This window comes from Triplophysa dalaica, chromosome 15 (genome assembly GCF_015846415.1).
Source record: "Triplophysa dalaica isolate WHDGS20190420 chromosome 15, ASM1584641v1, whole genome shotgun sequence".
NCBI lineage: Eukaryota > Metazoa > Chordata > Actinopteri > Cypriniformes > Nemacheilidae > Triplophysa > Triplophysa dalaica.
The window spans coordinates 18,812,801-19,047,416 of record NC_079556.1 but is presented as its reverse complement, the minus strand read 5'-3'; the positions used below and the strand labels follow the sequence as shown (position 1 = coordinate 19,047,416).

At 37.7% G+C, this 234,616-nt stretch overlaps 10 protein-coding genes and 3 long non-coding RNA genes across 25 annotated transcripts; 7 read left to right on the top strand and 6 right to left on the bottom strand.

Moving 5' to 3' along the window:
• Window positions 1-9,273: 9,273 nt before the first annotated feature.
• On the top strand, window positions 9,274-89,220 carry myt1lb (myelin transcription factor 1-like, b). Of its 2 annotated transcripts, XM_056767134.1 has the most exons (21): window positions 9,274-9,717; window positions 38,112-38,219; window positions 39,576-39,624; window positions 40,026-40,059; window positions 55,504-55,919; window positions 57,869-58,876; window positions 61,902-62,036; window positions 65,917-66,007; window positions 68,119-68,226; window positions 68,517-68,734; window positions 71,643-71,923; window positions 79,312-79,433; window positions 79,835-79,903; window positions 80,871-80,933; window positions 81,128-81,211; window positions 81,432-81,653; window positions 81,968-82,059; window positions 82,386-82,489; window positions 83,130-83,177; window positions 83,809-83,868; window positions 85,109-89,220. In XM_056767134.1, the coding sequence occupies exons 3-21, from the start codon at window positions 39,576-39,578 to the stop codon at window positions 85,247-85,249; spliced, it is 3,345 nt and encodes a 1,114-aa protein (XP_056623112.1). In that variant the 5' UTR covers window positions 9,274-9,717; window positions 38,112-38,219; the 3' UTR covers window positions 85,250-89,220. The 2 variants fall into 2 exon arrangements, with proteins under 2 accessions (XP_056623112.1, XP_056623113.1); XM_056767135.1 differs by lacking the exon at window positions 83,809-83,868.
• LOC130436480 (uncharacterized) lies at window positions 31,641-90,851 on the bottom strand. Its single transcript, XR_008909090.1, has 3 exons — window positions 90,568-90,851; window positions 90,320-90,474; window positions 31,641-31,767 (listed from the first exon to the last, which is right to left on the bottom strand). It is a non-coding gene; the product is annotated as an uncharacterized LOC130436480 (long non-coding RNA).
• On the top strand, window positions 90,279-140,400 carry LOC130436476 (peroxidasin). Of its 3 annotated transcripts, XM_056767131.1 has the most exons (23): window positions 90,279-90,476; window positions 112,370-112,441; window positions 112,684-112,755; window positions 114,443-114,514; window positions 115,408-115,479; window positions 116,764-116,835; window positions 117,193-117,362; window positions 119,225-119,342; window positions 120,461-120,630; window positions 121,169-121,441; window positions 121,538-121,654; window positions 122,227-122,385; window positions 126,329-126,441; window positions 126,552-126,708; window positions 126,835-126,943; window positions 128,736-128,893; window positions 129,320-130,823; window positions 130,904-131,038; window positions 132,229-132,437; window positions 134,512-134,626; window positions 134,991-135,120; window positions 136,885-136,998; window positions 137,080-140,400. In XM_056767131.1, exons 1-23 carry the CDS (start codon window positions 90,292-90,294, stop codon window positions 137,206-137,208), a joined length of 4,425 nt encoding a protein of 1,474 aa, XP_056623109.1. In that variant the 5' UTR covers window positions 90,279-90,291; the 3' UTR covers window positions 137,209-140,400. The 3 variants fall into 3 exon arrangements, with proteins under 3 accessions (XP_056623109.1, XP_056623110.1, XP_056623111.1); XM_056767132.1 differs by lacking the exons at window positions 90,279-90,476; window positions 112,370-112,441; window positions 112,684-112,755; window positions 114,443-114,514 and having other exon boundaries at window positions 115,444-115,519; XM_056767133.1 differs by lacking the exons at window positions 90,279-90,476; window positions 112,370-112,441; window positions 112,684-112,755; ... (2 more) ...; window positions 116,764-116,835; window positions 117,193-117,362 and adding an exon at window positions 120,283-120,367 and having other exon boundaries at window positions 119,315-119,342.
• Window positions 98,733-101,649, top strand: LOC130436479 (uncharacterized). 2 transcript variants are annotated; one of them, XR_008909089.1, is made up of 4 exons: window positions 98,733-99,912; window positions 100,788-100,958; window positions 101,190-101,323; window positions 101,514-101,649. It is a non-coding gene; the product is annotated as an uncharacterized LOC130436479 (long non-coding RNA). The 2 variants fall into 2 exon arrangements; XR_008909088.1 differs by having other exon boundaries at window positions 98,733-100,958.
• Window positions 140,401-144,278: 3,878 nt separating the features above from the next.
• Window positions 144,279-149,159, top strand: zgc:113142 (uncharacterized protein LOC503524 homolog). 5 transcript variants are annotated; one of them, XM_056768248.1, is made up of 7 exons: window positions 145,571-145,617; window positions 146,545-146,622; window positions 146,859-146,916; window positions 147,580-147,995; window positions 148,079-148,231; window positions 148,325-148,458; window positions 148,794-149,159. In XM_056768248.1, exons 4-7 carry the CDS (start codon window positions 147,587-147,589, stop codon window positions 149,154-149,156), a joined length of 1,059 nt encoding a protein of 352 aa, XP_056624226.1. In that variant the 5' UTR covers window positions 145,571-145,617; window positions 146,545-146,622; window positions 146,859-146,916; window positions 147,580-147,586; the 3' UTR covers window positions 149,157-149,159. The 5 variants fall into 5 exon arrangements, with proteins under 5 accessions (XP_056624224.1, XP_056624222.1, XP_056624225.1 ...); XM_056768245.1 differs by having other exon boundaries at window positions 147,574-147,995; XM_056768246.1 differs by lacking the exons at window positions 145,571-145,617; window positions 146,545-146,622; window positions 146,859-146,916 and adding an exon at window positions 144,279-144,403 and having other exon boundaries at window positions 147,574-147,995.
• Window positions 149,160-149,711: 552 nt separating this feature from the next.
• LOC130436979 (C-C chemokine receptor type 6-like) lies at window positions 149,712-153,001 on the bottom strand. Of its 2 annotated transcripts, none has more exons than XM_056768050.1 (2): window positions 152,962-153,001; window positions 149,712-152,200 (listed from the first exon to the last, which is right to left on the bottom strand). In XM_056768050.1, the coding sequence occupies exon 2, from the start codon at window positions 152,186-152,188 to the stop codon at window positions 151,121-151,123; it is 1,068 nt and encodes a 355-aa protein (XP_056624028.1). In that variant the 5' UTR covers window positions 152,189-152,200; window positions 152,962-153,001; the 3' UTR covers window positions 149,712-151,120. The 2 variants fall into 2 exon arrangements, with proteins under 2 accessions (XP_056624028.1, XP_056624029.1); XM_056768051.1 differs by having other exon boundaries at window positions 149,712-152,190; window positions 152,962-152,993.
• Window positions 153,002-153,911: 910 nt separating this feature from the next.
• LOC130437088 (C-C chemokine receptor type 6-like) lies at window positions 153,912-156,258 on the bottom strand. The gene is made up of 2 exons (XM_056768232.1): window positions 156,003-156,258; window positions 153,912-155,600 (listed from the first exon to the last, which is right to left on the bottom strand). The coding sequence occupies exon 2, from the start codon at window positions 155,586-155,588 to the stop codon at window positions 154,509-154,511; it is 1,080 nt and encodes a 359-aa protein (XP_056624210.1). The 5' UTR covers window positions 155,589-155,600; window positions 156,003-156,258; the 3' UTR covers window positions 153,912-154,508.
• A 1,237-nt stretch (window positions 156,259-157,495) lies between these two features.
• LOC130437099 (uncharacterized) lies at window positions 157,496-159,722 on the top strand. The gene is made up of 3 exons (XR_008909135.1): window positions 157,496-158,774; window positions 159,006-159,136; window positions 159,338-159,722. It is a non-coding gene; the product is annotated as an uncharacterized LOC130437099 (long non-coding RNA).
• Window positions 159,723-159,938: 216 nt separating this feature from the next.
• On the bottom strand, window positions 159,939-168,889 carry atp6v1c2 (ATPase H+ transporting V1 subunit C2). The gene is made up of 13 exons (XM_056767937.1): window positions 168,761-168,889; window positions 167,928-167,995; window positions 166,370-166,455; window positions 166,083-166,148; window positions 165,305-165,399; window positions 165,129-165,220; window positions 164,786-164,884; window positions 164,629-164,697; window positions 163,509-163,601; window positions 163,344-163,431; window positions 163,165-163,262; window positions 160,364-160,490; window positions 159,939-160,211 (listed from the first exon to the last, which is right to left on the bottom strand). Exons 1-13 carry the CDS (start codon window positions 168,887-168,889, stop codon window positions 160,116-160,118), a joined length of 1,206 nt encoding a protein of 401 aa, XP_056623915.1. The 3' UTR covers window positions 159,939-160,115.
• Window positions 168,890-170,780: 1,891 nt separating this feature from the next.
• Window positions 170,781-187,986, top strand: nol10 (nucleolar protein 10). 2 transcript variants are annotated; one of them, XM_056768786.1, is made up of 21 exons: window positions 170,781-170,960; window positions 171,422-171,467; window positions 171,578-171,676; window positions 171,776-171,853; window positions 172,287-172,324; window positions 172,636-172,772; window positions 173,150-173,215; window positions 173,577-173,637; window positions 173,715-173,800; window positions 176,790-176,868; window positions 176,952-177,101; window positions 177,188-177,254; window positions 178,241-178,293; window positions 178,753-178,879; window positions 183,732-183,811; window positions 183,887-183,985; window positions 184,256-184,342; window positions 184,434-184,601; window positions 184,696-185,000; window positions 185,691-185,793; window positions 187,548-187,986. In XM_056768786.1, the coding sequence occupies exons 1-21, from the start codon at window positions 170,895-170,897 to the stop codon at window positions 187,704-187,706; spliced, it is 2,154 nt and encodes a 717-aa protein (XP_056624764.1). In that variant the 5' UTR covers window positions 170,781-170,894; the 3' UTR covers window positions 187,707-187,986. The 2 variants fall into 2 exon arrangements, with proteins under 2 accessions (XP_056624764.1, XP_056624763.1); XM_056768785.1 differs by having other exon boundaries at window positions 184,693-185,000.
• A 13,043-nt stretch (window positions 187,987-201,029) lies between these two features.
• On the top strand, window positions 201,030-205,745 carry odc1 (ornithine decarboxylase 1). The gene is made up of 11 exons (XM_056768563.1): window positions 201,030-201,189; window positions 202,121-202,255; window positions 202,614-202,747; window positions 202,956-203,129; window positions 203,236-203,408; window positions 203,549-203,765; window positions 203,857-203,940; window positions 204,035-204,197; window positions 204,289-204,404; window positions 204,523-204,737; window positions 204,894-205,745. Exons 3-11 carry the CDS (start codon window positions 202,646-202,648, stop codon window positions 205,030-205,032), a joined length of 1,383 nt encoding a protein of 460 aa, XP_056624541.1. The 5' UTR covers window positions 201,030-201,189; window positions 202,121-202,255; window positions 202,614-202,645; the 3' UTR covers window positions 205,033-205,745.
• Window positions 205,746-207,565: 1,820 nt separating this feature from the next.
• Window positions 207,566-213,139, bottom strand: exd2 (exonuclease 3'-5' domain containing 2). 2 transcript variants are annotated; one of them, XM_056767793.1, is made up of 9 exons: window positions 213,035-213,139; window positions 211,550-211,935; window positions 211,210-211,466; window positions 210,998-211,124; window positions 210,301-210,599; window positions 209,891-209,997; window positions 209,492-209,627; window positions 208,867-209,232; window positions 207,566-208,782 (listed from the first exon to the last, which is right to left on the bottom strand). In XM_056767793.1, the coding sequence occupies exons 2-9, from the start codon at window positions 211,916-211,918 to the stop codon at window positions 208,539-208,541; spliced, it is 1,905 nt and encodes a 634-aa protein (XP_056623771.1). In that variant the 5' UTR covers window positions 211,919-211,935; window positions 213,035-213,139; the 3' UTR covers window positions 207,566-208,538. The 2 variants fall into 2 exon arrangements, with proteins under 2 accessions (XP_056623771.1, XP_056623772.1); XM_056767794.1 differs by having other exon boundaries at window positions 211,565-211,935.
• Window positions 213,140-216,175: 3,036 nt separating this feature from the next.
• Window positions 216,176-229,813, bottom strand: numb (NUMB endocytic adaptor protein). 2 transcript variants are annotated; one of them, XM_056768363.1, is made up of 11 exons: window positions 229,658-229,813; window positions 229,185-229,324; window positions 225,969-226,043; window positions 222,442-222,474; window positions 220,956-221,030; window positions 219,386-219,526; window positions 219,062-219,266; window positions 218,690-218,986; window positions 218,469-218,612; window positions 218,205-218,357; window positions 216,176-218,115 (listed from the first exon to the last, which is right to left on the bottom strand). In XM_056768363.1, exons 1-11 carry the CDS (start codon window positions 229,689-229,691, stop codon window positions 217,334-217,336), a joined length of 2,079 nt encoding a protein of 692 aa, XP_056624341.1. In that variant the 5' UTR covers window positions 229,692-229,813; the 3' UTR covers window positions 216,176-217,333. The 2 variants fall into 2 exon arrangements, with proteins under 2 accessions (XP_056624341.1, XP_056624343.1); XM_056768365.1 differs by lacking the exon at window positions 222,442-222,474.
• Window positions 229,814-234,616: the final 4,803 nt, after the last annotated feature.

The following is a 234,616-nucleotide window of genomic DNA, read 5'->3' as shown; positions in this document are numbered from 1 at the left end:
AAAATCTGTTTTGTAACAACTTTTCTTAGTCCCTTATTGGACATTTCTTCCGGTAAAGCACGCCCACTTGTCAGAGCGAGAATAAAGAATACACCCACACATCAACCAAGGATAGCAGGAGAAGGAGCATGCGCACATGTCCCCCAGGTGGACCAAGAGAGAGAGCACTGCGTTCGTGAAGTTAGGCTGTGTTTATTTGTTCACTGCGTATCGTGATGAATGTTTATATAAACTGTGGATATAACGCTGATTTGCAGATCGTTTGAAACTGATAGATGGATTTGTCCCAGCTCAAAAAGATGGGCGACATGAACCGCACGCGGTAAGTGAAACTGAGTCATATGTATCTATTTTCTTGCAATGGGTGCGCAGGTGCTTCAGTTCCACCGGCCGCCCATCAACCTTAAAGTCACTGAATCAGATTGACTGTTCAGAGTCAGTTTTATGCCTCAGAACCGGCTTATATGTCAATGATGTCTTCAGTATTTGGAGAGCTTATGTGAACGATTGCCTATTTTTGGCCAGTGAGGGGAAAAGATAGACTATAGAGAAGTAGGGCAGGATTAGACAGCGATAGAACCAGCAATAAGCCAGAAGACAAAAACTCTACCTGAGTCTTAGGACATTGTCCAGGATAACCATGTGTTTGAAACTTTGGCAGTCCTAAGAGACCCATTTCAATGTGTCCTGATGGCAACTTTATAACTTGCGAATAGAATCAGGGAGTTGTAGACTGGCAAATTTCAGAGTGCTGATAAAACTCTTTGCCATCTTTATCCCTTGGCCACTGGATGAAAGCAAGAATAGATGGTTGTATTGCTCCCAGAGGGGTGACAGAGAACCACCTTCATGCTGTCTGTATTCTGTTCCGGATTTCAACCAGCAACTGGTGAATGAAAAAGTATGGGGAGGACCAAGCTGTTAGAATACTGCCCTGAGAATTCTTACCTCAACCGGTATATTTTGCTTTGGACACAGATCTACTATCTACATTTTGAAAATAAAATAGTTCAGAACAACAGCAAAAACGGCGTATCGGAAAGAAACAGAAAACTGACATAAGAACATTCTGAGCTTCAACATAGAGATGACCTTGATTCTATCTTAGGCTCAGTCCAGGCTTAAGTCATGGTCAACAGAATGTATCGACCTTGACCTGTGTGTGAGTTGCATGATGGACGTCCTGCCTTCCTTGCACACGTTAGCCAATGATCCAGCTGGAAATCCTGGGTCACAGCTTTTGAGGATGGATGATCATGACCATTCATCTGACGCCACTGATTGGTACACAAATGGAGGTGTTTCAGTTTACAACATTTTTAAGCTATAAGTCAAGAGAACCAATGGCGTACGAGTAAAGGAAGATTTCTATCTCAAACGTTAGATGTTGTGATTCCAGTCAAACCCCAATGAATCACCAGTTCAGGAAATGATTCATCCCGAACAAATTACCATACCGCTCAATCAAGGATCCCATAAAGCGAATCTCTTCTTTTCTTCACCGTCAGATCAAAGGGAATATTTGCAGCCACCTCCAGTCATAGATTCATTTTAAAAATAGATGGAGGATTCATGCAGGGCGTGATAAAAAAGCTGTCGGAGAATCTTTTGTTTCCAAAGGACTTCTGTTCAATGGTTGTTGAGTATGAGTTTACCATGTAATTGGGCATTGACAAATGTAGTTTGATCTAAACGTGGACATATGATATTATTATATGCACTTTAATAAGATGTGTTTCAACAGAAAAAAACGAGGTGAGCATCTGTGATTCGTGCTGACAGTTGGGGTTTTCATATGTATGTAGTGTACATCACCTGGAGATGTTCCTCAGCTTAGCCAACCTCCATCCAAACAGATGTGGTCATGTAATGGGATATGACATGCGTACACACGCGCACACACAGATTCAGACAGCTCAGAGGCGTAAAAAAGAATTAGTCTCTCTCTCTCTCTCTCTCTCTCTCTCAGCCCTTGCTTTTGTATAAAACTGATGGAGGCAGCAAAGACGTAATTAGCAGCGTGATCATAGAACAGCCTTAACACAACATACTTTCAAAACAGAAGACAATGCTTTGTTGTAACTATAATCATCAGCTGTAATTCTCATGTAATGTAAACACATTCATGCTGAAGAAAAGAGCCTGTATATTCACCTCTTCATGATGTCATTGAAGAAATGAGAGTATTTTCCCAAAATAATACGAAAAAAATCAAATACAAATCTTTTTAAGATAGTATAAAATAAGAATGTGATGCCATTTGTCACACAGTCTACAGTAGAGGCCAGAAATGTTGTCCAACTTTGATAAAATTATGTTCTCATTTTATTTAAACATATGGTTGAAGTTGTGTAATAGACTTATAGCTGGGGTAAAATACTGAAGGAAATTTGTCAACACCTAACACACAACACATGCACAAGGTTTATTGAATCAAGACCAGTGAGAATGCCTACCAAATATTACACAAAATAAAATATTTGAATGATTTAATCCAACCCGTGGAAACATTAAAAGCAAATATTTTACAAATATGCGTTCCATACATCACTTCTGGATATTTAGCTGTATATTTACAGACTGAAAACTGTGATGCTTCACACTAACTGCACTTTTATTACTGCCTTATTTTTTATATCTTTTTAATACACCCTTTGAAAGAGTTTTATTTCTTTATTTTTGTTATTTCTATTTCTTAGGCATATTTAGCTTTTACTGTGCTTTGAAACCTTTCCGGTTATATAGATCTAAATATTACTGTTATTTTTTCATTATCTCTTTGCTGTTTTTTTCTCTTTATGAATAAAACTATGATTTGCTTGGCACAAAACTGCAGAAACACTAAGTAAGAAATACCCTTAAAAGAATACTTTGTACACCTTTAAAAGCATATGTATATTATATTGCATTTCTGTCAATAGATCCTCAAAAAAAATACACACAGCAGCTTTTAATATGTGGATCCAGTTTGATGACATAACATATTTACATTTTGCTGATTGTTATGTTTTCAACGTCTATATTCATCACATGTCACATTCTCTCAAATTTCTCTTTGTATTTTTTTTTTTTTCCTTCAGACTTGTGTATCTGCAGCTTTAAGGCAACATTCAGAGTGTTTTCTCAGTGTGCTGGCAGAAAAGTATTATGGGTATTTATCTCTCTCTATTCATCCCTCAATCAAAGAGTAACTGCATTATTTACAAAAGCGGTTAAAGTAGGACACAGGCGTCTTCATAGATGCCTGTCTGAGGGGGTGCAGATGGCTGGTGTTTTCTGACACACACATCTCACACGCTCTGTAATCTGCAAGCATTCTCAGGTTGCTCGTGATGTATAATTGCTGGCTCTGGGAGAGAGAGAGATAGAGCGAGAGAGACCTTCTCACAGAGGATATGGCAGTTTTTGTACTGTGCTTTCATAGCGGATATGTTTTTCATGTCGTCATATTTGTATATATAAGAGACAAAAGATGCATTTACATTTAGTCATTTAACAGATGCTTTTTTACAAAGCAATTTAGTCACTTTACTTAATGTATCAAAGCAATTCCATTCCTCGTGAAAAATGAATGTCAAGCACGTCAGTCTTTGCATAACGTCATTCATGTAAGACATGAAATAAAATTCATTCTGCAAAAATGGTATAATTAACTACATAAAAAGCATTTTAAACATCTCCAGTATGTACTGTATCATATATTTATCATATATATATATATATATATATATATATATATTCCCAAAAATCATACATAGTTCACCCCTCATGCATGTTATTACTTCCATTGAAAACCTCATATGGCTGTCGGTTGTAGAAGAAATTAAAACATCAACATAACATCAGGAACTTAACTGAACACTCGCAGACAAAATAAATAAATAATAATTATTAGCTCATGAATCCATCATATGAATATCATGACATCGATGCCTGTCAAAAAATAACATGCATAATACATGAAAGTATTTCTTTGAAGGAGGGGTCCACTGTGTACACGTCTCTGGTGTTTAAAGATGATGGCAATTATAAATTTTCGATAAAATGTTGTTTAATATTCCAATAAAATATTGGTTACACTTTATTTTACAATCCCCATGTTACAGTGTAATTATATATTTAAGTACTGAGTAATAAAAATTAACTACATTAGGATTAGGATTAGTCACTTTAAGCAACTTGTTAGCAACTGGCATTTTTAAAGGAGCCATTCTTTTGCTTTTTTTAAGGCTTTGATTGTGTTTTTTGGGTGTTTAACAGTGGATGTTTATGTCTTTAGTTTCAAAAAACACTTTAGATTTCACATATTTCAAGTCTATAGTATGCTGTCCCTTTTCTAACAAAACGATTGGATTTCTATATAAAATCCCTCTTTCCGAAATGCTCTGATTGGTAAAGCTGACTAGGACTGTTATGATTGGTTCCCCGCTTAGAGTGTGTGTCTGTGTGTGTGAAGATGTTTTACCCATACCAAATTAGCGAGCTTCCGTTTCTGAGGCTGTTGTGATTGGTCCGTCCCCCTCTCAGTGCACGTGTATTCATAAACTTTGACTTTTAGCAATAAACAGTAACGATCACAGCAACTTCACTTAATCAGTTAAAAAGATAGGGATCGATCGAAGTGTAATGGAGGTCTGCTTGTGCATGTGAAAACGCTAATCTTTGTTAGAGATTTTTTCCCTACTTTGGCGAGGGAAATGACACCAGACTGATTTGGTCAGACCGGTTATATTAATAAACACTAGTAACAGAAGCATTAGCTTTGCCTGTTTAAATTCGACCTAACTTGGATAATAAAACAAGCAGATTGACCAGAAGACATTTGCAAGCAGGACTTCAAAGGACGTTTCATAGAAGTGTTTTAGAGGTATGCGCACATAGACATCAGTGTACCAGAACAGCTTTTGCAGCCGATGTTAAAGTAATAAAAGCTGTTATTTGAGCGTTGGTTATCTTAGAATCTGTGTAGCTGAATTCTTATGACCAGCTGTAGGATTGTGATGAGAGTGAAAGTAGTTAAGCATGTAGCTCAGTGAAATGTTTGGAATCTCACAACTCCAGCGGTTTTCCTCTTTTCTATGGAAGGCATCGCGCCTTTTTTGGCGTATTCCTTTGCCTGAAGGTTTTTAAAAAACTCGGAATAGTGACATCATGTACCCGGGAAGGAGAGGGGAGTAGTCCAATTCCAGCCGTTCTATGTAGTCCTTGAAATGCAAATTCTGTTAAAGACAATATCTTGCTTGGCACTGAACTTTGTGCTTTCTCATTTTGCAGAAATTGTTTATGCTCTAACAGCAACATTACACACTAACTACAGTTTGAAATTTGGCACCAGAAGGAATTTCCGCTTTAAGACACAATAATGCTTTAATAAACATTGGTGTGTTTTACCTCATAGAATAAAATGTAAAAAAAAAAAACTTTTCCTAAAAACATGTACAAACATTACTGTTGTATTGCTTCAAAGTGACTATGACATTGTTTTCTTTGCAATATTTGAGGTCTGAAGAAATAAAAAGCATTTTTTCTGATCGTTTGACCTTTTTATCCAGTTTTCATTTTCTGCATATAAATGCAAAAAGAATCAATATTTGGATTTGAAATTTTGTAAAAATATAGTTAGTAATTTACAGAATAAAGCAAAAGTGATAATATTACCTTAACACATACCAATAAATTGTATATTTTAAAACTTAAGGGGTCTCTTAATGTTTCAGCGGCTGTATATTTCAGTTTTTCCATTACAAAGTCCATTTTAACCCCTTATGGCCTATGTTCACGATTCTAAATATACAACACTAAGACATTTCACACTAAACCATTTCCCCGTTCATCTTTGCATCATGTCGGCTCTGTCTCTGTGTGTCTCTGCTGATAATGTAATGCTGGCAGACTGATGCTTCAGTCCATCAGCTTCATCTGAACATCTCAGTGACTCATCTCACAAAGTGCTCTCAGGACCCGTCACAGAAGGACACACATGAGCAGATAGAGGGCAGTAGGGTCTTGCTCTTTGCATCAAATTTAAATACAATTGACAGAAGGAGAGGATGAGGGTATCTACAGTATCTTATAATCATGTATAGCGAGATTCATCAGTGAATGTTTTGTGTCTTTTAAGGTCATACATGAACTATTTTGTATATATGTCTATTTATATATTTTGTATAACAGGAAATGATACGCAATGACTAGCTAAGGTATAATTTTATGAAACACAAAGTTCATTTGATCTGGGATGTAAACATCCGTGGTAAATTTCGGAGGTCTTCCCCGGTTCGGTTTAGCCCAGACTTTGATTCGCAGGACTGACAACCTTATTATGCTCCATGCTTGTTATTGATATTACTCTGAGCTCCGTTGCCATGACCACCGCGCTAGAGACATTTAATTTTCTCTCCTCCATCATCATTATCTATGAGACCATCTGTTGTGCAAAATGAATTCAGGCTCATTTGCATGACTGATAAGCGCATTCTTTATCTGTTTAACAGAAGGTCATATGCCACGGGTTTGGAGGAGAGAGACGGAGAGGTTGTGTGTCTGTGTTTGTTTAGGGGGCTGGACGAGAAGGAGTGTGAAACATTATTAGCGCAGATGTTTATTTTGGTGAGTTCCTGTCTCGCACCCAACACTGTCTGTATGTATGCAATACACTGTGTGTATGCAAGATGGGCTTTGGAGGAGAAAATCTGTGTGTTTTAATATTCTGTCAGGTATCTCGCAGCGTTTAGTAAGAGAGCTGGAGGGGGGAAATTGGCTCCAATGCATTTCACGGCGGTAAAACACTGCTCCATATTAATTCAGATATGTTTGCACCAAAAGCGTACTGTATGAATTGTAATATATTTGCATTATTCATTCAAACCCAAAACAGGGAGCCCAATTCTTGCTTAACAAAACTCCTAAAAAAAATTAAGAATTCTGAGAAATATTCAGGTTTTCTGATCGCCTGTCCTTCAATTACCCAGCGCAGTATAACTAGTTTTTCAATTCAGATGTTCTCAGCTACTGTATGCGTGAAATCATTTATTCGTCTTTCGATGTTAAATTTAGGTTCTGGCAATGTCAGACTTACTCGTCTTCGGCAGCACTGTTTGATTTCAGCAGTAAGCCGTGCAAATGTCATGTGAACTAAATGTCTATTTTTGCTGCCGTCTGTTGTGTGGTGGGCTATTAAACCTGACCTACTTCTTAAAATATTCCTGCGCTGCAGTCAATCGCAGCTGTATCGCCCCCTCTGAGCCGAAATGCTACATGCTTTCAAAACACAAAGCAATGAACAATCATTTCTCCAAAAAAAAAAACATGTAACTTTCAGATGTATTTCAAAGAGATGTCGGTAAATACAGGTGATGTAGTGTAAGAAGAGCTGCTCGTGTCTCTGCATGAGACTTTTTAGCTTTCAGCACCAGGAGCTGTCCACTCCATCAATGGAAAAACATTGCCAATTCCACTAACACAACTGATATAACAATGAAATTATTCTGCAAATAATTAAGTACAACAATTGAAAGATGCATTGGTTGTTTCATGTGTTAGAAAAACCGAACTAATGGGTCAAATTAACCTAGAATTGTCATAATTTCATATAACTGTTGTGTTTGCCCATTTTTGACTCAATTGTAGATTGAAACCGCCCAGAAATGTTTTGTTAATTTGCCAACTCATTGTTTACTCCTAGTTTACTCACCTTCTTGTCCTCTCAGTTGTATGACTTCCTTTCTTCGTATCACAAAGAAATTATTTTAAATAAAAATTCTGCACAGCAGGCTCAAAATGCTGAAAATCCATAAAGCCATCATTCATGTTCAATGTGCTATGTATCCATGGCAACATACAGATCAGCACTGTAAGTTTAATTATGGCGGCATGACGTTGAGGCTCAGTGATACTTGCATCTGCAATAATTTGTGAACAAGTCACAAGACATATGAGAACAAGTTATCGGAATGCTGCCATATTTTATCTTACAGCACTGATCTGAACGTGTGTTGCTCTGGATACATTCCCTGCGTCCCAATTTGCATGCTACCTATCTGAAATAGTATTCAAAATTAGTATCTACCAATTACCAAATCATAGTATGTTGAAATGATTATTCACAAAGATCCCGGATGGTCTACCATAACCACTCAAAAGGCTAATATTAATCACAACTCACTGCAAGAGGGCGGAGTTACGAAACCTTACACTGTATTAATATAAATAAGTGATGCATCACTGAATTAGTGTAATAAACTAAGTATGCTGTAAACGTTACATGAGAAATCAAGAATGAATAAATGTTTAAATGCAAAGAGCTTTACTTTAATGTGTGTAACTGGCAGTGATCTCAATGCTGCCAATGGCCACTTCTATGTTTTGAATTAGTATGTTACACTGTTTCGCTACGCACTAAAATTTAGATACTTTTCCATAACAAAAACATTACATACTTTTAGGGCAAAAGCAGGCGAACTGGGACACAGCCATGGGTTGCTAAATAATCCAAATATTAACAGTATTCTCTCACAAACGTATGGTTGGTTAAAAATTGGATCTGTTATGCAATTAACTTCCTCCACTAAATGGAGTGCCAAAAAATTAACATTTGAAAGAATATCAACAGCACCTTTTCTTGCATTATCTGTGCCTTACAAAAACCAGAACCGCCACACTAAAAATAAAACAGCAACATATCACATCACATAACACTGAGTGAATGTGTGTGTGCAGAGGGACACCATTGCTTTTGTCTGGGAGGAGAGGGTTATATCGGCTCTAGTGGGGGGACGTTGGCTGGCCGTGTGAATTGGCTGCGTCTTAAGCCAGTTATCTCGCCACTCCACCGGTCTTGGTGCTGTGCCAGAGCTCAGGGCCGTGGCGGAGGGACCACATTAATGAGACGGGCAAGCTGAGAAAGACTGCACTGTACCCCCCTCCGACGAACTCCCTTCCCTCCTCTGGGGATGGGATGTATGTACGTTTGTGATTCCCCAACTGGAATACAGCACACACCTCACAACACACAAACACACACAGCTTTCTCAAAAAATGTTGCTGAATAAAAGAAAGAGAGAACAAACTAAGTCCAGAATACTGAGAAGCCAAAAGCACCACAGCATCCTACCTCCTCAAGCCCTCGATAGCCAAGCCTCCAAGCGCCTTCACGCGCACACACATGCTCGCGCTCACGCTCGCACACGCTAACACGTACTGATGCTCAACGCTGTGCCTCTGCTTTATTGTTTCCCTGCGTGTCTGGGTGGTGGTCTGCGCGAGGAGCTGAAGATGTGAGCGTCACGCTGAGGTTAAGAGCGTGAAGAGACTCACAAACCGCGATTTTTTTCATCCACGCTGTCTTCAGTACGTCGGCCGCAACCTCGCATCCCTTTGCTCCGCCTCATTGGTGCTACCCCATCTCATGCCTTCCTTTTTTCATCTCTCTCTCTCTCTCTCTCTCTCTCTCTCTCTCTCTCTCTCTCTTTCGCTCGCTCGCTCGCTGTCTTTCTCAGCTCCAGGCCCATTGGTCGCTGCTTTCAACCATTATCTCCTTCTCTGGCTGTCTGTGCGTTTCTCTCCTTCTTTCCCGCGCGCCGTCTTCCTTTAACCCGCGAAGAATGATTGGCATACAGGAGACCAGAGGAACTTGCCAGCGCGAGTGAGGAAGAGAGATAAAGAGCGAGGGAACGAGGAAAATACAACCAGGAGACAGAACAAAAAGTTGAGAGACTGGTGGGTCACCTGTGTTTTATTTCTTTCTGGGTTGCCTTTTTCTCTCTGACTAAAGAGCGTTTCTTTTAGAGTATGTTGTAAAAGTGCGGGTGTGTGCTGAGGGGACCATTTGTGGTTATCTTCTTTTGTATCTTCTTTTGTTGCTTTAGTGTTGTCAAGTAATATTTAGATTTCTTTCAATTACTTTACAGAATGACGTTCATAATTAGACAATTGTTAGAAAGCATGAACGGGAAAGCAGAGTTTGTTGTTTCAGAAATAGCCTATATGAAAATACATAGACATTCCTGTACATGTAGTTGTTTTTCATTGAACCCACAGTAGTACTTTGATGGAATTTGACTTTATTACTGCATATTGTGGTACAGTAAGTGGCAGGACTTTGTCCCAAGTGAAACCCTCACAGATGCTGTGAGAACGTGTATGTTGTGAGGGTAAACTTGTCTCTCAGGTCACGAGCTGTGGTGCTTTGTCTCTAGAAGATTCTGTGGGTTTGGTTTGTTGTGTGAATGCATAGTTTTACCATCAACGTGTGTCTTTGTTCGACCACAACTTGAATATTCAAAATATTGTTTTTTTGTGAGAGACGTCTGAGAAAGTTTTACCCAAGATAAGTGCTCACGGAGGAACACATGCCTTCACAATACAGTATTTATCAACTCTCATTATGTTATATGAATATGACGGTAGGGTTCGATTTTGAATAGCCACAATTCTTACTGTAATATTAGCATCAAATACGAAACAGTTGCACTGTTTACCTTCAGACATCTACTTCTGTCAAACTGCTTAAGAGTTGGATGTTACTCTGATGTCTGTAACTCAATCCCGAGTATTCATGTACTGTAATGCAGAATTGATACAAAGTGCTCTTTGCAGTGTCCTAATGATCTATATCACCTCTGTAGCCCCCCACACACATACATATGTACGAGGGATATATTTAGTCATATAAACATATACATGACTATGAGAGAGGTTCATTTTAATATATCCTTTTGTATGTAAAGGGAAAAATCAATTTCTATTGCTTTTCACGATTGTGAGTATAGTTGAAAAGCAGCTTTACATTTAAACATGATGTAGAACAAACAGAAGAGACATGAGAAAATATCAGCATAGAAATGAAGAAAATTGAAATAATAGAAAAAATGAAATATGAATAAAAGAAAACATTCTCATAATCAAGCTCACTTATTTGTAAGTATTTTTAGATAAAATCATCTACTGACAAAATAATGTAAATTCTTGAACATTTTCTGTAATACATAATGATTATTAATTGTGCAAATAATGTATGTAGGGTATAGATTATTAATATTATAATATAATATAATAGTATGAATATTATAATTATCATATTATATTGTATTACATTACATTACATTACATTACATTACATTACATTACATTACATTACATTATATTATATTATATTATATTATAATATTGATGCAACTGCATGAATTAACATTACTCTCAGGTTGTTTGTTTTGTTGTTATAGTCATTAACAATGTTATAGCTTCTGTTTTGAGAAGTTCTATAAGGGTTTATTTTTAAAAACACAGCCATACCATCTGTCTGTTACTATTAAAATCTTACCTCTATATTTTGAGTCAAAGTGATAATTAATGTTTGCATTAATGTTATAATTAATGTTTGAACACATGAGTTCATTTACCTTTTAAATGCATTTGTTACCGTTGGTTTGACTAATGTAAACTACTCATGTAAAGTGTGTGGTATTTTGGGGTACGGCTGTGTGTTAAAGATAGGAAAGGTTGTTTTTAGAGTATCTGGGTAGTCTGGGGATGCTATGAGATTAAATTCTGGACACAGACTCCATTCACTCACTTACTCATTACTGTGAGTCGAGCTCCAGGAAACCCTTCCCACCTCTGACAGCACTCCAGACCCCCAAAGACCCCACATACTGAGATCTCCAGCCCAAACAATGACACACAAACAAACCTTCACCATCATAAACACATTGTAATGAAGAAATGGCTCAGCTAAATGAGTCTAAGTTTAATATGTTCAAATCTATCGTAGAAGACTAGAAGAATATAACACTATATAAAATATAAACTTTATCAATTGCCTTTAGGCTGCTATTTTCTTTGTCCCATTTAGACTTTGATGGTTTTGTTTAAAAATAATGAGTTTATTGATTGGCCTGTCATTATTATTATTGTAAAAATGTAAACACTAAATGCTTAAAATAGTTCAAATTGCCACAATTATCGAAATAATAAATTTACAGACCCACTGAAGCGCTCAGATTTGTTTGATGTGTTGACATATTTTCCTGTGAAACAGGAAGTAAGTGAGTTTAACATATTGTTTAACTCACAGTGTGGAATCTGACGAGAAGCTAAAGTGCCGAATGACGTCATAAAAATCATTGAACTGTTTTGGCGGAAGTAAGAGACAATACGTTTTGGATGCGTATATAAGCTGTCGCGTTAACCGCCATCCTGTAATACTGCACTTCTGAAAAGCCGACCACAGCGGATGACAAGCAACTGCAACAACCGCAATGTTTGATCGCACATTGATTATTTTTTTACCAGCCTATGTCTTCTTTGTTTTGAACTTAATGCATGGATATTAAATGTTAAATAAATGAGCTATACAAATAAGACTTAAGAGAGTAATTTATATTCATAAATTATTTGAAAACCAAAAAATACTATTTGTTTAGCTAAATCTAACATAAATGTCCTGATCACCCATACTGAAATAGAGCTGAGAGATTGGCATCGTCCGCTTCTAAATGCAGTTTTAACTTGGAAATTACGTTTATCAAAATGATAAATGCAATAGAAAAAGCTCTTGAATAAAGTCAATAAACTTTTTTAACATGTCCTTGTCTGTGTATACCTGCAGCACGTGCGTAACACATGCAGAGAAACAAGTGAGATCTGCAGCCACAGGCTTTGAAGAGACGCGGCTTTCACAGAAACATTGACAGATGCGTGTTTTCCATAAATACTTGTGAAAAACCTGATGATCATATACTGAATCTAATGTTTATGTATAGTTCTTTATATTATTAGGCTTTGTGCAGTCTGTTTTAATAAGAGGTTTTTCTTTCCCTCTGCGCGAGCTTGAATTCCTTTAGTTCAGTACCTTTTTACAAACTCACATTGCATATTTTCGACTAAAACACAGGAGATACTGTAAGATATTTTTGGTTATAGATGGTTTTTATCTTTACAACATATACAAACGGTACTGCGTATGCACACTTTTGTGAACCCAACTTAATTTCCGGTACATATTTACAAAAAATAGAGTGCCTGTAGATTATTTCTGATAACAATCAAAACAAGTGTTACTTGTCTAAACTCGTCTCTCCAATATTTTGAATTCAGACTGCGATACCCAGCTCAACCACTAGATATCAGCTTACCATACAGTTTCTTTGAATGTGACCGAAGTTCAGGACCCGTTCAACGAATTGATTTGATAAAATGAACATACAACAAAATTCAACAGATCGTTTATTTAATACAATTATTCAATAAAATAATAATACAAATAAACTTTAACATAAATTAAATAAAATAGTTAAATTATTAGACACTATCCAAACACAAACCTGAAGTCAACCGAGGGTTAGGCGCGGGCTCGTCCTATGAAACGGTCTACAGCCTAATTAAGCTTATAGAATAGTCCTAATATAGGATTATATGCAAATATATGCAGTAATATCCAGCGCCATTTGTAATGCATTTGTTTTGCCGTGTCCATACGAGACCAGATGCGCAACAACGAAAAAGTTTCTAAAATAAAGTTTCCCTAAATTTGCACCTAACAAGCCTAAACTATTTGCTTTAATATATTTTCTTTTGACAATTTATATATAACTACCTTGCATTTCCATAGCTCTTTGTTCTTCCGCATTTATCAATTGGTTTTAAAACAGTCGTGTTTGTTAGTAAAACACCAACATGCTACACAATAACAGCCCAACAACATAACTTACTGTATTTATTTGGCACTAAAATCAGGATGAATGCGGTAATATCACGCTAATGAGCACCACAAAATCACAGCATGGAAAATTCCTTCACCGCGACAGCCCTGTGCATATATCTTGTACAGTATATCATCAGTGTTTTTGAGGACACTAGTTTATATACTTATGGCTAACATATTCATACTAAAAGAAAAAAAGCTTGAGATTTTGATTTCATGGGGACTTTGAACCTCATAAAATGCATCGAGAAATACAATTCATTCCTGCGTTGGCATTTTCCCCGTTGAAACAAGGAGATTGGAGGGGACATTGATGGGCTTGTGTCAGTTCATGTCACAGCCTTGCAGGCCATTTTCTTCTTACTGCCAGGTGGCTTTCTCATTGATTTTTTTTTTCGGACTAAAAATTATATAGACTACTGCAGACAAGATGAGTCATCAATATTTTACTCAGATTTGTTGATTTTTCATCATATACTGTCGTCAAGGCTATCGGACATGTGACAGATTAAAAGCTTTAAAAATGATCTACAATAAAAATACAGTTATTGTACTGGAAGTTTCTATTTAGCCTCTGTTGAATCAAATCTCAAATATTCAAGCCGGTCAAATATACAAACAACGCTGAATCCTCACACTCACTGAATGAAACTGTGTCAATATTTACGGTCGTGTTGGCGATGATCGGGTGACTGACTGATGGCCGATGTTCATGAGGCGTGAAGGCCACATTAGTAGCTGACATCAAGTCAACTGCACATGACGTTTTACGTTCTGTTTGAGAGCACCGGACGCCTTCACCATCATGATCCACATCAAAACATGATCTATACGTGAGCAGCAAGGCCAATTAAAAATCAATCTTGACTTTGGTGCAGGGCTGTAATTGAGAGTGTGGAGTACGAAGACGGATGATTAATACCAGCGCTCACCTACTGCCACAACACGCACCCGTAGACATTCATCCGCCAGGGCCGGCTCACCTGCGCCGAGTGTCAGGGCCGTGACAGTCACGGGGTGTCAGAAAGATGGAGATTTGCATGAGTTATGTGCTCTGCAGGCATGTGATAGAGCAACGGTTAGAGTGAGGCGTAGAGCAACGATGTGTTAGTCATCCCCGCTCGGCGTCTAGTTCACTAGGATAGGGGATTAGCGCAGCGTTTCTTTGAGTGCTCAAGCTTCTTTAGAGCGGGCTCAGTGGTGCACTGCTTATGAGAACATGTGCATCTAGATTTTATTCTTTCTCTCATTCAGAGTGAGCACGCAGTTGCATGGGCTGGTGACTGATGATCTGTTTTTATAGGAGAATGAGATGTTTTATTGTGAGATTTATGTCAACGTTTTTGGCTGCGTTGTCATGGCACCTGCAACTTTGTGGCTATATTTGGAATGCTGTAGCATTCTTCCACACAATTCATGACATCTCATAGGATAAATTGGTGAATGTTAACGGTCAAGACATGTCAATCTACCCAATCTGTTCATTGATCCATCCATCCATCCATTCATCTGTAAATCCATCCAACTGTTCATTCGTCTATTAATCCATCCATTGGTTTATATGTACATCTATTCATCCATTCATCTATATGTTTATTCACCCATTCATCCATTCATCTATCCATCCATCCATTGATTCATCCATCCATCCATCCATCCATTTGTCAATGTTCTCCAGCTATAAATTGACAACTTTGAAAAATTACAGTTAGGAAACAATATTTTACTCTTTCCAACTGCTTATGAAGTTCCAGTGAAATTTATATCACAATTCCTATTTTTTCCATGAAATTGTAAATATTTTAGCAATCTGGGTCATTTATTTTTTAAAGTAAAATTACTGTGCCCTCATAATCTTCAATTACGTAACAGTAAAATCTAAAAATGCACTTCCGCTCTCTAGTAACTATCCATCTCAAGTAAAACATACTTTACAAAAAACAAAATAATCACATTAATGGATTAATGGTAACACACCTCAATCATTTGAGTAAGTCTGGGACTGGGCTTAAGCCCTGCCCGAGAAACTGCCCCTAAGTGTTTCTTATGCTGTTTAAACTCACATTTGAATCCTAAAGACTTTTGCTGTGCATGTCTGCAAAGAATGAGGAAAGGTTACAAAAACGAAATTCATCCTCCCCTCACAGGCCTCAGAAAAGAGGAGCGATATTGGAAAATGATTACAAAACAGCCATCCATAATTCATCAAGCATATTGGTGAGGGTGCACGACTCTTATTACAGCTGCTCTTTAAATCAGATTTGTCACTTTTGATCACTGTGATGTCTTCTAGTTGCACGACTATTGGGCAAATATTACTGCATCTAATGGATAATTCATTATGACAAGTGATACCATTGGGAATGAAAGTGTAAGAGCTGAATGTAGGAGTGCAGTGGGAATAGTTGCTGCTGAGTGGATCTTTTATACCTAATTTTTCTACAATTTGACTATTAAAAGGAGATGATATGACAAAAAAGATGATTACAAGTTATTGGAGAGCAACTGGGTCAGTCTCATTTAGTTATACAAAACTATGCACTCCAATAAAAATATTGTTATATGAAAACATTTTTAACATCAGTAAGTATAATCCTAACCATTTTCAAGACATTATTTCAAGCCCATCACACACAATTATAGTAAACAAATACCCTAAATGTCCTGAGCAGATCAGAGGCTCTCACTTTATGAGAGAATGTTATTGGGCTTTGTGTCACGATGAGAAGTTTTTGAGAATATTGAGCTTTGTTAAAAAAGGCTCCAAACAACTCCATGACAGATCGATAACATTAAAGTGCGGCTGTCAGAGCTGAGAAAAAACGTAATACAATTTTTTGCTATTTAGGGCCCTGAAAACGCTCAACTGTTGAGATCTGTCAGCCAACTCTCTTGCTCACTTATTGTTAATTGCATCTCTTTTCATTGTGCCAAAACTTTTATTTATTGCGTTGAAATTACTCATCCAGCCACAAGTGCGATTACTTATAGCTATTGATTATTCGTGCTTCTGCTCCTTTTGGCTTTTAGAACATATGACATTCGTAAAATCGACCCATTTGACTGAATCGGCTTTTCCAAGGCTTACAGTAATCTTCGAGTCTGAGGACTCAAAGGTGAACGCTTTCAAATCCTGAACACTTCAGAAAATAGGATCCAATGAAATTGCAAAAGTTTGTTTTTAAACATGTTCTGAACAATCGCCCGTCTACAAAACAACAAGTTGCCATTGGTTGAGCAAAGGGTCCCGTTTGCCAAAAAAAAAAAAAATCTATTTGGTTACCAACATCTGTTTGGTTACCAACATCCTTCAAAATCATATTTTGTGTTCTGCAGAAGAAAGAAAATCACACAGGTTTGCAATGACATTATAAGTAAATCATGAAAATTTTAAATTTTGGATGAACTATCCATCATGGGACAACCTGTAAAAATATATAGCTATTCCATTTGATACTATGAAGCTCAAATTCCTCTGTATGCACAAACTACATATGTGGTAGCAAAGTCCAGTGTAAAGCGCAGATGAAGACCTTGTGAGAACCCAAAGACAGAGAGAGATGAAAGTGGGACCCAGGGGCGCCTTTGTCAGCGGTTTTGGGAAGAGGCGGATGAAACCCCAGGTGCATACTGGAATTGCCCTACTTCTACGAGCTGCTTCAGCCCTGCGTTTGTGTCCTTTAACAGACAGCAGCTCTGCTTATTGTTCATGCCGGATTATATGAATAAACAACATCCAGAATCAGTCAACAGTTTAAATCGAGATCCTTTGTTCTGTAACATAGTTTCTGTCTCTGTACGATTATTTGTGGGGAATGTGATTCTTAGTTTAAATAGAAACATTATTTACGTATTTGAAGGAAGGTGCTGGCCTCTTCTTTCTTTGACCTGTTTTATAAAGCACTGCCTGCCCAACACTTGCTGTATGTATGGAGTTTTAAAATAGCCCAGTGAGAAAAGTTCCATATGCTCATTTCCAACTTGCATAACAGAGGGATCACTCTATTGACCCCTGAGAAATCTGAGAACAGGCTAATAATTGTTTTCAGACCTAACATGAAGTTTGCACACCTTTTATTGCGACTTGATCATTTATCTGTCCTCGGGATATAGCATTTTTGGTCCAGTAGTAATAATGTCCCCTCTTGGTCCAGAGCTGGAGGATCAATGGCTTTTATATGAGCACAACATCCAGGTGAGTGAGGGGCACAGCGGCTTTGGTAATCCAGACTGTCGGTCTATGTCGCATTTTCCCTCGAAATCACCTCTGTGTAGTCACGTGCTTTCTCTGTGTTCTCATTTTCTGAAAGATGATTCAAGATTAATTGAATAAAGTACTTGCATTTTTAACGGGGTCATATGGCATGGCTAAAACAACATTATCGTTTGTTTTAGATGCAATGCAATATGTATGCACGATTTAAGGTTAAAAAACAGTGTATTTTTCACATACCGTGCATGTTTGTATCTCCTCTTTGCCCCGCCTCTCTTAAACAAAGCTCATTGCTCTGAAAAGAAGGGTGTGCTATAATTGGCCAGTTAACCAGTGCATAGTGATTGGTCGAATACTGCAAGCGTGTGACAGAAATGTAACGCCTCTTACCATATTTGGAACATCAGGTTCCAAAGCAGTTGTTATGACAAGTACGCCCATATTACTTGCGTATACATTTGGGCGGTCTTAAATAGAATAGATAGCTTAGATAGCTTTATTTTTTGCAATTTTACGTGTTTAATACATGCATGTCCAACTTAAAACACACCAAAGAAACAGAAAAACATGTATCCGCGCGATATGACCCCTTTAAAGATGGTAACTGCAATAATTGTATACTACAAGTGATTACATTAGTATAGTCACAATAATTTGTGATATGTATTTAATTTAGTTCTTAATTTATAAATCACATTTAAAAACAACTGAAGTTGTAACCAAAGTGCTGTGCATAGATATTAAAACTCTAAATAAATGAAAAAATAAAATAAAAAGGAAACTATCACACTGGATCAAAACCATCAAGACATATTTAAAGATATAAACATTTCATAGGTTATTTATTAATATGAAGGACATCAATTATACATACAAACTGTGTTTTTTTTGTACGAGCTTCATTCAATAAATGAATTTAATTGCATCATTGTCAAAGCCCTGAAACAGACAATTAATCACCATAGTCACAATTATTCATCTTGCAATATTTGATTTGCAGAATTGGGCTGTTTTTAATCTGTTGCCGTGTGTTGCTTTTTTCCGTGAGGTAGGTTGAAGGATTTTGATCAATAGTATAATATTGATCATAAACGCTGTAAGTTTTCTTTAAAAAATAGCATGTTGCCTTAAATAACATAACATGCCAAATAAACAACATGGCAACATGCTTTTTTTTATGATTTTTATGATGACTATCATTTAGTGATTGTCAATCTGAAATTGTCAAATTGCAAAACAGTGACTATAGTGTGTATTTTAGGCAGGGAGTGGCATATTTTGAGTCGTGGTATTTGAGCTGGAATCATTGGGCTAGTTTTGATCGGCCATTTGGCTGATTTTGTTAAGACAATCTGGCACCCTGGTAATAGCTCTACTGTACAGTAAGTGGCGTGCCGCTTTTTATAAGAGACTGGCTTTGTAAAAAGTGAAAGTCATTCCACCAACATTCATCTTATTTTGGGGATTCTGTAAAGCTTCAGTCATTTTTGCTTATCCTCAGGGAACTTTTCTATTTGTGTCTTTTTTCCTGATTTGGATTATGTAACACTGAACTGTAACACTAGGCACAAAACACAGATATTTCTGACACCGAATTGTAGTCAAATGCAATGTTACTCAGCATCTAGATTCTTTACATTATGCATAACAAGACTTCTTCATATTGACAGGAACATGTTTTGCTATGTATTGGCATACATACTCTTCATCTGTAATCATATCTCTTTATCTTATGTGTAAACCTAACCAAGAAAACAAAAATAGATCTACCATGATACACATGGTATAGAAAAATCTATACTGACTTAAACATTACTGCAGTATCAGATTCAAATGCATTTTAGTGGCCAAAGACGTCTTGCCTTTTAGGCTTGCCTTAGTTGAGGCTTCACATCCTGATAAACGCTCGTCCCTGTCTTCTATACAGCTACTGTAGATGAATCATTTATATATCTGTAAAAGCATCATGGCAGTGATAAGTGATTTCTTCCTCGTCCATGTCCATTTTTTATTAGTTTCCGTATTATATAACATAAAGCGTTAGTAAAAAGACTGCACATGTGAGATGCGGTTCTCATTCTCGGCTGGTGATGTTTTTGCACTTCGGCTCACTGGTTTGTCTGGCTGAGGGGTTTGTTTTGAGCGTGAAGGGCGCTGGATTCTGTCATGCCTGGCAGACGCTCTGTTTGAGTGCTGAAGACCTCTAAGGATGTGAGTGCTCCACATCTGCCTGTTGTTCTTGAGTTATATGCAGTTATACAGATTGAATATCAATGCGTGTGAAACAAAAATTTTAAATCCCAAAATCTTCACATGTTTGCTAATCAGTAATCGGCATCTGTCTAAGGCAACCCATCATTCCAGATGCTGAGAATGATGGGTAATCGTATACGCAAGTGGTTTTTTGGGAATCATAGGGTAGATGAAGATACGATAAGATACAGTTTGCAGTACATCGCTCACGAAACCGACAATATCACGCTGTGACAATTCTACGATAATCGATATATTGTTTGCCAATTCTATGACGATCCATCAAGATATCTGCTTAACTATGAAATCAAAATGCCCATGAAAAGGAGAAGTGCAACATTTGTCTCTTTATTCAAGTCCACAAAACATGAGTAATATTTCAAGTAAATTAAACATTTATGATAAAATTTAAGAATTGTCTTGGTAAACTGAGACATTTTACATTTTTATTTATACTGGAACATTTCTAAATTTAACATCTTAGTGTTAACCACCTTAAATAAAATAAAACTAAAAAAACATTTCAGTGCAGCAACTAGCATTAAATCTAAGCACATTAACGTTAATTCACAAATATGCATGGAGCATAATTTATTTACACGCAATCCTAAACTCTTTCTCAGAATAGTTTGTTCACATTTCCCTCATTTGCGGGTTAAGCCGCACCCAGTGGATCCATGTAATAACGCTTGGAAATATATTCAGAGCATCTTATTTTATTAATTAATTAAAATATTGATATTTTGCGCAGCGTATCGATTCTTTTATCGCGCGGAGAACGACACCATATCGATATATTGTCACACTCCTAGTTTTTACCATTTCAAATTAAAAATGCTAGTGATTCATGTGTTGTGGATGGTGGCCAGGGCTTTTGCTATGGGTTGCTAATGTAGCAGGAGTGGGTGTTTAATTATAAAACAATATATTTTACTGTTAACTGAGAATGTGTTTTGCATATTCTGTATTATTTTTCTCGGTAAATATTGTGGTATTGAGTATGAGGCATACAGGTCACAGGCGTGAATCTTGGCTGCTGTAGTCTGCAGGCATGTCGTGTATTTTCTCTCCTGCACTAATGCGTTACACGGCTGAGTGCGTCTGCCGTGACAGGGTGATGGTTACTGTGGATCCGCCCCCAGTGCTGCTGGTGCGGGTCAGCTCTGGAAGTTAGTCAGACGGCGGAGGCTGGTGTGGGGCTCTGCTTGCATGACTGCTGGGTAACACCTGTCACACAGAGTGTTCCTGTCTGAGACAAATACAAACTGACAGCTCATAGTCTCGCTCTCTCTTATTCTTGCTCTGTCTCTCTTATTCTCTCTCTCTCTGTCTTTCTTATTCGCTTCCGGTTAAACCTTCATTGTCATCTCAGGGTCTAAGTAAAGAACACATCAAATGCCTCCATCTGTTTCTGTTTCAGAAGCAAAGGCTGTTCCAAACAGCATTACACAGTATGAATATTCGCAGAATGCATTTCACCAAGCTTATAAAAACAGATTTTGACAATCAAATATATACTAAATGTCATCAACCTGACATTGTGATAGTGGTGTGTACCACATATTTTATGCTTATGCATAAAAAATTAAATGCATGTATGTTTGACGGTAGTTTGACACTGTTTTAAAAATCCAGAAAACCTTCAGGGTCTATTTTAGCTTGGATTATGTTCAAATGTATTCTGTAGAAATTGTGACATCCCATTAAGCTATTTTGTATGTTTTTAATCCATTTTACTTCTGTAGTTTGTCTTGAACTGTGGATGTTCCGGTCTGAGGAAAAGATATTGTTCAAAGACATTAATTTTCAGATATGATTATTGTTTTGTCTATATTTCCAGTTTGCTTAGTAATAAAGTTAATCTAAGGAACAGGTCAGGTTTCACCACAAAAATGAAAAGAAAAAATGTCATATTCCCTATTGGGAAAATAAGAATTATTTTGGAACCATTGACATCGTTTGAATGGTTTCAATTGAATGACAATGAAGTTATACATATCCCAAAACAATTCCAAAATTTTCTTTGGGGAGCTGTGGTGATTATAAGGTGATTCTCATTAGCGTAATACAATTTTTACAGTACAGTACAATACTGTAAATATTGTTATCTTAATTTAACAAAAGGATTTCATGTATCTTATGAATATAGTATGAGATGAGAAATTTTAAGAAAACTTTCTAATTTTTATTGGGATATGATAATAAAAAAAATGTAGGATTGGCAGTTAGCAATAGCAAGCTAGCTTTGAAAGCATAAAAAGAGGGAAAGAAATCACCCTGGCGCCCTCCCTCCCTACAGAGATCTCTCCAAAGCCACGCCTTCTCATGTCAATGACCTCATGTCTCACTCACCACAACATTACAATACAAAGCATACAACATAGCAGAAATGAATGTAAACAACTTATTTACTGTCATTGTTAGAACTGATAGCGGTTTGGTAAGCTTGTTGTTAATGTGCGAGCAGGGTATCTGGAGTTATGCAAATACACAAGGTTGACAGGCGGGAAGTGCTATCATGTATTTGAACTGCAAAGCAATGCTTTGGCAAACTTTTTTTAGTCCTGTGTGTGTGTGTGTAGACCAGTGATGAGAAGGCATCTTTGTACACTTCAGGACCCTGGACAGCGCTGCGTGCGTTTCAATGCCTTGAACAAGAGCCAAATGGATTATTCTGCATTAGTTTCTGTACTAATCACCCTTACCTTCAGGGATCTCCTAAAGGCCCATCAGCGTTATTACTCTTACATTAGCAGTCACGTTGTTTTGTTCCCTCCCAAAGAGGGTATCAGTGAATGCTCAGACGGATGATGTGCAGTCTCTCAGGGCTGATGGCAATCTCTTTTCATATCACCCTGTTTACCCCAGCTGGCACCAGCTCAGAGGTATCCGCTGGTTTTAGTTTTCTTCAGTAACAGCTTCTTAATTGGGATTTGCCAGCACAATAGCGAACTGAAGACAAAAAGGAAGACAGATGTGCATATGTGATAATGAACTCCTAACTGATGAGTGAAGCCGTGGAGCGATCCCGACCCATCCGAGCTAAAAGGGCACGTGCTGGGAATATCAGTATGGCCGGCAGCGAGCCAGCATTCAGAGGCGTCACACTTTTGATGAGGAGCCACACTTACAGGGTGTGACAAACGGCTTCGCCCTTGGACGAAAGCAAGAGAGAGGAACAAACAAACAAAGAGCGACACAGATTGCATCTTTAATGGGAGAGGCAGGGAAGGGTTTTCCACGGAAAACAAAACCACAAAGAGAAGCTTAATGAATGAACTGCATCTCTCTGACAGGATTACAGACAAATGCTGTGAACTGGCATTGTGTCAGTGTTTGGTGGAGGGAGAAAGTGCTGCCAGCCAATGTTGCCTCTGGTTTTTGTTTCTTCCCAGATGAAAATATTATTCCTCAGATGTTGCTCTTTCATAATTCGGGAGATTTGATCAACTTAGTCTCAGACGTTTCTCCTAAAATTATATATATGTAGGAAAGATCACAACAGAATCAAGTGAAACAGTAATTGTTGGAATTCACGAAGAGTCTGGAGATGTAAAATGAATGTAGAAGGTAAAGTTAAGTAAAATAATCATGATTTGGTTAAATTTGATGAGAATTGTTTGAGTTCATATTGAGATCTTCAATAATATTGTCTTTTGATTGAAGAGTTGGCAAATCTGAGCTCTGTTTGAGACAATGTTGTGATCTCTTCTGAAACTCGAAAGGAGACATTTGTGAAATTTCTGCCTTGTAATGTTAACTCTTGCCTCCTCTTCGGTGTTGTGCGCGATGTAACTGAAAGGCTAAATTTAGTTCACATTGTTAGTGCCACATAACAAGTCATGGAGAGCTAAATCAGGCAGGCAAAACAGATCCTGAGAGAATAATGGCCAGCTGGGAAGCATCCTGACATGTATTATTCTGAATTATGCATCATTTGAAGCAGATTCCTGGTAAATAGAGTGTGAACCACTTGCCGTGCCTCTGATGGTTTGGGTGAAAAATGTTGGAAGTCTGTGGCAATTAAAACGCCTTTGACAGGAGCCGTTTGTTGGCCCGGAATATACCCCGCTCTCTGACAGAACACAAGAGGATGAGGGAAGAGATATTTCTAAATATTGAAGCTTTGGCAAGGGAAGAAAAATTGAGCAAAGAAAGAAGAAGAAAAGACTTGCTGGGGGATATCTTTAACTATACAATAACAAAAATAATAGGAACGTAGGCGCAAATAACAGCATGTCAACACTCTTTTCAGCCTGCGCTGTCTGTGGGGGTTGAGCGGTGGATAAAGAGAAACTAACAGAGAATGACTGAGATGAGATGAGATTCCATTGGGCTGGGTGGTCTTCCTTAGGGGGGTTTACTTGATCAGGGTCCACCACATAAGTAAAAAAGAATGTGATATGTGCAGGGGCGCAGATAGGATTATTTAACTGGGGGGACCAAGCTGTTAGCAAATGATTTCATCTCAGTTAGTTATTTTGCATAATTTGGCCTTTGACTAGTGCTCAAGTAGTAAGTATCTAAGAGTTTGCACTAAAATGAACGGTGTTAATTCGCTATTTGCCTCTGTCCACTCACCTAATAGTCATGCTCTCCATGACTGACCAAGTGCAAGACTAGCTATACAAATAAATAACAAAACTGATCTGGCACATCTGGGAAAAGTCAACAGGCATAGGATACTTAAATTGTTTGGTTTTTGAAAAAATGATGTGATTGTTTTTTGTCTGTTCATTGCCTTGTGTGGCAGTTATGAAGTCCATTTATTCTCCAGCAGCTCAGTCATAGACGAAGACATTTGATCACTATGGTTACTGCTACTACAGGCACAATTGAGGCAGCTAATAGCTAGTCATAGAACCCCGGGGGCGGGATCAGGACTCGTAGCAGGCTAGCAGCAGCACACACAAACTGTGTCCCAATTTGGGGGCTGCAACCTTCTAAGGTTGCAGACTTAAAAACGAGGACTTTGTCTTCAAAGCACACAGCCTCAAAAGTCCAAGAACCGAACTGAAATGAGACGGGCTAGCCTCGCGGAGGATTTCCTAATTGTGTCACCTGCTGCTCCTTGTGCGTGGTGACAGCAGCAGGATACTGCAGTGACGTCTCTGACTTTTTTAAACGAATACAAGGCCGGAAAAAATATATTTTATTTTAGAGAATATGACACGTTTATGTAGATTAAAACAGCCCAAAACCCCAAAATGGGACACAGCTACAGACAGCACAAAGAATGTAAATGTCAGTGGCAGTATTGAGAACGTGGTAACAAAGTAATGGTGACCGATAGATTATTATTGAGTGTCAGCCCCGACCCGTTTTGAAAGCAGTGATGGCAAGATAATAAAGAGGCTAATGTATGAATCAGAAACCCGGATTATTCCTTAGATTTACAGATTTTTGTCACCTTTTCTAGAGAGAGTAAGGGGGACGGATCGGAATCTGAGGGGGTCATGTCCCACCCGTCCCCAGTGCCATCTGCGCGCCTGGATATGTGTTATGCATAGATAGATGGATAAGATGGATGGCAAAAACCTTTTTTCCAGGTCACCGGTTGTTGAAGAACAGCTATGTTGTACTGTAGCTAATGCATGTGGACTGAATTGATTCTGGTCAGCTGTTTTTAAATCCCATGAAATTTAAATAACTTCATAAGACCGTAGAATTCGTCATATATACTCTTTAAAGACTGAACCATTTGTTTTAGGACAGCCGTGAGATACATGTTGACATTTGATGGATACAAGCACAACTACGAGTTATTTGAAAAAATTTGGCAAAACAAAGTCAGGATCTAAACCCCCTCATGTGTATTGGATTTTCACTGGGGGTGACAGTCGCTTTTCTCGTTTTCTATTTAGTGAATATACTTTTTACGTTTTTGTATGCCTTCACTTTATTTTATAACCCATCTTTTGGGTTATAAATTAAACTCAACTGGGTTATTTTAACCCATGGTTTAGTCAAATATGAACATTTTGTGGCTAAATTTAACCTAATGTTTGGGTTGTCCTTTTTCGTCTCAATAGTATGTTGAAAATATCCAAAATTATTTGTTCCTTAATGAAAATGAATTGTTTTCCTGTGATATTTGTAGTACAATTTGGTAACCAACATAAACACAAATTTACTATAGTCCCTTTATACTAACCATTGTTTATCCAACAAGTTATTTATAGTTATACAGGAAATTCAAATGATAATCTACTAGTTTCTAAGGATTGTTCAGTTTCCATTTCCGCAAACAAGGTTTAATCCTATACATAATAAACATTTCTAAAATAACAATTTTCTAAAACAATGTATAATGGTGAGCCTCGGATATAGATTCAGGAGGTTTGGATCTACCAAAAATGTTGATGCATTTCAATGCTACTGTATTTCAAACCATAAGCAAAAAATAAGAACATCCCATTACCATTTGTATGAAACATTTTGCCAATCATTCAACATGTCAGTGGTTTTCTGAGGGTGAGAAAACCTTGTTAATAAGCATAAAGTCATGTGAAATGAGCGAGAGTTTTTACATCCCTGCAGTTAAGTCGCAGTTTAGCCTGTCATGATTCCACTATCATGTCATGTTTATTCTTGTTGTTTGAGTGGAGTCATGGCATAACCTATGGTTTTGTGTGAGATTGAGTGATCTTTCTCGTGTCTTGTCATTGTTCCCTACATCTCGTTCCTTGTCAGCCTCTCCTTAGTGCTAATCCCCAGCACCTGTTTCTCGTTAACTATCCTTTGTCTGTTTCCCCTATAAAGAGTCCTCATGTTTCTTTGTCTCGTGGCTCGTGCATTGTATGCAGTACCTGTGAGTCTGTCTGCTGTTTGCTTCACGCACCCGTCTTTACTTGTTCCTGTCTCCTTGTCTAGTAAGTGTTAGTTTAGTGTTTGTTACCAGTGTTTGTTTATAGTTTAGTAAGTCAGTTTTTCTTGTTAAAATTATGTATATCCCTGTCTTGTTTTCCCCCCACGTGGGGTTTTGTTTTGCCTGTCTTGTTTAGTGTTTATTTGTTAATAAATATCCTCGTTTTCCATCAATACCGTCTGTGTCTGCCTGCACTTGGGTTCTCACGCCATGTCTCACACCGAGAATCATGACAGAATGCACGAGCCACAACAGAACCCAGTAGGCAGCATGGACGGTACGACGTTGTCCTTGCGGTCTCGCCAGGCCCACTTGATGCTTGGATTCCGCCAGGGGAATTATGGTGACCAGGAGTTCGCCAGGGCATTCTCGGCGGTGGCGGAGGTGACCGAGTTTGGTGAGGCGGAGTTGAAGACGATCTTCAACTGCTGCCTCACCCGGCGCCTCACACCGTCAGAGAAGAGGCTGCTGGCTCCCTTGGGGTTTGCGGACATGGTCAGGTACGTGGCCAACCGTAGCGATCCCGGGGGTGAGGTTCCACATGGGACTTTCACCCCACGGTCGAGCGCTGCGGAGGGTATCGTCCTGGCCGCCGCTGCCCTTGGGGAGTCAGTACCCTCTGGCTCGAGCTCCACGGTCGCCAGCCCTTCTGGTGGAGTCCAAGGTGAGTGGGTGGCTAGAGACTCGAGGACGACGTCGCGGGAGTCCTCCTTCCCGGTACTCCCTCGGTTCCCCACTGGCCCGGCTGAGTCAGCCGTGGGCCAGACTGACCGTAGTGGGAGGAGAAGGCCACGTGGAGGACGTCCTGTGGTCCCGATTCCTGTGGTCCCGAGTCCTGTGGTCCCGAGTCCTGTGGTCCCGAGTCCTGTGGTCCCGAGTCCTGTGGTCCCGAGTCCTGTGGTCCCGAGTCCTGTGGTCCCGAGTCCTGTGGTCCCGAGTCCTGTGGTCCCGAGTCCGGTGGTGTCAAACCCCAAATATTTTTTGGGGGGGCGCTGTGGGATGGTGACGGTCCGTCCGGCACCGAGCCCGGCAACGAGCCCGGCACCGAGCCCGGCCCAGCAGCCGCCGGAGGTCGCTGCCCAGCCGCCGGAGGTCGCTGCCCAGCCGCCGGAGGTCGCTGCCCAGCCGCCGGAGGTCGCTGCCCAGCCGCCGGAGGTCGCTGCCCAGCCGCCGGAGGTCGCTGCCCAGCCGCCGGAGGTCGCTGCCCAGCCGCCGGAGGTCGCTGCCCAGCCGCCGGAGGTCGCTGCCCAGCCGCCGGAGGTCGCTGCCCAGCCGCCCGAGTCAAGCCCGGTCCAGCCACCGGCACCAAGCCCGGTCCAGCCACCGTTACCAAGCCCGGTCCAGCCACCGGCACCAAGCCCGGTCCAGCCACCGGCACCAAGCCCGGTCCAGCCACCGGCACCAAGCCCGGTCCAGCCACCGGCACCAAGCCCGGTCCAGCCACCGGCACCAAGCCCGGTCCAGAGGAGACCGTCAAGTCCGGCTGCCCAGCCGCCGTCAAGTCCGGCTGCCCAGCCGCCGTCAAGTCCGGCTGCCCAGCCGCCGTCAAGTCCGGCTGCCCAGCCGCCGTCAAGTCCGGCTGCCCAGCCGCCGTCAAGTCCGGCTGCCCAGCCGCCGTCAAGTCCGGCTGCCCAGCCGCCGTCAAGTCCGGCTGCCCAGCCGCCGTCAAGTCCGGCTGCCCAGCCGCCGTCAAGTCCGGCTGCCCAGCCGCCGTCAAGTCCGGCTGCCCAGCCGCCGTCAAGTCCGGCTGCCCAGCCGCCGTCAAGTCCGGCTGCCCAGCCGCCGTCAAGTCCGGCTGCCCAGCCGCCGTCAGCACCAAGCCCTGTCCAGCCGACAATCCAGTCGGCCTTCCAGCCCTGGTCCAGCCCGGCATTCCAGCCGAGGACTAGCCCTGCAGTCCTGCAGGGGACTAGGACAGTTCCCCCCAGGACTACCCCTGTCAAGCCTCCTGGGGCTCCGCGCCCTGGCGCGTCCCCCAGGGCTGGGACTTCCCCGCCCGGCCCTGCCCCTTCTGGACTTCCTGTGTTTTCTTGTTTGCCCCCGCCCCCCCTCCCATGTCTGTTATTTTTGTTATCTCACCCCAACCCTTTTGTTATCATATCTTGTATGCCCCTTGTCATGTTCACCTTGTCTGTCTGGTTTTTGTCTGTTTCCCAGTCAGTCTTGTCTCGTTAGTTACCCCTTGATGAACACCTGGAGGTGCTCATTAAAGGGGGGGCTTATGTCATGATTCCACTATCATGTCATGTTTATTCTTGTTGTTTGAGTGGAGTCATGGCATAACCTATGGTTTTGTGTGAGATTGAGTGATCTTTCTCGTGTCTTGTCATTGTTCCCTACATCTCGTTCCTTGTCAGCCTCTCCTTAGTGCTAATCCCCAGCACCTGTTTCTCGTTAACTATCCTTTGTCTGTTTCCCCTATAAAGAGTCCTCATGTTTCTTTGTCTCGTGGCTCGTGCATTGTATGCAGTACCTGTGAGTCTGTCTGCTGTTTGCTTCACGCACCCGTCTTTACTTGTTCCTGTCTCCTTGTCTAGTAAGTGTTAGTTTAGTGTTTGTTACCAGTGTTTGTTTATAGTTTAGTAAGTCAGTTTTTCTTGTTAAAATTATGTATATCCCTGTCTTGTTTTCCCCCCACGTGGGGTTTTGTTTTGCCTGTCTTGTTTAGTGTTTATTTGTTAATAAATATCCTCGTTTTCCATCAATACCGTCTGTGTCTGCCTGCACTTGGGTTCTCACGCCATGTCTCACACCGAGAATCATGACATTAGCCTGTCTTGTAAATATGTTAAAGTAGCATTTTTACTAGTACACAAATAGTGTACAGCTCTTGGAGAGATGAAGGTTCTGGTTGTTCTTTCAGTGCCCAATTGAGACATCTATAATCTGTCTGGTCTTGTTTGTGCTTCAGTGTTAGTCACACGGTTATATAGCAGTTCATCTATTCCTCAATGTACAACTCATAAGGCACTGAACTCTATGAACTATATTGCTTTGTGTTTTGTGGATGGATCATGTGGGTGGAAAATGTATAGTGTGCAGAAAAGTTTGAACTATATAGACACTTATCTAGGCCTAAAAATAGGCTGATAATATTCTGTAGTTATTTGTGGTGTGACGAGACACTTATCCCACGAAACAAGACACGAGACTGGGTTCACGAGAACGAGACGAGATTTGAAATATGATGAAATGGCTTATAGGGGAAAAAAGTATTTTATTCACCTTAAAAACACACAATGCAAAAAATGTAGGCATTCTAAAATCAACTTGTACGTTATGAAAAAAAATGAAATTCTATTTTAATGAATTATATTATGGAGTAATAAACAATTAGTAAACTCTTAATATTTTGTCACACTCGAGGTGGCGATCATAGCCTTCCCCCTCACAGCCTTATGTAAGAGACAGATGTTCCATTTTTGAAGAGGTTTGCCTGTGAATATATTTAAAATAACGTAATGTGAACTTCTAATTGCTATACTGTACTTGTGGTACAGCCAGCTGCTATACAGCCACGCTCTGGGCACTCCCAAAGTGCTGCTGCAGTCCTAAACATTAGTGCTAATGCGGCTAGATGGATGGGTTTCAACGTTCACGCGCATCTCTCTCATTGAAACCCATCCGTCTAGCGCATGTTTACATAGAAAAACGGTGGGAAAGTAGTGTCGCGGGATGGAAAATCATGTTGTCTGAATAGCCGGTGTCCTTATGAATTGTTCTACCCTGTCGAATTTTGCTACGTCCATACAAAACAGGATTAACCCCTCCCCCAACCCAATCACAACACGATGGTAGCAAAATGTGATGGGTAGCATAAATCGACAGAACACCGGGCCGGTCACTGTAGCTCATGCACGCGCAAACTTCATGCAGTTATTAGCGTGTTCTGTACAGTGGGTTAATGAAAACAGGTCACACCGTAAAAAAATCCTGTTGCTCAGTGGTTAGAGCATGGCACTAGCAATGCCAAGGTCACGGGTTCTTTCCCACGGGATTGCATATAGTCAGAAACAAATGTATAATACAATGCAATTTAAGTCGCTTAATATAAAAGCGTCTGACAAATTCATAATTTAAATGTTAAATGTGCACTTACACAAATGCTCCCAAACATATTTTGAGGTCGCACAGGTTAAAGTTGGGGAGCATAAACGACGAAAATGGTCGCAATTTCAAGCCAAGGCAACCATCATGACAATTGCGTGAGGATCTCGTGCCAGGACATCTTGTCACATACCTAGTAGGTATCTATATGTTATCCACACTTTGGATTCTCTTCCTGGATTCTGATCTTGACTGCACATTTTCAGCTTGGCTCTGTAACATTGGCATAAAATCTGTTTTACATTGTAGTTATTTTCTGGCCAAGAAAAAAAACTTGCCATTTGATGCCATGAAGCTTAAAATTGTTGGCAAATTCCATGAAGCTGGCTGGAAACTAGTAATCTAACTTTGTTTCTTCTTGGTGGACTGGTAAGAGTTTCGACAGCCTGGAGTTGCAAAACAGTTCGACAATCATGTGGGAAACAATGGATTTCGGCAGCTCTTTCCATTTATGCGTACATTAGAGTGTGTATCTGATGATCTTTGAACAATCTCTGTGTGTGTCGTCTGTGCCTGAGACACAAGCAGTCTGAATGAGGGCACCTTGAGAGCATCCAGAAGTAGGACTACATCCATTTTTTATGATCACTGCCTAAACCACACCATTCCATCATCCCCACTGACCTGGTGAAGAAAGAAAGGCATCAGGTGTGGAAGCTGGAAAAATGTTACAGTCAGTGTCACTGTCTTATGATGATAATTTTCTGGAAAAGCTTTTGGAAGATTGGAAAGCTTTGTGCCAGTGCCAGTTCCAAACAAAGGTAGAGATCAATATTAAATGACGATTCTCTAGGAAGGGGCTCTCTTAAGACGCTCGCCAGCTTGTGCGCAGTACATGAAGCGACATCAAAAAAAGGCAATATTTAGCGCAATTTATGCTTATCAAACCAAAGTTGTGATACAGTTCATTTCAGGCTTAATTATTGACAGGAAATATGCTGTTTAATTGTGAAAAATTATAATTAATTAAATTATAAAATATCTGCCTTCCTTGATTTAAGTAGATAGGACTGTAGACTTGCTATGACCTAAATAACTGCAAAGAGGTGTTGCAAACATGGCCGCCGATTGGCATGACTTCCGTAAACGGACTTTGCCATGGGTCAAGTTTTTCAAGGTTTTCTTTGTGAGCAAAGAGTGCAGGTCTGCGTGAAGAGCGTCATTTGGGAGATACAGTTATAGACTTTCTGCGAGTCAGTGGCGATAGCTGCCATCTTGAGGCACCGAGTGCCAAAAGCCTCAATAACATGACGGCTCACTTTTGGAGCTCAGCCGCGACCTCACGGAGATGCTGATTGAGAGAACGCTGGCAATGTTCTCCACCGTCATTAGCAACACCTACCATCTGCTCCGTTGGACTGTTTCTGCACGGTGAAATGAATTAACCATTAGGCTTCTCCACCGGCGTGTACAAGAGAACAGTTTACATGCTACCTCCCCACTGCTGCCAGGTCTTCTGGAGCTGAGCCTTCAGCGCTGCACTTTCCATCGACAGTGTATGCCGCAGTATAGCATGTGTTCGTGCACTCTGGGTTTCTTACAGATGTAACACCCTCATTTTTTATTTACGTGCTTTCTTAATGTTTCTGTGACAGGACTGTTGAGGAGAGAAGGAAGGGGGACTTATCAGAAGTGATACAGTATACATAAGATATGTTTATGTAAGGTCCTGAACTGCAGAACTGAATATTATCCAAGATAACATTCTTTAAATGTATTTATATGTGATTTGTTTGTTTCGACACTATGAGTAAATCAGTCTTGTATCAACATAAATCTACTTCTATCATATCAATTTTATCATCTGAAAGCTGAATAAATATTAATGTAGGAATAAATTTGGTCGAGATACAACTATTTAAATATTTGGAATATGAGGATGCAATAAAGTCAAAATGTTGAGAAAATCGTCTTTTAAGAGGTACTGTATCTAGTGAAGTTTGTAGATGTACAAATATCTTCATTTTGTTTATATCCTTATGATTTCTTGAATAATTTTGACCCATGTAGTCATAGCTATTGCTACAAATATACCCGTGCTACTTACAGTATGACGTGGTCCAGGGTCACAATTGGCAGGGCAGTGGGTTTCAACGCAAGGGTCATTGGTTAAATCCCCAAGAAAACACACTGTGTGTTTAAATGTATACTTTGTAAGTAACTTTAGATAAAAGTAACCGCCAAATGCATAAATGTAACACCGCTTTTGTTAAAATTATGTTTTAAGACACTTTCTGCTGAAATCAGTTAGAATGTCTTTTCATATTTAACTGAGGTAGAATTAAAAAATCAGTATGGAAAGATTACACACATCACAAATCATTTGTTTGTACATTCAGTTCAGGAGGAAAGATGAAGTGACTATCTTTGTTCATTTAGCAATCTTTGGCTCTAATTAAATAAGGGCCATTGAGGCGATAAGGTGTGTAGTCTGTGCATGTGTGTATGTATGTGTGTCTTTTAAATGGTCAGGTGAGGTGAACACTGGGCTGTGCATGTGTGTATCTCAGATGTGTCTGGTGCTCTGTGTTCGTGCACTGCTGATGCTGCAGACACTTCAAACGTCCATCTGTTTACTGTCTGCATCCCAACTAAACTCAGTCCAAAACACACACATAACACACGCTTGTGATCATGAAGCTCTATACAAGAAAAACATTATTATTATCATGAAATATAGTTATATATGTAACAAAAGGGATGTAACAATATCATCGATACCGTGTTATCGCCATAGGAAAAAAAATCAATATTATCGTGGTAACATGACAGTAAGGTCTTCCGGGCACAACATAGAGAATGTTAGAAAAAATAATAGATGTTACATTTGTCAATATCTATCTGGTGCGTTTATTTTATAAAAGGGATTTTTAGGTCATTTGATCCATCTCATACTATAACTCATACCTCTATGCAGCAGTTATTAGCCTAAAGTGAAAGGATATCAAAAATCATTATTTTTTTGGGAAAAAATGAGTCAGATTTGCGTCCTTGGTGTAAAGCCCGCCTACGTTCCATTTGCGACACTTCGACGCTGTATACGGTAGACCAATCACAGCAGACTAGACCATCTGACCAATCAGATCAGAGTAGGCTGACAGAAAGGAGGGGATTAGACAGATGGATCGCTGAACGACTCATTTGAGAATTAGTCAAGACGTAACTGCCTACCATATTATTAGAAAATGAAAGTGTTTTTACACTAAAATGTTTACGTATAAAGTAAGTTAACATGTTGTTGGTGACTTTAAAATGAAAGTAGGACCTTAAAAATCACAACATTTAAAAATAACTTTCTGTCATGACAACTCTCGTAGGGTTTAGCATGGTAGTGTACATGACATAGAAATGTATTTGGTCTTGGTGGAATAGATCTGCCAATCCATCCACAACATGCTGCAGTGTGCATATAAGGAATGCTGCTGCATATGTAACATATATGAATAAACCCTGTAGCTAACGTGATCACCTCGTAGCAAATCTATACCTGTGGAGCTGGGGAAGGAGGAGGGTATCTGAAATGCGCTGCACTGCTACAAAAATCAATAGCCGAGATTTAAAAGTAGAGCAGCAAGCCCATCGGCTGCTGATACTGAGGGAACCATTCACTCCACCGTGTAGTAAGTTATGTCAGATTGGTTTAGACTTTTGGACTGTGCCATATTAACTGAGTTTCATACCAGGGCTACTGTGTCATTTACGTTCAAACATATTTAAATTTTGTAACTCAGTATTATTTCAATGCAGAAGACGTGGAATGTTATAGATGCACACTACTTTTGATATGTTCATAAAGTCGTGACATACGATGACATACTGTCCTGTACTCTGGAGTTATATGGAGAAAATAACAGCATTTGGAACAACATGAGGCAGAATAAAGAATAGCAGAATAGTCCATAATGATTGAAACGATGTGATATAAAACACACAGAATCTGAACTGTGGGCTCGAATCTGTGCGTTTCTCTACTTGAGCTCATTTAAGAGAAATATGATGGATATACTAACACACATAAATCAACCTCCTGATGACAGATTTTCTCTCTCTCTCTTTGTTATGGTTTGAGTCTGTGTTTGTTCTGTCCTCAGAGGATTATCAGTACAAAACTGATTTCAGTGGTATAATAAGGCTTTCAGCAGGCCGGCCTGACACTTGGCGTGTAATTACGGGTCTGGTGCCGCTGTTTGATGGCGAATGAAAGAAAATGGCCACTCTTTCTCCTGCTGATTGCTGCCTGGCATCTCTCACCTGAATATCCCGCCCGTCCCGCCATTGTGAGGCCGGTTGGCGAGCGTGTGGGTAATTGCCCAGCGAGTGAGCGATGACAACTGTGCGTTCGCCTGGGGAAAAATACCACAGTGTGCAGATGCATGAAGGTTTGCTTTCGTATACTATCGAGTCAAACTCCAGTGATGTTGCTCTTTCATAGCTCGGGAGATTTGATGGAGCTTTCTGTTGTGTTTCATGTGAGTGTCGATTAAGTCTCATATGTTTCTTTGCTCAGTAGAAATAAAACAGAAAGAAATGAGACAATTGTTCAAATACATGAAGGTGTAAAATGGATGTAGGGGTAAAATAATCTGGATTTGGGTCAATTTGATAAATTCAAATTGAGATCTTCATTAATATGGTCTCATGATTGCAGATTTGAGATTGAGACATTGTTGAATCTCTTCTGAAACTCTAATGGAGACATTGTGACTGTTCTGTCCCTTTTGTAATCGGTCATTTTCTCATTTGCCAATTCTCAAATGAGTTAATTGTAATAAATGTTATTTTTCTCATTAACTCATTTTAAAATTTTCCGCCGAATTTTAATTGGAAAGCTGTAAGGCAATCGTCTTGTCAACGAATAGACATTTTGTGAGCGCCTTTGTGAGGTTGAAGTTGCCTGTGGAACCAATAAAACGGTTGGAATGTTGGTAAGCGTGATGAATATTCAACGTGGTTGGCTTTGAACATGAATATTTATGTGTGAATAGTTAGAATGTTTTTTTGTCTTGTATGCAGCATGCTTGACAATAGACATGTGAATATAGAGCTTCACCAGCACACGGGTCTAATCCCTCAACCACGGCTCTCTGCCATAATATCACGTTTAACTGGGAGATTATCAGAATGTTTTGACGTTTTTGGTGGATTTTATGCATGAGCACAGGAACTTCCCTGACAGACAGAGACACAGAGAGGAAAAATGATAAAGGAGTCGTTCTTCTACTCAGGCATTAACTACAGTCAATGTGTTCAGAGGCAACCTACTAAAAATCTACTACAAGCAAAAGCATTAAGTCCATTCAAACTTCTTTTCTTATTAAGTTGCACGTGTAATTCGATTGAAAATAAAATAAATAACATTTCGCATTGTTACTGTCACTCTTTGGCTTTATGTTTTTCATTTTTAAGGAACATGTTTAAGTCAAATAGCATCATCAAAAGGGACACACTTAAAAATGAATGTTGCCAGTCCAATTAAAGCGAAAAGGAAAGTTCTGTTATCATTTACTCACTCTTAAATCTGTATGACTTTTTTTTCCGGCAGAACACAAAATAAGATATTTTAAAGAACATTGGTCCCAAAAAAACGTCGGCCCCCAACTACCCCATTGACTTGCATTGGTTGTGTGTCCATACAATAGAAGGAGTTGGGGACAGAAGGTTTTCTGTTACAACATTTTTCCAAATATTTTATTTTGTGTTTTGTGGAAGAAAGAAATTCATACAGCTTTGAAATGACAAGAGGGTTAATAAATAATTATTTTTGGGTGAACCCTTCCTTTAAGTATATGAGTAGAGTTTGCTTTATCATTTCATTTAACTATTCAACTATTACATGTGAAACAACTTTTCATGATTGAATCCTGTTCAGCTGTTGTTTTGAGTGTGTAGTACAGTTCTAGAGTGCAGATGTTGCTGACTGCAGTGTGTCAGTGTGTAAACTCTGATTGGACGGTGCTTAGATCAGCGGCCCCCAGAGGGGTCCTTCAGTGGTCCGCCACACTTCACTGCTGCACCAGTAACACATCATTTGTTACCGCTCGCTTCACTGCTTTTAATTAGTGTGTGTGAATGCAGACGCACAATAAAACGCCAATGCTCCAGATTCATTTCTATCTGCTCAAGGTTCGACATCTGCAATTTAGACGTTTGAAATCCACAAAGCCGCAGATTTATTTATTGCAGGCATTTTTATTCATGCATTTGCAGATAATATGATATACAGTGCATTTAAGGCAGTGGTTCTCAAAAATGTTTGTTGTAAGACCCCCTTTGTGTAGAGTACATTGCTTTGCTGACCCCCAAATAAAGGAATATAATCTTTAACTTAAAATTTGGATTAAACCAAAAACATATTCAGTTATACAATACTTATTTTTCTGATGTTTGATTGTATGAAATGTATTGTTAAATTTCAATTTTTCATAAAATGCCACAAAATCTGTGCTACGGAACCATCTTTGGGCCATCCTCAGTTTGAGAACCACTGATTTAAGGTGTTGAATATATATTTTTTTGTCTCATGTGAAACAAACCCCATCACACTTCTGATATCGTATTCTAAACAATTTGTTTAATGTGCAATATATTTTAACAATTTGTGAGATTTTCTGGTCTATCTGGTCTATCATCATGTAAATTAATGTTTCAAATAACAGGAGCACATTATTATGCAGTAAAATAACATGACTTTTAAATATATTTTATTATAAAAATTTGTAAAGCTATTTACATCTATACACTTTTTGTTGCATTTTTACTTTCTTTTTGTATTGAAATGGGTGAAAATGTAAAAACTCAATATTACTAATGAGCCCTACACACATATATAATTCACTGTTGATTTAAAAAGATTGTATGATAATGTAGAATATGAAATGCAAAGGGATATGCTATCCTACATCAACTAATGTTTCTAAATTGATTCTGATTTGAATTTGTGATAACATGTTTATTTTTTCATGTTTCAGAAAATGAAATCTGAGGAGGTATAGTGACCCCTTATCAGTCATCTCCCATAGAGGGGTGTGGAGTAAACATAGAGAACCAAAGAGCAATTAAACCTGCAATTACATCAGGTAACCAAGTAATCTCTATGTCTGTCTGTGATATTATCATATTACTTTAAGTCATTGTCATTTATTACGTGGCTCTCTGGAATACTTCGTTCTGATTGGTCAGTCATTTCTAAGGTCATTTATTCCAAGATGTCATCTGAGAAGGATCATTAAGCCTGTGGCATACTTCTTTTTCTTATGTGTAAGCCTTAGAGAGTATACATCCTTGGACTCATACAAGTTCAAAAGTGTTTTGCGCATGCGCATTATGACCTATTGCAATACCTCTCCAGGCCTACCGGGGTCATGTTTTCTTCTACTACCTTGAATTGATATTCACAGGACACGGTTTTCAAGTGGTGGTTAAACTAAGTAATGCAAGAAATGGAATGAGCATGCGCGACCTCACGTAGGAAGTGTAGGCTGTCCCTCGTGTACACGTAAAAAGGGAACTATACTTCAGCCTTTAGAGGGTAGAAGTGCATTTTTTTAATTTGATAAGATATTATAGACACATATGTTTTTTTAAAAGAATGAATGACACAAATAAACTAATAATATTAAAATAAACTAATAATATTAATATTAAATTAATAATAAACACGCCAGGGTTCATGAAAAAAAATGAATTGTGATTTTTGATTTCATACGGACTTTAAGTCGTGTGGCGAGTAGCCATATAGTAAGCGGGATAATGTACATCCAATTTGTTTTAATAAACTCTTTCAGGGTGATACAAGACCTGATCACCATGTCTGGGTTTATTTTGTGATAACAACTGGATGTACATTGTTCTTTAAAGGAGAAGTTCACCTCAAAATGAAAATTCTGTCATCATTTACTTAACTTCTTGTCATTTTAAACCTGTAAAATACAAAATAAGCTATTTTGAAATATGTCAGTTACCAAAAACCATTGGTCCCATTGCCTTGTATTGTACAGTATAGACACAAAACCAATGCAAGTCTATGGGGACCAAAAAAAGTTTCATACAGGTTTGAAAAAACCTGTAAAATAACCAGTGAAATAGTTTTCATTTTGGGGTGAACTACTCCTTTAACCCTTTATGTACAAGTTGTATACAAAGAATAGAATAGAATCTATTAGACAGCTCTGCTAGTTACACATAAAACAAAAATACCCATTAAATTGAAATTGCGAGCCAATAAACTGAAAGTTGCACATGTCATTATTGAGCACATTAATGTGTGTTGAACAATCTTACAATGTTGAAACTATACTGAATGTATTACAGACATATATTGTATACAGTGTCCCTGGGGCTTACATGTCTTTAAGTGATTGAACTTGTGACTTTCTTTGTCATATTTCCCTCCACTGATAAAACACTTTCTGTGTCTTTGGTGGTGTTGTCAGATGGAGGTGGATGTAGCAGATGAGAAGCGTCATTGCACACGCTCAAAAGGTATTTGTCTATCTGTCACTTACATGTATTTCAAAGATCTAACTACATCTGTCACAATATCAGATTTTCACCATACGATTTTCATAGCCGAACAAATTCACAATAACGTTATAATTCCATTATCTATTTTGAAAAAAGTAAAAAAAGTAAAAAATAATGCTGTAGGTCAAATGTATTGTTTTTTTTTGGGGACAATGAATTACCATCAAAGGGAAAATTTAACCTTTTATTAAGCACGGTTGTTGATATCATAGTTGTTGTCAGTTTTGTGGCACCCCTATGTAACATGTCAATATGGTGGCCTTTCATTCAGGTGATATAATCTAATCTTTGTTTCCACATTAAATTGACCTCTCACGTTTTTGTCCTCTCTCTCTCTCTCTCTCTCTGGGGTTTCACAGTACCCTTGGAGCCAGCAATACAGGAGTTGTTCAGGTGAGTGTATTAGGAGATTGTATCTCTCTCACACACACACACACACACATACGTAAACTGGCAGAGAGCTCTGGACACTGGTGTCAATGCACAACGCTTTGACCACATTTACCTGTTCTCATTCAGTTTTCAATGCTTTTGACACTCCCTTCTGGGAGACGATGATGAAAAATACAGTCAAAGAATGACATATGGCCAGGTACTTTTGGAGCCAAGTGAAAAACTCTTTTAGCTTTTTTGGAAGAGCCATCACTTTCTCAGCTGACTGTGCAGCATATGTGTTGAGAATTTAATAATGTATTGACAGCACACCATCTCCAAAAGCAACAGGGCATCTGGGAGGTTTGTGTCATAAACTCTTGAAGTTCAGCTGGGTTATTTTATGTCATTTGAAGTTCATTTTACCTTTGAGGGGGCATTTCTCTTACAATCAGGTCAACATTTGATACGAGACGTGGCTGTTCAATGCTTTCTTGTTTAATACCTCTTATCCTGTGTCTTCAAACTCTTTTGCGTGTGTTGAAGTAACACAGGGACCCCGGAGGGCTAAACAGAGCAGACATGAACAGAGTGGCTGGTACATTGGTTAAATGAGTTGACGCAAAGCGTACACAGCCTGAGGAATAAAGACTCCATTTGAACCTGATTGCAATACGATCTGAAAAAGCCCCCCACTCTTTTAACTGCTCCATTTGTTCCAGTAATCCTGTAGCCAGTGGTCTGTGTAGTTGATGTAGATTGTGTACATGTGTTTTCATCTCTATTGTTGGCCTAACGAAATACGTTTATTTCTGGCTAGAATGTCAAACGTATGGAAGCAACTCGCTGATTTACATCTCGAACAATATCACAAATATTATTAGAGCTTCTCTGGCGTTCGGTGTCTGGTTATCTGGAACTTTGACTTTGATGTCAAGATTCATACAGTTTAATACCTTATGTAATGATGCTGAGTGGGAATGCTTATTATTTCTACAGTATCTTATTTATTTGTATCTACATACACTGCTGGTCCCCTTGCATGGAATTCACTATGTTGTTTCTACAGTAGCCCTAAACGGACAAACTGCTCTACAGAGCGTGTTTCATAAATACGTTATCTCCTTTGGCAAAGAAGCGAAACGTGTTGACATATTTGTACTGTATACCCACTGTAGTGCTTCAAAATGGAGGGGGGAGTGTGCCGTTGGTTGCAATTCGCAATCTCACCACCAGATGCCACTAAATTTCATACACTGAAACTGTATTATTATTATAATTATGCATTTCGTCACTGTCCTTCCAAAACCTGAGATTTCCAAATTCGCATAACAAAAACATTTTGAATGGTTTTTAAATGGTTAAATGCGTTGTCAAAGTTTTTATTAGTTAGATATTTGTAAAACCTAATGGCAAATACAATGAGTGAATGTTTCCTCTTGAAATCAATGATGTGTCTTTTAAAAAATTTGTTTAGCTGTGAAAGAATTTTAGCTGAGAAAGAATATTTTAACTTCAAGAAACTATTTAAAATTTCAAACGGATAGTTCACCCAAAAAATGAAAATTCTGTCACCATACCCCACCCTCAAGTTGTTATAAACCTGTAGAAATGCCTTTTTTTTGCTGAACACAAACAAAGATATTTGAAAAGATTGTCAGAAAACAAAAAGATCTTATCCCCTATTTACTGACATGGGAGTCGATGGGGGATGAAATCTGTTTGGGTACTGGCATTCTTCAAAATATCTTTCTTTGTGTTCAGCAGAACTTTGCAGGTTTGGAACTATCTGTGAGTAGGAAAAAGTCCCTGTAAAATAAAAAATCTTATTTTTTCATGAAATATTGCAACGTTTGTAGTAAAAAGCTTATCTTTGTGCGTCATTTTCTTTAAAAAAGACATTCACCTCATGTGACGTAAATCGAATGGCATGGCCGGAGCATCCATTGACTCCTCCCCTTCAAAATCTGCTGCCAGTTTCATTTCAAAATCAATGCAATAGCTGTTCTTAAACATCCAATCAATTTGCAGTGAAAAGCGGAAGGCACGCACCCCAATTTTCTCTTTTGAAATTCACTTGGAAATGTGGCAGAATTCGGAAGCAAAATAATTTGAGAAGCAATCGTGAGTAAAATGACGAGAACATAACACAAGGTTGGAATTGAACTGCAGTGTTATTGTGGGAAAAATAAATGTTACCACTGATCCTTACACATCATCATCCTTTGGCAGCGAAAACAAAGTACGTTTGCGTTCAAGGTACAAAACACAGCGTCTCCTCGACATGTTGTATACGCAACCTGAAGTGCTACTGGGCAGGTCAGGTTGTTCCTGCTTCACGGGAAGGCGGGGATTGTGCTGATGCGTTACACTGTGACGTATCGATGTTACACTCAAAAGATTGGAATGCATAACTATTTGTTTGGGCAGATCGGAGTCGACTCCTTACTTTGGAATCCAATATCTTAATTTATCATCGACATTTGCAGATCGTTAAAATTGAAGGAAAGCTACGTAACACACTGCGATGCCGGTAATTTCATTGGATTCATGAAACCTGCTCTTTAAATGTTTCTTCATATAAAATAGGCTTCAAAGTGATACAAAGTACATTGACATTTCAGGCAGTCTATTTCTGTACATTTCAGTACTTTTTACATATTAAAAGACTTTGCAGCCTCAGAATGTAGCAGATGGAAGGATCACATCCTTGTCTAATATTTAGGGATACATATTTATATCTTAGTGCCAAACACTGAATAAACGGCCAATGAAGAGGACATCTGTTTTTGGATCTATGTTCGACGGCTACATTTTGTTCAGTGAAAAATATTTCAGCAAAAAACTGATCAACGTTTCTTGTACATGCTAACTTTACCATAACTTTGCTATGGACTGGTTGTCAATGGTTTGGTCAATCTAAAACACATGTAACCTCACAAACCTGGCCTAGATGTGTGTCTGGCACTATAGTGTTTGTTCTGGAGCATTACACCTCAAACTATGTTAAAGTGAACAGAGATGTGCGATTCCTTTTGAAAGGGACTAGACTTTAAGATTTCCTCCGGCAGACCATAAAACCAGTAGAAGACTTCCGTAGACTTACACTAAAGGAGGGACCCAAACCTAGAGGTCACTATTTCATGGGCTCTAAGCAATCGCCTAGCAACATCCCCTGAATCCCATAGCAACACCCTGAACATCTTTGTTACTGCATAGCAACGTGCTTAAATCTAAAATCACATGAAATCTTGGTTTACATTGTAGACGGTTTAAAAAAGTCTCAAAAAGTAAGTCACCGAATCGTTTCGTACATTACATATATTTCAACGGCCCTCGCCTGTATCACCCCATCTCCATCATCTGACAGCCAGCTCCATTATCGCTGGACTTTTGATTGACAGCCGGCTTCGGCTGTATTGATTGCCATCTCTGAGCAAAAATGGAAGTTGATAAAAAGATGGAAGGTAAAGATTGCGTTACAGTGCACCTGCTGCCGCACTTTGATGTTCATTCTGCAGCAGCTTTAAGGAGATAATTAAAGATAAACAAAACAACGGTTCAATCTATTACTAACTCTCTCTCTTTTTCACGGTCGGGATCATTTCTTCTCTTCATTTGCATGCTTATCAAAGTGTTTTGACTCTCTAGCAGGAGCTGTGGTGTTGAGGTGGGATCATTAATATGTTAATTAGCCTTTTTGACACTTTGCTAAAGCATGTGTACCAAATCCTCCTCAAGCATGACTTCAATCACACACTCGCTGGATATTCGTACTCTCTCTAAATCCATTGCGTTGCTTTATAGCCAATATAACTATTTACAATGACAAGCAAAAAGCATCGGTTTTCAAACTGATCAAGACGGCTGTTGTTTACAAGACAACATACAAAAAAGTTTCTCCTTTGTGTCACAGTTTTGCAGTTTTCAAAGAAACAATATCTGTCTTTTTCAAAAAATTTCAAACCCGTTTACAAAAGTTTTTTTCAAACGTGTCATGTAAACGCCCCCTTCATTAGGAAGGAGCCGCCATGTAGGACTTCATAAGAGCAAGAAACTTTAAATCACCTCCTCTCACAGCCCACATATTCAGATTACTAGTTACTCTTCTCCAGCGCTCAGTTTACACCCGACTGAATGACTGACGCGGCTTTGCTCTCGTAGCAGGTAATCACTGCAGCCGTTTGAGGCTCCTATGGAATTACAGTCGCATGTGCAGTCAAATGAGTCCTCTGCAGACCTTTGACTCTGTGAGAGAAGAACGTGGAGATGATGAATCGCAAAAACATCTGAACTGAGAGGAAGGCGTTTGTGATGATGAGAGAGATTAAATACACCCTCCTGTCTGCCCCGACCCCAAATCCCACCGCATGCGCCCCTTGAGATCATACATGCAATTATAGAGAATACGGGTTACCATGGTGACACGAAATCTGAAATAATTGCGCGAGGAGAGATTGGCTTTTTTATCGTATTCACATATTAACGCAGGTGTAGATTCAGAGAACAAACCTACAGCTACACAACAGTTGTAGGAATTTGAAGAAAATTTGCTTAGTTGTCTTAAAAATGATTTTGTTTAATATAAAAGCATCATATTTGAATACAAATGTTTTCTTTCAGTTATGGAGTGAAATGTGACTTCACCCTCATAAATGTTTATTGGAATGAAGGCAAGGATAGGGGTCGGGATTAGAATTGGGCTGAGGAGCATCCATGCACAAACTCCCTTCACACAGTTTCACAAGCGGCTTGAGTTTCTGATCGAACACACGCCATTAGCACGTGAGAGCGACACGCATTATTCAGTGTCGATGGCAAACACACGCATGCAAATAACCAGTGTGTGACTTCAATGTTTAGAGTGACATTTAGGATCTAGGTTGCACAAGATGCTCCATAAAAGAATCATGAGTAAATCTGTGAAAGCTGAATAATTCATGTGGCGAGAGGTAAAACAAAGCACCGCTGTTATTATTTGTTAATAAGAAACCGCAGCTAATGAGTGCGCCGGTATTTAGTGCCAGCCTGTTCTCTTCTCAAACATTCTCCCGACCAACTGAATGCCTACAGCACTACGAGGAATCATAACCAATCGCTGTTCCAAACAGAAATCTCTAACGCTTTGTGTTAGATGTGAGGGATATTCCAGCTTGAAATTGCCAGTTTATGGTTGCAGAGGATTTCCATCGGCCAAGGTTAAGAAGATGATGTACTGAGACACAAAAAAGCAGTGCTACCCAATTCTTGTATAGCTTAACTGATAGGATTGTGTTAACAGTGCAAAAGGTAGCACACATAAGTCGCTTCAGATCAAACGGTTTGTCAAAATGCATAAACATAAATGTAAACACATTCAAAACAATTTTCTGGATTCTTAACACATGTATGCATCTGCTTATGAGGAAAATTAATCTTTTGTCAGGATGCTGACATACAGTATATATCTTATATACGTGTCTTGACTAGGAGTTGTTGATTTTCACAGATTGGTTTTTGAAATTGAACACAGTATTGTGCAATTTTAACGAATCTCCCCCCTATATAGATAATAAATAAAATAATTTGTAAAACACAATTTTATCAGTATTTGTACATATGAGAGGACATTCCCTGAAAGCACACATATATCCATTAGACTTGATGTCTGCATTTACATCTCGGAGACGTTTTTTAATTCGCACAGCACATCTCTGAGATGTCTCCTGTCAAATGTGATATTGACATTTATGATTCATTATGTATGTAAAACTGCTTTTTTTAGACGTTTATCAGATTTTATCAGGTTTAACACAGAAGATCTTTTCCAGACCTTTAGCAGACATCTTACAGACGTACCTGTGCTATCTTGGTTAGCTTGGCCACTTGCTAGTCTTAGACTCGTCCAAATGTGTGTACTGTGACAGTATGCATTGGATTAAATTAAAGGAGCAATGTGGGGATATGCACAGAGCTGAGATGTCGTCAAGTTTTTGCTTCCTTGGCGAAGGAGATAACGTATTTACGAAACGTGCTCTGTAGAGCAGATTGTCAGTTTAGGGCAACTTTAAAACAACTAGGCGTATGTAGATAAAAATAGCTCATTCTAAGATAATAAAAATTAATTATGTAAGGTCTTAATACTCCTCTGAACACATAGTTATGTATATAATATTGCATTTCTTTCAATAGATCCTCCAAAAAATTTCACACTGGACCATTAAGTACTAATTTACGGCACTAACTACTGTACTTTCTACATTTGCCATGTTTACATGTGATCTAATATTTGTTACCTATGAAAACAGATGCAAACATAATTTACTCAAGTGTTATTGAACAAGTAACCACAAGAAAAACTTTACTTAGTATCTACATAGCTCACACTTAAAGGAGTTGTATGTAATAAATTTACTGTATGAAATCAAAAGAATACCTTAATATGTTCGTAGACATTTAGAAAACATGCTCAGTTCATATATTTGTTTGTCCAAAAAACAATGCTATAGCCAGTTATTGCACTCTGAAATGTGCTTTCCGTGCCGGAATCTATTCCTAAAGACGCTGATTAGCTTGTTCAGGTGTTTTATATCAGAGTTGGGGCGAAACTCGGCAGGAAAATGGATCTGGAGGGCCAAAGCTGTGAACCACTGCACTTTTCTATTTCGACAGCTCGGTTGCCAGTTGGCGACAATCACTGCATATTGCAGCAAACACATGATCTGGGTCAGAGCAGATTCCACCCTTTCCGGTACAATTACGTTGCAAACTTAGAAACAATTACTATATTGTTTTACAATTTACGAGGAGTAATATACAATTGTATTTCGGTTATTTAAACAAGACAGCAATATGCCCTCTAAATGCGACCTCCGGAGGACGCAACCTCTGAAACTAGCTGCTGATTGAGTTATATTTGCCAACAACAAAACCACTACAAACGTATAAATTATCAGATAAACTTACAAGTAAAAGTTTATGCTTTCCATTACACTCCTGTAAGTGTCTGGCAACCCCTCTGAGATTGGAATCTGATGAGGGGTGCGAAAGAACCCTTACCAATATTTAAAATTTGGACTGCAATACCAAGCTCAACCGCTAGGTGTAATGCTACATACAGCTCCTTTAAAACCAATAGCCTGTTTACTGTTTTTTGATATTCCAAATATTCTAATGGCCTTTAATGGAGTTGCATGTATGAAGACACAGTCAACTATGAGATTCCATTTTGTTGGAACCGATGCATTTTAGACGGTGATAATAACAGTGACAATATACAACAAGTCTCACAAGAGTTTGGAACAGAGCTATCTTATATTATCACACCCTAATGTTACCCATCTCGTATAGTATTTGAATAACGGAGTGTCACGCCATATTACAAATATCGCACTATACTGTCATTTACGGTTGGTCTGTTGAATAAACCCATATGTAAAGTGGCCAGTGATGGATTGATACTGTACCTCATTGCCTCAATGCAAAGTAATTATGAGAAGAGTAAATAGATTATTGATATTACATATATACTGTGTGCTAGCAAAGCACTGGGAAACCGGATTACAGATGAAGAATGAACACGGCTGAATCACTGCATGAATATACAGATAATGCAGAAGTTAGTGTGAAGATATATTTGTGTAGAAACAGCTCTCTGCTGTGATTTTATTGGTCAGGATATTGACTGTTGTTGGGAAGGTCACCCAGGTTATAGACTAGTCACACATTTTAGTCATTAATCTCAGCCACTCGGTTCGATTGCTTGGTCTGGACTCAAATTCGATTTCACCCCCCACTCCATACGACACCAGATGTTTACTACTGTATGTAGATAATGACTCCAGGTGGAGACGACACCAGCGTTGCTGTGTTAGTAATGTATTTGCCTTTTTGGATTTGCCACCGAAACAGAGAGAGAACAGCACTGTTGTGTGTCTGATGCAGATGAATTAAGCACAGAACGTATGCGAAGCAAATTATCATTATGACAAAGATTTTGACTAATAGCGCTTCACGTGCATGGGTTAAGACTCATTGCTTTTAAACTATTGAGAACCATACCCTAGTTCACATGAACCACTTTAAGAATTTTTTTAGGTTTGCTTCTTACACAACCAAATTTGCTTAATGGACTCTGACTCGACCACATCAAAAGATCAGGAGGGAACTTGCCCTACATTTCTTAAATATCACATTAGTAATCCATAATTGGTATCTGTTATTTATCGAATCGAGTAACATACAGCATTAAGGCTACGATAATCTGGTTTATTTCTGTAAAATAAATTGTTAAAGGGGTCATATGACACGGTTAAAACTTAAATAAAACGTATAAAATTATATATTTTTTAGATGGAATACAATGTGTATTGACGATTTAAAAAAAGGGTAAAAAAACGCTGTATTTTCCACATACCATGCATGTTTGTACCACCTCTCTGAAGCATGCAGAAATTTTTCAAAGCTCATTGCTCTGAAAGCGAGGTATGCTATGATTGGCAAGTTAACCAGTGCGTAGTGATTGGTTGAAGACTGCAACGTGTGACGGAAACGTAACGCCTCTACCATACTTGGAACATCAGGTACCAAAGAAATTGCACTGACAGGTACGCCCACCTTTCTTGCGTATGCATTTGGGTGTTCTTAGTCAAATCATATTAGGGACTGACATAGATTTGTGTTAATTTGGTTACACGAGGCGTTTCAGGCAGGTCTGGGTGAGCATTCGCTTTTAGATTGAATGCATCTTTTTTTCAGACACTTGAATTTTTGCAACTTTACGTTTCTGATACATGCATGGGCAACTAATAACACACCAAAGACACAGAAAACACGTATTCGCGACAGTCCTTTTTTGTTCACCGATTTTTCTTTGTAGTACAAACACTGGCTCCAGACTCTTTATTGCAGCTGGGTCTTAATATTTGTCTGCTCTCACATGCATGTCAGCGAACTAAAACCGAATGCTTTTCTCCTGACGTATACCGCATTTGGATAATGCTGACAGCCTCAGGGTTATATTATTCATACCTTGACAGACAGCGCTCACTAAAAGCGTTGGCACGCAGCCATGGACAGGCAGGTGGGCAGGCAGACAGACCGGCAGGTGGACATGATAGCTGAGTGCTGGACCTCTCTAGCTTCGAGAGAAAGACAGATCCGAATGAATCCTGAGAGCAGGTTGGACTGACAAGCTGGCACGTCCTCACCCATCCCCTCTGTTGTACCGCTCTATCAATAGAGCTAGCCAAGCGGTGCTGTGCGCTCTGACTGTTAAGGTACATTAATCACAACGCAGACCCTCGCCCCATCAAAAGAGACCCCCCTCCCTCTCCCTCCCCTGCTATCACGGGCCGCCACTGCAGACCGCATTTCCATATTTAATGGAGGTTTAATTTGATTGAACGACTGCACGGAGGAAACAAAATTGCATGGGGAGGTCTGGTAACAATAGACACTGGCAGAGTGTGCGCTTTAATCAAGTGCTATTGTCACATGATTGTAATGGGCTCGATATTCCATATTTTCATAGAAAGCTATTGTTCTTTTATCCTACATCTACCTTAAAAAAACGCAGTGCCCTTATTGTGCTATAGGGGCGGTGCTGGGTTAATCTTGCGTTGAAACCTACCAAGACAGTTTTTTCTGTGCTCCTCGTGTGAATGTTGTTTCAAAAGGTTGTCTGCCAAATTTCTGCTGCACTTTATGTTAACATGTTTTTGCAAAATCCTGCATCACACATGGATGTGTCGGCCATCTTGGAACAGTCAACATTGTAATTGGTGTCACTTATGGTAAAAAGCAAGTTTTGGAAGATGACACAACATTCCAGTCTGGTTGCAAAAGCAACTAAAAGGAAAATGGAAAAACCTTGAACAGGTTTATATGTACAAACTCAATATTATATTTATTAACCCAAGTTTGAAATGACTTTATGATGAACATGTGCATTCATCCATTGATATTTTAAGATATTTCTGGGCAAATTATATTCATAATTAAGACAGGTCACACATTCATTTTAGTCTGGGACTAGCCTTAAGCTCCGTCTATGAAACCAGGCCATAATATTTGGTTATAATGGTTCCCAATAGGGGGGGAAGACAACTTCCAAGGGGGCCTCATGATGACTAATAATTAATAATTAGACAAAAAGAGCATTAGAATACATTTAAAAATACCAAAAAGCAAGATATGTCGCAGTGTTTGGTGATTTTTATAATGAATAACTGCTTTTTCAGTTAATGTAAAGCTCAGAAATATTTTATTTGGTAGAAAGTGTGAGTTTTTATGAGTGCCAGGGGGGCTTTTGAAAAGTGTGGTCAAAATGGTTAAGAACCCCTGATCTACACAACAGCATGCCACCTTTGTTCATGAACACGCTTTGACTGTTTCAATATGGCAGATGACTTTTGTGTAGTGGTCCATAGAAAGAGCCGCTATTGAGCTATGTATATACGTCTATGACATCGTATAAGATAAGGCAATTTGAACATACACACTATAACTAAACTAAGAATTGGACTGAAGGACTGAAGAGTTTTGATAAAATAGATGAGGAGTAATATTTGTCACACTTTGTAATGAACCATGAATCCTACTTAGGTCTCTAACAGGCTTTAATTTCAAGGCTTTTTTTATTGTGGCGTATGTGACCAGTAATGGAATTGCTGCTTTTTCAGATCAATCGCAGAATGTCCCTGTTGTAGATCTAATGTAATGAAGGATATTGTCCCAACCAGGCTTCTTTTGTACGGTATTAAAGGTGAATTAATTGCTTTAAATGGTTAGTTGGCCAACTGACAAAGTGACTATAAATGAATGCAGGACATGGAATCGGATAGTCTGATAGGTCAGATATTGATATGGGTTTGGTTTTTGGTCTCTGGTCTTGGCCTCTTTTAAAGAGGGTCACTGTTTTTTGGTTCACAGTGGATAAGAAATGGATTTGAGAATGTTGGAGCTTCTAACTGGTATCTGGTAGCGTATTCCGCAAGTCTCAGTTTTAGACTAGTCTGAGCTCGTTTCAGTCTGACTGAAAAGATAAGTGACCAACTGTGATAGAAGTCTCAGAGAAATGTTGTGAGGAAAACATGAAAAACAGGCTAGAATTACAGTAATTGAGCAGTTTGTAATCTGTATAACAAAATGATTTGTCGTAATGGTGCTATGGAATTTATGGTATGGGATTTCTATTTTACTTATCAAATACAACCACAAACATATAATGGACAGGCATCATGTGTTTATGCAGCTTTTAACATGGATACATGACATTTTTCTAGTGTGCTGGTTTTATTAATTATATATTCAAGACATTGATCTTAACCATTCACTCGCTGAGAACAGACGTATGTGATCAACATGAGAACACTCATGATTTAGAGTCATATTTAAGGTTCATTTATTGGTTTCATAGTAGAATCTTGGAAGAGGTAAAATTGCGTTCTCATTAACCTCTCTCACTTTCTCTTTCTTTCACTCTCTCTCTCCTCCTGAATTCCAATCACTCCCGCTGGCTTCCTCCTTGTCTGCCTGCCAAGATGGCAAATCCCACTTGGATTTGAGCCGAAGATCACCATGGCGACGGCACTCCTGCCACTCGCGCATATAGATTGCAGTATACGGGCACAGCGAGAGATGCTTTTATACAACAGAACACACGCACACTTCACTTATATTTCATTCTTACCATCCTCATTCACAGTGTATTATGCTAATGACCGGTATTTATGAAGCTCAATTTCCAAAGGTCTTCACATATTTTCTATTGACTGTTACCTCTAGAAAATAAAGCGACTGAATGAAGAATAGCTCAGTGGTAACAAAATAAAGCAGTTACTCCAAAATATATCAAAAAGAGTGGTTTATGAAATTAATAAAAGAGCCACTGTAGCTATAGAATTGCTTCAGTGTATGTGTAGGTATGCCACACCCAAAAAACAATAAAAGTCTGATTTACGTATTGGGCAATTCCGTGAAAATGTCAATCTTACCATGAAAAAAATATATAAAAGTTTTTACCAATGGTTTTTACTCTACTAACAGCACAGTTATCAACATATGGTGGATCAAATACCCATGTCAGGTCTCTCTTTAAGTGTTTAAAGCATTTTTTTTTGTTTTATTTTAAGTGCATGATTTTTTATAGTCGGGTAGGTGCTAATTTTGGGATTGTCACATTCACAACGGTACATATATAATAAAGTTACTGTTATGATATGTTATGTTCTATAAAGAACATTCATCCCTTCTCTGTTCATTGTGTATTATTGCTTCAGGTTTGTGCATTTTAATTCACAGAAATCCTACAAAAGTTGTTGTCTCCCAAAAACCACGTCCTTTTTTGTCACATAAAAAAATGCATGTTTATTTTCCTTTTTTAAAATAGAAAAATTTGTTCATTGACTGACACTTTTCTGACGTTTATACTCAACAAGGGTTGAGTAAATGCAAACAAGCTGGTTCAATATATTAATAACAAATACATTCTCTTAGCATTTTCATGTCACGTCCTTGACGCAAAATGACACATCCATAATGCTTAAATTGCCCTACATTGTAAAAAAGTGAATCATGTACATTTTTACATTAGTGCCTCAATCGGTACATTGGGGGTCATTACGTCTATTTTTATTGCTTCACTTATAATAATATATAATACTTTAAGCTTTATTTGCTATTGCAAAATCAATTCTGAATGACGCAGAGCTCCATAAAGTGTATTTTATGCCAGATGAAAATGAGCGTGTAGCCATAGCGATACATGTTGCAATGCTATGTAGGAAACAGGTTTGGTGTTTAGTGTTGTTTTGGCTGAAAGAAAGCAGCTGATTTTAATGTTGAGGCCGATTATAGTGTAAACTAATATTTGTATTTTGACATTAGACCTGGTTAGGTTTATCATTTTCTCATCAGCGACACATTTGCCTGAAAGGAAAGGTACATTATCGCAGTACTTCTCACTTAATTTGTTGCTGAATCAGTAGATGTTTTCTTCTGCGTTGCTAGCTGTCATTTGGGAGAGTGTAGTGTAATGGAAAGCATGTTACAGTATAAAACTTCTGGAGCATGATGATGTGAGCACGCTGTCAGACTACAACACAATACTCAAGCAAAAGTCACCTGCATGACGACAACAAACAGCAAATGAAACTTCAAATGTATCCAGCCAAACTGTAATCAGGACTATCTGTTACAATTAAAATATGCTGGGTTATCTTTAACTCAAAGTTGGGTCAAAAAGGGACGAACTGAACCCAGAAAACTTTTGGTTGAAACAACGCAGCATTTTGCACTAAAGCAATTTATAAGGTTCTTTGGGGAGCCAAAAGGGTTCATTCCCATGGCATCCCTGTGATGAACCCATTTAGTGTACATTCCATCACACATGAGTGTTTCTCACAGTAGTCACTATCACACTGTGGCTTTTTTCTAAATATTCCACTTTAATGCATGTTCAGTGCATGGCTGAAGGCCAGGTGTGCATCAGGGCTGTCTTTGACAGACATGTACGTGATACGACAGACAGGGTATAACCCGTCACTCCTCTCCTGTCCTAGCACTTCACACAAGACCTGCGGGGACCAGCGGCTGATTTATTTGGAAGGCCGTCAGACAGAATGAGTGGCATTTTAATGTGCTTTCGCGATGCTCGGTCACAAGCACTATTGATCATGGTGCAGAGGAGTCCTCCCCGGAGAGCCGGGGGTGCCACGAGTGATGTCAACCCTGGAATGAGTTGCCATGTTTGGGTTTTCAAATGAAATAGTGCCCTGTTGGAGGGGTCAGTCCAATAAGCTCACATTCTAGGGAGATGGATCCTGCCAATCGCATAGACGGCTGACAGATGGACATGGTGTAATTTGGAACCAGGGCTGTCTGTCCATGTCCAGGAGACGTGTGTGTGTGTTTGATGGAGACGTGTTTTAATGGGATTTTTCAAAGAAATTCAGATATTGTATATTGAATTGGTAGTTGCATTGTGAAGTCTTATTTAATGGAGCACATAACATTTTTTTATTTTGAATAATACCACATTAAAATAAGCTATGTGTGACCATCAAAGTGGAATTGTGTACACTGTATATACCCTGTGTTCTACCCGTATACCTTAAAGGAACAGTTCACCCAAAAATGAAAATTCTGTCATGATTTACTCACCCTCAGGTTGTTCAAAACCAGTATGAATGTCTTTCATCCGCAAAGCATAAAGGAAGATATTTGGTAGAATTTCAGGAACCAAACAGATCTCACCCACAATTGACTCCCATAGTAAGGAAAATAAATACTATGGGAGTCATTGTGGACGAGATCTGTTTTATTACTGACATTTGTTCCAATATTCTATTTAAAATAATGCATTTGCGCGTGTAAAAGATGCAAAATGTGAAAAAATGATATGCCTCTTAAAGAGAATTTGAACTTGTTTTCTTTGCAGTATTTGAGGTCTTAAAAATACAGAACATCTTTTCTTTATTGTTTCTCAAGTTTTCTTTTTCTGCCAATAAATGCAAATAGAAACAATATTTTTATTTCATATTTGGTATTTCATATTTAGTTCACAGAATAAATAAAAAATTATAGTTTTATCTAAACACATACATATACTGTAAAAAGTAAATTTAGAAAATATGAAATAGTGCTTTGAAATGGTCTCTGATCATTAGTTGATAAAATGCTAAAGTATATTTTTACTGAAGCTAGGAAAACACAATTAATCCTCTTAATCTCCCAGTAACAAGATGTTGGCAGGCATGTGTGAAAGTTCAAATCTGTCTGTGGATTTATGATTTAATAGATAACCCGGAACAATCCTATCAGTGAAGGAATCTAATGCAAACTGTAAAACGTCTAAATTGCTAATTCTTTTCCATTATTTAGCATGAATTAATAATTTATTGTTTATCAGTTTTAGTTTGTTTAGCTAAAAACATGTATCACACCGACCTATGTGCATCTGGATTTGGGAAATTTGATGAGAAAGGTTTGAGTTCATATTGACACTTTTGACTGCAGACTTGATTTCTTGTTTCTCTTCTGAAACTCTAATGACAGAAACATACAGTTGTGAGATTTCTGACACTTTTACTCATGATAGATATCTGCAACACAAAAGACTTATGCAAAAGTCTCCATTTATTCTCCATTTAATCTCATTGATGTCTAGGAGAAATAATTGAGATATTAAAAGAGATATGTGATTTTTCTTTCCTGTGATTTTTCAATCTTAAAAGAGAGATTTGTCAATAGTTCTCAATTGATTTTCCCCAAAATAAAAAAAACATCGAAACATTTCACGTCAAAGTAAATATGGCTGCCATCGATTGTTCCACTTACATGCGTTTGGCATATTTGTTCTAATAATAGTAGGGTGTCTGGGGTATAAGCGGCATGCTGAGGTCTAGCGTGTGCTGGACAGTCCTAAAGCGCAGCAAATCGAAAGCCAGGTTGTTAATTGCATTTTTCTTATCTCTCCTGCTCCAGTGTGTATGGCTGTCCTGTAGCCAAGAAGAGGAAACCCCTGGAGAGTCATGCCCTGCAGCTGTCGCCCAAGAGAAAGGTCTTTCTAACCGTCGTAGATCAGCAGTCCGTGGAGAAACGCTACAACAAAATGGAGGAAATGGATGAAAAAGAGGAGGAAGAAGAAGAAGAGGAAAGAGAAGAAGATGAGGAAGAGGAAGGGGAAGGGGAGGAGGAGTTCACAGACAATGAGGACCAATATGAGAATGATGAGGTGGAAGTGATTAATGGAGAAGAGGAAGAGGTGGAAGAGGAAGACGAGGAAGTAGTGGACGAAGATGAGGAGGAAGATGAATCAGAGAGAGAGGTAGCGGAGGAGGAAGAAGAGGAGGAAGTCGTGGAAGACGAGGAAGAATACGAGGAGCCAATTCATGAATTAGGTGAGAGGGCAAACAAGATGGATATCGTTTGATTTGTCACGATGTAATGTGAATCGCGGTATTAATTTTGCATCAGATTTTTATTTTGGGATTGAGTTAAAAGGCAGATCCGAAAGTGGAGTGAATATTGGGCAGAGTCATTCTCCAGAGGGGTAGAGGGATGTAATTTGGAATCTCAGTTCGGCGTCTTTGGAAGAGGTCGCGGTAATTTGAGGTGCAGTTGGATGATTTTGCAGTGACCTTCAGTCTGGTCTCAGTATCAGGCTAAAAACAGATCTCTCAAACACATAGATGCACGGTTCCCTGACACACCGTCCCTTCAACTCAGCCCAATGAAGGTTAGCTATGAAGTACCAGGGCTAAGCCAGAGAAAATGCCCTTAAATATAAAAAACGCAAAACAACCAATATGTTACAAGCTTTGAAGATGCCAAAAACGAAAATAGTTTTGATTTATGTTGGAATCACATGATTCTATTGTACTGTATTTACATAATTCTAGAGTAATTCAAAAATGTGGGGGAAAGAGAAAACATTAAACAAAGTGTATGCATTTTTTTCTTGACATGATTTATGTACATGATGCCTTTAGAATTCATGTGAATTGGTAAGATTCTACTTGTACATTGTAGCACGATCTGCTTTCGCGCCAGTGATGGCTAATAATGGGAATCTTTATTAAAGTCTTTATTATGTTTATGATGTGCTAACCAATAAGCTGAGCTCTGATTGGTCAAGACGAGCCAGTATTTCGTGATTCGCTTAAACTATGTGTTGAAATGTTCGGCCCATTATTCTATCTGTGCTACAGTAGTCTTTAAAAGGGGATATCTGTGAAAGGACATATCTTCCTTTTCGGCTTATTTAAAACCTTTAAATAAACGTACAAATTCACCCAATCAAATCATAGCATGATTGTTCAGAAACAATGCTACATTGTTGCAACATTTCTTAAAACAAAGATTCTTAAACAATCCAAACAGGCTCTTGAATAAAATTATTAGGAGCCTGGTGCAAAACAGCATATCACTCTGGAAACTCACTTTTTTTTGGAAACAGTGAATAGCTTACAGATACAGTAAATGAGTTTCTGACTCACAGCGTGCTCACATAAGAAACACATGCCCTGAACTGTGCCTGAGCGCTATTGTCCGGTTTGCGATCACACCGTCCCTTCTGTGCTTTTCCCAGCCAAACCTTGCCAGAGCCCACCTCTTAAAGTGGGCCAGGGCACGGTTAGTGAACCGTGCCCAAGCAAAGTTCAGAGCTCTCACACTAGTCAGTCAAACAAGGCTTGAGGTCACAAAGGTGCCAAGGCATGGTAAGATTAGGATAGTGTGAACAGCCCATTAGATTCTGAGAATTCTGACAATAAGGCATATTTAAGAAGTCATCATTTAATTAGATTAGGCAGATTAGATTAAAAATACAGATGACGCCATTTTAATGGTGATATAAAGAGACTTTTGTTTACGATGACGCAGCACCCAACAGAATTCATCATTATTTCTTTGAGCAGGTAGGTCATTTGTGGTCATGGGTGAATGTCCGCTCAATAAGGGAAGAGGCGTGTGATGTATCTCAGACATGTCTCATCGTCTTCAAACATCTCATCCAATCAGATGTGACAGAGCCTTCCAGTCTCATTAAGAATCAAGCTCTCACGCGTTCAGGCATTAACCCTGTCCTCTGTACTCCTTATCTAATAATTTGACTGTGTCTCAAAACCCACTAAACCCAATAAGGGTGACTGTCTACACAGAGTTAAATTCTAAGTAATGAATTTGCGCTTTTTATAGGCGGCCACTCGGTAGACAAATCCTTGGAAGACAAAAATAAAACTTGTCTGTGCATATCATTTTTTAGTAGTAAACTTTGAAGCACCTAAAAGGGATAAAATATTAATTCAGTCTTTCAATAAGATGTTAATTATTTGTTTGTCTTTTGCAGAGAGTTATGAAACTAATCGTGGTAAACCGATCCCTGCCATGGAGAAAGATGACAACAACAATGACGAATATGAAAACTACGATGAACTGGTGGCCAAATCTCTGCTGAACCTCGGTAAGATTGCCGAAGATGCTGCTTACCGGGCTATGACTGAGTCAGAGATGAACAGCAACTCCTCGAACAGTGCCGAAGAGGAAGACTATGAAGATGAAGACGACGAAGAAGAGGATGAAGATTATTATGAAGAGGAGGACGAAGAAGGTGGGGAGGGGTTGAGGAAGAGCGAACTGAGTCTAGACGTCAACAGTGATGTAGTTCGAGAGACGGTGGACTCTCTTAAGCTCCTGGCGCAGGGTCACGGAGTTACGCTTATAGAAAACCTCGACGGTAGGGACTATCAGGACAGCGGAGAGGAGAACAACCGAAATGGACTCACTGGAAACATGAGACCCAACACTAATGGTCAGATGGCGGATAAGAGCGATGAGGAAGTTTGTCTGAGCAGTCTGGAGTGTCTTCGCAACCAGTGCTTCGACTTGGCGCGCAAGTTAAGCGAGACCAAGCCGACCGATCGTCTCAACAACAGTCATCAGATTCATCAGGAGGACCAACAACAGAACCCTGAGGAACGCCGCATCCTAGAGCGCAACTACTCGGACATGGTTAATCTGATGAAGCTTGAGGAGCAGCTCAGCCCTCGCTCCAAGACTTTCTCCAGCTGTGCCGAAGAGCACAAGAACTTTCAGGACTGCGATGAAGACACCACGTCCATAGCGTCGGACCGCTCGGATGAAGGGTTTGACATGACTAAGGGTAACTTGTCGCTTCTGGAGAAGGCCATAGCGCTGGAAACCGAGCGGACCAAGGCCATGCGGGAGAAGATGGCCTCGGAGGCGGCCAGGAGACACAGACTGCATTTACATGAGGACGGCTTACGGCACAGCTGCGCGGAGGAACGCAAGGCTCGTCTGCACCATGATGGATTAAAGAAGACCTTCTACCTTAAAGGTAATGTCATATTTGCATAATTATACAGTATGACTCGACACACTGTGCTGTTCATTATTGAATTATCATATCATCAATAGGTTCACAACAGTTACTGATAGAAGCCACGGAACTGGGATTGCTTTCTTACGTCTCCGGTTTAAAATCTGCCAGTACTCCAGTTTCACCGAATAATCTTTAATAACAAAACAATCCCACCGAACTCCTTTAGCATGCCCGTGACAGAAAGGTCAGTGGAAGTGGATAAGTCCAGTGCACTCGCTCAGAGAGGAAGCCACAGTGACCCTGGGACAAGCTTTCTCAAACATCTCCATCCCTGCGGTGCAAACAGCAGTGGATTAATGCTGCTCAGAAAGGCCAGCATGGCCACATCACAGGCTAAGCTTGTCAGGCATAAGTAATAACAATCTGCACGGCTGGGAGAACAGCAAATCTCATCCAAGGGACACAGCCTGCGCTCGCATGGCCTATTTATAAACGAAGCATTTGACGTCATCCGGGGAAACACTGAATGAAAAAATAAGGGTAGGATAGGATATGAGACAGTGATGCTCTTTCCAAAGAGATTCCTGGTTTATTTGTGTTCCTCTGGGGATCATGGAACCCGATTTGAGATTATTGCATTTCAAAAATATTTTTAGGCTCAATTTGCATAATGAATCATTCATTTTATTACCAGCACAATATCTCAGAAATGTGTAATTATTTTACAAGGTGGCTAATTCCTATGAACTTGTACAGACTGACATTTAGGTTATGCAGGTGCATATGGGCCTGGGCGCACGCAGTAAGGTATACTGGGGCCGATCGCGAACAGACAGAGGGGGGCCCGTTTGCAAATGGGCCCGGGGCTGATTTGTTTTACGGCAATGAGGGGTGGGGCATTTTTCTTATATATTTCTTAGAGATTAGACACGTACAATAGTTATGAATTCCTCTGAAATGAGGCTTATTGTGTCATGTTTATTTGCTATTGGTAAATGATATTGATATGGGATATTGAAATCATCATCCACATGCTTCATAAAATGAGTCCATTGTTCTGGTGTGCTACATAGCAAGTTTTCCTCAGGTCACTATTTATTGAATATCATTGAAGCTCTCAGATCTCAGGGGCTGTTCAAACTTGCCACGTAAGATGCATTGCGGCAGGTTGGACAATCAATGACACCAAATGACTTGACAACCCAGGCATTCAACATCAAGCAGAGTGATTTAAAGATGAGAGAATTTTCATTTTTTTATTAAGTATTCCTTTAAAACTTTCATACAGTCTCTCAAGACGAAGAGCGGCTGACAGCGCCCACCAAAGAACGGTTGGTCAGACGCTGTCTGTCTAATGGCAGAATAATGAGGGACGCTCGGCCATTACATGGTGATAACATCTCGCCGCCGCAGAGATAGCAGCAGACGCTGTCTAACCACGAGGCATTATGATTTATAAAAAGTGAGGAGGCCTGACAGTTATGGAAGGAGCTCCTCCTTAAAGAAGGCACAAGGCGGAGATGGAAATTGGACAGTATCAGTATGACCGATAACAAACGGCAGGACCACTGACTGCACATTAATTATCCCCAGACGCTATGGTAATGGGGGCCATTTGCTATGCAAAGCATGACTCGTCCAGAGCCACAATCAATATCCAGCACTTTCTAATATGTAATCTGCTCGCCGGTTGCTCTCTCGCCAGAAGCACAGCGATCCGCTTGATCTCATAGGAATTTGCAGCTATTGTAGGAGGTGGCCAATAAATTTAAATTCATACTAGGGGGGTTAAACGATTAATCACGATGATTCGCATCCAGAATAAAAGTTTGTGTTTACATATTATACTGTATTGTGTGTACTGTGCACATTCATTTTGTATTGTACATGGATGTGTATGTGTTAATAAATACATGTGGAGTACACAGACATATAGTATGTTATGTAAAACAAACTTTTATTCTGGATGCGATTAATCGCGTTTAATCGTTTAACCGCCCTAATTTATACCATGTAAGTCATACAAAATGTTGTGATTATTAGATAAAAAATAATAATGAAGCCCTAAATAAGCAATCACTGGCGCGAAAGCAGATTGTGCTAAAATGTACAAGTAGAATCTTACCAATTCACATGAATTCTTAAGGCATCTTGTAAATAAGCATGTCAAGAAAAATATTTATACAATTCGTTAAAAGTTTTTTAATTTCCCCCACATTTTTGAATAACTTTAGAATTATGTAATTACAACAGAATCACGGGATTCCAAAATAAATCAAAACTATGTTTGTTTTTTGTACACCAACTATAACTATTACACTCTGTCTGAAACACAGAAATAGTTTTCTAAAAAGAAATCTGGATATACAAGTACAGGAAAGAGATTGAAAGCTTATACCAAATTGAAGGAGATATAAACAAGGGCAAAGGGTCACAGCTATATGGCATTCATAAAGTATGAAGGTAAGATGCATTAATGGGTTGGTAGCCATAAAGAAAGTCATAGGAGCCAGCAGAGTGCAACCACAGTTTGAGCGCCCAGATGCCCATCACAAACTCCAATCTGATTATATGACTTCATGCAGTTTCAAAGAATCAGGTTACACAGGTTATTATAGGTCCATCAGGACACAAGTCGTGTTTGAAACAGGCTCCTAAAAATGTTGGGTTGTTTTATTCCATGGGTGGTTAAAATATGGACATTTTAAAGGTCGATTTTTGAGATCCTATTACCTAAATTTGGTAAAACTAACATTTTTGTATGGAAACATTTATTTTGACTGTATGACTGTATGCTTTTGACTAGTTCTGTGTGTTGATAGAAAAAGGGAAATAAATGATGCACACTTTTCCACTTATTTATTTATTTAGGTGTTTTCCGTGTTTTGCTTTAATTTTAAATGTAGGCCTCCCATAAATGGTCTCCGAAGAGTACACATTACAGCACACTGATATTAATGTGTCAAATGCCTGTGACAACATCAATACTCAATTTATATTCAGAATCATTTATTCTGCATGTGTCTATGTGTTTGGGTAGATTCGTCAAGGTCAGGGAAGAAAGAAAGTCGGTGCCCAACGCCTGGCTGTGACGGCACGGGTCACGTGACTGGCTTGTACCCTCACCATCGCAGCCTGTCTGGATGCCCTCATAAAGATAGAGTCCCACCGGAGAGTAAGCACATGAGTGTCTTTCTTAACATCTGTGCCACATGTGCTCGCTTCTGCTGTTCAGTTTCTATGATATGCGTTGGTTGACTGTATGTGTCTGTGGTTGTCTTTGTGAGACTGAGGTTCACATTCTTCGGTTCATTTTGCATGCTGTTGTCCTACACATAAAAAAAATCAAACATCTGCTGCTATGCAGTAGACCCTAGATATGCACTTAAATCGGACTTAAGGGGAGTTAACATTATGAGGATAAATATAGCACTAACTTGTATCCACACCAGCAGACAATAAGGGTATGTGTTGCAGTGTTCCTATTCACACAATTTGATGTAGATGACTTTTTTTTCACATTTTTTCACATATAGACCTGGGGTAAAGGAGTAACGGCGATCTCAATATCACAGACACGCATGAATGCATTTATTGTGTCTGTTGATGGTATTTTAATGAAGGCCACTTCAGTAAGCTTGCTAGATTTCTCATTTTGTTTTAGATGCTCAATTAAATGCAGTTGAATAAACTGTAATAATTATAATCTGATGAAAGAGGAAGGGAGAGACGTTTGCTATGATTTCCTCTAATTCACCTTGTGCATCTCTTCCGTTAAACCGTCTTTTATGTGATTCATTAAAATGCTTAAAGAATCGTGCACACAGTTTTTTTTATTCACAAACAGACCAGATGGCAATCGAACCAACTGACGGCTTTGACAACAGACTGAAATTAGTTAACACAAACATTTGCTTTTACCGCATCCAGATGGCATGAGAAAAAGGGCATTTTTACACGACTATCACTTTAGTTTGTGCTATGACACGCAGTTACTGAGAGATCCATCAGGATTGTTGAGCTGAGTCATTTAGTGTCTGTTATTTCATCCTTTCCTATGGGAGTCTCTAGACCAGTAGATGAACCTCTACTTTTATTATGCCAATTTTGAGGATCCCAGCCTCTCTTGAAATGGTTACGTTTTTCACACACCTGCTTATTCTTTATTATTATGATTTGCAAATTAAAAATTAAGTTCCTCACACATTAAAACAAAGCCAAAAGGTTTATTACAAAGCGATGGTCTTAGACATAAACAAAAGTGAATTTTGAACCATTTTCTGTTGGTTTATTGTAGATCCAATATTCTTATTAGTAATCTATTCCAGAGCACCTTAGCACCTGCATAGCAACACTTTTGCAACCACTCAAAACTCAGTAATATAGCACTTATTTACCTAAAAAATAAGGAAAAATATCTAGTATTGCATGTTATCTTTGTGTTAGGGCTGTCAAACGATTAATCGCGATTAAACACATCCAGAATAAAAGTTTGTGTTTACATAATATATATTTGTGTACAATGCACATTAATTTTGTATTTATAAAAACATACACATATATGCGTATATTTAATAAAAATATAAAAATTATAAATGTGTATATATAGTTTCAGTTAGTAAACATAAAAAACTATAAATATATATATAGATATATATATATATATATACAGTATATGTTAATGTGTTTATAAATACAAAATAAAATTAATGTGCACAGTACACAGATGTACAGTATATTGTGTAAACAAAAACTTTTATTCTGGATGTGATTAATTGTGATTAATCGTTAGACTGCCGTACTTTGTGTACTGTTCTTCAGTAGAGTCCAATATGCTTTCACACACAAAGATTGTTTCAGATTGCCGAATGAAGTGCGTCATGTGCAGTAAGTCAAGTGACGTAGCAGAGCCTGTCCGCTGTTCAGTAATGAACATGTCATGGTGTGTTAAAGATGAAGGAGAGAGTTTATAGAGGTGATAATGATGAAGATGAGCACAGAGCACAGATCTACCGACCTCTTCCTGTTCACTCTACCCCTGACAAAGTGGTCTGATGAACAGCCATTGTGTGGTTTGGTATTAGCTCCAACATTTTACAGTAGACAGCTCTTAAAAAATATGACATGGACTAACATACCTACAGTATAAGTGAAAAGTGAAATGTATTTACTTGGCAGTCAGGTATAACTGCTGAATAACAGTCAGGTATAACTGATAGCTGATAGCTTTCTGGCCCTGCAGGCAAGAAAAGTAACATTTTCAATATGCAATTCAAGAACAGTTTATTTTATCCATTTATTCGAGTTCACTAGCATATGGATAAAAGGGATCAAACATGGATCAAAAGCCACAAAACTTAAACAATAAACTACCAGTCATGAACTGCAAAACAGAAAATTTAGTATAAAAATAGAGATGCACCGACAGAGACGTCATGCCCTTTCAAACAGTGCCTTCGCAGATTTATGCAACCTCCAAATGACAACAAGTAAGGCGTCTATTAATCAGTTGCACGATTCTATAGGAAGAAACTGTATCTGTTATGTGCTGCACCATCATCATCTTTTGGAGATTTTCGCTGTTTTGATCATGTACAGGAGCTTTACATTTATCAATCCGGCTATAGAAGCAACAGCGCTGGCTAATGATGAAGGCTAATCAACGTCTGCAGGCGGTCGGGAGCTCGGCTCACAGAAACACCCACATTGCCGAAACCATAGAAAGATTTTCAGACTCGTTCTGTGGTAGTATGCGTCGTTGTTAAGGCAAAGCATTTGTCACCCCCTTTCATTTAGACCCGATATCAAACGCGGGTGCGAGAACTGGAACCATGAAATAGGTTTTTGACCTAAAGCCGCCGCATAATTTTCATTATGTAATATATTGCCTTATAGATTTTTGTTTCATAATAGAAGGAAATTTATAATCGACAATAAATCTGTATTGTTTTATATTAATCTGCAGTTTAACAAAGTATAACTTTTTTGCGTAATTTTTATTTGCTTAAACTTTTGTGCTCTATGTTCATTTGTATGGAAACTCTTTTACTAGTATAGCACAAAATTGTACACAAGATATTTGTTCTTAAAATACACCAGACTGATGTATATCAAAAATGTATATAATTTTTTTTACTGGAAAAAGATTCATATATCAATCAGATGGTGTTGTGTATTTAATTCTCGCAATGATTTGTGCGATGTTTAAGAGATATTCTCAATAATATTGATTTAATTGTACGTACAGGACATGTTTCTGTGTGTTGTGCATACTGTCCCCCCTTTAAAAAAATGGGTGCATGAAGCCCCTGTGCACCGATACTACATTTCTCCACTGATTCAGATAGCTGATTATTCAGAGTGATATCTGCCAATTCGGAAGATAAAATGTATATTTTTTTACTTTCTGAATGTAATTAATTCATGTAATGACTATTAACTCTTTCCCTGCCAGTGGCGAGTAAAATTAAGAGACGACGTTTCCCTGCCAAAGACGAGATTTTACGGCAATCTTTTCCGCTATTATGCGGTAGGTGGCACCTTATAAAACAATACAGGATATACGGATCCACACGCAGTAAATACTCCGGGTATGTTAATATCATCGTTCTAAATCAAAAAAATGCGGATATAGTGTATATCAAACTGGTGATGTTTCTTAACATTTTCTATATACAGAGCACAAACTCATAGAATAATACTCCTGTCCTCTTTTGATAAACAGGATATATCGGCCTTGATCATCGACTGTTTTTAAACTATCGTAAAGTATCGATAGTGTAAAAAAAATGCTTTTATCGACCGATACCATTTATGGCCGGTATATCGGTGCATCTCTAGTAGAAAGTATTTGTCTCTCATCTGTGGCATGTCTCACGCTGCATGGTGCATGTGCATGCAAGCGTTCTTCCATTAGCAGTTCTCCTGCGAGCCGTTCTTTGATGTCTCTCATTTTGAGCACGCTGCTGATAATGACAGTGTTTCACACTAATGTAGATCACTAACCGTGGACCTCTAACTCTTAATCTTCCACCCTGTTTCCTCTCGCCATCAAGTTCTTGCAATGTATGAAAATGTTCTTAAGTGCCCCACGCCTGGCTGCACGGGCCGGGGTCACGTCAACAGCAACCGGAACTCTCACAGGAGGTGAGTTTCCCCCCATCTGGACCGCCCTTAGCCGGTGGTATATTTATTATTAACATCTTTATTTCTTACAGTGTGCTGTGTATTTTCTCTTTCATATGATCTCTACTTATCAAAGCAGATTGGTAAAGTAAATTGCACAAACTGTACTAACGGTACAATACGGAGGTGTGAATCGGGCTTAAAATGTTAAAGTTGCATTACATCATTGATGTTTCATGTTCGTGTTGAAAGGTCTGAGTGTGGATTTCATTAGGCTGATTAAATCAGTCTTACGCTCCCCTCACACGCAGATATTTTGGGAGGGTGCCATAGCAAAGCTCTCAGCAGCTGCTTTAGGGAGCATCAGCTATTAGCACATCACTGACACCTCGCCAGGGAATGAAGCCCACTCCAGACGGCTAACACAGAACCCTGAACCACACACACATGCACACCTTGCTTGTACTTGCAAGAGTGAAAATACATTTCCTCTGGCCCAATAGAATCCTGGCAGCTTGATTCATGTCATGAACACTTTGAACACTGTCGCACACACACACTGTCAACCTACTGCAGCCCTTCATCTCTCCTCTGAGCATTACATACGTTTCATTTTTACCATCAGCATCTTAAAGGAGTAGTTCACTATAAAATAAAAATGTCAGAATAATTCAACTAAATGTCATACAAAGCCGTCTGTGTGTTTATTTTTATGTTTAAAACAACTTGAGGTTTTTGAGGAAAGCTTGCAGTGTTCTTATCCATTCCAAGTAGTGTGGAGCACTTCATTTACAATAGAGGCGGGATGGCTTATTGAGGTGTTATCAATCTAAGTCACAAAGTTTAGTCACAAGCTCTTTTAAATAGGTCTCAAGATTTGGGTGGACAAGAAGAGAACCCAGATGAAGGCAGCGGTTAAGGGGTTTAACAAAACTATATTTATTTAACAAAAATACAAAACAAAAACCCACGAGGGAACCAACAATAACATGCCTCTCTCCACATAAAACATGAGGCTCTGCCATGATCCTCCCACAAGACCATGAAAGGAATAACATGATGAGGCAGAATAATAACAATAGGTTTCATATGTTAAATATTTGTTAAACCATAAACCAGACAAGAATGGTGGCTTATAGTAATTATATTGGTATAAAAATACAATGTTGATACAAGAGTTTACAGCAGAGGGTACAATATCCTAAAATGTTGACTAATAAGACATGCTTCTATGAATGACGTCACTGTATGTAACAAAGTATCAAACCAAGGGCTCACGTTTCCAGCTAAACACTAAATACTATTTTACTAATGACACTTACAAATGCCCTAGTGGAAACTACAGCTGATGTTGATCACATTAAAGGGATAGTTCACCCAAAAGTGAACTCATGAATTATTCATTCTCTAGTTGTTCCAAACCTGTATACATTTCTTTGTTTGGTTGAACACCAGATCATGTAAGCAAAGCGGAGCGTCAATATTTCTCGTGGAGCTGAGAGCTATTTTCTGAAAATTCCGCTCCGCTTGCTGAATATCCTCAGAGTCGCTCGTGTAGTGATTTGCTTTTTGCTGCTGGATTTCTGTCCCATGTACATCGCATGAGCCTGAATAAAAGCGCAACAGCATGCGCGTCAACTACAAACGCCTCACCTGTTTGCGGAGGTGCGTGGGCGACCAGACGTTTGATACTGGCTCGTTTCAGTTAAAAAATATTTTGAATTCATTTCTATTTCTCATAAGGAGCAGTCATTGCAGTGTCACTTACCCAATATAACAGTTGCTTTTCTGAATTAAAACCAAAGTAAATGATGTCATATGCGGGCGACGCAGCTTTCGAATTAGAACACATTTTTCCAAATATGTATTGTATACAGAAATGTATAAAGATTTGTAACAACTAGTTACAACTAGTTACAGGCGAGTAAATGATGACAGAATTTTCCTTTTTGGCAGAACTGTCTCTTTGATTATTTTTTGTTTACATTTTAACCCTAACAAATGTTGCCAATGTGGAATGTTCCTAATATACCTTTAGTTGATGTTTGTTTTGATGTCCAAATACACTTGTGATTTGTCACATATTCTCTTTTCAAAAGTCACGCCCTTCACATATCTCCCTGTTCCTTCAGCTTGTCAGGCTGCCCGATAGCAGCTGCGGAGAAACTGGCCAAAGCCCATGAGAAACACCAGACCTGTGACGGAACCAAATCCAGCCAGGGTTCAGACCGGGTCCTCAGGTAATCTACACATCTTCTGTTCTTACTGATACGCAGGTGTTTCTCAAGCCCAACGCAATGGGAGAATTCCCAGAGATCTCAGGGATGTGATGGAAAATCACAGTGGCTGCATTTTAAGTTTATATTGAACATAACATTCCTCCTTAGTTTTTTATGTTTCGAAAAGTTTTTCTGCATCTGTTTGGCTGGTTTGGATGTTTAAATTCCCGAAGCAAAAGATTTGAAGGCATCTGTTTATTTACTGTATACTGTCATTAAGCTGGGATGTTCATTGGTTATTTCCATTCCAGGCCCATGTGTTTTGTAAAACAGTTGGAGATTCCACAGTACGGTTATAAGAATAATGTCCCTACGACAACTCCACGCTCTAATCTGGCCAAAGAGCTGGAGAAATACTCCAAAACCAACTTCGACTACAACAACTTTGACAACAATAACGTCTTCAACAAACGGCACACGGCTGCACCCAAACTCCACGGGCGAGACATGCTGCCTAAAAGTGATGATGGTAAGACTAAAACCACGACATGATCTTTAGTGAATCCATTACAAACTCTGGAGAAGGATTTACAAATCATTGTTTATAAGATAATTAATCTCAACTACTATTATTTCTTCAGTCCTAATTTTGGTTGTTTAAATACGAAGAGCTAAGGGTTGTTCTAAAAATAAAATGAAAGAGAATTCAAATTCTTAAGAAGAAAAGCTCGCAGAATTTGTATGGTTTTGTTTTAAGTTTTATTGTGGTTTTATTCATATTTCAAATAAGCTTTTATTTTTAGGTTTTCATGTCAATCTTAGTTTAATGTAAGCACATTTGTCACAGTGTGTTGTAAGGTTAATGGATATGGAATACAGTATGTAGATACATTTATTGTGACTCATGAGCAGGCTCCTATAATCAACAATCATTTATTAAAAAAAAAAAAATATTTACCATCTCATTTATTTTAGCAAATTACATTCAAGAACATATTGACAAGCTCCTTATAATTACCTCATCTTCTTATTTTTGTCTTTAGAACATTATTGTGAATCCAGCCCCAGGTTTTGCAATTCTCCTCAGTCATGTTGATTTATCTATGGATTCATAATAATCCATCCAACAAAGTTTCATTGCAAGATGAATGGTGGGTCGGAAATAAACGTTTTCAAAAATGCCTCCGAGATCTTTATATCTGAAGTATGGAAATGTATGGAAATGATGTAGAGACATATGCATAATGAATGAGGTTGCTGAAGCGCATCAGGTCTAGATTTAGGGCTGCTGCTAATTGTTATTCTGCGCGGATAACAGCGAGAACCCCGGCCACGCTTTAATGAGAGATAGAGAGAGTAAAAGTGAAGGGGAAATTGAAAGAGAAAGAGATCGAGAGAGCGTCATGGCAGCAGGACGCCCGGTGGGAGATGCCACTTTGATGCCCAGCTGGTGGTTGTGGCTTATTGTGTCTTTTGTCAAACTGCAGAAAGTCTCTCTGTCTCTCACAGTCGCCTCATAATAATACATTTACAGCATGTTCATACTACAGGGATTTGACAACAGACTGCTCTGTATGACATGCGTTCCTAACCGTCCCTTCGCAGAGGAGAGTGTGTCATATTAGGACAGACAAGAATAGCAAATTATTGCTTAGCCACGTGAGATACGTACAATTAGTCACGTCTTCAATTCTGGTCGACCATCAGAAATGTTCTAGTGGCCACTTTGTCTACCGTCTACAGACTGATCTCACAGGATTTTGTAACTATTTTAGAGGTGACTATTTATTTCATATGAATTTATGTGAAGGAAATCATACAAAAACGATTTTTTGAGAAAAAAGCCATGATGAAGAACCACCGCTAACCCCGCCCCTAAATCAAGTCACTGGTGCAAAATCAGATTGTACCAAAACATACAAATGAGATTAATTGTACAAATCGCCCACCTTGTAATAGTTTATGTAGATTGTGTTGTCTGAAACTTAATGTTGCATTGCAAAAAATATTTTATTTTGTATTTTGTCTTGTTTTACAGTACAAATACCTAAACTTTCCTAAATCAGGATGCATTTACTTCGAAAGCAAACTAACTTAACCTTAAAACGGTGTACATGGGTCTAGTTCAGGGTCCCACGTAAAAATGTACGTAATCGAGTATGTTTGGTACCAATTCTTTACACATTAATATATCCCAATCACAAGCAACATAAACAGCATAAATGGTAAATATTTATGTTAAATCATATCATGAAATATGGTGATATTTACGTATTTTATTAGAAAAAAATGTGAATGGAAAAAAACATCGAAATGGACCCACAGACCTGAACACCACAAAGATATTAAAACCAAATAATGCCAATGGGCTAAAAATAAATAAACTTGATTGAAAGGGAAAATAAGATTTTACCACAATATTGTTTTATCCCATTGGCAAATATTATTCTCTCTTAATTTTGAGAAAATTTGAGATGTATTATTTGTTTGTCAAGTAAGTGTATCTTTATATAAGGCTCAAAAACAAGATAAAAATACTAAGGAAAAATGTGTTTTTGCTGTGTATCCGTGATACCTCCATGGCCGTAGACAGCTATGAGGTCACAGAGTTCCGGACCTTGGTAATTCTTTATATTGCAAAATAAAATGTGAAGCTCTGATTGAATAATCATAAACTCTTCAGAGTGTCTGCATTACTCGTATATAATTCAGTCTATACAGTTTACAAAGTTGTTTAGTGTCCTTGGTGTAAAAGATTTCACTTGATGCGGGAGGCTGGCGGCCTCATCCAATTGAAAGAGTTGCGAGTTAGTTTAAGCGTGGGTATGCAATCTCCACACTGCATACCCGTAATGACACACTTGTATAACCGTTTTCATGTGATGACACACTTTAGGAAGTTGATATAGTGGGGAGGTGTGTATGGGAACATTTTCGATTTATTTTGGGAATGTTTTTTGACGCATAATCTAACAGCATGCCATTGTCAACTTTAGTCAAATAAAATCATTTCCCAAAACTAAATTGTGCTGGTTTATTAACATAGTATTAACATAGTTGGACATATTGTTTTCCTGTATTGTTCAAAGTTTCTACTCTAGGTTTTTAATGTAGTTTATAAGTGAATACTATAATATACTGAAGTATTTGTGATCAAATAAATTATTATTGTATAGTAAATGATGGTTAACACGGAATCCAGAATTTTTTTTGGGGGAAAAAAATAAAACACACCTCAGAAATCAACTTCCTAAAGAAAGAGCATTTAACATTTAGTCAATGAGCTAACAATAAGTGCAGTCAACAAAGCCATGTTTACAAGTACTGTAGGACTATAGTTGAAGCTACAGTAGGTACTGAGAGCAGTCTAGGATGTTAAGTAGAACAGAGAACAAAAAGTCACATGTCAATATCATGCCTGTGTGTCTGTCCCGCAGTCAAGCGCTACTGCAAGAGCTCCAGCTCGGCGAGCAGCACCACCAGCAGCTACGGGCCCTGCAGCAGCGCCGGCAGTCTGTGCTGCGGAGGGGGAGGAGCCGGGGGTGGGGCCAGAGGCGGAGAGAGCAGCGCCAGCAGCACCTGCAGCAAGAGCAGTTTCGACTACACCCACGACATGGAGGCGGCACACATGGCAGCCACCGCCATCCTCAACCTGTCCACCCGCTGCAGGGAGATGCCACAGAGTCTGAGTGGCAAACCCCTGGAAATCTGCACGCAGGTACTCACGCCGAGTGCTGTGTTTGTGTTTGTTCAGTGACACATCTACTCGGAGGTTGCTAATGTGGTTACAAAACCTTCCCTCATGTCTCTGATAATTTGCTCTCTGGATGTAAGTTCATTTTAAGACATCATCCATGTCTGGTAGAAGGTGAATAACGTGTTTAGGATAGTCTCGTAAGCAAGGTTGTCTATTTATTTAGGGTGTAGCCTATATGTGACTCATGATGCTTTTGTTTGGGCTCCAGGCCTGATTTTTTTCATTTTAACATCATTTGTTTTGCAGACAAACAGCATGATACTTAACTCTGATCTCAGGTTGAGGTTGATGGTACTGGTAAGGTCAGGTCAGGTCAGGTCAGGTCAGGTCATATAATCTTATTTACAGTCAGGTTTGTGCTTGAATTTCATGTATTTTTTTGGCCATGCCAAAATGTATTATCAAAATCCACATTAAAGCCCTAAAATGTATTCAAGGTCACATTTCTAACAGCAACAGCAAAACAAATCGGATTTAGGTGGTACACATTTAGTGGCTCAGTATCAGAAATCACATCTAGAATTTATTCCAGCTGTGTCAAACATGTTGTTTTCGTCTTGTGTTCACCGTTGTGTGAAACGAATGCTGTTATACAAGCAGACACAGACAGTTTTTGTCACACAGCAACAAAAAAGGCATAACAATCATACGAAATGCCACAGAACTCACCCTCAATTTTGTGTAGGAAGAAACACATCCACATTTTAAACACATAGACAGATTATTTTACCGATCTCTTAAAGATTTCTGTTGTTTTACTATCACATTGATAATATTTTTCATTACCTACCTATGTTTAACCCTCAGACAATCTTCTTGAAATGATTAGATTACAATTAATTAAATTTATGAACTTTGTTTACTATTGAGGAACAACTACAGTACAGGTCTTATCGGGTCCAAAGATCTTTACCTGACCCGAAATGACCCGAATGACTTTTTACCCGAACCCGACGTGCATACATTTTCTTTTTTTTTAGAAAGACCCGACCCGAGACAGACCCTATACAGTAGAGTCCATCCAAGCATAATTTTTTTTTAACCTGCCTGGCTCAAATATAAACGTCTTCAACATTGTAAAATGAAAAACTAAATAGGTTATCAAAAATGAAATTGATAGGCCAATAAATAGTTGCTTCTCTGGTTGCAATTGGAAACTCTGGCAAATGGCGCAACAGAAAACTCAGGATAAAGACGCAAAACATTATAAAGACGCAGCTTGATCCAGTTTTCTTGATTGGCAGGTCTGGCTCAACTAAAATTAGTCTACCATCCAGCCACACGATGTCACAAGAAGGGGTTGGCAACTGCACGCACACATGACCGACACACTTTTTATGTGCGGGACAGTTCGGGTCTTATTTTAAATAACCCTAGACCCGAAGACACTAATATTATACCCGACCCGTGTCCGAGGCACCCGTGAAGCGTTTAGATCCAAACCCGCTCGGGACAAATCTCGGGTTTTCAGATCTATGTGGACCCATGAAGACTAATCTACAGTTAGATGTTTGGTGAAGTGATGCTGAGGTTGAAATTTAGGAAGATGCAGGAAAAAAGAGCAGATAACATGTGGTGTGGAAACATGGAGGCGCCCCAAGCAGGAGAAGTCTCTCTCTCTCCCTCTCTCTTCATGTACTGTCATTCTGCAGTGGAGGACAGGCTGAGGCAGAGCTGGCCCGCAGCTAAACTCATCTCCTTCTGTCACAGACGCAGGGGTGTATGATGCTGCGTCTCCATCTCTTCTCGTCCTGCCTCCACCCACAGATGTCAGTAGCTCTGTGCAGTCTCTCGTCGTCTCTCTGCTCGTTAAGTATGACTGAGGCCAAGCTGACAGAGATCCCACGAGATCTTCATCGAATCGCTTCTATATTTAAACACTATATGTATATAGCAGTATGTCAAATGTTCCCTATAGAAGGATTTATAACTCGGATATATAAACAATAAAACCTAGTAAGGTGCCCAGCTAGACAGCGTTTTAAAGCATCGTAGATGGGCTCCACAAAAGCCTGTTTTCAGAAGGTACGTAAAAACATTTTGCCGCAGCAAAAAAGGTTTTATTCTATCCTTAACGAATAAGGCAATCCCAGAATGCACTGCAACACATTATTTTAAAGAAGTGGACCAAGTTAAGAGAAACATGGATTAAAATATACTTTTATATTTATTATGAAACACAATTAATTAAGGCAATATGCAGGACAACACAAAAGAAGTGTTATTGGTGTTGAAAGATGCCAGACATGAACTCCTTGCGGTAAGTCAACACAGTTTTGGTTGTAATTAGTTACTAAGTAATTAGTTAGCGTAATTTAATTACTTTTCCCTTGAAAAAGTAAAGTAAGGGATTACTCTTATTTTTCTGTAATTTAATTATAGTTACTTTTGATTTAATTAAACTAAATACTTTGTGTAATATATGTGTGCAATAGTGCAATTTACATCAAAATTCAAAGTCTAACTTTAAAATCTGTGGTTTATAGTATAATTCTCACAATTGTAATACTTTGGATAGTAAAAAAGAGTACTTTATGTAGTTGAATATTATTTATTTGAATTAATTAAATACCAAATGTCATTTCATGACACAAGAACCCACATAAGTGAAGATACGTCTAAAATACGTCTTTTTACTTGTCACACGTTGAAAATGCATGTCTTGAAGAGCCTAAATCAAAGTCTTTATGATGTACGTGAGGTACAGTTTAAATAGTTTAAATGTGGTCAGTGTTTATGTTTTTTCAACATCTTATAACGTAAACTGCAGACTCATTCTAGACTTACTGCTTCTAGGCCAAATAAACAGTCTAATGCTGCATTCAATTTATATTTATTTATTATATTATATAAAATATTTTTTTATATATGTAATGTCCAGCTTTAGATACCACTGGGGAGCAAAACTCTTAATACACAACAATCCACCTAGCCCATGGACTTCAGAAGTCTTCGGAAGTTTTTTTTATATTATCAACTTTCTCTAAAACTCACAGTAAAAATGAAGGATCAATATAATTTGCTTTTGATATATCTGATACTGATTGTACAGTACTTGGTATGAGATTGAAAAGAAAATTAGTTCTGTAGTATCCCCAACAATTCCAGGTCTCTCTCTCTCTCTCTCTCTTAATGCAGCAGCTTTAGACTGGGGTGACAGCAGGAAGTGGGTCCATGGGAGGTGACCTCTTGCCCACGCTGTCACTTTACCGTAGTAACAGAGGTCAGCGTGACTGCAGGCTGGGACATCTTCCTCATCCCTCGTCTCACTTATGAGATGTGATTGCTCACGCACACACACGCTAACTTCAGGATGTTACTGAGCTATTATTAATATCAATTGTACTAAATATCCATCTACTTCTTTCTTTAATCATCTCTTCTTTGTTTGGTGTGCATATGCTTGAAATTGAGCTTTCAATATTTTTTTGAAAATGGAAAAGTGCAAAACAGTTTCTGAGGATTTAGTTTAGGGGTGTGCTTAGGTGTAGGGGATAGAAAATGTCCATCAAAAAACGATAGAAGTCTATGGTAAGTGCCTGCAATGATACCAAAAAGCGAATGCTTGTGTGTGTTTTAGTGTGAATGGTCCTCAAATTCACTGCTTCAGATTATTGATTATGGTTTATATGTGAATACACATTCATACTCAAACACACCTTAAAGAGATAGTTCACAGAAGGATCACAAATCTGCCGTTAATTTATCACCCTCATTCCACAACCATGAGACCTCCGTTCATCTTTAAAACACAAATGAAGATAGTTTTGATAAAGTTCAAGAGCTTTCTGACCCCCCACAGACAGCAACTCAACAATCACCTTCAAGTCACAGAAAGGTAGTAATAACATTGTTAAAACAGTCTATGTGACAACAGGAGTTCAGGCTTCACTTTATGACCTTTAACAAAGATCTTATGAGAGTGAGTAATTAAAGACAGAATTTTCATTTTTCTGTACCCTTTTAACTATATTGGTGAGAAGGACATCTAATAGACTTTTAGATTCAAAATAATGTTTCACCATTTTAAAAAACTGACGACAACAAGTCCGGTGTCGGTTTTATTATATATTAGGATATTTTGGCCGTCCAGCACACCAACATAAAAACATTTTTTTTTAGTGTAAACTGTTTTGGGGAAAATTTGGTCCCTGTGTGGCAAAGACTCACACACACATTCTCAGCCACAACAGCAGTGAGCAGCTTAAGATTTTGTATGCAAGCCAGATCACACTGAGAAGAGAGAAAGACCTACAGAGACAGAAAGAGAGAAAGAGACAAGATAAAAGTGAGAAGTGATATCTCTCTCTCTCTCTCTTTCTCTCTCTCTCTCGCTCGCACTCTCTCTGTTGAGTTTTATCATAAATGGTGGATGGTCTGACACCATTCACACTCAAACATTTAAGTATTATCACATTAATGACAGTGACTATATTTAGTGCTGGAAGCCACTGCTAAATTAAAAGGATAGTTTACCCCCCCCAAGTAAAAATTCTGTTATCATTTATTCACCCTCCTGTCATTTAACCAGTATCTGACTCTTTCTTCTGTGGAACACAAAAGAAGATATTTTGAGAAATGTCTCAATGGTTTTGTGTCCATACAACGAAATTCAATAGGGCCAATGATGTTTGGCTACCAACGTCCTACAGAATATCTTCTATTGTGTTCTGATTCAGGTTTAAAATGACATGAATGTGAGTAAATGATGACAGAATCTTAATTTCTTGGTGAACTATACCTTTAACATGAGCACTTGTGCAACACTGCTTGGCCAATCAAATTACTGCATTAACGCATGCGTTCCTTATCAAGTGCTTAAATATTGACACACACACACACACACAAATTATTACTTTATAAGGCAGGAATATTTCTTTCGAATGGTGTTAATTTAATAATATTAATTAATATTATTTGGGAATAGTACACCCAAAAATGAAAATTCTATCATCTTTTGCTCACCCTCATGTCATGCCTTAAATTCTTCAAAATATCTCACTTTGTGTTCAACAGAACAAGAAATGCAATATTTATTTCCTACTATGGTATTTGATGATGGCACAAAAAAATAAAACAGGTAACATTCTTACAAATATCTTTCTTTGTGTTTAATAAACCAAAGAAATGTATATAGGTTTGAACCAACCTGAGGGAGTAAATGATCATATCCCTTTAACCAGATGAAAAATTGTAATTGTTAAGATATAAAATTAAGCCAGATGCTGCTGTTTTTCACAGTGTTAAGAGGTTTGATAATATAAACAATAATAATGTGTATCAAATTTGCATATGGCCCTCTCTCTCTCTCTGTCTCTCCATACTGTGACATTTATTTTTTATTATTTTATCTCTTATCCTCTGTGCTGCTGGTGTGCTGAGGGTTGAAGGAGAGCAGAAATATTATATTTGTGCCCTCAAATGTTTCAGGTGCTGCTGAGAAGGGCTTTATAACCTGAAACGTGAAAGGCATCACACACACACACACACACACACACATAAACTCGTGTACTGTCACATCACCACAGCGCCATCTAGTGTATAACATCACAGAGCATCAAATGACTTCATCCTGTGCTGTTGCTGCATTCAGTATGTCTGCAGTCTTTCTTTATTGTTTCACAGCAGTGACGTCTCTCTGTAAATGCTGCTGTTATAAAGCGATTTGTTGAAATAGAAAAGTGATTTTGCATGATTGACAGATTCATTCTCACATGATCTGCTGTTTGAGCTCTGAAGGTTTGATGTTTTTGGCATTGTCATTTACATACAGATTGGGTTTAGGGAACACTGTAAATTAAAGACTTTATGTGTGCCTGGGAAAATGAAGGAACACTGGTTTTGTTGTTAATGATGTGAGAAATGCTTGCAATCTCGGAAAAAACGTATTTCCTGTAGACCTATACTGTTATTACACCTGTGAATGGATAATTTTTAAGGTTTACCTCTATCCCAAAAACATAAAATAACTAAACTAAAATAATTACTAAGTAACTAAATCACATTGTTTGATAAACTGTGTGTTTTGTAAAAGACCCTGTCACGCTTTGACACAGCCCCCTTTAAACATAATTGCCTTTGATCATATCTGAGGAAGTGACCCAATCAAATCACTTTTATGCAATATAATTTTTTAATAACTTAGAAAGTTGTCCATTTATATACTCATATTTACCTGCCGTTTTTTTTAACAGAGGTGAAATAAAGAGATTTTGGGTTGCTTAGCAACGGCAGACACCAGGAGCTAGAGAGCTGGCAGAAAAAAAAGAGAAAGCTGCAGTTTTACACAAGTAACATTATATGCGAAAAAACGCCTCGGTAGATCTTTACTGAGACACACACCTCTGTGCATTACATAAACTGTTTATAAAACAAACCCGTTATTAAAAATGTGGAATAACTCCCTGAAATATTCATGATGACATGATGAGCTAGCTGCTGCAACAGCTAAGGATCCCGTACCAATGTTAGCCGATGCAAGCTATCCTCCTGCTGCTTTCACGGTCATGTTGGTCTTTTAACCTTTCTTTGTATTTCCCATTTTTGTGCTCCACTATTGTACTTTCTTTCTGACAATAGCAGTGACGTAAGTGAAAATGATTGACATGATTTTACCAGCAGCTGACCCACATGTCACATCTATCCAATCACTGGCTTATTTTGTTGTATATCTTATGGGTCAATGAGAGTCTTTTTTGTGTTTGTGCTCAAGTAAATTTAAAATAAAATGAAAAAATCTGGCCAATCAGGGGCCCCTTAACACGTGAGGCTCCTAGGCTGCAGCCTAGGCAAGCTTGTGTGTTAAATCGCTCCTCCCTATACAGCCACAAAAATTACAGTTTTACAAATGAAGAACAATATTTATTTGGGAATTTGGGAGAAATTTTCCCTAGTTCACAGAATTAAACAAAAAACATCATTTTACCTTCTAGTGGTGAAACGGATCAAGATCCATTTTTCAGCTGTTTACTATTGCACGTTAATTTCATATTTATTCATTATACATATTTCCATTGTTTAAAATTTGATGAGCATTTTCATAAGCTGATCCGAAAATGATCCGATCCGTGAACTTTGTGATCTGTTGTACATTCACTAGTACACTAGTACATTCTGATTTTTTTATCATTTTGAAGTGGTCTTCAATTTTTCCTGCGGCTGATCAGTATAAATGGTCATATATTAAATTAACAAGCAATGATATATATTAGCAAGGGTCTTGCTATGATTAGTGTCACATAGCCAGACATTCACACTGACGGTGAAAGGTCTGGACTTAACAGCAGCTTTAAATGGAAAACACGAAAATTCTAACAGATATCTTGCTCTCTCTCTTTTTGCTCTTACAGTCTGATGATCTGGATCCCTTCCATGACATTTTAGAAGACAGTGCGTACACATCAGATGTCAATATTCCCAGTCCCAAGCTGAAATTTCCACCTTGCAAAGAAAGCAAGAAGGATCTGATAACGTAAGTCATCTTCATTCCTGAAGCCTTGCGCTCTCTCCCAGCCTCTTCTTGTTTTCTTCTTGTGTTTTAGAGCTCTGCACTACTGCATGCCACATGATCTGTTCGGTTCATCTGGAGTCAGAACACCAAAAGCTAGTGTGCTACTCTCATTTGAGCGGTTCATGCTCAGCTTTGCTTTAGGATGTGATGTGATTCACAACACACAGTTATCTTCACACAGTGAAGATAAACTGGAAACAATGAAGTCGAATTGAGAAAAAAAAACTAAAACATTGCTATAACCCACCCAATCAGAGTTCATCTAATGCATGGGCATAAATATAAAACTATTTTGGTTGGGTTTTATGACATTGTCTGGCCAAAGTTTTGTTTCACTAACATGCACCTGCATAATCTTTTAGCCTTTCAGGTTGTCCTTTAGCAGATAAAAGCATTCGGAGTATGATGGCCACCAACTCACAAGAACTCAAGTAAGGGTGAACTGAGTTATTTTGTGTACTTCTCGGCGAACTGTGCCATTTGTTTCTATTTGTGCCATTGTTACAATTAGAAAAAAAATCCCACCTCAAGCTCAATGTACCAGGACTGTAACTACACACACATTTTTGTTAAGATTCTGTTGCAATTTTCTTTTAAAATATGTTTTGTGCTAACAGTTCACCCAAAAATTTAAATTGTAAGATATTTGGGAGAATGCCTGTAACCAAACAGTTCTTGGCCACCATTATCTACCATAGTAGAAATACATTGCTTTATAAATTTCTTTGTTCTGTTGAACCCAAAATAAGGTATTTTGAAGAATGTGGGAGAACAACCAGTTCTCATTTTTCTTCTATGGTAGTCAATAGTGCCCAAGAACTGTTTGGTTAAAAGCATTCTTAAAAATATCTTTCTCTGTGTTCATCAGAACACAGACATTTTATACATATTTGGAACAACTTGAGGGTGAGTAAATCATAAGAGAATTTTTTATTTTTGGGTGCACTGTCTCTTTAAATTCAGAATGTTTTGAAATTAAGACAGTAACGATGGCTAATAGGCCTTAACTAGCAAATGTCATTTATTTATAATAAGTCAATATTTGACAAAACTATAAAAATATACAGTATAATAACTGATATAAAATATTGAATACAATACTGAAGAAAACATCTTTAAACCCATGTGGTCATAAAGACGTTGGTGATCTTACCTCCTCAAATATGAAAAATCTTTGAAAATTCAAAGCATTACATTTCAAGAATATTTCTATTATATTTTAAATTGAAATAAATGCTACATATAAAAAGTATTTCGAAATAAATAATGTTCAAGCTTTTGAAATATTATAATACTAAAAAATACTAGTTTATTTAACTTAAAAAATATTTATCGAGAGCAATCAGAATGACTAAGTCTACTCACGCTGGGCAGTAACAGCATGCATTTCTGTCCCAGGTGCTTGACCCCGGGCTGTGACGGCTCGGGACATATCACTGGCAACTACGCTTCACACAGAAGGTAAAGGACCAATTCTATACCAGAACACAATATATTCACTATATAGACAGAAGATTTATATGTGTTATAGATGGGTCATTAGAGTTCACTGGGTTGAATTGTGTTAATGGAGGTAAAGTGCAATGCATGGCATGGATGGAGTGAGGACGTGCTGTGTGAGACGTGTATGTGTGTAATTGTGTGTATGTCCTCAGTTTGTCAGGATGTCCACGGGCGCGAAAGAGCGGAATAAAGATACCACACAGCAAAGAGGACAAAGAAGACCAAGAGCCAATCAGGTAAAGTCCACCAATGAATTCCTAATTTTTGTTGTAAAATGACACTACCTGTGCAACAATATTTGTTACAAGACTCCAAGATTCCAATCCAACCTATTTACAAGAGACAGCCGCTTCATTAACCACACTTTTACAATTACAACTGAGGGTGCTTGATCTGTTATGAAAATAGCTTGAATCGAGCTCAACAGAGGTGAAATGAAACGGTTTATGTTTCCAGGTGTCCAGTGCCCGGCTGCGACGGCCAGGGACACATAACAGGGAAATACGCGTCACACCGCAGTGCGTCAGGCTGCCCTTTAGCAGCCAAACGACAGAAAGACGGATATATCAGTGGCTCCCAGTTTACGTGGAAAGCTGGTAAAGCAGACGGGATGTCGTGTCCCACTCCAGGATGTGATGGATCCGGACATGTCAGTGGCAGTTTCCTCACCCACAGAAGGTTTGTTTAGTATATCACTACTAGAAAAAAACAATATTCGTGGTTTCATATATAAACAAAAATTATTCAGCTTACTTTTTACCATAAGATCCCATGCATTATGCATTGTTTTTATGTATTATTGTATGTTTAACGTACAATAAATAAATGACACAAGTAGTAGCATTGATTGAATGACACCATTTAACACTGATGCAAGAGTGCCCCCTTGTGCACAAAAAGTGTTATGACTATGCATTTGTCGTTTCTGTGGGCACAGAACAGTTCAATGAGCTTTTTGTGAATAATTCATGTTGTGTGTGTCGTTGTTACAGTCTCTCTGGTTGTCCACGAGCCACAGCGGCCATGAAGAAAGCAAGACTGTCAAGAGTGGAGATGCTCACAATTAAACAGCAGTCAAGCAACGGTATTAGATTCAATCTATGTGCCGTTGTGGTTTCATTTAACCAAAATATTTAGACATGTATGATCTGCATTAGTAATAGAAACAACTTGAATGTGCACTGGGAGACACATCGTACCTCACAACCCCCCTGCAATTCCCTTGTGAACAACCAGGGGTTCAAGAACAAAATGTTCTAACAAAGTGATTCCATTTAAGGATTTGACTAGCATTTAATAGGCTTTTTTTATGTAGTAGCACTTTTGAAAGGAATTTGAAAGTGTTTTGTACGGTACTGTCATGTATTTGCAAAAGTTGATGTCATTGTGTTTTGGCTGTTTTCACTTCAGGTTTAGACAGTGATACAGATGTTAAACAGCTGGAAGAAGATATTACAGATTTAAATGAATCGAATTCACAGGTGGAGGCGGATATGATCAAACTTAGAACACAGGTAAATAAATTATTTCAGAACTTTCGGTGTAAACATGAAGTCTCAACAATTTTGTATTAACTAATGAATGGACCATGACTCTCATACTCGAAAAGCCACACTTACATTGTCAACCAACTTTTTAATTATTTACGTTTTTTGCCGCAGTATAGTTTCTATTTACATGCAAAATTGAAAAAGCATGTTTTAATTATGTTATGTTCTTATTGTGTTAGTTAGCTGTAATTTTTTACTTATTATGGCTAAAATCAAAACAATCCAACTGCAGTTGAAATGCAACTAATTGGAATAATACAAAAAAACATGATTTTTATATAATTGTATTTATAATAGAGCCAGTGAATATAAACAGGTGGAAGAATAAACAAGACGTGTCAAATATCAATTCTGTATATCGCTGCTATCCTTATCTCCACATTTCGTGATTTTTTGCGACCAGACTCGGCCTTACAGTGTAAATGTGCCGAGTGTGCTTTGAGCTGAGTTTAAAATAAGTTTAGGATATTTCTGCTCAGTTATCAACTGTTTAACATCATTCCACATTTCACTGACCTGTCAGTCAAAACATTCAAGATAACACATAAGTGTTAGGTTCTTTATTACAATACAATTAACATGTCTGCCGATTCATGTCCTGCAGATTACCACAATGGAGTCGAATATGAAGTCCATAGAGGAAGAAAACAAGGTGATTAAACAGCATGCTGCATGAGCTGGCCAACCTCAGCCATTCACTAGACCGTTTAGCTAATGTCCAGTTACCTCATATGGTGAGGGCCACAACCCCAAAGAGACAGAAGATAAGATACCAGCCTATTCATGTGCCGTTAAACTTCTGGACTGGCTCATATTAAACTAGAACAAAGGTGAAAAGTGATAGATTCAATTTTCACATGTGCAAGGCTGTTTACAAAGCCAAGTCAGGACCCCCCCAAAAAGTAGCCCCCACCCAGTGCTTTAAGCATATAAGGCATATCTTTAAGCATATATTATGCATTTATTATTCAGGAATTAATACTAAAACTAAGCATTAATAATAATAACAACAACAGTCATTTATGTATACTTTACTTTTATACAACTACACTAATAAGTAAAGTTGTATAAAATGAACTGTTGTTGAATGAAATGCCAACAGATTTTATATAATTTATTTATGTGAAGTCAGCACATCTGATACGGTTATAAAATGGAAAATAAATGAAAAATAAGTCATTAAATCCACATGTTTCGATTCAGTTGTAAATACAGAAGTGCCCAGGTAATTTTTTGAACATGTTATATATGGTCTGATAACAGATCTTTGCATTCCCCTTCAGAAATCATCACTTCACAAAGATGCCATTAGAAATAACAGCTGTTTACAGCTGCATCAGAGAGTAAGAGCTTTATTTCACACTTTATTATTGCTTTTAATTCACTGTGAATCGTTACACTTTCATTAAGTAATGATAATGAATACATGAGTTTAGGCTTTGGTTTAGGATTGGTTTTAGATTTGGTACATGTACATAAAAAGAATGCTGTAAAAAAAGTCTTACCCTTTAAATTAGTTTTATAAGATGGTATAACAAAAACAACTCTGAACCTAAGGGTTTAATTAGTATCACGGGAAGAGTTTGACCAAATTGTTACCTTCTACTTGCCGGTCTTACAATAATATCAAACAACAACAAGATTATTGACATATAAAGACTCAAACAAACATAGTCCCATGCACAACAGTTCTTCAATTGAAGCATCAGATGCAGCTCCCAGTAACTTAATCCACAGGCAAGGAAAAAGAAGAGGAAAAAATAATCTAAGTACTTATCAGTAGGTCGTCTCGGTCCTTTTCTGATAAGACATGGAAAGCGGGTAAATGGGGAAAAAATAGATCCAATGTACCCAAAAGAGAAAAACTATAATCCACTGACTTATGGCCCCTCAAAAACAAGTTATTCCCCAGCTCATGTTCCTCAGAGATGCGTCATTTGATCCAGAGCTGACACTAACGAAAACATGCCACCTCAACAAAAAAGAAACCCTCACCTAAAATCGCCAACCTTACCCCTCTTATGGGCAGGCCCGATAAAATAAAAGTCCTTGTCAGCCCACAAAAGTCATCATACTTTTTTCTTACCCATAATAAGTTACTATCCTGCAGGCTTTGCTGGGACAGTGTCACACTGGTAAGACTGTACCTCACATCCAATTTAACCTAGTTTTTTTTAAATGGAGTGGAGTCCATCTGCAATTTCCTTTCAAAAATCATGTTTTTATTGTGTTTTATTGTGTTACTTGATCAAAATAACCCAACTGTGCAGTTTGTCTGATACTACTTGGAATGCAGGGTAAAAAACTTGTTGTGTTTTTGCAAATGACCTCTTCAAATAATTTCATCTTTATGAGTAATTAACAGGTAAAATATTACAAACTGTACTGTTATATTAAAAAAATACAATTCATGCCTTGTCAACATCCAAAAATTTTATTATAAATTATCCTAACTGAATTTGCATTAAGAAAATAAAAGTGAAATACAAAATACATTTTTGCCACACAACCCAAATTTTTATGTCATTATTACCATTACTTCATTTTGAATTTAAACTAATACAACTACCTTCTATTCCACAGGAGCCAATGAGTGAAGAGAACTTTGATGCGTATGTCACCACATTAACGGACATGTACTCAAATCAAGAGCAGTATCAGTGCCCGGAGAACAAAGCCCTTCTGGAAAACATCAAACAAGCAGTACAAGGCATTCAAGTGTAGCTCCTCCGCTAATGAACGGCGCTTTTCTAAACTGAAGGAATACAGGGGACAAAAGACATTTCCAGAAAAAAAAACATGGGATGCCTCATGCTGTGTGTCAGTGTTAAATGCATAAGTCCTTGAGAAAAGTGTTATTCTGACTAAACATCGTTTTCTTTGGACCTTTCTTTTTGGCCTTGCTTAAAAAAATACCGATCGGCAGAATAGTTTTTTGAAAATATTCTCATTTTGTACGGTTTTCATATGGATTTACGTATTGTGAAGTGAATCTTTCTTGCTGCTCATTAATGCACCTTTCAGTGTATATTTCTGAAAAGTAATGCAACCATTACTGAATATACATTCTTTTTCATGCTTGCTCAGAGAGGATTGCAGACTGTAGTGAGAGGTGTGTGGTTTTTTGTTACTTTACGCTATACTTATAACAAAATATGATGCTAAATACAAAATACAGCGATTCTTAATCCAGGTTCTAGGGACCCAGAGCGCTGAACATTTAGGGCCAGTTTAGATTACAAGCGACTTGTCACTGCAAGTCGCCAGCGGTTGGCGTTTAGGTCACTAGTGGGCGTTCCCACTAATGGTGACGCTCACTGCAGGAGCTGAGAGAAGAAGAATCATGTTAGCAATCATCTTCACTCCTATTGGTTGTCGCTCCCAAAAGTCGCTTTTAATTTGCATTAAGTTAAACATTTCTCAATTTTGTCGCTAGACTTGCCCCATCCCGTTGCCAATGGTTTCTACTGCTTGTATCGCCGGAAGTTGCCAGCTCTCTATTGAAATGAATGGGATCATGTCGCTTGTAGTCTGAACGGGGCATTAGCATTTTGTGACACCTCCAGGGTGTGAGCCAGGGCAGTAAACAGCCCTTAGTACTAGTCAGGAGTACAAATGAAACCATAAATGACCACAAAGGGATCATGGGTTTGCTACAGTAACCGTAGTTTAACATTGGTATTAGTACAGCAGTAAATCATGGTTATACAAATGGTACAACACTATAAACTTTTACTTATTTACTTAATTCTTCCAGTGCACTGAAACATTCCCTTCCCTTAAATTCCAAAAATGTAGAGCAAGAAACAGGAATCATGCATGAAATTTGAGAGGTCAAACATCAAGAAACAATCAAAAGAAACATACGATTAAACACACATAATAATCATTTAAAATGTAAAATATTTGTTTTGCCTGGTGGTATATAGATTTTGATTGGCTGTCAACATTTTATCAATCATCAACTGGAAAAACATCAGAATTTTGATCAAAAGAGACTTTCAGAATGTGCAGTGTTATGGGTCCCCAAGATCAGGATTAAGAACCACTGCTACATCAGTTTAACTTTAAGTTTAAGAGTCACCTGTGAGTAAACCATTCGAAGGTTGATTTGCCATATATTTTTACATTCATTACATTTACAAAACATTGCTCTGTTTGTTTGAGCGGCCCAACCAGCCAGACGCAGCGAGGCTAATGGTGAGATCATTCGGGAGAGCATTTCAATAATCTGCTTGAAAATTATTGTCGCATTACACACATCACCTAACCATTGCAAGAATTCAAAGAAGTAGCTATTTTATAAAAACAATGTTTTCTGCTCCTTGAAAAAATAATGTGTTTTTATTAACAGCATTAAATGTAACAAAAAATGTTATGAAGAGCAATGATCATGGACTCCCTATAGAAGTGTTTAATGGGCTAGTTGCACGAGATAGGGCCGGTGAGCTTTTGCGACGCCTGGGTCGGCAAACTGATTGAGTGGCTCAGAGACGACGTATTGTTGTAGGCTAACCCGGAAATAAGTGCTACGCTGGTTCCCTCGACCGAGAGCCTATTTATTTTTCCCATAGACTTTAGGAAGATCTCAAAGAATAAGTTCTGTGATTAACAAAGGTTTATGATGTTTACAAGTTTTGACTATCAAGATAATCTTTACAAATTAACCCAAAATGTGTTGCTTTTGAAGCCGAAATACAATCGACAAAAGTAAAAAGCCAACATCATGCTATAAACAGACTACACTTAAGGTCGCTCGATATCGACGTCACCACCAACAAGCCTCCGACAACTTCAAACTTTATTCCGTGAATGAATCCACATCTTCTTTTTCAAGAGATTTGTGCCAATGTTGCATTATTTGTGAGCTTTATATGACGTCTAACGTCCCCGCCACAGAAAGTAGTCGCTTATAGCAACATGTTATCAACAGCCGTTTTTAAGACTCGATAGGGCTTTACAAATCACAAACCGGTTATAATTGGTGTGTTTTATGTCATAAAATAAAACTAAAAATTAAAATATTAAGACGCTTTCTCGCTTCCGGGTTTTGCATACAAAATACTTCATGTCTTTTGGCTCAGCAATGTAAAGAGGATCTGTCATATCGCTTATATATTACTTCCTTCATTTTTATGTAAAAAACACCCATATTTGCCTGCCAAAATCCACATTTTCCCATACAGTGTTATACTACCAGTCTGCCGATTCTTGCGTCCCAAAAGATTGCGCAAAGAGTCAATTTTAAACATCACAGAGAAGGACATTCAACAGTGTAAATCCTGTTTCTAACAATCAAGAAAATGTTTGTTTATTTGACGGAAAAGCATTGTCATTGAATCTGCATTAATGTAATGGCAATAGCTCTCTTAATCACTCTATACATTACCTTCAAATGCAGTTTTATTTGGTACCTGCTTAACAGTAATCAGAATCAGTCTCAGCAATATATGACTCAACCATGTGTGTAAAAAAAGAGATGCACTCTACGTGGTGGACAGCAGTTTGGGTATATGCAATTTCGTGTTTGTAAACAGTGGAAGCTACAGAAACTTTTTACTCTATGTAAATGATTGATTTTTATAGAAATCTTTTAATACAAATGTTTTAAAAGAAAGAAAACACAGACTTTAAGTTGAGAGAGTTTCATTGTGTTCCGTATAGCGCTGCACAGGGACGCTTATGGTGTTTGTATGGAAACAGAAGGGATCTGTTAAGAATATAAAGACAATGACAGCAGGACCTACAGGGTTTTTGTCCCCCACTTTTGTGCCAGAAGACAATTTGCACTTGTCCGAGAGATTTATCCAACCTTTGCTTGATGTGCAATCTTCAGGTGTCTCTTTGGCACACGTTTCGAAGCGTAATGACGGACGTTCAGCAGTTTCAGGAGAGATTACAGGGATTTGACAGGACAATATCTTTCGTGTGAATTTTTAAAATATGATGCTAGTTCATTTTAGTATGCTCTATATCATAACAAAATAATCCCCAGCAGCACTTTATGTCTAATCACTGTACAGTCATGTAAGAGTAGTCAATCAAAAATAAAGAGTTTAAGTGAATGCGGAAAAATCTCCCGATAAGTCTGAAGAAGGGTTTGGGGTTGTTGCCGAAATACGCGCCCCTGACTTCCATTGTACTAATAACTGTAGAAACTTTGTGAATACCTTATTGAGAGCTAATGCGAAGGTGCTTGACTTTCACCGGATCTAATCTGTCCTTTATAGGGCCCCATTATTCATGACTGCACAGAATCGCTCAGAACCGCTTTTTGCCGATATAGTTATGCTTTCAAAGAAGAATTAGATAGTATCGGTTTCTAATAAATGGTCATCATCTAAGTCATGGAAACGGAAATTGAAGCACAAATATTCAGCATATTTACTGTTGGTGCATAATATTGTTTTTAAAAATGTATATCTGTGACGAATTACCCAAGGTAACAAAAGATGTCACGTGTTATAATGCCGAATTTTCATATAAATTATTGTAAATTCATGAGTTCATCTGAAATTCTTCATTTCGAGTGAACTGTTTAATCATCAATGAAGAGAAGATTTTGTATGAACTATCGTGCTCGGTGTGGAACTGGAGTTTGATTTATTTTTGTACGACACAGCATGAATTTGTTGACATTTTGATTTTACTATAAACGTGTGAGATCACAAGTTGCTGTGATTTTGTCATTTTTAAATTGTGAAATTTGTACAATATTTGTCATGCTGGATGTTGACACATCATACTCTAAATAAAGACAAATGGTGTTGCCACAGACCTGAGTAAACATGCGTTTTGACCACAAAAGAACTTTGATTGTAGGTGCTTTACTGAGAAAGAAAATCTGTAAATTTGTAGTCAAGATCACAAATCAAGTCCAGAGTGTGTCGAGTCCAAGACCAGATCAGCACAAGATCCACTAAAAAGTAATGTTCCAGAGAAATGACTGAACAGCGCCCTCTGGTCACAAACTTACACTTTGTGGGAACATTTGGCTTAATTATATATATATTATTAATTAACATTTTCTTAGTTAGGTTTACTGTCTTTTTTCCAACATAGTCTTACCATCCCTAACATAAGAAATATTCGCTTGAGAAGCAAAAGCATTTATAATATATTTATAACTGGTGGCATGTGTTAGCAGTGCAATGGTTGTGGGTTTGATCCCCAGGAAACACTCATACTGATTGAGAAATGCAGGCTATAGCTTACATGCACTGTGGTTACATGAAATAAAAGCATCTGCCAAATGCATAAATGTAATAATACACTTTCTTTTATTTCCAGCTTCTCCGTGCTCTTAACATAAGCATCCACAAGCAAGACAAAATTACCCTGCATTAATAAACTAAAAATACATTGATATGTCTTGATTTTAGAGACGTCTCAGAGACTTTTATAAAGCTAACGCATTAAAATTGCCATTAGTGCAAGAAAATAATATTGTTTCACTTTTAAATTAGATTTCTGTCTCACCCATCACTGCGAAATTTAAAGCAAAAATCACAAACTTTCATTTAAGTCATAACAACTTGTATCCTTAAGTAAAGCATTTAAAAATTGAGAAATACTAATTAGTTTGCAGTAGGACGTTAAGTCGCGTACTTTAAAGTATGCAGTAGGCGAAAGTTTAGTAGGCTGGGCTTTTATCTTGAACATGATTGAGAAGGCTGTGATTGGTCTTTTATGTTGTAACACTGCCCTACTTTACAGCGGACTGCAGAAAATCCTCCACACACTCTTCTCACGGCTCACTGCTGGTCATGGCGCTGCGGACTGTCCGAAACTTACCGTGCTTTTTGAGTGTACTCTGCGTGTTTCTCCTTAGCAGTGGCCCGAACCCGGTGCTGTCTTGTCCGAGCCGCTGTTTGTGTTTTCGTACCACTGTCAGATGTATGCATTTAAACCTGGAAACTGTACCAGCGGTTCTCCCTCAGACCACCATCCTGTAAGTACAAGAGCCGTTATTTCTCTGAGGGAAAGACAGTTCATAGCTGTATTGTTGGGCGTTGAATCGATAAAGTTGCTCATGACTTTACCTCAGAGTGCGTTGTCGTTGATATTGTTCTAGTTTATGGTTTGTTGCTCGCCGGTTATTGACTGAGAACAGATGTTTTTGAGGTGCAGTTATAAGGTTTACTTGCTCTTTTTTTATTGTTGGGGATCTCAAGCGCCGTTGCGCAGATCGACCGGCGTATAATACTAATCTATCGCGAGAGCTGTTCGAATTAACTCGTTTCGACTTGCTCTCGCGATACTGAAATGTAATAGGCTGCTTGGTCTGCGCAACGCCTAGTTTCTCGATGTCTGCGCTTATTTACGTTTTAACATTCGAACGACTCTTTGTTTCACGGACACAGTGAATGTTTACTAAAAGCTATGGAGCTTACTACATAGACACCATTTTTGGCATCATAGACACGTATTAAACTACTTCACACAAAAAACGAACAGGAAGCAGCTTTAATGACCAAAATGCAAAGTACAGTATGGTCACGAAATGATATTGTTATGGTATTTGTAGTAAAACTAAGGGGACCACAAGTTTATGGTCTCACCACTATAACAATTTACCATGGTATTTGTTGTAAAACCATTGTATTGATAATTTGCTTGGTTAGTACAGTTAGTTATACTAAACTATAGTAAAACAATAGTTAATTTCCAGTACAGTGACTTTTAAATGCTCAAAGCAAACTATGATGACAAACATTTTAGTTCGTATAATTTCCAAAATGTCTAGCAACATTATGCCTAAAGGTGCTTTCGGTCTGTCTATATTTGTGAGCTCTTTTGGAATGAAACCATGGTATCCATAAAATAATAACGTATAATGGCCTAAATGCTCAGCTGCCTGCAACTATAATGCCAAAAAATGTCCTGGACTAAATGCCGGGTGCTACAATGAGGATCCTATTATTTTCAAATGGTAGTTGTCACTAGTCTAGATAAGTTTATCATTACTATATGTGTACATACATACAATAGCCAGGTTTCCATTACAGATTTGTGCAAAACTTAAGCGATAATTGCTAAATGTCCATTAAAAAAGATTGCAGAATGACTGCTTTCCATTAAATGATATTATGCGATTAAAGTGTGTTTTGTTTCGTCTCGCGATAAGTCATTTCTGGCCATACTTATTTTTGTAGGTTTTATGGCAGCTTTAGTGCATAGTGCCACCTACTGTGATGAAAGATTGTATATGTTTCCTGAATCCTTATATATTTTCATATCACCTCACGGTTCCAAATAAATCTCCATACTGCACTCACTCGTTTTCCTCCATTTGGGCCATCATATATAAGATATTACTTAATGTGAATTCCTGATCTTTCCAAATGTTCTGCCAAAACATACACCTAATGATCATTTGTCCTTTCTGGATGCCATGTGACTTTTAAATACGACAAAAAGTGTTTCTATTGTAGTTTTGCAAAATATTCCTTTATCGTTTTGTCTGAAAAACATGAATTTTGCGATACATGGGAGTTATGCGACATTGACGTGTTTACATTGGGCTTATTTTCAATATGCGCATTTTGAAGGGTGATGGGAACGCAGCTAGTGTGCATGTGTGATACCATAAGAAATGTTTCCAGTGGTTATGGTTGTGTTCTAAAGATGTTCTGTTGAAAAGTGTAACTGTTATCTTATAAACTTGTAAAAAAGATAAAGATAGAGGTATTTATAGGTAGAGCAGAAATGGTGCATTATTGGACAAACACAGATTTCCCTCCGTTTTACTAGTCTAGGCTATATATCACCTTGAGGTTAGAGTGTAAAGATTCATGGCTTTGATGTAAATGCAACAGTAACATCATTGTTGTGACTGATGAATGCCCTTTTCAGTGGCTTGTTTAATGGACTCTTTTATGAGGGTCTCTGTGTTAATGCTGTACTAGTCTGTTTGTAGTGCATAGGCACAACATTCAGAACTGGCATCTATACAGGATAAGACAGCCCAAATTGCACTAAATTTGCAATACATTCCCCTGCTGGTTTTAATAGCCCCGTGTGACAAGTCGTGTGCATTTGTTTCCAGACCCACAATGCATCTGTGCTAACAGACAGAGACCTCCATTCAGATTTGTGCCTGATTACAAACGAGTGACTCAAACTGGATGAGCGTTCTCTGTTAACCGCACATCTGTCTGCAAGACAGCCGCTCACCCATCCAGTGCACCCATCTCTGTGATTAACTGATCAGAGATCAGATATGAGTTAATTCAGTCGACTGGTGTATAGTTATTTATGACCTTTCATTGTGTCTGAGAGAAGTGTGGCGTAAAGCATATGGGAAACTAACCAGGAAACTTCACATGCATATGTTTTATTAATATTGTAGTGTTGTCTGGTTCTAAGACAGTCACCTGGTCCTTATGTGAGTCAGTTTTAGGGGGCAGATGGAGTGAGTGATGTGTGCTCCTAAAGAGCCAGCTGACTGTTTGAACACAGCACAAAGTTACTATTATTAGAAAGTTAGCTTCATTTGTAATATCAAGGGAAATGATACAAAATAATAACCTGAAAAACATCATCAAGAACAATACTGTGTCATATTGACCTTTTTTTGACAATCATGTTATAGTAGTGAAACTCAGACCTCAACAGAAGTTTAGTCTTGGGAACTTGCTGCTTGAAATATTGTCCAGCACAAATCCATTCTGTTTGGCTGTTGCTGTCAATCTTTGTCTTTCCAGTAAACTGCCCCTCTCTCCATCCAAGTATTGTGTAATACAAAAGAGGGAGGTTTGACATTGTTGTACAATAAATATGAACAAATGTGCATTGTGTTCACCCAAAAAAGAAAATCATCTTTTCATTCATCCTCATGCCTTTCAATTCCTGTGACTTTCATGGGGTCCAATGTTGTTTGGTTACCAGTGTAATTCAAAATATCTTCTTTTGTGTTCTCGAATATAAAAACAGTGATACAGGTGTGAAATGACATGCAAACTATCCCTTTAAAGGTGTCATAAACTGGCCTTGTTTATTGTTTTATACTGTTGAATGTGGTCTACATTAGTGATGCGCGGATGGCGGTTAAATCCGCGGTCGCTGCGGATGGTCGGGTGGGTCGGGTAATAAAAAAATAGATTCTGATTAATTGCGGGTGGGTCGCGGGTCGATAATATCATATACAATATTAACAAAATTTCTCAAAAAATACGAATATGTTTTAAATGCATTTTTAATCAGGTGCTAATTTGCAGTAATTTAAAAGAAATGCAGAAAAGGAGGCTACGACGGTGTTTTAGTGCCACGCTAAAAATTTAAAAAATCCAAGATTTCGAGAATGAATTTGAAATGTTACGAGAATAAGGTCGAAATGTTACGAGAATAAACTCGTAGTGATACGAGATTAAACTCGTAATATTTTGAGAAAAATCACAGAATTGCTAGAAACAATGGATGTGGAGGATTTGGATAAAGTACTTCAGCGGGGGTCCCAACGCGTTGTGGCATATGGATTCAAATGATAAACTGAAGCAAACATTGAAATATTGAAATAGAATACAAACATTGAAATATTAAAACAATGCTTGATTACCTAATGTTCAAAAATCTGGTTGCATCAAGTTTATAAAAGCCACAATCCTTAAGGATTTATAAAAATGTACAAATGTGAACTAAAGAGGTTTTAAAAATTACTGATGGTGTTTGCAAGGCTTCCGTAGAATTAGAACTAATTCATTGGTTCAGATGACGTGCTTAAACATAACTTAAACTCTTAAAATACAGTATTCACGTCAAAATATGTTTTACGACGAGTTTATTCTCGAAACATTTCGACTTTATTCTCGAAACATTTTAAATTATTGTCGAAACATTTAGACTTTATTCTCGTAACATTTCAACTTTATTCTCGAAACATTTAGACTTTATTCTCGAAAAACATTTCGACTTTATTCTCGAAACATTTAGACTTTATTCTCGTAATATTTCGACTTTATTCTCGTAACATTTCGACTTTATTGTCGTAACATTTAGAGAATTTGGTTTTATTTTTAACGTGGCACTTAAACGCCATCGTAGGAGGCAAAACAGATACGAGAGAAATTTAAAAAGGGAGAATTAAAAACAAGACAAAAGGTAGGAAAGAAAAGTACCGTGTGGGAGCGTTTTAGCGCTGTATAGTGCTGGGTTTGTAATATGCAACTACTGTGACGCACTGTATGTATATGAAAGCGATAAGACTGCTACATCATGTGTGTGCTAAATCGAAAGATTAGATTTAAGCATTTACAGACAAGGACAGTGCTAGAAAATTTACTGAGCAATTAAAGTGATGATCGGGTCCGGGCCGGTTGCGGATATCTATTTTAGAGAAAATTTTACGTGCGGGCGGGTGGCGGGTGGAAAATTTATTTGAAGCAGCGGATGCAGTTGACATTTTAGCTCATCCGCGCATCTCTAGTCTACATACAACGTTCGCATGGTTTTTACTTTCAAAAACATGAAAATCAATAAGTAAAAGGACATTTTCTACCCGGCGTCCCGCATTTAAGACTTGGAAGTAAACGCCCACTGCTATGATTGGATAGCCCATTTGCGTAGTAAACTTAGTTGAAGCCTTTTGTGAATTTGGTCCGACACGAAACATTAGGTTACACATTAGCTCTACTGGCACGGGATTAGTATTTTCTGGGGACCTTGTGTGATTTAGAAATTACCTCCTCACATATGTATTTCATGGGGCGCATTCGCACGGGATAAGTGAAGCCTGTGATTTTACTCAAATTTACTGACTTAATTCCCGGATGTGATGGCAAGGCTTTGCGTAATGTTGTTTGTATAGCCTATAGTTGTATGGTGTTTAATGCTATATGACACTACCTGTCAGCATTTGAGACCTGTGATCGTGAACTTGACAGAAGATCACCGTGATTGCAGGTCTCAAATGTTACAAGAGTTTCCATGATAAATAAACAAACCGGAGACTCCTGGGAGTCCGGTCCAAAACGACAGTGTTGGCAGGGAACTTATGGATATCACCCAGCACCTGAAATAATATCAAAACATTTCAAAACAGCCTCCATTTTTCGCAAGCAGTAGATAATAAATACTGCAGTCAAAATATGGTTGGTCATTTGCGGGGGAATTTTGACTTTACATATTACAGACATGGCCGATTCTCATGGTTCACAGACAACCTCTGCAATTATTCCAAATGACTAGAGGTCCCCAGGTAATACTAATCCTATTCGAATAGGCCTAGAAGAGCATATCAAGCAATCTCTAACGAAGCAATAGTGACGCATAGTACAAATATGTTTTACTGACAAAAGATTGCTGCGCCATTCCTATCGGATCCAATATTGACTGCGCAGCATTGGTTTTTAATTTTAGTCTCTCCGCAAATCGAGCTTCGAACTGTGCCTTGTTCACAAAGGAATCAAAGTTCAATGTTTTACCCACATGAACTGTAACGTCTTTAAAAATAAACTTCAACCCACATTACTAATGTCGGAATTCGAAGGAAGGTTATGCAGCGTTATGCTGTTTATGTGTTCTTCGAAAACCAGGCACGGACTATTTTGCGATCTTTAACGGCATTGCTTGCTCGCTCTATCTGGTTCCATGCAACTTGTGTTACTTCAGTACTGTCATGCACAAGCCAGTAGGGTAGGGCGATGTCTACCAAATTGGCATCGAACGTTGCCTACAGTGAAACATCGTTAATCTACGATGACATCGGGGGGCGGTGCGTGGGAGCAGGGTTATATCAGTTTGTTAGATGGCCATCTGCCAAAACATTGAAAACAATTATATCAGGGCTCCAGACTACCACCAAATTGCATTTTACAACCAGTTTTCAAGACAACATTCTTTTTTTAACAAGTATTTGCGCATGTACGACCTGCGCATTTTGAATTTCTTCCAATTGTTATTTCATGTGGAAAGATGAGAAGATCTTGAGCCCACCAGTGTAGGCTGTGTGTGTGTTTAGCTAACTGCACGGGTCACGCATCATTGATGTTTCCCGCTGCCATCGTGGACGCGCACAGTTCAGGTCATCATTGACAAGTTAAAATGCACATAGCGTTAGCGCGTTAATACGATTCACTGTTTGCTTTCACTTTCTTCGTCTGTCAAGTCTCACGCATGGGTTTCGCAGCTTTAAAAATCATACTTGACCACAGAATGTCCTGCTCTGGACTCGGCAGTCAACATTTTTCGTCCTGTCCGCATATGGGATGTGTGGATGGCCGCAGAACCTCCTGATGATGAAAATTATGTCATGCAGGGGAACCAAGATGCCAGCCCAACATTGTGATTGCTGTCAGCCATCAGCGATGGACAATGTCATCCTCTATCGGCCCAACCCTACGAACCAGAGGTCGGGGCTAGAGAAGTAGTCGTTGATATTCTTCTGTGGAGGCGGTGTTCAACCTATTTATGATGTGATAGATAGGTGCATTCCAGGACCTGCCGTTCTCTGGGCCTGGTGTCAATAACAGTTGTAATTTCAGTAAAAAGGGCGTTTTCAGTTCTGACTCTTACAGGATGTTCCCTTGAAAACGATTCCCTCTTATATAAAAAAGCTTGGGCTAAAATTGATGTCTTAATTCATGACTCCTTTAAATATAAATAACAGGAGTTTAACAGTATGTGTATTCATGCCGAACCGTCACGGGCAACATTCCAAATATAGTCATCATTCCTAGTCCCTACTCCTTTGAAGGGCGGAGCCCATGGAGTTTAGACTTTGGAGTGAACAGGGCATTTGCGTGCCATTGTGTAAATGTTTGGAATGCACTTGGCAAAGGAAGCAGTGTATTTTCCTCATTATCTTCAGCTGGCATGTTCACGTGAAAATGAAGCATTGTGTCCTTCAGCAGATGTCGCTGTTTGGTTGACACAGCAAGATACTTCCCCCTCTGGCAGTGGCCTTCTTACGCCCCATAAATAAAGACCACTGTACTGTGACTCCTCAATTAGATGATTATCTTATGAATATAAAGTGTCGAACACCTGAAGGCTCATTCACACAACAGCTGTTGATGCATCTCTTTAGACTGTCGTCAACATTTGCTTTTGGTCATGCAACATAAAAGAGATACAGTTGTGCTCAATGCATACTCTAGGTAAATATGATCAAGGAAGGCTGTGAAAATAAATGTGCATTGTTAATCCCTTAGGATCTTTCTTGAAAATGTTACAAAAATCTAAACCTTGCCTTGGAGGATAAGAATGTGTTTTCGGAAAGACGCTCGCGACCAGGCTTTGTGAAATAGGTGCAATCACTAACTTACTCAACTTGCTATGGTAATAGTGCCTAGCATAGTAACTAGAGAGACCGATAACATTGGTCTATGTGCATGATCTAAGGAATCAGCAACTTTATACCATTAAACATTTATTGTGGTTTTGTAGTCATGTTTACAAGCATAACACAAAATTTGTGACGAGGCATGATCATGCTACTTATTGAGACCTGGCAACATTACATTTACCTAACGGTTATAGATTGTGAACCATTAAAGTTAGTTCTCCAATAAACAACCTGAGCACAGTGTAATAACTAATAAGCTCAAAATTACAGGACAGTTAGTTTTTTTTATGGCCGAGGCTCTGCTATGGTGATGGTTTAAGGTTTTTTTGCAGAGAGCAATAACGATATTTGACAACCTGTCAGACAGAGCATCAATACCCGGTTGACCCGGTACATCTGTGCTACAGGTTCTAATGAAAATAAGGTTTGTCCAACTTTTTTATTTTTAGGTACCAACTTGGACCCAAAGTACCGGGACTTTGAACACATTAGTGTTGAGCCGTTCTTTGATCGATGGATGCACTTTTTGGAGCTTCAAAAAATTGCCCCCAATTTACTCCCATTCTATCGCTTGGGATTAAATTGATACGTGATATTATAACTCCGACTGCATTATTTTTCAAGAAGAAAGTCAGATTCAATGCCTTGAGGGTGAGTAAAACATGGGGAAATATTGATTCATCGCTGACGTCTCGCTTTAACCGAAGTGACTTAACTTCACTTCTCAAATGTAAGGTCATACAATTTATCAGAATCTTCCATGCAAAATATAATGTTCAGAATTCAACATTTTTCCTGGGTAGAAGAAGTTTACAGCATCAAAAAGGTTTTAACATGTGGAAAGTTTGGGATTAAGGTTGTTTTAGAGCTATATTTCAAAGTATGTCAAATGTATGTCAAAACTAGTAAAGTTTACATCTGTGACATTTTATGTTGATTCTCAAAGATAAAGCATTATTATTGTTACCTTTCAAAATAACAGTAGTGTACCAACATACCTGCTTAAATGTAGTATTAGCATTTCATTATTTCATAAGGTAAAGGAGTCGATAAAGATTTTTATCAATAAACTGAACAACCCATCTCCCGCTTCTTCTAACAGTGTTTGTTCATGAGTTGATTGTTCTCATTGAATGTGTGAGTTGGTGAAGAAGGGAAAAACTCCATTGTGTGGAATTTGCTTCTGTCTGGGTTTGTCAGTTGTTCATCCTTTGGGTCATTGTTCAATGTAAAGCCAGTAAAATCCCTAAAGCTTTGCTAATTTGCACAGAGGAGGCCATATAGTTATTAGAAGAACTCTCCCGATGCTTTATTCCTGTGCCAGCGAAGAGAGTTTGCTACACTATTCAAACATTAAACAGCTCAAGCCTCTTGTGTGACATACTACAACATAAATAAACCCATAACAATATCAGCGAGCACAAGGGGAAGGGGAAGAAATCTCAGTCTTGTGAAGGCCAATCAGCAATTTCCCAGTCGATACAGTGGTGGACTGTTTTATGTTTTTGTTTGACTACAATTTTTTTCATCGAATGGTTTGTACATGACACATGTAAACTGTTGATGGCCATCTGTTAGTGTGCCATTCGACTGACTTTATGTTAAAGGAATGTTCTGGTTTTAATAAAAGTTTAATCAACAGCGTTTGAGACGTTGTGACATTTACCTCTGGAAATAATTTGTTGTACTTTTAGAGCACTCCACGTACCATCAAACCACACAGGGCCAAGCAGTAAACTGTAAAAACTGTATATATTTCCAAGGACTATAGAGTAAGCAATGTTATTATAGTTTACTATATATATTTATTTATGTTAATTGAAATCAAATAAAATGTCATTCAAAATATTCTTTTAAAAACTAAGGTTTATAACTGACTCTACACTGTAACGAATTGCTGTAAAAACTACAGCGTTATTTTACAGAAGCTGACTGTATTTTAAATAATACAGAATATTGCTGTAAAGTGCAATGCATTCTGGGGTCACGTGACGGATTAACTCAATGTACAGAATATTGCTGTAAATTTCAAATCTACAATGGCGGGATGATCTTCAACAGTCGAGATTGGGGTAGTGCTCAAAATGAATGATTCACACCTGTGGTAAGTAACTTATTACGTATTTTTTTTCCATATTTGGTAACTATCATACTGGTAACTTTATATAGAGGTATCTAAATTCGCGGTTCATATTGCTAACCCCGGATTCAACCTCTATCCGCGGGGACCGAATGAGTCTTGCGGGGTTTCAGCAGCGCCGTCGCGGTAAGATTTCAAACATTCTCCGTCGCTATAGCACCTGAGGACAGAAGTTGTTCATGTTATTTAGAGTTTTTGTTCACACCAGGAGTGAAGGCGGTATGTGACGAGCTACAGTTCATTGTATTAGTAAGTTGACGGTTGTTTTTTTAATGTTGAACATCGCGCCCGCCGTAGACTCGGTAAAAGTTACATGCTTCGACAGTTGTGATACCACACTCGCTCGTGATTATTTTGTGGTGTAATTCAAATTTGCAAATGCAGTCATCCGTTAAATCGAGCGCCCAAATTAAAATGAGTCACCATAGCTTGAGGTAAGTCGATGTTCACGGAGGATAGCCCGGTAAAGTGATTAATGTACGTAACCATCTAGATATACAGTTTATGTATCGGAGGCCAGCTGAGAGCTTGAGCAAAAGACGTTAGCGACACCCTCATTGTATAGCAGGCCTGTCTCCCAAATAGGACCGTTGGAGGGTGGGAGTGAGACCCGTTACAAAATACTAGTGTGACAATTTCTTGACCGTGACATCCCTAACGTTAGTTGGATTACATTTCTGTATAAGTACGGTTTTAAGTGTAAGTTACTCTGTGTAATTTGCTTAGAGTTTGTTTGTAGAGTCACTTATACTAAAATGTAGTTTAAATGTAAAATGCTTAAAGATAATTTAGTCACTATTAACTATAACTATTGTCACATGTGGTATTGTTTGTTTTAGGACACACTTTGCCATGCAGGCCACTGGATACTGACTACTGAAGGTTAGGTTGTGTGTGACGGTGCTCAGCACAGCTTCATGTCTGGCCTTACCACTCTGTTCATAGCATGTTACATATTCAGGCTTGAGTACCAGGATGGGGCAAGCGTGTATCTTTGAGTCCAATGAAAGGTATTAATTGAACAACTTCCTTACCTGCTTTTTATAGATATGTTAATGTTATATACCTGTTAAGACCTTTAAAACAATATTTCTCAACGAGAGATGCATTTTTTTTGGGCAAATTATTTAGAAGTCTCCCCTATTTAACACTAGCAAGCTGATGATTTAATTCATGTGTTTTAATATAATATATTTTGTACATTTAATATATAACATTTAGTTTTTCCTGACTCTTTGTAGATATTAATCCAGAGAGTGGAACAAGAAGAAGCGTCATCTAAAATGCCAGGATACAGAAGAAACAGGTTGCAGTGAACCCACATGTCGCCGCTCTTCTAAACACAATGATGAATATTCAGTGTAATCGATGAAAAGTAAGAAGCACACACACACACACAGACACACACACACACACACACACACACACACACGCACACACACACACACACAGATCTCATCATTGAATTACATCATTTATTATTCTCTGACTGTAAATGTTGTCCTCTGTTTTTCTCTGACTATAAATTGAATATCTAACATTATTCTCTTGTTTCGTTTCCATAGTTCCAGCTACTTGTTGTGCTCTGATGGATCAAGATGGTGACCGTTTTACAGACTCACTTGGGCCTTGTTTTGCAATGTTGTTTCATGATGGTAATGTTGGTTAACGTGTTGTTTAAACAGGAATGTTTAAAGAGCCATGTTGGATACTATGAAGTTGTTACTGAATAAAATTATTTCATGTACAACAACGTACACAATTTGTCTGTAATGTATTTTTGTATCAATTAAAAAAAATAAACACTGTATATCCAGTATGCAAAACATACTGGATATACAGTGATTATGTATTTCTTCTAAATAAAGTATATTAAAATCAAGCAATTTGCTGTAAAAAATACAGCATTATACTGTTGCTATTCAAAATTACAGTTTTTCCTGTATTCTGCAATTACAGTAAATGGCTGTAAATTAAATTACAGTACTGTAGCTGTACAATTTACAGTAACTGGCTGGCAACCCTGCTGCCAGTAGTTTACTGTAAATTTTACAGGATTTTTTTTACAGTGTATGTGAAGTAACATAAAACCTTTTAACTTGTCTAGGTAACCTCTGTTTGTTATTCACAAGGATACCACAGAAAATACATTTGAAAAATGTTGTTCTTTAGGTACATGATCCCACCCAATAAGGTTTATTTAAAGTTCCAGCCAAATAAAAAATTATCTTGACTATTTTTTTCATTAAATATTTTCAGATTGTTTTTGTGGGTCATTTTCTTTTTAAAGATGGGCAGAAGACACACTACGCGTGTAAAGAACACGCGTAGTTTCTGCCAATCTCATATTAATCTAGAGAACCTATACAGTAATATTACATACTTCGTATCTTCAAAGAGTCTTAAATTTGATCAAATTTATAAAACAGAGATACAGCTGTCAGATTATTTCAGAAAAAGACGAGCTGCTGGAAGCGGGCCATGCAGGAAGGATGAAACTTCAACACGGGAACACAATACATCATCGCAATATCCCTTCGTGTTGTTAACATTATGCACGTATGCGGCGATTGCCAACAAAACACAGACATATGACTCAGTTTGAATGAAATGTGTGCAGGTAATGTCCGACATCTTTTTGCGCTATCTATTAGTTTCAAACAATCTCCTTAAAAGTCACTTCAAATGAGCCTCATTTTTAAGTCGCTTTGGATAAATGCGTTTGCTAAATGTAAATATATAAATCTATCAGCTTCCCCTTGCTCTTTCACACACGTGAAGTAGGGAATTTCCTGTGTGATATCATTCGACTGGATGTGAGCCTGCAAGGACCCAGACAACATCCTGTTGACCAGCATCAGCTCACATTTCTGTTTGTCCGCATTGTGTCCACAGAACACAATCTGCATTGTCAAAAACACTCTGTGGCAACAGTTATAGTAACAGTAGTATAAAAAGGTAATACCGTGGTACATTTATATACCATGGTACTGAGTGTTTACCTTCGGGTAATATGTTCATATGCACTTCAAAGCTAGATCAAAGATTTCCATTGTAAAACCATTGTTTTATGGAGTGTTTTGGTATGAACATTAGGCTCTTTCTTCACAGAGGTTTTTGTTAGCTGTGATCTGTATTCCGACAGAAAAGATAATGCTCGTCATCATTTACCTGGAAGCGGTTCATCTCTCTTATCTGATGTGAAGTGTACAATTTGACCCTGCTGAACACTGAAATGTGATGCTGTACTCGAGAGAATTATTGGACACGTCTGAAATAGATCATAGTTAATGGATGTAATTTTTCCTTCATAGAATGCCTTTGTATTTCTTCTTGCATCAGACGTGATAAAAAATGATGTGGCGTTTGCAGTAGTTTTACATGAATTGAAGAATGCATTTGGGTGTCTTCTGTAATTTTACTCACAGCAGGTCTATATAATGTGTTGTGTTTGCATTACTTATTAACATCTAGAATGCACTGTGTTTATTGCAGTAATTTTCAATATGTTTCTGTGAAACTATTTTACACAGAACTATATAATGCTTTGTGAGGTGTTCGTTTTGCATTGTCAGTATTAATCAGATCTAAATAGTGTATTGTTGTGTTTGCATTCATTTTACATACAGTAGATCTAAAGAATGCCTTGTGTGTTATTTGCAGTATTTTTACACAGATCTGTAGAATGCATTGTGTGGTGTTTGTTGTATTTTAAAATCAGATCTATGGAATAGATGGTGGTAATTTTACACACACCGTTTCGCCAGATGTAAACACCTGTCCAGAAGCACTTCAGGTTTAATTTTTATTTCATTTATTTTTAGATCTTACATATACTGTATAAGCCTAATTAAATATAAAAAATATTGGTAACACTTTCCTTGAAGCATGTATGTAAAATGCATTATAATTCTTCATAATGTGTGTTGCAATGCATTATATGTAGTTGTAAAGAATTATAACCAATTTAAAATGTGCGGTGTAACAATGAAAAGTGTTATTAACTGTAATAACAATTATTTATAAGACATTACAATGCATTAAAAGGTGCATTACAATAATTTAAAACTACTTTTAAAATGCATTATACAGACATGCTTCAAGGAAATTGTTGTTCGGTTAATGTTCTGCTGGTTGTATTTTGTTCTAACAATTGTGTAGTGTTTAAAAACTAATACAGGAAGTTCCTCTTTACCAGCAATGGTTCAGCGTTGCTTATGTTTTCCAAAGTTCTCTAAGGAATGAATTGTGTGATTTTTTGTATCATTTATAAACAAAACATTTATAAAATGCCTTGTGTTGTTTGCAGTATTTAATACAGATCTGTAGAATGCATTTTGTGGTGTTTGCTGTATTTCTGTAACAACTAGTCAGAGTAACCAGGCAGGAAGCGGATCCACATGCAGTACAAGATTTAATAAGACCAAAACTAAAACATAAGATAATCCAACGACATAGTGCAACAACGACTGACACCAGACAAGAAACACCTGGGAAGACAATCGAAAAAGAAACAATAAAAAACAGAACTACAGAGGACTACAAAATATGACAGGACAGGAAGTAACATAAAAGTCCACAATACACGGTGCAACACAGACTATCATTTTAATTTCTAAATCAGATCTATAAATAAATTAAAATAAAAGTAAAGTAAATTTGTAGAATGTATGTTGTTGTGTTTGCATAATTCATAGATTATAAAATTTGTCTGACGATTAACTGTCTATGCGATTATTGGGATTAATTGTATGTTTAAAGGCTTTCACAATTATAAAAATTAATTACAATTAATTTATAAAATATAGATACATTAAGAAATTTGATAATTCTATAAATAACTAACATTCCCTAAAGAGTGACCTTAACAGAAAAAAAAGTGGAATCACTTAAATAAAACTCAAACACAAAAAATACAAATTTGATACAACTCAAATGATGAAGAAATGTTATTTGAACATAACAGTGAGTGCAGATCAAGGATGTTGGACATAAAATACCTCAGATAACCCTTCTTTTCTATGGATTTACAATAAACGCGATTATCTGAAATAATTGCAATGAGACGATTATGTAATAGTTGTGACAGCCCTACTATAGACTTCATTGTTGCTTGCAGTAATTTTACACATATTTTGGAATTTACTGTGGTGTTTGTAGTATTTTACACAGACTTGTAAATTGTATTGTGTGGTGATTGCAGAGCACAGTTAAGTGACAGTATTATGACAATAACACATTTAAGAACGTACCCAATAGACAAATATGACTTTTAGAATCTAATGTTACTGCAAAGTTAAATGCTGTCTGTTTCAAACCTGCATAAATAGATTTGATGTCAGAGTTTTGACCTACGGGCTGTCTGCCACCCTGGCCTTTTTCTGATTAAGTCTGGGCTCTGTTTTCTGAATGGCTGATTTGATTTGACCTGTTGTGTGGAGTATAAACAGGGCCAATGAGTGACAACCCATTTGATAGAGTGATAGTATGAGGGCTTGCCTCTATTGTGTTCTCCCCCTGACAGTTAACATTACTCATGATGTAATTATTACCTAGACTCTGGTGCACTCTTATCTTACATTCATACAATGAATAAACAATGCCCTCTATTACTGCTTTATGAGCTGAGGCACAATATCATGAGTCTAACAGTCTAACAGTTAGTAAATAAGTAGGAATATGAAAAGTGTTTAATGTTCACTTTTAGACCTTACATTTTCTGAGCATTTCGTCAGAACATATTTTTCGTCAGTCCTTTGCTTCAATATACATACTCTCAGATTTATCAAGATGGAGGCAAATTAAAGTCCATGTCATTCTCAGACTGGAAGGACATGTATGTGATTGATGTTCTTTGTTGAACAAGGCGTGTGGTTTGGTAGATCTAAATGTGTTGCCTGAGGCAGTGTGGAGAATCTGTTGAAATCTCCTCAGTCCATGTCTGTGCATGTTTCTGCTATAGACACGAGCTGTGTTTGTGGTTGGGCATCCCTTGACCATGATGCTGTCAAACACAGGCGTTAGCATTCTGAAGAACAGATGTGCAGATAAAAGTACAGTGAGTTTCTCTGATCCCTGTGTCGGTTCAACAATAAGGAAGATTATCTTGACAGTGTCTGGATAGCAAAATAACATTTTCCAACAATATTTCACATACTCCCTTTTTCGTGCAGTATTTATGTGGGAGCTAAATGCAATTTTTATTGCTTGAAATAAAACAAACATTAAAGGGATAATTCACCTTACAAATAAAAATGCATGACTCTTTCATCTTTAGAGCACAAAAGATTTTGAGAAACATCTCAGTGGTTTTGTGTTCATACAATTCCAGTAGTTAACAGGGGCCCACAGGGTTGTTTGGTTTAGGGCTGTAGCTATTCTACCAATTATTCCATCGATTAATCAAGTATTCGGATTTGTCTTTATTAAAGAGCAATAATAAATATACAAGAGAAATAAACAACTAATTTGCTTCATTTTTAGAAAAAATTACATATTTATTGCTGAAATTACATACATTACTATCTGTGAAATCTAAACCCATTTAGTGCATTCCATTTCCATATTACATTCAAAATGCACTATAATACAAATATATAAATGAGAAAGATTAATTGAAATAATAATTTCTGAGGTAAACCACTTTAGATTACCAAAATAAGTTTTAAATTGTCAAAATTCTGTTTGAATTTTTTTCTATTGATTAGTAATATATTTGTCCACATAAAATTACTTTAGTTAACCAGCCTTTTATTTTGGCAGGTCGTATCTGTTAGCTTCTCATACAGTGCAGACGCGGACAAATCCATGAGAATCATGCGTGTAGTATGTTAATCCGTGCTGTTCATTCACTCAGACATGTAGAACATCCAGATGGCATGTTTAAAGGAGTCATATGTCGCGAATACGTGTTTTTCTTTATATTTGGTGTGTTAAACATTGCCAATGCATGTATTAGACATGTAAAATTGCAAACATTAAAGTGTCGGAACAAAAGATGCATTCTATCTAAAAGCGAATGGTCACCCAGACCTGCCTGAAACGCCCCCACAAATCTACGTCAGTTTAGGTATGATTTGACTAAGACCGCCCAAATGTATACGGAAATAAGGTTGGCGTACCTGTCAGTACAATTGCTTTGGAACCTCATGTTCCAAATATGGTAAGAGGTGTTACATTTCTGTGAAACACTTGCAGTATTCGACCAATCACTATGCACTGGTTAACTGGCCAATCATAGCGTGCGCCATAACTACACAGAATCGAGCACAACGACACAACTAACTTTTTTTGCACATAGCACCAGTGATGCAGGGGTCTAAAGTTTTGTACCACAGGCCAAATTGACTGGTTACTTGTGGTTCATAAATTATGTTCAATCACTTTGCAAGGAAGGTTCATGTAAACCAAGTCCTATTTTGAATAGCCTATTGCGCATTTCTGACCCGTCGTGCGGCGTCCTTTAGAGTTGCTGGCAGCACCGCGCGCGCGAGAGAGAGAGTCGACTGCTCTGTTTGCTTTTGAATTGGTTTTGCAGTACTTATATATCATATGTGGATATGCACACCGCCGCATAAAGTCGAACAAGGCTATTTTCAATGAAGCACCACGCATTACCATATTCATGAGCTTAAGCTCTTAGCAATAAACAGTAATGGCATCAGTTTCACCTCATCAATTCAACACGCGGATCGATCAGAACTCAGAAATGTAACTGAGGCCTTCTAGTGTGTGAAAGTGTACTTGTGCAAACAGCAATCTTTGTTGGATCACTTATCTGTTTCCGACACCTGACCGATTGACCTCTTATTCTGAGCGGTTTCACGTCAGATCGGATGTAAGCAATGTGTCATGTCAGGTGCACGTCTGGGCAAGTTGGGTAACTCACAGGTATTGCACATCAGAGTTCAATGTCCATATATTATATGTATACATTTATAATCGTTACTTATAACGGTAACTCATCAGTTATGGTTGGTGTAAGTCCTTGATGACAAAATAAATGGCCGCAAATCCAGGTGTTTTCTGCAATGTAAAAATAGTCAGTGGTATCCCTAGAATGTCTCTGTAAAGTTTCAGCTCATATCTTTCATTACGATATGTTGAACATGGCCATTTGTGGCAGCAATGGAAAAAGCGCCGTTTTTGTGTGTCTCTTTAAATGCAAATGAGCTTCTGCTCCCCTCCCCGTATGCATAATATGAGGTGGAGCGCTTACACATGTGCTTTGGATGACATCAAGACAAACAAAAATCACCTTAATGCCTTGTTCATAAATATGAATTAAATGGACCAGACAAAAACATAGATAGAACAACATTTTCTGTATGAAATGTTGGCCATTGATGATTAATCATGCGCATGCATATTACTAACGGACATAAACACGGATATAGGCAAAAACACGCTGTCAGAGTACTTGTATATGACAGACAGGTATGTAAAGAACAGCAGCCAGGTGTAATTATGTTGTGAGTAGCAATTTCTGCGTAACCTCATTGTTTAACCTCACTGCGTAACTCTCTATCCGCTAAGTATATATAAGTATTGTGGCACTAAGGACATTCGAGAAAATGTTGAACTCACCGAGAAAGACACTGCTATAACTTTCTTTATTTGTAATGAATAAGCTTTATAGAAATTATGTCTGTCACAAGTCTTCTGAACCAAGGGGCGCTATGCTCTTTACAACTAACATAACGACATAACACATGTCTTTGGACCAATGCAAAGTCTCATGTAAAAAACAGCCACTAACGTGCTAAATATTATTTAGGAAAGGCGATTTAACTCTTTCACCGCCATTGACGAGTTATCTCGTCATTAAAAAAAAAAACGGTTCCCTGCCAAAGACGAGTTATTACAGCAATCAGTGTTTGTACTGTTATACAGCAGGTGGCGCTGTTACACACCTTTGGGAAAAAGTAAGGAATCCCAGAACCTAGAACGTAAATTTCTTATCGGCTTTTAATGATTGTTTTGAGTGTAATCAGGGCGGAATCTTTGACAAAAACGTTAATTATCTCAGCTGTTTAATCAAAGTGATGCATTTTTGAAGAAACCTACCCACATTTAAGGAGTAATAAAAAAAGAACAAATGAAAATCGAAGAGATACGGATGTTGGTTTGTCGATCCGAAAAAAGTGCTTCTTGCCCGGACGCAGAGTTCTCTGCATCCTGCCCGTGACTTTCCGTCGTTAATAACACCGCCCCCGAGGTCGCAGCGGGTCTGTGAGTGGTCAAGGGCAAGCGTAAATCAATGTGACATCAGATTGTTAGGGGATCACCAACAGCCTGTATTGTGTCACTGTTGTGGTTTTAAGGTGATTACAAAAAGAAGAATAGATGGATTTGATTTAGCACAGGGTGTTTCTAAACACACACTTGCAACTTAATTTCTTGTAGATAAGTATTTAAAATAGCATTTTCTGGGATTGCGGTCCTTCAATGTCAAAAGAATAAACTTCAGTAAAATGTGTTTATACTGTTGGAGATACTGAATTAGATGTTTGGCCACATCATTGTGATTATTGTGTAATTTTAATACAACTGAAACCATTAAATGGTCACCTTTAATTAGTTAGGCTTACATTTATTGACTTAACAAATATGAAATTTGACCCCCACTTGTCTTCTTACTTTCCGAATTAAGTGGAAATATGTTGTTGTTCTGGGAAAAGATAATGGGATGGAGTGTGAGCGCAGGGGTTGGGGGTCATCAGGATTGTTTGAGACATGATGGGGTCCAGTACTCAAAAAAGGTTGAGAACCACTGTGGTAATTCCATGTAGCTTTATAACATGCAGCCCAGATGTTACTGCTAGTAGATAGTCTAAGACTAAGAGGTATGTTTTGGTATAAAGTCAGAGTGAATTGCACCTATGAAGGTGTTTGATGTCTGATCCAAAAGGTTTCTTCGGTTGACTGCTTACTGAAAAATTCCCAGCATTTCAAAATATTTGTGATGTGACCTCAGAAGACTTGTGATGGATGGAGTTACACACCTGCAGATGTGATGGAGCACAACACAAGGTTGCTGTTTCAGAACCTCCTTTAGTCTGCTTTGAACTGTTAGATTAGAGATCTTACTTTTGTTGTTTAGATGCTTTTACATCTTCCAGTCGGACTAGTGTTTAAAGTATATATATACTGTATAGATCTTTATATTCTTCATTGCATCGAGCAGAAGACTGGTTTCAGATCTGAAACAGATCACATAATCACGTCAAAGTTTTTTTCAAAATATTTTTGTTATTATCTGTAAAATTGGATTAGTAGGTCTTAAAACGTTATACAGCTCATAAATCGAGTTGACTACAGGCCAACGCCTTGGATCTATTAAAGGATTTTTTTTTCTTTTTCCTATGTGAAGCACAAGAGTATATGTTTTGCATGTTTTCTATATAGTTAAACAAAATAAAATGAACGCAAGCTCCAAAAAGGAAATCTTGATATTTTTTAAATAAAAATAAAGCATCATAATAGTAGTCTATGCAAGTTGTGTAAGATTCTAGTTCTGTGTTAGCCATATGAAAGCTTTGTGTAAAGACATTTGTCCAGTTTTTACTGTCACATTGATCAAATATTTATATTTTGAGGGGTTTTTATTTTTACCTCACTACATTCTAAAGCATACTTTTTACTACAAAAAAAGTATGTACATTTCATAAAACATGTAGTCTCATTATTTGTTACTTCAGAGTCTTTTGACATCCTTTCCTAGACCTCATAGAAAATCAGATTTAAATGTGCTCCTTCTTTTAATAGAACCTGTGGGTTTGAAAGTCATACTAAATTATATTTTAATACTTAAGTACATTAAAAGGACAATTTACATTCATTAAAAAACTGTCTGGAATAATGTTCTGTTACTTTTGGTCTATACTGTACATTACATAACTGTAAACATGTACATCTTATATAATATCTAGTATATGATTTCTATACTTTGCCTACCACTGGATTTTTTTACAAGCATTCCATGATAGAGCCTGTAATGCCTTTCAGTTTTTCATTTAATTACTTTCGTTGTTAGTCTATACACAGACAACTTTAAGACTTCTATGAATGTCTAAAGCAACATTAGGTTAAAGGATTATTGCATATATTAAAGGGATACTGATACTTAAAATTCTGTCATCATTTACTAGTTTCCCTCCAAACCTGTAACATTTTGTTTTTGTTCTGAACACAAAGAAAAACATTTGGAAAAATGATAGCAACTGACATTTCTGGGACATCATTGACTACCAAATTATTGCATCATTTTGATACAAAATGAGATATTTTAAGATTTAAGGAAAGCAAACAGATCTGGGCCATTTTTGACTACCATCGTAATTTTTCCTACTATGGTAGACAGTGATGCCCCAGAAATGTCAGTTGCTAACAATTTCCCAAGTATCTTTCTTTGTGTTCAACAGAACAAAGAAATGTATACATGTTTGGAACAACTTGAAGGTGAGTATATCATGACAGAATTTTCACTTTTGGGTGGAGTATCCCTTTAAAGTGCATTCTTTAAGCCAGACGTGATAACTAAGACCGGTAGGTATCTGTGCACTTCAAAGAGTCAGTTCTCACGAGCGAAATTGCTGCTTTTGAAGTTCTTGTGGTGGCCCTCAGAATCTCGCTGAAAATTCTGCAGATGTAGCTGTTAAAAGGCCAGCTGGCACATGCCCTGTTTACAGAGCAATTGTTTTTTTTATGGTTATTGCCAGCCAAATGAATGTTGTGATCGCTGTTAATAATAAAACTAATCCTCGGCCTTCAAACTATGAGGCCGTTTACAAGAGACCTTTTTCAACTAAAAACTAAAACTTTTTATGCATTTCAGCTGTTCATTTCAAAGCTTTTGAAAGTGACGGCAATATCGTCTCTGTGTAAACTCTTGGCAGCGTTGATGTCTGTATGTATGATGTCATAGCATGCGTTTTACACATTATGTCTGTTGGCATGTGCGAGTATTCCCAAAACAACAATGGTGAGCCTCCATGCTTCATGTTTGTGCTGCATGAACATACTAAGTATCATTTCTCCAGCAAAAGTAGATTTACTGCACCACTACGACCAGCGGAGACATAGTATTTACACACAAACTATATACACGCCAACAAAGTGTATAAAAAGAGCATTTAGCATAAAACAGGACACAGGGTACGTAGGCAATTTGTGTTTCTTTAGGGGCGATACACATTTTGCGTCAAAAACCGCACGGAAAATGCGGGCCGTAACGCTTTCTCTTTATTTATTTTTTTATATGCCTGGCTAAGTGATTCAATAGTCTAAAGATGTATTCAATTAATTATTATAAGCATATAATTAATGCTCAAAAAAGTTGCAAGACAAAGTTACGACACATGTGAGGCCACAGCAATATCATACAAATTGTTTGATAAAAATATTTTTTCTATAATTTCAGAGACCTGAGATTCAACAAAATCAAGGATTTTCAGCCGGGATCCTTCAAACGATTAAAGAACCTCAATACACTGTAAGTGACAAACATGTCAAACTCTGTCATATCATTTATTGTTTCTGAATAGTTTATATTAGTGCTAACATGTGTTTTAAATTACGCAACAACGTCAGGATTGCAAATATATTCCAACTGTAATGGTTTTGATCTATATTATCTTTTAATCATAAAACATTTTTATGGCACTCTGTAGTTTGTTTGACAGGGATAGAATGTGTATCCATATGTTTTGATGTCTAATATATTGCTTTTTTAAGCCTTTTAAATAACAATCACATCAGAAGAATCCCAAGAGGAGCCTTTGAAGATTTGGAGAACCTCAAATATCTGTAAGTTCTCCTACATCTGTTTCATCCTGCTGAAAGAGCTTATGTTAAAGACAATGTGTTATAAACAATGATGCATTTTCATTTCAGATGCATTTATGTATCCCATGTCCTTGGGCACTGGAGTTAAAGCAAGTACACCTAAGTACAGTCGATTCAAGAGTATTGCTGCTTTATCTGTAATAGTCTGAAAGCATACTGTGTAGTTTATATTTTAATGTGCACTGTTATCAGTGCTATATACTCCACTATTCAAAATGATAGGTTCATTCCCAATATTATCATCAAAATAATTAGCATCAATATTAGCATTTCTCTCATTCCCAGTTTTATTTTCCACATTTTTGTATAGCAGTAAACTTATAAAAACTATGGAATAACACAATTATATCAAAACTATAGACTGTCACAAGTTCCTGTCTTGAAGTTAATTTCCGGTCTGTGTTTGGTTTCCAGTCTGGCTATTGGCTAAAATATAACAATTTATATACATTTTTATTGTATATTAATTACATCAATTATATTAACGCAAAACAATTTAATAGGCTACATCTCCAAACACGTTCCAGGGGGGTCCAACTACATCCGTTCGCGACTGCATTCTGGAGGAGTAGCCCATCATCTGTTGGTGATCCCCCAGGCCCATATGCACCTGCATTCCCAGACGTTACGCCACTGTTGGATCATCTTCATTGTCTTTAGTGTAGTCAGTCTTTGTGTAGAATTTACAGAATTGTTTTCTTGTCAGTTTATCAAGCAGCTTCTTGAGGTCTCACTGTGGAATGCCTTTTAAATAGAAAACAGAGATCAAACAATTGTGTTTTTCAGTCATTTAAGCAAACAAAAGGTTTGTAAGGTCAAAAGAAAAGCATTTGAAAAACTTTAGTGTAGATTTGTGAACTTTATTGCAACAAAGTGATGCCCCCAACACTTCTGAATGATTCAGTGTCTATGACTGGCATTGTTTTAAGAGAAACAGGTGCGATCTTCTAGAGACGCTCTCAGACATGTGAAATTATCTGTCTGACAGACTTGACCCAAAACCTCAGAGATCAGATGTAGCAGGAATAGTTTGTCTGTGAGCAGAGACGTAAGCACAGTTCTTGTCTTTGTTGGTCACAGCCCAATAAGTGAGTCTTAAACTGTAGTTATGGTGAAAACAGCAAATGTCTCACATCTGGTTTGGTCTAGCGAACATCCATACTCTTGTGTATTTAAAAGACAATATTTGCTCAATTTCCTTTATCATTTTTGATGTAGTAGACGTCTCCAGTTGTGGTACAGTAATTATTACGTTAAAACATTATTGTTGTGCTATTCATGGGAAGACGCATCATTTTTGCAGTGTATATTGTGAATTTTATTGCATGTCCTGTGGGATGGTGTCATGGTACTCAAGATCGCGGCACTTGAGGTCATGAGATCATCTGGTTTTTGAGGCCGTGCGTTCGTTCTCCCCAGCCACTGTCCCCAGACAGGAAAACCACAGACTTCACTTCCTGTTTCCCACAGGCTGTCCCTTCTGTGCCATCATCAAACACAAGCGTTAAAGATTTTTACAGTTAACATCATCCAGACAGTTACTCTATCGTTTACTCCTTATATCCATTTTTTTAAATGCCAGTACATGTGGTGCAATTATAACAAACTGTTTGTTACCCAATGTGTACTAAAATGTTATTTCTTTCAGCTATTTGTACAAGAACGAAATCCAGTCTATAGACCGTGAAGCCTTTAAGGGACTCGTGTCTCTAGAACAACTGTAAGTGAAATCTTTCCCTTCGGCTTCTTTTGTCTGGTTCTTAAAGTGACAGTTCACCTCAAAAGAATTGTGAATATTGACAGTGTTTTCTGTTTAGTGAGGAATAGAAATGATGAATTAAGTACAGTGTTTAAGCAGCTTTCTCCATTGAATTACTAAACCTTATTCACTTTTATTGAATGAGAGAAGATATTTTTCTATATATTTTTTTGTTCTGCACAACAAAATAGTCACACCAGTCTGAAAGTCCAGATTTGTTGTTTTCATGTTTAAGTCAATATTTCTGTTATAGCTGCCAGAAAAATATTACATTAGAATGCTTTGTACAGATATTAATCATAATGTTATTTCCATTATGTTTCCATTAACAAAAAACACATTCAAGCATTATGCCAATAAAAAAAACTCATTGCTTTCATTCAAAATATGTAGTCATAAATAAAAAATCTATCTTAATAACAATAGGAATAATGTTAGCTATAATCTCAGATTTTGAAAGATTGTTTATAAGTTTCTATCTTATAAATAAGTCTTTATAAGCTTTTGAATTCAGCTTGCTAGAATTCAGATGCTAATGATATGTTTTATTTCTGTTGAATTTTGTGTATAGATTAGAAGGTATCTGCGGTTTTGTTGCTCGAGTTATGTGCAAGACATATGCCAGGAAAAAATGAAACACTTTTTTACAACCACCTTTCGTATTCTCAACTCAATCAGCCCTTAATTCTTTTTCTGCAGATTTGATCAAAGGTTAAAAAGCAAATCCTAGAATCAAAACACAAATCCGAAATAATTGCAACAAATGATGCCTTTTAAAACCACCTGCTTAGAAAACAGAGCATAAAAAATGCCAAGTAAAACACAGTACAAATGACTTGTGTCTTTTTTCACAGATACCTGCACTTCAACAACATTGAGTCATTGGAGCCAGAATCTTTCTCTCATCTACCAAAGCTTGAGCGTTTGTGAGTCTCGCATGTGTCTCAAAACTCAATTCTCCAAAATGTTAGTCACGCAAGTATTATAGGTGTCTTTACACATCCTCAAGTGACCATGCAAAATAACATTTATCAGAAGTCTGTGTAGTGCAATGAGGGAGAAGCCCATTCGTAGAATGTGTTCTCGGCCTCTCTCTTTCCTCTTGGCCTTCGTTCTGAATCTTTGCCGATCGTGGAGCTGAATGCCTTCGGAAACTCACCCATACACATTCTGATGTCTTTAAAAGATAAACAGCCACTTGTGCCCAAACACGTGCTCAGTGCCGGAGTGACAGGAACGCGCGGGGTATTTGAATTTGAATATTTCTTTATTAAGAGTAGCCCAGTGGGTGATAAGGAAGAGAACGGAATGTTGATGTTGTTCAAGGAAAGATAACATTCCTAATGTCAATTGGAGTGGTCGTGGATGATTGTGTGCTCCCTGGGAAAGTGACACTATCTGACCTGGTAGAAAATCATAACATCCCTGTGGACCTTCTGCATAAAGACAGGCTTGCGGAACATCACAGTTGAAACTGCTGTCTAACTTCAATGGCGCCTTTCCTGTAGCCAGAATCAGTCATGAAATTTATCAAAAGGCAATGACGCTGTAGATAAAGTAATTTTGTTAAAAAGGCTTAGATGGGTAGGACAGTAAGAAAGGTGATTGTGTGGATGACTGCTGCTGTGGTTCACCCAATGTGTACAGTTGGAAGGTATTCAGTAAGGTCTATGGAGGTTGTTAGAGGGTATCCCTCAAGGATCTATCTCAGGGCCGTAATTTTTAAGAATATTAAGTAAAAATGGTCTTGATTTTAAAGTTGATAATGCAAGGTTTTATCTTATAGGCACAAAATAATATTAATTTATTGTTCAGCCCCATCTAAGCAGTAATCTGTGGCATTATTACAAAATGATTTTGACATCATCCAAAATAGGTTTTGTAGTTTGGTCTTAAATGTTGCAAAAAATATACATACATTCTTTTTTTAAACACTTACATTTCTTGAAATAATTATTTTACTCGTTAGACATCTCAGGGGATTTTGATTTCATCATTATTGTAGGATATATTCATTGTATTATCATTAACAACACATTACACTTTGGTGTTATGAGACAAAAAAGTTAGGATTTTACTTTAAAATGTATTTTTTTTGCTATACTGTAAACTGTTTTACTGAATTTGATGTGTTTGTGTGTTTGCCAAAAAACTTAATGTTCCTGGTTTGTTAATTGATAAATCTAAATCTGTGTTGATGTCTTTTGCAGATTTTTGCACAACAACAGAATGACTCATCTTGCATTAGGAACCTTTTCCAATTTGCAGTCCATGAAGAGGCTGTGAGTAACATAATTTAATTCAAGTTAATTCGATTTTTGCCCGGTTTCGCAGACAAGGCTTAGCTTAAGCCAGGACTATGCCTTAGTTTAAATAAGATATTTAAGTCGCTTTTATTAAAATGCCTTAGATAAAAATATTACTGGTGTGAACAATGCAAATTATATTTTAAGATATGTCAGGGTTATTGTTTTTAGGTAAGACGGCTCAAACTTTCATTTTAGTCTAGGACTAGTCTCAAGCCTTGTCTGTGAAACCGGGTTATAGTCTACTCACAAGTCGTGAATGCTTAAAACTACATGAATTATTAGAGAACTGATGATCGCATTTGCTCGTTTCGCGTTTGCGGGTGTTTATAGGCGCCTGGACTCAAACACTCTGAACTGTGACTGTGAACTGCTGTGGTTGGCCGATCTGTTGAAGCAGTACGCAGAGTCCGGTAACGCTCAAGCCGCGGCGACTTGCGACTTTCCCACCCGCTTACAGGGACGCTCGGTCGCAACTCTCACTGCGCAAGAGCTCAACTGCGGTGAGTTCAATGACACGCATAAACACACCTCACACCAACATACACAAACCAAAACCAGTATGTGCACTAAATAGTTGTAAATATTTAGAAGACCACGGTCGCCGCATTCACAGCACTGTTCTCAACAGGTACCCATCTGAACATCGATGTGCATGTAGTCATCACAAAATATTTAACAGATGCTGAACTGAATGATGGAGTGGTTTCCCAGATGTTGCTGTTCACATGCTTAGCATCCTATTTGTCCGAGCTGCGGGTCAATAGGGATTTATTTAGTTCTAAGCATCTGTGAAACAAATACGGGTCAACTCTACGGGGCTATTGTGCTTTAGAGAAAATCGCAGTTTCAGCGTATAATATGGGCAAAGTTCCAGTTCGGCAAATCTGAATCAATGCCTGATGTGAATCTTTCATGCAGAAATAGACACAGTCGGCAACATATGACATTGGTTTGAGTTGCAAAAAACAACTCCCAGTGACGAGGAAAGAAAAAAAGAGTTTCAGTACACAAACGGTTTTGTAAACATGAGTCTCCAAACAATACCTCTTTGATATTTTCTACATGTTTAAGTCTGAGATTGAACGGCTTCCCAGCTCTTATGGGACCTCAGAGTATCAGTAGAGTGTTCACCACAAACCACGGCAGAAGTTTTGCTGTATGGGCTTGCTCAGGCTTGTGACTGTAATAAACCCCCCGACGGCCCCAATGGCCCTGCACAAGAACGACGCTGCTCTCCCACCCCCTCTATACATAAAACACAGCACACGGATGCCTGTGGCACTTGTCAAAACACAGCAAGACAAAAGAAAGCAACACTAGCCCACCTAAAACCACTGCAGTACATTCGACTACGCAGCTTGCAAAACTGTGCACAATAAATTGACCAGTACTCTTTATCGCAGGCCAAAAGCAAAAATAAATTTCACGTCAGTTAGAATCCATATTATTTATTCATTTATTTTGTATAACAGATGTTTAGCAGAATGACCAGATGTGCTTTTTTATACTGTCAGTGTAAATGGGGACAAGGATTTAGAAACTTCAAGAACAGAAACAAATTGCTGCGAGTCTGGGACACTTCTTTAGCTTTAATATGCACAAAAGTGAATGAGATTGGAAAGTTAGTAGCAAATAATGACCTAAAGTTAAACTTATTTGTCTTAGGGCACGTTTGCATGAGACATTTTTATATGGTTAACTTCACATTTTTAAGCATTAATATGCAGTGTTTTGTGGGCATAAAAATGCAAACTTTAGAAAACCTGATTTTTAAAGTGCAAGTTTTTGGAAATGTACAAAGTGTTTCTTTACATAGTGACATCGCCAACTACTGGCCTGGCATGCGCAATACAGCTGTTTTAGTAGATCCTTGTGAACGCGGATTGCTTTCAGAACGCTGTCATCTGTACACAAATTTTTAAAAAATGTAAAAAAATAGCATTTCCAGTTTTAATATAATGTTGTGTAAACATACCCAGAACAGATTATTGAGATCTTTCAAATGCATTCATGTAAAATAAGGAGATCTGTTCCTTAAAACAGCAGTCTATGTCGGTGGGATACATTTTGCAGCCAGAGGTTTGAAAACAGTTCAACATTTGCGTCAGACGGTTCGGGAACATATCTACCACGTGCCCAGTGGTGTCTGTGGGTAATATTTGGGGTTTAACACACAGCCGTTGTGACCACATACACCACCCTGTGTCTGGCCCTCAACCAACACAAGCAGGCATCTCAGCAGAGGAAGTGAGGCACGAGAGACATGTCAAATGTTATTTTCAGTATGCTGTTATTCTTAAAGCTTTCACAGACTTATTCTGCTGCATGTTTATTTGATTTCATCTTGCACGTGTGGAAGCAGAAGTGCCCCGGATCACATCAGAGCCACAGGATGTTGACGTAACCTCCGGGAATACAGTCTACTTCACCTGCAGGGCAGAGGGCAACCCCAAGCCACAGATCATCTGGCTCAGAAACAAGTATGCTTACATTCTTTCTCTGTTTATAGGAATAGTGCACTCAAAAATGAAACCCCTAGTGTTGTTCAAAACCTTTTGGACTGAAAAAAAAGCCTTCCCATGTGCATAAAAGCGACTGCGGCTGTCAAGTACCAAAAATGCACCAATAAAGTAGTCCAAGATGTGCTCCAAGTCTTCTGAAGGATAGCTTTATATGCAGAACAAATCAAAATTTAACCCCTTCACTTTTTTATAGTGGTCTTGTTTTATAGATCAAATCTTGTTCGCTATAATTTCAGATGAAGACGAATTGGATATCAGCAATTACTAGTGATGAATTTTTTTCTTTTGTCGTTATTTTTAACGAAACACTGGTACAATGCATTGTGGCACCATAATTTATTAAAAATGATATTTAAAAGCCATAGCAGAAGGGAAAATGATATCCAAATAAATACTTAATTCTGTTCTGCTGCACACTACAGGTGTCACAATATTTCGGTATTGACAATAACTGTTTTTATTACAAAGCGTGATATCATTAGCTGTGCATTAGGTATACACCTAATGGATTTTTTGCCTGATACCGATTTTTAGGAAAATTTTATTGGCTGTTACCAATGTTTGTCACTGGCTCACTGATTATAACTTTGATGTTTTGAATTAGCGAATGTATGGTAGCAAGTTTATTGTCTGCAAAGTTTGATGTCAGCAAATCACTGAACATTCAACAGGCCATTATTATAAAACTATCGGTTTGTTATTTCTTCCTTTTTCATGCAATATCTGATATGCAGATAGAGTTAAATTTATATAAAATAAAAAATTGTCCGCCATAATATCAGTAGCAGATATAACGGTGCATTTGCAAAATCTATCACATAGCTTCAGAAGACTTGGACTGCAGTGATATGAACTACTATATTGATTCTGTTTATTGTGCTGTTTTGGGTCTTGACAGCTCCAGTTCTTATTATGAAAAACACTTTGGACAATCTGCAAGATATCTTTGGGCAAAAGAAAGTTGTGTTTGGAACAACATAAGGGTGAGTAAAAGATGACTGAATGTTATTTTTTGTAAACCTTTTTATGTTAGATTTAGTTTATTTTATCCAGAAATGTTAAACTTTTTTTGTCAGCAATGCTTTGAACATGAGGGATGACACACGTCTGAATCTTCTGGAAGATGGAACTCTGATGATCCAGGACACACGCGAGACGGACCAGGGCGTATATCAGTGCATGGCCAAAAATGTTGCCGGGGAGGTGAAGACTTCTGAGGTTACCTTGCGATACTTCAGGTCACCTTGTGAGTCTTTTTCATTTTCCGTCTTTTATGTTCTATTCATATTTAATAAACTATTTTTATATTTAAAATATTGGCATTTAAAAAAAATGTTATGTCCATTTTTTTTATATTGCCATATATGTTTATTTTTAGATTAAAAATATATTATAAATATAACATACATATATATTTTTGATTATTTTTTGTTTTCATTTATGTTGAGGTAATCACTGAGACTTAATTATATTTTTTATTTTTATTTAAAAAAAATTGCAGTAATTATTATAATGTGAATTTCTGTATGAAGAGAACTATTCCTTTTTTCATTAATAACACAGTTATACAGATTTACTAGATTTTAGTTCTGTCTATCTGAGCCTTTTGGTTTCTGTCCGTCAATATGAAATATTATGCGAAAGTATTCACCCCAAGGCTGGAACATGCTATGGCGTTAACAAATAGTTCACAAATTTGACTGTTCTATGTCAAATCTGGCTGTCTGTCACTCAGCAATCTGTTTTGGGGCCTTACAACTGACAGTAGATCTTCCTCCATTCAGCTCGGCCCAGTTTTGTGATCCAGCCACAGAACACTGAGGTGCTGGTGGGGGAGAGCGTGACCCTGGAGTGCAGCGCGACGGGTCAGCCACAGCCCCGGGTAACCTGGACTAAAGGAGACCAAACGGCCCTGCCGGTGGACCCCCGCGTCAACATTACACCTTCCGGCGGTCTTTTCATTCAGAGTGTCAATCAGGCTGATGGAGGACAGTACACCTGCTTCGCGAGCAACAACGTTGACACTATCCGTGCCAATGCGCATATTATAGTACAAGGTAAGAGATTCACTCTGAACATTTATTCTTTGTGCAGATAGATCATATTATGGTAATGTTTGGCAATGTACCTGTAATTTCTCTCTCACACGCCAGCTCGTCCACAGTTCACGGTGACCCCTCAGGATCAGTCAGTGTTGGAGGGTCACACAGTCGATTTTCCATGTGAGGCCAGCGGTTACCCCCAGCCGGTCATAGCGTGGACGCGTGGCGGTATGTTTACTTTTTAACAGTAGGCAATTTAAATAATAACAGTTCTTCAGGAATCCTTCAGTTTTCATATATATGGTGTTGTTTACATTTTGTCATTTAGCAGATGCTTTTATCCAAAGCGACTTACAAAGTAGGGGAAAACAGTAGAAGCTATTTGTGCAACAAAAGATCAACAATGCATAGGTGCAGTAAAACTGGTCTCAGTTAGCCTACCACAGTATCTGAAGCTAAGAATTTGTTATTTTCTTTAGTATTATTATTTATTGAAGATTAATGTGATGTTTCAAGTTTAATACAATGGATGCTCTATATCTGTGACATGCTGTCATTTATCCCAAAACATTTTTTTATTTCTTGGTTTTCTTGGTCTGAGGGACTGAGTTATAAAGATTGTCTGTGATAATTCACAGCATGAATACAGATGCCATCAACAGTGTTTAACCCAGAACATTACGTTAAATGACACAAGGACACATTTAAAGTTTATTGAATTACTGTCAGTCAGTGTATCAGCTGTTTACAAAGCTTTCAGTTGTGGCAGAATAATGGAACGTATGTTTTTCTTACTATAGGCAGCCCTCTGCCCAATGAAAGAAGACATGTCATCCTGTCGACGGGCAGCTTGCGAATCAGTCGTGTTGCCCTTCATGATCAGGGCCAGTATGAATGCCAGGCGGTCAGTCCAGTTGGCACTGCCAGAGCAGCTGTTCAGCTAAATGTCCTTCAGACCGGTGAGAACAAATTCACAATATCCATGATCCTCTAACCACCGTCTGCTGTTCATGTTTAAAAAATAAAAATTGTGAGTAATTATAATACAGTTCAAAGTAGGGAAGGAAGGAGGCCGGCGAACATTGAAACAAACTTTAATCAAAATAAACAAACAATAACAAGGAAGTAAAAGGCCATAAGAACATACATACAAACTTAAACATGTCCGGCCCGGTCCTCTCTCGTCAGCAGTCCTGTCGCTCGTCCTCTTATGCTCCCCATTTCCTCCGTGAGATATGCGGGACCAGTGTGCGCACAGCTGATTCCAACTATCACTCACATCACCGGCACTGCCCCACGGCTCTCATCCCGCCTTCCTCACCACAGTAATGTAACACATTTTTTCTGTAAATTGGTTAAAAGCTAATTGTAATTTTATTATTTACAACAAGTGCAATAACAATTGTTTTTGGGTAATTTTTGGTTTTTAATTTGCAGTAAAACACAAGTAACAACAAATTTAGTATAGTCTCACCACAATAACCGTAGTATTATAATAATATATGTAGTTTAGCAAGAAAAATTGCTAAAAACAATTATTACTCATTAAACCTAGACTTAGGAAAAAAAAAATTAAACATACCCCTGCATAGTGTATGTGACAGGAACCAAATAGATTTTTGTTATATACCTTCATTGTACAAAATGGGATTGTACAATACTGTTATGATCAGCATTTCCTGTTACTATCACAATATCAGCATGACATACTAATCTTCTATTGGTCACAAATTGTCATGTTATGCGAATTCGCAAGTCACCAAACTTGACCTTTGAAATGCAGTGAAATGCATTTTCTTTCTTTTGCTTGTATTTCCGGTCTGATGCAAGTGAAGTCAATGGAACAAAAAGTCTAGTAAGAGCGGCATGATATAACACTTAGTCTCAGACTAAGTGTCTCGCCCACGGACCGTTGGCTAAACGTCTGATGCATAAAGCACACTTTTATGGAAACACGTTCGAAGTCCTCATCTGATTGGTTGAATTTCACAGGATTTCCGTGTGACGTTTACAACGGTTCCTATAAGAATTCATCCAGATCGACTAAACGTTTCCTAAAAGTATGCAAGTTTCACGGCATAACCTTATAATTGTTAACACGTTCGTGAATATACACCGGTCTGTTACTGCGGAGACATTTCCACACCTCTAAACATGACGAAACGTGATTGGTTAGTTTACCTTTCATTCAAATGGCCTCTTGGAAAGGCCTTGGTCAAAGAAAGCGTCCATAAGTTCCAGACCTTCCAATGCTGCAAACTGTGGATGTATTTTACATTGATCTTGTTTCTAAAGGCACTTGTTCTTGACCTTTAATGATACGTTTTCAATATCTTGACTTGTTTGATATATTTCTCCTGCTCTGTAATTTACACATTAGTAATCATTTCATCATTAGATGTGCAAATAACATAAAGTGGTACTGAGAGCATAACAACTTTATATACACTGTGATCTAAATGTTGCTATAGACTGTTTCGGCGGCAACAATATATCAAACATTATGTAGCCCAAACTAAATAATGAAACCGTCGATATAATGAACTTTACACAATACAAATGAGTGATAATCTACTGAAACCAGCGGGTCAGCTCTCCATGGTGTTATACCCAGAGGAAAGGAGGGTTGACTTCATAAACAAATTTGTTATTTACCCACAACCGAAGCCTACAATTAAAACAACAATCCCCCCATAAAACCTCAATGACAGATGTGGGACCACGTCCCTTTATGTGAGTGCCTTTAAACCACCTCTTAAGCTTTATTACAGGCTTGTGGAAGGGCCAGAAAAGCTTGCAGCTTTGAAATTCCCACATGACGAGATGTTTTCCATGTAGTGATGGCAGTTAACACACTGCATAACAACCGGCAGGATTTACTTTAAAACCCAGGCCTTGCTCTAACTCACGGCTGGTTTCATTTAAATCAGCCTCACAGGAACCGATGGATGAGAAGTGAGAAAGCACCAAGAAGGAAGAAAAATCACCAATCTCTTAAATATCTCAATTATTTCTCTTAGACGTCAATGAGGGCAATGGGAAGTCACATCTGCATCTCAAATATTTCTCCTAAAAAGAGAGGCAGCAATCTCACAAATGTCTCAGAAAAGTTCTCAAAAGTCAATATTATTGAATATCTCAATATGAACTCAAACATTTCTCATTAAATTTTCCCAAATGCAGATTATTTAACCTCTACAATCTACATTCATTTTACACCTCCATACTCTTTATGTGTTCCAACAATTCCAGTCTCATATGTTTCAGTTTTTGTTTTTTCAATCATTATAAGAAAACAATCTGAGACTAATTTGATTGTTAAATATAATACAACTGAGAACTCCATCAAACAATAAAAATAAAAATTCCTCTGGGCAGTTATTTGCTTCCTTAGCAGTTTTGACAGTTCCCTTTTTTTAGCCGTTAAGGAGATGAGCTGAAGGGCAGATAAATGGATCTCATCTGTTGGGTCACGACCCTTAAATGGTTCGCAGATCTGTTCTGACAGGCTCATGGGCGGCAATAAAAAGCAACACAATAACCAAGTTTTCATTGCCCAACCCTGACTACTCGAGAATATGAGAAATGACTTACCATATGTTTTGTTGTTTTGTTTTTATTTCAGCACAAATTCATCTGACATGATTGAAGCATCTAAATTAAACAATAGCCAACATTTGACAATAACCATGAGGAAAACCACAAAGCCTAAAGAACACAACTCAAACAACACCGACTATATAAATAAAATGAGGATAAACATGGTTTGTTTTGTGCGGTGAATATTGTCTCCTAGGAGCATGAAACCACTAAAATTCAAGAGACTTCTGGGAAGTTATACAATTATAATGACAATCATGTCGCATGTTGTTCAGTTTGTGGTCAAACACTGAAACATTGTTTACTTTTCCTAAGTTAATCATTGTGTTGTCCTGAAAACTGGACTGTATAGATCATAAGATGATCCCCTTCATTGTCCATAACCATTTTGGAAGGCCCCCACTCACAATATTATTCTGTAGTTCGGCATAGTCAGAAAAAAACATATTTGTGATCAAAATACTCAGATTCTAACTAAGACTAAGAACAAGGTTACTATGGTCCAATAAATCTTTTAAAACGTGTTCATTGAAATCAAAATATAGGTCTAAATATTGTTTTTAAAAATATATATATATATATAATGGAATAAAAAAATATATATATATATTTATAAACATTTAAATATCTCTTAAAAAAATTATTTTTTTTAGGTTGATTTGGCTTTTTAAAAGTAATTTTAACTCATCTCGATGCCCCCTGGTTAAAAACACCGCTCTAGATGAACGTTTAGCACTTGGTGACAATAGATCACCTTTAAAATGTCAATTCTGTCATTATTTACACGCCCTCTTGTCTTTTCAAATCTGTATGATTTTCTTCTCCAAAACATAAAAGAATTTATTCTGAAAAATGTTGTTAACAGAAACCATTGGTCCCCATTGACTTGCATTGGTTTTGTGTCCATACAAAACAAGTCAATGGGGACCAACGGTTTTTGGTTACCAATATGTGTTAAATATCTTCTTTTGTGTTTTGCAGAAGAAAATCACACAGGTTTAAAATGAGAGCAGGTTGAGTAAACGATGACAGAATTTTCACTTTTAATGTGAACTATTTCTTTTGGTAATGTTTCTGTAACCTCTGCTCATTGCTTTGGGGTTCAGATTTTTCAATTATGCTTTTTTACCAGCAAATCCACGTTGGCTTTGACTTTGACTGAACCTCTTGCCCTCTCATTGACTTCTCCGTAATTACCGTATCTTGAGAACTGGTGCACGTATGACCTGTGCATGCTCACATGATAGATGCAGCTGTTTCTCAGTGCGCTGTAATCATTAACATGTGTTTTTACATCATCAGTAACGCCTGTTTTCACAAATGCTCCAAGGGATTTGACCGTGGAGTCTGGATCAGATGTCCAGATTCCATGCAGTGCTCAGGGCGAGCCCACACCTATCCTCACGTGGAGCAAGGTTAGACCAATCGCCTCTTTACACAACAGCCACCTCCATCCATCCACGGCAGTCCTCACGGGACTGTCCCGAATCTCACTGAAACTGAAATCTGTGGTCCTGATCTGCAGGATGGAGTGCAGATAACTGAGAGCGGGAAGTTTCATATCAACCCTGAGGGTTATCTGGAAGTTCAAGACGTGGGGCTCGCCGATGGGGGAAGATACGAGTGTGTAGCTCGTAACTCCATTGGGTATTCCTCTTCCAGCATGGTGCTAACCGTTCAAGGTAAGAAATGAATAGGAAAAAGGAAAAAATTTAAAAATGTAAAATAAGTAGAATATAACACAATTACCTGCCTGTCCGAACTTCAATCTGTACGCTTGAATTGTTTTTATGTTCTTGTGTCTCAAGTACCGCAGGTGAGCAGGGAGGGCGATCCATACGTTTCCACTTCCCTCGAAGAGGCCATTCGGAGCATTAACAGCGCGATAGACTCAACAAGGAGGCAACTCTTTGACGGGTAGGCTTTAAAATATGCCAGGAAAAACAAATCCCTGTGCTGTGAGTCACAATTCTGTAAGCCATCAGGAATTTCCTGGCATCATGTGTACCCTGGACAAGGGCTGGTCAATGTGATGAATTCGTCACTCCTCACTGGAAAAGAAGCATGCGCTTTGGCCTTTGAGCTGGATCAGTGGGTTGTTAAAGGAACGGTTTACCCAGAATTGAACATTTACCCTCAAGTTTTTCCAAATATGTATGACAAACCAATAACAATATATGCTGTCAAATTGTTATTTGTATTGTTAAAACCAGAAGGGAACCAATAAGGGAAAAAGACAGAGAGCTTTTCACACTTAAAATGGTTAACCCCGGGATATTCTAAACCCCAGGTAAACAGAATACTGGGTTATCTGTTTCACATTTCACACTTCTTATAATTTAGCTTAAAACGCAAGTTTCACGATGTGGCAATGCAATGATAAATGGCTCCCCTAACCCCGCCCCTAAACCTAACGTCACAGGGGCGAAATCGAATCATTACAGAACATGAATGAGATTGTAGGAAAAAGAGATTCACTCGAATGAGCCACCTTGTAAAATAGGTATGAATTCACATCACATTGCGTTGATATATACAAATGAAAGATGTTGGGTATTAAAATACGTTAGATTGAAAGTCGTGCTGGGTGACATGAAAAAAGGGGCAAATTCGTGTCTATGAACACGAATGAATAGATTACAGTTCTTGACATTGTCACGAATTCCCATGAGACTGCGTTGTTTTAGCTCAAGAGAGATTTGCTTCCAAAACAAATATTCTTTGTATAAGGTCTATCTGAATGATAATGATATCCTCGTCAGGAGAGATTGCAAATGTCTGGCGTCTGGCTTGTGTTTCAAGTCTGAATTACAAAACCGATGTCATATTTCCACAGAAAACACAGATTTGCTATTTTGAATTGTAATTAAATACAGTTATAATATTTATGGGAGGTTGGCAAGATATAAAAGTCCTCTTTTTGATATTATGCAGTCCAAGACAAAACACGGCCCTGTGTTTGGCACAAGTGACCCCTGTGTAATACTGTTTTAAATTGGCACCTGCTGTCTTCTCCAAATAATATTGTTTTATCAAACTCGCCGTATGATTTGAATGTTCTTTTGATTTAGTTTGAATCGACACCAACAGTTTTTAGTTCTGAAAGGCTGACTGTTAACTTTGGCAAAGCGCTTGATCTTTGTCTATCTGCCTCACTTTAATGACCTCAACTATAATAAATAAGAGTTGACTGTTTGTAGTTAATCACACGTACAATATAAAATAAGCAAAGTCACATTGTGAGCCTGTTATTTATAGCAGGTAACATTAAAGAATGTCTGTTTTTACAAAACGCATCTTAAAGTTGTAGTTTAACCAAAAATGAATTGATTTAATCATTTACTCACCGTCCCCGTGACCCGAGGTAGTTCGGATAAGCGGTAGAAAATGAAATGGAATGGAATTTACTCACCGTAATGTCATTCCAAACCTTCATGACTTTCCTTTCTTCTATAGAACACAAAATAAGATATTTGAAGGATGTTGGAGTGAACACCCCTGTGACATTTCTCAAAATATCTTATTTTGTCTTCCACAGAAGAAAGAGTCATATATGTTATCTATATGTTATATTATACATGTTAGCAACCACATGATGGTGAATAAATGCTGACCAAGTTTTTTTTGGGGAGTGAACTGTCCCTTTAAGTTCTATTCGAAACATTTCGTGCTGTGATGTTAACGTGTTCTCCACCATCACCTTTGTCAGATCTCCCCGTACCCCCGGCGAGCTGCTGGCTCTGTTTCGTTACCCCCGGGACCCCTACACCGTGGAGCAGGCCCGAGCGGGAGAGATTTTTGAGCAGACGTTACTTCTCATTCAGAGGCATGTCAACCAGGGCCTCATGGTGGACACGAATGGAACTGGTATCTCACATAACCCCTTCCATCTGCTTTACATATCATTACTACAAACATTTCTCAGCCAAATTACCATATTAAGTCTATTGCTACCACTAACATAAAAAGGTCACGAGCAAATAGAAATTCCAGCTTGCTTTTATTATAAGTAATTGACATAAGAATGCACAACTGGTTTATGTCGAAAGAAACGTGTAAGTCACTAATGCTCAGTAGACACAGTTTGTACTGCCAAGGAGACAACACTGTTATTCTGGTTATGACAACCCGCTTTCGGTGCCACATGATGGTAAAAGGATCCTGTGTGTTTGGACGATCTGAGTGTTTTACCTTCCAGCCAGATTAAATATCAAGGCACTGTTTTCTTTAAAAGAATAGTTCATTCTCTTCCATTTGAATATACCATATTTCTTGTTTACAAATGTCTCTCAGCCTTCCGCTACAATGATCTGGTGTCACCACGATTCCTGGATATGATCGCCAACTTGTCTGGCTGCCAGGCCCATCGACGCTTCAACAACTGCTCTGATATCTGCTTCCACCAGAAGTATCGCACCCACGACGGCACCTGCAACAACCTTCAGCACCCAATGTGGGGCGCGTCCCTCACCGCCTTCGAACGCTTGCTGAAGCCCGCCTACGACAACGGTTTCAATCTTCCGCGTGGGACCACCGAGAGATGGCACAACGGCTTCCCTCTGCCGCTCCCGCGCCTGGTGTCCACCTCAATGATCGGCACGGAGACCATCACCCCGGACGACCGCTATACACATATGCTCATGCAGTGGGGCCAGTTCTTGGACCACGACCTGGATTCCACCGTCGTATCCCTTAGCCAGTCACGTTTCTCTGATGGTCAGCTGTGCACCTCGGTGTGCACCAACGACCCTCCTTGCTTTCCCATTATGTTCCCGCCGAACGACCCTCGCCAGCGGCGTAGCGGAGCACGTTGCATGTTCTTCGTGCGGTCCAGTCCAGTTTGCGGTAGCGGAATGACGTCTCTACTTATGAACTCGGTGTATCCGCGTGAACAGATGAACCAGCTTACCTCCTACATCGACGCTTCCAACGTATACGGTAGCTTGAAGCACGAGGCGGAAGAGGTCAGGGACTTGGCCAGCCACAGGGGAATGTTACGTCAGGGTATCGTTCAACGCACCGGTAAGCCGCTTTTGCCGTTCGCCACCGGGCCACCAACGGAGTGCATGAGAGATGAAAACGAAAGCCCCATCCCTTGCTTCCTAGCCGGAGATCACCGTGCCAATGAGCAGCTTGGGTTGACAGCCATGCACACGGTTTGGTTCCGCGAGCATAATCGCATTGCTAGCGAGTTGCTACGTCTCAACCCTCACTGGGACGGGGACACCATTTACCACGAGGCCAGGAAGATCGTTGGAGCTGAGATGCAACACATCACCTACAGCCACTGGCTCCCTAAAATCCTCGGCGAGGCTGGAATGAGGCTCATGGGTGATTATAACGGCTACAATCCCAACATTAACGCCGGTATCCTCAACGCCTTCGCCACCGCCGCCTTCCGGTTCGGCCACACGCTCATTAATCCCATTCTGTACCGTCTAGACGAGAACTTCCAGCCGATCCAGCAGGGACACATCTCACTGCATAAAGCTTTCTTCTCGCCTTTCCGCATTGTGAACGAGGGAGGCATCGATCCGCTGCTTCGCGGCCTGTTCGGAGTAGCGGGGAAAATGCGTGTGTCCTCACAGCTGCTGAATACGGAGCTCACGGAACGTCTATTCTCAATGGCGCATGCTGTGGCGCTCGACCTCGCCGCCATGAACATTCAAAGGGGGCGTGATCACGGCATCCCGTCGTATAATGACTACCGGTTGTTCTGCAACCTCACAGCCGCTCAGACGTTTGAGGATCTGAGGAATGAGATTCAGAACCCCAGCGTACGTGAAAAGCTTCAAAGGTTAGTCGCGATAGTTGTGAAACATGTAATAATACTGAATTCCACACTTTGTTGGGTATAATGGTATGTTATTCGTGCAGACTGTATGGCACGCCTCTGAATATCGATCTATTTCCTGCTCTGATGGCTGAAGATTTGGTGCCTGGCAGCAGACTGGGTCCAACTCTCATGTGTTTACTGGCCACGCAGTTTAAACGGCTGAGAGATGGTGACAGGTGAGACTTTTTGCTTCTCTGTGTATTCATGAATGGTTTAATGTGTATTAAAGGAACATCACATGAGCAAAAGTGCTGTCGAACTTAATTTGTGAATAATGTGTGCTGTATTCACACATACAGACTTTTACTGTAAATTTGAACTTATTTTCTTTGTTTACATGTAAGCAAGAACCTTTGTCGAGATGTTGGTAAACCAGCTCAGGCAGTACTTTTAAAAGGAAAGTTTTGCGAACATGTAAATGAAGCTATACAGTTTTTTAACAAGCTAAATTAGACATTTTCTAGCATATTTTTTCCTAAAAAAATGTTTTTACATACATTCTTGATTTATTAAAAGAAGCTTTAGATCAAGCTTGACATGTCCAGCTTAGAGTTCATTTAATATTTCTTTAGTTTATTTGTAGTTTTATTCATATTTTTTATTCTCTTTTATTTTTATATATTTCTTTTTTTCTTGTTAATGTGGTTATACGTTAGTTTAACATTTTGTTTAATATTTTACCCATTTTGTTCTGTACTTTTATTGGCATTTTTTAAATACTGTAATTGGTTTTGGGATTAAATTTATTTTATTTAACTTTTATTTAATTTAGGAATTCATTTGTATTTAGGTTAAGCTAAATTTTTCTTTAATTTCAGTTAAAGTCCCCATGTGGTCGATAATTTTATCCCCTAAAACTAATCTTTGACAATGGAAATTACTTATTTAAAAGTTTTTTCAAATTTTTTCTGTCTTAAAATTACTTATGTAAATATATGTAAATATGATTTTTTTTTCGCTTAGTTAAGATTTTTTTCAATAATATTAAGACCGATATTGTATTTGATTTAAATATATAAAAAATGTTTAAATAGTTCACACTATAATCATTCCACAAAAACCATGTGACGCTCAAGCCGTTTCCACTCCAGCTCCTCTTTTCATTTTCTTTTTCCACTATAAAAGTGAGCCATTCCGAGGGTTGCCTCCTAAACAGACGGAAATCTGTGTCTTTAATCAATTTGAACAATTTGTCTATTTGATTGATGTAATGTTTTGGCTCAGCCAATGGCATGCTTGGATCAAACACTGGGTGGGGGGCAGTAACATTGGAAAACATCAGAAACTTTGTATTGTCTGTAGTTTGTTACTGAGCTAAGAAAGTATATTTTAATGATAAAAAACGTATCTTTTAATGTCCGTGTAGGTTTTGGTATGAGAACCCAGGCGTCTTTAATCCAGCACAGTTGACTCAGTTGAAGCAGACATCTCTCGCCCGGGTGCTGTGTGACAATAGTGACAACATCACCCGCATCCAGTCGGATGTCTTCAGTGTGGCAGACTTCCCTCACGGCTATGGAAGCTGTGATGACTTGCCCAGGATTGACCTACGGATGTGGCAGGACTGCTGTGAAGGTACAGGACTCTTTTATGACTGTACTTTTAACCGCTCTCTTGTTCTCCTCTACCCGACTCAACTGAGCATGATCTGATAAAGTATTATATAATAGACCTGTTTGACCCGTTGACCTTGTTGATGTTTCTGTAGCTCATTTGCTAGAGTATTGCATTAGCAGCAGAGGCGTCTGGCACATACGGGCTATGTGACGGTTCCGTATAGTCACCCTTATTTATTTTTTGTATAAGTCATCAGACTAGTTATCAGATTATTTACTGGTATTTCAATGATGCCCTTGATTTCTGTCTTGTCCTTGGCATTGACACGCAGTAGTCTGAGTTTGCACTGGACTGCTTTGTTCAGACTTGCTTCACGTCATGCATTGTATTATCTGACTAGTCAACACTATGGACTCATTGAATGTGAGCAGCATTCTGAGAACACTGTTCTGAGGTCAGGGCATCAACTAAAAGTTTTTCTGGATAAGTTAATGAATTTTGTGTCACAAGACTATTGTGTGCTGTTCTTTGCATGTATAATTTAATACATGGACACTGGAATGCTGGTTAATGCTGAATAGGAAACGACTGAGACTGATTTCACATCCAGGTCATGCGAGCAACTTTAAAGGTGTCATGAACTGGCCTTTTTTATTGTTTTACTGTTGTATGAGGTCTACTTTTGACGTTTTTGTGGTTTTTACATCAAAATCAATTCTGTTAGGAATAGGGTCATTTCTACCCAGGTTTTGAGGCCGGCTCGACAAACACTGGGTTTTAATGCATGTAAGACTTGGAAGTAAATGCCCACTGCTTTGATTGGATAGCAGTTTGCGTAGTAAACTTAGTTGGAGCGTTCTGTGAATTTGGTTAGACACGTAACATTAGGTTACACATTATCAGGCATATCAAGTGATCTCTAACAAAGCAATAGTGACGCATAGTACAAATATGTTTTACTCACATAAGATTGATGCGGCATTCCTGTCAAGTCCAATATTGACGGCATTGCACTGCCTTTTTAATTTAGTCTCTCCTCAAATCCAGCATCGACCTGTGCCTTGTTCACAAAGGAATCCGCGGTGAAAGGAGGCGAACAAACACTCAATGTTTTACCCATGTGAGCTGGAACATATTTAAAAATAATCTTCAACCACACATCACTAATGTCGGAATCCGAAGGAAGGTTATGCAGAGACTGTGTTCTTCCACAACCAGGCACCGACTGCACAGTATTGTGCGATCTTTAATGGCATATTTATTGCTTGCTCGCTCCATCTAGTGGGCAGGGCTAGAGAAGTTGTTGATATTCTTCTTTGGAGGCGGTGTTCAAACTATCAATGACGTCATAGATAGGTGCATTCCAGGTCCTGGAGTTCGCTGGGCACTTGTGTCAATAACAGTTTTAACAAGGGCGTTTTCAGTTCTGACACCTACTGGATGTTCACTTGAATACGATTCCCTCTTATAAAACAAAAGCTCGGGTTAAAATTGATGTCTTAATTCATGCCACCTTAAAGAACACTGCTTGTGTTAATGTGGTCACATAACCCAAGTTTTCTGAAAAACATTCTAGATAACAGTTTTCTTAAATGACCAATGTGTAAGTTTAAGGAGGATCTATTGATATAAATTCAATATAACACACATAACTCTGTCTTCAGAGGTGTATAAAGACATTACATTACGAAGAGTTGTGTTTTTATTATCTTAGAATGAATTATCTCTATCTACATACACCACGCATCCCCTTGGATGGAATTCGTCATTTTGTTTCTACAGTAGCCCTAAACGGACAAACTCCTCAACAGAGCACGTTGAGTAAATAATGCATCTCCTTTGTCAAAGAAGCAAAAACGTGACGACATAGTTGAACTGTCTCAGCCACCGAAGTGATTCAAAAGGGATTGGTCAGCACTCAGCAGTAGACTGAGCCGTTGGTTGCAATTCGCAAACTCACCAAAAGATGCCGCTAAATTTAAGTGACTGCGCCTTTATGTCCATGTGAACTGTTTTAAATGTTTTTTTTGTGTGTAAATTCAGTGTTGCTCGCCTGCATCAAGTAAAATGTTGAATATTTTGCATTCTGCAGACTGCCGCACTAAAGGTCAGTTCAACGCCCTTACATATCACTTTAGAGGTCGTAGGTCAACGGAGCAAAGCTATGCTGAAGAGAGATCTGACAGTAACTTCACAAATAACCACAGGTACAGCACACATTCTCTATTTTACTGTCTGTCAAAATATGATGAGAAACACTACATCCTAAACTCCCAAACAGTTTAATTCAACCAAAAAGATCATTCTCTCCTAGTTTACTCACCCTGCATCATATTGCTACTATTTTATCTGTTGGGGTCATTTGGATTACTTTTATGATATAAGAACAATTAATGAATTTCTATATAAAACAAATATTGTGTTGAGCTAAAAACACACCTAGATGAGTAAATTGTTAGAGAATTTAAATTTGGGGCAAACTGTTTCTTTAAGTTAAATCACATGAATAATAAAAACTACATGATGTATTGATGTAAAGATTTAGTTTACTTCGTCATTTTTGTTTTTTAGCGCATTGGAAGAGGCTCAAGTTACAATGAACACAAGTGTATCAGCACAGTCAAGCACTGAACCTTCAATAAAGGATTTCCAGGAGTTTGTAACAGACATGCAGAAAACTATCACAAGTTTACGAAAACAGGTCAGGACTCATGATTCATCTCATTTTTTAACATCCCATAATACATAAAATACAACCGTAGAAATGACAAGCATTTACAGTATAAACACTATACCCAGTCACAGATGTCTGTGTACAACATCAGGAAGGACAATTGAGCCAGATAGTTTTACTGTCCGGCTTAACAGGTCTAGAATCAACTTTCCAGATGCTTCCTTGATTAAAAACAGGTGTGAAAATATCCGCCCTGTTCCATATCTGATCAAATCTTTCCACAAAATGAATATATTAATCCACATTAAACAAGCGGTTAAACAATTACTATGGACTGTTCTATACTGTGTGTAGAAGGATAACAGGCTAGACAATTTTTACCTTGAATGAATGCAACCAGACCTTTCTCTTGACCAATTGTCCATCATTTCAAAACTTCCTGATGAAATTCCAGCATGCTGTAATAAGTCAATGTTGAAAAAACGTGGAACTTATGGAGTATTGAATAGCTTGGAATTGTATGAAATACTGAAGATATGGAATTTATTTTTTATTGGTCAATAGAGGTGCACTGATAACAAATGATACAATGCACTGGGTTCATGATACTTCATGATATTTCAAAGACCAATTTCAGTTTTTCTGAATTTACTATTTATGTGTTTAGGTAAAATTATCATTTTTGTTTAATTCTATGAACTACTAACAATATCTCTCCGAAATCAAACTGCAGTTGTTTTGTTTAATAAACAGCAACTTACACAACAAAACCATGATGACATAATTGATTTATGATTATCTACTTTTGGAAACAAACTCTTCTTTGTACATGTATTTAGGAACATTTGAAAAATATTTTTTTTTGTGATAACCTGTGTCTTGTCATGCTGTCAGTCTTTCACATTTCTTTTGGATGACTTTAACACTCCTGACGTTTGATTTTATTAAAATTCAACAGACACTGGACTGAAATGGCCACAATACATCTAGAAGTGGTCTCTTCGGTCTAATTTTTTTCACGTAAATTATGATTTTTGATGTTTTTTGAAAAATGCAACATAATTTGAAACTCGCCTCTCTCTCTGTTTGAAACATAAAAGTGCAGGTTACTTTACGTACTCATCTGCAAAATCCGACCCTACAGCTCGAATTACAAATCATTATTATTATTTTTCCACCAATGCTGATCTTTAAGTTCTTGCTCAGTAACTGCTTTTGTATATTTTCATCAAAAATCTACTCATTGTATCTTTAACAAAATTAAGAAAATTAAACCCTAAGAAAAAACTTCTTAAAGCAGTAAAAGTGCAAATTAAACAAAAATAGAAACTTTATACATATTCACACAGGTCTGTGTTTTAACTAAACCAATCTGCTTGTTAAGTCATGACAAGCGGATGTGATTAAACAGACTGCTATCGTTAAAAAAAACAATTGTGAACACACAACACGTCTTGAACCTTGTCCAGAAATCATATTTTAACGTACACATTAGAAACTATGAGTGTCTTTGATGTCGACTCAGGAAACAGAGCATTAGCTGAGGAAACGGTCACATAAGCGGCCTCTGAAAGGACCACCATGTGGGCATGCGTTAAACAGCTTTTCTAAACATCAGATCAGATAACAGCACGTGTTTCAAGAGCTCTAGAATAAACCCATTTAAGCAAATTCACATTTGAAACTTGAAATGATCTATTGGACCCTTAACCCACTTGACGCTATTATGGTTCAGTCAATTGAAGACTCTGGAAATAATTTTGATGTTTCCTTGTTTGTCTCCGCTGACAGATTAAAAGACTTGAAGGCCGTCTGAGCAAGACCGGCTGCACTGATGATGAGGGAAGAGAACGAGAAGACGGAAAAAGCTGGAAGAAGAATCACTGCACCGTGTGTCAGTGTAAAGTAAGTTCACCGGGAAACCAAAAATTGAAACGTTTTGAGAATTCAAGAAAGAATGATACACCACATCTTGGTTTCTTTCAGGAGGCCCAGGTGACGTGTTTCGTGGAGAAGTGCCCACGGGTGGTATGCGTGAATCCCGTGACACCCAGAGGCTCGTGCTGCCCCATGTGTCTGGATGACCAGCATCACTTAAAACCTCAGGACGCTTGACAGACGTGACCTTGAGCTTTTTTAGTCATCTTTCAGGGTTTTTTATATTGTTTATATATTGGTATTTTTTATATCCCCCACAACTAAACACACTTTAAACTGCCTTGGGTATTTGAATGGACAGATGGCTGAATGTGGGACCGTGTCTCCCTCCCTCAGGCCCACGGGCCTCAGATGACCCCAGAGTACACCTCTGGACCTGTTGTCTTTCAGAATGGGAGATGCTCAAGAACTGGTGCTATTTTATTCCATTTTTGATTCGTGCGTTTTATTGTGTTCGCAATATACAATGCATCGTATATACACTCATTATGTGCTTTTGAAAACCACATCTGAGCGAAAAGCCGATTCGTAGTTACTCGAAAGAATGGTAAACTGTTTATTCCTGCGTTAAGGGTTGATGATGTCAAGTATCATATTCAGAACAGAATTTCCCGCTTTGTATCTTTACGTGAAGAATAATGTGAAAAATATTTGCGAAAAATGTGGGGGAAAGACGCTACTGATCACCAAATGTTTGCTTCCCTTGGCTTTTCCGTCGCGGGTTACCGTAGACGAGGGCGCCTTTTAGCTTTCCTTAGAACGATGGATGTTTTGGGTTCGGTATCTTTATTTTAGCAGCTGAGGTAGAAGAGCTCCGCAGACACGTGATGTTACTGTACGTTCCTCATCGACCAGCACAGTATTTATATCCTCGTGTTCTGAATGAAGGTCCAGATGTTTCCTCCAGTCTTCATCTAAAGGATGTTAACAATTGTGCCTCGTCACAATACATCACTTGAAGCGTACACACATATCCATACTCTTTCATCCAGACTCGCTTTATATTTACATCCGCTTGATTGTACAAAAACGTGCTGTGCTTTTGTGTCTGTAATAAAAGCCACATGAAAGAGATGCGGGGGGCTGTGATGGTGAAAGAAGCCCCTTCTCTCTAGACTACTGCCCCTTTCGAAACATTCCCTTGTATTCTGGTTTAACATCAGAAGCGTGTTAGACGTCAGATAACCAGAATCGCGGTTTGGTTTGTGTACTTATGGTCAATGAATGTTATACTCATCATTCATGCCTCTTATGCAACATTCGGGTTGTGTCCATGTCAGGGGTTTAGTACTCCCAAATGGGAATTTGATTACTTCCTTCCCTCCTCGATGATCATACGAACCCCCCCAAATCAAACTGTGCCCCCCTGTCATGGAATGCACTGCCCACTAGGACTGAATACGCTCAAGTGGTCAACGTGATTCTTATATTTTGTAATTTTGCCAAATACTGTTTGCACTGTAATGTATGCATTTCGACAATAATAAAATGACCACATAATAAACAACAACTGTTCAACAGTTATGTATCGGGCACAGACGGCATTGCTTTAGACCTGAGGAATGAGTTTGAGTTTCTTCTGCAGGTTCATGGCACAGTCATGTATGTAACGTGATATAAACAATACATGCAAGCATCTGTCACCTATCATCTTGGTATTTAGCAGTAATGAATTCAGAATGAGGTATGGACTATATACAATGATCAAACACATATAGTGATTGTATGATTATAACATGTCAACCAATATGACACTCAGTCAGCAGCTCATATAAAAATGAATCACGGTTCCTACACTTTTACTTTAATAAAAAACATGTATTTGGCAAATACACAAATTGTCAAAACTAGCATGTTCAGGATTTGATCATTTTTGAAGAATAGTTAAAATGCAAAAGTAGCTTCGAACAGTCACGTCACTATAAAATAAGTACTTTAATTGTGAATATGTTGTAACAAAAACAACATGAATATGTGACTCACACAAATGATAATGATAATTTCTTGTAGCAAATACATTAGGGGCTACTCGCAACTCCAGACATGACTTTTAAAAACATCGAGACGTGTTACGATATTTTATCATTCCAGGAATTCCCTGTTGCTTCATGCATGATGAAGAATTACAACTGTGTTAATCATCAATTAATGGATTATTTTTTCCCAAAATCCATTTGTATGCTTTCACCACGATTTGTTTATATGTCATGAGTCTTGTGGAGTTAAAACACCTCATATTTTTAAGAGCTTGAGAAGATGCAGTCACTGCCACTGAAGACATAAAAAAAACAATTTTGGTTCCATAATAACAACTTTGGTAAAAACAGCCTGAATCAGAAGCAGTGTGTGAACGCCTGCCAGTCTCTTCTGACAGGCCTATTCATACCAATGCACTAATATGAGTAAAACCCAAAGACTGTTCACCAGAACAAGGAAAACTCTTGGTTTAAATGAGACTTATACACAAGCCAAACTAGTAGAGAGTTAGATCACGTTTCGCCGTTCTTAGAGGCATTGACAAACTTAAGTAGCCTACTCAAAAGAACTACAATGAACTTTAGACGTCTCCATCACATTTTATAATTACTGAAAAATCAAACATAGTTCGACCCTTATGCAAGTCATCCCGTCCTTTAAAAACTAAAGCTGGCTAGTGTTTGGGGTATTAGAACTTAAACATGGACCTAACATACACCTCGGGTCCCCTGTACAAGGAATTCATCCTGTTGTTCCTACAGTAGCCCTAAACAGAAACGACTGCTTTACAAGTTGGTTTCGTAAATACCTAATCTCGCTCGGCAAAGAAGCGAAAACGTGACGACATCTTAGTCCTGTGAGAGCAGCCCTACTGCTTCGAAAGGAAGAGATGGATTGAGACATTGGTTGCAATTTGCAACCTCACCACTAGATGCAGCTAAAACCACAAAATTGCTCCTTTAAATCCACATCATTTGAGTAGCATGACTGTACATCATACAAGAACATGAAAAATACACAGAATTATAAAAAAAAGGTTCACGTACATGCATCTAATGAAATATGATACAATTTTACATGATTTGTTACATATGAAACACCCTTAGCAGATTTTCGCATTATAATAATGACAAAAACTTTGTGCATTGTCCATGTCAGAAACTAGTTTCACACAGCTTATATCCTTAAAGTCGGCATGAAATTTAAAATCATTTCTAATTGTTTTTCACAGTGGTGAAGTATTTATAAAAAACAATAAATAAGGTCAGCTCTTCCTCAACAGCATTTCTCTCCACACCACTGTTGATCATCTCAATCTAAGTCTGAATTTCAATTTATAACACAAGAGGTTCGAATAAACATCCTCAAAACGCTTGACATCCTGCAGTTTGTCTACAATGTGTGCTGTGTGGTTTGTTCCTAAGATATTTAACAGCCAGCTTCAGTGTGTTGAATCTCACAACTGCTCTCTAACTTCTCACTGATATCTCAAAGAAAGTATCCGGCATAGAGGAGACTTTATCTCTCTCCTAGCAAACAAAGACTCTTCTAAAAGCATCCTGTAAATGAACCCTATGGTTTCAGCTTTGCATGCCTAAAAAAGTGTCATTTGTCCTTTTGCCCAAAAGACAGCAACGTGAGGAAATGTTCTGTTGGCTCGGAGGTGAACGCATTCCCTCAACTGAGATGTTTTCTTTCAGGGTTCAGTCCGGGAGCAGAGCCAAGTTTCCCAATTAGGCCGTGCAGTCTCCCCCCATCTGTTAAGCTTGTATATGTGTATGTAGAGCCCCGTAACACGGCCCCTAACTTTAGCCAAGCAGGCTTATCTCTCCGTAGAGACCACTGACTCACGGAAACGCCTCAAAGTGTTTACTGTAACTAAGTTTGAGCCTATGGATAGGAAGGCAAGAATACACTTGGCACAAAAATACACTTTTTTTGCAAAGGCACAATTATATTTTTTTCAACATGCAAACTTGTTCTAAAAAATCTAATGTGTCATTCAATAATTTTAAAATGACCACTAGGCGGAGCTCTCGTCAAGGGAATACAAATTTACGCAGATGTTTTACTAAATAAAATATCTGTAATATAAAAAAATCCAGCCTGTACTAAAACTACAGATTTACTATTGTAAGCACACATTTATTATGGTAAATACAAATGGGAATCAATCTCCCAAAAACATGCTTTGGGGAGAGTGGGGTAAGATGAGCCATTTTTTTGTAAGGTCCTCAAGATTAAAGAAAACAAGGTATACATGCAATACAATTATTCAATCTTATTTCAGGATGTTTCCAGGATGATCTAAATTATAAGAACATATCTTTGACATGACTTAAAGAATAGTGCTTTTTATAAAACAGTGCTCCTGTGGCTCAGTTTGCCCCATGACAGGGTTAGTTGAACCAAAACTGAATTTGAATAATAACCATGTTTTTAAAGATTTACTTTCTAAAAAAGTTATTAAATCATTATTTTTCCATACAAATACTACTAGTTATTTGTTTAAACTCATTTAAACAAAAAATAATAAAATAAAACTCACTTTTCAATATTTTTAATTTGCAATATGATTCGGTTTGCATTTCTTAAATAACTTGTCTTGTGAAACACAAAAGTTGTAACCTTCCAAAAGCAGACTAAACAGAGAGTTTGTTGATTCAAAATAAATGAATTTCTGCTCTCACTATGTCTGTTTTTGTAGATTCTTGGCATTATACGTTGCTTTTACTGCCAAACAAGTAAGGCCATTAGTGACTTAAGTTTAAAATGATGCAGGTTTAAGTGTCGACACTCGCTCAATTTAACCCACAGCATTTGGCTCAATTTGCCCGATAGCTTCCACTTTGTAAAAAACTTGCTAGATTACAAATTCAGGCTACTATTTAGCCAAATTATTTGCATGGTTTTATATGTTTGTAAATCACCAAAATGCATCATACATATTTAAAGACCTGGATACATTTGCTTTGATGTACCAGCAATTTGTTTTACTTTGACAAACCAAAAACAGTTTTTAAAGTCAATTTATGCCGTCAAGTTCTCCAATGTACTTCACATTTTCACATTCTGGCAGAAATAACGGGGGATTCCGAAATGTGTGGTCTAATGACAAAAAAGTGTTCAGTCGCTGAGATGGACCAACTTACCCACTGGCTCATTTTATCCCAATCTCCAAACCAACAATTGATGTAACGATGTTAAGGTAATACTGCACAAAGTTAAACCATGTTACAGTCTTACTAATATAAGTTAAATAACATGTTTTATATAAAACCTTAACACGTATAAACAAAACAACTGTCTTGTATAGGCTATTATTTTTTATATTTTATCCGTTTTTTTGTGAGTATTTGCCAACTCAAGTTGGTTACGATGATGAACTGCAGTCAGGTCGAGACACTGATGAGGACGACAAGCATGCAGATGAGACTGAGACGGTTTCTGACAGCTTGTGCAGAAATTCTTTAGTTATGCAAACCGATTGTTGCAGCAACTGTATGGGTGGCTGGTCTCAGACGATCTTGGAGGTGAAGATGAAGGATGTGGAGGTACTGGGCTGGTGTGGTTACACGTGGTCTGCAGTCGTGAGGCCGGTTGGATGTTCTGTCAAAATCTCCGAAACGCCTTTGGAGACTACTTATGGTAGAGAAATGAACATTTTATTCACGGCCAACAGCTCTGATGGACATTCCTGCAGTCAGCATGCCAATTGCTTAGTGGCAAGTGGCCTTTTATTGTAGCCAGCCTTAGGCGGACCTGTGCAATAATCATGTTGTCTCATCAGCATCTTGATATGCCAAACCTTTGAGGTGGATGGATTGTCTCGGCACAGGAGAAGCGCTCACTAACACAGATTTAGACAGATTTGTGAACAATATTTGAGAGAAATGGGCCTTTTGTGTAAATAGAAAAAGTCGTAGATCTTTAAGTTCAGCTCATGCAAATGGTGGCAAAAACAAAAGTGTTGCGTTTATAATTTTGGTCCGTGTGTGTTTAAATGACACTTACCCAACATTACGTTTTAACATCCTTCCTAATGTTGTTGTTTAGATTTTACTATACCACTTTGCATAAACAAAGTGTCTGAGAACTATAGAAAATTGTTTCTCAAAGTTATTTTGTACTTTCCCAGATAGCGAATATAATGGATTTAATGTTGAATCAATGTTGAAAATAACCGGTTCAACACTGATTTAACATTAAATCAATTATTTTTGCTGTTGCCACTTACTTCCTCTGGCATTCTTAGAAAGTTTTCTGGAAAGTTTCGTAGATCATGTGACCCAGTGAGTCATAATGCACCATTCATTCTTGTGACTTTTGTTTGCTTCGTTAGTTTGATCTGTTATTATGAGATGCGCCTTAAATTTATGTTTTATAACACAGACCTAAAAAACAGGTTTTACACATTGTGCTCGACCTATTGACCCAATGACAGCAACTCACATTGTTACAATTGTTTTCCTTATTATTACTCACACACAGAAATTACAAGTTACTGGACAACTGGAGTTCAAAACAACAGTTTAACATAACAGTTACAAAAAGTTAGTCGTCCAAAACTTCAGAAGTGTACATTTCATTGTTTTGTTTTTTATGACTAAAATATTGTCCTCACAAACCATGTTCCAGACGTAGTCACCCGTCATCGCTTCATCCCCTGTGCTACAGAAATGTATAGAATTTTATGACAGTGACAAATGCAAAATATTTTTAATATTTGTACAGTTTTTATTTAATTGCAATATACCAATATATTGTTATTAAAGGTATAAACTCAAAATTTACTTGAGATAAATATACACTAAAACATTGATGTTACATGAAAATAAAAATACCACAGAATTGAAAAAGAACTATAAAAAAAGGTTGGGCAAAACAAAAATAGCTTACACTGTGCTATCAGTGCTTGTTTATCATCACACAATTGTACTTTCTTCTTGGTTATATAATTGTGTTATTTATGATTACAGAATAAACATCAAGTATTGCTATCATTGAGTGGTCACTGTATGCGTCAGTGATCTGTCTCTGCGCTTACCTTATGAATGCATTTCACTCTCTCTGGCCATGCAGCTATTATGCCGGTTAATCGATTACCAGTGATTCTATCAGATGCTTTAGAATTCCTTTCTTTATTCTCTTTCCTCGAATTCATGCATTCATCGCGGTTAATTCTCACTGTGATCACGAGTGCCTTAAAGTCATGCCAGACCTATATGGCTTAATAAGTTAGGTTGAATAGATAAAGGAACCTCAGCTATCAGACCTGTGGAAAAAGTCACTAGTGAGATCGAGGAAACTTCTCTAGGAAAAGAAAGATCCGATGTTCATTTATTAATTTTTCTTTCAAATGCTTGCATATCCAGCTTTATTTGAAGATCAAAAGGTAAGTGGGGGATGGAGCCATTATGTCAAGTAAAGTTTTATGTTTTTTTATTATTAATACATTTGTGTAAGTTAAAGGCCCGGCTTCACAGACACGGTTTAGCTTAAGCCAGGACTATGCCTTAGTTGAATTAAGATATTTATGTCGTTTTTATAAAAATGCCTTACAAGTATACAGTACTGGCTTGCATCTCGAGACAAAACATGCCACTGATATATTTTAAGATATTTCTGGGCAAGTTATATTCAGTTAATACAGGTCACACATTCATTTTGGGACTAGTTTGTAAAACTGGGCCATATTGTAGGTGGTGTTATTGTCGACCTGAAACAGAGTCAAAGGCCTGAGAGCATTTATTTTCTATAATATATAAATCATTGATAAATAATTTCCACGTTTGTGTATGCAATAAAATAGCCTGTCAGTAGCCTATCTTTGGTCTTGTAATATGAACAGAAAACTTCTTATCAAGTCTTAAGTGTATCTTTATTTGAACTTTTATCAACTGTAATAGCACCTACTGCAGACAAATTAGCCTGATTTACCTGATTTGTAATTAATTCAGATTTATTTATAGCAAACATGTAAGAAAGAATCAGAATCGACCGGACTTTTAAATCTTGAACACAATGCAGTCTCTTCAGTGACCAATAGTGGTTAAGATTCTGCACCTATACCTTAAAGGAGATGAGAAACAAAAGTTTTTTTTTTTTTCAAAGCTTTATTGAACATTTTGATATAACAAAACAAGGTTACAACAGAAACTTAACATTAAGAAACACTTAGATGAATGAAAAGAAAGAAAATAAAACATTACCATGGCTCGAAACAGACAAGACGAGACAAAAAAAATAATAATAATAAAACAAAAACAGGAGAGGGAGTTACACAATTAATAAAAAAAATTATAGGTTAAAACCTAAATAGGTTGAAAAGTTTATAAGCAGAGCAAATTTTACACGGATATGAGAAAAGGTTCTCAACTGAAATTTGTCGTCACTGACGTGTTCGACGGGCTGCGCAGACAGATCGCCATTTGACATCAAAAATCGCGAGAGTGACCGGACAACATCTCCTCTCTCGCGATACTCGATCTCATTTGCGGGTCGGTATGCGCAGAGCAACATTAGTTCGAACACGCCCATTATTAGCCCAAAAAGAGACCCACACTGAATAATTTCGTGCTCATGTTTGTAGAGAAGCTTCAAGAAGGGGTGAGTTGAATGAAAGCAGTTTAAAAAATGATGTGTGAAGTTGTTCATCATTTCAGTCAATGTTTTTGCTCGGTGTTACTCTTTCATAGCTCTGGAGATTAATGCTGCCTTCATGTGCTCTCGGATATTTGATAATTCCCACTTCAACCCGGAAGTAACGTCTTAGAGTTAATAATGATTTCGTTTGCTAAATTTGTCTAATACATGAAAAGTACGGAATGCACAAGTTAAATAGTCTAGAGTTTCTGTAAATGTGATTGGCTCATATTGAGCTCTTCAATAATATTGACGTTTGATGTTAGACTTGATAAATCTGAGCTCAGTTTGACACATTGTTGACATCTCTTCTGAAAGATATTTGTGAGATTCTGGCACTTTTTCTCAGGAGAAACATCTGAGACGCAGATGAAAAGCGTGTGCAATTCCTCCGTGACAAAAGTCTATATTTATCTCGTGATAAAACTGTGAAATGCGTCCATTATAAACCTCAAACACACGCTTTCTGTTGGTTATCTGCAATCACTACTTGTAGTTTACAGTAAATGACTCCATTGCGGCTTTAATCAGAGAATCAATCTGCGTTTGACCTAATTATGCATCTTACTCATCACTGAAACTGTGCGCGTGTGGATGTATCTGTCCCTTATAAACTATTTCTAATGTAAGAATTCCCCATTTTGATCTGTTTTCAGATTTTAATGGGAAAAATAAATTTCTCCATATGAGCTTCAGACGAGATCTGAACACTGTCACAAACTGAGATTAGATAAGTCTGCAATCAAAAAACACTATTATTAAAAAATTAAAATATCATTTCAATATAAACCCAAACAATCTCATCAAATATATGTATCATGTTACCTCTACAATCTACATCTTCATGTATTTGAACAATAACATTCTCATTTGTTTTTTATTTCTCCTCAGCAATTTTAGGAGAAAAAAACAAAAAAATATATTTTTACACATTTCAGTATTATTACTCAGAAATGCAGAAATGACAAGGTACTGACATAACACTGAGCTCAAAACAACAGTTTAACATAACAGGAGAGGTGAAGTCTATTTTTATAGACTTGTAAAAAATTATATATTTTATATTATTATATATTATTGTTATTATTATATTTTTATAGTATACTCCGATTACCATTATGAACCACAAATCTGTCTGATAAAATATCTTGTGCATTAATGGGTGCTTTATTGAGTCTCATCTGCATCTATTGTGTTTTGGGCAGGGTTCTATTATTTTGTTCAGCAGGGCTACCAACATAATGTAAAGAATATGCTGTGAAGGTATGATCTTTAGATTTTAATTTAGTTTGATTTTGACTGATTTAGGCCATGTCAAAGACTCACAGGAAATCAAATTGAAATAAATGGTTAAAATCAAACTCTTAATCTTGTCACTTATATCCATAAGTGGCAGTAGCTCCAGGGGCACGCTTACAAAACACTGAAATAGTTAAGTTTAAATGCTTACCTTTCATGATATCCTTTGGTTTCATATCTTCCGCTTGCACAAATGTCAGTGCGTTGCACTTTTCTGACACAAAACTATGTTGTTAAGTGTTGCGCATTTTTAAGTGGATAAACAGAAATCCTAATACTGTCCTCACGAACCAAGTTTCAGAAGTAGTCACGACTCACCCATCATCGCTTCTTCCCACCTTCCCTGTGCTACAGAAGTTTCTAGAATTTTCTATCAATAACTTATTTGTGTTATGTAAATATGTGAAAATATCTGTTTTTGTTGGTCAATTAATGAGATAAGCTCAAAGTTTACTTTAGCTAAATATACACCAAACTATAATACCACATAAAATAAATATTAGCACAATAATTAGCACCACAGAATTGTACAAGAACTATAAAATGTAATGCGGAATTTGTTTTTACACTGTGTAATGAATCCGATCTCAGTTCATCTAAGAAATGTTCTTTGTTCTTCAGTTACAGCTGACAGATGCTGCACGCATCTCATCATACAATGAAACCCTTATTCTTCAGCTTAATCCTCCTGCTCATGTCCCACAAATGTCTTGGTGATCATGTCCTCACATATTTAGCTGTCGCCGTCAGCATTCTGCTCTTGGTTGGCATGGTGACACATACACAAAATGGTTTGTCGGATGGATTTGGCTATGGGGTGCTGGTCACGGGCTGTGACAGTGGATTCGGGCATCATCTTGCCAAGAAACTGGACGGCATGGGTTTCACTGTGTTTGCTGGATGTTTATGCCCTGAGGGTCCCGGAGCCCAGCGTCTGGTTGATGAAGGTTCAGAACGTATGAAGATACTACAGCTGGATGTGACCAAAGAGGAACATGTAAAGTTGGCTAGGGACTTTGTCAAGTCAAATTTGCCAGAGAAAGGTAACTGCCGTTGTTTTTTGGAGCGCTGTTGTGTTTTGAAAAGAAATTGATCTTTGTATTGTTGTAATTGTCTGTTTCTTCAGGTCTTTATGCCGTTGTAAACAACGCAGGAGTCAGTGACTGGGGAGAAATCGAATGGAGCACAGCCCAAGACTTTCAGAGGATGGTTGATGTTAACTTAGTGGGTCCCATCAGAGTCACCATTGCGTTCTTGTCAATGGTCAGGGCAACCAAAGGTATTTCCATAACATGTCGTCACATGCTAAAATCATTGTTTGAGAATTATATAGTGACTTAATTGATAATTCAACACTGTATTTCATTTTCAGGCCGTATGTTGTTCGTGTCAAGTATCTTTTCATTTTTCAATTGTCTGAATATGGGAGCATACAGTGTGTCCAAGCGAGGACTGGAGGCATTTGCCGACTGTTTAAGAGTAGAGATGGCCAGCTTTGGAGTTAAGGTAATAACTAGTACCTTCTTTTAAAATAGAGGAGGTAATTAAAGAATACTTCACCTAAGAATGAACATTCTCTCATTTACTCACCCTCATGCCATCCTGGAACCATATGACTTCATTTGTTCGGTTGTACACAAATTAATAATTTGATATTAAAATGCAATTATCTCATACATTGCTAACATCCATCATACATTGTTACTTCATCACTTACATCAACGATGGCATGTTTAAATTATGAGAGAATTTTCATATTAGGGTGAACTATTACTTTAATGGTTGTAGCACATTCATGATGCTTTGAGAGGTGCTAATATACTGAATGTCCTTCTTTTTAGGTCAGTATTATTCAACCTGGAAATTTTGGTGCTGCCACAAACATTCTAAGCAAGAAAACCTCGCAGGACATTTGGAACGAGTTTGATGGTGCACGTAAACTTACCTTCAGCCAGAAATACATTGAAAAGGCCTGCGACTATTTCCAGTCGACGTGCGTTTTAGGATTTAAGGATTCCACCATGGTCATCGATGCCATGTTACACGCTATCACCTCTGCCATACCTCGAACGCGATACCTGCTTGTGTCATCAATGGATTGGTGTTTTTTCTACTTCTTCCCTTATCTGCCCACATACGTCACAGATGCTGTGTTTAATCTGAGCTCCATGTATCACAAACGTGAAGTTATGTTGTATTCATGAATAATAAAGACAAATGTTGTAAAAATAAGTCCAATTATTTTTTGAGTTTTGTTTGTTAAGGTGGGTGTCGGCGTTAATAAGTCCATATAAATATTATTTTTTGTTTTGTTTTTTAATACTTTTTTATAGTGTACATGGGAATGGGGAATTGATGTTGCTTTGTTAAATATTTGTCTTGTATGTTATGTATTCCAGTCTTCATTTAAATAGGTAAATCGACAGTACCAAAGAGAGAGGTCAGCAGGATTTTCCCTCTGTAATGTATCCTGCAAATGAGTAAATTAAGCATATTTACTGTAGATAATTATCATTTACTTTTATCTGGCCATATGCACATTAAGACAAAGCAGAAGTGTGTACTTACTAAGACAAGTTTTGCAAAGAGAGGCCCTCCTTTCTAACCACGAGGCTAAAAGTCCCCATCTGACATTTCGGATCAGTTTCATATCAAAAATTTGAAAATCTACTACATAACAAATTAATCTCATACCATCTTATCTCACAAAACCTTTATTTAATGTGATGTGACAAAATCATTACGCAGATAAATAACATTGACAGAAACATAGCAAGGACATTTAATTTATCTTTATTGTTACATTTCTTATCTAATTGTTGTAAAAATAAATATTATCATATATAAGCTAAATTCATTTTTACAACATTCCCAGCTCAAAGGAAGCATTCCTAGAAATTTGGTTCTCTAAAAGTCATTAAAACATTCTTCAACTAATGTAAAAGAGCATTCTATCTAAATTATACGTCGTCGGTAAATGTTGTAAAACATAAGATGATTATTCAAAGAAAATATTCAAAAAATTACATAGATATTATACATAAAAACATATATACAAATATTGAATAGACAGACAAAGTAATATTAATAATGCTCCTGAACTATGATAATGCTGATAAGATGCTTCGAAATTGACGCATGCACTGTAAAAAAATTATTTAACAGATGTGTTTTTCCATGTATAATGTAAAAAATGAAGTTTGTGGAATTTTACTGTTTTTGTAAAATATGGTAAAAAACCATAAAGTAACGGAAAAAGACTGCAAGTTTACAAGAAAAAATGTACTGTTTATAAAGAGAGGAGTCAACTTAAAACAAGGCAACCTATCACAAGCACGTTTTTGAGTTAACTCTACAAACAGACACTGAAGTCCTTCCAACTTAAGTCATAAGTTGTCACAACATAGTTAAGTTTATCTAATGAACAACAGAACAAAATATTTTTTGTTGGCTGAACATAATTAGAGAATATAAATTGGTTATTTAAAAATAAACAAATATATTTGTCTTTCACTACAATCGAAGGCTAATCAATCACACGTTGAGTGCATCTATTTCATCTTTGGCGTTGTGTCATGCACTTACACCTCAACATTGAACACACAACCCTCAACCATGGCAACAATCAAATCCATCATTTATTTAAAAAAAACCTCAAAACATAACAGATAACTAACAGTAACAACGAGATTAAAGCATAAATTAAGCCAGCAAGAAATAAAACACTTATCTTTAAAAGAAAAACAAATAAGAAACACAAAATTGAACATGCTGCAGTGCATCTTGGGAACTTTCAATTCTTGCAATATTGTTTGTTGAAATACACTGTTTTGTAAGCTGGGCAAACTTTCTGATGCATTTTGGCCAAAAACATGAGACTCTAAGGATATTTTGTTAAGTATATGCAAAAGAATCATTTGTCTCCTTCAACTAAAAATTCTATGTTCAAATTACTTATTTCTCTTTGTAGGGAGAATATTTTGGAAGTTGGATTTAAAAAAAAAAATCGTACATTTTACAAGAAAGCGGTGGAAATATGCAATTTAAAAAAAAAATGTTATTAAGGAACATTACCAGAGCCCTCTTTTTATGTCAGCCGTACACAAAAATTAGCCAACAAACCTCAAATAAGAGCAATTTTGTGGAAAACTATACTCATATGCGTAAATCACATTGTAAATGACGATGGGTTTTCATAACTGGACCCAACAACGCTTTTAGCTGATATGTAGAGGTCTGAGGTCTGCTGTGAGTTGCGCCTGGAGTAGATGTACCTGTGTCCCAGACAACTTACGTTCTTCAGGATCTGATAAAAATGGCCTCTGAATTTAACCCCGATGAAAGCGTAGAGGATGGGATTCAGGCAGCAGTGAAGGTAGGCCACGCTCTTGCTGATGGACAACATCATCAATGTGTCTCGCTCTCCTTTACAATCCCTAATTTGGAAAAGTTTAGTGGTGTGGAGAAGAAGCACCACATTGTACGGAAGATGGCAAAATATGAACACAAAGACCACGGTGAGCACAACTCGCACCGCCTTGTGCTTCTGGAAGTTCCTTGCTTTCAGAAGCGTCACCATGATGCAAGAATAACAGAACATCATGACCATCAGGGGCACCAAGAACCCCATTAGCATCTGTGTGCTGGGAATCAGAATCTTCATCACTTTCGCATTATTGTTACTATGATACACAAGCATGCATTCGTTGACGTCCATGTCTTCTACCTGTTCGTAATATATCAACGTGGGCAAAGACAACACCAAAGCCAGCAGCCATATTACTGTGCAGATGAGACGACTGTAGACCTGAACTCGCCGTCGGATCTTAACGGAGCGTCTGGCTTGGACAATGGCTATGTAGCGATCGCTGCTGATGCATGCCAACAGAAGCGTGCTGCTGTATAAGTTGATACTGTACGCTCCGTTCAGCAGCTTGCAGGCCCACGTGCCCATATCCCAGTTGTACCTTTCGTTGTAGATGATCAACGGTAGGGCGACGACAAAGAGAAGATCGGCCAGAGCCACGTTGACCAGGTAGATGTCTGTCATGGTTTTTGCCTTCTTGTACAAGGCATATGTGATGAGGACCAAAAGGTTTCCCATGAGGCCGAGTACACAGATCACAGAGTAGATGTACGTTTGGATGACCACCTCATTCTCAAAGCTCCCTCTCAGTTCACATGGCTCTTCATAGTCATCATCCTCTACAGAGTAGTTATGCGTGGAGTTACTCATTACTGTTCTTTCCTGAAGGAAGCAGGAATGTGAATGAATACACCGATGAAAACTATTACGGATACCTCCAACGGTTTCTCTGTTTATGCAAAGAACACAGCCTCAGTGCATAATGCGAGAGGGAAGCAATGCAAACCAACATGTTTGCATTGTGCGTGTTTCTGTGTAGATAACAGATGTGATAAGGACACCACAAGCATCTCGGTAAAAGACGAAAGGCGCCTGGTCTTGATGACTTGATGATGTTCCAACTATTTGTTTTTACAGCTCTGCAGACTGTGCCCATTATCTCAACCAACAGGCAACTTTTATCCTTTTAATCCATTATATATATAAAACTTGTTTTTCGTGATTTATTAGTCACAGTCATTTATAATCTGTTTGACTGTCTTATTTTTCGGAACACTAAAGGAGATATTTTTAAGAATGTTGGTAACCAAACATCATTGAACCCCATTAACTTACATAGAGTAAACCCAAAACCACTAAGACATTTCTCAACATATCTTCTTTTGATTTTCACCAAAGAGTCTTGTACAGGTTATCAAACACTTTTTGAAATTATTTTCAATTTTGCCTGAACTTCTCTTTTATTATGGAGAAGTGACGGCAAAACACTTGTAACCAGTTAAACAACAACCGTGAATAAATGCTAACTTTATTAAATTAATAAAGAATTTCAACTTCAAATATGGATGTTCGTGAAATTTTCCATATTATTTGTCAGCTACCTTTGAAGAAACTAAACATTATAGTGTATAAACAAGACTTACAGTATAGTGGAATGGGGGTCTGATGTTGTTTCGTTCAACGTTGTTGTTTGCAGTTCTAGTACAAGGAAATGTTGTGGGCTTCATTTAAATATGTAAATATACAGAAGTCGAGTGAGAGTTAAATGGCTGCTTTGACAAGCAGAATTTCTCATCTGTAATGTATTCCTCTTTTATAAATTGTGGCTTTTAAATATTTTCATAACTTCTCTTTGCTCTATTTTTGGTGTATTTACTGTAGATAATCGTGTTTTTACTTTTATCTGGACATGTGCATATTAGAAGGAAGTAGAAGTGTGTCACTGGGTATACTGTAAGCAAGGGAAACAGTGTGCAAAGAGACGTCCTCCTTTCCAATCAATAAGTACAATCAGATGAAAGTAAAAAGTACAACATGTAGGGGAAAATCCACAGCTAGCTGTGTCATTTTCCAAGATTAAAGCAAGTTAAAGGGATAGTCCCCCCAAATATAAAAATTCTGCATGAACCCAAACCTGTATACATTTCTTTGTTTGGTTGTAAACAAAAACAGATATTTGAAAATGACGAAACTGAGATTTCTGGTGAAATTATTTATTTTTTTATTCTGTTACACACAAACCAAGATATTTTGAAGAATTTAGGAAAACAAAAGGTCCGGGGGGACCTTTAAGCACCATTTTTGGACTACACCAGAAATCTCAGTTTCTAAAATTTTTCCAAACATCTTTCTTTGTCTTCAACAGAACAAAGAAAAGTATACAGGTTTGGAACAACTTGAGGGTAAATAAATCATGACACAACTTTCATTCTTGGGTGGAGTATCTCTTTAAGAATCGAGTATTCAATGTATACAATGCATGGTTAACCTATTGACATGCCTTTTGGCTGAAACTTGGTTCAACGTTTTACTGTCAAGTGGCATTTGAAAAACCCATAGCAATGACAAAACACTTTATTTATTTTGCATTGAATACTGTGGTTAAACAAAAAAAAGCAAAGTACAAGTTAAAGGCGTTCTAACCTTCACACATTCTCAGCTAACAGGGAATATTTTCAGAACTATGGCTATCGTTCTCACAAAGTTATTACAAAAAACCTTTTGCAGCGACAGAGTAACATGTCTCTTACGTAACATGTCTTGCTTAACGTTCTGAATATATTACAAAAATGTAATTCTTACATTGTTTCTGGAAGATTGAAAGATGTTTTCATAAATAGAAATGTTAGCAAAACATATTTTAATAGTTGGGATTTCTAGACAATAGTAACTTGATCGTGTCGATAAGCATTTGCTTTGAAGGTCATGCACGAGTTAAAGTATCTGATTAAAAAGGATCAACAACAAATACTGTGGACAAACACTGCAAAAAATATGTGTGTATATATATATATATATTTATATAAAACAGTATATATAAACTAATATTCAGCTATATACAATATAAGCTATACTAATCTAAGCTGTATGGAAAGCTCTTTTCCTTTTCTTATTGACAAAAAACAAGACAAGGATCAAACAAACCTTAAAATATTACAACCTGAGGGGAAAATCTATTGAAAACTGTTTATTACATTGTAAATGACGATGGGTTTTCATTATTGGACCCAACAACGGTTTTAGCTGATATGTAGAGGTCAGAGGTCCGCTGCGAGGAGCGTCCGGAGTAGAAGTATCTTTGTCCCAGACACCTTAAGTCCTTCATGATCTGACAAAAATGGCCTCTGAATTTAACCCCGATGAAAGCGTAGAGGATGGGATTCAGGCAGCAGTGAAGGTAGGCCACGCTCTTGCTGATGGACAACATCATCAATGTGTCTCGCTCTCCTTTACAATCCCTAATTTGGAAAAGTTTAGTGGTGTGGACAAGAAGTACCAAATTGTACGGCAGATGGCAAAATATGAACACAAAGACCACGGTGAGCACAACTCGCACCGCCTTGTGCTTCCAGAAGTTCTTGGCTTTCAGAAGCGTCACCATGATGCAAGAATAACAGAACATCATGACCATCAGGGGCACCAAGAACCCCATTAGCATCTGTGTGCTGGGAATCAGAATCTTCATCACTTTAGCATTATTGTAACCATAATACACAAGCATGCATTCGTTGACGTCCATGTCGTCTACCTGTTCGTAATATATCAACGTGGGCAAAGACAACACCAAAGCCAGCAGCCATATTACTGTGCAGATGAGACGACTGTAGACCTGAACTCGCCGTCGGATCTTAACGGAGCGTCTGGCTTGGACAATGGCTATGTAGCGATCGCTGCTGATGCATGCCAACAGAAGCGTGCTGCTGTATAAGTTGATACTGTACGCTCCGTTCAGCAGCTTGCAGGCCCACGTGCCCATATCCCAGTTGTACCTTTCGTTGTAGATGATCAACGGTAGGGCGACGACGAAGAGAAGATCGGCCAGAGCCACGTTGACCAGGTAGATGTCTGTCATGGTTTTTGCCTTCTTGTACAAGGCATATGTGATGAGGACCAAAAGGTTTCCCATCAGGCCGAGTACACAGATCACTGAGTAGATGTACGTTTGGATGACCACCTCATTCTCAAGGTTTCCTATCAGGTCACATGGCTCGTCATCGCATTTGTCACAAATGTTCAGAAAAGAGTTCTCATTCAAAAAAGAGTCATTCATAACTGCTCTTTCCTGAAAGAAAAATGGATGACATTGTTAAAAAGGTAATCGACGTTCGTAGGAAAATGGTTTTCTGTTAAGAGAAAGAAGACACATTAAAGGGAGGGAACTCCAATTTTCTGCATCTTGCGTGTTTCTGTGACAATGACACCTAGAGCACCAAAGGCATCCGTGTCCTGGTTCAAAGTGACTCTAGTCCCAATGCACTTTAACCGGTTTACAAAAATCAAAAAATCCTGCACAGTGTAACTTGTGTACATTTGCACATTCAGCCAAAGTGTGGACTCACAATTATTCTTTGATGTTGGTATTTTGCAGAAAAAAGTATTTTTATTTTAATTAAAGTAAGTAAGTCCAAATTTATGACTGGTTGGGTGAATGACACAACACAATAAATGTACAAATTTGAAATACCTCTTTCGATGTTCTTCTTGTCAACTCGTCATTCACTCTTCTTTGTTCCAGTTCATCTGTAAAGCACCCTGTTGAGTATAACACCCTTCGGGTTCTTCTTTTGATTTTGTGTAGACCGGCCCATTTTTGATGTGATGTCACAAGTACACAATGCTGACTGAATGTCTCTGTTTTTAGACGCTTCTGTTATCTAATGAGGCATCAGGTTGAGATGTCTGACAACTTCCACCTACGGCGAGGAAACACTTCAGTTAGCTTTTAACCACCCACAAGGAAGGTTTTGATCCCTCAGAAACAATGTTCAAATGGTTATCGATCTATCAATCATTGTGTCTTTAAGATCAAAGCAAAACTTTATTGTTGTAAGTGTTTCGCCACAGTTATTCGGCTTAAATCTTTAACAAAGAGGATTTAGAGCTGAAAAGAGGAACAAACAGATTGATTGTCATTGTGACTGTCAGCTGGTGTATTGACACTTTGCACAGTGAAGCCTATACGTGCTTTTGTTTTTTTATATTCTGTATTGTTTTATCCTGTGTATAGGAAACAACTAATCTGACTGTCCTGCCTCCTAATGAAATCACAATTATGTGAAACAATGAAATATTTTTCATAGTGTTTTTGAAACTCCAAATATCCCGCAATAATATGTCTATATGTTTTATCAGTATGTGTTTTGGGATTACATCTGAGCATGATGTGGCCTGTGTTTGTTTTGTTCTTAAGTATCTTGGGTCCTGACCACTTTTCTTATATTAGTTCATCATTTTGTTCCTTGTGCTGTGCTGGTTTGTCCTTGTTGTTTAACTTTATGTGTACTCTCTTAAAAAATTTGCGTTGGCTTGTTTCAACCCATGGATGGGGAAAAAGTCAAATGCTGGGTTTATATAACCCAGAAATGTGTAGGTTAAATTAAGGCAATTTTTGTACCCCATTGATTTCCATTATGGACACAAATCACATTTCTCTAAATATCTTTGTGTTCCACTGAAGAAAGATTTTTTATTTTAAATGTTTTAACCCATGCTAACAAATGGGACCTCATAGTGTAATGCAACCAAAGAAACCAATCTATGGATAAAATAGGGCAAACCAAAGTCAAAACAAACAGATGAGCTGCAAACACATTTTTGTGTGGGTGTGTGTCGCTGTGTGACATTTTAAACGTGTTAAAGATTTACTTCTGATATGCAAATGAGCTGTCCTACATGAAAACATACAGAGAGGAATTCAGTTCTCACTAAAATATCATTTATACTTGAATAACTTTATATGTTGCATAGTATGTTGCCTTTCTTTTTAAAATGATGTGAAACCAGTGTAATTTTAACAAAGTGAATAATACACTTTATTCTCCCTGTATGTGTGGTGACATTCAAGAAACGTGCAAATAGTATTTGATGTAAAATCAGGGTGAAGATGTTTGCCTGTGTATTTTAACCAGTTGTGATCCTCGTGTCAGACACAAGTTATAGCTCACATTACCAACGGTTGGATCAAATACACTGTAACGAATTGCTGTAAAAACTACAGCGTTATTTTACAGAAGCTGACTGTATTTTAAATAATACAGAATATTGCTGTAAAGTGCAATGCATTCTGGGGTCACGTGACGGATTAACTCAATGTACAGAATATTGCTGTAAATTTCAAATCTACAATGGCGGGATGATCTTCAACAGTCGAGATTGGGGTAGTGCGCAAAATGAATGATTCACACCTGTGGTAAGTAACTTATTACGTATTTTTTTTCCATATTTGGTAACTATCATACTGGTAACTTTATATAGAGGTATCTAAATTCGCGGTTCATATTGCTAACCCCGGATTCAACCTCCATCCGCGGGGACCGAAGGAGTCTTGCGGGGTTTCAGCAGCGCCGTCGCGGTAAGATTTCAAACATTCTCCGTCGCTATAGCACCTGAGGACAGAAGTTGTTCATGTTATTTAGAGTTTTTGTTCACACCAGGAGCGAAGGCGGTATGTGACGAGCTACAGTTCATTGTTTTAGTTAGTTGACGGTTGTTTTTTAAATGTTGAACAACGCGCCCGCCGTAGACTCGGTAAAAGTTACATGCTTCGACAGTTGGGATACCACACTCGCTCGTGATTATTTTGTGGTGTAATTCAAATTTGCAAATGCAGTCATCCGTTAAATCGAGCGCCCAAATTAAAATGAGTCACCATAGCTTGAGGTAAGTCGATGTTCACGGAGGATAGCCCGGTAAAGTGATTAATGTACGTAACCATCTAGATATACAGTTTATGTATCGGAGGCCAGATGAGAGCTTGAGCAAAAGACGTTAGCGACACCCTCATTGTATAGCAGGCCTGTCTCCCAAATAGGACCGTTGGAGGGTGGGAGTGAGACCCGTTACAAAATACTAGTGTGACAATTTCTTGACCGTGACATCCCTAACGTTAGTTGGATTACATTTCTATATAAGTACGGTTTTAAGTGTAAGTTACTCTGTTTAATTTGCTTAGAGTTTGTTTGTAGAGTCACTTATACTAAAATGTAGTTAAAATGTAAAATGCTTAAAGATAATTGTATAGTCACTATTAACTATTACTATTGTCACATGTATAATTGTTTGTTTTAGGACACACTTTGCCATGCAGGCCACTGGATGCTGACTACTGAAGGTTAGGTTGTGTGTGACGGTGCTCAGCACAGCTTCATGTCTGGCCTTCCCACTCTGTTCATAGCATGTTACATATTCAGGCTTGAGTACCAGGATGGGGCAGCATGTACTTGGAGTCCAATGAAAGGTATTAATTGAACAACTTCCTTACCTGCTTTTTATAGATATGTTAATGTTATATACCTGTTAAGACCTTTAAAACAATATTTCTCAACGAGAGATGCAATTTTTTTGGGCAAATTATTTAGAAGTCTCCCCTATTTAACACTAGCAAGCTGATGATTTAATTCATGTGTTTTAATATAATATATTTTGTACATTTAATATATAACATTTAGTTTTTCCTGACTCTTTGTAGATATTAATCCAGAGAGTGGAACAAGCAGCGTCATCTAAAATGCCAGGATACAGAAGAAACAGGTTGCAGTGAACCCACATGTCGCCGCTCTTCTAAACACAATGATGAATATTCAGTGTAATCGATGAAAAGTAAGAAGCACACACACACACACACACACACACACACACGCACACACACGCACACACACATACACACACACACACACACACACACAGATCTCATCATTGAATTACATCATTTTATTATTCTCTGACTGTAGATGTTGTCCTCTGTTTTTCTCTGACTATAAATTGAATATCTAACATTATTCTCTTGTTTCGTTTCCATAGTTCCAGCTACTTGTTGTGCTCTGATGGATCAAGATGTGGACCGTTTTACAGACTCACTTGGGCCTTGTTTTGCAATGTTGTTTCATGATGGTAATGTTGGTTAACGTGTTGTTTAAACATTAATGTTTAAAGAGCCATGTTGGATACTATGAAGTTCTTACTGAATAAAATTATTTCATGTACAACAACGTACACAATTTGTCTGTAATGTATTTTTGTATCAATTAAAAAAAAATAAACACTGTATATCCAGTATGCAAAACATACTGGATATACAGTGATTTATGTATTTCTTCTAAATAAAGTAAATTAAAATCAAGCAATTTGCTGTAAAAAATACAGCATTATACTGTTGCTATTCAAAATTACAGGTTTTCCTGTATTCTGCAATTACAGTAAATGGCTGTAAATTAAATTACAGTACTGTGGCTGTACAATTTACAGTAACTGGCTGGCAACCCTGCTGCCAGTAGTTTACTGTAAATTTTACAGGATTTTTTTTACAGTGTATGTAATATGTATGAATACAAATTTCCAATGGAAATGTTTTATATTTGTCCAAACTATGGGTTTAAACAATTCAGCATTTTTTTATGAGAACCTCAGTTTTGTTCTTCATTTTAGTGTTTCACACGTTTGTTTGTGATAACCATGATACACATCGGACAGTCAGTGGAATCCCTCATAAATTATCAATAATAACAAACAAACGTTTTTATTTTTCAGGGTTTATTTACATCTACAAAACATAAAGACCAAATAACGTCCAAGATTTCCACTAGCTTGGGTTCACCATTTTTATTTTAATGGGGTAACAGATGTAGGAATAATATTCCTGTTGACCACTGCTTACATCAGGGATGTCAAACCCTACCTACAAACAGAGACAACAAACGTTTTTACAAATAGAGTTGATTATTTTCATTTTAATATTGTAGAAATTATCATTATAATTTTCACCTTACTAGTGAATGGTTGTGTAAAAAAAGACCATTAGGTAAAAGAAGGAACACAAATAGTTCTTACATCTGCTTTCCCAGTCGCTGCCGGGTCGAGATGTTTGAATAAGCAGTTCATTTGCTTTCTAAGCTGCTTTACGTTCTTTTTATTGGGCTGTAACAATACAAACTGGAAGCTGACAGGCAGACCATACCTACAAAACAAAATCATAGATGAGATCTCTTTTATCTCTGGTTTCTCCTAGACATGAACGAAATTAAATGGACAGCAAAGGGAAACTTTTGCTCAAGTCTCCTGTGTTTTTCAGATGTCTCTCCTGAGAAAAAAGTCATTAGAGTTTCAGAAGAGATCTTAACAATGTGTCAAACTTACACTGTAAAAAAAATCCTGTAAAATTTACAGTAAACTACTGGCAGCAGGGTTGCCAGCCAGTTACTGTAAATTGTACAGCCACAGTACTGTAATTTAATTTACAGCCATTTACTGTAATTGCAGAATACAGGAAAAACTGTAATTTTGAATAGCAACAGTATAATGCTGTATTTTTTACAGCAAATTGCTTGATTTTAATATACTTTATTTAGAAGAAATACATAATCACTGTATATCCAGTATGTTTTGCATACTGGATATACAGTGTTTATTTTTTTTAATTGATACAAAAATACATTACAGACAAATTGTGTACGTTGTTGTACATGAAATAATTTTATTCAGTAACAACTTCATAGTATCCAACATGGCTCTTTAAACATTCCTGTTTAAACAACACGTTAACCAACATTACCATCATGAAACAACATTGCAAAACAAGGCCCAAGTGAGTCTGTAAAACGGTCACCATCTTGATCCATCAGAGCACAACAAGTAGCTGGAACTATGGAAACGAAACAAGAGAATAATGTTAGATATTCAATTTATAGTCAGAGAAAAACAGAGGACAACATTTACAGTCAGAGAATAATAAATGATGTAATTCAATGATGAGATCTGTGTGTGTGTGTGTGTGCGTGTGTGTGTGTGTGTGTGTGTGTGTGTGTGTCTGTGTGTGTGTGTGTGCTTCTTACTTTTCATCGATTACACTGAATATTCATCATTGTGTTTAGAAGAGCGGCGACATGTGGGTTCACTGCAACCTGTTTCTTCTGTATCCTGGCATTTTAGATGACGCTTCTTCTTGTTCCACTCTCTGGATTAATATCTACAAAGAGTCAGGAAAAACTAAATGTTATATATTAAATGTACAAAATATATTATATTAAAACACATGAATTAAATCATCAGCTTGCTAGTGTTAAATAGGGGAGACTTCTAAATAATTTGCCCAAAAAAAATGCATCTCTCGTTGAGAAATATTGTTTTAAAGGTCTTAACAGGTATATAACATTAACATATCTATAAAAAGCAGGTAAGGAAGTTGTTCAATTAATACCTTTCATTGGACTCAAAGATACACGCTTGCCCCATCCTGGTACTCAAGCCTGAATATGTAACATGCTATGAACAGAGTGGTAAGGCCAGACATGAAGCTGTGCTGAGCACCGTCACACACAACCTAACCTTCAGTAGTCAGTATCCAGTGGCCTGCATGGCAAAGTGTGTCCTAAAACAAACAATACCACATGTGACAATAGTTATAGTTAATAGTGACTAAATTATCTTTAAGCATTTTACATTTAAACTACATTTTAGTATAAGTGACTCTACAAACAAACTCTAAGCAAATTACACAGAGTAACTTACACTTAAAACCGTACTTATACAGAAATGTAATCCAACTAACGTTAGGGATGTCACGGTCAAGAAATTGTCACACTAGTATTTTGTAACGGGTCTCACTCCCACCCTCCAACGGTCCTATTTGGGAGACAGGCCTGCTATACAATGAGGGTGTCGCTAACGTCTTTTGCTCAAGCTCTCAGCTGGCCTCCGATACATAAACTGTATATCTAGATGGTTACGTACATTAATCACTTTACCGGGCTATCCTCCGTGAACATCGACTTACCTCAAGCTATGGTGACTCATTTTAATTTGGGCGCTCGATTTAACGGATGACTGCATTTGCAAATTTGAATTACACCACAAAATAATCACGAGCGAGTGTGGTATCACAACTGTCGAAGCATGTAACTTTTACCGAGTCTACGGCGGGCGCGATGTTCAACATTAAAAAAACAACCGTCAACTTACTAATACAATGAACTGTAGCTCGTCACATACCGCCTTCACTCCTGGTGTGAACAAAAACTCTAAATAACATGAACAACTTCTGTCCTCAGGTGCTATAGCGACGGAGAATGTTTGAAATCTTACCGCGACGGCGCTGCTGAAACCCCGCAAGACTCATTCGGTCCCCGCGGATAGAGGTTGAATCCGGGGTTAGCAATATGAACCGCGAATTTAGATACCTCTATATAAAGTTACCAGTATGATAGTTACCAAATATGGAAAAAAAATACGTAATAAGTTACTTACCACAGGTGTGAATCATTCATTTTGAGCACTACCCCAATCTCGACTGTTGAAGATCATCCCGCCATTGTAAATTTGAAATTTACAGCAATATTCTGTACATTGAGTTAATCCGTCACGTGACCCCAGAATGCATTGCACTTTACAGCAATATTCTGTATTATTTAAAATACAGTCAGCTTCTGTAAAATAACGCTGTAGTTTTTACAGCAATTCGTTACAGTGTAGCTAAGATTTGTCGAGTCCACGATCAAAAGTCAACATTTCTCATCGAATTTACCCAAATCCAGATTATTTTACCACTACATCATTTTACACCTCCATACTCTTCATAGATTTCGTCAATCATCTCAAAAATGGAAGAAAAAAAAGATGATTCCTCAATCTGTTACCTCAGCACAGATTCAACAAACGTACGGAGGACCTTGATGTGAATCCAGGCCACAAAGATCTCGTTGATGTTCACCTTCAGCCAGCACACAAATGTTCTCTGGTGATACAAATTTGTATTCTGTTATTCCTTATAAACAGACACTATAGTTACCTTCATTATATCTATAGTTTTACATACACACAGTTCCTTTTTGTCCACAGCGAGACGGCTCATCTCCTGCTTTTGCTTCTCGGCCTCGTCCGGGTTGTATTCTCTCACCGTAAATCTGTTGGCCGACACAGGAACAATCCATTTCTTTATTAAGTGTAAATAAACAGACATTGTCCACAAGCTTACACTTACTTGTGCTTTTTGGCGTTGGCTTTAAATTCAGTGACCGAATTCTTAAAGAGGGTCACTGTGAAAATGCCTGCGTCAGCTACTTCTGCCAGCCTCCTGTGTTGCAAAAATATTTTACTTTATTCATTCATTACACAAAACAAAAAATAATTTCATTTTCTATGTTTATTTAGAAATGTGAATGATTCCTACTTTCTACTTTCAGACAAGTTCTATTGTATTGCTGTGGTGTGGAGTAATCCAGTCAGAGCCTTACATTCACTTATGCGCTATTTTGCTTTTATAATTTTTTGTCAAATAACACAAACAATATATTTACTTGAAACTTTAATATTTACCTAAACCACTTTTTGTCGATTGAATGCTGACGTCTGTCAAACAATATCATTTATGAAATATATTTTAATGAAGTGAAAGCTATGCCTCTCTATCGCCATCTATGATTAAAACATTTAATTGCAGGTTACTCTAAGTACTTATTTTTACGTGGGTTATGACGTCAATTAATATCCGTTAAATTATAAATTACTTTAAAAAAAATGCTTGCTTTTGCAAATTTCGGCATAAGGTACAATGATTTATGCACTTGCTTTATTAATGCTTTTTGTTTATTTATAATGAAAAAGCTACAGATCATTGTCCTTTATTTCATTAAAATATTGATTGACAGCACTACTGTTGAACTTAATCTTAAACTTGTTTTTATTATTCCATGCAAAACAGCCCTTACGAAATTCTATCATTGTTTTATTACAGTAAAAGTGTATAAACCGTGTTTTTTTGTCATATTAAAAACTTTTTGTATGACTTCAATTTTACTAGAAATATCATGATAAAGCAAAACAACGGTTATTTTTTGTAACCATGGTTTAACTTTGGCAACCATGCTTAATGTTTTATTTATTGTAAAACCACGGTTTGTTTTCGTAACGGAAGAGCTCTTTGTCTGTAACCGCAGGTGTGGCTAAAGCGGGTCAATTAAAGCCAGTGGGAAATCAACCAGCTCTCAGCCTTAGAAAAGACCAACTCTTGCTTTCCAGCAGTAACTTGATCATACTGTTGGATAAGCCACCAACCACAAGATTGTTCAGGTTCTGAATAAACAAATATGCAGGTGACCAACCAGCTGGAGCGAGGGACAACAAACTTTGACATGGATTCATAGCTCCTCTCCCACAGAGCATACGCCGACCTGTGAGTTATATAATAAATGGGCTTCAAAAGCGGCTTGATGATAAACAAGAGAAGATATGCTCTCAGTGTTTGGACTTCACACTGACCTGGGCACAACAACTAGCAGTGTTGTAAGATACTCTGAATTTAAAACCAGGTCCTCTTTTTTTACGATGTAAGTCAACATCCGGGTCTGTAAAGAGCCACTGAATACATACAGAAGTAACAATAAATCATAATGTTTTATATGGTTAAACAAATTTAATCAAACAGTAATCGGTTGTACTATATATTTACCAGCATTAAATAACTTCAGTAAAACAAATTCTACAATAATGTATATTTATATTAAGTATTGTATATTATAAGTGACTTTGCAATGCACATTTTTTTCTAAAAACACCTATCAAATCTAACAAACATCAACTTCTGCTGAATACATATACTCACTCTGTTTTCCGCTCAATGCTTTGTATACTGGACTTCACATTATTGTAAGCAGCTCTGCGTGACTTCAGCTCTGTGTCCACCTGAGAAACTTGCTGACACAGATACACATACGGAGAGAGAAACATTCAGAATACACACACAAGAATGATCTTTGCTTTATATAGATGGATATATACTTTGGAGATGATGTCCGTGAGGGTCTTTAGAGGCTGCATGGGGGGATATTTGGCTCTGTCCCACTGAAACTTGGTCACGTATGTTGCCAAGTCAACTGAAAAACAACAGAAGCTCAGAATGCAGCAAATGTACAGTATGCTGTATAAAGAATATGTAAAACAATTACTTCTCGACTCGAGTTACACACAAAAACATATCAGAAATTAAATGATAGAACCTTAAATAAAGAAGAAGGTATTAAATAAAGCATATGGCATCATTTATTCAAACCCATGTTGTTCCAAACCCGTATGACACTACGTGTAGTAAAATGTTAGGTACTCCAAACTCGGTCACCATTCACTTGCATGACGAAATATGCAATGCATGTGAATGGTGACCCAGTCTGCAGTTCTCAAACATTCTGCCCAACACCTTTCTTTTGTGTTCCACATACAGTAAAAAAGTAATCAATATACAATTAGTAGGGTTAATTCCCCTACACTATGACAGTATATGACATATACTGTATGTCCAAAAATCAATAGTGATTTATGCTACATTTGAGTAGCATATACATATGTAATTAGCACTGCTCCTATAGATATATGTATATTATAGTATTATATATATGCATAATACACATATTAGTATAGGGTAAATGTATTATATAGGGTGTATAACATAGCCTATCATATAGGGAATTTTTCAAATGAGCAGTTTATATATTTCATTTATGAATATTTAATATACATAATACATTTACAATTACGTTCGCATCTAAAAAAGTTCACTTACCCTGTCCTGCCTGAAAATATGATTTCAATGGTGACTGTCGATCTTTCTGCTGAGATTTGCACTGTCCTGATGATACTAACAAAACATTACTCACAATCTGATAACAGATCTAACAGACAAAAAACTGCAATAGTCTGGTATGAAGTCTCTCCAGCAGGTCATGTGTGTGTCATATGTAACAGGATCTACATGAGAACATGACTGGGTCGTGAGTAGGTGCCCTTCAGTTAATGAGCTCTTCTCTGCTTTCTGATGATGTCAGTTTAGTGTTCGGCACGTCCGCTCACCTGAGTTGGGCAACATGCTCTCCAGCAGCTTTCCATTGAACTCTTCCATCACATCAGTCAAACCCTGCCACGTGTGATGCAGGACACTGTGGTGTAGAGGACACATGAAGAAACAATTAGCTGTTGATGCCAATGAGGACACTTGTTGGGTTAAATATAGGGTTTAAAAGGACATCCATCAATGTTTTCTTAATTGATCTAATTATATTTTTTGAATGGACTAGGATGGTAGAAACAGAAGATTCAACTATTCTATAACTAAGATTTTATAATTATTGAATCAAGACCATAATTTCAACCAAATGTAACCCTGTCTGGAAGTCATATGGATGGATATGTTAGACTGCAGAGGACAGTTTCCACAACACATAAACCTTGCAGCTGAGGAAGGAAGAATCGCTATCAGGCGGCACCTGAAACTGGACTCGAGTGGATTGAGTGACTCAGATACTGTATGTATTACAGCGGTAACATGTGCCGAACCAACAGACGTGCCTTACATCATATACAACAGAAGAAGAACTTCCAAAATCAAGGGAAATCCCTTGAACGGAAGTATTTGTTAACAAAACTCCATTGTAACCTGAACAGTGTCGTGCACTTTAAAAAAGGATGTGATCAATAAGTCATGGAAACATATGCATTTTGCAACAATTCCTCATGTGTGTGTGCGTGCGTGTGTGTGTTTGGGCGTATGTGTGTGTCTGTGTGTGTGTGTGTGTGTGTGTGTGCGTTCCAACCTATAAGTATATATATGTATACATACAGTATATATGTATTAGGGCTGTCAAATAATTTACCGCGATCCAGAAAACAAGTTTGTGTTTACACAATATAATTCTGTGTACTGTGAAAAAAATGTAGTACAAAGATTTTTATTATAATTTAAATGATTGGTAAAAATAAACATGTAAATATTCCTAAATATTTATATGTGTATGTGTATGTTTGTAAATATGCACAGTCACAGACATATTATGTAAACAAACATTTATTTTGGATGCGATTAAAGGGGTCATTTGACTCGGCAAAAACAAATATTATTGTTTGCTTTAGATGTAATATACACAATTTATTTAGTATGCACGATTTAAGGTTTAAAACGCTGTATTTTTACAAAACTCATCGCTCTGAAAAGCTAGGTTTGCTATGATTGGCCAGATCACTAGTGCGTAGTTATTGGTCGAATACTGCGCGGAAATGTAATGCCTCTTACCATATTCGGAACATCAGGCTGCGCCGGCGACGGTAGAATGAGATTTACTAAACCGCCCACCTTACTTGCGTTAACATTTGGGCGGTCTTAGTCATATCATACCACAAAGTGACGTACATGCGTGGGGGTGTGGTTACACGAGGTGTTTCAGGCAAGTCAGGGTTCGCATTCGCTTTTGGATAGAATGCATCTTTTGTTCCGACACTTAAATTTGTGCAATTTTACGTGTCTAATACATGAATGGGCAACTTACAACATTTATATATATATATATATATATATAAACTGTATGTATTTTTTATTCATAGAAAAAATTGTATGATGATATTGCTAAAGACTTACCCCTCTGCATATGAATCTAGTCTGGAGAGATCATCAGAAAGCCCCAGTAACACATCCAGTGTTCCAACCTTCACAATCATTAAATGAACCAGTTGAATTTGTGATTTATTAGGGATGAAAGTAACACAGAGTAATGACAATTTCATCAAGAGTGAGTTTGATGACATACTGTCGCATCGAAAAATCCACATATCAACAAAAACCTTGGGGGAAATCAAACATAATATGGTTTTGTGTGATCTCATGAAAGAACTGTTTGTTTTTTGGAGGGATGCAGCATTATTGACATTATTGACAGCAAACAAGTTGTACCTCACTTCAGTCATTCTTAATAAAATAAAGTCAGTAAGCCTATAATGGACATCTAGTGTCATATCCCCTTAATAGAGCAACATTATGCCAATGGTGTACAAACTTCAGTTAGATGTTATCCTTCATCACACCCTGGTGGTTACAAAAGTAATGTATTCAATTTCATATGTATGTATTAATGTAATTATGTTTTTTTAAGTGCAAAGCAGGATTATTGTTATCAACTAAACTACTAAAATGTTTCTGTTAATTGAAATCAAACAAAAAAACGACCTAAATATTATTTTAAAACCCTTTGCTAAATGACAATAATGTCACCTTAACATTAAATTGAGATTAGACACTAAAATCATTAACTTGAAATAAATAAGACTAAATTAAAACTGAAATGAAAAAAAGATTATGTTTATTATGAATATTATTGTTTTGATTAAATTCAATGCCTCAAACCGATCTGCATCGAAGCGGCTGAAGTCTTAATTGTCCTGTGTGGCTACAGGAGACTTGAGACGTTCTCTTACCTTCAGCTCTGGGATGTGGACTCTGGTGCTTGTGGTCAGATCATTTTTTGCTGTGACCTGTTTGAGTTTCTCCAAAGACTGACAGCTGACTTTATCCAGAGGGACTGAGATCAACCAGAACTCCATCATGGCCAGCAACCTCTTCTTCTCACCTGTGACAGAAGCCTATCACCTAAAACAAGGTGAAAATATAATCTCTAGGGAAGGACATGGAGCGACTCCTGACTGTATCATCCGTTTGCTGACTACAGTTTCTGGGAATATTAGGTTTCTCAGACGGGGAAACACAATTCTCATGTTCTAACAACACAAATGTTTTATGATGAGAGTGAATGAGGTAAAAAGCTCATCACCTCATCACTCAATTCATGAGAACATTGAAATATCGTGAGAGAATTTTATGCATTTGGCTTTTCGAACTCTACCGTTGGGTGTGTCCATATTTTAACCAAACGTATTGAAGTTCATATTGTTTGTCTCGTGAAGATCTGTTCTGACAACAATTAGTCTAATAAATAAATGGTTAATTTAAACATTAATGGAAATTAAACTTTTTTGTAAAATAATTAACAATTTGTGTGACTGAAATAAATTATTACTTACCTGCGATCAATCATTCTTTAGATTATACACGAGCAGAGGCTTGACCACCAACTAACTATGCTACAGTATAAATGATAATCACTCACAGAAAACTGTATATGAAATGTGAACACACAACATATCCCTGAAAGCATAGATTTATAGCCTGGGAAAATATATGAGAGAAGTCCCTGAATCAGTATGGATGCGAGTTTCTTCAGTATGTTGAAGATGTGGCGTGTGCTGTGTGTGAGGTGAGACAGACTGTAGACTGTTGTGTAAAGTGATCTTGTGTGTGAATAGGTGTTGTGTGCTGTTGTAACAATACTGAGAGCCACATGCTCTTCTCACATTGCATACGGTGATCCCATGCACATTACATTCCTGTCATATTGTTTAAATCTTCAGTTTTAAAGGGCCCAAGCTTGTCTGTCATTCTTGCTAGGAGTGTGTATATATAGGCCGTAAAGATATGATAAAACACATGTATATACTGTATCTCAGTAGCGTGCATATTGTAAGAATCAATCTTGTTAAATAGGGGGGAAAAAACAGGTCAGTTATAAAATACAATGTATCATAGAATACAGAATAGGATTATTTCAAATCTTCCTGACAATAAATAAACCTTTCTTAACATTTTTATTATCTTTCAAAGATTAACCAATTAAATTGTGTTTCAAAAGTTTAAAATGTATATTTTTGTTTTATTTTATTTTTGCATTATTTTGATTATTTATTATTGTTTATTATTACTTATAATCAGTATTTATTATTTATTGTTTATTGTTTATCATTTATTATTTATTATTATTTTATTATTACTAGGTCAACACATTGGTCTGACACTTACAATTTGACCTTTCCCATTTATTGCTATTAAACAACTTTCAATAAAAATTAAATTCTTTCATTATTTACTTACCCTAATGTCATCCAAAACCTGTATGACTTTCTTTTTTCTGTACACACACACACACATTAGCACAAAGATACTTTGAAGAATGTTGGTAGTCACCAAACAACATTGGACCCCTTTGACTTCAATTATATGGACGCAAAACCACTGAAACATTTTTTATATATTTTATTATATTATACGACATATATTATTTTTTTGTGCTCCACAGTCATATTCAGGTTTGTGATCGCAAAACGACAATTTAAAACATAATGACAGAACTTTTATTTGTTGGAGAACTGGCCCTTTAAAACTGCCGTTTTGACAACTTATCCCTGCTATACTGCGACAATATTTCAAAGCTTTATATTTTCCCTGAAGAGTATTGGCCGATTTTTTAAGTCGATTACATAAAATCATATTCAGACTTCAGCAGAAATCTGAGTTTATTGTAATGTTTTGTGAAAGTATTAGGGCGAACTCTAGGAACTATTGTTGCGGGCCTTGTGTTTCCACACGAACACGGACCGTCTCACTTCCTGTTGTGATAACCACATGTGTCTGATCAGCTCTGGTGCCTGATGTACATGCTGGCTGTTTGCATCAGTATTTATTTATCAGATTTATGTGTTGTGTTCAACGACTTCAGACATGCAGGTGTCCAGTGTAAATAATGTGAAGATTTATAATCTGAGTCATGGCAAATCTCTTCCGGAGGTAACACACCTTTCATTCTTCAGTAAATAAACCGCATGACATGTTGCGATGAATTCTTTAGTGCAAAACTGTATTATTTTACAGGACAAGACTCATTTATGTGTAGTATTACACAGGTTTACCTGACAGCTTTAGTATATGATAACCCTTTTTGTAACGATGCCCTACGAGTAACCATAGTGTGACTGTAATATTTGTAGTAAATCCATTATCACATGTCTTACAGGGACCATAGTTTAACCATGAAATTTGTAGTAAAACTATGGTACTGCAAATGGTAATCTGCCAAAAAATAACATTGATTGTACATAATAATAATTTCAATGATAATTTCCATAAGGGATGTAGGTATATGCTTTGGTTTTATTTATAATATATATGATGCTTTTAATGGTAATGAAGTTATGTTGACGATGATGTTTAACTTTAGTGTCAGATTATTTATTATATTTTAATTTCAGTGGCTGTCTGATCGGAAGAAGAGAGCTTTACAGAATAAAGATGTTGGTAAGGCCTTATAATGTTAACATTAGATGAAATACTTTTCCCATAACTTGCATATAAAATACACTCTCCTGTAGAGTATTAAAAAAGACATCTGTCTTTTTCTTGAATAGATATCCTTAGGAGGATAGAGCTGATCCAGGATTTTGAGATGCCGACTCTCTGCACATCCATCAAAGTGTCTCGTGATGGCCAGTACATTATAGCTGCAGGTAATCGTCTCTTCTGTGATGAATCAAAAACAAGTAAATTAAACTTTTGGTAATTCATAAGCGTTTTAAAAACAATCTGTTTGTTGCTTATCTTTTCAGGCACATACAAGCCTAGAGTTCGCTGTTTCGACACGTATCAGTTATCCCAGAAATTTGAGCGATGCCTTGACTCTGATGGTAAGTGTTATATGTATTAATAACTCATGGATTTCATACATAAAGTTTTTTACCTGCAGAACATGAATCTCAATTTAAAATCATTAAAAAGTCATAGCAAAGTAAAAATAAAACAAGATTTTTACAAGATAATTATATTTATCAAATATTATATGTATATGTATATATGTGTGTGAGAGATTTTATAGGTTAGTGTGTTAAAAAAAGGCGTAGCTGTAAAGGTGATGTTTAGGGTTTCTCTAGGTTTTTGCTGTGTGATGGTGTCCGATGTTCTCAGTGTCTGACTTCACTTAATATTTAATCAGAATGGCCACACGCAACAGTTTAAGCTCTCATTAACGAGCCTTTGACTAGAAATTATAAAAGATGTGATGACTGCGACAGGTTCATGATGATGTAATGATGCTCACCTGGTGTTTTATTTTTCCAACAGTGGTGACGTTTGATATTCTGTCAGATGATTACTCTAAGGTAACTGCGCGTGTGTGTGTGTGTGTGTGTGTGTACATGTGACCCAGTCTGTGAAATCCCAGCTTAAGTCATTTTCTTTGGATTTGTTGTTTTCTACATAAAATCATTGTAGACAACATTGTGACATTATGGATAACTTTAAAATCATAGTGAATTTAATGATTGAAATCAAACTGATGCTCCTTATCTTAAAGTTACACTTTCAGACTGGGTCACAAATGTGTTTTAGTTTTAAGTTTGATTTCTGAAAAACAGATGGAAGATTGTGTGTGGAAGAATCATATGTGTAAATGTGTCTTGTTTGTATCCAGCTGGTGTTTCTGCATATAGATCGCTATGTGGAATTTCACTCTCAACATGGTCATTACTATAAGACTCGCATCCCGAAATTTGGAAGAGATTTCTCTTATCATTACCCTTCCTGTGACCTCTTCTTTGTAGGTGCCAGGTAAGATTCAACTCTGAAAATTGATTATTCTATCTGTGACTGTCCAGTTTACAAACATATTTAATAAAAAGTTTACAGTTAGTTACTTATTCTTAATCAAAAAATTTTCACATTTAAAAAAAAATATTGAACTTATTAAATAACACAAATGTTATGATGGCAGTTATCCAAAACAAATCTTATGTGATTTTATCAAAAAGCTTCTTGAGGTCTCATCCCGAGATGCTTTTAAAACTGTATTAAAGTTTACTTCTATTCTGAACTCTATCAATTCTCATTATTCAAGCCAAGTCATCCAATTAAATAAAATGATTGAATAAAATTGATGTTTTGTAATAAAAGAAATGAATCTTGAAATGCATCCATATTTTTCTTAGCTCAGAGGTCTTCCGGCTGAACCTTGAGCAGGGCAGGTTCCTCAATTCTCTACAGACAAATGCAGCGTAAGTATCTGTCCATCAGAGGGCGTCAGACTACTGCACTGATAATGCTTCTGTGCCACATCATCAGTAACATCCCTTTTGATAGTTTAAAAGAAATCTAAAGAAATCATCAAATAAAATATAAATTATTAGGCCTCTCAACACTGATTTGAATAATATTTCAAGGTTTTGTGTTAATGACTACAAGGGAAAGTATAATATATTTTTAATTCTTAATTTAACCCATCTCAACACTTTTGTCCTTTTTGACAGTCTTGCTATGTGAAAAAACATTTTTTCTTTTCTTTGTTTAAACTGAATGTTACACTAAACAGATGAGGATTTGAAATTGATTTTAAGTGAAGCTGTCATGTCTTTACAGTCAACTGAACGTGTGCGACATCAACCCTGTTCATCATCTGTTTGCTGCGGGCACACTGGAGGTGAGAGTTATTCTGTGCAATATGTGACCTGAGTTGATGTAATTGTAGTTAACGATTGTGTTGTGATGTTTGTGAAGGGGCGAGTGGAATGCTGGGATCCTCGCGTCAGGAATAGGGTGGCTGTATTGGACTGCGCCCTCAGCAGCGTCACTGACGGGACAGAGTGAGTCATGTGAACTTATTTGTCCCAAAAACAGTTTGTCAATGTAGGGTTGCTATGAATTATCTTTACTTTGCACTTTACTTATCGATACTGCTTATTGGTCCGGTACATTATGGTATTCCTCTAGGTACTTTTTGATGTAAAAAGAAACAAATCAGGAACAAAATTAACAATAAATAAATAATTAAAAATAAACAATTTACAACCAAAGAAATTATATTTTTGATTAATCCTTGGGTCATCAAGAGATGAACTAGATTGGTCTAAGCAGTCAAAATCCGTGCATTTCTCTGTCTGTACATGATGCGTGCTTTGACAGATTATTTTTGTTTCCAAAGTTTTGTTGCAACGAGCATTGTCACTCTCATCATCAACTTTGGTGAAGCGTAACCACACTTTTGAACGTTTAGTTTTTACCGCCATCCTCGTGAATTAAGAGCATCTTCCTTCCATGCGGCTGTTCATGTGTGTGCGCGCTTTGTAGATACAAACTGTGCGAGAGACAGATAAGGGGGGAGCTTATAATAATTTTGCCCCGGGGCCCGATTAATACAGGGTTTCAGTGCCCCTCCCTAATGATCCATTTTCAAGATCCATTTTCCTGTTAAGTTCAACTCAAACTCTGATAAAAGCACATGAACAAGCTAATCGCTCTCGCGGTTCTTTAATGTCATACCCCAAGCAATCTGCGCAGCCTTGCAATAAATCGAACGCTAAATATTCTTGAACACTTCGATTAGCTTGTTCAGCTGTGTTCAGAATCAGAATCAGAATTGAGTTTAAACTCAGCAGGAAAATGGATCTCTCAAACCAGATTTGAGTATTACTGCTTTATTGATGCACGTTAAGAGCAGCCTGGAGACATTATAGGGATCTGTTATGTTTAATCTTTAGGTTTTGCTATGAGCGTGTAGTGAACTCTGTTTCTTTGAGACTCGTTCTGTCGCCATTCTTTTCCTAATCACTCCCAGCTGTCCTTGACTGCCAGTGTGGTGGTGTAAACGGGTCACGTGACCTCGAGCTCTATAGGGTGCTTCAAAGATTTAGTCCATTATGTGTCTCTAAAGCCAACTTAGCTTGATGTTTTAGAGTCATTACATTAACTTTTGTCATTTTAAGATGTAATGTTGTTAAAAATAAGTGTTGAGAGCAGTTTATTCTGTTATATTTTATTCTGCTTCATGTGCCGCTTTTAAACATGGAAGCAAGTTTTTGTGTGAAGACGTTGCTCAGTTCAAAGATCTGGTTCTAGACGACATTACATGACAATTGTGCATTTGTAAAATGCTTTTATACAAAATGACTTATTTCAATTTGTGTTCGCTGGGAATCAAGCGTATTGGATTTGCATTGACAACACTTTGCATTTTTTATTAAATGTTTATATTACTTTCAGCAGAAATGCATAGTTTTGCATTTTTCATTATTTCTTTTTAATTTCTTCTAGTGCCGCTAGCATCGCTCATTTCCATTTTTGCCATTGTATTGAAGTACCATTGCAATTGTAAATAGTAGATGACACGGCACCTTTAGTTGCCCGTAAGCAAAGTTTAAAGGCAGAACAAACCAAGCTTGCACAACCCTTAATATTAAGTGACACGATATCATTTATTTACTCACAATTAAGGCTTAAAGGCAGAGCACACTTCACAAATGCTGGTTGCTGGTTCACATTTTCACACATTAGGACTTTTTTCTATCTAGAAATCATCAGCAACAGTTTTCAACAGTTTTACAGCTTTGGATAATGTTTCTCTATGTATCCTGTGAATTATATTGTTTCAATGAACGAATTTCAGCTGATGAAAAAAAGAGATCGCTAAAAATTTGCAACCCTCATGCTTGTCATAGGGAATTTAAGAAATCCTTCCACCTAATCTTCAACATCTTTTACACAAACATTTCCTACCTTTGCTTGGGTAGGTTACTGTCGCCTTGACAATCTCACATTTACAAAGGTGGTTTGTGAAGCAAGTTTCAGTGTTTTACAAGACCATCTTTGGGGGTGGTTTCCCCTACCTGGACAGTGTTGGTCCAAGGTTGGTCCTTGATCGAAAAGATTTGCATTGGCATATCTTAAGATGTATCTGTGCAATTGTGTTGTCTTAAGATTCACACCAGTAATGTTTCTTGGATAGTGTCTTTAAAAATGACTTAAATATCGTAATTTAACTAAGGCCTAGTCCTGGAGCATTGGGATTGGGAGACGAGGGCAATGTATTTATTTTTTATGAAAATCGACCATATTTTTCTATTTTTCCTGTAGCTCAAAATGATTGACATGTGATTAGCTGCTGCTCCATAGGTGTCATGTGGTGCACTTGAAAAAAGACAGTACACAACTTTTCAAGCAGTTTAAAAACAACTGTGGGTGCTTTCATAGACCGTGGGGAGAATCGTAAGCTAGTCAATGACACAAAATGTTTTGTTACCCATGCACAAATAAAACTTAAAGGCTGAACTAGCCAGCTTGCACAAGGTTATGGTGTAAATATTAAGTGACACAATACCTTTTAGATAAAGTTAGCCTCAAGTGAAGCTTCAACAAACTTAAAAACAATCAGATCCTGGTTAACACCTTTACACAGAGTTACAAGACATTCAAAAATAAATCATGTAAAATGTGAAATTAGCTTGTTTCAGTTATATTCTGTGCTCATAAATTTACCTGTCCATAGTCTGCTCTATGTATAAAGTGTGTTGTGAATTTCATGTGTAGTGAAAATAAATGTTCACGTTTATTTTCTTATAATGCCTTGGTTTTATTGTATTTTGATTAATGGATATGTTTTTCATTACAATGTGTCTAAACTGTGTCTAAACTCGCATCCATTGTGGTCAAAATGTACAATTATAATGGGTTCTATGTGTTACGTCGTGCCGCGTGCAGTGTAGACATGGTGTTAGATTCTGTTACCTCAATATCCACTTGTAACATCACTCATTCAGATGTTAAATGATCAACAGTCACTTGTTTCCTCTGTTTTAGAGTTCAAGGCCTCCCGTCGATCAGTGCTCTGAAGTTTAATGCTTCTCTGGGTATGGCGGTGGGCACCAGCACCGGACAGGTTATAAGCTAACCTTCATAATTAACGTTAAGCCAAACGTTTGCTGACAGTATGGAGTAATCTGTCTCGTCCTGTGTTGTTAGGTTCTTCTCTATGACCTGCGTTCCTCACATCCGCTGCTGGTTAAAGATCATTACTACAGTCTGCCCATCAAATCCCTTCACTTCCACAACCAGCTGGATCTAGTAATATCCGCAGACTCCAAAATCATCAAGATGTGGAACAAAGACAATGTAAGACCAGCCGTCAGCTCTTAGTTTTGTTGATGTACTTTACACCAAGATGTTTAACATGTTGTAAACGTCGTGTCTCATTTCAGGGGAAAATGTTTTCATCTATAGAACCTCAGGCCAACATCAATGATGTGTGTCTTTACCCTTCTTCTGGTTAGTATCACAAATATCCATAGCATACAAGTAAAACATAAAAGAGCAGTATATTATTATTGTTATCACAGTAACAATATTATCACAAAATTGGTTTAATAAAAAAAAGATTTTACCTTATTAAACGTGTATCATGTTTAAGCAGACACTGGCGCGGTGTTATTTCTGATAGTAGTATTAACACAATATTGATAATAAGAGTTTTATTTTAATATTATATTATTATGAGAGCTTTATCAAACAATAATGTTCTTAATATCACTGTATACTTGTAATCTTGTTTATAAAATCTTTTTTTTATTCTGCAAGCTTTGGGGATGTAATGATTCACTCAGCTCACGATGCGATTCATGATACTGATCTCACGATACGATTTTGTTTTTACAAAGTGAGCTGGACAAATTAAGTGACACATTGTTTATTATGATGAGTCATTGTGTTTCTGTACACCTTCCTCGTTTTTCTGAGTACAAGCGCACACGTTAGATGTGTTTGTAGTGCAGAGTCTCAGCGGAAAGAGTGAAGACTCCCTTCATGATGTAAGCCAAAACGGAAGCAGCTTTTGAGTTTCGATTGAATAAATGATTTAGAACAGAGTTTCACAAAAAAATGGGTCCTGCTTGAAATGAAAGAAAAGAAAAATGAAACTCTTTAATATCAACAAACTTTGTCTGCTTTTCCTAACTTGGTAAACGTGGATATGCTGACATTTAAAAAATAACAAGTTTGCAGTAAACACAGCCGCCCCTGCTGTTCAAAACATGTATTGTGCTTCATTTAACATCTCAACCGCTCACGGTAAATCGTTACATCCCTAGCAAGCTTTATTTATCATCACACTATTATATAATGATTGTAACGTTGCGATCTGTACGTGTTCATGAGGAGTGTGTTGACATTGGCAGTGCATCCGATCGAGTGTGCTTATTATTTATACAGGTTTCTTGTTGTTCTTCTGATTATTGTTCTCCAACACAATTGTGTAGGTATGCTGTTCACTGCCAATGAAGATCCCAAAATGAACACCTTTTACATTCCTGTAAGTAACACATTGTTTATTATGATGAGTCATTGTGATTCTGTACACCTTCCTCATTTTTTCTGAGTACAAGCGCACACGTTAGATGTGTTTGTAGTGCACAGTCTCAACGGAAAGAGTGAAGACACGCTTCATGATGTAAGCCAAAACGGAAGCAGCAGTTTCGATTGAATAAATGATTTAGAACAGAGTTTCACAAAAAAATGTGTCCTGCTTACAGAGCGTTTTTTGGAAGATTATGAAGCATTGTGCAGTTTTGTGAAATTTTATTTCTCCTCACTGTAAAGGCAGCACAACAAATACTAGCATGTTATGATGTATACTTGAAAAGTACTGTGCTTTTTTCTTGTTTTTACACTGTAGGACGTGACTAAAAATAGGAACCTGTTAACATTTATAATGGTAATGCCAGTGCATAATATTATGTGAGGTTTCAGACTCTTTGTTGTTGTCGTTCAGGCTCTTGGTCCGGCTCCACGCTGGTGCTCATTCCTAGATAACCTCACAGAAGAGCTGGAGGAGAACCCAGAGAGCACCATCTATGACGACTATAAGTTCGTCACCCGAAAGGACCTGGAGAACCTGGGTAAGTCTTCAATTCACGTTAACAAAAGCCTCACAATGTTCATGTGGAACCCAAGCTAGGCGATTCTCCATACGTTCCCTCTGAACGTTGTGTTTTTAGTTTTTGATGTCAAAAAGAAGCCATTGCAGACATTGTTTACAACTTAATGTCACACTTTTCAAAACGGCTGTCACGAGGCTGTGAGTTTTGATTCGGCACTCGGCGACATATAGATATTTGTTGTAGAACTTTTGTTTTCAACGCAAGTGAGGAAAAAAAACACAGACATTTGACTCATCAATGAACAATTCTTCTTCTGAAAACACATTAGAGTTGTGCGAGGGCAGGTGATGGTGTTAGAACGCGTCATGACAGGTTATATGGAGGCGTTCATACAGTATGAAAAGAATGTTTGGGTGAGTCTGGTTTTCCGGCTATTTATTGTAAGAACATTGTGTACATTAAGATATGTACATTGACTGGCAGGCAATTCCATGCAAATGTCAACCTTAAGATTACTAATAGGTCAGATATCAATATTTGGTGGTTTAAATATCGTCTTAAAGTTTTCCATCGTAAATAAATTGTCATATCCATAACGCTCCATATTCGTCATAAATGGTCACCTGAAAATTAAAATATAGCTATATCTAAAAAAAATATGTTCTATTAATAGCGATCCTCTCTCTATTTGTTGGGTATTATTGCTTAATTTACAGAAATACTACAAAGTATATTTTTAAATAGAAAACTTGTGCATAGACTTATTTTTTCTGATGGCTGGACCAGGGGCTTCGCAAAATATTACACTGCAAAAAATGACTTTCTTACTTGGTATTTTGTCTTGATTCCAGAACAAGTTAAAAAAAAAAATCTTGATTCAAGTTACATTTTCTTGATGACCAAAATGACATAGAAAATAAATCTTGTTTTTAAAAAAAAATATGAAATTTCAGTGAATTTGTGCTTTAAACAAGCATAAACAATCTGCCAATGGGGTAACAAAAAAATTTCAATTAAGTGAGTGAGAAAGTTTTTTTTCTTACCCCATTGGCAGATTTATTTTACAAAAATTCACTGTAATTTCATATTTTTGTCTACAAACAAGACTTATTTTCTTGTCACTTTGCTCATCAAGAAATGCAACTTGATTCAAGAATTTTTGACATTTGTAGTGGAGAGCAAGGCAAAAATACTAAGAAAGTCATTTTTTTTGTAGTGTAACAGATGTTTAATATATTGGTAATGAATATGTTCTATGAGAATTTATATTTCAAGTTTTGAAAATATCACACCCTTAACACTGGAATTGCTCTGGAGTTACTATGGACCGGAAACCACAAGTATGAGCGTATGTTCTCTAATAGTTCTTTTAAACTTCAAAAAATGTTTAAAAAAAGAGTGTTTTATCAACATTATATGTCTTGCTCTAAAAGCATTTTATTACTAAATTGTGAGTGGAACATTGGTCACACTTTATTTTAAGGTCCACGGTATTAATAAACCATTAACTATGACTTTTTCCTGAGTATACTACTTATTTGTTGCTTATTAATAGTAAGGAAGTTGTTAGGTTTAGGTATAAGGTAGGATTAGGGAAGAACAATATGGACATGTTGGATATGTTCTTTATAAGTACAAGTAAACATTTAGAAATATTGTTTTCATAACCCAATAGGAATGTTAGCAAAACGTTCTTAAAGCATATTTCGGAACATCCTGTTTATACATACACATTGAAAGGAAAAGCGTTAACACGTTCCTGAACGGAATGTTATTCGATCAGCATGTCCTGATGCCAAGGTAGTCGAGGACGCATTGTGATCGGATCTCAGAGTAATGTCGATGCAATCCAGCCAGTTTATCTACATTTACCCGTACAACTTCAGAGAAAACCCCGCTCGCTATTAGTATTATCTCGTCTTACAGCGCAGCAGATGACAAATACAGCGGAAAGTTTACTCTTGGTCCCGAACGTTGCACAGTCGTTCATTTTCGAATAGCAACACTATACTAGTTTGTTTCTAACATACGCGTGTGTGTGTATTTACTGTATAGCCTACGGCGTAATATACTCTGTTTTCCCGCTGCCGTGTCTCGCACCGTACCCGGAAGACGAAAGCGGCAGCCGCTCAGATTGAAACGGAGCTCAAAATACAGCGTAAATCATTTACACACAGAAACAAGATCATATAGTGTTGCTAATAGCTGATGTCAGCACGCTATTTAGGGCGCAATCCAAAGAAACGACACGCTGTCACTTTCAGCCGAACCAACCCAAGTAGATGAGAACTATGTAAGTGGTCGCTTTTGATCAAGAAGTTAGGCCTACTCATGTGATTATTTTATTTGTTTGTGACATCAATAAACAAATGATGTGTTTAAAAACACCGTTTGAGTCTGTGTGTGTGTGAGCGAGCGAGTGAAACCCACCACAGCTTGAATATGTGATGGTGATACGGCTGAAGTGGTCAAGTACAAAAGCTTGTGTAGTTCTACAAACATGCCCTGCTTATACTTTCACATATAAGACCATGTTCGCATTAAAAACATTCTGCTCGAGCCACGCTTGCCGTAATCCTGCGCATGTGGCAGGCGCCTACATAAGAATATTTCAGATGCAAAACCTTCTTAAAGCAACCTCCACCCAAAATGTGATTATGATGTTCAGTTTAGAATGTCATTTTAGGATCTTTTTTAAGCACATTATCGTCACCTATTCTGATGAAGTATTTAGACTGGAAAAGCATGAAAACACACATTTCTTGAATTTGACTTGGTGTACAAAACCCTGTTTTCAGTGTATCATTATCTTTAACATGCTCATTCACCCCATTATACATGTTCTGTAAAATCGTCCCGCACCAGGACTATTTTTAAATTGCAGGCTTTTTTAAAGAACGGGAGGGAAACTATAGAGAAGTTGAAGCCACTTGATGTTGACAAGTCTATACGCGCTGTGTCCTAAAGGTCCGATTCTGCTTGTTCTGATAACCGAGATGGCATGTTAATGCCAAATATAAACGATACCTCGGAGTGCTGTCAGACAGAAGGTCTGCTATACAGGACAGACTTTATGTCAAGATCCGGTCCATTGGGCAGAAGGTGGGGAAGATGAAAGGAAGCAGCTCAGGAATGTCGGCATCAGCAGAAAGCAGGTCATGTAACGCAGAGAGTGGTGGGGTGGGGGGTAGAATGCATGATTATATGTCAGTCGAGAGAGAGAGGACGCAGATATCTAATGAATACTTTTCTAATCATGTCAGGGTTCACAAATGATCCACCTCATGTTTGTGTGAGGAGATCCCGGTCTCTGATTGGTTTAAAGCTTGTTTACTTGTTTGTCAAGTCATTCATAATAACGTCAATCAAGATAATGTGTGGTTTATCTGTAGTATAATCCTAAAGTGTCTATGCATAAATATACAAAATAAGACAATGTAAATGTTGCAGTAAAGTGGCAGTGATGTCCTGATTGCTGGAGAGCTGAGATGAAGTGTTTAGAAAGAATATTTATCAGTGTTTAGTCACAGATTGAGGAAAGAATTTGTTGTTGTTTGGTTTTATCTCTTCAGTCAGAATCAATGTGTTGACCAAGATGTGAAAGTTCATTAAATATCCCTGCGTGGTTTCTGGTCCACAACAGTGGTTGAAAGCGGTTGCTACACTAAAAAATCGAATTAAATGTAAGTGTAAGTTGTTTTGAATGAAAGCGTATCCCAAATCGCTAAAATGAAAGTGATTTTGTGCTATGGTGTGACAGCAAAATTTAAAACAAACTAACAACGAAGATAAATTTCTCTTATGCTATTTTATATTGCAATTACAAAATAATATATTATTAACAGGTTTTTTTTACATTTTAGCTGTCAATCCATAGGACAAGTATTTTTTATAAGTGCAGATGCATTCATGTGTAAATGTCTATTTTACTAATTTAAAAATAATTTACAACCTTTTTACTAGGGCTACACAATATAGAAGAAAATTGCGAAATGCATTATAAATAATGCTAAATATAATATGTAATATGAAAATGCTTTCATTTTTTTAAATTGATTGAAATAAGATTCAAATGTATTTAAAAAATAAAAATGATATACACACTGTGCATGTTCCATATTATTGAAAGAAAGCATCATTAGCACTATTAAAAGCGAACCGTCATTTTTCTTAAAAACAAATCCGACCATTTTAATGCACACCATTGTGGTATGCACAGTTGCAACATTTTGTTCATTTCTATATATTGCGCCTACTAATTACAAAACAAACGTTATTATACAAGTAAAGACTGAATTAATCCATCCGTAACAAATTAATAAATCAAATATTCTTTTGACCTTCTTTCAGTCTGTAGTTTCGTGACTTGCAGTGCAAAGAAATCACGAGAATACACAATAATAATAAACAAACCTAAAGACGGAGGATCACAACACACTAAAATTATGCATCTTATAGAGAGGGAAGAGCGATGAAGGCCTACAGTACAAAGAATACTTCATTGTTATACATGATATATGTATATACTCTTACAGTATACACATGAAATAACCAGACGGATAAATATAAATAAATAACATATCTGATTATCAGAACCTAATTTGATATCTATTATACAATTTCATAACTTGCTTACATTTTAACTATGGTGAGCATTTAAATGAACTGTAATAAATCAATCAATCAATCTTAGGAAAATTAGGTATATAAGATATAGATTTATAATTATATCGTGAAATATATCTTTACCATGAAATAAAATGACTCATTCCATGAAATGATACAAGTATATTTCTATATGTGTTTAATGGTGCATACAATAGAATAGAACCATGAATATAAATATATCTATTTTTTGTTTTCATCTCAGGTCTGACTCATCTGATCGGCTCCGCTCTGCTCAGGGCTTACATGCACGGCTTCTTCATGGACATCAGACTCTACCACAAGGTACTTCTGAATGACAGTATTTGTTTGAAAACCTTTTTGCATTTCACCTGATAACATATTTGACTTGTGCCATAGGTGAAGAACATGGCGAACCCCTTCGAGTATGACGAGTATCGGAAAGACCGAATCCGACAGAAGATCGATGAGTCCAGAGCACAGAGAGTGCAGCTCAAGGTAATATTATGTATGGTTTGGAGGCGCCTGTTTTTATTATAGTCGATTTCATTATATTGTTATTTTTGATCAATATAGAGTATCAAAAAGGCCATAAATATATAAAAATATAATTGTTAATATTTGATCTGGCATCACTAGCAATGCCCACGTTGCTCTAAAATTCACTGTGTTGTCAAAGTTTATGTGATTGTCAAATTTTCATGGTCCGTTATCTTCAAGGCTTTGAGTATTTCTGTCGTCTTGTTGTTTTATCTGTGTGCATAACAGAAGCTGCCCAAGGTCAATAAAGAGTTGGCCATGAAGCTCATGGAGGAAAGCGATCTTAATACAAAGAAGAGGAAGAAGAAGGGCAACGTGAGAGATCATTTCCTAATTTCACATTTCAGTATGTTGGTCCGTCTTTACCTTTAAATCTCTCGTTCTGCTATCGTCCTTTTTTCCCTAGGACGCAGTCAACCTCCTGACGGACGATCGGTTCAAGGTGATGTTTGAGAATCCAGACTACCAGGTGGATGCACAGAGCGAAGAGTTCCGCCTGCTGAACCCCATCGTGTCTAAAGTGGGTGAAAGGAGGAGACAGAAACTCACCAAATTCATCCAGCGAGAGGAGGAGGTACACAACATGAGATCGTACAAATTCATCTGATTAAAATAGTTGGGGATTGAAAGTAAAAACTGAGATTTCTCTCGACTCGTCTTATCAGCAGGATGAGGCGGATGAGGAGGTAGAGGGCCGCGGCAGCTCGGAGGACGATGAAAGCTCTGATGATGATAAGAGTTGGGTGGAGGAGGTGAGGGAGCAGAGGCGTCTTCTGAAGATGGAGGGGAGAGCGCGCCGGCTCAAAGAGAGGGACGAAAGTCGGCAACAGGACCGCAATACCAGCTTAGTGACCTCAGATCCAGTCGGGAACCCTCAGCAGGAGCTGCAGAACCAACCCCGGTTTTATCAGATCAAAGCAGGAGAAGAGTTCCGCAGCTTCAGCGACGTGACCCGCAAACAAAAGATGCTCAAGTACGTGAACTGTTTTATACTCATTTTATAGTATAGAGTCTTATTGATAAACACTTTTATGGTGGTTTAGAAATATGAATGATCTCCACAACACATCATATGACACCCATTGGCTGGTTTATTGACAGGCGAAACATGTTGACTCAGGGTCAGTTTGCCAAATTTAGAGAACATGACCGACTCGCGAGTCTTCAAATGCTTCCTATTTGGATCTTTGGATTAATATTGACATATTGACAAAGAGGTCATGACATGTTTCTGTGGCTGGTCCATTTTTAATGTCAGTTAAGTTTGTGCTTGTAATACATGTCTTTGCTTTTGACATCCATTTTTGCCTTCCGTCCACACAGAGACGGTGTTTTTGTCAATAAAACAACGCTTTTGGATACATTTGAAATGCTGTTGAATTGTTGTGTTTAGTCATGTGACCCACATTCAATCCAAAGCAAATCAGTCCAAATTCCAAATGTGTTCGGTTCATTTTCTAAATACTTGCATTTATTACTATTTTATTACTTTTTTGACCATATTTGTTTTGGCATCATTCCCAGTCTGAATTTTCAACTTCTTGCAACTTTATAATCGCTTTATATTTGTGTTGCCTGATATGTGTTTCGACACATATTCTGTCCACTGTAGATGAAAATTAAATGAATCTTTAAAATAAGGCTGATGTTTTTCATTGGACAGGACGTCTCTTGAGGAGAGACTGCAGCGAGAGGAGAAATCTGGCATGTTGAACCTCAATGACACAGCTGTTGGAAGTAAACAGCTCACCTTCACCCTCAAAAAGGTAAAGTACGAACGGAACGTTCTGTGCATGGCACTAATTTACCTAACTGAAAACAAAACATGTGAACGCCCGTTCTCATACCAATACAATTGAACACAATATTTTGAAATTCATTCTTGAATTCCGACTTAACCTCTAATCTTGCTCAAGATAAATCAATACAACTATTTGGCAACTTCATGGAAACCATATCGCGGTCAAATTAATATTGGTGATTTTAATATGCTTCAGAATCAAAATTCTCCAAGTAAAAATGATCAATCGGTACTTTTTTCTCATGACATTGCACGGAATATTCGAAATATCCAAAAATAAACACAGAATACATAGAATATAGAATCTAGAGAGAAAAATTATTGATATAAAAAGGTGTTCATAAAGCCTGTGTTTCTGTGTTTTTCAATGAACTCTTCTGTCAGCACTTTATAATTGTAAGAACAGCTGTTATATAAGTGCATGACATCATTCATGTCTTTCACAATACGCTCTCTCTCTTTTTCTTTGACTCTCCTTTCTCTTAATTTTCAGTTTCAGTGTGTTTTATTGGCATTAAAAAAACTGCACATTGGTGTATTTGACACTGGGCTATGTACAACTAGTGCAAATTGTGTTTACAAAGAAAAAAGATGCGTCTATGTAGTGAAAATGAACGAAAGACATAAATCTCTATATTTAAAAACAGAAGTAAAAAGATTTTACCAACAATGCATTTAAGAAAGATTAAAAGAAAGAAAAGAATGAAGTATTATAAAATATAATACATGTGTATATACTGTAAAATGTTTCTCTCTGCCTGATGGAGGTCAGTGTGTTGTTCTCAAACAGGTTTAGACTGATTCTCAGCTAAGGTTCTTCCGTGTCACTCTCAAGAATGACCTGATTTTTCCTCCGATTCTCAGAATCGGTGTCTGTCCTCTGACCTCTCACACACCCACTCCATTTCTCTGATTCACATTCGTGAAAACAATAAATCTGTTTACTGGATTTACTCTGAACCCTTCTCGTATGTGGACCTGAATGTTTTAGCGTAAACAGACGTGATTCATTCCCATGAGAACAAGTGCTTGTTGTCTGCGGCTCTGTTACTGTATTTATAGAGCAGAGAGTTGACCGTGCCTTTATGTTGGATTTCTTTGGACTCTTGTTCCAGCTCTTTGTCAGGTTTAAATACATTTCTAAGGCCGTGTCTGAAAGCACATTTATTTATGTAGTTGAACCTATTCCTCGACCAACTATTATTTAAGCCAGATTACAGAAAACTGTAGGAATTCTGTTAATCGATTACCATTAACAATTGATTAACTGGTTAATTATTAATACTACCAAAAGCACATGGGGTATCATAGTCCACATAATAGAAATGTTTGTAACTTTACATGATATACGTCAACATACAGATTGCTGATTGCATTTGTGTTCAAGTTGATTTATCAAAAATCAAGAACCTTAAATGAACGCTTTTGATTAATCGATCATAAATGAATTGTTAACAAGCATAATACACTTGTATTTTCTTTATAAAAATGTCAAATTAAGCTCAGTCATTCAACTGAGTCTCATTCCTAAAGTCAGAATGACCTAAAGAATAATTTTCACATTTAGAATAAATAAAAATCTATATAAAACTCAACAAATTGCTAGTTATTTCAGTTGGCACCAATTGAGATTATAAACTGGAAGATTTGTTCTGTGCCTTAATTTCTTTACTTTGTGAACTTGTGAATAATGATTTTTGTTTTGTTGATCTCTATCAGACGGAGAAGCAGAGACATCAACAGCAGGCTGAACGTGACCATCATGAGGAGAGGAGGAAGATCAGACGCGCTGCAGGTCACCTTCATTCTAACAGAGGAGGAAGAGGAAGGGGCAGAGGGCGAGGACAAGGGCGAGGACGAGGAAGAAGACCCTTTTAACATCGGAATGACACACAGACTTTAATTCTGCCGTCAAAATGTGTCGAACGGGTGTCTGCCATGTTTTCCTTGTTTCATGCACAGGGATGTTTACGAGACTGTAATGCGACTGTAATTTTCATTACAGGATGCCGTCATGAGCAAGAACTGTCTCACTTTCACATTTACAGACTGTGTGTGTGCGTGTGTTTTGAACGCCGTCCTCTTTTCCACAACAACACACAGCGTAGTCTAAACAGGAGCTTTTGTTTTGTAAAGAACTATAAAACATTTTAACCCACTTCTGCTCTCGGTTCATCTGTTGCATTTACACAACAAACTGAATCCTACTGCGCTAGACATACCAATATTTTTTATTTATTCTCACCCGCATAACTCATTCCTGGTTTCACACTTACAAAACTGGTTTAACATAAACACAGAGGTTGACAAAATAAAGAGGAAAGGTGACTCAGGATCTTCGACAGCATGCCAAAAAAGTTTGATAAAGAGGAAACTACATACGTATGTAGTTGTGGCCCACATATCGGGGCAGTTGTGGCTTAGTGGTAAGAGGGTATGCCCTTGAGCAAGGCACCCAACTCCCCTGGCGCTGAAGAGAAAGTGGTGTGTTTACGTTACTTGCGTTACTACTCACTGGATAGGTTAAATGCAGAGGTCACATTTCGGTTACGGGTCACCGTAACTGACAAATTGTTCACTTATAGATCATAACTAAGAAAAATACCAAATATTTACTTCAAAGGACATATTTAAATACCAACGTCAACAGACATGGCCGCACATTTATAGGCAAAAATGTGTTTGAATTTTAACAGTTTTTTATGAGTGAAGTACATCATTCACAAGTGCAAACTGGGCATTCACTGAAACAGATTCGAGTTTGAATATTTTTTTTATTATTGTATTCTTATATTTGTGTATAATGCTTACACCAGCTCTTACCTTGATAACTAATGTGATGGGATTCAACATTTTCTTTAACCATCACTGGGCCACAAATTCATTCAGTGCGTCAAGGAAATATAAACATTTGTATGGTTTTCCTCAATTTAAATGGGATAGTGCTTCCAAAAAAATTACAGTTCTGCCATGAATTACTCGACCTCAAGTAGTTCCAAACCTGTATAAATATCTAACACAATGACAATTGTCAAGAATTCTGTGGTAGTCAAAATGGGTTGTATGAGCTTCCCCAGAACCGTTTGTTTTCCAAAGAAATTCTCAAAATCTTCTTTTGTGTTTGACTTAAAAACACAATAATTATTTTCTACCCTGGTATATGCCCCCCAGAATTCTCAGTTGCTTACATTTTTCCAAACATCTTTCTATGTGTACAACCACACAAAGAACTTTGTACAGGTTTGGAACAACTTGAAGAAGCGTAATTCAGACTTTTCATTTTTGGGTGAACTACCCCTTTAACTGCATCTAGCTATTCCAATAGCCCTAAATTGGCCAGGCTTTTCTTTTTGAAAAGTGATGGATGTTATTCAAATGAGATCTTGAAGATGGAACATGATACTTTCAGCAGGTGCTATTTGAATATTGAGAGTCATATTTAGAAGTGAAAGCACAGTGTTCCTCATCTGTGGGTTTTTCTGTCGGCCACTTCCTATAGAGTTCTTTAATTACCGCATTCAGACAGAATGTATTGTAAAAACAATATTACAGCCCATGAAAAGTGTTTTTAAATATTGGCCACTTGGGTAAACAGCCACTAAAATAAGACCGTGTCTTTATCAAAATGATTGTAATCTGTTTGGTACCCACACTCAGATTGTGATGTTTAATCTCTGTTTTTCATAATGGAAGTGCTTTAATGAGTTAAAATGATGAAATTTGTATTCTAACAGATTCTTTCTGTGTGGAAACGCATGCTTCTTGCAAATCTTATCTACAGACGTTCACATGACAGTTGATCTTATCTGGAGAAACAAAGCCAGATTAAAATGATGAGTCAAGTTTTACTCTAAACAGCTTTATACTGTTCATACAGCAGATTACCTCAAAGATTGTGAAACATCTTAAATCAGCGGGTAAAAATTTGTCAGTAATCAATATTATTTTATGGTCTACACGACCTTTTATAAGACCCCCTTCCTCTTGTAAAACATTCCATGCAAACACACAGTAAAGAGTGAACCTAAATGAGTCACATTTTAAGCTATAGTTTACATAAAATTGTCAATTGTACTTACTAATTGCATTTTACTTGACCTGACACGTATGTTTATTGGGTGGTGGGATGGAAGGAGAGAGGACTTCTGGTGAGATTTCACACAGTCAGACAAAAGGGGGTCTGCTTATTCAGAGTAATCCCTCCTCAGTACTGGAGGTCCGAGCTGTTCCCCCTTCACACGTCACTGTCTGAGCCAGCGAGACTCTGAACTCCATAATGGCATTTATATCTGAATGCTGGACTGGCCAGAGATCAATCGGAAATTTCTTGGAAAAGAATATGTGACTGTTCACTTCATCAGACTTGTTAGTTTTACTTTGACAGGTCGCATGTAGATGGACTGAAAGCATGTATTTAAAGTGAAAGTTTACCCCAAAATGAAACTTCTGACATCATTTGCTCACCCTCTTGTCATTTCAAATTTCTTACGCAGAACACAAAAGAAGATATTTTGAAGAATGTTGTCTGTTTGGTTACCAACTTTCCTCAAAATATATTCTTTTATGTGTTCTGCAGAAGAAAGAAAGCCATAAAGGTTTGGGGTGACTAAATGATGACAGAACTTTCCTTGTTGGATGAACTATCACTCTAAGACACTTATTTACATGCTTAATACATGCGTAATTAGTCGTCAAAATGTAAAAACTTTACCTGAAATGTTTTGTCATAAAAAAAGTTTAAAGAGTGCTATGAGAATTGTAATATAAGTGTAGTTTCTGCCAACTCATTATCTACTTCTCGGACTTAAAATGACAGAAAATTATATTTGGTCTGTACTTGTTCTCAGTGACCCACATACAGAATTCATACAGATTTGTGTCTGTCGGCTGTTTGACGTTCTCTGTAAAAGTTTGTGCTTGAAAGAGACGTCTCAATCCCGCCAAAATCTCGCTGTCTGTCCTCATTTACCCTCTTTTGATCCTCCCTCTCCTTCTGATCTCCCTCTTTTGTCTCGCTGCTTCTCGGCGGGAGGAGTTGAATAATGTGCTGACTCAAGCGATGTGGGAAGGGAAAGTGAGCTCACTGCTGGTTCTGGTCATCTGCCCGTCTCTCAATCTGCCTGTCTGTCTGTCTGTCTGTATGTCTGCTTTAAGCGGAACTCAACCGGTCGTAAATGAGATATTTATGTAATCTGATCATTCCATTCATGGAGCAGTCAATGCTTCAAAGACCAAAAATATGCAGGAATTTATTGTTTTTTATGACTTAAAAGAGATATTTAATAGACTGTAACAGTGTCTAATTCAAAGGAGTTCTAGCAATGAACCAAATCCTCCATCATCACCAAGATGAACTAAAACATTTAATCTTAAACTTTGATACTCATCCCATATCCCATTCATGCAAAGGACACGACTGAATTAAAAATAAGGACTATTAGATCTCAGATATTTCTCCTGAGAACGAGAGACAGAAATCTCACAAATTATAATTTCAGAGGAGTTTCCATTAGAGTTTAAGAGATCTCAGCAAATCTCAAATTGGCAAATATTAGACTTTTATTTCCTGATCTGGACTTGAATGACTGGTTAACTTCAGAGCGGTCAGAGTTCACCTGTTAAAGTCATAGTCCAAAATGATGGCAACAGGGAAATGTAACCTCATGTGTTTTGTCTTTAAGTAGGGATCATATGTGACCACAATGTGGTCAGAAACCTCTTGAGTTGTGCTTAACTCGAGACGTGATGTAATAGAGAGAAAAGCCATGCAAATCCTTCTGCGCCTTTTCTCCAGAAGTGATTTAATAATGCAGATTGTTAATGTCTTCAACTTTTTAATTGTAATAAATGAGTTACCACAACAGAAAAGAACAGTAAAAGCAAACGTGTTTAACTGTGGCAGGCCTTACAGATACAGTTCACCCCAAAATGAAAACTCTTTTTATCATTTCTGAACTGTTTAAACCTATTAAAGATTAAAGAATTTTTATTTTGTTTATAGATCATATTTTTTCTTTTAGTTCTTCCCTTCATATTACGCATGTATAACCAAATGTTTCCCAGAAGACAAAATAGGTGCATTTTGCCTCCAATTCAAAAAGGTTTACTCACCCCAGCACTTTGAGCATCACGTGTTTCCTTTTCTTTTTTCTAACATTGTGTGCTTTTTTGATTTAAGATATAATGTGGATAACTAATGTTGTTTAAAATAAAATGCAAGTACTCTGTTTGGCGATCCCTTTGTGTTACGTACCTTACAAGTATTTCAATTAAGTTTCAGAACTTGTGTATTCTAACAAAATACGTTACAAATGACTTTTTAAAACATGTATTTTGTAATCTGCTTTGAAATAAATTTTAAAAGTAGCCTTTCCAGCCCTGGTTACACATAAACATTTAAAAATATTACAACACCTAGAATGATTAAGAATATGTTGAATATAGACTACCCAGAGAAACAAAACATTTAGGTGTACTTTTAAGTGTACACAACACATCATGTCCTTTTTAGAAAGGCACGGAATAATAGAGCACTATGTCTCCAGTTTTAACCACTAGGGCCTGCAATGGTTTACAATAAAAACACATCCAGTTCATCTATCTAGTTCGTAATGTAGGCCTATTAGAAATAACTTTTATCAAATCAATACTACTATGAGTTATCCTAATATACGACACAAAAAAGACAGCAAGTTTGTGTGTGGATGATGTAAAGATTGACAAAACCTCAAGCTGAATGCCAACTTGCTTTTTTAGATGTCCTTGAAATATGTCACATCTCATCTCTTACAGCAAAGAAATTGAATTTGTTATTCATAAATGTAATATTTTTTATTTGTAATCAGGCCCGGCTCCAGATATGAGATGAAAGGTGGGCCAAGTGATTTTAAAGGTGGGCAGAGGGGGATTACTATATATTTTTTTTAACCCAAACTATTTACTAATTAACTATGATGCTTTTTGAATTATACATCTAGTATTAATATTGTATATTTATTTTTTTACTTTCTTATACATATATATAGGCTACATATTTCTTTACATTTACATATATTTAACATTTTAGAATTTAGTAACTTTAGATTTGATGAAAGCATAAAAAGAGCTCACCTCAGCTAATGCAAAGTTGTGTAGCTCTGCCTGAAGAGCTTGTTTCTAATTGCAGCTCACATATTTGCCAATCGCGTGCAACTGATGATGGATAGCAGCCAGCTACAGTGAGGACTCGTTACAAAATCACAATTTAAAGAAACTTTTAGCTCATCATGCTCCTGGTCCCTTATGCATTAAGCTTTATTTAGCCTTGATGGCAGCTAAGCATTTAATGGCCTTGATATGGAAACTATTGTTAATATCACGTGAACAATATAGGCTATTTTAACCAATTTTGCATGAATCAAAACACATTTCATAAACCACTAATCAAATAAAGAATATCTCATATAGCTAACAATATTTTAGTAAAATGTGTAGTTGAGTCATTTTACTTGATTACTTTACTAAAGTATTATTTTGGGGGATTTGTACTTTACTCGAGTACATTTAAAAATGAATACTTGTACTTTTACTTAATTTCAATTTTAAAGAAAAAAAGTACTTTTTACTCCTTGCAATTTTATTTATACTCAAAAAGTACTCGTTTTAGAGTCTCGCATTCATCTATCTTCCCTTACTACTAATGAACCGACTCAATTCCACTGACAACCAGTTTAATTTAAATGTATTTCTTCAGCTAATGAGATTAAAACAATTATTGAAATTGGCCAGACATGTCATTGGTTTTTTTGAAGTGACGTCATGTCACATCAATTACCACAATGCACAGCACCTTGCTTGACCTGGACCTGAGAGAAATAATCTGTGGAAAAAAATGCTGTACAGTTCAAAACCCGCCAGAGGATCAAGAGCACCCGTGGCCTTCTTGTAGTTGAATGAATAAGGATTCATATAAGATGAAGTGTGCTCTTTGTCTCCCATTCACCAAGGCAATACCTGCCTATCTTGACTCTAACAATTTTAAAAATCATTTTCTTCTGAAGTTAAACCAGAAGTTTTACAACCTTGAGTTGCATGTTGCAATTTAGGATTGGTATGACCTGTACTTTAATTTTATTTAACTTTTGCAGTTTTATCAAATACAATCTAGTGCTAGAGCAGGATAAAACATTGCATGTGATTCATTCACCTCATATTGTGAAAGATTAAATGCTTGAACAAGAATCTCTACATTTACTTTTACTCAAGTACAATTTTAATGTGGTACTTTTTACTTTTACTCGAGTATGTTTCTGGCCAGATTCTTGTACTTTTACTTGAGTCAAATTTTCACTCAGTTCTTGTACTTTCACTTGAGTACCATATGTGAGTACTTTTAACACCTATGATTTTTGTTGATTCACTTTTGGTTTTCTCTCCCTAAACTCCCATATTGAGTTACTATATGTTTAAAAATGCATTAACAAGGAACTTCCTTATATTTTGTTACTTGTTGCGTGAGAAAATAAATGTTTTTGTCTACATCATGTAGATGTAATGCAGGTGCGGTTGGGGGCGCGGCATTTTTGTCAAACGGGTAAGGTCGGGTACGGAATTAGATAAGTGCTGCTGTTGGTTCGGGTGCTCTTTTAAATACTGCGGGTTTATCAAACTCTGACGTAGAGTCGCTGAGAGATAAACTCGCTCCAAGTCCGTTCAATGCAATGGGAAAAAAATCACAGCAAAGGCGGTTCACGGATCCTCTCTCTCAGCGGCTCTGGGTGGTGGCAGGGTGGGCAAAGCTTCTGATAAGGTGGACAAAGCCCACCCTGGCCCCCCGTGGAGCCGGGCCTGTTTGTAATTCATACATTTATTAATAAAACAGCTATTGCTATTCAAAGAGATGAACAAACAAAACACGCTGCTCAGCTTAATACAAGAGGTTCAGCTTCAATACTAAAAAGAACGAAGAATGCAAAGCTATTGTGAGTGGTTACTTACCGCAGTGTGCCTCTGCAGTTGTTCATCCCTTCAAAAAAAGAAGTTAACTCAAGTGCGCTATACTTCCTTGTGCTAAAAACATGCTTAAAATGACACTTTAGGAGCCACCGAGGTGTTTCTACCGGCTTACGGCCTGTTTTTTCCATTGTTTCCAATGGTCCAAAAGGCCCTTTTCACAATGACGTCACTTAACTTCTGCCTTTTCGAAAAGCAGTGTATCATGACCTCCGTCTTGCAACAAACAAGAAGAAGAAGTACTTCTGGTCCACCATCGTGCTGGAACTTACATTAACAACAGTGACAAAACACTTATTCAAGTACTTATCCTAGCACCTTTGCTAACATAAAAGGAAAGAAATCACTAAACTTCATAATCAAACAGGTACTGTTCAACGAAATATTTGTATCCTTTACCTAGCTTTGATCTTGTCATGAGCAAAAAAATTCTGCAAGATGTTGTTCCTCAGCTAGCCTTATTTGTGGCAGCTGTGCAAGGGACTTGGTAAACTCCATTCTGAGGCGCTAGCGGAAGTAACGATACACTGCTTCGCGGCAGAACGAAAGATGCGTTACGTCATGTGAAAAGGACCTTTTCCGATTCGATAACTTGACTTCAACCTATGAGTGATGACTGGATTTAGTAACATTTAGTGACATTAAAACCTTAATGTTATCAATGATTAAGTAGCATTAAAGCATTATAAGTAGGCCTATATACAAACATCAAAAGAGAAGGCTACTTTTCCAATTCGGGAATTATCAAATTTCCGAGAGCATGTGAAGGCAGCATAAACTCCCTAGTAGTATTGAGGTAGGTTACTTTTAGGTACATACTAGTACAATAATATTAGTAAACATACACCATAAAGTATATTTCAGACTTGAGGCATACTTATTTTTGTTTGGTATGTTGCTGTGTGGTTGTTTCTAGTGAATCTAGCAGAGAATGCCACTGGAAATGCCAAGGTCAGGGGGTTTGCTTCCAAGGAATGCAAGAACTGAGAAAGTTCAAACTGTAGCTCAGACTTTGGGTAAAAGAGATCCTGAATAAAATAGAACTTCAAATTTGATTTGTGTTCAAAACATAATTCAAAATAGTTCTTACCTTATCTGATATATTTAAATCTGAATATTTCATTTTAAATCCCTAATGTCTAAAAGTAAATCTGAATATATAATTGTAAACCTTGTAATGTCTATGAATAATATAAATCCTTAATATGTAAATATGAATATATAGTTATAAACCTTAAAAAGTGTAGTACATTGAAATATGTATATTTAAATATGAATATATGCTATAGACTTAATTTGACAAATGTATTAAAAACATACTATTATATAATCATTTGTTATAATAAAAATTGAAGTAGAAAGAAAGAAAGAAAGAAAGGGAACTATTTCAGGAAAACAACAAGAAGTCAAGTCTCTGTGAGGTGTATGACATCGTCGGTCAAGGTCTGATTAACCTTCAGCCAGTAAGAAGCAGTTTGTGCTTGTTTCCTAAACATCATTGTTTTGATTCAGTCTTATGTAAACCATCCGCTCCGCTTGATTACATTCCATCTACCTTTCTGGCAGCAGTGACATGTAATACATCATTTAAAGTTGTTTGATAATGCCTAATAGTTCCTCCTCAGGCTTTGTCAGGTGTGTGCTTTGAAACCGAACTCTCTTTGTCCTGTTGCCATATGATTTCAGGCCTCACAAAATAGAGGTTTCCGTATTTGGGCAGAATTTTTATGACCTCCAACTCACAGTGACTCATTTAAAGAAGACGATATAACCCGACATGAAACAGCGTGTTTGCACACATCCATGTGTGGCCTTTACATAATCGAGTGACGTCATTTCCTACAAAGTTTCCTCATGAAAAAGTGTCATGATGAAAAACAGTATACACGGAGATCCATATGAAAATGGTATTTTGTGTTTTTGTGATAAAATCTAATCCCACACATATGCTGAAGATTATTTATATCAGATAAGATCTTACATCTGATTCAATTTAATTCCGAATATTCAGAGAACTCCTGCGTGATGTCCTTGGCTGAATTTGTGACTTTTTCGCAATACCTCACTTGGGTTTGACAATAACATTTCCATGCAATCGTCTTTCATAATACAATGGGCATCATTTGTTTGTGTCCTATATTGCTCTTGTTTTTTTATCTTGATAAAGGAAAAGTAAACTAGATACTCATTGCCATCCTGTATTTGCCTCATATTTGTGACATTATAATATCATGTCACCAGACTCAAGGTCTTTTTATAGGCTACCTGGAAATGCAGTCATGCATACTATACGTTACTGTCAATGAAAACAGTCAGACCATGACGCAAGCAACACAGAAGTCCCAGGGAACACACGTACTAGGTGTTGACATACAATGAGCGTGCTGTAATGCTCTCATAATGGTCTTAGAGATAAGACAGCGACCTGACAGTGATCCAGCACAGATGCTGTCTCTACAGTCACCTGCTCTGTCCCAGTAAATAAATACAGCAGGCTTAGGTGATGCTGACATAGGAACCTACTTCCCCTAAACGCTCTATTTAAGGATCACTGTTTAACATCTCAAACCTCATGTGTACACAAAGTCACCTCTGACTCCATAAAATGAATACATGAACTTGAGTTTTACATTTTCTTTATAACCTATGAGGGGTCCTTGGCTAAAAAAATCCTGCAACTTCTTAAAATTTTGGCTAACGTTCTCTAAACATTGTCTCTAAGTTATCAAAAACATATGGTATATGTCACGATACAGAAAAAAAGACAATCGCTAGTTGCTATGCCGTTTCATGCCGACTTTAATGTTGAATCAATAACCAATTTAGCATTGATTTAATATTCAAATTAGTGGGATTTTTCAGCCAAAAATGAAAATTATTTATTTATCCACTTCACCCGCATGTCATTCCAAATCTGTATGACTTTCCCCTACAGAACACAAAAGAAGATTTTTGGTATTTACAAAAAAAGGTAAATAAATGAGAACCATATTTAAATTTTTGACTAAATCTCTAATGCTATTAAAGCAATTGAAATAGTGACACTGAGTGTACACAACATAGGCCTATCTAAATCATTTCTATTTGATTCGCTTTTTCATTATGGATGTTGAAGAAAGGGAAACTTGCAGGACAGTGACTTTCACAGCCAACATGATATCAGCGTTCATCCTGAATGTTTGGATTAAATTAAATGAGGCGAATCCTTTAAAACTGTCAATGTTGATAGAGATAAAGCATAACATGTTGCAAGTTTAAGGCTTTGGATATTGTACACAGAGCGTGTTAGGGGCCTGTGTTCTGTTTATATCCTATTATGTATTTGAGAAGTAACAAACCCTTAGGCCTATATAAAGATTATATGTTACACAGAACCTTCCTGCGTGTTGAAAAAAATGGTTCTTTTAAAAAAGGGAAACTATTCCTCAATGGATTCGCTAGGAAAAACTCTTTGTTTTTAAGAGCGTATTCATGTCCAAACTAAAATCATATACAGCTGCAGACATAGAACTGTTGTAATAAACTACACAGCGAATATGAACCCAAAGTGAAACACTTCAAGAACCTGCAAGGCAATTCCTCTCATCCCATAATCTCAATCCACATCGGCAGAAAAAATATAGCATTATCAAATTGGGAAAATCTACACTGTCTGATAAGGCTGGAAAATGTGGCCACATGAAAGTTGTCTGGGGCCTGGAGAGGAAAGAGACACTGTATGTGAAACAGGAGTTTAAATGTTACAGCAGTCTGCTGTGTTTATGGTTAGTAATAAACAATGAGCTCATGTTCTGGTTGACCTCTTTAGGAAAAATCAAAGGTCTGGATTTTGGAAACACATTAACGGCAAACACCAAAAATTCTTAAACGTCTGGGCTGATTTTGCGTCTGGGAAACATATTCTCGACCACCACCACCAAGTGTTCGTGGATCGCGGAATTTTTTAAGTTAAAGAGATCTAGGAGAAAACCACAGAAAGTGTGCGACTGAATGAATGGAGACACAGACCTTTATAGAGTTTCCAGTTTTAAATGATCCAGAATGATTTTTGAAATCCCATCCAAAAATATGGAACTTATACATTTTATTTGAAACTTTTTTACTTTTAAAACAGTGGTGGTTAGCGCTATAAAATGCGCAATGTCTATCATGCAAATCACCAACTTTAAAAATCACTTAATATTTTTACATTACTTTAATGCACTCAAAGGTATGTTTTCATTCTCCTTTACATGACTGAATCAGTGCTGTTGATAAAAGAACACGTGGGGAAAAATGGTTAAACCTGTATACCAAATATCATTCTTGTTCCAGGTGCACAGGATGTACAGTAAACAGGACAGTCTGCTGCTTCGATTAAGGCCTCGTTTTATGGCTGATATTTTTAGTGTAGTGTACTTATTTAATTTTATAAAATCTGTCTGGAAGAACCCAAAGTGTGCAGAACAAAGATAAGAGACGAAATGTGCAGAAGGTGAGGAAACATTATTTGGGGATCTTGATTGGATGTTATTGTTATATAAAAAAGGGGTACCAGATGGCCCAATTACCAAGGAAGGAAATGTTACAAAAAGCATAAACCCATTTCCCAACGTGACATAATTAAGACGGTTAGAACACACTGATGCTGTAACTATGTTAAATGTGACTATAACTCACTAATATACATTACAATATTATATTTTTTCATTAGTTTACAGTCTTTTCTGTTCCTGGTTCAAGTCTGATAAAATGCAAGTAAAAAAGCTCATTGTAAACTTTTCCATTAAACCATATAGAGTTTTAGGTGGTAATTTGATAAAACAACAAGACTCTTTTTGGTCTTTGAAGAGTTATGTGGCATTGTTATCTGATAAACATGAATTATGTACCAAATGTAAATGCTACTTTATTTAATTTTCTCCTCATTGGGCCGGTGAGAACACTCTTAAAACATATCATTGTAATTTGTGAACAAACCCACTGTTCTCAGTTACTAAACTACAAAAATATTTAATTACACAGCTGTTTCTTAAACAATGTTTTTTTGTATTGTAGTTCAAACCTGTCTCAACGATAACAACATTTCTAAAGCCTTTCAATTTGCACCTTTTTTTAGATAATGACCCAAACAAAAAAAAAATGTGATACATATAGTCTTATATGTATCATATAATTATATGTATATTTTTTGGTTATAATTATAACCAAAAAGTGAATTTTTCATAAATGTCAAACAGGGTCTTTCAATAGTGTACTTAAAGAGAACCTAAGATTCTGTCATCATTTACTCACTATCTGGTCATTTAAAACCTGTATATCTTTCTTTTTCTGCAGAACACAAAATAAGATATTTTAAAGAAACCCATTCACTTCTGTATGAACCGGGTACTGGCTGACCACATTTTTCAAAATATCTTCTTCTGTGTTCTGCGGAAGAAATAAAGTCATACAGGTTTGAAATAACAGGAGAATGAGTAAAAAAAGCTTTGTTACGTTTTGTACACTACATGAGTCAACTTTTATATCGACTATGCTTCTTGTTGTGCTTATGTTGTTCCGATTGCTTCCATTGTTTACCTCATGTGTAAGTTGCTTTGGATAAAAGCGTCTGTTAAATGACTAAACATACATGTAAATAATTACAGAATTGTCATTTATGGGTGAACTAGCCCTTTAAAGTATTTTTTTATATGCTTAAGCAATATATATTAAGCAAGTATATTTTGAGTATTTCCCTTATGTTAAGTTACTAGTATACTATTAATTATACATTAAGTATTACCGTAGTTAACTTTAAGGACACAACTAGTTTAAAGCCACCTTTTTTTAAAAAGTACATAAAAAGTCTTAAAGTATAATTTATATGTAATATTTTTTTAACAGTTTGTTTAAAGAGGTATCCTAGCACAGTTTTTTTTTTTGTACGGGACACAATGAGTTTCTAACTAAGAAGAAAAATGATTTTAGGTCACATTTAAAAAAAAAAAAAGTTCATAACTTAAGCTATTTATATAATTATAATAATTTAGCCAACCAGCAGACGCTTCAAAGTTTAAAACTGTTCTTCTATCGGGTTTTATCGCAATAAACGTAGGTTAGATTAATATAAATCCCGGTAAATTTTTGGGTTGGTTTAACTCGGATCATCTAGTTCTTTATTCATCTCTTCCACGCGAGTGACAGGACCAAACCGGTTCGCGTGTTCAGAGGAAGCCGGTTCCAGCTGGTGCGTCACCCTGGAAACGACGTCACTATATATACGGCTGAAGTTCAGCGGCGCTTGAGCAGTACAGACAAACCTTGCGGTAGCTGATCTCGTCCAGAAGCAGATTCATTCATTTCTAGCACTCTGGCCTAATGGGAAAAGTCTTTGTAAATGCGTTTTAAGGTGAGTTTTACGACATTATTCAACGAAACTAGTAGACGTTTTATCCCTTATGTGTAGATTACATTTACATACAAGCTTTATCCGTCTAAATAACCTTAACTGGAGAAAACCAGCTTGTTGGTTTGTTTAAATAACATTTTTTAAAGAGTGTGTTTGTTATTGATCGTAGCTCACATAAATGTTGCGTATGTTTTGACATAACGGGCCTCTGCAGTGGCGCGAGTCAACGTGGCCGTCGTGTCACGCTTCCCTACGCATTTATGAACATTCGAGTCGATAAATGTTATTTCCTGTACTAACTGTGCGACGAGCGCGGAGCTGTTAAATTCTAGACGTATTTCGTTCCTTTAACGAAAAACAGCCCGTTTTTCTCCATTGAGTGAATGAATGGTTTCACGACGAACAGCTTCACATGCCTGAAGGAGCGCGTTCGATTGGTTGATCTGACGAAAAAAACCATGTCGACACGATCGCTGATTGGCTGGAGCGAATGCCACTTATAGTTTGTTCAAACAAGGCTTTTCCTTATTGGGTAACTGCTGTGGTCGCGCTCTTCGCAAGGGAGGGACCAATTTTACCGGCTCTGCGCAAATGCCCGGCAGCGTGTTTCCATAAGTGACGCGCTGTGTTAGGGAAGCGTTGCCTAATTGAACAGGAAACTGTCAAGTACTATAAAGAAACTGTGTATCGAAACTTTAATCAAGCATTTCAAGTTTTATATATTTTCTAAATTATCTTTACATATATATATTCCATACTTTTAGGTTTTATTCAAGTCATTAAGATTGCGCTGTAATTAAAATCCGTACAGAAAGCTTTCTAGAAAACATACATACACGTACAGAAATGCATATGTCTACTTTGTTGTATGTGTGGGCCTACTTGAATTTATGTCAAATAATAAGTTTGTGTATAATTGTAATCCTTACAGAGATCTTGTTTGAAAGAAGTACACACTGGCCCGGGCCTTGAGGCTTATCTGAAAGGATTTAACTTCACTGGTGAACCGCCTTGGTTGCTGGACATCTGTTAGCCACCTTACAATTCCATCTTTTTCTGTGATCCTGTGAGTCATTACGCTTTTCACTTTTAACTATTTGCTCTGTGAGCTTGAGTTGAAATTGGGAGTTTAAAGAACAATTTAGCTTTAGTCAAGTTTTACCAGTGCGAGTGAAGCAAGTTAAGTCCATATTGATAGATTCTTATACGTTTAATGGCTAGAACTGAAAGGTTTAAATGTGTTTTTTGGAACGTTAATTGCACAATGACGTCATTGGCATTTTTCAGAGCATTGCCCTTGTGTGGTGTCTAAATGTCTTAAGTACAAAGATAAGTCACTAGGTTGAAAACCGTTCCACATGGTTTTTCTTGTCTGTGTGTTGTCTTTGGCGACATTTTCTAACACCGCTGTCATTTTTTAACAGTTTCTTTTGCGATCAAATCTTAAACAAACACGATGACCACTTCTACTGGAGAAGACTTTGACTTCACCTTCCTGGAGGAGGGATTCTGTGCACGTGATATTGTGGAACAGAAGATCAATGAGTCATTATTATCTGTAAGTTTGGTTTTCATTCAACGATCCTTTAGTATTTTCCAAATATAGTAATATAACACAATTGTAAGTTAGGGAATGTGGTGACCAACTGAACATTAAACAAAGCAGATTCTTCAATTGCTATGAGCATTATTTCAAGTGACATTTTATTAGTTCCCATGTATGCTGGGTTCTAAATGATTTCGATTAATTTCTTTCGTTCCCATAGGACGATAAAGACGCATTTTACGTGGCAGATCTGGGCGATGTTTTGAAGAAGCATCTGCGATGGGCACGCATCCTACCCCGCGTCATGCCGTTCTACGCGGTGAAGTGCAACGACAGCAGGGCTGTCATCACAACGCTGGCGTCTCTGGGAGCTGGATTTGATTGCGCGAGCAAGGTGTGTGCAAGATTTCGACTTTTCCATGCGTCTCAGTGAGCACATGACGCTAAACTGTAAATGCGTTTGCGTTAATCCCGTATTAACCTGACCTCTCTGATCTCAGACGGAAATTCAGCTCGTGCAGTCTGTGGGTGTGGAGCCAACCAGGATCATCTATGCAAACCCCTGCAAGCAGGTGTCTCAGATCAAATACGCCTCGGCCCACGGAGTGCAGATGATGACATTTGACAGCGAGGTGGAGCTCATGAAGGTGGCACGGTGCCATGACAGTGCCAAGTGAGTAACCTAAAACGAATTCTAGATAAATTACGCAAAAGCATGGGCATGTCCGTTTCAGCCTAAGAAATAAATGGTTCAAGAAGAGTAAAAATGGCTTAAGATTTTTCCGACAATCATTTTAATGATTTCTTTTGCAGACTAGTTCTCCGTATCGCCACCGATGATTCAAAGGCCGTATGTAGGCTGAGCGTGAAGTTTGGAGCCACATTAAAGAGCAGCCGGATGTTGTTGGAGAGGGCGAAGGAGCTGGGGTTGGATGTGATCGGAGTGAGTTTCCATGTTGGCAGCGGCTGTACTGATCCGGAGACATACACGCAGGCCATCACAGATGCACGCTGTGTGTTTGACATGGGGGTGAGTGACTTTCTACCTATTAACCACACTCAAGAAAACCATTTAATGCGTGTCTGACTGTATTGGATCTAATGTGGAAATTGTCCACCAGGCGGAGCTGGGATACCACATGACGCTGCTTGATATCGGTGGGGGGTTTCCAGGATCTGATGATACCAAACTTAAGTTTGAAGAGGTACTTTATTTTCCCATGTTTTTTACTGTAAAGTCAAAATAAACATAATTCCATGTGATGCAAGATGTTTTACATTTGTTGTTTTTGTTGGAAGATTGCTGCCGTGGTCAACTCCGCACTGGATAAATATTTCCCTGCTGACTGCGGCGTGAGAGTCATCTCTGAGCCTGGACGCTACTATGTGGCATCTGCATACACACTGGCAGTCAACATCATTGCCAAAAAGGTCATTATGAAGGAGCAGTCAACCTCTGATGGTGAGAACTCAAGCTAAAGTAAAGTTTGTTTGAAATGTGCTGTTGAGCTTGATTCTCAGTTTTAATCTTCATTCTTTTTCTGCTACTGCAGAAGAAGAGGATGGGGCCAATGACAGAACCTTGATGTACTACGTCAATGATGGTGTCTATGGCTCCTTCAACTGCATTCTGTTCGATCATGCGCATGTCTTGCCCACTTTGCACAAGGTATGGAATAGAATCATCTCCTACAGAAGGCTGCCTATACTGTTTTTCAATGTTAAATGCCACACAAACAACTTCGTTGTTTATTTTATCTAATGCATGACCCAATAATCTCTTATAGAAACCCAAGCCTGATGAGTGCATGTACCCGTGCAGTATTTGGGGACCAACCTGTGACGGTCTAGACCGTATCGTAGAGGAGTGCAGCCTGCCAGACATGCAGGTGGGCGACTGGTTGCTGTTTGAGAACATGGGGGCCTACACTGTGGCCGCGTCTTCAACCTTCAATGGCTTCCAGAAACCCGATATTTATTACATCATGTCACGTGCAGCCTGGTGAGTGGAGTTTGTTATGGAGCATTCCTTCTTTTTTTTTAAACGTGAATTACACGAAGTTCAAATATGTGTGTTTTAACAACAAATAGCTTATGTGCTGGTTCTTGAAGGTATTGCAGTTGTTTTAAAGGACTTCTGAACCGTGTTTCATTACAGGCAGTGCATGCAGCAGATCCGTGCCCAGGGATTGCCTGCCGTAACAGAGGAGCAGTGCGCTGGAAACATGCCATCCCACTGCGGGCGTGAGAGCAGCTTAGACGTGCCGGCCAAGCCCTGCCACACCCGTGTGCTCTAAGCATCTTCACCGCAGACTACTGCAGCTACATCTCACTCAGTTCTTGTTACATCTCGTTACATCAAAACTGTCTTGATGTCCGCCATGTCCAAAATATGAGCTATTGAATAATGGCAGCAGTAAAGTGTTTTATTGTCAATGTAAATCTGTTGAGGCTTGTTTGTGTATAAACTTACGATAGACGCACATGTCAGCTTGCAGTCTTGGGAAGAGTCTTAAGATTTCCATGTTCTTAATGTTCTTTTTTAATTTAATTTTTTTTTTAATCGACTTGCAAACTTTTTTTTGATACTTTACTTGAAGATATAAGGGGATAAAATGTGTCCACCTCTCTGTTTTGTATGGGGATCGGCTTCATGAAACTTTGTTTTGAGATCTTAACCTTCACACAGGCATATACATTTTTTTTTTCTTCCAAAACGACCATTTCCAATGAATACTTGTTACTGGAGAGTATTGACCTGTGTAGCATTGATGCATTTGAAAAAGGATACAGAAAAAGATGGGATTGCTCTCAATTTGCTTTCCTATGGAAACTTTTTTAAGTTTTGTATTTTTATATAAATGTAGCCATACTTTGTGTTTTGTCTTTTGTTTCGCATGCTGGTACCTCTGAACTCTTAATAGCAGACAAATACATTTATAGTCAAGTGAAAACTTTTTAATGTAAAAACACTTCAGTTAAATGAAACAAATCTTTCAATATTACACCACCTACTGGTAATGTTTCAATTTATTTCTCAGTGTTTTTTATTGGGGTGTCTCGGCATGTCAACTGTTCTTGGATTTGCCATTCTTCCAGAAATGCCAGCAGGACTATTTAATAATTAAAATGTACAAATTTAAAAACAAGGATAAGTATGAAAGTTTTATTTTATAAATAGAAATTCAGGGTCAAACATTAACCAGATGTATAGTCATACTTCGAGTTTCAAAAACGTTTACAAACAAGTTAATAGTAGGCATAGGCAGTCAGTTTATTTAGGATTCAGTGAGAGCCGTGTCTAAACCCTTGGTGTTTAAAGCCTTACGTAACCTTAAACTACCTATGATTGTTAAAATTGCTAAAAAAGACTGTTGCGTGATGACGTCAGACTCGAAACACCAAAGATTTAGTGAAAGCCGTGAATCACGAGCTTTTTAGGGACTCAAAATAAATAACGAAAAAGCGAAAAATAGATTTGTTTAGGGACGACATCAATCATTTTCATTGAATAACTTCAACTACACTGAGGATTGAGATCCCAGCATCCTTCATTTTAAAATATGTTATTTTATAGGATTCATTCATCCTCCGGGGAGTCCGCTATCTTCACAGACTTCTCTCCCTAACAACTCAAAATAATATGTATATAATGTAACTTTACTAAATGTTCAGACAAAATATTTGCCGCACTTTATTGTAAAATTTGTACTTAAAATCAATAATTTTATAAAGGATTCCATAATTCACTAATAAATACTGCAATAATCAACCCTTAAATCTCATATTTTTCCATAGTCACTTGTCGCCACCTAGTGACGAAACAATGTCATCGAGACATTATGTCAAGCATCAAAATGCATTTTCTCTTTTTTGATCGCTACTGATTCGTATTTATATCCGAACTTGTATCCCAACCCGTCATTGCTAATTCCTATATTTAAACAGAAGTGATACCGTGGTTGAAACTGTTTGAAAATGATTGTATTTACTTTAGCACCAACACACGTTTAGTCAGATGTTTGATAGACACGTCATTGACATTTTTAACGGGATTTGCCTGACATCATTTAGATTTTTCATGTTGATTTTTAGGGTTTATTTGGTCAAGTTGTTTTTTTCTGGTTATGTTGGTTCAACTATATCCCAGGACAAGAGGACTCCATGGGTTCAGGGAGCATAAAGATCATGTCTAATACCATACTGTTTGCTTTTTTTCTACACAAAAACCAAGGTTGCCCCACTATAGGTCTCTACTCATTTATCTGCCACTGGATTAAAGACTTTCTGACTAGGGTAGGCCCATATTACTCCTCCACCTTTACACAGAGACAAGGGGCCCCACACGGCTGTGTGCTGAGACCACTTATTTACACCTTTTACACTCATGATGACTGAACCCCAACCCATCTTACCAACACTACTGTTGAATTCGCAGATGACAATCATTGTTGGACTCATGAAATGAGATAAAACAGCTTAGATGAAGTCCCAAAACAGATAGAATGGTGTGTCGTAAACAACCTGGCCTCGAACGCTTCTAAAACCAAAGAACTCGAAAATGCTACATAGATCACACATCATGGCACATTAATGGAGTCTGTGAAGAAAATGTTCCAGCCTTCAGATTCCTGGGCACTAGCATTGCTGAGGATCTCACCTGGAGCACAATCACATCAGCAGCAGTCAAAAGGGCATAGCGGCACCACCATATGTACAATTGATAGAAATCATGGTCTGTCGGAAATAGGCATGTCACTAAGTAATACACAGTAAACACACATATACCTAACCTATATTGAAAGAACCAGCCAACATAAACTGCCAAAGTCTATAGATACAACATTAAATGTCTTTATTGACAATAAGGAAACACAACAGCTTTAAATAGGTTACATCTGGACAAATGTAAATAAAAAAAGCTTCAGTGTCTCTTAAGATAAAGTTTAAGTGTTAAGCTACCAGTATCCTTTATTTGGGTGTTTACATTTGCTTCAGTCCATGGAGCAGAATCTCTCGGGCTCTAACACAAACTCGCACTACACAAATCTGGATCGGTGCGATTGAGCTGTGATCTATGAAAGAGCATCTGAAAAAACACTGAAACCATATTATGTCTAGAGGTGGTCTGACTTCTGAGAAATATAATTTTCACATTACCCAGATGATAAATTTGTTTTGACAAGATGTGCCCAATTGAATCACACTTCAGAACTTCATGAGATGAGTTGTCCTCAAAACCCACCTCATGACAAAAACACCCTGACATTGTGAACTGAAACAATAAAGATATGGACATCAAGTAAAGTGTCCATGTTCTACAGCCTTATTAGGCAAACTGGTTTAACACTCAACAAAAATATTTAATATGGCCTCAAACCTGCAAGAATTGTAAGCTAGGATTCATTTATTTCATTCAATGTTAAGATTTAAGAGCAGGTTTGGGCTCTCTGGTTAAAATCCAGTAGGGTCTGCTTTTCACAGGGAAATGATAATTCTTATCCACAGTATTTAAACATTAAAAAAAAGTGTGCACATTATGCCTTTTTGTTTGTTTTAGTACCTATCACCATTTCCGTTCTTGCATCATCTGCAGAGGTGACTTTCCATTCACCACAGTGGCTTCTCAAAGAGTCTCTTACCCGATCTCCATTTGGTCCCTTGGCGCCACAGTCTATTTTTTTCAATTTGGAAGTCGACACCAGGACTCGAGTCAGAGTCTGTCTCTGACATGACATCACAAGGTTTATAGGACACCAAGGTAATCCCCAACCTTCCTTTCCCAGCAGTCATAGAGTAAAGTCTATTCTGAAGTAGGGGTGGAAGGGGGGCAGCTGAGCTGGATTTTCAGGTCCTCGCCATACTTGCGCAGATATTTGTCATGGTTGTGAGTGACAGCCCACAGCGGGGGCAAAAAGCGGGGATGCATGCTAGCCAGGAAGTGTTGCCGCCAGCGGCGCTCCAACTCCATCAGGCCACGGAGACCATGCTCGGCGTACGCCCGCACGACCTTCAAGCCGTGCGGAACGTAACTCTCGTTGAAGATCCTGAAAAAGAGATTTACAGATGTATCATATGATATAAAGCTTTCATAAATCTATTGAGGACTGAGACTTTACAAAGAGTCTCACTTGGTCTCAAGCGTTGCAGCTTTCTGAAGCATCTCTTGCGTGACCTCCTCCTGCTCATCACAGAAGAAGCTCTGGATGACTGACAGGAGTTCTTCCCGTCTAGACTCCGGCATCCCGTCACCGGCACTGAGAAGAGCACGAGCGGCTGAGCGTACTCGCCGCCGGTCTGCATCATCGAGCAGCCGAATGCCCTCCTCGCACCCCTGCGGTGCCGAATGCTCCTCTGCCAAGTGCTGCTTCAAAACGCAGTCGTGAACGTTGGAGGCGGCGTGACAGGAGGTGCACAGCAGCAGGATGTCGTGCGAGTTGTGGTCCTTCATCTCAGCCGGGAAATGGCGCCTGTACTCGTGTGGGACGATGTTCTTCCTAGATGAACATGAAGAAACAAACTCTCTTGTCATTCCAAACCTGTATGACTTTCTTTCTTCTGCAGAACACAAAAGAAGATATTTTGAAATTCACTGGTAACTGAACAACACTGAACCCCAATGACTTCCATTGTATAAACACAAAACCACTGAGACATTTCTCAAAATAACTTCTTTAATATACCGATTTTGAATGAATAAATGATTAAATTTGGGGGTGAATTTCCAATTAAGGAGTAACAAAACAAAACACAAACCTGATGTACGACTCTGCTTTCCCACACACCACACACAGATTCTCTTTGGCTATGAGGTAATAGTCTTTCTGTGAGTCTGGACGGCCGGATGGTTCAAACAGGAGCTGGACAATAAACGGATCTTCACTGACCAACTCTGGTGAAAGCACACATTACACAGCATGTTATTAGACAATCATGTTGTTAAATCCATTAAAGTCTGTGTGAACTGCACGTGAGGGACTTTCAATATAACTACGTGACAGTAGTGAATACAGAATAAACCTGAAATGCCTATAGTGACGCATAATAAAGAAATTCATAAAATATGAATACAAATTCTCTTGAATACTCTGTTTGCTCCAATTTTTTGATATGTTTGTGACTGTAAAATAAAGTAAAAAAAAAAACATCATTTACCTCCGATTCCTTTCTCCAGGTACCATTTGGCTTTCTTCTTGTCACATGTGCAGAGTGGCTGGCCATCAGGGGCGTGAAGAAAACAGTTATCATACAGCGGAGACTTCCTGAATAAAGACACAAAACAACATTATATGCAACATGTTTTCATTATAGTTTTTGCTGACATCACAAGACACAAAGGAATGTTTCAAGAACAGATGGTTTCTTGTGCAAACCTTACAACACCACCAAAATGTTTGGCGTTTGCAAGTGGATGCCACTGCATTTTTAAACTGTTCCACTGCTGAAGTCTTTTTGAGTGCGTTGCAAAGGTTTCGCTCTTATTTTCATATTCTGGCACATATCTCCAGGTTTCTTTTGTCCCATTTTATAGTGCGAACATACTGATGACGGCAACGCTTCCTCACCTAGCAGAATAACCCACTCCAAGCGGTTTGCGTTTGTTCCGCCGCGGGTCTGGAACTTGCTGGTCTCCAGACTCAGGACTGTCGACGGTGGACTTCCTGCTTCGTCTTCGTCTCTCCACTTCTTCTCCCTCTGCTCCGCAGCGCCACCTGAAGGGCACGTCCATCAATCCCTGGCAGCGTGATGACAGTTGGACGAACAAACTTTCACTCTCGGCGGGTACGCTGAGCTCTGCACTCAACCGCAGCAGGTGAAAGAAAAGTGCGATGGAGATCTGAGCATCACGCCCTGCGTAAGTCATCTGTTGAATACAGAAAGACTTTGGGTCACATTCACTAAGCGTGTGTACGCATGAATGTGTGCATTAATTTTGTAATATAAAATAAATATAAAATATAAACAAATAAGGCCGTTTGCAAATATCTGCATTTGAAAAATCAAAACACTTATAAATGGTATTAAAATATTCACATTTTCCTTTGAATTACTGCTTTTGTCCCTGTGTGGAGTTTTACATGTTAAAAATCTAACAGATTAAACTAAATAAAACACTGCAGTTAACACGTTTGACGGTTGTCTTTTTTCCCTCAAATGACACATTTTGAATCTACTTGGCACACATAAGTGAGGTATTTATTGAACATTAAAGGATGAAAAACAATGAGATAAAATCTTTAATCCAGGAAAAAAACAATTCACCTGTTCATGGGTCAGTACGTCCGCCTCCCAGTCACTACAGCGCAGCTCATACGATTTATCCAGTGTGACATTCAACAGATCTGAGGCCAGAGACTTTAAACTCAGTCCATTATTAAGCACTGCATGCCTTCAACACCATAAAAACACACAGCATTACAATTTACATCCAAATAAACATCTGACAGGTCCTTACCAGACAAGCGTGTCCTTACCTCTGTCTGAGGGCAAGATACCGAAGGTCCACGGTGCATTCAAGAGTCAGGCCATGATCATGAACCAGACGTTTTCCATCCTCATAACATCCCACCCCCACTTTAAGAACACGGGGGTCAGAGAGGACCCCGATGAGACTCTTTGGCAGAGGAAGCCGTGCGTCTCGAAACGGCAGCAGCCGGACCAGCACGCAGCGGCCGGAGAACGTCGCCAACTGGAGTAGAGAGACGGCAGAGGCCTTGCCTTTGAAGGACACCTGCGGGCCGGAGAACATCTTGTGAAGGAATGTGCCGCTAAGACGACACTTTTTCATTTCATCACATACAGACCCACTCTTACACGCATGCGTTTTACCCATTCACAGTCCAATCCCAGAACCGGATATGAGGACAGGTCCATCTGGAACGCCGGCCAAACCGCCTCCCACTCCTCTATAGAGCTCACGACAACGGGCAGCACCTGTAACAGGGCATCCACTGGCGTCAAGGGCACGAGTTTTGGGGTTTGCGGTGGCACGGATAGCTCTTGTCTTGCGGGTTCTGAGGAGGTGATATCCGGCTCTATCTGAGCTTGAATGGGCTCAGCTGTGGCGGGAGTCTTCAGGGCTTTTTTCTTCTGAGTGCGAATGCTGCGCCACAAGAAGAGACCGCCAAGAGTGGCTCCTAACATCGTGGCCAAAGCTGCAGCGAGCGTGCTCTGCCTGGACATCTTTGCAGCTGCACCACCTCCCCACAAAAATACAAGAAAGACGTTTAAAAGATAACCAAACAAAATCTATTTCTAACGATACATGTCACCATACAGCCATATGTATTGATGACAAATGATGTGTGCACAACAAATTTGTGTATTAAAACAGAACATGTTTATTCACTGACAAAAGCTATGCATATCAAATACTAGTAAAATCTATAAAAGAATGCATGATTTATGTATATATAAATAAATGCAAGATTAGTGAATATATAAATCAATGCAGGATTAGTGAATGTATAACTCCGTACAAGATTAATAAAAATATATTTAGTCGCTATATGAGATTAACGAATATGTAAATAAATATGTGATTATTGCAAATAAATATCGAATTAAATGAATATAAAATTGATCGACTAGTTTATGATGTTTTCTGAATCTTGCCATATTTATTTCTTATATAACAAAGGTTAACGGACCTGACATTATATATATTATATAGCTATATTATAAATATATATTCACATTTCGCCCATTATATCAATATTCCACCTTAAATAAAAATAAATAAATGCATGAATATGGGATAAACGGATATACAAATTAATATTAAAAACTTCTGAGGAAAATTGTATAAATTTAAGAAGTGTAAAATGTCCTAATGTCTACCATATTATTTTTCTTTTTTTACTGAAAACAGCCATAAAGTTTTATTGAAGTAACAATGTGGTGTTTTGACAGAATCTTTGGAAAGTGTCCGTAAATATTCAGATATGAATAACGTCAACAGCACTGTCATCTTGTACATATAAAGGAGCATAACATCAAACTTTGTCAAACATATCCAGTGCACACTATATATCTTACTAAAGAGACGTCCAAATAATATGCTTTTTTCACATGACCTTAGATTATAAATTGGCTAAGAGTATTTAAAACCACACATGAACTCGGAATGAAACTCCCGGTAAGATGACAAATAAATTAATTGATATGATGAATGATTGGAATCACAGACCGTTTGTGTTTGTGATGCAACCACTGCTCACACATCTGACTATTTTGTTTAGTTCGCTACAGTGTCGTGTCGTCGTCATGACCGTGAAGTGTTGTGTATAACAGACATACCTGTAAGAGTCTGATGATGTGACAGTTTATTCTTTAAATCAGTGATGTACACACCTGCCGTACACGCGTTTATGGTGAACAGCTGCAGCGCTTCTACTTCACCTGTTTTATTCCATCAGCTCTCACACACATCACGCGCGCCACAGCGACCCCTTCAGGACAAGAGATAACAAAGAGCCTTAATGGGAAGTCATTGCACTCTGTCGCCATATTTCAGACGCCTCTAGGCAGCTTTTCAGTTGCACTACCAAATATAATAATATAAGACCGAGTCCTATCTACTCGAATTGGGGAAGACATATACAACCGTTGACCAAATTCAAAATAACGCAACGTATTTCTGACCAATAAGTAAACCTGACAGAAAATGCACAATTAATGTTTTAAAATTTGATCAACTTAAGGTTACAAAAATACTTTGGCAGGTTTTTCCAATCACTGCTAATGGGCAAACGTTGGAAAGTACCTTATGAAACTTTGTACAGAGCACCTCCACCATAAAATCTTCTGTCTTTCAACAATGGGCTCTATGCATGCGTGACTTCCGCGTTTCAGGTTCAGTATCAGAACCTTAGGCAGTTTCCGGTTGGGGAGACTTAAAGTAGAGAGAAATGGAAAAATTTGAAAATAGATCAATTTAGCAGATGCTGCACATTGCTGCACACAGTATATAGTATATAGTTCTACCGTATATGAATGTTATAGCAAAATGTTATCATTTGTATCATTTCAAATACGGTAGAACAGCACTAGCTAACAGGGAACGTTCTCGTAACTTTGTCTAACGTTCTCTAAAGCTTCTCTCAAAGTTATCAAACATTAGCATTGAAAACGTTAGCATTGCGTTGTTAATGTAACGTTCTTAAAACGTTAGCATCACAAACGTTATAATTGCATTGTAAAAAGAAAATAGAAAGAGACTAAAAAGTAAAAGTTTTTATTCTGCTTATGACTGTATTATTTTCATATACGGTACTGAATCCCTATTTTTATGTTTAATAATACTGTACTTAAATTCATTTAACTCTTCCACCGTTTGAGATAAACCAACTGTAAAATTATCAGAATATTATTCCGTATGATACATCAGGTTTAAATACTATTTTGTGCAAGGTAGAAAATAACTTGTAAATAAATAATATTTTAAAACAATGCAATAGCAAGTCTATTGCAGTGACACGATCTTTAATTTTTGATGCAGTAATACTCAGTGTTACAATACTTGGTAGTTAATACTAATACATTAATAAATTGTTAATACAAATGCATTAACAAGTACCGCATTCCAGTGCTTTTATATTAAATCTCACCTCACTTAAATTCAAAACTGTCATCTTTTTGTCATTCCAGTATCTCCAGACCTCCTCTGAAGCTTCAGTCCACTCCGATGTCCAGGTGATTGAAGCTGACATGGAGTCACAGTGACCTCAGCAAAATGTCATGTATAACAATCTCTGTATATCTAAATATTTGTTTAATTTTTTTTGGTTATGTTTTTAACTTTAGTTTTTAAGCTGTTTTCATAAAAAGATTGCCATACGTACATTTATCATGAATGTTCCTTCTAGTTCTAAATATCTTGAATATATTGAAGCCTATTTAATTATTGTTTCTGATCGTTTTGTTTCATGTTTTCAGGTGTTTTATATTGATTTGAACTGAAAGTACTGTTGAATTGCAAGTTAATTATAATGTAAACTGAATATAACTACAATATAACAAAGTATACATTTAATAGATTTCGTATCCATACTATCTATACATTTTACCCATATAATGTATTGTTGGCTATTGCTATAAATATACCCATGCTATGACTTATGTGATTCAGGGTCCCATTTTATTTTGATCTAATTATTCATTTCAATGTTGCAGTCTTTACTCAACTTGGGGAGAAGGGCTATTTTAAAAGAACCGGAATAGTATTTTTAATTTAAAATTTGTGAATAATTGTGAATAACAGTTTAGCTTTCCATTTGATAATTTCTAGATTGTATTTTTATAGACCAATATAATTACAATAACATTTACCAACAAAAACATTTGTTTAAGTGAAAGGAACGTTGTTTTTAGAAATGTTAGGAAAACATTGTTTATATCAGTGAATTGAGTGTTCTTATAATGTTTTGAATAATGTTCTTATAATAAAAAAATAAGGTTAAAACAACGTCTAAAAATACTGGACATTTTAAACGTTCTAAGAACATTCAAAACATATTGTTAAAACATTCAAACATCTGCTAAATGTTACTATTTTTCCATTTCTCTCTGCTTTAAGTCTCCCCAACCGGAAACTGCCTAGAGTTCTTTTGTATTTATTTATTTTTCAATGACACTACAATAAACATAACATAAAAACTTATAACAAGACATCCAAATAAGAAAACAAAAATAAATAAAAAGGGAAAATCAAGATTACACATTGGGTTCTTCTGACCGTGAAACGCAGAAGTCACGCATGCATAGTCCATTAATGATTGGCTCTTTTTAATAGAATGTGGGACTTCCGTCAGAGATCATTGAAATTTCAGCCATTATCTAGTCTTTGGAGGACAGTGCACTGACACAGTCCTATGCGTACATGTCACATGTATTAAAATATTATGTTTTGTGCTGAGAAAAAGTACATTTATATTATTTTTACAATTTAGTACTATTAATTAATATTAACAAAGAAACTATAACAATAATAATAATTTATGTTACTTAAAAAAATGCCACTATTAGTTGAATATAAAAAAAAGTGTGAACCTATGTAATAATGTTTACCTTCATTGCACTAAAATTAGTTATAAAAAAATAATTTCTATAAAACGATCCCTCATTTTCAAAGATGTAAAATTGGTGACTGATGCCACGCAGGGGCCGACTGGCCATCTGGTATACCGTGAAATTCTTACCTGGCAGTGTGTTGAATGAAAAAATGTGTAAACATTGTGTTCCATCAAAAATCATTAAAAATCAACCAATATAACAAGCGATCCGTCTACGTAAATGAATATTTTACATGCTATCATCATAGTTCATTACCGCTGCATGTCTATAAAGACAGGTGATGTCCAGGAGCTGTTGGACGGAGGCCATGAACTGTGTGTGAAAGTAAATAGCTGTTCTGGGAATTAACTGATTCACACAGAAGCCTTATGTTTTTCTCTATCACCAACATTTTATTCAATCTTTTAGATTAAATTCCTCTTAAAGAATCTGAATAATACAATGCGATACTTACAAAATGGAATCAAAACTTAAAAACATGACCAATCATCTTCGCTTTTAATAAAACATAAGGGTCAACGAGGCTGAGTGAAAATGCGGAAAAAAAGACTGCAACCATTGTAGAGCTGAAGCCACAAGTCATTTCAAGACTTAGATAAACGTCAGAGCTTAATATTAACCGGCCAAATGATCAATTAGTACAGTGCTTGTGCTATCATAAACAGATATCTCTTTATAGAAATAAAAAACAAACTGTCAAATATTGTTAGAATTCATTTAAAACAGTTTAAAATTATTATACGTAGGCAATAGAAATAAAAGTACTGATGAGTACTAAAGTAGCAAAAAAGAAGATGATTAAAGACAGAAAACATTGTCTGGGACCAGAGTGATTCAAAAGTCCTTAAACTCAACGTTGGGTCCATATTGATTATCTATTTACAAAACATCCAACTATAGAAGATGGCCATAAGACTAAAACTGAAAAGAGACGAGAAATTAAAAATGTCCCTTCACAGATATATATTTATATATATGCTCTTTTCCTGTATGCACACAAAATAAGCCTGCACTGTTGGAAAGATTATTTACAGCTCTTCTTTTAAATCTCAAAGCTATTTAAAATATACTTAATGCATAAAAATAAAGATTTTGGCATTGTCTTGCTTCGTCATCTTCGGAAGTTCTTCAAGAACCTCGAGAAACCCGAAGGTCTGTTCTCAGTGCCTCGTCCTTCGGGTTGGCAGCAGTCATCCAGCCTGCTAGGGGGCGCTGTGAGACGAGTTAGCAGGGTAGAGGAGGTACTGAACAATGTGGGGTCATGTTAGAGCATCTAAAGAATTCTTCATTAATTTATAACTCTAACTCTTCTTGGACACAAATGCGACAGAATTTTACCGGTGAACTTTCCACCCCTTCGCCTCCATGTCACAAGAAAAATGACATGAACGAGTGGACAAAGAAACTTTAAAATACGGAGCTGAAGTGGTTTGCAGGGCCGATACCCTCTTGCTGTCCCTCCACTAACATCCATTGTGTTGTCCTTCAGAGTGGGTCTGTGACCTCCGGCCACACTGCGTATCCTTAGAGCTGGATCTCAAAAGTCTTGTGGAGCTCGCTGGAGAAGGGGTTTGTTGGGGAGGGACCGGTGCGTTGTTGCGATCGGCTCTCCAAGGCAGCCCACTGGGCGTCAAAAGCATCGGCCTGTTGCTGTACCACCAATGGTTGTGTGGGTGACTGCCAGCTGTTAGCACCGTTAAAAGTGACAGTCCCTTTAGGCGGCTGCGGCACCATGGCGTTTGACACTGGAGGTAGGGGCGGTTTGCCGAAGGGACTGTACGCGCTCTGGGTGTCAAAGTGGCCTAACGGTGGGGTTGAGAAAGGTGACGACTGAAGTTGCGTTTGGGGAACTGGAACTGGAACAGGCACAGGGATGGGCTGAGTTTGTGTGGCTGAACCGAACACGTTTGCCACCATCTGCGAAGGTGTGATGCCGGCCACTGGAAAGTTCGGTTGGACAAACGGGAGCCCGTTGGACACCGGGAAGGAAGCCGGGGCTTGTGCGTGGAACGCGGGCTGACGCAGGGGTACAGTGGGGATCGCGGAGGGTATGGAAGGCATGAAGGCTGCAGAGTGGCCCGGGGCTACGGGGACAGGCACGGCAGGGACAGGGAAGGCCTGCTTTGGAGGCGTATCGGTCCTCGCGATCGCGGCAGGTTGTTGGGCACGGACAGATTTGGACACCTCCTCCAGCCAGCGGTCTGCTTCGGATGGTGTGCGTTTGTGGCAGGACCCAGGCGCAGAAAGAATCGCGCTGACCGCAGGTAGGGCTCCCCCTGCAGGTGAAGCGCTCGGCCACTCACCCCCTACAGGACAGATTAAGAAGATCACTTTTCAAGATTTCAGTTTACAGGCCCTTTCATAGCATGGACAGCAGGAAGTTTTAAGCGTTTACCTGTGTTTGCCATAGTAGTGGCTGTGGTTGGGGTCTTGGCCCAAGGGTTAGTGTCTCGGACCGGCAGCGGAGGCGGAAGGATAGGAGAGTTAGCAGCAGTTGCATTGACGTTGGGTGGCAGCGAAGCAGGAAAGGCAGGAGGCGTGCCATTCACTAGAACATCAGAAAGCATGTGTGAATAGAGACACAGTGTATAGTAGGTCATTTAAATAAAGTAAACACTGACCCCTTTTAACTGCTAAAATGTAAGAGAGTGCAGCTGACCTGGAGCAGAGGGCGACTGAGGCGAGGAGGCAAGTTTGTTCATGGGTGCCGATAAGAAGGGGTCTTCCGGGGGTCCACTAAAGGTGGATGTGATCTGTGTGCACAAAGAGCTGATGCTGTCGCCTTCCCCCTCTACCTCCACCACTGACAAACAAACAACATTCATTTTACTGAAGAAAACAAACAACAACAAAGTTTTAGGTAACAGCAGAGCAACTCACCAGTGTTTTTGATAGGGAAGTCAGACTTGCGCTGCATGTTGGAGGGCAGCTCATTCATGCGCAGAGACATTTGTCGTTTGAAGGGTGAGGTTTTGTGACTGAGCGCCGGGAAACCCCGGAACGAGCCTTGACGAGCGAGCGCATCCACGGGTGCGTGCCGTCGGGGGATGGCGTGAGGGTTGACTTCCTGAGGGTTGCTCATGGGCAGAGGAGGGGAGGAGGACGAGCCGTTGGGTCCGACAAGGGTGACCGCTGGATTCATCACACTGACAGAGTGGCCCAACATGGTGTCCGAGTCTGAAGAGAGAAAATGTGTTAGGCAAAGGCCTTCTAGCATGTGAAATACAAAAATGAACCATGGTTTTCACACACCTTTCTTGCCATCCTGTATTTGTCGCATGACCTCCTCTCGCTCCGCCTGTTCTGTTGCCGTGGTAACTCGGAAGGAGCCCTCCCGTGTGAAAGTGGTACGGTTGGCGTCAAAAGTGGCTGTGACTCCGCACTCCTTCTCCCTCTTCTGTTTCCGTTCCAAACATGCGGCGAACGCGCAGCCCACAGCGTGGCTGAGACGCTCCCCCTAAAACACGTCATCAGACGACATCAGCCCACACATCACACTGCAAAAACTCTCAATCCAATTCAAACATGTGAAGCTAACTCATCACTGTAAATTTCACTATATATGAGAGTTCTGACCGAGTCTTTGATGGCCATGAAGCAGTGGCAGATCCAGCGGCGAGTGGTACCGTCTCTGCAGATGTAGGAGAAGGCATGTTCAAAGTTCCGGTCCGGGGCACAGAACGATACCTTCTCTATTGTCTGATCCAGAATGAGGTCCTGAGGACAAAGCAGGGAAAATGTATCAACATGTCTCTGCTTTCAAATTATATCGTCAAATCAATTTGTGTGCAGTCACAACATATTTGTCAAGAATGTTTAAATGCTTTGGGCATTGCAGTGTTTGTCACTGGAATCACGAAGCCCAGGTTCACACAAAGTCCAAAGTAACACTTCACAAAACAACTGCCTTTAAAGCAGAAATACTGGCCACTTGGGCGGCAACTCGATTTTGGATGTAACACTCTGGGGTCAAACTGTACAAATCGTGCCAAACAAAAACATCCTTAACATATCAGGTTTTCATTCAGGAAATGTAACCATCAGAACTTTTTCTAGGTCTACAGGTTTGGTAACAAGTGTAGAAATCTCATCACATTGAGCCACAGAATGATGCCGCACATGATTTGTGCTCCGCGACTGATTTATTAAATTATGTCATCACAGGGATGATCATAAGCTTTTAATTAAAACCAAATTTAAAGATTATGAAATATTTATTCATAATTTTCATTTCGGACACTGGTTGTCAAACTCCGAGGTGATGTGAAGTAACATACTCTCACCACCAGGAGGCAGAAAAAAACGAACATGAATAGTGCACATTCATATATACAGCTTCACTCTCCTTCTCTTTATGTGTGTGTGTACGCCTATAAAGTCAATTTTAAGACCATAATTATTTGTAATAAATATTACCTTTATTATAATTAGAAGTTTCACCCAAACTCTCATTCCTGACGTTTGTAATTCTCATTATTCTCAATGAATTCTCTCTTTTTATGGCAAAATATCATCCAGGCCTGTTCTTGACCCATTCAGTAAGATGAACCCAACATCAGTAAATCCAGTAAATCACCAGTTTTCTTTTTTCATTGTTTAATATAAAGAACTTCCTTCTATTCAGACTCTCTGATTCCCAGAGAGTTGACTTCTTTTTGACAAGAAGAAGTTGACAATGGCGGTTTTTAGTAAAAAAATGTTCAAAGATAGCATTTGTGCACAAAGGCAGCTTAGAAATTCAGGCTTCATAGGCAGCGTAATGGAATTATATTTGAATTATAAACGGAGAGCTTCATTGCAATAACCAATAAAACTAATGTTTCGCTAGAAATGAAATCAGAAGTTATTGAAAACTTGCATTTATACACAACTATGCCCCAACGGCCGTTTCAACCGCCATTTCATTTTTTCGAGCTTGACCTGTCTCGACCAATCACGTTCCTCGCATATTGTTGTGGAAACAACAAGTTGTACTTTTATCAACCTCAAAAGATGCTCTGAGCTGCAGGAAAAGATGCTGGAGCTGGGGTTAAAAAAAGTGCTCAGGACTTATTTGCAAACACTGTTTACTCCTTAGGATTATAATGTAAAACAGATTCTGGCAGCTTCAAAACATAAGTCAAGTGTTAACACGGCCTTACTGTACCTTCGTCTTGTCATCCACGACCCTCAGGCCATCCGCAGACACCCACAGCACTGCTCGCACGGCCTTCTTACCCGACTGTGCAGAGAGAGAGATAAAGAGACATGCAGTCAGTAAGAAATTGAAGAAGAACTGACTTTTTCCTCCTGAGGCCCTTCACCCTCCTGCTATTTATAATGAAACAGACTTTCATCTACAAACAACACCTGAAAAAGAGTCAAAAAACGTTTTGAGAATGTTCCAGCAGGATACAGACATGTCAACGTGTTGTACTGTACAGTGGGCACCCGTAGACATGAGAAGAGTCCAAGTGAAACACACACATTCTGATCATGTCATAACACTTACCTGTGTGTATAAACAGATCACACACGCACGCGCACACATACAATTGTTTAAGTGAACAAAGGCAAAATATGGGTTGTAACCTCTTGCCCTCGGCTATTACTCTCCTATCACTCAAGAAGTATTTTCACAGCAAACTACTATTAGTGTGAAGGAAAGCGCACACACACTCGCATACGTTTAGGTCACAAACATACTGTATGCAAGTACGTAAACAAAAACTGCAGGCGAGCATCCCTTTACATACACGAATGTGACATTACAAAGCCCTATTCAGCGGCGACACGTTTTTTTATTTTAACTGGATGTTTATATAGTTTACTATGGTGAAGGTAATCTAATATTAAATATATTGTATCTGTAACTCATAATGCTGCATACTACATTTTTACATTAATGTGTCTAACCGACGTTACGAAATCTGTTAATAAATCTTTTCGCTGTAAAATTCATACATACGTTTTTTGTTGTTGTGATAAATTAATTCCAATTTCAACTTGGAATTAATTTATGGAACGGTGCTCTTTTAATATCAATAGATACTTGTAATATTTTATTGCTACTATTAGTAACAGGAATATTTTAATGTTATTAAATACATCTATAGTTAGTAAATCCAGACGTTACTTTCGCAGTTGTGGTGTGAATAACCCACTTCCAAGGTGTCTTTAAAACAGAATAAGTAACAACCCTACAATACCTTTGTGGTCCACCAGGGGGGCCAGGCCCAGAATTTATGAAGCATTGGTCTAGAATAGGTGGTTTCATACCTAAACATATATTTTCTTTTTTAAACCAATGTTTAGAAGGCTAGCAAGAACAATAACAACAACTATAAACAATATTAATAAAAAAATATCTTGTGCTCATGTGCTTGCATATTTATAATGTGAAATCACAACTTAATGTATTGACTGTTGTCGTGAATGCTAATATAGTTAAAGTTATTCTTAGTGTGAACGGGCTTTAATTCAATAACAGCGCTTCTAGAGGTGACACTGAGAACGCATCCTCGCAACCTATTTGGAATTTTGTCCGACCCATTTGGAAATCGAGCTTGCATAGCCGGATGCATTTACATTCACGTACTTGCGTGGAGTATGTTGTGGACTTTGCACACATATAAGCACTCAGCAGAACTTACTTTTGCAAAGAAGCCTTTGAAGAACTTTCTGTCCTGGAATGGAGGGTTGGTATGGGGGTATGGGATGGGAGGAAAACGCAGGAGAGGGTTACAAATGAACTCAGACACAACGTCCTGTGAGTGCGTATGAGGGGTTACTCTGGTCTCAGGGGTTTCAATGGTTAAAAGTGATGGGGGGGAGGTTTGGGGGGAATCACAACTCTAGCTCACCAATCAGACTCACCACATGTGCAGTTTGTTTTTGTGTCATTGTGTTTGTTGTTGATGTTATTGGTGCTGTTAATGTACTAGTTGTATTACTCCACTATGTGAGTTAAATCCATATTGTATTCTTAAAGGAACAGTTCACCAAAAACATTCTGCCATCATTACAACGGCCTTAATCAAATTTAACTTCACCGATTTTCAACCCGCTTTGTATTGCGTCACTAGTATAAAGTAAACCAGGTTGAAAATCAGCAAAGTTGCACAACAAAGTAAACAAGTTTGGAACAACATTGAGCGTAAAAGAGAATTTTCATTTGTGGCTGAACTGTCTCTTTAAACCAGTGGTTCTCGATTCCAGTCCTGTGAACTCACAACACTACACATCTACACATTTGCTGTCCTTCTTCAGTTAATGGATCTCTTCTAATGGTTTGAATCAGATGTGTGTACAGTGCTGTGGTTCACAGTAGCAGCATTGAGAAGAACCGCTTCATGTCATCCTATGTTAGTGATGAAAGAAGGAGATGGTTAGCGTTGGTTTTGACGACATCACATGACTTCCTAAAGTGAGTCACGAGAAGCCCCCACACACATCCAGCTGACAGAGGGTGTGTGTGAAGGTTTCAGATACATCTAGGCCACATTCACACTGCATTTGTGTAGTTCTCATTCCTCTTCAAAGTGCTTCTTCAAATCGGAAATTTACTGGATTGTGGAAACAGTTGCTAAAGTTAATTTAACACAAAATAGATTGGCAATGGCATTATGTTTACTGTTTACACCTTTGAGATGCCAAAGGTTGCTGTGGTCATTATCATGGCAACCATCTTGACAGGTGGGGAAGTGACTCCTGTATCCCATACACATATAGAATGATATGTGGGGGGACTCATAGTTATGCGGTGTGAATGTGGCCATAGTAATGTAAATCTGAAGCTCATTTCCCCTCAACTACAGCCCACGAACCAAGGTTCAGCTTTCAGTTCATGAAATCATGGTCCAGCATCATAATATGAGACAATGAAACCACATCTTCAGTTAAGGCTGTTTTAAGTTTCACCGAGAGAAGTTAGAGGTTAGCATGACTGTAACGTGCTCACACGTGTAAGTATTCGACCGTACGAGGAAAGCAGCGCTCATTGGGTTAGAAACAAAGGTTTAGGGGTCAGAGTTGACTGAGACGCTCTTAATGGCTCGTGTGAACAAACCTGCTTAAAAGAAGAAAACATCATAATACATTTACATCAGCACATATGCAAACATGAGATGAGTGCTGGGGATAAAAAAACGTCCCTGACACTACAAGAAGCGAGCAGGAGGAAGAGAAAAGTAAGTGAGACGACACATAGACACAAATACAGGAATTGAAAGAGGAAATAAACAAGGAAAAAGAAATATGGGATTATCAGATGAAAATGGAATTTACTGAATTTGCCTAAAAGAGACTGAAAAATCTAAGTAGATTCATATAATTTGATACATTAAAAACAGTAAATTAAATATTAAAGTGATAGTTCACCCAAAAATGGAAATTCTGTCATCATGTTTCAAACCTGTATTTCTGCGGCACGAGACAAAAGAAGATATTTTGAAAAATGTTATTGACCGAACAGGGATGGCCACCATTCACTTGCATTGGTTTTGTGTGACACTGCTCTTCGCTTATCAACATTCTTCAAAATATCTTCTTTTGTGTTCTGCGGAAATAAAAGGTTTGAAATGACATGAGGGCGAGTAAATGTTAACAGAATTTACATTTTTGGGTGAACTATCTCTTTAAATTAGAATACAGAAAATAAAGTACATTATATATTTAGATGTTTATATTCAATGATATATAAAACTTTGGGAATAAGAAATTAAACAACATCTCAACACACTTTTGGATTTATTAATTTGGCCTTTTTTCGTGTTATAGCCAATATGCAGATGGCTGACCTATTTTAACTAAAGGACTGAATTACAAATATTTGTGCACAAAGTGTGTTCATTATACTTATTCATTTATGCTTACAGTTCTTGTTAATTTGCATTGACTTTAAACATGCTGTAGTAATACATACTGTATATATTTTAATGATATGCACATAACCTAATTAATATTCATGAGCGAATCCATCATGACATCCTTTGTCTGTATGACCCTCAAATATCAATCCTGTCTGTTTTTAAAACCAACAATCCTTGTCATACAGAATATTTCAAATCAGTCTACGATTTGCATAGCAAGCAGCTCAAAACTGAGATTATGGGTATATATTTGTAATTCTTCACCAAATACACAGACAAACACCGCAGACAGACCCTTTGCACTTGCTGGTGAGTCACATTTATCATTGCGGTTCAATTCGAAACTTGGATGATGCTACGTGCATCTAGCAAACTAATGATGAACAACAACCACAATCGTATGACATCAATAAAGATGAACCTCTGCAGACACGCTTGGACGTCCTGTACACGAGCGAGAGGAAATCACATTACAGCGGCCAGAGATCGTTTCCATCACGACAAATACACACAGTCAAGTCACTTCTCATCCTGAAGCCAGTTCATTATGTGCTCGGGTTTACAGAGATATTAATACAATCAGTCCTGGACATAATAAGATTAGAGATAGGGTTACAGTAGTGTTACAGGACCATGTGATTTTATGCATCTGGCATGTGTGAACTACGAGTCTCTCCTTCTTTCTACCGTGAGAAATGAGTGTGTTCTTGTCTGTGACTGACTCTGTGGTTAAATCGTGAGAGGGCCTACAGCCACATCCTCAATTAAACAGCAGCGGACGCCTTATAGTCACCATCATCCTGATGCCTGAAGCAGCTTACCCTCAAGGAAACCTCAGAAAAGAACTCGGGCGGAGGCGTAAGATGCCTTGTCAATGTGGAATACGGACATCGCAGTGGATTTCCTTTTCCCTGAAGAATGGAATGTCTTCCCTCTGACCCGCCGAGACAGGAAACTCACGCCTGCCCGGGTGCTTACGTGCTGGGATTGAAGAGGTGTAGATCGAGCCCTCGTCTTAGAATATTTGCACTTTTCAAGTGCAAATTGTTACACATTATTGGGAGAACTAAAGTCTTTTTTGTAGGAAGGTATTCTAGCAAGTCTGTTTCACGCCAATAAAGCGATTTATGGCCATACAGGTGCTTAACTAACATACGAGAACCCGAGTATGATTACTGGAAGAAGAAAAGAACAGCAGGAGAAGACAAGGACACTTTAAATAGATCTCTAGCTGTCCACGCTGTGTGCAGGGCGTAAACAAGACATCTGACGTTAGAACAGAAGAAGGAAGTCAGAAAGGTTACACATACCGTCTTCAGTCTCTTGACGGCTTCTTCGCAGATGTGCATGCCGCGAGACTCGTCCACCTCCACGTGGCCCAGATACTGCACAGAGACAGAGAAAGACACATAAAGGTTTTGACACTGTTGGAATGTTGAGGTTCACCGTTTCCTGTTCAAACAGGAAGTGGTCACACAGTCCTATCCGCTACTGTTGGAGCTACCGGACTAGTGGCCGCTTACTCTCGGTGTGCGGAAACAGTGACGCCCCCTCCCCGACCGCGACACTCATCTCGCACAGAAGACATCAGTGTGTCTCGCCCCGAAGCCACATGGGAGCGCTGAGGTCAGGCCAGGAGACGGCAGCTATTGTGCTGAGAGGAAGTCCTTCCCTTTCCTTTAGTAAAACATACTGAACTAAGACCTCCTGAGCCATTGTCAACGACTGACGTGTGCAGCGGCACATACGAACAGGGCCTGTGTAACGTCCGAGAATTTCAAAATTTACTGAGACGTTGTTCTAAATACAATCATTTAGAGATGATTCTAGTAATGTGTCTCATGTTTTACTTTTTCTATTCATTTTACAATTTTCAAAATTTCTATTTCATGTACAACAATAAAAGTCACTGAAAATTGTTAAAGTTTTAATTTTGTATGTATTTATTTACATTTAAAGAGTTTAAATTATTTATAAAATTGTATTTTTTTTATTTTTCTTTAATATATGCAAGTAAATATGTTTGTAAATACAAAATTAATATGCACAGACATAATCTATGAAATATACTTTTCTATTCTGAATGCGATAAATCATGATTAATCTTTTGATATCCCTACTGCAGTGCAAAAATAATATCAAGAATTTCAGCACTCTTTTAACACAGCGGGGGTTAGCATTGTAATGTACGGCTGAATACTAGACAAGTTTTTTGTCCCTACACTCCTCATTTTCATCCGTTTTAATTTACCTTATTACCATCCTTTATTCATCATATTACATTTAACCACGCAATTCACTTTTAATAGTCCAGTAGTGTGATGCACATGCCGTAAAAACCCTCCAGAGCCACTGACTATTTCTTTAAAAGTGACTGTTGAATGAAATCATCAAATAGTTTAGAAATAGAAGCTTGGAGGGAGTTTTGTTCAGAATATTGTCTTAATGAAATCAATCCCCTGGAAGAATCAGACGTTCTTCCGAAAAGATGGCGAACGAGGTTTGAAGGTCTAGTCCTCATCCGATGGGTTTATAACCTGGATCTGAACCAGTTATTGAGCATGAATGAGAAAACCATCTGTCTATAACCACGGGAGCAGCAGTTTTCCGTTCTCTGGAGAAAAAACGAGCTATAATTTAGCAGTAAAATAGACATAGTTATTCACAGAGTCATTTTTAGCAGTCGGCTGGATGTGGTAGTTCTGAACTCCATACATGTTCACAAGTGTGTCTTCTGCTTACAGCTTAACCTTTATATGAACCAAATGATTCAGATCTGAAAGATAAACTCAGACCTCACTTAGTCTGGTTTATTATTAAATAATGTTCTGAGGATCGCGATAAGACTTTCCGTTCCGGTGGAAGTTGCTATCGCTGATATTTTCTCTGCCCACTAACACGGTTATTCAAACAAACTGCCTTGATTTTGGTTATTCTATCATGTACAGACAAGATGCGCGTCACTCCTGTAAGCTGTTGTATGAACAGGAAAAAGTTACAAATGTTAGTAAACAAAAATACAGTTGTCATATATATTAGTGGTCTCAAACTGGGGGCCCAAGATGAATCCATGCACATATTTGTGGCATATTTATGTTTATAATATAATAATTCATGAAATAATAATATAAATAATAATTTTTGAAATATTGACATTTATCATAGAATTTATGCATTCACATATCAGAAAAATAAGACCACAAACCAAAAGTATTGATTTTTCCAGCATTGTATAACTGAATGTTTTTGATTTCCTTAAAATTCTAAGTTTAAGAATACGTTTTTATTTGGGGGGGACCACTTAATACAGCTTATAGTCTTGTGGGAGTTTCCTTTAAACGAGTGAGTTACAAAACTACACTCAAGTCTTAATGCACATGGCTAGTGAACATTTAGTCATTAAAGAGCTTTTTCATTTGTAATAAAACAAGCTTTGAATAAGAACTTGATCTTAGTTCCCAGGCCTCGAGAAGAGAAGGTTTGTTGTTTGTCCTCACACAGCTTTTATGCACCAAACACACCATATTCACTGGCTGTCACACTCCTCACCAGCACCTCAACTACACAAAAGAACCATGAAATACACACAGACTCACTGCTGAGTGCACACAAAAAGCTGTATGAAGTGTATTTATGATCTGCAGGTGGACAAAGTGTAACTCAGAGGATGTGGTGAATCTGGAAAACACACTCACTAAAGACTTGCTCAAACCAAGAACGATAACTACATGAAATGACAATACCGTTATGTTTATGGAATTCTAGAGATACAAGCTGATCGTCCCAAAATCAAATATGTGTTTTTTACTCGCCCACATGACCTTAAACATGTTTTGAGGCCTCTCAGCGTCTTCGGAGCACAAACAAGGATATTTTGGTGACATCCGAGAGATTTATAGGCCTCATCATAGACATACTAGTTATAGTTGTTGTCAAGGTCCAGAAAAGAACTAAAGACAGCGTTAAATTGGTCCATTCCCTCATAGTGACTCAACTGAATTTATTTGAAGCGACACGAATGCTTTTTGTGCAAAAGCATACCAAAATAACGACTTGAATCGATATATCCTCCTCAGTCTCGTCAATCTATGGTGCGCGTTCACGAGAGCATTCGACGCATTTGGTGGGGGTAGACGGCAGCATTCTGATTGACAACCCAGAATCGCAACTCTATGTTTACAAGCAGACGCACGCTGTATATAAGCTGATCTTGCAAAATGTCTGATTTCGATATTGAGGAAGACTTGCACTTTTTTGCCCAACCGAATGCGCATGCGTCGAAGTGCTCTTGTGAACGTGCACCATAGACACCAATTTATCGGTGTCTTAAGTACTTTTCTGGACCTGGACAACAACTATAACTATTATCTCTATGATAAGGCCTTGACATCTCTCGGACGTCATTTTGGGATGAACTTACGAATGTTCAAACACTACACAGTAGCTGCAGACTTATTTCTCGGACAAGGAACAAATCCCTTAAAGCTTCTGAAAATGACAGACAGCTGCAGGTTTGAGTTCATTACCTTGACGGCAAAGCTGCACTTGCCCACGCGCACAGCCTCCTCATCCGTCTGCCACTGGTGCGGCCGGCTGGACTCCGGCACGTACACGTCTTTCTTCCGGCGAAAACTCTGCCGTAGCTTATTCATCGCTTCGATTCCTCCTGCACACAGACAGACGGAGAGATGGACGGGTTTATATTTGACAAACGTTTGACACATAATATTCCTCTCTGAATAACAGACAAAAATAAACTAAGAACCAAGAGGTGTTTACCTCTTAATGAAGACACATACACAGTAGCTTTGAAGCACACATTGTAGCTCTTTCAAAAAATTATAATCACATTTTAAAACACTCACAATTTTTATGTGAAAGAACATTCACTTATTTTTTATTCCCAAATTGCAGCACTATAAAGAAAACACACACAGAAAAACGCACAGTCAGTCAGACACATGATGTCATGCAGCGGTAAGTCACATCATAGCATCACCTGCAGAGCCAGACACACACAAGAGAGGTTTCATCAAAGGCAGAACATTCTCCAAAGAGAGAAACCGAGAGCGAGAGGCTGACGCTTCCGTCAGTGTTTTCCTTTCAAGCCGACATCAGCTCACATTTCAACAGCATAACGTGAAGCTCATTTGAATGAGTCAGCACACTCACAGCCGGTGTGAAACTGCTCGTCTTGAGAGGAGGAAAACACAATACAACATTAGCATTAAAACCTGTGCCAAGCCCAGCTTGTGTGTGTAACACATTTAAGTCACGCAGACATTCCCACAGAGAGTGAAACAAATATCTGATGCACACAGGTGGCGTATTTACCGGAGTAAATTTTTTTTAGGTGGTCTGCCATTTGTACTTACAGAGAAGAACACCAAAAACCACTTAAAAGTGTCTAAACTGCAATAACATAGCAGTAGAAATGAAAACAGGCCATGCTCACCAGCCAAACTCTGACATCCTGAGAGCAGCGGCCTCGTGACCCAAAAGCTCATCGATAAATCAATAAAGAAGATGAGAAAAGGCATTTTTCTGCTCTTTTACCAGTGAGCGGACTCACACACTTTGTTTTGTTCCGAAATCTATAATTGCAAGAAAACCACGAGTTACGGAGGAAAACATATTAGATCATGTAAAGGACATTTCATGCAGTGTGCAATGTTGCTGTGTGTTAATGTAAGCAATCTGCCAAATTGTAAAGCCGAAGGTGAATGAATAAAGTTATTGGCTTGGAAAAAAGGGAGTCGACTCTGAATCACGCAAATGAGTCGTGCGCTTGTCCGATTCACAATCAGCTGCAGATTCACGTCACTTCTTACATTTTCTGAAAACTGCCTATTAGAACAAAACAATTGTGTTTTTACAGCTAGTATGTACGTAAACGTGTTGTTATTGGACACTCCATAAACCAAAATAGGACCTAAAATCAAGGAATATTTACACTTTAATAAGGAGAAGAGATAATTGCGTGTTGTGTATTACGTATGTGAATGAAAGAGAGATCAAACGACTGAACTGTTGCCAATGAGTTCATCTACTGTCAGAGGATGAGAGAAGAAAACAGCACAGAGACTGACTGTATTCAGGTCAGATGGTTGGAGCATCGCTGAAGATTAAAGGACTCCAGGTCACATCTCATCTCCTGAGTCCTGAGACATCATTCTCTCTCATTCCCCGCCCACTCTGTTTCAAACTTTTATTTTAGCACTGGAGGTCATCATAATGTTATTAATATATATCATGTGAGACGCAGTGTCTTCTTTTCTGTCTTTTGGTTACGGAAAAACAACCGTTGTCTATCTCTCTTCCTGTCTGTGTGGGAGAGTGAGACTGCTGGCATCAGTGAGAGAGTGTGTGGGAATGAGAGTCATGTGAGGGGGATTAGGTGCTCTTTAGACACTTTCACACATCAACTAGCTAAACTGCCGTCAAATTGCTGGATCATTTTATCAGGCTTTCTATGTTTAATATGTATTGCGTTTAGGTTGGGTACCATCTAAAAGTCTGATAGCATTTGCTGGAAATGATCTTTGATCAGCTATAGCAGAAAAACAGAAAGTCAATGACAGTATGAGAAACTTGCAGGATGTGATTTATTTGTGACTTAATTTGTAAGGTTGGTAAAATTTTGCAACCTAATACAACAATATCTTTTGCCTAGACATCTCTCTTCCATACAAAGTTTACACAAGGACTGGGCAAAATTCATAATTCATATAATAACAAATAGTAGTTTTTTAACAAATTTTCGTTTCGCCTGACCTTTTTATAGTTCATTTATTTTGTAGCATCAATGTTTTGATGTATCATTAGCTCAAGTACATTTTGAGCTTATATAATTAATCAAGATATAACGGTATATTACAAACAAACAAAACATTTTCACATATTTAAAAAATATTTTCAAATAGTCACTGTCAGAATATCTAGACATTTCTGTAGCACAGGGAAGGTGGGATGAAGCGATGATATGTGACTACATCTGGAACTTGGTTTGGAACAGTTTAAGTCATTAAATATAAATGTACTTTTAAAATATTTGTTCGCACCCTCCTCGATGGTAAAAAAAAGAATGCGATTTTTGTATTCAAGATGTTAAACTTCATTAAGAAACAGTAAAAATTAAAGCTAAACACAAGTTTTTCAAAAATGTGTAACATTGTGTATTCTGGTCCATTCCAGTTCAAGAACGCAAATTGTATTGAATTGGCCATACCCTACAGGAAGTTCAATTGGTATGAGAGGAAGTGGAATGTACCAAATTCAAAATCAATTTAAAAATGAGTTAAAAAAAGTAACACCTTAAATAAATGCATATATCAGTCTCTCAGTTCTCTGGTTAAGTTTAGCATATATCCATAACAGCAATATCTACTCATCTGTGATGTTCACAAAAACTTCAGAAATGCAGAGAATGACTGGCAGGGCGAATACTGATTCTGATGTTAAGCCTCAGCCTGCTCTCTCAGTCTCTCTGTGTCGATTAATGAGGCCATTAGCGCTCTGGAAAGAGTCGAACCATCAGGAGTTGAGTGCTGGCCAGATACAAGCCGTTCAACATCTCATTCATGCGGCTAACAGGCCAAAGATGAAAACAAGAGGTGTGAGAGAAGAGAGAGCAAAATTAACCGTGAGGATTAGAGAAGCTCTTTTAGTCGTCTCTCTAGGAATGAACAACACCTACTAATTCATGCAAAGGGAACCTGAAGAGGAGAATGACTAAAGCCCTTTTAGAAAGTGAGAGAGAGCAAGCAAGAGACCATGTATGACATGGCACAATGCGTTAAAATAGAGATTAAATTTAAAGCATCCTGAAAGTGCCCTTAACATGTTTTTTTCACACAAAAGGTTTATGGTATTGAAAAAATTATACGGATTAAGTTTAAAAAATACAAAAAAATAAAATAAGGCTTTTTTCTCTGGAATTGCTGCAAAGAACGATTTTATTCACCGCCATTTTTTATGGTGTACTACAAAACTGTGCCATGCAGCATGCAGTATTACTACGGTATACCTTTTCCTGAACATGTAGTTAGGTAACAGGAAGTTGATAAACATGGAAGTGAAAAAGGGGTCGCATGGGAGGAGGGAAGTCAATGTGAATGCTGAATGTTGTGTAAGAGCTGCTCCACTTTTGTTCCGGCCCTGATAAACAGCCGCTTTTAGAAACACACAATTACAGCCGAGCAAAGCAAATCCCCTATACACTCAGAATAGAGTTAGTGTCACAACCTTTATACACTGACTCAACCAACAGAACGGCTCTCACATTTATATTAACGTTCCAGACCTCAGACAATACAAGTTTAAGGTGAGATATATCTAAAGCCTGGTCAAGAATCAAAGGTCATAAAAGTAACCTTAAAATACTGACATAAAGAAATTCACCAGCCTGTATAATTAAACAGCCTGCCTGTAGTGAAATAAATACTCAAATACTGTTTTGTGCATCACAGGTGTCAACAAACCTGTAAGAGTGGCTTGTGATACTTTAAAACTTACTACACAAACTGAAATTTATCCACCTTCAGCACACAGCAAGTGTTCGTTTTGGTCTCCGAGTATAATGTTGTCTAATATTTTGTTTCCATATAAGTCTGTAATTTAAAAAAGAAATCAACCTGTCGTCACTGGACTCACTATTCAGTTTGATTATTATGTCAATGATTTGATTCGATATCCCGATGCATCGTAAAATAGATTATTTTTGACGGCCTTAACATGAAGTTAGAAGTTGTCTTGGAAAGTATTTTTTTTTCAACGTTTTAGTAATTACATAAAATGTAAACTTTCCATCAAATGTTTCTTCTTCCCCTAGATACTATATTAGCATGACGCGTATGAATTGAACACTTTTTTGGGAAGATTACTGATCATTAAACAATGTTCCTAAAATGTTAATCGTTTAACCGACTGTAGCTCAGTCTTCCAACAACTAATTCTTAGAATTTCAATAACTACAGGAATTATTCAGCATTGACCATTTAAGGCCATAGGAAATCAAAAATATTTCCTAAAATATCCTCCATTTGCCACTTATATGATTTTTTTAATGTAGTTTATTAATTAGGTAATTTCACACTAGAACAATATTTATATAAAGACTAGCTAGACTGATCCAGTCACAAAAATGTAAACAAAGAATTAAACTCATTTATGATTCATTGCAATTATTTAATCAGTCAGCTTCATGCATGTCGATATCATACATTAAACAAATTTTCCATTCCAATAAACCTATTTAAATGTTGAAACCAGAAGAGAGAGAGAGAGAGAGAGAGAGAGAGAGAGGGGGTCTCAGTGGGGGCTGTCGTGTCTTAATCAGAGTTAATTCCACTAATGGCTCAGATCAAGTAAATCCAGACAAATCAAAGAAACCAAGTGACACTTTATGTTAACAAATTTTGCATCTGTGTGCAGTCACCTGTGAGTGTGTGCCGTGTTAAAGATTAGGAGAACAGATGAGACGACAGAGAATAGTTCATTATAACACAGATGTAGATGCCCAGCAGACGCCGACATTGATACATGCTAGTTTCAGAAACATTGTGCATTGACATTAATTGTCTCAATTATTTAACATAATCGATTATTGGCTTGGAAAAAAGGGAGTCGACTACGAATCACGCAAACGAGTTGTCTGCGAATCTCCGCAGATTTAGGTCACTACATATAGTCCCGCCTACGTTTTGCTAGGACTGCCCATGAAAACTTAACTCTCCTCCCCCAAACACTATAGTTTGTGAGCCTCATTTGCGGTAGGCCAATCACAGCAGGCTAGACCATCTGACCAATCACATCAGACTAGGCTAGTGGAAAGGAGGGGATTAGACAGATGAATCGCGGAACGAATCATTTGAGAGTCAGTCAAAAAGTAAGGTAAGAATAACTACCTATTATTACGAAATAATAGTGTTTTTACACCTTCTATGTACATGAACTTGTT

Coding starts and splice junctions, on each gene's coding strand:
- zgc:113142 (XM_056768246.1), top strand. CDS start 147,587: ATGCTGCACGCATCTCATCATACAATGAAACCCTTATTCTTCAGCTTA. Junction 147,996..148,078: donor GTCAAATTTGCCAGAGAAAG/GTAACTGCCGTT, acceptor CTGTTTCTTCAG/GTCTTTATGCCGTTGTAAAC. Junction 148,232..148,324: donor AATGGTCAGGGCAACCAAAG/GTATTTCCATAA, acceptor TTTCATTTTCAG/GCCGTATGTTGTTCGTGTCA.
- odc1 (XM_056768563.1), top strand. CDS start 202,646: ATGACCACTTCTACTGGAGAAGACTTTGACTTCACCTTCCTGGAGGAG. Junction 203,130..203,235: donor GATTTGATTGCGCGAGCAAG/GTGTGTGCAAGA, acceptor CTCTGATCTCAG/ACGGAAATTCAGCTCGTGCA. Junction 204,738..204,893: donor ATCATGTCACGTGCAGCCTG/GTGAGTGGAGTT, acceptor GTTTCATTACAG/GCAGTGCATGCAGCAGATCC.
- numb (XM_056768363.1), bottom strand. CDS start 229,691: ATGAAACCTCTCTTGTGTGTGTCTGGCTCTGCAG. Junction 226,044..229,184: donor AGTGCAGCTTTGCCGTCAAG/GTAATGAACTCA, acceptor GTCTCTGTGCAG/TATCTGGGCCACGTGGAGGT. Junction 222,475..225,968: donor CCGTCAAGAGACTGAAGACG/GTATGTGTAACC, acceptor CCTCCATTCCAG/GACAGAAAGTTCTTCAAAGG.
- LOC130436979 (XM_056768050.1), bottom strand. CDS start 152,188: ATGAGTAACTCCACGCATAACTACTCTGTAGAGGATGATGACTATGAA.
- myt1lb (XM_056767134.1), top strand. CDS start 39,576: ATGGAGGTGGATGTAGCAGATGAGAAGCGTCATTGCACACGCTCAAAA. Junction 58,877..61,901: donor GAAGACCTTCTACCTTAAAG/GTAATGTCATAT, acceptor GTGTTTGGGTAG/ATTCGTCAAGGTCAGGGAAG. Junction 66,008..68,118: donor AACCGGAACTCTCACAGGAG/GTGAGTTTCCCC, acceptor CTGTTCCTTCAG/CTTGTCAGGCTGCCCGATAG.
- LOC130437088 (XM_056768232.1), bottom strand. CDS start 155,588: ATGAATGACTCTTTTTTGAATGAGAACTCTTTTCTGAACATTTGTGAC.
- exd2 (XM_056767793.1), bottom strand. CDS start 211,918: ATGTCCAGGCAGAGCACGCTCGCTGCAGCTTTGGCCACGATGTTAGGA. Junction 211,125..211,209: donor TATCTTGCCCTCAGACAGAG/GTAAGGACACGC, acceptor ATGGTGTTGAAG/GCATGCAGTGCTTAATAATG. Junction 210,600..210,997: donor ACGTACTGACCCATGAACAG/GTGAATTGTTTT, acceptor TGTATTCAACAG/ATGACTTACGCAGGGCGTGA.
- LOC130436476 (XM_056767131.1), top strand. CDS start 90,292: ATGGCGCTGCGGACTGTCCGAAACTTACCGTGCTTTTTGAGTGTACTC. Junction 117,363..119,224: donor TGCGCAAGAGCTCAACTGCG/GTGAGTTCAATG, acceptor GTGTGGAAGCAG/AAGTGCCCCGGATCACATCA. Junction 120,631..121,168: donor GCGATACTTCAGGTCACCTT/GTGAGTCTTTTT, acceptor TCCTCCATTCAG/CTCGGCCCAGTTTTGTGATC.
- atp6v1c2 (XM_056767937.1), bottom strand. CDS start 168,889: ATGATGGAGTTCTGGTTGATCTCAGTCCCTCTGGATAAAGTCAGCTGT. Junction 165,221..165,304: donor TCACGGACATCATCTCCAAA/GTATATATCCAT, acceptor TATCTGTGTCAG/CAAGTTTCTCAGGTGGACAC. Junction 164,885..165,128: donor AGCATTGAGCGGAAAACAGA/GTGAGTATATGT, acceptor GTATGTATTCAG/TGGCTCTTTACAGACCCGGA.
- nol10 (XM_056768785.1), top strand. CDS start 170,895: ATGCAGGTGTCCAGTGTAAATAATGTGAAGATTTATAATCTGAGTCAT. Junction 171,468..171,577: donor TTTACAGAATAAAGATGTTG/GTAAGGCCTTAT, acceptor TTTCTTGAATAG/ATATCCTTAGGAGGATAGAG. Junction 178,880..183,731: donor AAAGGACCTGGAGAACCTGG/GTAAGTCTTCAA, acceptor TTTTCATCTCAG/GTCTGACTCATCTGATCGGC.